This window comes from Macaca mulatta, chromosome 11 (assembly GCF_049350105.2).
Source record: "Macaca mulatta isolate MMU2019108-1 chromosome 11, T2T-MMU8v2.0, whole genome shotgun sequence".
In the NCBI taxonomy this organism is placed as follows: Eukaryota; Metazoa; Chordata; class Mammalia; order Primates; family Cercopithecidae; genus Macaca; species Macaca mulatta.
Window position 1 is genome coordinate 130,663,654 of NC_133416.1, and position 282,745 is coordinate 130,946,398.

General features: G+C 48.6%; 7 protein-coding genes and 5 long non-coding RNA genes across 42 annotated transcripts in view; 7 read left to right on the top strand and 5 right to left on the bottom strand.

The window, feature by feature from the left end:
• Nucleotides 1-3,427: 3,427 nt before the first annotated feature.
• CDK2AP1 (cyclin dependent kinase 2 associated protein 1) lies at nucleotides 3,428-14,973 on the bottom strand. Of its 7 annotated transcripts, none has more exons than XM_015153071.3 (4): nucleotides 14,889-14,973; nucleotides 9,937-10,031; nucleotides 7,955-8,081; nucleotides 3,428-4,227 (listed from the first exon to the last, which is right to left on the bottom strand). In XM_015153071.3, the coding sequence occupies exons 2-4, from the start codon at nucleotides 10,000-10,002 to the stop codon at nucleotides 4,160-4,162; spliced, it is 261 nt and encodes an 86-aa protein (XP_015008557.1). In that variant the 5' UTR covers nucleotides 10,003-10,031; nucleotides 14,889-14,973; the 3' UTR covers nucleotides 3,428-4,159. The 7 variants fall into 7 exon arrangements, with proteins under 7 accessions (XP_015008557.1, XP_028685918.1, XP_077811855.1 ...); XM_028830085.2 differs by lacking the exon at nucleotides 14,889-14,973 and adding an exon at nucleotides 14,297-14,625; XM_077955729.1 differs by lacking the exon at nucleotides 14,889-14,973 and adding an exon at nucleotides 14,293-14,625 and having other exon boundaries at nucleotides 9,937-10,024.
• A 22,725-nt stretch (nucleotides 14,974-37,698) lies between these two features.
• SBNO1 (strawberry notch homolog 1) lies at nucleotides 37,699-116,837 on the bottom strand. Of its 7 annotated transcripts, none has more exons than XM_028830087.2 (32): nucleotides 116,319-116,837; nucleotides 99,022-99,153; nucleotides 95,821-95,919; nucleotides 93,046-93,355; nucleotides 88,349-88,449; nucleotides 82,393-82,489; nucleotides 79,747-79,907; nucleotides 76,726-76,859; nucleotides 75,288-75,378; nucleotides 73,613-73,774; nucleotides 72,778-72,913; nucleotides 72,593-72,698; nucleotides 72,312-72,465; nucleotides 70,726-70,908; nucleotides 70,075-70,172; nucleotides 68,307-68,458; nucleotides 65,902-66,099; nucleotides 65,080-65,247; nucleotides 64,813-64,988; nucleotides 64,281-64,412; nucleotides 61,603-61,738; nucleotides 59,641-59,753; nucleotides 59,467-59,538; nucleotides 57,699-57,798; nucleotides 54,341-54,415; nucleotides 53,298-53,444; nucleotides 53,079-53,173; nucleotides 52,893-52,985; nucleotides 48,263-48,400; nucleotides 46,509-46,585; nucleotides 41,355-41,548; nucleotides 37,699-39,249 (listed from the first exon to the last, which is right to left on the bottom strand). In XM_028830087.2, exons 2-32 carry the CDS (start codon nucleotides 99,151-99,153, stop codon nucleotides 39,107-39,109), a joined length of 4,173 nt encoding a protein of 1,390 aa, XP_028685920.2. In that variant the 5' UTR covers nucleotides 116,319-116,837; the 3' UTR covers nucleotides 37,699-39,106. The 7 variants fall into 7 exon arrangements, with proteins under 7 accessions (XP_028685920.2, XP_014965102.3, XP_014965100.3 ...); XM_015109616.3 differs by having other exon boundaries at nucleotides 93,046-93,358; XM_015109614.3 differs by having other exon boundaries at nucleotides 95,815-95,919.
• On the top strand, nucleotides 61,383-63,116 carry LOC144333197 (uncharacterized). Its single transcript, XR_013401662.1, has 2 exons — nucleotides 61,383-62,614; nucleotides 62,928-63,116. It is a non-coding gene; the product is annotated as an uncharacterized LOC144333197 (long non-coding RNA).
• Nucleotides 115,662-116,837, bottom strand: LOC144333181 (uncharacterized). The gene has a single exon (XM_077955714.1). It carries the CDS (start codon nucleotides 116,737-116,739, stop codon nucleotides 115,810-115,812), a length of 930 nt encoding a protein of 309 aa, XP_077811840.1. The 5' UTR covers nucleotides 116,740-116,837; the 3' UTR covers nucleotides 115,662-115,809.
• Nucleotides 116,838-136,533: 19,696 nt separating this feature from the next.
• KMT5A (lysine methyltransferase 5A) lies at nucleotides 136,534-163,401 on the top strand. Of its 8 annotated transcripts, XM_077955633.1 has the most exons (9): nucleotides 136,596-136,672; nucleotides 141,954-141,969; nucleotides 142,060-142,075; nucleotides 143,159-143,315; nucleotides 148,852-149,071; nucleotides 150,501-150,588; nucleotides 156,826-156,885; nucleotides 158,143-158,333; nucleotides 161,540-163,401. In XM_077955633.1, exons 1-9 carry the CDS (start codon nucleotides 136,663-136,665, stop codon nucleotides 161,748-161,750), a joined length of 969 nt encoding a protein of 322 aa, XP_077811759.1. In that variant the 5' UTR covers nucleotides 136,596-136,662; the 3' UTR covers nucleotides 161,751-163,401. The 8 variants fall into 8 exon arrangements, with proteins under 8 accessions (XP_028685921.1, XP_028685924.1, XP_077811759.1 ...); XM_028830088.2 differs by having other exon boundaries at nucleotides 136,534-136,672; nucleotides 141,954-142,075; XM_077955632.1 differs by lacking the exon at nucleotides 136,596-136,672 and adding an exon at nucleotides 141,387-141,707 and having other exon boundaries at nucleotides 141,958-142,075.
• LOC144333201 (uncharacterized) lies at nucleotides 151,814-155,025 on the top strand. The gene is made up of 3 exons (XR_013401666.1): nucleotides 151,814-152,111; nucleotides 152,656-154,162; nucleotides 154,579-155,025. It is a non-coding gene; the product is annotated as an uncharacterized LOC144333201 (long non-coding RNA).
• On the bottom strand, nucleotides 163,370-189,245 carry RILPL2 (Rab interacting lysosomal protein like 2). Of its 5 annotated transcripts, none has more exons than XR_013400576.1 (5): nucleotides 188,822-189,237; nucleotides 183,661-183,812; nucleotides 173,800-174,515; nucleotides 171,718-171,975; nucleotides 168,326-169,157 (listed from the first exon to the last, which is right to left on the bottom strand). XR_013400576.1 is itself a non-coding variant. In NM_001260833.1 (4 exons), the coding sequence occupies exons 1-4, from the start codon at nucleotides 189,173-189,175 to the stop codon at nucleotides 168,827-168,829; spliced, it is 651 nt and encodes a 216-aa protein (NP_001247762.1). In that variant the 5' UTR covers nucleotides 189,176-189,245; the 3' UTR covers nucleotides 168,322-168,826. The 5 variants fall into 5 exon arrangements, 2 of the variants coding, with proteins under 2 accessions (NP_001247762.1, XP_077808739.1); XR_013400577.1 differs by having other exon boundaries at nucleotides 171,718-171,982; XR_013400575.1 differs by lacking the exons at nucleotides 168,326-169,157; nucleotides 171,718-171,975 and adding an exon at nucleotides 163,370-163,667 and having other exon boundaries at nucleotides 173,839-174,515.
• Nucleotides 171,549-179,977, top strand: LOC144333195 (uncharacterized). Its single transcript, XR_013401660.1, has 3 exons — nucleotides 171,549-172,526; nucleotides 173,861-174,610; nucleotides 179,004-179,977. It is a non-coding gene; the product is annotated as an uncharacterized LOC144333195 (long non-coding RNA).
• A 22,557-nt stretch (nucleotides 189,246-211,802) lies between the features above and the next one.
• SNRNP35 (small nuclear ribonucleoprotein U11/U12 subunit 35) lies at nucleotides 211,803-220,403 on the top strand. 2 transcript variants are annotated; one of them, XM_077955724.1, is made up of 3 exons: nucleotides 211,803-211,854; nucleotides 217,095-217,138; nucleotides 219,552-220,403. In XM_077955724.1, the coding sequence occupies exon 3, from the start codon at nucleotides 219,555-219,557 to the stop codon at nucleotides 220,293-220,295; it is 741 nt and encodes a 246-aa protein (XP_077811850.1). In that variant the 5' UTR covers nucleotides 211,803-211,854; nucleotides 217,095-217,138; nucleotides 219,552-219,554; the 3' UTR covers nucleotides 220,296-220,403. The 2 variants fall into 2 exon arrangements, with proteins under 2 accessions (XP_077811850.1, XP_014965110.2); XM_015109624.3 differs by lacking the exon at nucleotides 217,095-217,138.
• Nucleotides 220,404-226,658: 6,255 nt separating this feature from the next.
• On the top strand, nucleotides 226,659-230,225 carry LOC144333183 (uncharacterized). Its single transcript, XR_013401647.1, has 2 exons — nucleotides 226,659-228,981; nucleotides 229,949-230,225. It is a non-coding gene; the product is annotated as an uncharacterized LOC144333183 (long non-coding RNA).
• Nucleotides 227,228-282,745, bottom strand: part of RILPL1 (Rab interacting lysosomal protein like 1) — a 58,249-nt gene continuing 2,731 nt past the window's right edge. The window contains exons 2-9 of one of the 7 annotated variants that reach the window (XM_077955644.1): nucleotides 276,114-276,264; nucleotides 257,055-257,173; nucleotides 256,181-256,402; nucleotides 242,042-242,214; nucleotides 240,608-240,700; nucleotides 231,416-231,503; nucleotides 231,118-231,141; nucleotides 227,228-228,097 (exon numbers count right to left, since the gene is read on the bottom strand). In XM_077955644.1, the coding sequence (XP_077811770.1) occupies nucleotides 231,139-231,141; nucleotides 231,416-231,503; nucleotides 240,608-240,700; nucleotides 242,042-242,214; nucleotides 256,181-256,402; nucleotides 257,055-257,173; nucleotides 276,114-276,264 (849 nt within the window). In that variant the 3' untranslated portion in view covers nucleotides 227,228-228,097; nucleotides 231,118-231,138. Of the gene's footprint in view, nucleotides 228,098-231,117; nucleotides 231,142-231,415; nucleotides 231,504-240,607; nucleotides 240,701-242,041; nucleotides 242,236-256,180; nucleotides 256,403-257,054; nucleotides 257,654-259,138; nucleotides 259,420-276,113; nucleotides 276,265-282,745 lie in introns of those variants that run through there. The other 6 variants (XM_015109620.3, XM_015109622.3, XM_077955642.1 and 3 more) reach the window with 6 other exon arrangements.
• Nucleotides 253,547-260,512, top strand: LOC144333191 (uncharacterized). Its single transcript, XR_013401656.1, has 2 exons — nucleotides 253,547-255,007; nucleotides 260,339-260,512. It is a non-coding gene; the product is annotated as an uncharacterized LOC144333191 (long non-coding RNA).

The window sequence follows — 282,745 nt, forward strand, 5'->3', positions numbered from 1 at the left end:
GTCAGGAGTTCGAGACCAGCCTGACCAACATGGTGAAACCCTGTCTCTACTAAAAATACAAAAATTAGCCAGGCATGGTGGCACGTGCCTGTAATCCCAGCTACTCGGGAGGCTGAGGCAGGAGAATTGCTTGAATCCAGGAGGCGGAGGTTGCAGTGAGCTGAGATTGCGCCACTGCACTCCAGCGTGAGTGACAGAGCAAGATTCTTGTCTCAAAAAAAAAAAAAGAAAACAAGATGGTTGGAAGAGTTAAAGGCTCCGTTCCTTGTCCATGTGCTCCATTAGCTTCTAGGCTGCATGATGCCCAGTTGTGCCTCTGATGTAGAAATACATTCCCTGCGTGTTCATTTGCAAGATTTGTAAAGGTGAGGTTCCAGAATCTGATTGCTTATAAATTTACATTACTCAAGCTGGATTTGACCTTAGAGTTTTGTTGGTTTTGTTTTTTTTAAAGCCATGCTTAATAACTTGGCTTGTTAGAACTCTTCTGGAGTCCACCTAGAAAACAAATAGGGAAAAATACTGGGAGGTGAGAAGGCCATTGTGAGATTGCCAGTTGCAGGGCCTGCTTCAGTTCTGCAGTCTGTCCAGCAGCCTAGGCCGCATGTCCAGTGCATACATTCAAGCACACCTTTCACTTTGAGGCTGCCAATGAAGGCTCTTCTCACCTCAGTGACTGCTTTGGACGCTTACACATTCAATGCAGGGCTCATTTCACACCTCCTGTTGCGAGTGTACAAGACCCTTCCCCAGCCCAAACTGCCTTTAGAAAATAAAGTCTCTAGAATGACACCTAAGAAATCAGTAATAGTAGGAAGGGAAATTTGGAGCTGGAGATGAGGGACAGTGTTTCCCATTTGTCTCCTCTCTCATACCTTTGCAACTTTCTGCCACATGCAGGAAGGGGACACAGCACCCATTTCCCTAGAGCCTGTTCCTGCCGGCCTTCTGCCTTGTCACAGCTGAGAATTTGCCTGATGCCTGCATCAAAGACAAGTCTCATTTGTCTTTGTCTACTGCTCAGCAAAGCAAATTCTCATTACAGGCATTTAGGGCCTAAGATACAGAGTAAGAATTAAAATCCCTTTGAGAGGCATTGTCAGAGACCACCAGGTGGATTCTCAACACATCCAGTGTGGCCCATTTTTTCCCTGGCACCAAAGCAGATGATTCTTCCAGTGAGCACCTTATGAAGTAGCTTGAATTTAGGGGCCGCACTTTATGAAAAAGATTCCTCTAGCACCCAGCAAAAGCTCACAGGATAAGCACCTATGAACTGAGAATGGCCTAACCATGGGGCAATAGGCCAACTCAATAAATTGCTCCTGGCTGGGCAGGGTGGCTCATGCCTATAATCCCAGCACTTTGGGAGGCCAAGGCGGGTGGGTCACCTGAGGTCAGGAGTTCGAGACCAGACTGACCAACATGGTAAGATCCCCTCTCTACTAAAAATACAAAAATTAAGGCCGGGCGCGGTGGCTCAAGCCTGTAATCCCAGCACTTTGGGAGGCCGAGACGGGCGGATCACGAGGTCAGGAGATCGAGACCATCCTGGCTAACACAATGAAACCCCGTCTCTACTAAAAATACAAAAAAATTAGCCGGGCGAGGTGGCGGGCGCCTGTAGTCCCAGCTACTCGGGAGGCTGAGGCAGGAGAATGGCGTAAACCCGGGAGGCGGAGCTTGCAGTGAGCTGAGATAGCGCCACTGCACTCCAGCCTGGGCGACAGAGCGAGACTCCCTCTCAAAAAAAAAAAAAATTAGCTGGGAGTGGTGGCATGCTCCTGTAATCCCAGCTACTCCAGAGGCTAAGCTGGGAGAATCGCTTGAACCTGGGAGGCAGAGAGTGCAGTGAACCAACATCAAGCCACTGCACTCTAGCGTAGGCAACAGAGGGAGACTCCATCTAAAAAAAATAATAATTTTTAAGAAAAAACTGCTTCTGGTATTTTTTTTTCCTAGCATACACTTACATTTGCTGCTGCATTTAAAATATACCGATAATGCAACTTCACTTTATCCCTACCTCCGACTTAGCAAACACATTCTTTCCCTAGCCAACTGTGCTAATGATGTCATCACCAAAATGTTTCCAGGTCAGGTGGGAAAATATACTTTGAACAGGTATCTCCTACCTCTTGTAAAAAGTAAAGTAGAGGTTCCTCTCCAAAGACTTTCCTCCCCATTTAATTTGGAATAAATAGTAACTTCTCTTAGAAGCAAAATTTATTCAAAGACCTATGCTAACATTCTTAATTATCTGCTAGCCGTGGTAAACAAATCAATGTACTTTATGTTCTTAGCTCCCACAGTGTAGCCTAAATATTTGCCTGGCATGCTTATACTGGTCCAAGCAAGCATTAGGTCATAGCCTGTTCCTCTTCCTTATTTAAAAGTGTTTTTACCTTTCTCACCATTCCACAAGTTACTTCCTCCTTCCTTTGTTCTCCTCTGCCTTTGCCTCTTTTAAAAAGTTCTAAGTTGCTAGCCAATGAGGACAAATAGAGAATGTGAGGTCCCGTTCCAGCCAGTGGAAACCAGACACAGCCGTAGGGTGGACGCCTCAGGTTATAAATGACCCGGTCTCTTTGTTCGGTGTACTCTCATGGCAAAACTGGCGAGCGTACCCTTTCAGCAAGAAGTAAAACTGGCCTTGCTAAGTAAATGAATGTTCAAGTGCTATTTCTTTAGGGCACCGGGGAACAAGTATTTCAAACACTTTCATGAGAGATTATTTAAAACAGCACTTCTTTAGATGAGGCATGGTGGTTCACACCTATAATCCCAGTACTTTGAGAGGCTAAGGTGGAAGGATCACTTGAGCCCAGGATCCAACCTAGGCAACATAGTGAGACCTCATGTCTACAAAAAAAAATTTTTTTTTTCCCCACACACCCACTCATTCAATACAAAAAGTATTTTAAAAATTATTCAGGCGTAGTGGCACACACCTGTAGTTCCAGCCACTAGGGAGGCTGAAGTGGGAGGATTGCTTGAAGGCGGTTGAGGCTGTGATGAGCCAAGATTACATTACTGCACTCCAGCCTGGGTGGCAAAACAAGACCCTGTCTCAAAAAAATAAAACCACGTAAGAATTCAAGGAACCCGGCCGGGCGCGGTGGCTCAAGCCCGTAATCCTAGCACTTTGGGAGGCCAAGACAGGCGGATCACGAGGTCAGGAGATTGAGACCATCCTGGCTAACCTGGTGAAACCCCGTCTCTATTAAAAAATACAAAAAACTAGCCGGGCGAGGTGGCGGGCGCCTGTAGTCCCAGCTACTCGGGAGACTGAGGCAGCAGAATGGCGTAAACCCGGGAGGCGGAGCTTGCAGTGAGCTGAGATCCGGCCACTGCACTCTAGCCTGGGTGACAGTGAGACTCCGTCTCAAAAAAAAAAGAATTCAAGGAACCCACATTTTAATACAAATTGTTAATGAAAATAAGCTTTATTACATCAAGTAATAAATACATACAAAGATGCCAACAGTTTTAGTCATTTTCTTCCAGATGTTTTTATCAACTTACAATAAACGCGGAACTGAGATCTACTTACAGTCTTAGTATGAAAATGTTCGGGGGTCCTTGTTAGGTTTGGTGGGTTGCTCTTTCTTCTGTATTTATAACTTGTGCATTTTTAAAAATTGACTTTGAAGCACTAATAGTCATGCAAACGCTTAAGCAAAAAAGAAGTTACATTAAGCAGAACCTACACTGTATGGCAAATGGGAGCCAGCTACTAAGTAAAGGGTGCTGTCAATATGCATTAAAAACAAAATCCCTAGAGCGGTGTTAGCTTATGAAAAGGAACAAAGAACACCGTGGGTAACAAATGCATTCAAAAGAGAAGATTAAAGGGAGACAATGGTGTCTTGGAGGCAAACTACAGTTTGCTGTAAGATAACTTTACGTGCATCTTTTAAATCAATGCTAAAAAAACAAAAAAACCTGGGCAGTTCCTAACTACTTAAAATGCAAATCCTAATTAACAGCAAAATCTTTTCTCAATCTTTGAGACTGTAGGTTCAGAGCCAAGTGAACCATGGGAGGAAAAAACAAACTGTAACCATTTTGAAAACAAGGGTTTCATCTGAACAGGGGAGATGAACTGTAACTTCTCATCTTGTAAAAAGATGGAAATCCTTCAAAACCAACAAGGCAGCTAGGATCTGGCATTCCGTTCAGTTTCTGCTAAGCACTCCCGAACCAGTCCTCTAGCGTGAATGATGCCTGAAAGAGAGGCAGAGACCTGAGATCAGCCGGTGCACAGGACCAGCCAGTAGAGCCCATTCTGGAACAGGAAGAGGATCTATCCTTCCACAGCCTGTCCACAAAAAACTCAGACAGAAAGGGAACTGGGGGAACCTATATCCAAGCAACCCTGAAGGATGCTAACAATCCCATCCCCCTAAAGCCCTTCCCTCCTCACCACAACTCTTCATGTCTCTCTAAACATTTTTTCCTGCATTCAAGGTGGCACCAGCAAGCTGTCCTTCTATGACACTGTTGAATAAAAGACGTATCTCCACCCAAATTCTTTTGCTTGACCCACTGTTGAGATTTTTCTCTGGCTTCTTCAGTCTGAATTCTAGAAAGGGCTTGACCAGCGTAAGTAAGCAAGAGAATGGCTCCAGCTACACACATGAGGGCGCAGAGGACTGACTGCTGCCCATGCAGGACCCTGGGTCCACGGGGACATCCCCACAAGACTCTGCAGCTACCTTCTGCCCAATGAATCTTCCCCAATCTTTTGTCTCTATGGTTTGGTGGTTACCTTTTTTTCTTTCTGCCTCTACTGAACTTCATAAAATATGATCTTTTAATAGACACTGAGGATTCTGTTCCTTCTAATCCATGACTCCCAGAGGCCACTGGGAATGACATCCCACATCATCGCCCCACAAATCTTAGAATCTAACTCAGAGCCTTGGAGAATATTTTGTGTGAGGACCAGACAGCAAATATTTTGGGCTTTGCAGGCTACACAGTGTCACAACTACTACACTCAAATGTTTTTTGAGACAGCATCTTGCTGTCACCCAGGATGGAGTGCAGTGGCCACAATCACAGTTCACTGCAGCCTCAACCTCCCAGGATCAGATCACCTGATCACCTCCCACCTCAGCCTCTGGAGAAGCTGGGACTATAGGCACACACCACCATGCCTGGCTGTTTTATTATTATTTGTAGAGTCTCACTATGTTGTTCAGGCTGAACTCGAGCTCCTGGCTTCAGCCTCCCAAACTGCTGGATTACAGGCGTGCACCACCACACCTAGCCCCACAAACCTTTATTTATGAACACTTAAGTCTGAATTTCACATAACTTTCACACGTCCCAAAATCATTGTTTTTTTCAACTATTAAGAACGATGCCGGGCCGGGCGCGGTGGCTCAAGCCTGTAATCCCAGCACTTTGGGAGGCCGAGACGGGCGGATCACGAGGTCGGGATATCGAGACCATCCTGGCTAACACGGTGAAACCCCGTCTCTACTAAAAAAATATAAAAAACTAGCCGGGCGACGTGGCGGGCGCCTGTAGTCCCAGCTACTCGGGAGGCTGAGGCAGGAGAATGGCGTAAACCCGGGAGGTGGAGCTTGCAGTGAGCTGAGATCCGGCCACTGCACTCTAGCCTGGGCAGCAGAGTGAGACTCCGTCTCAAAAAAAAAAAAAAAAAAAAAAAAAAAAAAGAACGATGCCTGTCACGGTGGCTCACACCTGTAATCCCAGCACTTTCAGAGGCAAGGGCGGTTGGCCACTTGAGGTCAGGAGTTTGAGACCAGCCTGGCCAACATGGTAAAACCCCATCTCTACTAAAAATACAAAAATTAGCTGGGCGTGGTGGTGAGCACCTATAATCCCAGCTACTCAGGAGGCTGAGGCAGGAGAATTGCTTGAACCCAGGAGGCAGGGGTTGCAGTGAGCCGAGATCGCACGACTGCATTCCAGCCTGGGTGACAGAGCAAGACTCCGTCTCAAAAAAAAAAAAAAGAAAAACACACTATTCTTGGCTCTTGGCTCGTGGGCTGCAGTTGCCAACCAACCTACAACGCTCCTATGCTCCTAACTCCCTGACCCCTCTATGACATGTTTTCACCCTGCTGTGACATGAGCTTGGTCAGCTTGGGCTTGGCTGTTGGCCAAGGGGAGGCACTGGGTCTTCCTTGTTACTGCAAGACTGGCAGCTAGTACGCATTTGCTGACTTGAAGCAGTGCCTTTTATGGGCAACTGCAAATCACCTGTTGGACTTTGGGACCCAGCATCTTCCCAGGAATTTCCATTCGGGTAACCAGCACCCCTGCTACCAGAGAGCGGCCCTGGGACCACCCAACACTCTGGGCGAGACCAGGGTTGGGTTCTGCATCCCTTCCCCAGGCCCTCTTCAATCACATCCTCTAACCCTGCTGGTCCCAACCTAGCTTTGAGATCCGTCAACCTCTTCACAAAGGCTGCATGAACTCCAGAGCAACCCCGCTCCTGGCAGCAGCCTGTCCTCAACTGGCCCTCGTGTCACTGGGGTCATGACTTCAACTACAGCCCCCATATTTCCTACAGATTTACAACCAAAGAATGTTCCTCTCCCAGGCCAGGCATGGTGGCTCACGCCTGTAATTCCAGCACTTTGGGAGGCCGAGGTGGATAGATCATAAGGTCAAGAAATTGAGACCATCCTGGCCAACCAACATGGTAAAACCTGGTCTCTACTAAAAATACAAAAACTAGCTGGGCATAGTGGCGCACGTCTGTACTCCCAGCTACTTGGGAGGCTGAGGCGGGAGAATCGCTTGAACCCGGGAGGCGGAGGCTGCAGTGAGCCGAGATTGCGCCACTGCACTCCAGCCTGGGTGACACAGCAAGACTCCATCTCAAAAAAAAAAAAAATGTTCCCCTCCCAGGTCGCTTCTCCAGCCTTTTTAAGAACCCCAAGTCCCGGGCCAGGCACAGTGGCTCACGCCTGTAATGCCAGCACTTTGAGTGGCCAAGGCAGGCAGATCACCTGAGGTTGGGAGTGCAAGACCAGCCAGACAACATGGAGAAACCCCATCTCTACTGAAAATACAAAAAATTAGCTGGGCCTGGTGGCACATGCCTGTAATCCCAGCTACTTAGTAGGCTGAGGCAAGAGAATCGCTTGAACCCGGGTGGAGGTTGCGGTGAGCCAAGATTGCACCATTGCATTGCAGCCTGGGCAACAAGAGTAAAACTCCGTCTCCCAAAAAAAAAAAAAAAAAGCACCAGTCTCCCCTCATCTTGAATGAGTTCATGGGCTATGGCTCCGCTGCACTATCGCCTTCTAAAATAGAAATCCTGCTCTCCCTCCATTCCCTTTTTATTTCAGGAGATAGCAATCTATTTAACCTCCTTTCAAAATCAGCCGGGCAGTCACACCTTAACATGAGTTCCCTTGTGCTCTGTCATCTCCTGCCTGCCCTCCTTCTCCAGTCATTAAAGAACAAAGTGCTCTCAGCCTCCCGCCCCAGACCCACACACTTCCTTGGGTCTCGCTCCAAAGAGGTGACAGCAGAGGGCAGTGCAGACACCAAAGAACCCTGAGCCTGGCTTCCCTAGGACCAGTGTCGGCCAACAGAAGCAGACCAGGCAGGAGGCAGGAGGGAGAGTGGTGGCGGCCAGGGCGGGGGGGGGGGGGTGGGGGGTGGTTTGAACACACCCTTGAAAGCCAGCAGACCCCCTGGCAGCACACAGGGTAAGAAGAGCTCCCTGGCTGGGCTGCCCTTCCCGGAAGACCCCTCTGAAGGCATCCGGCCCCCTAGGCCCCTCGCCACCAGACCCACCGCCTGCCTGAGGCCTCCATAGCAGACAGCAACTCTGTGACAAGACAGGAGCTCCGATGAAGGAGCCCCATCCCCAGCCCACCCTCCCATGTTTTCCCCAAAAGTCTTTCCAGAGTTAAAGGCCTAGCCTGTGGTCACGGCAGGGCAGCGGGGCCGGGCTCACCGCGCTTCAGTCTCTCCATGGCACTCTTGCTCCCCGCGTACGTGGGTCTGATCTCCTTCCCCAGCTCTTCAATGATGGCCAGCAGCTCCGCGTATTTGCTTTGGGGCACTTGGCTGTTCCCAGTTCCCTAGAATCAGAAAGAAATTGGTTCAGCAAAATTAGCTGGGCATGTTGGTGGGCACCTGTAGTCCCAGTTACTCAGGAGGCTGAGGCAGGAGAACTGCTTGGACCGGACCCATGAGGCAGAGGTTGTAGTGAGCCAAGATCGCTCCACTGCACTCCAGCCTGGGCGACAGAGCAAGACTCCATCTCAACATCTCAAAAAAAAAAAAAAAAGGGGTTCAGCAGCCTGACCCCAAGGCCACAGGCAGGTGGGTGGAGAGGCCCCTGGGCCGGTCAGAGGAGGGAACGCAGTCCAGCCTTAGACTCCTGGGGTAGCCACCTCAGCTGGGCCAAGGCACGTCCCATTCTAGGGGACAACTACAGGTTAGGGGGATGGTCCTCACCCTTCTATCCTCACACACTCAGGAAGACCACCCAGTCGCCTCCAGGAAGCAAGTGTATCATCTCCAATGAACAAAACAGGGGAACCAGCTCATCTTGGCACAAAAGAGTCCAAACAGCATTTCCCAGGATGCAGATGAGTAGGAGGGCACATCGCAGGTGCCGAGCCTCCAAGCCAGTGGGGAGACAGAGGCCGCACCTGGGCCACCAGGACCACAGCCATCGGCCATGGCCCCGCCAGAGCCTGGAATGCATTCCCTTCTCTCATCCTCCCACCCACAGGGCCCACCCCCCAGAAACCCTTTCCTCCCACCACCACTGGGAGCCCCACAGCAAGCACCCGGATCAGCGAGGCTGGGCTCCCGGCAAGCCCGCAAGCCCAGACCACCTCCCCTTGGCTGCCTCCTCCCAGAGCTGCACCAGCTCCCTGGGCAAGGTCCTCGCCTCCTCCCTCCTCCACCGCCGCCTCTGTCCCCTGGCCTTGCGCTCTGTCCTCCTGTCCTCATCTTGGTCCAGCTGCTCTGCCTCCCCACGGCACTGCCTCCAGGCCTCACGGGCCTCCTGCCTGTCTCGGCGCCGCCGTCGCATGGCCAGAATGTGGCACTGCCACTCCCGGCTGCGCCTCTGCCTGGCCTCCCGCAGCCACCGCTTCTTCAGCTGGTCCCGCTCACGGGCCCGCACCTGCTTCTCCTTCTGGGGCAGGACGGCTTGGCGGGGCATGGCTGGGGAGCCGCCCACTCGGCAAGGAACAGGCTCCGTGGCGACCTCAGAACACTGGCACTGGGGCCCAGCCAGGGAGAGCATCTTCCCGCTGGGACCTTCGACAGGGCAGCTCATCCCTTGGAGATGTGGGGTGCAGCTGACATGGTGGCTACCCCATTCCTGCTGTTCCCCAGCCTGGGCTGGGGGTACTAGGATCACCCTTGGGCTGATGAGGAGCCCAGGTCTTGGGCAGTTACCAAGTGGGGGTCACAGTCTGGAAAGTGGTGGAACCAGGCAGCGGCCTCGCCTGGGCCACACTCTCAAACACTGGCCCTCAACAAGAGGCACCTTGGCTCTCGAGACAAGGCCACCTCCTCTCTGCTGGGCCCACGCCCGTGGAGAGCAAGTGGGAACCGGCCGTTTTCTGTCCCAGCTTGGAGAGCCAGGGTCAAGGCCAGGCCTCACTTGCCCAGGAAAGAGAAGTGAGGAGACCCACCAGAGGAGCGCGTGGGGTGGGGGCCGCAGCGCAGCTCGGGCTGCTGCCCCTTCCTGGTGCTCTCCTGTCCGCTCCACCTCACACGTCCCTGCGAAACACAGTCCCCAGTGCCCTCCATTCTGATGTGTTCTGAGCCGGAGCCCAGTCAGGGCCTTGGGCTGAGAAAGCTCTGTCCCATACTTTCTGCTCCTTCGTCTCTTCCACCAGCTTCTCTCCTCTGATGGTGGGGAGCATGTCTCCCCCCAGCCCTCCCACCATGCCATCACCCCCATTGCCATACCTGGGTGTAGCCTAGGGATGGTGGCCCGTAGTCACTGAGCAGCTGGCGGTACTGTGAAGACGCCATGCTGGTGGAAGGAGAGTGGACACTCCCAGCTGTGGGGTGGGGAGAGAGAGGCCAGGAGTCAGCTCAGCCAGTTGTACCAAGGCAAGGACTCCAGGTCCTGCAATGGCCCTTGCCCAGGACCCACACCACCAACTGTAGCAGGATAGAGAACCCTGCTCTCCACCTCTAGTCTGACCAGTGTAGAAGACGGATAATGAAATGTAGCTACAAGGCACTCGGCCATCCCCAGCTCTGTAGCAGCTGCTGGTCCTCACAGAGCTCCGTCCTGTCCAACCAGAACCTTCCAAGCAGCAGGGCTGCTCCCAAAGATAAAATTACTGCCACTCCTGGCCTCATCCCTGCCCATCCCCTCTCCCTGTGTCCTGGCCCCAGAGGATGAAAACCTAGAGGCCACATCATACCACAAGAGCCCACTGCCATGGAGGCTGGTCCAAACCAGCGGAGCTTCCAAGCCTTTTTGTCCTATGCACCGAAATCTCTGCTGTGCTCAATGACGGGGAAGATGGGAAGGCCTTAGAGTATTTGAGACCCAACCCTGGCTGGAGACAGGCATGCTGGACATCAAATTAGGAATCTAGAGAACACCACGGCCTCTGTGTGCCCCAGATAAAGCCCCTCAACCTCTCTGTGCCTGTCTCCCCCTCCCCAAAGGGGGACCAGACTCTTGGCAGTCTATGTCCCAACGGCTCTGCATTCCAAGAGAGGAGGGTTGAGGCCCCACATATGGGATGCAACATTGGGGCCTGTCCAGGGCTGCAGTCAGTGACCAAGCAGGGCCCAGCCCAGAACGCAGCCTCCTGGATCTGGGAGGGGAGTCTGAGGCTGGGAGCACGCGGCCCCGCAATGGCGTCCCAGTGGCCATTAGCGGGTAAAGGATATCCTGCAGAATGACAAACAGCGGTAACCATGGAGAATTTACCTAGTCCTCCTCGGCAGCTGCCCGCCTGCCGCCCCCAGAGCCACACGGTCTCTCTCTCACACACACAGCGGGCGCTGCAGACTTGGCCTCGGGGATGGACAGCTGGTGCCAGGCTGGCCAAACCCACCAGCTGCTCACTTGGTGTGGGTGAGGGGAGGGGCAGAGGAGGAAGGAAGTTCAGGGCCTCAGGCTGGGGGAGCCGGGAGGAGCCCTGGAGAACCCTGGCTCCAGGCCCCTCTATTTAGAGACATGGACCTGAGGGAGTTGCCCCAGGGCACACAGCATAGCACCTGCCCCTCCATGCAGGGAGCCAGCTACCTCAGCACCTGCCCCTCTGTCCAGGAGCATCCGGGAGCGGGGACAGTCCCGAGTTGTCTCCCTGAGTCTCAGGCCAGCCCTGGATGCCACCACTGCAGCCCAGGGTTATGCTCCAGCTTGGGCTGGACCTGGAAACGTGGACTTGGATCCTGAACTGGGCAAAGCACCATGCCACTCCGAGCCTCAGTTTCCATGCCTCCCACATGGGGATGACGAGACACGTGTGCTACAGGGATGGGCGGCTTGGGATGGGGAAGCACTACGCCCGCGATATCCGGCACGTCCACGGCCACTGCAGGAATTGGGCAGGGCGATGTCCCCCAGCGCCCCCTCACCACATCAGCCAAACCCCAGTTTCCTGAGCTTCTGATGTGGCAGCAAGCGTGGCATGGGGAACACAGGCTCTGCTGGCAGAGACCTGGGTTTCGATCCTGGTAGCTACACCTCTCTGGCCTCGAGGGCCAGTCTCTGGGAGGGACCATAGAGCACAGCACCCTGGGTGTTTGCAAGATCCCAGCAGCCTGGCAGGAGGGGCGCTAGCCACTTCCCACGCACCCTCGAATCAACTCGGTGTGCCCCCGTCCTCTTCCCCAACTGCTTTGCCCACTGCTCCTCACCTCTCCTTTTCTGTCCTCCCCACTGGACTTGGCGCCAGCCCCAGCTGTGCCACTCCTGGCTGTGTGACCTCAGACAGGCCCCCCGCCCTCCAGTCCTCAGTTTCTCCATTTGTTAGAGGCAGTGCTTCCCAAGAGAAGGTCTACAGGCTCCAGACCCTACTATTTGATGATACTGGGGTTAGGTTTTGCGGGGCTGAGAGGAAGGAGGAATGAGAAATTGTCCCATTTTGGCTGGGGGGACAAGGAGCAATAGCTCGGTGACTCCAATGCTCTGTCCAGGCCAGTCCCTTGTTCAGGGTTGAGTGGGGGGTGTCTAGTCCTGGAGAGAGATGGCGGAAATGCCCCGAGTTCCACTCATGGTCACTCCTTCCTGCAGACACAGGGACCGGGACACAGGGACCACGTCAGCGCAGGCCGTCTCGGCGCATCTCAGACAATGAGCGCAGTGTGCAGGAGCGAGGGGTTGGCAGAGGCCAGGAAGCTCCTGGGGCCAGGCGCGGCTCCCCGCCCCCACGCCAGACAAAGAGCGCCGGGGCCTGGGGAGCTGGCGGCCTTCCCGCCACTTGGGGCGCCTGGGGGGCTCTGGGGCGGGGGAGGCGGGGGCTTTGTCTAACTCCGCCACTGCCACCACCGGCCAGGCCGCGGCTTGGCAACCCGTGAGCAGGAGGCAGGGCTGCAGGGCGTGAGGGATGATGACAAGGAAGCCGGAGGAGCAGCGGCAGCAGCGGAGAGTCCATCTTGGATGCAAATGGCAGGAGGGGAGCTGGGGTTCTGCAAAAGGGTCCATGGGGGAGAGGGAGGGGCACCAAAAAGCCCAGATCTGGGGATCTCGGCACTCCTGAAATTCTCCACAGAAGAAAGAGAAGAAAAGCTGAATACAGGTGCAGCCAGCTCAGAACAGGACTTCAGGGGTCCCCGTGAGTGCCGCTATCCCTGTGACCCCAAACCCTGAAGGTCCCAGTTTAAGGCCCCGGCCCCAATGACACCAGGTCAAGCCTGAGCTGTCAGCCTTGCCCAGGCTGGCAACACCAGCCCCTGCCCTCCCCACAGGCCAGAGGAAGAACGCTGCTGGCAGTCCTACCTGGCAACAAAGCCCGTCTTTGTAAGGTCTGCGGACCCCAGAGGAGGTGAGAATGTTTGAGAAGAAAACAGTGGCTGTTTGCTCTTTGGGACTCCGAGCCCACAAGTGAGCAATTCAACTCTCCCTCAGCACCCTGACGATTAACCCTTTCCTGCCCCTACACCTCAGTGTCCAAGGTTTTTTTAAATATCGTTTTTATGGGTCCTACTTCGGATGTGGGAGGTTTATGAAGTCAACGTTTGCAAACAAGGCCCAAAACTCGAGCAGGAGAGCCAGCGTGGCACCGGTGACCAACGGGGCCACTCCTTTCCCTCCGAGTCCTTACCCCCCACGCCCCGCAACACAACCGCCTTTTGGGAAGTCTGTTTCCGACCAAGTGTCAGAGAAGAGGGGCCCCAGTGAGGTCACAAAGCCCGGCACCTACCAATCCCTCAATGTTGCGCCCACTCCCCATGGCTCCCTCGGTCCCCTGGGCTCAGCCCGAAGCTGCCTGACAACTTCTGGAGGAGTTTCCTGGGAGCGCCCGGCTGCCGCCGCAGCCCCAGGAAGGTCGAGGGGAGCCCCTCCCGGCTTCTGCATCGAGGGCCTTCCCGGATCAGCCCTGGGGGCTCCCAGATGGGGCGTCCGCGTGACCCCCTGCCCCCACGCCCGCGCGCGGGCCCTAGCAGCCCCAGGACTGCGCCAACTTCGTTCACTCCGCGCACACCTTACGGGGATCCCCGCGTGACCGCATGGGGCAGTCCCTGCTCCCACGCGCCCGGCCGAGGCCCCCCGGCCTCCGAGTCCGCTGCCCACCGGCGACCCCATCCCGGTCCCAGTCCCGGCGGCCCCGCGACCTCAGGGCCCGCGGCAGCCCCGCAGCCCTCCGCCCGCGCCGGCCCGCGCGGGGCCTGGCCCTGCCCGCAGCGTCTCCCGCCCGGGCCGCTCCACGACCCCGCTCCCCAGGGCGGCGGGGCCCCGCGCCCCGCTCCCGGCGCGGCCCGGGCCGCTCCCGACTCCCGCCGGCAGGGGCCCTCGCCGAGCCGCCCAGAAGCGGGAGGAAAAAGGAGACGAGAACAAGCCTCCCCCGCCCTCGCCCTCGCCCGCCGCGCTCCCTGCGATCCGCAGCCGCCGGCGCGGGGGTCACCCCAGGCCGCCCGCCCCGCACCCCCAGCCAAGGCCCTCGGCGTGCGGGGCGCACCAGCGAACTTTGGCGGCGCGGGCTCGGAAATCATGGCGGCGGCAGCGCTGCCCCGGGCCGGGACCCTGAGCCCCCCGCCCCCGGCCTCCGCTGGCGCCCACGGCATCCCCCGGCCGGGGCTGGGCGCGCGGACCCCCAACTTGGCGGCGCTCGGGGCGCGTCGCACGCGGCTCACTCACCGGCGTTGAGGGCGGCGGCGGGCATGTGCGCGGCCAAGTTCGGTTTGTAAGACATCCCCCCGGGCGGCGGGCGCGCCGGGCGCGGCGGGGCCAGGCCGCGAGGGCGGCGGCGGCGGCGGCGAGGACGGGCGGCAGCGTGGCAGCCCCGCGCCCGTCCGAGCGCCCGCCGAGCGCCCGCGCACTTTTTGTTGTCGGCGGCTCGGGCCGCGCCGGCAAATATGGCCGTCCGCGCCCTGCCGCCGCCGCAGTCTCACCCAGGCCCCGGGCGCGGCGCAGGGGCGGCCGCAAACTTTCCGCGGAGCCGGCGGGGCGGCCGGGGCCGGGAGGGGGCGGCCCGGCGTCAGGGGGCGGCTCCGCCTGCGGCCGCGCCCCGCGCCTCCGGGTGCGCTCGGCGCCCGCAACTTGCCAAAGTTTGGGGGGCTGGGGTCCCGGCGGCGCTTGAGGCCCGCGCGCGTCCGGGCGGCCGCCCCGCGCCGGGCGCTCCAGGGGTGCACTGGGGGCCGCCCCCGCGGCAGCTGCAGGAGGCCAGGGCGGCCGGGATCCGAGGAGCACTTTCTTCCCCTTGACGGTGGGGGCAGGGATGGAAAATTACCTGGAGAAAATGGTGGCGAGTGGTGTATTTAAGCACGTAGATCATTCCAGACGCCCGGGTCTGGCCAAGCCCCAGGATTCGAATAACTGATGCTTGACATTGATTTCAAATAAATTTCATGTCCATGTCTTTATGAAGTGGTTTTTAACCCTTTGGGGATCCAAGACTCCTGTGAGACTGACAAAAGCTAGAGGCCTTCTCCACCACTCATCCCCCTTCCCGGAAAACTCACCCCTGAATCGCACAATTTCGTGCGTAGACTCACTCCAGTATTTAAGGGAAGCACCTACTATGCGCCACTCACTGTTCCAAGCGCTGAGGATACAAGAACTGAACTTGGCAAAGTTTCTACCCCCTGGAGTTTACGGGGCAATTTAAATCTTCCTTCGACCCCACCCCCAGCCCATCTTCGGATCTGATTGAAATGTAATCATCGAGTGTATTTTGGATTTGGATTAGATGAATAACCTAAAGGTTGTGGGTTTGTTCTCTTTTTTTCTTTTTCTATTTTTTTTTTTTTAAATTTTGGAGTTCTGCCGAAGTAGTAAAGCTCGTTAAAATACATAAGATGCCCACCCTTTTCTGTTGTTTTTAATCGCCATGGTTTGCAGATTTAATTAGACACAGCCGTGCAAGCATCATCTCCAGATCTGGTAACAAAAGCACCCACCTAGGGATGCCCACCCAGGCCTGCCTTCTTTAGGACCAAAGGTGCAGGCGACGACACCCCCTCCCCAGCTTAACCCCCACCCTTGAGATCAGCTGTAGACCAGCACTAGCGAAGGATGCTCAGTGAAACCTTATTCCATGAATAAATTAATGCCACCCATGTGGCTGGTCCCAGGCGCCTAGTCCTCTAGAGCAGCACTGTCCAATGGAAATAGCATGCCAGCCACATAAGTAATTTTCAATTTTTCAGTAGTCACATTTGAGAAAGTAAAAAAACACCGGTGAAATTGATTTTAACATGTTTTATTTAACAATAGCTCCAGAACAGCGTGATTTCACTATATAATGAATTAAAGGGAATTATTAATAAGACACTTTACATTCTCTTATACTAAGTCTTCGCAATCCAGTGTGTGTTTTATACTTACAGCACATTTTAATTCAGAGTAGCGACGTTTCAGCGCTCAGTAGCCACCACAGCTAGGGGTCACCATATTGAACAGTGCAGGGCTGCAGCTACTAGCAGAGGGCTCCTGAGGCGTACACACCGGGTACTGACTCTGACTCCCCCACCCACTGACTGTTTGACTAGGCCTCCATTTCCTCGGGGCAAGAATCCAGATCTCACTGGCAGGCCCAGTCCCTTCTGTGAGTACTCTGAACCAATCTATTTCCACATTGTCTCCCTCTGTCACCCAGGCTGGAGTGCAGTGGCTTGATCACAGCTTACTGTAGCTTCGAACTATTGGGCTCAAGTGATCCTCCTGTCTCCACCTCTCCCTCAAAGCACTGAGATTACAGGTGTCAGCCAATAGTGTTGTGTTTTTTCCATTGTCCCCACTCCTGACTCTAAGTCCATGACATCATTTAAAAACTGTTGGCTAGGGCCGGGCGCGGTGGCTCACGCCTGTAATCCCAGCACTTTGGGAGGCCGAGGCGGGCGGATCACAAGGTCAGGAGATCGAGACCACGGTGAAACCCCGTCTCTACTAAAAATACAAAAAATTAGCCGGGCGCGGTTGTGGGCGCCTGTAGTCCCAGCTACTCGGGAGGCTGAGGCAGGAGAATGGCGTGAACCCGGGAGGCGGAGCTTGCAGTGAGCCGAGATCGCGCCACTGCACTCCAGCCTGGGCGACAGAGCGAGACTCCGTCTCAAAAGAAAAGAAAAAAACAAAAAACAAAAAAAAAAAACTGTTGGCTGAGCGAGGTGGCTCACGCCTGTAATCCCAGCACTTTGAGAGGCTGAGGCGGGTGGATCATGAGGTCAGGAGATCAAGACCATCCTGGCTAACATGATGAAACTCCATCTCTACTAAAAATACAAAAAAACTAGCCGGGCGTGGTGGCAGGTGCCTGTAGTCCCAGCTACTCGGGAGGCTGAGGCAGGAGAAGGGAGTGAACCCGGGAGGCGGAGCTTGCAGTGAGCCCAGATCGCACCACTGCACTCCAGTCTGGGTGAGAGAGCGAGATTCCGTCTCAAAAATATAAAAATAATAAAAATAGAAAAAATTAGCCGGGCGTGGTGGTGGGCACCTGTAATCCCAGCTACTTGGAAGGTTGAGACAAGAGAATCGCTTGGACCCGGGGTTGAGGAGGTTGCAGTGAGCTGAGATCCTGCCACTTGCACTCCAGCCTGGGTGACAGAGCAAGATTCTGCCTCCGGAAAAAAAAAAAAAAAAAAAAAGTTTCAGCTCACTCCTGTAATTCCAGCACTTTGGGAGACCAAGGCAGGCGGATCAACTGAGGTCAGGAGATTGAGACTAGCCAGGCCAACATGGTGAAACCCCATCTTAACTAAAAATACAAAAATTAGGTGGGTGTGGTGGCGCGTGACTTAGTCCCAGCTATTCAAGAGACTGAGGTAGAATTGCTTGAACCCAGGAGGTGGAGGTTGCAGTGAGCCGAGATCGAGCCACTGCACTCAAACCTGGGTGACAGGGCGAGACTCCATCTCAAAGAAAAAAAAAATGTTTCAGCTGGGCACGATGGCTCACTTCTGTAATCCCAGTACTACAGAAGGTCAAGGCAGGCAGATCAGTTGAGCCCAGGGGTTCAAGACCAGCATGGGCAACATAGAAAGCACCCATCTCTACTAAAAATACAAAAATTAGCTAGGGCATAGTGACATGCACCCATGGTCCCAGCTACTCTGGAGGCTGAGGTGCTGCGGTGGGAGGATCACTGGAGCCCAGAAAGCGGAGGTTTCACTGACCTGTAATGGCACCACTGCTCCAGCCTGGGCGATAGAACAAAACTGTGTCTCAAAAAAAAAAAAAAAAAAAAAAAAAAAAACGAAAGAAAAGAAAAACATGTTTCCATTTTTTTTTTTTTGAGACGGAGTCTCGCTCTGACGCCCAGGCTGGAGTGCAGTGGCCGGATCTCAGCTCACTGCAAGCTCCGCCTCCCGGGTTTACGCCATTCTCCTGCCTCAGCCTCCCAGTCCCAGGCGCCCGCCTCTTCGCCCGGCTAGTTTTTTGTATTTTTTTTTTTTTTTTTTTTTTTTTTGAGACGGAGTCTCGCTCTGCCGCCCGGGCTGGAGTGCAGTGGCCGGATCTCAGCTCACTGCAAGCTCCGCCTCCCGGGTTCCCGCCATTCTCCTGCCTCAGCCTCCCGAGTAGCTGGGACTACAGGCGCCGCCACCTCGCCCGGCTAGTTTTTTGTATTTTTAGTAGAGACGGGGTTTCACCGTGTTAGCCAGGATGGTCTCGATCTCCTGACCTCGTGATCCGCCCGTCTCGGCCTCCCAAAGTGCTGGGATTACAGGCTTGAGCCACCGCGCCCGGCCGGCGTTTTTTGTATTTTTTAGTAGAGAGAGGGTTTCACCGTGTTAGCCAGGATGGTCTCCATCTCCTGACCTCGTGATCCGCCCGTCTCGGCCTCCCAAAGTGCTGGGATTACAGGCTTGAGCCACCGCGCCCGGCCACATGTTTCCATTTTTTATTCTAATTGAGATATTATTCACTTAGCATAAAATTCACCCTTTAAAAGTATACAACTTAGAGGCCAGGTGCCGTGGCTCACGCCTGTAATCCCAGCACTTTGGGAGACAGAGGTGGTCGGATCATGAGGTCAGGAGATCGAGACCATCCTGGCTAACACGATGAAACCCCATCTCTACTAAAAATACAAAAAAGTTAGCCGGGCGTGGTGGCAGGTGCCTGTAGTCCCAGCTACTCAGGAGGCTGAGGCAGGAGAATCACTTGAACCGGGGAGGCGGAGCTTGCAGTGAGCTGAGATCCGGCCACTGCACTCCAGCCTGGGTGACAGAGCGAGACTCCGTCTCAAAAAATATATATCTATATACAACTCGGCCAGACATGGTGGCTCACACCTGTAATCCCAACACTTCGGGAGGCCGAGGTGGGCGGATCACAAGGTCAGGAGATCAAGACCATCCTGACCAACATGGTGAAACCCCGGCTCTACTAAAATACCAAAAAAAAAAAAAAAAAAAAAAAAAAGCCAGGCGTGATGGTGCACGCCTGTAATCCCAGCACTTCGTGAGGCTGAGGTGGGCAGATCTCTTGAGCCCAGGAGTCTGGGACCAGCCTAGGAAACATAACAAGACCACATCTCTACTAAACATTAGCCAAAAGTGGAGGCTAACCTGTAGTCCCAGCTACTGAGGTAGGAGGATCACCTAACTTTGGGGAGGTCGAGGCTGCAGTGAGCCAAGATCAGGACACTGCACTCCAGCCTGGGTGACAGTGAGACTCTGTCCCCTAATCCCCTGAAAAAGTATGTAATTCAGTGATTTTTAGCGTATTCACAGAGTTGTGCAACTCTAATGCACTAACTCTATAACTTTTTTTTTTTTTTTTGAGACGGAGTCTTGCTCTGCTGCCCAGGCTGGAGTGCAGGGGTGCCATCTCGGCTCACTGCAAGCTCTGCCTCCCGGGTTCATGCCATTCTCCCACCTCAGCCTCCTCCCGCCCGCCACCACACTCAGCTAATTTTTTTGTTTTTGTATTTTTTGTGGAGACGGGATTTCACCATGTTAGCCAGGATGGTCTTGATCTCCTGACCTCGTGATCCGCTCGCCTCGGCCTCCCAAAGTGCTGGGATTACAGGCGTGAGCCACCACAAACGGCCATTATTTCTTATTCAAATTAATACCCAGCAGGGTGCATTGGCTCACACACGTAATCCCAGCACTTTGGGGGGCCAAGGCAGAACATTATCATCACCCTGTTTTATTTTATTTTTTTATTTTTATTTTTATTTTTTTGAGATGGAGTCTTGCTCTTGTTGCCCAGACTGAAGTGCAATGGCACAATCCTGGCTCACTGCAACCTCCACCTCCCAGGTTCAAGCGATTCTCCTGCCTCAGCCTCTCCAGTAGCTGGGATTACAAGCACCCACTACCATGCCTGGCTAATTTTGGTATTTTGGGTAGAGATGGGGTTTCACCATGTTAGCCAGGCTGGTCTCGAACTGCTGACCTCAGGTGATCCGCCCGCCTTGGCCTCCCACCATGCTGGGATTACAGGTGTGAGCCACCACTCCCAGCCCACTCATTTGATATTTATTTATTTATTTAAAAACAAAGTCTCGATCTGTCACCCAGGCTGGAGTGCAGTGGCAGGATCTCAGCTCACTGCAGGCTCCACTTCCCGGGTTCACGCCATTCTCCTGCCTCAACCTCCTGAGGTTGCAGTGAGCCAAGATCGTGCCACTGCACTCCAGCCTGGGTGATGGAGCAAGACCCCGTCTCAAAAAAAATAAATTAATTAAATAAAATAAAAAGAAACTTCATACCCAGTAGTAGTCACTTCTCATTCCTCATTCTCTCCAGCTTTAGGCAATGACTAATTTACTTGGATTTCCTATTCAGGACATTTCATGTAAATAGCATGGTACGTTATATGGCCTTTTGTGTCTGGCTTCTTCCACTTGCCATACACAGTGTTTCAGGGTTCATCCATGTTGTAGTAGGTAGCATTCCAGCATTTCCTTCCTCTTCAGGGCTGAATATTCCATGATATGAACAAATGCATGACTCTAGAATTTTTTTTTTTTTTTTGTAGGAACAGGGGCTCCTTCCGTTGCCCAGGCTGGTCTTGAACTCTTTTTTTTGAGACAAACTCTCATTCTGTCGCCCAGGCTGGAGTGCAGTGGTACAATCTCGGCTTACAGCAACCCCCACCTCCAGGTTCAAGTGATTCTCTTGCTTCAGCGTCCCGAGTAGCTGGGATTACAGGCATGCGCCACCACACCTGGCTAATTTTTGTATTTTTAGTAGAGATGGGGTTTCACCATGTTGGCTAGGCTGGTCTCGAACTCCTGACCTCAGGTGATCCCCCACCTCAGGCTCCCAAAGTGCTGTGATTACAAGCCACCCACCCAGCCTCACCCATTTTATTTGAAGAGTTTTATATAGTTTTTGTTCTTTTATTTTGAGACAGAGTCTTGCTCTGTTGCCCAGGCTGGAGTGCAGTGGTGCAATCTCAGCTCACTGCAACCTCCGCCTCCAGGGTTCAAGCCATTCTCCTGCCTCAGCCTCCTGAGTAGCTGGGACTACAGGCGCCCGCCACCACACTCGGTGAATTTTTTGAATTTTTAGTAGAGACGGGGTTTCACCGTGTTAGCCAGGATGGTCTCAATCACCTGACCTTGTGATCCGCCCACCTTAGCCTCCCAAAGTGCTGTATTACAGACGTGTGCCACCATGCCCAGCCTAGTTTTTTTTTTTTTGAGAGATTTTCACTCTTGTTGACTAGGCTGCAGTGCAATGGCACAGTCTCAGCTCACCGCAACCTCTGCCTCCCAGATTCATTCAAGCGATTCTCCTGCCTCAGCTTCCCTAGTAACTGGGATTACAGGCATACACAACCATGCCCGGCTAATTTTGTATTTTTAGTAAAGACAGGGTTTCTCTATGTTGGTCAGGCTGGTCTTGAACTCCCGACCTCAGGTTATCCACCCGCCCTGGCCTCCCAAAGTGCTGGGATTACAGGCATAAGCCACCGTGCTTGGCCCCTAGTTTTGTTTTGTTTTCTTTTTTTTTTTTTTTTGAGACAGAGTCTCACTCTATCGCCCAGGCTGGAGTGCAGTGGCGTGATCTTGGCTCACTGCAAGCTCCGCCTTCTGGGTTCACGCCATTCTCCTGCCTCAGCCTCCCAAGTAGCTAGGACTACAGGCGTCCGCCACCACACCTGGCCAATTTTTTTTTTTTTTTTTTTTTTTTTTGAGACGGAGTCTCGCTGTGTCGCCCAGGCTGGAGTGCAGTGGCCGGATCTCAGCTCACTGCAAGCTCTGCCTCCCGGGTTTTTACGCCATTCTCCTGCCTCAGCCTCCCGAGTAGCCGGGACTACAGGCGCCCGCCACCTCGCCCGGCTAGTTTTTCTTTTGTATTTTTTAGTAGAGACGGGGTTTCACCGTGTTAGCCAGGATGGTCTCGAACTCCTGACCTCATGATCCGCCCGTCTCGGCCTCCCAAAGTGCTGGGATTACAGGCTTGAGCCACCGCGCCCGGCCCTTGTATTTTTTTTAGTAGAGATGGGGTTTCACCATGTTGGCCAGGATGGTCTCCATCTCTTGACCTTGTGATCCACCTGACTGGCCTCCCAAAGTGCTGGGATTACAAGCGTGAGCCAACACGCCCAGCCTCTAGTTTTGTTGTTTTGTTTTTGTTTTTGTTTTTTTTTGAGATGGAGTCTCGCTTTGTGGCCCAGGCTGGAGTGCAGTGGCCGGATCTCAGCTCACTGCAAGCTCCGCCTCCTGGGTTTATGCCATTCTCCTGCCTCAGCCTCCCGAGTAGCTGGGACTACAGGCGCCCGCCACCTCGCCCAGCTAGTTTTTTGTATTTTTTAGTAGAGACGGGGTTTCACCATGTTAGCCAGGATGCTCTCGATCTCCTGACCTCGTGATCCGCCTGTCTCGGCCTCCCAAAGTGCTAGGATTACAGGCTTGAGCCACCGCGCCCGGCCTAGTTTTGTTTTGTTTTTTTTTTTTTTTTTTGAGACGGAGTCTCGCTCTGTCACCCAGGCTGGAGTGCAGTGGCCGGATCTCAGCTCACTGCAAGTTCCGCCTCCCGGGTTCACGCCATTCTCCTGCCTCAGCCTCCCGAGTAGCTGGGACTACAGGCGCCTGCCACCTCGCCCGGCTAAGTTTTTGTATTTTTAGTAGAGACGGGGTTTCACTGTGTTAGCCAGGATGGTCTCGATCTCCTGACCTCGTGATCCGCCCGTCTCGGCCTCCCAAAGTGCTGGGATTACAGGCTTGAGCCACCGCGCCCGGCCGGCCTAGTTTTGTTTTTAAGACAGTCTTGCCCTGTTGCCCAGGCTGGAGCGCAATGGCATGATCTTGGCTCACTACAGCCTCTGCCTTCTGGGTTCAAGCGATTCTCCCACCTCAGCTTCCCAAGTAGCTGCGATTACAGGCACTGCAATTGTGCCTGGCTAATTTTTGTATTTTTGTAGAGATGGGGTTTCACCATGTTGGCCAGGCTGGTCTTGAATGCCTGACCTCGGGTGATTGGCCTGCCTCAGCCTCCCAAAGCATTTTTAGTTATTTTTTGTATATGGTGTGAGATGGATGCAAATTCATTCTTTACATGTGGATATCAGCACATCTTTTTTTTTTTTTTTTTTTTTGAGATGGAGTCTCACTCTGTCGCCCAGGCTGCAGTGCAGTGGCGCGATCTCGGCTCACTGCAACCTCTGCCTCCTGGGTTCAAGCAATTCTTTGCCTCAGCCTCGGCCTCTCAAGCAGCTGGGATTACATGGTGCCTGCCACCATGCCCGGCCAATTTTTTGTATTTTTTTTAGTAGAGACGGGGTTTCACCATCTTGGCCAGGCTAGTCTTGAATTTCTCTCAGCAATTTTGTTGAAAAAACTATTCCTTTCCTTCACAGAATTGTCTTGATACCCTTGTTGGAAATCAATTGATGATGAGTGTGAAGGTTTATTTCCAGCCTCTCGATTATATCCCACTGTTCAACTTGTTTATCCCTATTCTAGTACCACACTGCCTTGATTTCTGTAGTTTTATAGTAAGTTTTGAAATCGGGAAGTATGACTCTCCCAACTTTGTTCTTCTTTTTCAAGACTGCTTTTGGCTATTTTGGGTTACTTGCATTTATTTCCGTTTGAGTTTTAGGATCAGCTTGTCCCTTCCTGGGGGAAAAAAAAAAAACACACACACACACACACACACACAATTGGAATTTTGATGAGCTTGTATTAAATCTGTGTATCTATTCGGGAGTATTGCTATTTTAATTGCAATATTGTCTTCCAATCCATGAACACAGGATCTCCTTCTTTTTTTTTTTTTTTTTTTTTTTTTGAAACGGAGTCTCGCTGTGTCTCCCAGGCTGGAGTGCAGTGGCGTGATCTCGGCTCACTGCAAGCTCCGCCTCCCGGGTTCACGCCATTCTCCTGCCTCAGCCTCCCAAGTAGCTGAGACTACAGGCGCCCGCCACCACGCCCGGCTAGTTTTTTGTATTTTTAGTAGAGACGGGGTTTCACCATGTTAGCCAGGATAGTCTCGATCTCCTGACCTCGTGATCCACCCGCCTCGGCCTCCCAAAGTGCTGGGATTACAGGCTTGAGCCACCGCGCCCGGCCCACAGGATCTCCTTCTATATTTTAGGTCTTATTTAATTTTTTTAACGTCAACAATGTTCTATAGTTTTCAATGTAATGTCTTTATTTTTATTTATTTTTTGAGACAGAGTCTTGCTCTGTCGCTAGGCTGGAGAGCAGTGGTGCGATCTCAGCTCACTGGAACCTCTGCCTCCTGGGTTCAAGTGATTCTCCTGCCTCAGCCTCCCGAGTAGCTGGGACTACAGGCACGCGCCACCACACTCAGATAATTTTTGTATTTTTAGTAGAGACAGGATTTCTCCATGTTGGTCAGGCTGGTCTTGAACTCCTGACCTCAAGTGATCCGCCCACCTCAGCTTCCCAAAGTGCTGGAATTGCTGGCGTGAGCCACCACGCCTGCCTTTTTGTATTTTTAGTGGAGGTGAAATTTCACCATGTTGCCCAGACTGGTCTTGAACCTCTGGGCTCAAGCAATCCTTCGGCGTCTGCCTCCCAAAGTGCTGGGATAACAGACGTGAGCCATTGTGACTTGCCTAGAATGGTTCTTTACTGGTTCAATGGATATTTCACAGAGTGGCTTTCCAGGGAGCAAGCAGGTAAATGCAGAGAGGAGGGGAAGCCCAGGGAATGAGTGTAGCATGAGGAACATCAGGAGACACAAACTTTAGCTTCAGATCTGCCATAAAACCTTCTCTAGGCCTTAAAGAACTTGCTTGACATTCCTAGGCCTTAGTTTCATCTGTAAGATCAGGGAGGTTTGATAGGATGGATCACTAAGGATTCTCTCAACACTTCACATAGTAAGAAGACAGGTAACACGTGCACCATTTTCTCTAACACAAAACACCAGCACTTGGCCAGGCACAGTGGCTCATGCCTGTAATCTCAGCACTTTGGGAGGCCAAGGCACGCAAATCACTTGAGGTCAGGAGTTTGAGACCAGCCTGAGCAACATAGCAAAACCCCGTCTCTACCAAAAATACAAAAATTAGCCGAGTGTGGTGGCGCGTGCCTGTGATCATAGCTACTTGAGAGTGAGGCAGGAGGATCGCTTGAACCCGGGAGGTAGAGGTTGCAGTGAGCCAAGGTCACGCCACTGCACTCCAGCCTGTGCAACACATGAGACCCCATGTCAACCAACCAACCAACTAGCCTAGAAAAGAGGTTTTTATTTTTATTATTTATTTTTTTGAGATGGAGTCTTGGCTTTGTCACCCAGGCTGGAGTGCAATGGTGCGATCTCAGCTCACTGCAACCTCTGCCTCCCGGGTTCAAGTAATTCTCCTGCTTCAGCCTCCTGAGTAGCTGGGATTAAAGGCGCCCACCACACCTGGCTTTTTTTTTTTTTTTTTTTTTTTTTTTTGTAGTTTTAGTAGAGACGGGGTTTCACCATGTTGGCCAGCTGGTCTCAAACTCCTGACCTCAAGTGATCTGCCTGCCTCGGCCTCCCAAAGTGCTGGGGTTACAGCTGTGAGCTATTGTGCCAGGTCAACCTTTATTTTTTAAAAAATATCTTCCCCCCCCAGTATTGTAAGATTTAGGTATAGCCTACGGCACCTAGTATCACGAGGTGGTCTGCCATCCAAGTACTAAAGAAGCCTCACCTTGCTTAGTTTCCAAGATCAGCTGAGACCAAGGACGTTCAGGGAAATATGGCCATAGAGAAAGCCTTTATTCTGGAACTGATTCCAACACTGAAAAACTTCCTGAAGCAATCCGCTCCATTGAGAACTGTGCCTACCCCAGGTGGTGAGAATGGTGACCCACAGGAGGGAATATTAGAGCTCCTATTTATGTGGGATATACAGCGTACATATCAGGACAGCAGCCACTATAGCTTACAAGTAAATTAATAAGCAATACTAGAGGTGGAGGTATGCACTGGAAACTTTTTTTCCAGTGTCCTTCACTCTGTCACCCAGGCTGGAGTACAGTGGCACTATCTCGGCTCACTGCAGCCCCAGCCTCCCAGGCTCAAGAAATCCTCCCACCCCAGCCTCCCAGGTAGCTGGGGCTACAGGCGTGCACCACCACGCCCAACTAATTTTTGCATTTTTTGTAGAGATGGGGTCTTGCCATGTTGCCTAGGCTGGTCTTGAACTCCTGGGCTTGAGATCTTCCCAGCTCAGCCTCCCAAAGTGCTGAGATTATAGGTGTGAGCCACTGTGCCTGGCCTAGAAATCTTTTTAATCTGGAGTATGTGACCAAAAAGGCTTGAAGACCACTGATGTAAGAAACTAGTCATGTAGGTGGCCAGACCCCTCATTTGACAACCTAACAAACAGGTGGGTGAAGCGTCACGACTAAGACGTCGCGGTTGCTGATTCCAGCGTGGTCTGTGCATTCGGGACATACAACCATTCCTTCTATCAATCTGGGCTATGACCAGGGGTCTACTCCCAAATTTACTTATTATTTTTTGACTTCCCGAGCTCCCAAGATCCTCCCACCTCAGCCTCCCGAGCAGCTGGGACCACAGGTGTAAGCCACCATGCCCAGTTAATTTTTATTTTTTGTAGAGATGGGGGGGGTCTTCCTATGTTGCCCAGGCTGATCTCGAACTCCTGGTCTCAAGCAATTCACCCACCTTGCCCTCCCACAGCGCTGGGATAACAGGCAGGAGCCAGCACTTCCGGCCCTAATTTTCAGTTTTGTTTCTGCCATTTATTGTTTTTTTGTTTGTTTGTTTTGAGATGGAGTCTTGCTCTGTCGCCCAGGCTGGAGTACAGTGGCACGATTTCGGCTCACTGCCATCTCCACCTATCAGGTTCAACTGATTCTCCTGTTTCAGCCTCCCAAGTAGCTGGGATTACGGGCGCATGCCGCCACGCCCAGTCAATTTTTTGTATTTTAGTAGAGACAGGGTTTCACCGTGTTGCCCAGGATGGTATCGAACTCCTGAGCTCAGGCAATCCACCCGCCTTGCCCTCCCAAAATGCTAGGATTACAGGCGTGAGCCACCGTGCCCAGCCCGTTATTCTTGTTTTTAGACCAGGAGCTGACAAGCCTTTTACATAAAGGGTTGGATAGCAAATATTAATACTTCAGGCTTTGTAGGCCATATAGGCTCTGTAACTATGCAACGGTGCTGTTGCAGCTCTAACGCTGCCAGAGACAATACAGAAGAGAATGGGCATGGCTGTGTTCCAATAAAACTTTATTTATGGACACTGAAATTTGAATTTCACATATTTCTCACGTTAGAAAATAATTCTTTTTATTTTTTCCAACCATTTAAAAATGTTCTCAAAACCATTCTCAGCTTACAAGGCCAATGAAAAACAGGTGGCAGGCTGGACTTGACCCACGGACCGACCATAGTTGGCCAGTTCCTGTTTTAGTCCACACAAGTTTCTTTTTTTTTTTTTTTTTTTTGAGATGGAGTTTCGCTCTTATTGCCAGGCTGGAGTGCAATGGTGCGATCTCAGCTCACCACAACCTCTGCCTCCCAGGCTCAAGTGATTCTCCTGCCTCAGCCTCCCGTGTAGCTGGGATTACAGGCATGTGTGCCACAATGCCCAGCTAATTTTGTATTTTTAGTAGAGACAGTTTTCTCCATGTTGGTCAGGCTGGTCTCAAACTCCCGACCTCAGGTGATCCACCCGCCTTGGCCTCCCAAAGTGCTGGGATTACAGGCGTGAGCCACCACACCAGGCTTTGTTTTTTGAGCTGGAGTTTTGCTCTTGGTGCCCAGGCTGAAAATGGCACTATCTTCCCTCATCGCAACTCCACCTCCTGGGTTCAAGTGATTCTTCTGCCTCAGCCTCCCAAGTAGCTGGAATTTACAGGCGCCCACCACCACACCCGACTAATTTTTGTATTTTTAGTAGAGACAGAGTTTCACCATGTTGGCCAGGCTGGTCCCAAACTCCTGACCTCACACGAGGCCCGCCTCGGTCTCCCAGTGTTGGGATTACAGGCGTGAGCCACTGTGCCTGTCCACAAATTTGTTTCTTAAGTCTATTTCCCCATAGGCAGGGGGAAAAAAAAATGGGACATTTGAGGACATAATAAACCTATCTTCATATCAGTACCTCCAAATAAGACACACACAGAAAGTACAAACTGTGGGAACAGAAAGCTAAACAGAAATCTGGCATCAGTGCAGAAATTGAGAGCTTTGCATAATTTACCTGTATCCAGGAGTAGAGGTGGAAGAGACTGTGGGGCCTCCTGTTCCTGCCACCAGTAGGTATCTTCACAAAACATGACTTACAGGTTCATGCTGTTGAATTACCTACAATTAATATGGTTTGGGCGGGGCGCACTGGCTCACGCCTATAATCCCAGCACTTTGGGAAGCTGAGGTGGGCGGATCACGACATCAGGAGTTCGAGACCAACCTGGCCAAGATGGTGAAATCCTGTCTTTACTAAAAATAGAGTGAGACTGTCTCAAAAAAAAAAAAAAAAAAAAGTAACATGAAGTATTTAACAGGCATCTAGCCCATCTTACCTTTGCATGACACTGTGATTTTTTTTTTTTTTTGAGATGGAGTCTTGCTTTGTCACCCAGGCTGGAGTGCAGTGGCGTGTTCTCAGCTCACTGCAACCTCTGCCTCCCGGGTTCAATCAATTCTCCTGCCTCAGCCTCCTGAGTACCCAGGATTATAGGTGCCTGCCACCACGCTCAGCTAATTTTTTGTATTTTTAGTAGAGATGGGGTTTTGCCATGTTGGGCAGGCTGGTCTTGAACGCCTGACCTCAGGTGATCCACCCGCTTCGACCTCCCGAAGTGCTGGGATTACAGGCATGAGCCACCTTGCCCCGCCATCATCATCTTTTAATTAGGAAATATCACTGTGGCTGGGCACGGTGGCTCACACCTGTAATCCCAGCACTTTGGGAGGTTGAGGTGGGAGGATTGTGAGGTCAGGAGTTCAAGACCAGCCTGGCCAACGTGGAGAAACCCTGTCTCTACTAAAAATACAAAAATTAGCCAGGCGTGGTGGCAGGCACCTGTAATCCCAGGTACTCGGGAGGCTGAGGCAGGAGAATCGCTTGAACCTGGGAGGCAGAGGTTGCAGTGAGCTGAGATGGCGCCACCGCACTCCAGCCTGGGTGACAAGAGCGAAACTCCGTCTCAAAAAAAAAAAAAAAAAGATGATTCGGACCCAATAGTGTCCCTTGCCCCTCTCAACCCAGTAAGGCACTTACCACCCAGAGTGGGCAGCTTTAGAGGACAGAGCCAACTTACTGAGAATTGGACTCTAAAAATAAACATTCTGCACATTTCTTTTAGCCTCTTCTCTCTCATAAAGGCCTCCACAGATGGCTTCTTTACATCATGCTCTCAAATGACTAGCTGATAAATATTCATACTTATGGAAATTGTATTGTACATACTCCAAACCCCCAGCCAGTTAACATTTGTATTTTCTGTATCTTGGGGGTGGTGCCCTTTGTTCGTAAGACTTGTTCTATGTAAAAAGCACACATGCACATGTACACACACACAACCAGCTTTCTCCTCTATGACTGATTTGCCTAGAGCAGTGATTTTCAACCAGGATTGATTTTGCCCCCCAGGGGACATTTGCCAGTCTGGAGAGATTTTGGCTTGTTACAAATGTGGGGATGTGTGCTCCTGGCATCTGCGGCTGGAGGCCAGGGATGCTGCTCAACATCCAGCAGTGCCCAGGATCCCTCCACTGCAAAGAATGACTTGGCTCAAATGTCAACGGGGCCAGGCCAACCCAAGATGAAGCAAAAACGAGACTGGGGGAGAACAAAACCCTGAGGGAAGGAAGGTCAAAGCAGCCTGGAATTTTAACAGAAAAACACAAGGGGGCTGGCGGAGGCATGATCCAAAGTTCGCTTTCATCTTTTACCCTCTAAGACAGGGTCTTACTCTGTCACCCAGGCTGGAGTGCAGTGGTGCAATCATGGCTCACCGTAGCCTCCACCTCCCCGACTCAGGCAATCCTGCCCCTCAGCTTCCCAAGTAGCTGGGACTACAGGCACATGGCACCATGCCCAGGTGATTTTTTATTATTTTTTTGTAGAAGCAGGGTTTCGCCGTGTTGGCCAGGCTGGTCTCAAACTCCTGGCCTCAAGTGATCCACCCACCTTGGCCTCCCAAAGTGCTGGGATTACAGGCATGAGCCACCACAAGCGGCCATTATTTCTTATTCAAATTAATACCCAGCAGGGTGCATTGGCTCACACATGTAATCCCAGCACTTTGGGAGGCCAAGGCAGGTGGATCACTTGAGGCCAACAGTTCAACATCAGCTTGGCCAACATGGCGAAACCCCACCTCCACTAAAAATACAAATATTAGCTGGGCATGGTGGCGGGCGCCTGTAATCCCAGATACTTGAGAGGCTGAGGCAGGAGAATCCCTTGAACTTAGGAGACAGAGGTTGCAGTGAGCCGAGATCACACCACAGCACTCCAGCCTGGGCAACAGAGTGAGACTCTTGTCTCAAAAACAAAAACAAAAAACAGCCAAGCGCGATGGCTCACACCTGTAATCCCAGCACTTTGGGAGGCCGAGGCAGGTGGATCACCTGAGGTCAGGAGTTTGAGACCAGCCTGGCCAACATGGTGAATGAATCCCCACCTCTACTAAAAATACAAAAATTAGCCAGGCATGGTGGCACGTGCCTATAATCCCAGCTACTCAGGAGGCTGAGGCAGAGAATCACTTGAAATCTCTCAAAACAAAACACAAACAAAAACAATAAAAACCCCTCCCCTCAAAACAAATTCAATACCCAATTTTTTTTTTTTTTTTTTTGAGACGGAGTCTCGCTCTGTCGCCCAGGCTGGAGTGCAGTGGCCGGATCTCAGCTCACTGCAAGCTCCGCCTCCCAGGTTCACGCCATTCTCCTGCCTCAGCCTCCCGAGTAGCTGGGACTACAGGCGCCCGTCACCTCGCCCAGCTAGTTTTTTGTATTTTTTAGTAGAGATGGGGTTTCACCGGTTTAGCCAGGATGGTCTCGATCTCCTGACCTTGTGATCCACCCGTCTCGGCCTCCCAAAGTGCTGGGATTACAGGCTTGAGCCACCGCGCCCGGCCTTTTTTTTTTTTTTTTGAGATGGAGTTCTGCTATCGTTGCCCAGGCTGGAATGCAATGGCGCAATCTCGGCTCACTGCCACCTCTGCCTCCCAGGTTCAAGTTTCTCCTGCCTCAGCCTCCCAAGTAGCTGGGATTACAGGCGTCTGCCACCTCGCCAGCTAACTTTCAGAAGAGACAAGGCTTCACCACATTGGCCAGGCTGGTCTCGAACTCCTGACCTCAGGTGATCCGCCCGCCTCGGCCTCCCAAAGTGCTGGGATTACAGGTGTGAGTCACTGTGCCTGGCCATAACCAATTTATTAAGGTTATACATTTAAAAGCCTGTTTCAGTTTTCAAACTCAAAAATACTGAGTCAAATTTTAGTTAAAACACTCCCTCCTTTTGCCTTGTTCCTCAAGTAATGCTCAATTATCTCATATATTCGGGAGGTTAAATCCCCCCTAACCATTAATGCTATTTACAAATTTGATTGAATACCCTTATGCATTTCAAGCTAAAAATTGAATATCCTTCTCCCAAGTATTTCAAACATCACAGAAAAACTCCCAGACAAGCCATGCACTAAACGCTGCTCAAGATTCCCACTGGCATCCCAGCCCTTTCTCCCTCCCACCACCTTCCGCAGCAGTCCGAGACAGCAGCCCACTCCGAGACAGCAGCCCACTCCGGGCCCACACACTGCACCTGGGCTGGGCACCGCCCCACCCTGGTTGGCTCCCTGACTCAGTGCCTGTGCCATCTGCAAAGGCACGGTGACAGCACTTACACTTTTTAAAAGACACTATGAAGATGTTCATGAGATCTGTGAAGACAGCGCCCAAAGGAAGCACAACCAGTGACTTGTATTTAATTTATTGAGAATCTTACAAAAACAAAAAACAAAACAAAAACCACAACAACAAAAGAAACTAAATACAGAATTTGTTATGCTTCACGGTTGATCGTTTTTACTTGCAAGAGTAAACCTTGCTAAAATGCAGCCAGTACATTTTTATTGCATGAGACAAATTTCTCAGTTACATATCAAAAGTGGTCAGAATAATCAATGCCGGACACTTCGTACTGCGCTCCCACGAAAGGCTGGATGCAGCAACGCAGTATCGTCAGAACAGGGCGTACCCTTCACACACTGATGGACACGCTACAACAGGAGCGATAACAAAAGGGAGATTTAAAAGAGAACGAAATGAAAACAAACCAAGAGCTGACATCCGCCTTTGTTTCAAGTTGTCTTTGGATTCCATCAGACGTCTCCAGATGCACCATGTCAGATTAGTAAAGGAGAATGATCTACGCCTACATAGAAAAGTATCCTTTGCTCAGAGGAGGTAGAACCTGGCAAAAGTTTTATTGCAGAGATACAGTGTACCTCTTCCCACCTCTCATGGATGATGGAAGATACAAGTGGTTATTGAAAACTCCTATCAGTAGTTTGCAAATTCAGTATAAACCATGAACAGGATATTTTTCTGATAGCGGTGAGACTGCAATGTGCTACGTAGAAAAAAAGCTCTCTCTGCCCCATAAAGTGGGAGTCAGAAAGAGGCTCAAGCTTCTTTATCCTCTTCAGTGCCATAAATACTGTCAGAGCAAAAAGGTCTTCAGTGTCTGCTGGCCAGAAACATCTGCCCAGGCACAAATGGGCCGCAAGGGCAGGGTACTGGTTAGGGGCCCACAGTGGAAAAGCCAGGCAGGTTCTCACCAGGGGCCTGTAGAGTGGCCTTCACTCTGGAGGATGCCTGAATTACAAGTACCAAAAAGAACCTGCTTTTTTGGGCTTCTTTTCCTAGCTTAGCCTTGCACTAAAGGGCAGTCTTGCTGGACTGCACCCTGCCATGTTGCTGCAGCGCAGATGGCCGCACTGCCAACCACAGCACGGCTTCTCCATGGGCTCCAGAGGGAGACTGAGCAAGGAGGGTCTGAGTGGTGGATGCACACTGGAGGCAATCTGTGACAGGCCCCAATTCACGACAAATTTAGTTCCCAAGACTGATCCAAATATGGAATGCTTTTACATTTTCACCAAGTCTACCAAGTTGAATAGTAATGAATGAAACTTGTACATGAATGAAAGGCCCCAAAGACGCTCACGGCAATCCTTCCTGAAAGCTATAAAGGAACATGCTCTTACAGGTGCAAAATTGTGAACAAATACCCAATGTCTGCCTCCCGGGTGCCAAACACCACCATTTTCATGAGTCATCCGGGTCTTCCCAACTCCAATTATTAAAAACATCTCGATCCAGCTCTGCTTCTAGGCTTATGGCTGATGCAGTCAAGATCCACTCGCCGATACAAGGGTGGAGAGCACAGCCGCTCCGGGGATCCCAGGGGCCAGCGCTGCAGTGGGCACCTGCCTCTCACCCTCCAGCAGAGTCAGCCTAGGAGGCTCCACAGCAGTTGCTTGGCTCTCTTTTGGAGGACAATTGTTCCTTAATGCACACTTTTTTTTTTTTGAGACAGAGTCTAGCTCTGTTGCCCAGGCTAGAGTGCAGTGATGCCATCTCAGCTCACTGCAAACTCCGCCTCCCGGGTTCACGCCTTTCTCCTGCCTCAGCCTCCCGAGTAGCTGGGACTACAGGCGCCCGCCACTACGCCTGGCTAATTTTTTTTTTTGTATTTTTAGTAGAGACAGGGTTTCACCATGTTAGCCAGGATAGTCTCGATCTCCTGACCTCGTGCTTCGCCCTCGTCGGCCTCCCAAAGTGCTGGGATTACAGGCGTGAGCCACCGCGCCCCGCCGATGTACATTCTCTAAAGTCACCTGTCAATAACACCCTAGGTCTGCCTCCTGCCTGCTATAAATATCCTCAACAGGTTATAAACAGCAGCAGGCTACCTGTGTTCATTGCAAGTATCACTCATTATTCGTAGGCTAAAAGTATAGGCCCAACTTCTTTTTTTTTTTTTTTTTTTTTTTTTTTGAGACGGAGTCTAGCTCTGTTGCCCAGGCTGGAGTGCAGTGGCTGGATCTCAGCTCACTGCAAGCCCCGCCTCCCGGGTTCACGCCATTCTCCTGCCTCAGCCTCCCGAGTAGCTGGGAGTACAGGCGCCTGCCACCTCGCCCGGCTGATTTTTTTTGTATTTTAGTAGAGACGGGGTTTCACCGTGTTAGCCAGGATGGTCTCGATCTCCTGAACTCGTGATCCGCCCGTCTCGGCCTCCCAAAGTGCTGGGATTACAGGCTTGAGCCACCGCGCCCGGCCAGGCCCAACTTCTTAAATAAACATAGGGAATTTGCTGCAGCAGCAGGCCAGAAACCACTGTTTCAAATCTGCAAGATTTTCCTATCAGGTGGGAAGCCAGAGATAAGAAATATGTTAAGGCCTGAAAAACTGCAAAAGTAGGAGCAAGTCACGTTTGCTGATCTAAGAGCTAAGTTTGATCCCAAATGCACTGAAGAAGTTAGAGGAGCTTTAAAGAAGTCTCAGGAAGCATTTTTTACAATGTGAAAACATCAGGTCACTACAGCTTCCAAAGAACAACATAAAGGAGCACGAGCAGCCACACAATGTCAGCGTCAGAAAAGGCGCTCAAGTGCATCCCCCCAGTACAATGCATTGCACACAATAAAAATGCAAAACACAATAAGACACAGTAAAAAACAGTAACACAAAACAGCAATTCTACAGCAAAGATGCAAAACTGAATTCTAAAATACAGGAACAAATACTTTTCTAAATGAAAAGTTTTCCATACTTTTCTAAATGAAAAACAAAAAACAAAAAAAGTCGTAAGATGCCCCATATGGGAAAGTCAAGAAAAGAATAAATAGAGCTGAAGGGAAGAGGGAAAAGGGAGAAACAGGTGGGCGGAGTCCCAATTTACAAGAATTATTTACATTCAGAATCCAGAAGAACTCGACATTTCTATATATATACATTTATGTACATATATATAAATACAGCATAAAATTAGAGGGTGGGTTTTGGATTTTATCTCAAGTACTCAGAAAAAAAATGCTAGCGAGCTTGAGTTGCAGGTATTTAGGTGTGTTTCTGTCACTTAAAAGACACTGCATTTGTATCAGACAACTGGCATCCAATGAGACTTTTTTTTTTTGCAGTTTTTGCTCTCAGCTGTAGCTGACATGAAACGCTCGTTGTGTTTCTGCAGCAAAGTGGGCCAAGCGCAGTGCGCACAGGTGTGGTGTCAGCCAGGGAGACCGGAGCCACAAAGAAGGGCAGTCAGTAAATGTCCATCTCCACGGTGTCTGCCTTCGCCACTGGGAAGCCTGAACTAACCGAACATTCGTTAATAGGATCCCAGCCTAACAGCAACGCTTATGTAGCACCATTCTCAGAAACTACCAAGTATCACACAGGGACATGTGTATGGGGACCTTCCTCTTGACTGCTTGTCAAGAAAAGGATCCAGAAGGAACTTACACCCCTACTTTCATGAAGTGAGATGCAACAATCATTTCCAATCTATTGTTTTTTTCTCTCATGCTAAAATGAAAGTGGAGGGGAGAGGGAAGAAGGCTCCCATTCTACAACTGTAAATGCTGTCCTGGTACCCTTCCTTCTCTTGCCGGCTAACAATTGTTCTAACAGCATCCCATGGAGGCCAGCAAATGAATGCCGCAGGGGCTACAGCCAGAAAACTGTGCCTGTAAAATATCATATTCCTCTGGAGCTTGGTAATACAGAACTTTTACCTCTACAGATGAAGCAAACTAAAATATTGTTGTAACTCAAAAAGGCTTCTGAAGTGCTGAGTTAGAATAAATATATATAGATACATACACACACTACTACATTGCTTTGAATGCAGGTTCTTACTAATTTATATACACATGTAGAGAAGATACTGAAGTGTCTAACTGCAATTTAGCAGCAGAAAAAGAAAACTGCTTAACATATCTGCTTCTTAATCAAGTCATGTTTAAAGAAATGCATTAATACATCTATGAATTTGTATCATTGATAGTGTATCTGGATAATCCCAGTAACTACAGATAGAGACCTTGTGGTATGGAGGTTGCTAAATTAGGGGAACATTAATTCCCCCAGAGATAACATCTGAGCTGCTTTAGACTCTGAAAGTGGTTTTCAGTACAACCGACACTGTAAACTCTGAAAACCCGAACGTGATTTCCAATCAAACCTTTGTGCTCAGAGCCATATTGCTAAAAAGAAGAAAAAGGCATTGCAGAGGCAAAGAGGACAGGGGTTAAACAAGGCCTCTGAAGTCAGGTGTGACACTGAGATCCTGCAATGAATGGACCTATTTTACAGAAGTTAGTGGCTAATTTTTTGTATTTATTGATAGAGATGGAGTTTCGCGATGTTGGCCAGGCTGGTCTCGAACTCCTAGCCTCGAGTGATCTGCCAGTCTCGGCCTCCCCAAGTGCTGGGATTACAGGCATGAGCCACCGCGCCCAGCCAAGAGTTGGGTTTTAACAGAAGAGGACCTCGAATGCCGAAGTTTCACAGGGCAGCCAAACCGAACTTGCTGACTTTTGTAAGACCACAGTGTAAAGGTCGGATATCCACCTGAAGAAGGAGTGGGTGCAACTCTCTGGGTGCTGCACACACCATGACCAGCCTGGGCATGCATCGCCCCAGCTCCCATCCATTCAATACTGGTTGCCTTTTTGAGGTCCGTTTTGAGAGGGCTTTCAGAGGCCTTTTAAATGAAAAAAACAACAACAAAAAAGCTGTTCTACAAAGAACCTAATATACATACACTCCTATGTATCAAGATGGCTAGTTCAGAGCAAACATTACATCATGGGACATGGGGGTTGTCAATTAGCTGCATGCTAAGAATCCTCATATGCTGCTTTGAAAATGCCATAAAAAACAAAGATGCCCTCACACACAGAAAGAGGAGCTGGGTCAACAGCCTATGAGAGAAGATCCTTCCCAACTCTGCCATTCTGTCTCACTGGAGGGTTTGTAATGCTTCCCTTCCTCAGGTCCAGCGACTGTACCTCTGCTGGAGTGGGCGACACTTCCATTGCTGATGGAAGCTGACTACTGCTTTAAAAACACACACATGAGCTGAGAAGTTCTGCTGAAGGTGGGGACAGTGCTGCTCTTGGCTGCCAGCCGGGTCTAGTGGCCCTAACAAGGAAAACTGGCTGATATAAAATGGATCACTGCCTGAGATATATGAACTGGACTGAGGATAGAAGTTGCATCCACTGGGCAAAATGTGCCAAAGAACAGAAAGTACTTTCAATTTATTCTTTTAGGCACCAAGAATAAATAAATCCTAAGAAAACTTACGGTAAGCTTGACATAACCAAACTCAGGCTAAAGGAGACACAAGAGGATGAACACCCTAAGCTTTCAGCCAGGTTTGTCAGTTTTAACACACATCTCACCCAATTCTGCAAGAAGTTTAAAAACACAGCAAACAATTCAACTTAAAAAACACTCAGAAGTAGTATCATTACACCCCTTCCCTCAACGCCATCTCAAATTTTAGGGATAAGTTTTAAGCCAAACTATAAGGCTACCTGGAATGCTGAGGCAACACACAAGTTCTGCTGAGTCCCCGTCACAGACTACTTCTGAAGGTCACCAGTGAGGGCCTAAACAAGAGTCCACTTCTTGTTAGTATAATAACTTTTTATTTGACATCTACAAGATTTTGGCATCTTGCAGCTTTTTACCAGGTTTATACAATCTCGATTTTTCAATAGTGCAACCTGTGTAAGCAAAAAAAAAAAAAAAAAGAAAAGAAAAAAAAGAAAAAAGAAAAAAGAAAAAAAAAGAAAAAGAAAGAAAAAGAAAGAAAGAAAAGGAAATAAAAAGACCAACTGTCCCCTCACTTGTTCTTATAAACATCTATTATAGGTGAAACAAAACTTACCCATATTATATAGATAAGTGTCTATTCACATTTGTACATTACCATTTTTAACAGCTTGAGATAAACTCTACAATGTCTTACAACACATTAAACAATATTCAAGTTACTGAGTAACAACAATAACAGTAACAAAAAAACATACAGCAGAAGCCTCAAGTGTTTCCTCATTGTCTACAACTCAAGTATGGTTTCCTTTTTATGAGTGAAAAAGCAAATTAAGATAACAAAGTAAAAAACGATTGTTTGCAAGATGAAAGCCAATTTGTACTTCTTTCTAAAACTACCTTTAAGTTGAAAATGTAAATTTAAGAGGCTTACAGCCATTTCTGCAGCACACATTAGGAATACTATTAATACATTAAAATTAACTTTTAAGAGTTTTATCACAGAAAAATGTATGTACTCATTACCTTGACCAGAAACCTAGGGCAGGGAGAAGGGGCAGGAGGGGTCTGCAGGATTTGAAGCAATACCCAGGTATAAACACTATAAAAATGCAATAACCAATGCTGTACATCTAACAAATGTTTCTCTCTGTTACTCGACTTCTGTGTTAATCTTGTTTACGCATGCTTTCAAAGACATGCACTGTCAGAACAAAAATTAGAAAATAACCTGAATGCATGATATGCAACCTTTCATTTCATGCTTTAATAAACCTATTAAGCTGGAAAAAGAAACCAATATATATTTTCTATATTTATAGACTCAAAACACATGCATCCGGGGATACCTCCCACAGCAATGGCATGGATGTACTGCGTTAACCCTGAGCACTGTATAAACATAAAGTAAAGCCAGTTTGGGAAGTTCCAAGCATTTTAAACCAACTGTGGTCTGTAGCCTTTAACACACTCACAAACAGACTGACACACACGCACGCACACATCCCGCTCTGCTCACCCAAAGTAAAAGCAGATGGGAAGTACCAGGGGAGAAGCAAAAGGAAAGACATATGTACCACCATCAGCACTGCTGATTTTCAGTTTTGCTATCTATTCCAGGTTTGTCCTTACTTCCAAAAAAACTAACTAGAGAGAGCACAACTGAAAAAAATATATAATTCTTTGGAAACTGTCCCTGATTTTTATGCAAATGATATGCTTCAACAGCATTTCAGATCCATCCATGTTGAAACCTGTCTGTTCTTTATGCGTTGCTCAAGTTGGTGATGCTCTGAGGGTGATGCTGTTGCCATAGCTGTTTCTGTTGGACCGCAAGCTGTTGAGACTGGTCTGAAGTTGATAGGAGATTTACAAGAGGAGACACACAATTTGCCGGAATGATCAAACCTGTAATTTGTAACAAGAATTTATAAAGTTGTGTCCAGAAGAAACCACGCTGTATAGCTTCACAGCAGATTCCAAATGAGGCATAATATTAAGCGTAATGAACAAGAAGTTCACACAAAAATTAAACGACTACCTAATAAATGAAATGACCATTGAGATGTAGTCTGATTCTTCAACCGCATTTCCCACAAATACCCAAGCATATGCATGTGTTTAGTGTAATGCCATCTTGTTGGAGGAATAGAAGGTCAAGAATATCTATTATTCTCAGGAGGCTGAGGCAGGAGAATGGCGTGAACCCGGGAGGTTGCAGTGAGCCGAGATCGTGCCACTGCACTCCGGCCTGGGCAACACAGCGAGACTCCGTCTCAAAAAAAAAAAAAAAAAAAAAAAAAAAACCCCACAAAATCTACAAAATCTATTATTCTCTTTTTAATAGGAGGTCAAGAATATCTATTATTCTATGTATTATCTTTTTAAGCTCCACAAACATGCAAATGTCACTTCTGTCATGTACTAATGCACCAAAAAGACTACAGAAAAAAAGCTGCAAATTCAAATGCTAACTGAAATAGGTAAACTTTGAAGAGTAGATACTAGCAAACTGGAAAGGATACTCTCTGGGTGCTGGTTAAGGGAACTTAAAAGTCCTGCATGTGGGATTGAAGGCTCAATGTTCCCGATAAATTGCATGCATATATATGTATTTTTGAGACAGTCTCGCTCTGTCTCCAGGCTGGAGTGCAGTGGCACAATCTTGGCTCATTGCAACCTCCACCTCCCCAATCAAGTGATTCTCCTGCCTCAGTCTCCCAAGTAGCTGGGACTACAGGTGCGTGCCACCATGCCTGGCTAATTTTTGTATTTTTAGTAGAGACAAGGTTTCAACATGTTGGCCAGGATGGTCTTGATCTCTTTGACTTCGTGATCCACCTGCCTCGGCCTCCTGAAGTGCTGGGATTATAGGCATAAACCACCATGCCCAGCCCTAATTTTTTTTTTTAATAGAGACAAGGTCTCACTGTGTTGCCTAGGCTGGTCTCAAATTCCTGGGCTAAAGCAATCCTCCTGCTTCAGGCTCCCAAAGTGCTGGGATTACAAGTGTGAACCACCATGTCCAGCTGATGGGCTGCTTTTGGAACTGGAAATCTAGACTTTTAAATCAAACCTCTTTTTTAAATGTTGGCAATTAATTCAAATGAGGCCAGGCGCAGTGGCTCGCGCCTATAATCCCAGCACTTTGGGAAGCCAAGGTGGGCGGATCACTTGAGGTCAGGAGTTCGAGACTAGCTTGGCCAACATGGTGAAAAACCACCTCTACTAAAAAATACAAAAATTAGCCGGGTGTGGTGGTGCATGCCTATAATCCCAGCTACTCAGGAGGTGGAGGATACGGTGAGCCAGGAGCACGCCACTGCACTCCAGCCTGGGCAACACAGTAAGACTCAGTCTCAAAAAAAAAAAAAATTAAAAAAATAAAAATTAATTCAAATGAAAACCTACAAAAATCCCAAAACACTCAAGTGTCCAAAAAAAAAAAAAAAAAAAAAATCCATGGACTGATTTTGGCCCATGAACTGCCGATATGCAACTCGTGGTAGAAGAAGGCTGCTGTAAGTGAAACCAAGATAAGCAAACAGAGTTCAATTGCTGGCCTGCTTCCTGGATACCTGTAGTTGAGCACACAGTGGGAACAGCTGGCCTAGTCTGCCCTTGCTCCCTGCAGGACACCAAGCCATCCTCTGTGCACAGTGGCTTTTGAGTTCCAGAGTCTTAAGCTAGCTCAATGGAGAACTCCTGGGCAAGAGACTGAACTGTCTTCACACCAGGGAGCCTGCACAGCCACCAAGAGTAGAGAAGGAGAGCAGGAGCGGCTGAGAGCAGCATCAAAGAGATGACCATATCATAACTTTAACCAGAACCAACAATGTCTGTTTGAAGGCTTAACTTCTGTTCGACCTTGTAAGAAATATAAAACGGGTCCCATACCCACTACTGGAGGAGATGTTAAATGCGTGTAGAACAGAGCTAAGATATTAGCAATGAGAAAAAAGTCAGATCTGATTTTTTCCTGCAACTCAAACCAAAACAAAAATTAGACTCACCTACAATCCGTTGCCCATCTTCCGTTCTTAGCCGCACAATCTGCATCTTCACGTTTGTGCCACTGACAGATGCTAGAACACCCTCAACTTTTGTCCAGACACTCAGCACTGAACCACATAATACATAGTATGTACGGCAACGAAGACCTATTTCACAAACTAACCCCAAGCTTGCTTTTTTGCAATTGCCGCGCCTAAGAAAAGTGGGAAAGAAATACACATATGTGAGTGTCTATATATGCACACAGACACACGTTTCTGAAAGGTTTACAAGGTCAACTCAAATTTCTTTTCTTTTTGTTTTTTTGAGACGGAGTTTCACTCTTGTTGCCCACACTGGAGTGCAGTGGCACGATCTTGGCTCATTGCAACCTCCGCCTCCCAGGTTCAAGTGATTCTCCTGCCTCAGCCTCCCAAGTAGTTGGGAATTTCTTTTTTTCTTGTATTTTTAGTAGAGACGGGGTTTTGCCATGTTGGGCCGGCTGGTCTCAAACTCCTGACCTCTGGTGATCCGCCCTTGGCTTCCCAAAGGGTTGGGATTAGAGGCGTGAGCCACCGCTCCTGGCCGCAAGTTTCAAATAAACAACGTTTTAGCAGTATTTGCCTTTACTATTTCTTAGATTATAATTCTGTTGGCCTACTGGGTTATCATTTCCAATTTAAGGTATCAGTGCTGATTTTTTTGTTTGTTTGTTTTGAGGTGGAGTTTCACTCTGTCGCCCAGGCTGGAGTGCAGTGGCCGGATCTCAGCTCACTGCAAGCTCCGCCTCCCGGGTTTACGCCATTCTCCTGCCTCAGCCTCCCAAGTAGCTGGGACTACAGGCGCCCGCCACCTCGCCTGGCTAGTTTTTTGTATTTTTTTAGTAGAGACGGGGTTTCACCAGGTTAGCCAGGATGGTCTCGATCTCCTGACCTCGTGATCCACCTGTCTCGGCCTCCCAAAGTGCTGGGATTACAGGCTTGAGCCACTGCGCCCAGCCTCAGGGCTGTTTTTTAAAACCACAATTTTTTCAGGGGCCTGCCTCCCCATAAAAAGGGTTGAATTTATTGTGTTTGCTATCTGTTGAAGCATTTTAGTTATTTTAACATCCATTATTTTACTGTAGTATTGCTAGTTTATAAAATGATCTTGCTAGCCTAGCCGGGCATGATGGCTCATGCCTGTAGTCACAGCTCTTTGGGAGGCTGAGGGGGGAGTATTGTTTGACTTCAGGGGTTTGAGACCAGCCTGTGCAACATGGCCAGGCTCTATCTCTACAAAAAGTTTAACATAATTAGGCATGGTGGCTCATGCCTGTAACCCCAGCACTTTGGGAAGTTGAGGCCTGCAGATAGCTTGAGGCCAGGAGTTTGAGACCAGCCTGGCCAACATGGAGAAACCACATTTCTACTGAAAATACAAAAACTAGCCAGGTGTGGGCTGGGCACTGTGGCTCATGCCTATAATCCCAGCACTTTGGGAGGACAAGGTGGGCGGATCACGAGGTCAGGAGATCAAAACCATCCTGGCTAACATGGTGAAACCTGGTCTCTACTAAGAATATCAAAACATTAGCCAGGCTTGGTGGCAGGCACCTGTAGTCCCAGCTACTCGGGAGGCTGAGGCAGGAGAATGGCGTAAACCCGGGAGGCGGAGCTTGCAGTGAGCTGAGATAGTGCCACTGCTCTCCATGCTGGGCAACAGAGGAGACTCTGTCTCAACAACAACAACAAAAAAAACAACAAAAAAAAGCCGGGTGTGGTGGCACATGCCTGTAATCCCAGCTACTCAGGTGGTGGAGGCACGAGAATCGCTTGAACCTGGGAGGTGGAGGTTGCAGTGAGCCAAGATGGTGCCATTGCACTCAAGCCCTCTGTTTAAAAAAGAAAAAAAGATCCTGAGACATCCTGCCATGAAAAAACAAGCAACACCTGTGAAAATAAAAGAAGGACCGGGGGGAAAGATCCTGCCAGTTATTTCTATATTATGAAACTATTGATACACTGGTTCTAAATCACATTAGTGGGAAGGACTCAGCAATCTAGAGGGGGGACGGAAAGGGGTGGGAGGGGAGGGAGAGGCTACATGTAAGTTTAAGAAGAAATGAGAAAAAGGGAGAAATACCACCGATGTTTTTATTTTATTTTTTTATTTTTTTTTTTTTTTGAGACGGAGTCTCGCTCTGTCGCCCAGGCTGGGGTGCAGTGGCCGGATCTCAGCTCACTGCAAGCTCCGCCTCCCGGGTTCACGCCATTCTCCTGCCTCAGCCTCCCGAGTAGCTGGGACTACAGGCGCCCGCCACCTCGCCCGGCTAGTTTTTTGTATTTTTTAGTAGAGACGGGGTTTCACGGTGTTAGCCAGGATGGTCTCGATCTCCTGACCTCGTGATCCGCCCGTCTCGGCCTCCCAAAGTGCTGGGATTACAGGCGTGAGCCACCGCGCCCGGCCCCACCGATGTTTTATAGTTAAAATTATTTTCAGAATTCATCAATAAAGATGTCCTTCTGGTTAGTACTAATTCAAGATGAATCTAATACACACAGTGTTAAACGTACATGTATAGGACACTTTTCTTACTGTAACTCAAAGCAAATGTTTGTTGTTTTTTAAGTTAATTTTTTTGTAGAGATGGAGTCTCGCTGTGTTGAGGAAGTTGGTCTCAAACTCCTGGCCTCAAGCAATCCTCTCATCGTGATCTCCCAAAGTGCTAGGAGCCACTGCACTGTCCCCAGAGGAAATGTTTTAGAAAATGTTAGGGGCAGGCGCAGTGGCTTATGCCTGTAATGCCAGCACTTTGGGAGGCCGTGGTGGGCAGATCACAAAGTCAGGAGTTCGAGACCAGCTTGGCCAACATGGTGAAATGAAACCCTGTCTCTACTAAAAATACAAAAATTAGTTGGGCATGGTGGCGGGCGCCTGTAGTCCCAGCTACTCAGGAGGCTGAGGCAGGAGAACTGCTTGAACCTGGGAGGCAGAGATTGCAGTGAGCCAAGATCGTGCCACTGCACTCCAGCCTGGGAGACAGAGCAAGGACCCCACCTCCAAAAAAAAAAAAAAAAAAAGTTTGTAGGTTAATTTTTAAAACTTTTTTTTTATTTTGAGATCGAGTCTCGCTGTCACCCAGGCAGGGGTGCAGTGCCACGATCTCAGTTCACCGCAACTTCTGCCTCCCAGGATCAAGCAATTCTCGTGCCTCAGCCTCCCAAGCAGCTGGGATTACAGGCGTCTGCCACCATGCCCTGCTAATTTTTGTATTTTTAGTAGATACGTGGTTTCACCATGTTGGCCGGGCTGGTCTTAAACTCCTGGCCTCATGTGATCCATCTTGACCTCTCCAGGTGCCAGGACTACCGGCAAGCCAATGGCACCTAGCTGGCCTACCTTTTAAAACATTTTATCTTACAGACTTTTCCTAATTTTCAGTGGCACTAATTTACTCTCATAATGAAAACCAAAAGCACTACTCACATCAAAGCCAACTTATGCACCTACAGAAGGAGCCCAAACCATCAAAAAAACAAACAAAAAAACCCCTCAAGCTAAAATTCATTTACACTTTATATTCCTTTTCATGAAGTGGGTCAGATACCGCAAGAGCATTAACTACTTAATGAGGGAGAAAACTATGATTTGCAGATATGAGAGTATACGAGGTCACAAAGTGAACACTGCAAGCTAAGGGGTGAGGGGGCACAGCAAGAAGCACTCCAAGACTCAACAACAAAAGTTTGCGTGTGCTGTGCTGTTAACTTTGGGCATCTCCCTGGTTTCTTAGACATTCCCTAGATCTGGGACACCAGTAAAGCTTTTTTAAAAAAGAAAGGAAGAAAGAAAAGAGCCCAGCTACTCAGGAGGCCGAGATGGGAGGGGTTTGAGGCTGCAGTGAGTTATGACTGGCTGCACTGTTCTCCAGCCTAGGTGATATAATGAGACTGTCCTTTGAAATAACCAACCAAACAAAAAAAAAACACGGAGAGTGACAGAAGGAGGGCGAAAAAGTGTTTTTTTTTTTTTTGAGACAGAGTTTTGCTCTTGTTGCCCAGGCTATAGTACAATGGCGCGATCTCAGTTCACTGCAACCCCCGCCTCCCGGGTTCAAGCGATTCTCCTGCCTCGGCCTCCTGAGTAGCTGGGATTACAGGCATGTGCCACCACAGCCGGCTAATTTTGTATTTTTTTTTTTTTTAAGTAGAGATGGGGTTTCTCCATGTTGGTCAGGCTGGTCCCGAACACCCAACCTTAGGTGGTCCGCCCGCCTCAACCTCCCAAAATGCTGGGATTTTTTTTTTTTTTTTTTTTTTTTTTTTTTTTTTTTGAGACGGAGTCTCGCTCTGTCGCCCAGGCTGGAGTGTAGTGGGGCGATCTCGGCTCACTGCAAGCTCCGCCTCCCGGGTTCACGCCATTCTCCTGCCTCAGCCTCCCGAGTAGCTGGGACTACAGGCGCCCACAACCGCGCCCGGCTAGTTTTTTGTATTTTTAGTAGAGACGGGGTTTCACCGTGGTCTCGATCTCCTGACCTTGTGATCCGCCCGCCTCGGCCTCCCAAAGTGCTGGGATTACAGGCGTGAGCCACCGCGCCCGGCCTTTTTTTTTTTTTTTTAAATGGAGTCTCGCTCTGTCACCCAGGCTAGAGGCAATAGCGCAATTTTGACTCACAGCAACTTCCACCTTCTGGGTTCAAGCAATTCTCCTGCCTCAGCCTCCCAAGTAGCTTGGATTACAGGCGCCCGCCACCACACTGGCTAATTGTTTTGTATTTTTAGTAAAGATGGGGTTTCACCATGTTGGCCAGGATGGTCTTGAACTCCTGACCTCAGGTGATCCGCCCACCTCAGCCTCCCAAAGTGCTGGGATTACAGGCGTGAGCCACCGCGCCCGGCCATGAAAAAGCAAGTTCTAACATGAAGGATGACTGTTAAAGTCACGCTGCCAGAGAGCAGTTTGGCTGGAAATCAGAAAGCATCAGTGAAGAGTAAGGAGGTACATAAACTAAACAGTTTCATAAACAGTACACAATCTACAACCATCCAGTAAATATCCCTGATGGAACACACCACGCCTGACAATACTTAATCTGTTAGTTAATTCATGAGGACATACTGGTAAAGAGTGAAGGTGTATTTAAATCTCAATTAAAATTTGGAAAACATGGTAGGAAACATGAAAATACTAACCAATAAGCATGAGTACAAGTATCTGCAGATGAATTATACTGATCTAACCAGTGCATCAGGGCATCATCTGAGACGACCTGTAAAAACGAGAAAAATTTCACTGAAAACAGTATTGCTTTAAATAAACTGGTTACCTAGTCTCGTCTATAATTCTAAGAGGCAACCAATTTAAAATAATCTCTACACAAAAAGCCTTACCGTTGCCATTAACTGAATCTGAATGCCATTTCAAAAGTTCCGTCATGCTGGTTCCTCTTATACAATACATTTTTCAAATAACTACTTAACTTTGTTTTCAAATCAGAATGGCTACAAATAATAATATAAGGTAATATTAAAATAAAACCTAATAGTAAATGTTAGGAAAAATGGTCGCTTACTGTTTTCTATAAATCATTGCAAAATATAAACATAGAGGCATCCTCACAATAAAACTAAGAAGTAGTGAGAAGGCCTTTAAACATTCTAACTTTTGTGATTAGCACGGGAAGCTTCCTTTACTGAAGAGGTAAGCTATTTCAAATAATCATTTTAGGCTGGGCACGGTGGTTCATGCCTATAATCCCAGCACTCTGGGAGACCAAGGCGGGTGATCACTTAAGGCCAGGAGTTCAAGACCAGACTGGCTAACATGGCGAAACTCCGTCTCTACTAAACATACAGAAAAAAAAATTAGCCAGGTGTGTAGCACATGCCTGTAATCCCAGCTACTTGGGAAGCTGAGGCACAAGAATCACTTGAACCCGTGAGGCGAAGGTTACAGTGAGCCAAGATTGCGCTACTACACTCCAGCCTGGGCAACAGAAGGAGGCACCCTAGAAGTTTCTTAAGGCTGCTAACATTAAGACTGTGATATCAGCATTACAAAAGTTGACATTTTTCTTAAACCAGGCTGGGTGCGGTGGCTGACACCTGTTAATTCTAGAACTTTGGGGGGCAGAGGTGAAAGAATTGCTTGAGCCCATGAGACCAGACCAGTCCAGCCTTTGCAACATAGTGAGACCTCATTTAAAAAAAAAAAAAAAAAAGAGGAAAATATAATTTCATACCTAGAAAAACTATCTTAAACAATTTCAATATATTATAAAATAAGTTTGTTTTTGTTTTTTTTTTTTTTTGAGACGGAGTCTTGCTCTGTCACCCTGGCTGGAGTGCAGTGGAACAATCTCGGCTTACTATGGCCTCCATGTCCCAGGTTTAAGCGATTCTCCTGCCTCAGCCTCCTGAGTAGCTGGGACTACAGGCGTGCGCCACCACACCTCATTATCTTTTGTATCTTTAGTAGAGACGAGGTTTTACCATGTTGGACAGGCTGGTCTTGAAATCCTGACCTCCGGTGATCCAACTGCCTCGGCCTCCCAAAGTGCTAGGATCACAGGCATGAGCCACCGTGCCCAGCCAAAATAAGTATTCTTTTTTTTTTTTGAGATGAAGTTTCACTCTTGTTGCTCAGGCTGGAGTGCAATGGCTCCACCTTGGCTCACTGCAACCTCCGCCTCCTGGGTTCAAGCGATTCTCCTACTTCGGCCTCCCGAGTAGCTGCGATTACAGGTATGCATCACCATCCCGGGCTAATATGTTGCATTTTCAGTAGAGACGGAGTTTCTCCATGTTGGTCAGGCTGGTCTCAAACTCCCAACCTTAGATGATCTGCCCGCCTCGGCCTCCCAAGTGCTGGGATTACAGGTGTGAGCCACTACGCCTGGCCCAAAATAAGTGTTCTTATATAATATAAAGTACAAATGAGAAAATACCTTCTTATATTTCTTTTTTAGATCAGCATAAATTTCTAATTTGAGCTGTTTCCCAGTATTTGGTCGATAAACTAAGAAAAGTTTCTTTTTAGGATTCACTTCTTTAACTAAGATGGCAGTTTTCTTGTTGTTCCTTATCTGTTTAAAGAAAATGACAAAATATAAAGATTTTACAACACATACTTTAAGACATGTTTTTGTATCATCACGTCAGCATATATAATCACTTGAGACTGTAACACTAAGTAAGTACATAGATAGGTAACTTCAAAAAACACCAAAATTGCTTGTTTAAAAGACTAACACGGCCACACCCAAAGGGCAGTTATTGGACCTTAATTCCGGCTAAAACAAAAGTTAAAGACCAAAGTTATCTTCAGAAAACTATGTGGAATTAGCTTTAATGCACAAATGTCCAATACAGATCATTTTGCTTCTTTTATTTCCTGTACCTGGAATCCCAGTCAAGTAGCCTCAGAGAGATAAGAAAAACCAAGTGTAATAAAATGTTAACAGTAGAATCCAGGTAGTAGGCATTAGGGGTCTTCAGAGAAAGTTCTTTTAGCTCTGCTGTATGTTTTTAAACATCTCTCAGTAAAATGGAAAAATAAATATTACTGTCCTTTCAGGTTAACAATAGAATTCAAGCCTCTCCAAGCTAAGGCCTTGGATAGCCCCAGTGCTCTGCACTTGTCTCTCTGCCAGTACTGCCTTTCCTGATGTCACAGGGTTTTGAAGGGCAAAGTGAGAGATCACCTGATAAAGTGTTCTGTAAACAGCAAAGCTATGGCAGCAGAAAGCAAAAATGTTGAACAAATTGTCCACATATATGGAGGTAAAAATGGAAGAAAGGGAAGCATTAGAGAAATGTTGGAATCCAGGTATGTATTTTTAACTTTTTTTTTTTTTTTTTTTTTGAGACAGAGCCTCGCTCTGTCACCAGTCTAGAGTATAGTGGCAGGATCTTGGCTCACTGCAAGCTCCGCCTCCCGGGTTCAAGGCGATTCTCCTGCCTCAGCCTCCCAAGTAGCTGGGACTACAGGTACCCGCCACCATGCCCAGCTAATTTTGTATTTTCAGTAGAGACAGGGTTTTTCCATGTTGGCCAGGCTGGTCTCGAACTCCCGACCTCAGGTGATCTGCCCGCCTCGGTCTCCCAAAGTGTTAGGATTATAGGCATGAGCCACCATGCTTGGCCTACTTTTAACTTTTTAAAGTTGGATTTATGAGAGAAACTTTAAGAGGAAGGAGTTACTCTTAAAACTCCATTTAACTCAAGGAAAAACTGGAAAATTCATTTCTTCCATAATGAAGACTGAACAGCTTCTAAACAATCATTTCTGGAGCAACACGGAAGGAAAAAGAAAAGTTACAAAGTAAAACCATTTTCCCAGCCCTCTAACACAATGAATCATTGTTTGTGGGGCTATTAACTTTTTATATTAATTCTTATAATAAAAAACATAATCTTTTACTTTCTTCTTCATGAATATTAAAGACCCTTGGTCTCTTACTTTTTCCAACGAATTGAAACATTGTTTATACAATTACTGTAAAGTCATAAAACAATGGTTAAGGTGAAGATTATATTTACAATTATATCAGCTGACAGGAAACATCCAAACCTATACTTACAGGATAGTGTTTAGACACTTAAGAATGGGCTCTGTCTTGACAGTGTCAGGTTAATTATACATCATCACAGAACAGTGGAAAGCGATTCTGACACTGACTTCCTAATGGCAGCACAGGTTACACACACTGAAAACTATGGTGGCCTAATGCAGTGAAGGTTCAAAGGCAAACAAAGACCAGGAATGAGGTCTCTAGGGCCACCACTCCTCATGCCCAGCCACCTGTTGCCACGCAGAGAATGAAGGACCAGTATTACCACATCCTTCAACCTAAGGGAAGCTGGGGATCATGACTTTCATCACAATCTACCAACAGCGATATTCTGGCAATAATTTCAAATTAAAACTAATAACCAAGAGCCAGGTGCAGTGGTGCATGCCTGTAATCCCAGCCATTCAGGTGGTCAAGGTGAGAGGATGGATCAAGCCCAGGAGGAGTTCGAGACTGTCCTGAAAACAATAACCAACACCCTATGTGGACCAATCAAAATGGCACCTATGGGGGAAAGCCAAGTAAAATACGTGAATTCTACCAATGTCAACATCTTGGTTGTGATATCACAATACAGTTTTGAAAAATATTACCACTGGGGAACTGGTAGAAGTATGCAAGATGTTTATCTGTATCGTTTCTTATAATGACATGCAAATCAACCTACAGTTCAATCAGTATTTCAAAAACCCCAAAACCACCAAGGCACAGTAGCTGACAACTGTAATCCAGCACTTTGGGAGGCCGAGGTGGGAGCATCATTTAAGCCTATGAGTTTGAGACCAGCCTGGACAACACAGTGAGATATCAACTGCATTAAAAAAAACAAACAAACAAAAAAAAAAAAAACAAAACTAGCCAAGTGTGGTGGAGTGTACCTGTGGTCCCAGCTACTCAGGAAGATGAAGTGAGAGGACTGTCTGAGCCCAGGAGGTTGAAGCTGCAGTGAGCCGTGATCACGCACGCCACTGCATATCAGCCTGGGTGACAGTGGGAGGAGATCCCATTACAAAAAACAAAACCAAACCAGAAAACCCCAACTCAACTAGGAGCCAGATCCTTTGAGAGCTTTTCTCTAGATCAAGGATCAACAGCTTAGGCCTGTGGAATAAATCTAGCCTGGCGCTTCTAAACTGAAGTAAGTTTAAGAAGGAATGAAGGGGCCTGGTGCGGTGGCTCACGCCTGTAATCCCAGCACTTTGGGAGGTGGAGGCGGGGGGATCATGAGGTCAGGAGATCAAGGCCATCCTGGCTAACACAGTGAAACCTCGTCTCCACTAAAACTAAAAAACTTAGCTGGGCGTGGTGGCACACGCCTGTAGTCTCAGCTACTCAGGAGGCTGTAGCAGAAGAATCGCTTGAACTTGGGAGGCGGAGGTTGCGGTGAGCCAAGATCGCGCCACTGCACTCCAGCCTGGGTGACAGACTGAAACTCTGTCTCAAAAAACAAAAACAAAACAACCCCAAATATCTTAGAGAACTGGTGAAATAAAAACTATGTTGTCTAAAGTAAGTCAGTATGAAACTCAAGACACTGCTAAGTATCTATACATATATGTATAGTTATGTGTGCACACACACACCCCTTAGTTCTGTCCACAGAGACAAATCATAACTGAAATAATGCAGCTGTTTTACTAACTGAAAAATGAGTCTTCAAGATATAAAGCATTATTAAGACTAAAGCAAGTCTCTGTCTTATGAAAAATGCTTAATTTAAGAAAATGTTGGGCCGGGCGCGGTGGCTCAAGCCTGTAATCCCAGCACTTTGGGAGGCCGAGACGGGTGGATCACGAGGTCAGGAGATCGAGACCATCCTGGCTAACACGGTGAAACCCCGTCTCTCTAAAAATACAAAAAAAAAAAAACTAGCCGGGCGAGGTGGCGGGTGCCTGTAGTCCCAGCTACTCGGGAGGCTGAGCCAGGAGAATGGCGTGAACACGGGAGGCGGAGCTTGCAGTGAGCTAAGATCCGGCCACTGCACTCCAGCCTGGGCGACAGAGCGAGACTCCGTCTCAAAAAAAAAAAAAAGAAAATGTTGGCCGGGTGCGGTGGCTCACGCCTGTAATCCCAGCACTTTGGGAGGCTGAGGTGGGCAAATCACGAGGTAAGGAGATTGAGACCATCTTGCCTAAGATGATGAAACCTCATCTCTACTAAAAATGTAAAAAATAATTAGCCGGGTGTGGTGGTGGGCGCCTACAGTCCCAGCTACTTGGGAGGCTGAGGCAGGAGAATGGCGTGAACCCGGGAGGCGGAGCTTGCAGTGAGCTGAGATTGCGCCACTGGACTCCAGCCTGGGCGACAGAGCAGGACTCCGTCTTTTAAAAAAATAAAAATAAAAAAAATAAAAACAATACTAAAGAAAATGTTAACAATTCAGCCAGGCGTGGTGGCTCACACCCATAATTCCAGCACTTTGGGAGGCCAAGGCAGGCAGATCATCTGAGGCAGGAGATCGAGACCAGCCCAGCCAACATGGCGAAACTTCGCCTCTACTAAAAATACAAAAATTAGGAAGGGTGATGTGGCTCACACCTGTAATCCCAGCACTTTGGAAGGCTGAGGCAGGCAGATCACCTGAGGTCGGGAGTTCAAGATCAGCCTGATCAACATGAAGAAACCCTGTCTCTACTAAAAATACAAAATCAGCCAGGCCTAGTGGCACATGCCTCTAATTTCAGCTACTCGGGAGGCAGAGGATGCAGTGAGCCAAGATCGCACCATTGCACTCCAGCCTGGGCAACAAAGAGCGAAACTCTGTCTCAAAATAAAAAGAAAAAAAGAAAATATAAAATTCTAAACTCGCATCTAATAACATCCTTTAAAATGCATTAAGTAAAAACGTAATACAAATGGACAAACCCACAATTACAACGATAAATTACCAAAACAGAGAAAGCTAAACACAACTGGGAAACAGGTACAAAGTGAAGAGACAATTACAATATTGGCCATTAAAAAGTATTATATATCTGAATAGCATTTAAAGGAAAAGTCGTACTTGCAATGACAAGTAAAAGCCATCGTCTGGTCCTGTCAGCTCAGCCCAAATCTTGGTAGCTTCCTCCCATGACATTCCCCTCTCTACACTAATCTGTAAGAGAAACAACAAAATTTAAACTCATTTCTGTAAATGCATCTCATGGGAAGACGATAATTCCACATGCACAACATTTTCTAAACTTACTGTGTATAATTCTACGTGGCCAGAGGTTGAATACCCTGGAGTCAGAAACTTTTTAACATCACTCTTCCTCACCTTTTCATCTCCAGAACCAAGATCTTGAACAACAGAAAGAAACATATAAATGTAAAAAGAACATTTTTATCAGGTACACACATTTAAAGAATTTCTCCACTCCACATTTTCCCTGGGGGCGTTGGGAAGGATATTTTCCCTACTTACCTAAGATTCCCATATCGTATCTTCCATTTTTTTTGGCATTTTGAACAACTGCAGTAAGTGTGTCCGCAAAATACTGAAATAATGCGTTCTGCTGATGTACCTCCATGCCTAAAATTCTATTTAAGAATTTCCCTATGTTGTTATAATCTGTAAAGACAAAAGATGAATGTTTTCATGCATTCAAATAATTAAAAATTTTTTATTCATCTAGGCTTAGTTCGAGTCCCACTTTCTCTTCTAAAAGTCTTCCTTCTTAACTCTTACACTGTCCTCACAAGGCTGTAATCTGCCCATTTCTCTCTCTAGGAATTAGCACCACTGCAGGATATGCTCAAAAGAGGTTTGTCAAACTGAATTTTTGCATCTTCAGTCTCACTTATGGAAAGCATAAACACAATTCAGTACATAAGAAAGCTCTCCAACACTGAATTCTCAACTGTAGCGGCACAATTAGAATGTCTGGGAGCTTTGGGAAACTACAAATGTCTAGGCTCCACCCCTGACTTCAGTAATTTTTTGTTTTGTTTTGTTTTTTGAGACGGAGTCTTGCTCTGCTGTTGCCCAGGCTGGAGTGCAGTGGTGCAATCTTGGCTCACTGCAACCTCCCCATCCCAGATTCAAGTTGTCCTGCCTCAGCCTCCCGAGTAGCTGGGATTACAGATGTCTGCCACCACGCCTGTCTAATTTTTGTATTTTTAGTAGAGATGGGTTTCCACCATCTTAGCCAGGATAGTCTTGGACTCCTGACCTTGTGATCTGCCTGCCTTGGCCTCCCAAAGTAATGGTATTACAGGCATGAGCCATCATGCCCAAACAATTTTTTTTTTTAGACGGAGTCTCGCTCTACTGTTGCCCAGGCTGTACTGCAGTGGTGCAATCTTGGCTCACTGCAACCTCTACCTCGCGGGTTCAAGCCCCACAGCAGCCAAAACCACCCAGAATGTTTTCAGAACATGAAGCTTCCCCTTTGGCTCAAAAGCATACGTCATAATGGACTTTAATACTATAGCAACAGTTATGTGCTACACAGTTAATAGTAGTACCTTTATCGAGAGTAAGAATTCCCGAGCGATCTTCTACATTTATCAGACCAACTCCTATCAGTCCTTGTCGAACATCTGTAAGAACAGGATCAACTCTGACTCATAAATTACAAGGGATGTCTACAATGTACCACTAAGTGAGAAAAGGATGTTGCAAGTAACATCATGCCATTAAAAAAAAAAACCTTGATATTTATATAAACATGGAGAAAATGTGGAGAGAACTGCCCCTGTTCACACTGTCATCTGTGACCTAAGAAGGTGAGAATGGAAGGAGGGTTAAGGGGACCACATTAACTCTCTTCATTATACATGTTAAGATTCTTTTCTTTTTTTTTGAGTCTCACTCTGTCACGCAGGCTGGAGCGCAGGATGCGATCTCAGCTCACTGCAACCTCTGCCTCACGGGTTCAAGCAATTCTCCTGCCTCAGCCTCCCGAGTAGCTGCGACTACAGGCTAATTTTTGTATTTTTAGTAGAGACAGGGTTTCGCCATGCTGGCCAGGCTGGTCTCAAACTCCTAACCTGGAGATCCACCCAGCTCAGCCTCCCAAAGTGCTGAGATTACAGGTGTGAGCCACTGTACCAGGCTGCAACATTATTGTCATTACTTATAATAAACAAGTTATCTATCTATCTATCTATCCATCTATCTATATATTTTTTGAGACAGGGTCTGACTATGTCGCCCAGGCTGGAGTGCAATGGCATCATCTTGGCTTACTGCAACCTCTGCCTCCCAGGCTCAAGGGATCCTCTCACCTCAGCTTCCTGAGGAGCTGGGACTACAGGCGTGCACCACTGTGCCCGGCTAATTTTTTTGTAATTTTTTTAGAGAAGGGGTTTCTCCATGTTGTCCAGGCTTGTCTTGATCTCCTGAGCTTAAATGATCCACCTGCCTTGGCCTCCCAAAGTGCTGAGATTACAGGTGTGAGCCACTGCGCCTAGCCATAACCCATAATTTTAAGAAGTTAGAAATAAATCGGCCGGGCGCGGTGGCTCCAGCCTGTAATCCCAGCACTTTGGGAGGCCGAGATGGGTGGATCACGAGGTCAGGAGATCGAGACCATCCTGGCTAACACGGTGAAACCCCGTCTCTATTAAGAAATACAAAAAAACTAGCCGGGCGAGGTGGCGGGCGCCTGTAGTCCCAGCTACTCGGGAGGCTGAGGCAGGAGAATGGCGTGAACCCGGGAGACGGAGCTTGCAGTGAGCTGAGATCCGGCCACTGCACTCCAGCCTGGGCGACAGAGCGAGACTCCGTCTCAAAAAAAAAAAAAAAAAAAGAAATAAATCAAGGAGTCTTTTTTTTTTTTCTCCCTGAGACAGGGTCTCTGTCACCCAGGCTGGAATGCAGTGGTGCCATCACAGTTCACTACAGCCTCCACCTCCTAGGCTCAAGCAATCCTCACACTTCAGCCTCCCAAAGTGCTGGGATTACAGGCATGAATCACCGCCCCCAGCCCAGGGAGTTGTTTCTGACACTGCTGATGTCAAAAGGAGTGAAGGTATAGGGTTAAGACTTAACTGCTTTTGTGGAAAGCCGAGAGTACTGATGAACACCCCTAACTGGTATGCCAATATGAACTGTTAACAACACATATCAGTATGTGTTAATATACCAAAAGGACTTTCTAGTGAAAAATGCTAACTCCATCTGAGTGCGTTGGCTCACGTCTATAATCCCAGCACTGTGAGAGGCTGAGGTGGGAGGATCACATGAGGCCAGGATTTCAAGACCAACCTGGTCAACATGGTGAAACCCCATCTCTATTGAAAATAGAAAAATTAGCCAGGTATAGTGGCGGGCACCTGTAATCCCAGCTACTCGGGAGGTCCAGGCAGGAGAATCCTTTGAACCTGATGGCGGAGGTTGTATGAGCCAAGATCATGCCATTGCACTCCAGCCCAGGTGACAGTGCGAGACCTTGTCTCAAAAAAAGAAGAAAAAAAAAAAGACATTTCCAAATACACGAACGAAAAAAGGCTATGCCACATGTATCCATCACCCAGTTTAAACAACTGTGAATTCATGGCCAATTTTGTTTCATTCAAACCTCCCACCCCTACCAATCAATCCTCAAAGATTACTTACCTAGGTACTTTTTCAACTTTAAATTGAATTTTAAAAGTTATTTGGGGCTGGGCACGGTGGCTCAAGCCTGTAATCCCAGCACTTTGGGAGGCTGAGGCGGACAGATCACGAGGTCAGGAGATCAAGACCATCCTGGCCAACATAGTGCAACCCTGTCTCTACTAAAAATACAAAAATTAGCTGGGCATGGTGGCTTGTGCCTGTAATCTTAGCTACCCGGGAGGTTGAGGCAGGAGAATGGCTTGAACCAGGGAGTTGGAGGTTGCAGTGAGCCGAGATCACACCACTGCACTCCAGCCAGGCGACAGAGCGAGACTCGGTCTTTTTTTTTTTTTTTTTTTTTTTGAGACGGAGTCTCGCTATGTCGCCCAGGGTGGAGTGCAGTGGCCGGATCTCAGCTCACTGCAAGCTCCGCCTCCCGGGTTTTTTTTTTTTTTTTTGAGACGGAGTCTCGCTCTGTCGCCCAGGCTGGAGTGCAGTGGCCGGATCTCAGCTCACTGCAAGCTCCGCCTCCCGGGTTCGGGCCATTCTCCTGTCTCAGCCTCCTGAGTAGCTGGGACTACAGGCGCCCGCCACCTCGCCCGGCTAGTTTTTTGTATTTTTTTAGTAGAGACGGGGTTTCACCGTGTTAGCCAGGATGGTCTCGATCTCCTGACCTAGTGATCCGCCCGTCTCGGCCTCCCAAAGTGCTGGGATTACAGGCTTGAGCCACCGCGCCCGGCCCGCCTCCCGGGTTTTTACGCCATTCTCCTGCCTCAGCCTCCCGAGTAGCCGGGACTACAGGCGCCCACCACCTCGCCCGGCTAGTTTTTTGTATTTTTTAGTAGAGACGGGGTTTCACCGTGTTAGCCAGGATGGTCTCGAACTCCTGACCTCGTGATCCGCCCGTCTCGGCCTCCCAAAGTGCTGGGATTACAGGCTTGAGCCACCGCGCCCGGCCGAGATTCGGTCTTAAAAAAAAAAAAAAGGCTATTTGGCAAAGTGATTTTACTTAATGTACTAAAACGACTTTCCTCTTTTAAATCTATTATTAGACAAACATGCTTTCACTGTATCAACAGTAAGAGCACCTTCATTTGAATAAAATTTGCTTTAATAAATCTGTTTAATACAAGATACTTACATGTCCTAGTAACCATTAATTTCAAAGTTTTATACAATTTATATCCAAAGAAAAAAACTAATATAACAGCAAATGTTACAACAGGTTTGAGTACATCTTTGTCAATAATCATTGTCGTTATGAATATTTTTAAAACTTACCTTTAAAAAATTCTCCAGGATAGTCTGGAGGTGGTGATACCATAGGAGAATCCAAGTTTACAATGGATTTCATGACAATTTCTAAAGCATTTCTTCCATACTGCAAAAAAAATCAAAACCTTTAACCACTTTCAGCATTTGGATACTCTTCAATCACATTACCACCTAAATACTATAAAAACTATTGGCTGGGCACGGTGGCTCATGCCTGTAATCCCAGCACTTTGGGAGGTTGAGGCGGGTGGATCCCCTGAGGTTGGGAGTTCAAGATCAACCTGACTAACATGGTGAAACTCCATCTCTACTACAAAAAATTAGCTGGGTGTGGTGGCAGACACCTGTAATCCCAGCTACTCGGAAGGCTGAGGCAGGAGAATCGCTTGAACCTGGGAGGTGGAGGCTGTAGTGAGCCAAGACGGCGTCATTGTGCTCCAGCCTGCGCGACAAGAGCAAAAAACTCTCTCTCAACAAAACCCCCAAAAAACCACAAACTATTATTGTACCAAAGATTCAAAAAAGCAATTCTCAATTATCTTTATACTTATTTATTTTTTCTTCTTTTGGAGACAAGAGTTTTGCTCATCACCCAGGCTGGAGTGTAATGTCACGATCTCCACTCACTGCAACCTCTGCCTCCCGGGTTCAAGCGGTTCTCTGCCTCAGCCTCCCAAGAAGCTGGGACTACAGGTGCCCGTGGCCACCATGCCCAATTTTTTTTTTCCTTTGACACGGAGTCTTGCTCTGTCGACAGGCTAGAGTGCAGTGGTATAAACTCGGCTCACTGCAACCTCTGTATCCCAGGTTGAAGTGATTTTCCTGCCTCAGCCTCCTGAGTAGCTAGGACTACAGGCTTGAGTCACCACGCCCAGCTAATTTTTCTATTTTTAGTAGAGACAGGGTTTCACCATGTTGGCCAGGATGGTCTCGATCTCTTGACCTCGTGATCCGCCCACCTTGGTCTCCCAAAGTGCTGAGATTACAGGCGTGAGCCACTGTGCCCAGCCACACCCAACTAATTTTTATATAATTTTTTGAGACACAGTTTTGCCCTACTGCCCAGGCTGGAGTGCAGTGGCATGATCTTGGCTCACTGCAACCTCTGCCTCCTAAGTAGCTGGGACTGCAGGTGAGTGCCACCACGCCCAGCTAATTTGCTGTATTTTTAACAGAGATAGGGTTTCACTGTGTTGGTCAGGCTGGTCTCGAACTCCTGACCCTCAGGTGATCCACCTGCCTTGGCCTCCCAAAGTGGTCGGATTACAGGTGTGAGCAACCGATTCCGGCCTAATTTTTGTATTTTTTTTTGTATTTTATTTTTTTAGTACAGATGTGGTTGCACCATATTGGCCAGGCTGGTCTCGAACGCCTGACCTCAGGTAATCCACCCACCTGGGCCTCCCAAAGCGCTGGGATTACAGGCATGAGCCATTGCGCCTGGCCTTTATATATATTTTATACTGCCTAATTCATGTCTCTACACATAGCAAACGTGAGAAAAATTAACTTCCTTTACTTCTGAGAACTCAGTTAATTCATTCTCATTTGTTCTTGTTTTCCAAAAGGAATAAAGACAACCACATTGCTGTACTGATACTTAACATGTGATCTAACTTACATGTGAAATTCTGTCTTACAGGAAGTCATGATTTTAAAGCAAATGCATATGAGAGGCAGTTTTGTTTTAGACAGTAACTACCTTTCTTTCACGTTCCCTACAGCTACCATACACTATCACAAGTTTTCAGAGATACTGAAAGTTGAAATGTACCTTATTATCAAAGTTGAACCTGCTCAGATCCCTAGATTCTGTTGCTCTTCTATCGCCATGTGTAAGTGCCCCCTATTAAAACAAAAATTTCAGTCAAGGCACAGGTAACCTTTTACCAGAAAACAGGTACAACAGATCATCTTTTACACACAGCCACACAACTCCAAAACTCACCAAACTCTCAAGTCTTTTAGCAACAATAGATGCAAATCTTTGTTCTCCTGCCAGTTCAGAAATCAGAAAGACATATTCAGGAGCAGTCACTTGGTTTGATCTATGAGTTCGTCCTGCAACGAAATTTTTTTTTAAAGATCATTGATTTTGTTCGCTGAATAGAATATTCTGAGATGTATTCCTAGCATTTAATACTAAACTGGTATTGGGAAACCACTAAACAAGAAAAATTACAGATAATGTTAAATTACCAAAACACACATAAAACTGCTTAATGATAGAAGTATTAGCATTGCTATCCCAATTTTGCTTAACCACATGTTACTGATACACAGTTACTCTGGATTTTCCCACAACTGTTTTTCAAATCATTGGTCACAAGAACATGAAGATGGAGGGAGGAGCTGTGTGCCTTTGGTGAAGCTACTGAGGTTGGAAAAGCATATGGAAGTAGCAGCTTCTGATATGGACCTAATACATCCTTAAATTTTATAAGGACACTCCTTGAGGAGCCCTGTTCTTGGAACCCCACAAATTCCCACCATATATATATTTTTTACAACTTGTAAACAGGCAAAAAATGAATTCATAATGCATCATATACTATAAGGTACATATAACACTCCTTAAATGCAAGATCTGAGATTTCGAGTTATAAGATATAAGACATTGGCCGGGCACGGTGGCTCAAGCCTGTAATCCCAGCACTTTGGGAGGCGGAGGTGAGCAGATCACAAGGTCAGGAGATCGAGACCATCCTGGCCAGCACGGTGAAACCCTCTCTCTACTAAAAAATACAAACAATTAGCTGGGCGTGGTGGTGGGTGCCTGTATTCCCAGCTACTCAGGAGGCTGAGGCAGGAGAATGGCGTGAACCCAGGAGGCGGAGCTTGCAGTGAGCCGAGATTGCGCCACTGCACTCCAGCCTAGGCGACAAAGCGAGACTCCATCTCAAAAAAAAAAAGACATTAAACAGGATTTGTTGTTGTTGTTGTTAGAGTTTCGCTCTTGTTGCTGAGGCTGGAGTGCAATGGCTCGATCTCAGCTCACTGCGACCTCTGCCTCCTGGGTTCAAGCGATTCTCCTCCCTCAGCCTCCCGAGTAGCTGGGGTTACAGGCATAAGCCACCACACCTGGCTAATTTTGTATTTTTAGTAGAGACAGGATTTCTCCATGTTGGTCACGCTGGTCGCGAACTCCTGACCTCAGGTAATCCGCCCACCTCAGCCTGCCAAAGTGCTGGGATTACAGGCATGAGTCACTGCGCCCAGCCTGTTTTTGTTTTTTGAGACAAAGTCACACTTTGTCACTCAGGCTGGAGTGCAGCGGTGAAATCATATCTCACCGCAACCTTGAACTCAAGAAATCCTCCCACCTCAGCCTCCTGAGTAGCTGGGACTACAGGAACATGCCACCACATCCAGCCAATTTTTCTTCTCTTTTCTTTTTTTTTTTTTTGAGATGCAATCTCCCTATGTTGCCCAGGCTGGAGTGCAATGGCGTGATCTCAGCTCACCGCAGCCTGCGCCTCCCAGGTTCAAGCGATTCTCTGCCTCAGCCTTCTGAGTAGCTGGGAGTACAGGTGCGTGCCAACACACCCAGTTAATTTTTGTGTTTGTAATTTTAGTAGAGGCTCGGTTTCATCATGTTGACCAGGCTGGTCTCAAACTATTACCTCAAGTGATGCACTCACTTTGGCCTCCTAAAGTGCTGGGGTTACAGGCACAAGTCACTGCTCTCAGCTGTTTTTCTTTTCTTTTGGTAGAGACAGGGTCTCACTATGTTGCCCAGGTTGGTCTCAAACTCCTGGACTCAAGTTATCCTCCCACCGTGGCCTCCCAAAATATTGGGATTACAGGCATTAGCCACTGTGCCTGGCCTAAACCTAGGTTTTGATATGCACAAATTTACCCAATGATTCCTAGCTGGATAATTAAGTGAAATCCAGTTGTAGGAACTTACCGAATTGTTGAATTGCTCTATCAGCGCTCCAGGGTAATTCTAAAGTCATATGAACTCTTCGTCTTTGATTTTTAGCTCTCCTATCTGCTTGTAATGAAATACCTGAGCTGGCAGCTTCTGAGATGATAGCAATATTCTGCGTCAAATATAAGAAAAATAAAGTCACCTTTGCGTAAGAACAAGCAGGCCAGTGCCTTAAATGAAGTCCTTCAGCAGACTGCTTACATTCTCCTTCTTTCTCAACAATAAGACTCCCAATTTTATTTCCCAGTCTCCCTTACAGCTAAGTGTGAACATTCTCCAGTCAGCAAGGTGTAGGTAAAATGTATGATGCACAGGAAATGTCCTTAAAAGCAGGCGACATGCCCTTCTCATCCCCTTGTCTCCTCTCTTTTAGGTAAAATGTAGAGGTAGTGACAGAGTCTGAAGCAGGTATCTTGGAATACAAAGGTAACTTGGAAATGGAGGCCCACGTAATTTAATGAACAACACGGAAGGTGCCTGGGCTTCAAGGGGGCATACAAGCCCTGCTCCACCTACCCAAATGTGTCCATGAGAGAAATAATCTTCTCTCTTATTGAAACCAATACTTAACAGACTTTGTATTTTCTGTTATTTAGCAACCAAAACTAATTCCAACTAATGTAATTCCTAATGCATAAGGGTGTAGATTAATGAAGCAATTACATAAAATAACTAATACCTGTACCCACAATCTTGAAAATATGTATCATTAGCTTTTTGTATATATGTATTTTTTGAGACAGGGTCTCACTCTGTCACACAAGCTGGAGTGCAGTGGTGCAATCATAGCTCTCTACAGTTTTCACCTCTCAAGCTCAAGCGATCCTTTCACCTCAGCCTCCCAGTAGCTGGGACTGTGGGCATGTACCACCATGTGACTATTTTCCCTGTACGGGGGGAGCAGGGGTCCCACTATGTTGCCCAGGCTGGTCTCAAACTCTTGTAATCCTACCACTTTTGAGAGGTTGAAGTGAATGGATCGTTTGAGGTCAGGAGTTCAAGACCAGCCTGGCCAACATGGCAAAACCCTGTCTCTATTAAATACACAAAAATTAGCCAGGTGTGGTGGTGTGTGCCTGTATTCCCAGCTACTTAGGAGGCTGCGGCAGAGAACTGCTTGAACCCGGGAGGCGGAGGTGGCAATGAGCCGAGATTGCACCACTGCATTCCAGCCTGGGGGACAAAGTGATGGTCCTTCTCAAACAAACAAAAAGTCTACAGAAAGAGTCTCTGGGTCAGCACAGTAGCTCACGCCTATAATCTCGGCATTTTGGGAGGCAGAGGTGGGCACATCACTTGAGGTCAGGAGTTCAAGAGAAGCCTTGTCAATATGGTGAAACCTGTCTGTCAAAAAATACAAAAATTAGCCAGGCGTGGAGGCGCGTGCCTATAGTCCCAGCTACTCGGGAGGCTGAGGCACGAGAATCACTTTGACCCAGTTGAGATCACGCCACTGCACTGCACTCTAGCTTGGGCAACAGAGTGAGACTCTGTCTCAAAAAAAAAAAAAAAAAAAGAGTCTCTGGAGGCACCCAAAATCTCTACAATGGTTGGATATGAGAATGTAATCTATAAGCCATTTACAGTAAATCATCTTAATATAAAATGATACAGCAATAAAATACACAGTGAAACCAAAGTTACTAGTAATATGGACACACATAAATATTTTAGACTCAAAATCAGAATGACACTACAATGACATTAGATGTCACAACACCAAGACGAACTAAGAGAACTTTTTTTTTTTTTTTTTGAGACAGTTGCCCAGGTTGGAGTGCAATGGTGCAGTCTTGGCTCACTGCAACCTCCGCTTCCCAGGTTCAAGCTATTCTGCTGCCTCAGCCTCCTGAGTAGCTGGGACTACGGGCACCTGCCACCATGCCCGACCAATTTTTGTATTTTTAGTAGAGGTGGGGTTTCACCATGTTTGCCAGGCTGGACTTGAACTCCTGACCTCATGATCCGCTCGTCTTGGCCTCCCAAAGTGCTGGGATTACAGGCATAAGCCACCATGCCCGGCGTGAACGAAGTGTTTTACATCATGATTAAATATTTCAAAAGCCTCCAAAGCACTCAAGAGCCATATCTAATTCTATGCATTATACACAATATTTATTACATTCAATGATAAAATAATAAAAACATGTAAAATATTCAGTGAGTAAGGGAAATTACTAAAAAACTATGCGTAATAGCTCTGTTGCCCAGGCTGGAGTGTAATGGTGCGATCTCGGCTCACCGCAACCTGCGCCACCAAGGGTTAAGCTATCCTCCCACCTCTGCCTTCTGAGCAGCTGGGACTACAGGCATGCACTACCACACCCAGCTCATTTTTTGTATTTTCAGTAGAGACAGGGTTTCACCATGCTACCCAGACTGGTCTCAAACTCCAGAGCTCAAATGATCTACCCGCCCTGGCCTCCCAAAATGCTGGGATTACAGGCCTGAGCCACTGCACCTGGCCAATATTTATTATATTTAATGACAAAATAATAAAAACACATATTCAGTATGTACAATTACTAAAAAATACAGAATGACAATACTCAATGGACATAACTTATATTAAAAGGAAAAAAACTCTTCTGAAGCTTAATCTAAATATACGGGAATTGTTCTTTTCACTGAGAAGCATCCTAGGTAAAACATACCTTATCTCCATCCATAAATCGTTGTTTTTCTGTGATGTTTAGTATTTCCACAGGCACATCAAGTTCAGATCTTGACTCATAAGATATGCTTCCATCATCGTTGCTCACAACCCGTCCCTTGCGGCCGGTCATCTGAGAAGCCAAACAATGTCATTACAATGAAGGTATCTGACTGCGATGGATGGACTCAGTGCCTCTCTCCTTAAAGACACTTGGGAGATAAGAGCACGGGCTGTGCTGCACCAGGCACTGAAGGATACAGAACACTGTAACATAGTCCCTGGAAAAAGCTTGACACATGGCCACGATCACAAAAGATGCGTGACAAGTGCAGTAACTAGGACCAGTGGCTTGGGACAGACACTCAGATACTGGAGGCAGCAGTTCATTGGGTGCAGGATGGCAACAAAAGTAGAACAAGAATTCTATGATCTAAGAAATTTAGATTATTATGTGATAATACTATCAATGCAACTCATTTTACAGGGGTTCAAATGGCAAAAATGTCACCAAGAGATACAGGCCTATTTACCTCAGCAACGTTCTCAGGGCCACCAAGTTCATCGATAAGTTCATCCAGGGTATTAGGGGGGAGGTCTTCAGCTAATTTTTCTAACTTATCAAGCAGGTCTTTCTTCATCTGCTGAGCCCTTTCCACAGCATCCTGACTTGTTATAAGGCTATTGTTACTGTTGGTGGTACTGTTAGCTAGGTAAAGAACATTTGTTAAAACTTAGTACAAAGTTTAAATATTTTTGTTTAAAAGAGTATTTCAAAAAGGAAGTTTCTATATGGATACCTGGTGTACTGTTAGGAGCAGGTGAGATAACTGGTGTAGATGAAAAACTAGGTCGTTTTGATCCAAGACCTGATGCTAATAAGGCACTTTGAATAGAATCTGGATCTATACTTTTCTTCTTTTTTTTCTCTTTGTTTTTCTTGTGGTCTTTTCTGATTAACCAGGGATCTGAGTGTTAAGGAAAGATATATGTCAAATCACTTGTTAAAACAAGTACAGAATCTTCAAAGGAAACAGCCTTTGAAATTTTTTCTTTTTTGAGACAGAGTTTCACTCTTGTTGCCCAGGCTGGAGTGCAATAGCGCAATCTCGGCTCACTGCAACCTCCACATCCCAGGTTCAAGTGATTATCCTGCCTCAGCCTCCGAGTAGCTGGGATTACAGGCATGTGCCACCACACCCGGCTAATTTTGTATTTTTAGTAGAGACAGGGTTTCTCCATGTTGGTTAGGCTGGTCTCGAACTCCCAGCCTCAGGTGATCCGCCCACCTCAGCCTTCCAAATTGCTGGCATTACAGGCATGATGAAATTTTTTATAGTGTTAACTGATAATTGATCACTACCTACATTAGTCATCCATACACCATAGGGTACAAATCCACGTTTTCAAGTTAAAAATAACTGCACAAAATTGAGGTTATCTTATCACATATATGAGGCTGAAACCTCCAGAAGGTAGATAAGCCTGGAGCTCTCCACCAAGCAAAGATTAGAATCTGTGTGATCATTTGTACTGTATAGAAGAAAAGGTTTCATATCCCATTTTCAAATACACTGAAATATTAATTATGCCTTAGTGCATATTTAATATACTGAACTTACCATTTTCATCATCCTCACTAGACTCATCTCTAAATGGGTTGAAATCGTCATCATCTCCAGAACTCATGTTTTTAGAGCTCTCATAGTCACTTTCTTCATTATCAGAGGCATCAGATTCACTTCCACTGTCATCAGAACTGCTACCAGTAAGGCCACCTACTTTTCGTGCTTTTTTGGCTTCTCGAGTTATTTCTTCACCTACCCCCAGTCACAAACAAGAGGGTCAGCCCAAATTCAATGTTTCTTAAGATCCAGTACATCATATTTAGTTCACGAATTAATTCAAATGAAAAGTGCAGAGGAAAAGTATTTATGTAAGTCAAAGAACAAACAGAATTCACAAGTCAGTGCAACCTTTTGGACTCCCATAAAAAATAAGGTTATAAACATTTATTCTGAAGAAGAGACTGGATACAGAAGTACTAAGTCAAGACTGCCTTCAAGTGTACCAGTTTCAAAACAAATTCAGGACAACAGAGTAAAAGCAGAAACTCTGGCATAGTCACAATTTGTGTATCGGATTTGAGAAGAGGCCTAATAATTATAGGTTTATAGACACAGAATACTTAGAAAATCAACAGAAAATCAATTTATAAAACTTTTTTATTTTTGGAGATAGGGCCTCACTCTGTTGCCCAGCCTGGAGTGCAGTGTCACAATCATAGCTCACTGCAGCCTCAACTTCCCTGGCTCATGTGATCCTCCCACCTCAGCCTCTCAAATACCCGGGACTACAGGCACATGCCACCATGACCAGATATTTTTTTTCCCAGTGTCTCACTCTGTCTCCCAGGCTAAAGTGCAGTGGCATAATCTTGGCTCACTGCAACCTCCACCTGCCGAGTTCAAGTGATTCTAATATCTCAGCCTCCCGTGTAGCTGGGATTATGAAGCACCCTGCCACCAGGCCCGGCTAAGTTTTGTATTTTAAGTAGTGATGGGGTTTCGCCATATTGGCCAGGCTGGCCTTGAACTCCTGACCTCAGGTGAGCCACCTGCCTCAACCTCCCAAAGAGCTGGAATTACAGGCGTGAGCCACCATGCCCAGCAAGAAGTCAACTTCTAAAATCCAAACAGGGCTAGGTGGGATGGCTCACACCTGTAATCCCAGCACTTTGGGAGGCCCAGGCAGGCACACTGCTTAAGCTCAGTAGTTCAAGACCAGCCTGGCTAACATGGGGAAACCCCGTCTCTACTAAAAATACAAAAATTAGCAGGGCACGGTGGTGCATCCCTGTAATCCCAGCTCCTTGAACCCAGGAGGCAGAGTTGCAGTGAGCCAAGATGGTGCCACTGCACTCCAGCTCAGGTGACGGGGACCCTGTCACCAAAAAAAAAAAAAAAAAGGGCTCTTTTAAAGAAGACTACTGAAACACCCAGCTCTCTATATATTAAAAAACAGGTTTCACAATATACAAAGACACAGGTTTTAGTTCCCATGCATCATTAACTATCTCTGTCAACCTAGGAAAACTCTTTAACCTTTAAATCTTTCTGTGCTTTAGTGACCTCTATCTATAAAACTGGAAAAATAAGATCTAATTTCATATGGACCTCTGCCAGGTTATATGGTAGAATGTATATAGCCAAGTGCTTAACACACAGCCAACCACCAGTGAATTGCTCAATTCCTAATTTAAAACGGGGATAACTTGTGCATTCAAAATTGTACAAGTTGGCCGGGCGCGGTGGCTCAAGCCTGTAATCCCAGCACTTTGGGAGGCCGAGACGGGTGGATCACGAGGTCAGGAGATCGAAACCATCCTGGCTAACACGGTGAAACCCCGTCTCTATTAAGAAATACAAAAAACTAGCCGGGCGAGGTGGCGGGCGCCTGTAGTCCCAGCTACTCGGGAGGCTGAGGCCGGAGAATGGCGTGAACCCGGGAGGCGGAGCTTGCAGTGAGCTGAGATCCGGCCACTGCACTCCAGCCTGGGCGACAGAGCGAGACTCTGTCTCAAAAAAAAAAAAAAAATTGTACAAGTGACAGTGAAAATTTGGAATCATTTGTGAATTCATGGAAGGCAGTTCATTCCCAAAATATAGCCACTTTCAAATGCTTATGTTTGTGGTATTTTCGACATCAACTATTCTTTTCTTTTTTTTTTTTTTTTTTTTTTTGAGACGGAGTCTTGCTCTGTCACCCAGGCTGGAGTGCAGTGGCGCAATCTCGGTTCACTGCAAACTCTGCCTCCCAGGTTCACGCCATTCTCCTGCCTCAGCCTCCCAAGTAGCTGGGACTACAGGCGCCCACCATGACGCCCGGCTAATTTTTTGTATTTTTAGTAGAGACGGGGTTTCACCGTGTTAGCCAGAATGGTCTCAATCTCCTGACCTTGTGATCTGCCCGCCTCAGCCTCCCAAAGTGCTGGGATTACCTATTTTTCCTTTTTTAAAGTACTCACCTTTCCGCTTCTTTATTTTATTTTCTTTACAAGGACTATCTCTTGGTGAACTGTTGTTACTTGGAGCTGTCAAATCGATTCCTAGCAAACTATAAAGTTTTTTCCTGTCTGGAGCAGGAAAATGTTTTTCAATGAGTGACTGCAACACACCTCTGTAGAAGAAAAACAGCAACAATTACTGCTTCAGTTGACAAAGTAATTATATGTAAAGTCTTATTAAATATATTGAAATATACCTTGCTCAGTTTTACAAAATATTGATAAACAAGCTCAAATAAATTTTAATTTTCTAGCCCAAGGCTGTCCAACTAAATAAGAACGCAAACCAAACCACATACACAATTATTACATTTTCTGATCGCTTACATTAAAAAAGTAAAAATAAATAAAACTGGTGGAACTAACTTTAATAATACATGTTATTTAACTCAATGTACCATGTCAACACATATATTTTACATTATTTTTTCTTAAGGAGTCTTTGAAACCTGGTTCAGTACACACATACAAAAACATCTCAATATGGACCGGTCATTTCAACCGCTCAATAGCCACATGTGATGAGAGGCTGCCGTTCCGGACACGATAGTTCTAGGTAATCATGTACAGAAAAATATAGATTAGCAGGCATATGTCTTGCTTTTTTTTTTTTTTTTTTGAGACAGCGTCTTTGTCACCCCCGGCTGTAGTGCAATGGTCCAATCTCGGCTTACTGAAACCTCCACATCCTGGGTTCAAGCAATTCTCCTGCCTCAGCCTCTCAGGTGCCCGCCACCATGCCTGGCTAATTTCTGTATTTTTAGTAGGACGGGGTTTCACCGTATTGGCCAAGCTGGTCTCAAACTCCTGACGTCTGGTGATTCACCCGACTCAGCCTCCCAAAGTACTTGGATTACAGGGGATGAGCCTCATGTATTGCTTATAAAAGGAGCATCTGAATGCATCCCGAGGCACAAAATAATAGAGCAGGAAGTTTATTTTGCTCAATTTACTACCAGAGTTTGAATCTGGAGGTTAGGCAAACTAAAAACAATGCCTAAAACATTTTAAAATCTATTTCTGAAGATCTCATGCTTATTTTCAACTTTATAGTAGACTTTCTTTTTTTTTTTATTTTTGAGACAGGGTCTCACTCTGCTGCCCAGAGTGGAGTGGAGTGGTGCTCACTGCAACCTCCACCTCCCAGGTTCAAGGGATTCTCCTGTCTCAGCCTCCCAGGTAGGTGGGACTACAGGGCATGTGCCACCATGCCCAGCTAATTTTTGTACTTTTACTAGAGATGGGGTTTCATCATTTTGGCCAGGCTGGTCTCGAACTACCAACCTTAAATGATGCACCCACCTCGGCCTCCTAAAGTGCTGAGCTTACAGGTGTGAGGCACCACGCTCAGTCAACTTATAAAGTAGACTTCGTTACATGAGGACGAACTACAGTTACTGTTCCTGTAGATAATGGTAATTTCAAATACAGAACACTAAAACTGAAACTAAACCAAGCTGTCACAGATTTCCAAGATGTACAAGACAGACAAAACCAAGCCCTTCTGTTAGTTCACATACTCTATGTAATATTGGCAAAACGCTTAACATTTTAGGATTATAAGATTTCTGGTATTGTTTTCCAACAGATACACCGTCACAGAAAAGCAAAAAACTCAGATCAAGAAAACTCAAAGATGATGCAGGTGAATCAAAAGTTTTGTCTCCAGGCAATGCCCACATTGGAACTAATCTAAGTAAGAACTCAAAAAGAAAAACAAAAACATTACTTGGCAGTTGAAACAAAATCATTCAATTCTCCCCCGCCCTCTTCCAAAGCTTCTAATGTTCTAGCTTCTCCTGTAGACTGTAGACCAATTACAACACACTGGAGAAAAAAGAAAACATGTTAATTACAAATAATGTTTGTGGTTTCTTACCAAGACATATTTTAAATATTTAGCTAAACAAAGATTTCAAACAAGAATGTCCCCATTATTATAAAACACACATTTGTTTTACTTATTTCTTCTATATATTTGAGACAGGTTATATGTCAAAAATTGAGGCAGGAGACAGGATTACAGACAGTAGTAAGCAAGAGTGAAGCACCTGCCCTTGTAGAGTTTATAGTATCTTATCCTTTAAGTAGATAAACATTCACCAAAAAGAAAAAACCTTAATGCAATACACATCCATATGCTACCAGTGCTACCAGCTATGGATGACCAATAATAGTGATGTTTACTTTGTTATACTTTTCTGAACTCTCTAAATTCTCTAAACAGGCATTGCTTTTATAATTTTAGGAAATGTGTTTTTTAAAAGTTCGACTATCCTTTAGGAAAACCCGATTTTACAAGCAGAAAACCTCAGCACCCACAAAGACTAAACAACATAACCCAAAACCAATAAATCTCTTACTGTGTTCTTCTACTTACTTTTCCATTCTTGATTTCCTCTCGAGCTAGCTGCACAACCCTTTTAACTTTGGATGCTATGCATAAGTATTTGAAGAACCTCTGGTGAGCAGACCAGAACTGACCCCACATGGACTTCTTCATTCGTTGCTCGGCATCAATCAGATCTGCAGCTTGCTGAAACCGCTCTCTGGCGATGACCCACTGAAGATATACAATCAACATTTTAGACACTTCATCTTTGAGTCTAGTTATTTAAAAATACCAATTGAATCAAAATAATGTTAAGTGCAAGACCATTTAATATTAATTTAATAAATCATCTTTAGTAACTTGGGAATCTATTTCTCAGGATACTCACACAGTTGTCTCAAGTTTCTTATTACCTAATGCAGTTATTTTACAAAATAATGTGATTTTAAGAACTACGCGGCCGGGCGTGGTGGCTCACGCCTGTAATCCCAGCACTTTGGGAGGCCGAGGTGGGCGGATCACAAGGTCAGGAGATCGAGACCATGGTGAAACCCCGTCTCTACTAAAAATAGAAAAAATTAGCCGGGCGCAGGGGCGGGCGCCTGTAGTCCCAGCTACTCGGGAGGCTGAGGCAGGAGAATGGCGTGAACCCGGGAGGCGGAGCTTGCAGTGAGCCGAGATTGCGCCACTGCACTCCAGCCTAGGCGACAGAGCGAGACTCCGTCTCAAAAAAAAAAAAAAAAAAAAAAAAAAAAAGAACTACGCAACTGAAATAAATGGCTCTAACTTATGAATTACCTTAACAAAATGAAAACATGGAAAATCTGAAATATAAGAACATTGGTTAGACCAGGCGCAGTGGCTGAGGCCTGTAATCCCAGCACTTTGGGAGGCTAAGGCAGGTGAATCACTTGAGCCCAGATCCGGCTGGGCAACACTGTAAAACCTCATCTCTGCCAAAAAATACAAAAATTAGCCAGGCACGGTGGCACGTGCCTGCAGTCCCTGCTACTCAGGAGGCAGTGTTGGGAGGACTCCTTGAACCTGGTTGGTAGAGGTTGCAGTAAGCCAAGATCACACCACTGTACTCCAGTCTGGGTGACAGAGTAAGACCCTGCCTCAAAAACAAAAAACAAAAAACAAAAAACAAAAAACCACATTGGTTAAACAGCCTATCATCTGGTAACTCATCTGGTTTGTTTTGTTTTGTTTTTGTTTTTGTTTTGCGATGGAGTCTCCCTCTGTTACCCAAGCTGGAGTGCAGTGGCACAATCTTGGTTCACTGCAACCTCCGCCTCCTGGGTTCAAGCAATTCTCCTGCCTCAGCCTCCCCAAGTAGTTGGCACTACAGGCGCGTGCCACCATGCCTGGCTATATTTTTTTCCGTACTTTTAGTAGAGATGAGGTTTCAACATGTAGGCCAGGCTGGTCTCGAACTCTTGACCTCAGGTGATCCGCTCGCCTCAGCCTCCCAAGTGCTGGGATTACAGGCATGAGCCACAGCGCCTGGCTTCATCTGTTGTTTTATAGCAGAAATACATTCCCACGGGCAGGAGGCATCACAATCACCAAAACTAACAGAAACATTATCAGATACATTAAATAAACACTAGGAAAGAAGAAAAATTCCTCACCAGCTTGACGGCTTTGTTATACATTTTAACATAGCTCTGAGAAAGAAGAACTTCCTCAATTTTGAAGGTCACTCCAGTAAAGCTCAGCTGTCGAGCAATGTACATTCCTCTAAGCTTCATATCCATAGCAACTATTTCCATGGCACCAACTCCTCTGAATAAAATTAAAACATACAGTAACTACCAATAAAGTAGAATTTTAACATACAGAGAACGGGCTTTAGGAATAACACATTTCTTAGATTGCTACTGAAAACAGTATATACCGTAAACTGCATTACCTCCGTTCTACTGCTTGAATAAAATCACTGAATTCTCTAAATGGAGTACCCTCACCCCATATGCCAAGACGGTTCATATAGGCCATGTTGCGTGGTTCAGAAGCACCTGAAAATCCCACAAATGAAATATATTATAGTTGAAACAATAACCTACAATATATATTTTTAAATAAATAACTACTCACCAGTTGCACTAGCATAAACAACTCTGGCTTTTGGCAATTTGTTCTGAAGCTCTAAAACTGCTAAGCCTGTCTTGGTTGGCTTTGAAGAACCAACAGGACATAAGTTTTTGGCTTTATGACACTCATCAAACACTATCTAAATGGAATGAATTAAGGAATGTACCACGTCAGTATTAAGTATCTCCAGTCTTTCAAGAAGAGTTAACTTTTATTTCCCTGAGGCCTTCTGATTGTCTACTTTATGACTACAAATACACAGGAAGTCCTATGGGCCTTTCCCCAGTTACATCCTCCTCCCTCTCTAGCCTCAAAGACATTCACTGAATTTGGAATTTATCTAAACCAGCAATTTGCTTCTAAATTAAAACAGAGAAAAGAACCCACTGCAGCAAGAAGTTGTTATTTGGTAACTTATATCAGCAGAAGCATGATTGGTAACCAACTTAATCAGCATTTCAAAAAGTGACGTTCCTCATGCAGGACAGTTAAAAGACATACTGTGAACAAGTTTGGGACCACTAAGTTCTAACAGTTTTCTTTCTCTGAATCTTCTCGGGTATTCTGCTATGTAAATATGCAATGTTAATCCTCAAAAGTGGAATACAATATTCAGTATTCCTCATATCTATTAACATTTTTCCAAACCAGGAGGTTAGTTTCCTATCTGACAGGTAAAAAACCGAATCAACTTTCCAATCCCTTTGTACTCTAGGTAATCATTGAAGTTTACACTCCAGCAGTTCGTTTAATCTCAAGATTCCTGTTTCCCAAAAGTCTACCCTTTTACAATTTTGTTATCATTAAAAAATAGAAAAATATTTGCCATAAAGGATACCACTCCATCGAAGTCATCACCACACCAATGCAGAAGTTGTTTTAACCTAGTTTTGTACTTGCCGCCAGACTGGCTTTCACCAATAAGTGAAGAGTAAGTAGCAAAAATAACACCCTTTTTCACACTCCCATTATGTTTGGAAGAAATTTTTCCATATTTAAACTAAAAAAGAAAAGAAAATAATTTAGTTAATTAGCATACCTTTCTCTCTGAAACACTTATCCCAACTAAACATTCACAAGCTGGAACTCTTGTTAGGCCCATGACAGGATTCAGAAAACACAAAAGTACAAGGAGACACAAATTTCTTTGTATAGATGTATGTAACACAAACACACAACTTTATAGTACAAAAATCCAGTTTTTGGTAGGGCACAGTGGCTCACGCCTGTAATCCCAACACTTTGGGAGGTCAAGGTGGGTGGATCGCTTGAGCTCAGGAGTTCAAGAACAGCCTGGCGAATATAGTGAAACCCCATCTCTGCAAAAAATACAAAAATTAGCCAGGCATCATGGCGCATGTCTGTAGTCCCAGCTACGCCAGAGGCTGAGGTGGGAGAATTGCTTGAGCCTGGGAGACAGAGGTTGCAGTGAGCCGAGATTGCGCCACTGCACTTCAGTCTGGGAGACAGAGCTGAGATCTTTAAAAAAAAAAAAAAATCCAGTTTTCAAAGTCTTAAAAACTTTATTACCACGAAAAAACATTAAAAACCAGACAAACTCCCCTATAAGAAAAAAAAAGTCACAACTTACATTTATTGTGCACTTACTATATGCAAAACACCGTGATTAATTTCTCATACATAAGAATTATGAGTAGTTGTTAATGCGCCCTTCTAATACTACTCTGAAATAAAAAAAAAAAATTCTAGATGCCAGTTACATCCTTTTAGTTCTGAACTATACACAGTCATTCAAGACACAGTATTTTACAGCCACAAATCCACCCAGTAAAAACCCACCCTAACAAGCCAGTTTAGGGCAACACTGAATTCAACTTAGGACTCGCATGGGAAGTAGAGGTGCAGTTACTTATTTTCAAAGGGCTACTAGGGAGGCCCTTCCAGGAACCCTATAAGTCTATTTTAACCTTATAACACCAACAATTGGTGCATGCAGAGTAAGTCAATAAAGATTTGCTAACTGAACCTTAACATTCCAAAACACACTGGTACATGTTGTCTTTCACCTTACAGAACTGTTTTCACATGAGCAGAGGTATGGGTAACTCAAGTCCATTAGCTGTAAAAATACTGAAACCGGTCTGCCCAAGCCATAACTATCTACATCACATAGGATTTGGAGACCTATAGTGCAAGGTATCCCAACTGTCTACACTGCACCCTTATGACATATAAACTATAGAAGACAGACACAAGTAACACTGAACACTGAGAGAATCGACTGGTGTGCACTGTACACTTAGAGCACATCTCAATGTGGACTGGTCATTTACACTGCTCAATAGCCACATGTGATGAGTGGCTACTGCGTCAGTGTTTAGCACACAGGAATCCACAAACCAACAATAGTGGCTAGCACTCACTATGCTTTTTGTGGAGTAACATCAAAGTTTTCCAAAAAGTTTCCCCTTATATAGATAGCTATTATTATTCTCATCTCACAGATGAGTCAATATTTATTGAATGACCAACTGAATAAAAAGATTTCATACCTTATTTAATGAATGAACCAAAATGTTTTTTGCTCCAATATCCCTTAAATCTCTTTCAGCATCATACTTTAAGTCATTTGAAACACTAAACCTGCCAAAATATTAAAAAGCACAAATTAAATACAAATTATACCATTCTAGAATTCAGAAATTAATAAAGCCAGGTCGTGACACTTCAAAAAAAAAAAAAAAAAAGAAAAATACACTCACTCATTGAAACCAATCCCACTGAGTGCAGTGGCTCACAACCATAATCCCAGCACTTTGGGAGCCTGAGGCAGGAGGACTGCCTGAGCCCAGGAGTTCAAGACCAGCCTGGGCAACACAACAAGAGCCCATATCTACAAAAAATTAGCCAAGCATGGTAGTGTACGCCTGTAGTCCCAGCTACTCAGGAGGCTGAGGCAGGAGAATTGCTTGAGCTCCAGTGGTAGAGGCTGCAGTGAGCCAGGAATGTGCCACAGCACTCCACTCTGGGTGACAAAGACTCTGTCTTGACGGGAAGGGGGAACCCATACCCACATGCTAAAGTAATTATTCACTAACAAAAGCTTCCACAGCCAGTTTTGTTTTTTGTTGTTTTTTTTTTTTTTTGAGGCGGAGTCTCGCTCTGTCGCCCAGGCTGGAGTGCAGTGGCACGATCTCGGCTCACTGCAAGCTCCGCCTCCCGGGTTCCCGCCATTCTCCTGCCTCAGCCTCCCGAGTAGCTGGGACTACAGGCGCCGCCACCACGCCCGGCTAATTTTTTTGTATCTTTAGTGGAGACGGGGTTTCATTGTGTTAGCCAGGATGGTCTTGATCTCCTGACCTCGTGATCCGCCCGTCTCGGCCTCCCAAAGTGCTGGGATTACAGGCTTGAGCCACCGCGCCCGGCCTTTTTTTTTTTTTTTTTTGAGACGGAGTCTCGCTCTGTCGCCCAGGCTGGAGTGCAGTGGCGCGATCTCGGCTCACTGCAAGCTCCGCCTCCCGGGTTCACGCCATTCTCCTGCCTCAGCCTCCCGAGTAGCTGGGACTACAGGCGCCCACAACCGCGCCCGGCTAATTTTTTGTATTTTTAGTAGAGACGGGGTTTCACCGTGGTCTCGATCTCCTGACCTTGTGATCCGCCCGCCTCGGCCTCCCAAAGTGCTGGGATTACAGGCGTGAGCCACCGCGCCCGGCCTTCTTTTTTCTTTTTGAGATGGTGTCTCACTGTCACCCAGGCTGGAGTGCAGTGGCGAGATCTTGGCTCACTGCAAACTCTGCCTCCCGGATTCACGCCATTCTCCTGCCTCAGCCTCCTGAGGAGCTGGGACTACAGGCACCAACCACGACGCTTGGCTAATTTTTTGTATTTTTAGTAGAGATGGAGTTGCATCGTTGTTAGCCAGGATGGTCTCCATCTCCTGACCTTGTGATCGGCCACGCCCAGCCCAGAGGTAAGTTTTTAAACACTTACCACAATGCTCGTTTTCTACTCAACAAATAATTTTCATAGATGATTCCTGCTATCGTCCTTCCTTTTCCTACACCAGCACCATCACCTATTAAGAAGCCAGCACGATCTCCATTAGGTAGGAAAGTTTCATGTTGCTGAAAAACAAAAAGCTGGTAATTAATATAATCCTTCAGATATTTTGGTGATCAATCTTTCATACACTGTTTTTAGGAATAGAAGTATATTGATGTTATCTGTTTTTTGTTTCGTATATATATTTTGTGACTTTGTTTTTACATAAATTTCATACAGTTTTGGATTTTTTTTTTTTTTTTGAGATGGAGTCGTGCTCTGTCGCCCAGGCTGGAGTGCAGTGGTGCAATCTCGGCTCACTGCAAGCTCCGCCTCCCGGGTTCACGCCATTCTCCTGCCTCAGCCGCCTGAGTAGCTGGGGCTACACGCACCCGCCACCACGCCCAGCTAATTTTTTGTATTTTTAGTAGAGACGGGGTTTCACCACGTTAGCTAGGATGGTCTCGATCTCCTGACCTCGTGATCCGCCCGCCTCAGCCTCCCAAAGTGCTGGGATTACAGGCGTGAGCCACCACGCCCGGCCAAATTTCAAAGTTTTGGCTTTTTTTTTTTTTTTTTTGAGATGAAGTCTCGCTATGTCACCAGGCTGAAGTGCAATGGCATAATCTTGGCTCACTGCAACCTCCGACTCCCTACTGAAGCTATTTTGCTGCCTCAGCCTCCCGAGTATCTGGGATGACAGGCAGGCGCCACCACGTCCAGTTAATTTTTTGTATCTTTAGTAGATGGGTTTCACTGTGTTGACCAGGATGGTCTCGATTTCCTGACCTCATGATGCGCACGCCTCGGCCTCCCAAAGTGCTGGGATTACAAGCGTGAGCCACCACGCTCAGCTTAATGTGGATACTTTCTACATATTTACTGTATATTATTTCCTGCTACTCTCCCATGCATCAGGTAATTAAAGTTAACCAACTGGTGAGCCCGCCTACTCCCCTCATCAACACTTGCAGAATCAAATAGAAAGTTTTTTTTTTGGAGGCAGAGTTTCGCTCTTGTTGCCCAGGCTGGAGTGCAATGGCACAATTTCGGCTCACCGCAACCTCCGCCTCCTGAGTTCAAGCGATTCTCCTGCCTCAGCCTCCCAAGTAGCTGGGATTACAGGTGTGTGCCACCACGCATGGCTAGTTTTGTATTTTAAGTAGAGACGGGGTTTCACCATGTTGGCCAGGCTGTTCTCAAACTCCTGACCCACCCGCCTCAGCCTTCCAAAGTGCAGGGATTATAGGCGTGAGCCACCACACCCGGCCAGTGGTTTGTTTGTTTGTTTTTGAGACAGTCTCAGCTCACTGCAACCTCCACATCCTGGATTTAAGCGACTCTCCTTAGGTTCGCGAGTAGCTGGGATTACAGGTGTGCACCACCATGCCTGGCTAATTTTTGTATTTTTGGTAGAGACAGGGTTTCACCACGCTGGCCAGGCTGGTCTCAAACTCCTGACCTCAGGATGACCCAACTGACTCGGCCTCCCAAACTGCTGGGACTGGGCCGGGCGTGGTGGCTCACGCCTGTAATCCCAGCACTTTGGGAGGCTGAGGTGGGTGGATCATGAGGTCAGGAAATCGAGACCATCCTGGCTAACATGGTGAAACCCCATCTCCACTAAAAGTAGAAAAAATTAGCCAGGTGTGCGAGGCGGAGGCTTCAGTGAGCCTAGATTGCACCACTGCACTCCAGCCTGGGTGACACAGCGAGACTCCGTCTCAAAAAAAAAAAAAAAAAAAAAAAAAAATGCTGGGATTACAGGCGTGAGCCACCACGCCCAGCCAAATTAAAAGTTTTGTATCACACAAAATATGGAGGATAAATGGCTATTTTGGTCATTACTTATTTTACAGATATGGAATATGACTGAAATCACTTCAAGACAACTGTTTAACTCTACCTCACATCATTTTAAAAGCCCACACAACACCCCACAGTCCAATAATATCACAGTTTATGCAATCACCCCCCAACAATGTGGATGCTCAAATCTTTTCCAGCTGGGGGGACCAAAGGTACAACAAATATCATTCTGCATATGTTCTTATCTACAGTTCTAGGGAACACACTCCTAGGAATGGGTATATATACACATACACACATATACATATATGTAATTTATTTATTTTTTTTTTGAGACAGGGTCTTGTTCCCATCACCCAGGCTAGAGTGACAAGATCACAGCTTATTGCAGCCTTGACTTCCCTGGCTGAGGTGATTCCCCTACCTCAGCCTCCCGAGAAACTGGGACTATAGGCGCATGCCACTACACTCAGCTAATTTTTTGTATTTTTAGTAGACATGATGTTTCACCATGTTACCCAGACTGGTCCTGAACTCCTGGGCTCAAGCACCCAGCTCAGCCTCCCAAAGTGCTGGGATTGCAGAAATGAGGCACTGCGCCTGGTCGATATACTTTCTTTTTTTTTTTTTTGAGACAGAGTCTCGCTCTGTTGCCTAGGCTGGAGTGCTATGGCGCCATCTCAGCTCACTGCAAGCTCCGCCTCCAAGGTTCAAGCCATTCTCCTGCCTCAGCCTCCCGAGTAGCTGGGACTACAGGTGCCCGCCACCACGTCCTGCTAATTTTTTTGTATTTTTAGTAGAGACGGGGTTTCACTGTGTTAGCCAGGACGGTCTCGTCTCCTGACCTCGTGATCCGCCTGCCTCGGCCTCACAAAGTGCTGGGATTACAGGCGTAAGCCACCGTGCCCGGCCCATATTTTTAATTTTAATAGATACTCTCAGTAAATTCCAAGAAAGTTATAACATTTGCCATTTCCACTGGAAATGCACTACCTGTATCTCTTCTACACTTCTAAATTTAATTTTCCAACACACTAAACTTTCATAAAAATCACATTTACAGGGTTTTCATACAAGGAAAAGTTACCTTTAGATTGAAACAACTATGTTATATGGAATAGGATAAAATTATTGTATTAATTATGAAATATTACTGCTTACCTGGGCTGCATATGTAATTGCCTCAAGCTGCAATGCTGATAACCAGCCATTATCAATGGTTTCCTCAGAAATGGATGTTTTGTACCAAACATCAGGAGGAGTAACACTGGATAAAGAGCTAGTTTCCACTACAGCATCCGGATGACGCAAGCCAATTTTTACTAAACAAAAATGTAAAAACAAAATATTTTAATTATTCTAAGTAATAACATTTCTAGTTTCATTATAAGATATTTTATTGTTTTTCTTATGACAAAGAAAATAAAAAGTATTCACTCTGGGCTTCTATAAAAAGTCACTGACGATAAAGTAGTATCTATATTTGACTAAAATAATTTATCAACTACATATGGTTAAAATAGAGATTTGGGCCAGGTGGGTGGCTCACGCGTGTAATCCTAGCACTTTAGGAGGCCGAGGGATCACTTGAGGTCAGGCGTTCAAGACCAGCCTGGCCAACATAGCAAAACCCTGTCTCTACTAAAAATATAAAAATTAGCTGGGCATGTTGGCACACGCCTGTAATTCCAGCTACTCAGGAGGCTGAGGAACGAGAATTGCTTGAACCCAGGAGACGGAGGTTGCAATGAGCCAAGACTGCGCCATTGCACTCCAGCCTGAGTGGAGTGAGCCTCTGTCTCAAAAAATAAATAAATAAACTTAAATAATAAATAAAATAAAATAGAGATTTGCTGATTAAAAAAGATCTAAAAAAACACCAACTTGGTTCATACCAGCAGGCTCTCTAGTAGTAACAGAACATAATGCCAGATTAAGGAGTTCTGTTACTTCAGTCCCTCACTCAGTAAAAGTTTGCAATATAATTATACTTTGAGGCTAGGCACGAAGGCTCATGCTTATAATCTCAGCACTTTGGGAGGCCAAAGCAGGAGTATCATTTGAGGCCAAGAGTTTAAGACCAGCCTCCCCAACATAGTGAGACCTTCATCTCTACAATTAAAATCCAAAAATTAGCTGGGCATGGTGGTGGGACTTGTGGTCTGAGCTACTCAGGAGGCTGAGGCGGGAAGATTGCTTGAGCCTTGAAGGCTGAGGCTGCAGTGAGCTAAGATTGCGCCACTGCCTGGCTGGGTGTGGTGGCTCACGTCTGTAATCCCAGCACTTTGGGAAGCCAAGGTGGGTGGATCTCCTGAGGTCAGGCATTCGAGACCAGCCTGGCCAACACGGTGAAACCCCATCTCTACTAAAAATACAAAAATCAGCCAGGTATGGTGGTGCATGCCTGTAATCCTAGCTACTCAGGAGACTGAGGAAAGAGAATTGCTTGAATCCAGGAGGGATCCTAGGAGGCAGAGGTTGCAGTGAGGCAAGAGCATGCCACTGCACTCCAGACTGAGTAAAAAGCCAGACCCCACCTTAAAAACAATAATATATTTTACTTTGAAACGTATTTGAAAGACAAACTTGGCTATAAAATTAAACCACCAAGTCCCCAAAATGTACAACATGAATACATTAAAATAATGATCAGGGAACTTTTTCTGTAAAGGGTCTGAGAATGATTTTGCCATTTTAGGCCATCCTGTCTCTTGTACAACTACTTAACATTGCTGTTGTAGTGCCAACGCAGCCATAGATAATATGTAAACCAATAATCATGCCTGTTACGATAAAACTTTATTTACTATAAAAGAGGGATTGGTCCAGATTGAGTTTGCTGCCCTCTGGCTTAAAGGGCCATAAACTCTTTCAATCCTTTTGCAAAATGATTATTGGAATAAAAAGAAGTTCAGATAGGACCCCTAAAATTCATTATAGGTGACCAGAAAAGGATGGAATCTTGGATTCTATGAGTAGTTCATAAAAAGAGAATTGTAGATCAATTCAAATGGTATTATTAGTGGCTTTTTATAGAAACCAAGACTACACGAAAGACAAATTCTAGACACAGATTTGTTTCCTATAATGAAAAAGTGAAAATTTTATGCAAATACTAAAAACCTAATTTTCAACTTAATATAGTGGCTGCTAAAAAAAAAAGAATCATGGTTATACAAAAGGGAGAAACAAAGTTAATTAAAAACTATGGAATTCAAATAGCACAATTATTTTTATAATTTCAATGTTTTAACAATTTTAGACAAGTTGTATTAAATATGTATCTTAGCTTTATATATCTTTACAATTACCTTTGATTTTTATAATCACTACTCCTACGAACAAAATTAACTTAAATTAAAATCCAAGCTTCTTTAGTTTTGGTTTTAAGACTCTGACCTAAAAAGATTCTAAATTTATATGGAAAAAAACAAAACAGGCCGGGCGCAGTGGCTCACGCCTGTAATCCCAGCACTTTGGGAGGCCGAGGCGGGCGGATCACAAGGTCAGGAGATCGAGACCACGGTGAAACCCCGTCTCTACTAAAAATACAAAAAATTAGCTGGGCGCGGTGGCAGGCGCCTGTAGTCCCAGATGCTCAGGAGGCTGAAGCAGGAGAATGGCGTAAACCCAGGAGGCGGAGCTTGCAGTGAGCCGAGATCGCGCCACTGCACTCCAGCCTGGGCGACAGAGCGAGACTCCGTCTCAAAAAAAAAAAAAAAAAAAAAAAACCAAACACAACAAAAAGCAGCAAAGAAACCACAGCAAAACTTTGACATAAGTAACTGACAAATCCCGAAGACATACATTTTATTGGCATGTATTCTGCATATGTTTCTGCATGACCCATTTCTTCTTCGTCTTCTTCCTCTGGTTCATCATCTTCTTTTACAACAGGAACCTTCTGTAACACAGAAAGAGTACAATCAATCAAATCCAGGGACCAGATGCCCAGCCAACACATAGAAAAACTCTCTTGTAGGAACACCTACGATTTTCCATCATGGAAACATGACCCGCCACCTTAATACTCCCTAAAATCTGGGCCACACTTTGTGGCTTTCCTGCTTCTCCAATAATAAGCACAGACAACGAGGACCTACTCTATCTCTTATCCACAAATGGGTCACCACAAGACTCCATGTCCTTCTGGCCACCATCATGTCAAGCTGCTTTCCCCTTCAATTCTGCCTACCATCCCTCCTTGATGCCCAGAACTCTCTCTGCACTCAGACTTCACCTTCAGTCTAGTTCCAGGAGAAAGAGCAAGTAGTGTGCCTGGCTCTTCCTAGTGCAGAACTGGAGTGAACCCTAGCAAAGGTGGATGGGCTCCAAAGGACCCTGCATCACCACAAGCAGGACCTCTCAGTCTCACATCTCACCTTCTTCTCAGTTCACTTCTATTTGTCTGCTTTCTCGCATATCCTAAAACCAAAACCCCAGAAGACTGGAGTTTATTTTAAAGGCTCTTATGAAGAACAGAAAAATTTACTTCAGACTTCTGTGTCGCCACAGGTGCAATCATGATCATATATAAGATGGCCATATAATTTATTCTCCAAACCCTGGCACATTTGAGTTGGGGAGCTACTGAGGATTACACTGAGAAAACAGAAGGAAACCCAGACTGTCCTCGGCAAACCAAGTGAATGGTCACCACTGTTATGCTTCCCGATTCTTCCTCTACAGGATCATAAAGGAATAAAGGAAGATCCGGAACAAGCCACTTTTCATTACCAGTACAATCCTTAGGCAATTGTTTATCAGCATGCACTTGTCCAGGGAAGAATATAAAGAAACTGTTGGGGCCGGGCGCAGTGGCTCAAGCCTGTAATCCCAGCACTTTGGGAGGCCGAGACGGGCGGATCACGAGGTCAGGAGATCGAGACCATCCTGGCTAACACGGTGAAACCCCGTCTCTATTAAGAAATACAAAAAACTAGCCGGGCGAGGTGGCAGGCGCCTGTAGTCCCAGCTACTCAGGAGGCTGAGGCCGGAGAATGGCGTAAACCCGGGAGGCGGAGCTTGCAGTGAGCTGAGATCCGGCCACTGCACTCCAGCCTGGGTGACAGAGCGAGACTCCGTCTCAAAAAAAAAAAAAAAAAGAAACTGTTGGGAAACTCAGTATGCCAAGGGAAGAGGAGAACAAAAACCTACAGGTTAAGACAAATTAAGGCAAGATCAAGACAGCATTAAAAGTTAAGGACAGGCTCTTTTTTCATTTACCTCAGAATCTAGAGCAGAATATGGTTGCAAATAGATAATAAATGTCAAATGGAAAAGAGGTGAGACATAACCATCCAATCAACATTAACCTATGGAGTCTTTAGATAAAATCTAAGAACTTGGAATGTTCTCAGAAATTATGCTAAAATAAAACTCAATTTCAGAAATTTGAGGCAAAATAGGACTGGCCAAAGGAATAGATTTGAATCCCAATTCTGCTGTTATAACTGTGTAGTCTGTTTTTAATTTAGGCAAATTACCCAAATTCTGGGTCCTCTCCACCCCAACCATCTAACCCTGTCCTCGCTTATAAAATAGAAATGTATTCTATGCTAAGATAAACGGCCTCCTTTCTCCCTCCATCCTTTATTCTTCTACCTAGAGTTTTTTAAAATCATCATAAAATTGATGATAACTGAATAACTGAAGGATAAGTTGGTAATACTGAAGGACCACTATATCCAGGGAACAAACAAACACCTTGAAGCCAGGTGCATGTGAGATGGCAACTGACATCAAATTCAGGTCAAACAGATAACTCAGATGAGGGAGACCATGGTACCTGGGAAATCTTTGCCCGGGCATGGTGGCTCACGCCTGTAATCCCAGCACTTGGGCGGCAGAGGCAGGCGGATCACCTGAGGTCAGGAGTTCAAGACCAGCCTGGCCAACATGGCAAAACCCCATCTCTACTAAAACATAAGGGCCAGGTGGTGCCTCACGCCTGAAATCTCAGCACTTTAGGAGGCCGAGGCGAGTGAATCACAAGGTCAGGAATTTAAGACCAGCCTGGCCAACATGGTGAAACCCTGTCTCTACTAAAAAATCCAAAAAAAAAAAAAAATTAGCAGGGCGTAGTGGCAGGCGCCTGTAATCCCAGCTACTTGGGAGGCTGAGGCAGAGAACCGCTTGAACCCGGCAAGCGGAGGATGCAGCGAGCCAGGACTGCACCAATGCACTCCAGCCTGTGTGATAAGAGTGAGACTCCATCTAAAAATAAATACATAAATAAAATAAAAAATACAAAAATTATCTGGGTATGGCAGGGAGGAAGTAGGGGGGCTGCCTGTAATCCCAGCTGCTCAGGAGGCTGAGGCAGGACAATCACTTGAACCTGGGAGGCAGAGGTTGCAGTGAGCTGAGATCGTGCCACTGCCCTCCAGCCTGGGTGACACAGCAAGACACCATCTTAAAACACACACACGGCCGGGCGCGGTGGCTCAAGCCTGTAATCCCAGCACTTTGGGAGGCCGAGACGGGCGGATCACGAGGTCAGGAGATCGAGACTATCCTGGCTAACACGGTGAAACCCCGTCTCTACTAAAAAATACAGAAAACTAGCCGGGCGCGGTGGCGGGCGCCTGTAGTCCCAACTACTCGGGAGGCTGAGGCAGGAGAATGGCGTGAACCCGGGAGGCGGAGCTTGCAGTCAGCTGAGATCTGGCCACTGCACTCCAGCCTGGGCGGCAGAGCGAGACTCCGTCTCAAAAAACACACACACACACACACACACACACACACACACACAAACACACGCATATTTGTCGACTAGTTTGGTTCATGGGCTATCAGTCTGCAGTCTCTCTGAGATGTTACTTAACTGCTAGGCCAATAAAAAACTTATAGCATATAATGGACTGAAATGGAAATGGTGAGAACCACATAAAACATTTCTTGAAGAAATATGCATTCTTAGTTTCCAAAAATCACCTTCCAAGTGCTGTTGGTAGACAATCACTAAGTAAACTGGGTACTGCCAGTGGCACTATTGTTCTCCTGGTCCCCATTCAAAACCTCAGCTACAGTGTGCTGTATTGTCTACAATTCCATATTCCAGAACCAAGTTCCAAAATTATTTTGGTATCGTTATTGTACAGTCATCTCTTTTTTCCCTTTCCCCTCTCCCTTTTCCAATCCCCTCTGCGAGGTCTCTAGTACACCCCTTTTTACTTCCCCTTTACGTTAACCAACTTTCCAACATATCTCTTTTGCCTTCTCCTACTCATCCCGAATCTGTCTTCCCTATCCCCTTACTGAGTCTGCACCCCAACTTCTCTCAAACCACTAACATCTCTACGGCTCAGTGGTGCTAGACTAAGTCCAAAGTCCTTCAAACTCAATTCAGCACAGGGCTCCTTGGCCTCCCAGCACTTTGAGAGGCTGAGATGGAGGGACCACTTGAGGTCAGGCATTCGAGACCAGTCTGGCTAATGTGGTAAAACCCTGTCTCTACTAAAAATACAAAAATTAGCCAGGCCTGGTGGCGGGCACCTGTAATCCCAGCTACTCAGGAGGCTGAGGCAGAAGAATCGCTTGAATCTGGGAGGCGGAGGTTGCAGTGAGCCAAGATCACACCACTACACTCCAGCCTGGGCAACAGAGCAAGACTCTATCTCAAAACAAATCAAAACAAACAACAACAACAACAACAACAACCACCCTCAATTCAGGACCCTCCATGGAGCCCAGACCGACTTTTCCCATTTCTTTCTACAAGCTAAGCTTCCTGGCTTATTTTCACCAAAGCACATGGTCACTACCTCCTCTGTGCCTATTAATCCTTTAGCTCCCTTCCTAAAATTCCACCTCAAAGACTCGTCATACTCAAAACCCAAGTTCCATTACTCCTCCATAAAGTCCACCAAGCCACTAGAGTTCATGAAGGTCACCTGTTCCTCCAAATTCTTAACCTTTATTGTGAGTACACTGTATCTTTTGATGTACTTTTCATTATTACTACTTAATCCAGATGGTTGTCAAATTTTGTTTATTTATTTATTTATTTATTTTTATTTTATTTTTTTTTTTTTTGAGACGGAGTCTCGCTGTGTCTCCCAGGCTGGAGTGCAGTGGCGTGATCTCGGCTCACTGCAAGCTCCGCCTCCCGGGTTCACGCCATTCTCCCGCCTCAGCCTCCCAAGTAGCTGAGACTACAGGCGCCCGCCACCATGCCCGGCTAGTTTTTTGTATTTTTAGTAGAGACGGGGTTTTACCATGTTAGCCAGGATAGTCTCAATCTCCTGACCTCGTGATCCACCCGCCTCGGCCTCCCAAAGTGCTGGGATTACAGGCTTGAGCCACCGCGCCCAGCCCAAATTTTGTTTATTGAAAGTAGAATCATGTAATAAATATACTTCGTGTAGAAACCTACTACATATTAACAATGTTATACATGGAGAATTTATTACATAAATGTATGGAATCAACTGAGCCAAAGCATACAGCGTTTTCTTTTTTTTTTTGAGACGGAGTCTTGCTCCGTCGCTCGGGCTGGAGTGCAGTGGCTCGGTCTTGGCTCACTGCATGCTCTGCCTTCCAGGTTCACGCCATTCTCCTGCTTCAGCCTCCCGAGTAGCTGGGACTACAGGCACCCGCCACCACGCCTGGCTAATTTTTTTTGTATTTTTTTAGTAGAGATGGGGTTTCACCATGTTAGCCAGGATGGTCTTGATCTCGTGACCTCATGATGCGCCTGCCTCGGCCTCCCAAAGTGCTGGGATTACAGGCGTGAGCCACCGTGCCCAGCCGAGCATTTTCAAAATGTTAAGAATTATAGACCGGACGTGGTGGCTCAAGCCTGTAGTCCCAGCACTTTCGGAGGCCGTGACAGGCAGATCATGAAGTCTGGAGATCGAGACCATCCTGGCTAACACGGTGAAACCCCGTCTCTACTAAAAAATACAAAAAAATAGCCGGGCGAGGTGGCGGGCGCCTGTAGTCCCAGCTACTCGGGAGGCTGAGGCAGGAGAATGGCGTAAACCCGGAAGGCGGAGCTTGCAATGAGCTGAGATCCGGCCACTGCACTCCAACCTGGGCAACAGAGCCAGACTCCGTCTCATAAAAAAAAAAAAAAAAATTATAACCAGGTCAAGTGCAGTGGCTCACGCCTGTAATCTCAGCACTTTCGGAGGCTGAGGTGGGCGGATAACCTGAGGTCAGGAGTTCGAGACCACCTGGCCAACATAGTGAGACCCCATTTCTACCAAAAACACAAAAATTAGCCAGGCGTGGTGGCACATGCCTGTAATCCCAGCTACTCGAAAGGCTGAGGTGGGAGAATCGCTTGAACCTGGGAGGCGGAGGTTGCAGTGAGCCAAGACAGCACCACTGCACTCCAGCCTGTGCGATAAGAATGAGATTCTGTCTCAAAAAAAAAAGAATTACAGATACCACATCATTATATGATCTGTCAGTGCATTATGAGCTATCTATTCAAGTTCGATCCTAAAATGAACAGTTATCAATTACTTTTGGTTAACCCCACATTGTCTTTTTGTCTGCTCAGATGAGATTTTTAACAATAAGATATCAGTACTGTGTGTCAGTGCCACACTCCATCAAATCTGCAAGTTTTAACCACCCTGGTTAGTATCTATATTATTCCAGCAAGGTTTAAGTGCAGCCATTAGTTTCCACGCCTGTATAGCTTCTCCCCAACCCAAAAACAGCTTTCTGAGGGTTGTTCCATATAGAACACTTTTAGTTGAGTACACTCTCATACTACACAAAAATAAAGACACAGGTATTTGAAACTCACCATGGTTGGGGAAAAACTCCTCATTTTCACGTCGTTTATCCACATTCTAGCTCCTTCTTTATTAGAAGATTCTTTCTTTACTGTACCATTGCTTACATCAGCTAAGGAGGAAAAAGTCAATTTACATTTAGAAGAAAATTCTGAACTTATTTTCCCATTATTTAAAAATCCAGAAGTTTAAGGCCGGTGCAGCGGCTCACGCCTGTAATCCCAGCACTTTGGGACACTGAGGCGGGTGGATAACAAGGTCAAGAGTTCAAGACCAGCCTGGCGAAAATAGTGAAACCCACTCTCTACTAAAAATACAGAAACAAGCTGGGCGTGGTGGCGGGCGCCTGTAGTCCCAGCTACTCAGGAGGCTGAGGCAGGAGAATGGCGTGAACCCGGGAGGCAGAGCTTGCAGTGAGCTGAGACAGCGCCACTGGACTCTAGCCTGGGCGACAGAGCGAGACTCCATCTCAAAAAAAAAAAAAAAAAAGGGGGGCTAGGAGAAGTGGCTCACGCCTGTAATCCCAGCACTTTGGGAGGCCGAGGTGGTGGATCACCTGAGGTTGGGAGTTCAAGACCAGCCTGACCAACATGGAGAAACCCCGTCTCTACTAAAAATACAAAATTAGCCAGGCATGGTGGCGCATGCTCATAATCCCAGCTACTCGGGAGGCTGAGGCACAGAACTGCTTGAACTCGGGAGGCGGAGGCTGCAGTGAGCAGGAGATTGCGCCACTGTACTCCAGTCTGGGCAACAAGAGCAAAACTCTGTCTCAAAAAATTAATGAACAAATAAATATTAAAAAATCAAAATACAAAAAAAAATTAGCCGGGCGTGGTGGCAGGCGCCTGTAGTCCCAGCTACTCGGGAGGCTGAGGCAGGAGAATGGCGTGAAACTATGAGGCAGGGCCTGCACTGAGCCGAGATCACGCCACAGCACTCCAGCCTGGATGACAGAGCAAGACTCCATCTCAAAAAAAGAAAGAAAAGAAAACCAAAGAAACCCAAAACCTGGGATTATCACCCAAAAGGAATCAATTTCATGTGATCTGGTGGTTCTTGCTAATTTTCAAGGCAAAATAATTATTTCTAGAAGAAAAATCAATTTTGGAACTCCTTACTTCCTCCTGCTCCCAGAGTAAAGATCTAAACAATGAACTTTCTTCTTCTATATCACTGGTTTTCAAACTCTTTTAAATATAGCAATAAAATCTCAAAATCCACTTATCAATCATCAGAGCTGCTTGACTGAATAGGGGTGGGGATATCCAGTCCAGAACCCCTGGAACCACCCTTAAGCCTCCAAGGATCCCTGAAGTCCTCACAGTACCGGGAATTCTTGAGATAGAGGTGTGGAAATCACTGCCTTTAGGGAAGAGAGTGCTAACACCAGGAGGGCTGATCAGCATTTCATCTATTCTAGCAAAAGATGAAGAGTATTTGGGAGGACTATCACTTGGACTCTAAAACGAGTACAACTAATTCAAGTATTCACGGGACAGGTGCGGTGGCTCATGCCTGTAATCCCAGAACTTTGGGAGGCCAAGGTGGGCTGATCACTTGAGGTCAGGAGTTCAAGACCAACATGGCCAACGTGGTGAAACCCCATCTCTACTAAAAATAGCCAGGCTTGGTGGCTCATGCCTGTAATCCCAGCTATTCGCGAGGCTGAAGCAGGAGAATCACTTTAACTCAAGAGGCAGAGGTTGGCCGGGCGCGGTGGCTCAAGCCTGTAATCCCAGCACTTTGGGAGGCCGAGACGGGTGGATCACGAGGTCAGCAGATCGAGACCATCCTGGCTAACCCGGTGAAACCCCGTCTCTACTAAAAAATACAAAAAAAACTAGCCGGGCGAGGTGGCGGGCGCCTGTAGTCCCAGCTACTCGGGAGGCTGAGGCAGGAGAATGGCGTAAACCCGGGAGGCGGAGCTTGCAGTGAACTGAGATCCGGCCACTGCACTCCAGCCTGGGCGACATAGCGAGACTCCGTCTCAAAAAAAAAAAAAAAAAAAAAAAAAAAAAAGAGGCAGAGGTTACAGTGAGCCGATCATGTCATTGCACTCCAGCCTGGGCGATGGAATGAGACTCCGTCTCACAAAAAAAAATAAAAATAAAAATAAAGTATTAACAAAACAAGGAGACTAGAACAGAGATGATATTTGGGGGCATGATTTGTTTATTATAATTGTGAAAGGGCCAGTGATCAGCTCCTAGTTTAAAGACCAGAGAAAGTGACAGGTTAGAAATCCAAAGGGGTGGCCGGGCGCGGTGGCTCAAGCCTGTAATCCCGGCACTTTGGGAGGCCGAGACGGGCGGATCACGAGGTCAGGAGATCAAGACCATCCTGGCTAACACCGTGAAACCCCGTCTCTACTAAAAATACAAAAAACTAGCCGGGCGAGGTGGCGGGCGCCTGTAGTCCCAGCTACTCCGGAGGCTGAGGCAGGAGAATGGCGTAAACCCGGGAGGCGGAGCTTGCAGTGAGCTGAGATCCGGCCACTGCACTCCAGCCCGGGCTACAGAGCAAGACTCCGTCTCAAAAAAAAAAAAAAAAAAAAAAAAGAAATCCAAAGGGGTAATAACCACCCAGAAAAGAGGTAGAACATGCAACACCCTTGCTTTCTGCAGTTCCATATTTTCAATGTTTTTCCCCTTCAGTAAAAAGAGGACCACCTCCTACAACAAAAAACTTTATCTTCAGCATTCACTTACCATCTTTTTTTTTTTTTTTTTTTTGAGACAGAGTCTTGCTCTGTTGCCCAGGCGGGAGTACAGTGGCGCCATCTCAGCTCACTGCAACCTCTGCCTCCTGGGTTCAAGCAATTCCCTGCCTCAGCCTCCCAAGTAGCTGAGATTACAGACGCCTGTCACCATGCCCAGCTAATTTTTGTATTTTTAATAGAGACGGGGTTTCACCATCTTGGCCAGGCTAGTCTTGAACCCCTGACCTCATGATCCACCCACCTCGGGCTCCAAACATGATGGGATTACAGGCATGAGCCACTGTGCCCAGCCCATCTTTGTTTCTTAGTCCTGATCTAGCTTGACAGTTTCTCAGGCTTCCATACAAGGACAGTCTTGCTGTGCAGCCTTATAAATGCCTGCATTTGTCTTTTAAAAATCACTACCTTAAATATGGGAGAATTTACTGTACTAGGTATCTTGTTCAGCCAGCTCCAAATCCATCCTGTTTTCTGTTTTGGTCTCTAAATTCTTCCCTCACAATAGCATACATCCACTCCTTTAAGTTATTACGATGGCATATGCTGATGTGAGGAAGCCACTCATACAAGAAGCAGGCTTCCTCATTAAATCCAAAGACCCTAACGAGAAGCATCTTCCTCCAACTGTCGACCATCCCCAAATCCCTTGCAAGTGATTCCAGAAGCTGCCCTGCACCTCAGCCAGGTCAAGGTCACAGCACTGCACTCCACAGCAGAAAATGGAATCAGCCCTAAGACAGCTAAAATGATTTCCCAACTTGCATCTCACTGCCAGGTTGCAGTCAGTTCAGGACAATGACCTTGAAAGGAAAACCAAAAAACAAAAACCAAAAAACAAAAAACTACAACCACAAGGACACAATGGTATGGACCCAAACATAAAAACCAGATGATCTGAAAAAAATTTTTATTACATCTGTCACTTAAGACAAAGTTCTACATCTTCCTATCAACACTTATCACCCATTCTTTTTTTTTTTTTTGAGACGGAGTCTCGCTATGTCGCCCAGGCTGGAGTGCAGTGGCCGGATCTCAGTTCACTGCAAGCTCCGTCTCCCGGGTTTACACCATTCTCCTGCCTCAGCCTCCCGAGTAGCTAGGACTACAGGCACCCGCCACCTCGCCCGGCTAGTTTTTTGTAGTTTTAGTAGAGATGGGGTTTCACTGTGTTCGCCAGGATGGTCTCAATCTCCTGACCTCGTGATCCACCCATCTCAGCCTCCCAAAGTGCTGGGATCACCCATTCTTTTAGAATGCTCTTAGCCCTCTATTTCAGAAAAACACAAGCAGGCCGGGCGTGGTAGCTCACGCTTGTAATCCCAACACCACTTTGGGAGGCTAAGGTGGGCAGACTGCCTGAGCTCAGGAGTTTGAGACCAACCTGGCCAACACAGTGAAACCCCGTCTCCAGCAAAAATACAAAAATTAGCTGGGCGTGGTGGCATGCTCCTGTAATCCCAGCTACTCGGGAGGCGGAGGCAGGAGAATGGCCTGAACCCATGAGATGGAGGTTGCAGTGAGCGGAGACTGCACCACTGCACTCCAGTCTGAGTGACAGACTGAAAGTCCACCTCAAAAAAAGAAAAAAGAAATGTAGAATTGTGGGCTCTACTGAGAATCAGATTCTGCTTTCAAACAAGATCCACAGATGAGTCATAGGTAAATAAAGTGTATGATGCACTGATTTGTAAAGGATTAAGAAAGATGTTAACTGACTACCTATAATATATAAAATTGGTAAGATTTCATGTTGCTAATGTAGCTACCTGATAATCCCAGAAATTTCATTTCAAAGCTAAACATTCTACCCAAGACATCTAAACTTTAGCTTCCCTTGAATTGTGTTAAAGACTGTAAGTATGCAAAACAATGCAGATAAACACCCTTTAATGCCCAGTTCTTTAAAAACTCAAGCAAATGGTTTAACAAACACGCTGACATAGCTTACCAAAGGGAGAAAGTTGATACTATTGAAAACGGACTTACTAGCTGCTGTTGCTACTGGCTGAGCAATATTAGCAGGCGGCTTTAGTTTCATGAGTTCATTAAGACTATTATTTTTCAGTAGATCCTTCAGCTGAACTTGGTCTTTTGAAGGTGCACAAGTCATGGCATTTCGTACTGTTGGTGCTGAGACTGACGGGCGTGTGCTTGCAGTAGTCTGGATAAACTTAGTTAAAGTGATGGTTTGCCTGTTGGTTGTTACAGGTGGTGTTTTAGTCATTACAATGGTAGATCCCAAGGGTGGAAGATGATTTATTTGATTCAGCACAAATGTTGTAGTAGATGGAGGCTGCTGCTAGACAGAAAACGAAAAATAATACACCACTGAAAAATGCTTTATTCTCTAATGAAGCTTATATCCATAAACCTGAAAGAACAACTAAAAATCTAAAATGTACTTTTATCATTGCTTCTTTCTTTGAAACATAGTCTCATTCTGTCACCCAGGCTGAAGTGTGATCATAGCTCACTGCAGCCTTGCCCAAGCAGGTTCAAGTGATTCTTGCACCTCAACCTCTCATGTAGCTGGGACTACAGGTGCAAGCCACCATGCGTGGCAAATTTTTTTTAGAGGTAAGAGTCTCACTATGTTGCTCAGGTTGGTCTCAAACTCCTGGGCTCAAGCCATTATCCTACCTCAACCTCCTAAAGTGCTGGGATTACAGGCGTGAGCCACTGTGCCCAGTCTTGCCTAAATATTGGTACTTCATTTCTGATTTGATTAGCTACAAATTACCAAGTTAAAATGCACAACTTTGATGAAAAGAAGATATAGTAGTAATATAACCCTTTCTAAAACTGTCAGGGATGGCAAGCATAAAATAGAACTATCCCACACAAACTGAAAATAATACAACTAAGCCAGGCACAGTGGTGTGCACCTGCATTTCCAGCTCCTTGGGAGGGTGACACAGGAGGCTCACTTGATTTTAAGATCAGCCTTGGCAAAATAGCAAGACGCCCTCCCACCCCAACCTCCCCAAAAGACTAGTAACAAAGTTTCCAATGCCTTGATTGATGACATTTTCACCTTTTTCCTCCTCAACACTACTTGCTATTTCTCCATGACTCCTTTAATAATGAGTCTTTAATAAAGAGTCTACTATTTACAATTTTGTTTTCAGTATTTTGACTTGTCATCAACGAACATGCTATATATCTTCACATACAAATCTGTTTTTAAAAATATCTTGGCCGGGCGCGGTGGCTCAAGCCTGTAATCCCAGCACTTTGGGAGGCCGAGATGGGCGAATCACGAGGTGGGGAGATCGAGACCATCCTGGCTAACACGGTGAAACGCCGTCTCTACTGAAAAAAAAAAAAACAAAAAACTAGTCGGGCGAGGTGGCGGGCGCCTGTAGTCCCAGCTACTCGGGAGGCTGAGGCAGGAGACTGGCATAAACCCGGGAGGCGGAGCTTACAGTGAGGTGAGATCCAGCCACTGCACTCCAGCCTGGGCGACAGAGCAAGACTCCGTCTCAAAAAAAAAAAAAAAAAATCTTTGTGGGGCTGGGAGCGGTGGCTCACACCTGTAATCCCAGCACTTTGGAACACTGAGGCGGGCACATTACCTGAGGTCTGGAGTTCAAGACCAGCCTGGCCAACATGGTAAAACCCTGTCTCTATTAAAGATACAAAAATTAGCCACGGCATGGTGGTGGGCACTTACAGTCCCAGTGACTCAGGAAGCTGAAGCAGAAGAATTTGCTTGAACCCGGGAGGCAGAGGTTGCAGTGAGCCGAGATGGCGCTACTGCACTCCAGCCTGGGCAACAAAGCGAGACTCCATCTCAAAAAAAAAAAAAAAAAAAAAAAAAATTGAAACAAGAATGAAAGAAATGTGTCACAAAATAGGAGGTAAGGGTAGGATATTGGGAAAGTGGCAAAAAGTAGAACGAGAGAGAGAAAACTATTTCACACTAAAAGGTTATTTTTTTTATTAATTATGCTTTTTTTTTTTTTTTTTTTTTTTTTGAGACAGTCTCGCTCTGTCGTCCAGCCTGGAGTGCAGTGGCTCCATTTCAGCTCACTGTAAGTTCCGCCTCCCAGGTTCACACCATTCTCCTGCCTCAGCCTCCCGAGTAGCTGGGACTATAGGCGCCCGCCACCACGCCCAGCTAATTTTTTGTATTTTTAGTAGAGACGGGGTTTCACCATGTTAGCCAGGATGGTCTCCATCTCCTGACCTTGTGATCCACCCGCCCCAGCCTCCAAAAGTGTTGGGATTACAGGCGTGAGCCACTGCACCCAACCTCTTTTTTTTATTTTTTGCTATGAAGTCTTGCTCTGTCACCCAGGCTAGAGTGCAGTGGTTTGGTCTCGGCTCACTGCAACCTCCACTTCCTGGGTTCATGAGATTCTCCTGCCTCAGCCTCCCAAGTAGCTATGACTATAGGTGTGCACCACCACACCCAGCTAATTTTTGTATTTTTAGTAGAGATAGAGATGGGGTTTCACCATGTTGGCCAGGCTGGTCTTGAACTCCTGACCTCAAGTGATCCATCCACCTTGGCCTCCCAAAGTGCCAGGATTATAGGTATGAACCACCATGCGCAGCCCGTTTCTTCTTTTATAGAGATGGGGTCTTGCCATTTTGCTCAAGCTGGTCTTGAATTCTTTGGCTCAAGCAATCCTCCTACCTCAGCCTCTCAAAGTGCTGAGATTACAGGTGCGAACCACCACACCTGGCCATGTTTTCTCACTACAGTTCTAAACTATTTTAGAAGTAAGGACAAATCTAAATAATTCTTACCCTCACATTTAATAGTGCTGGAGTAGGTACAGTCTCTGGTTCTTGTTTAACAGGAACTGCTGCTTCGGTCTCCAAACCTAGTTCTAATGCACTAAGTGGCACTGACTGGAGAGAAAACAACATCAGACAAAACATAAAGGACAGCAGTAAATTCTGTTTCAAGGACAAGATTTGCATTTATTAAAAAATATCAAGCTTAACATTCAAACGGAGGTGAAATCACTAACAGCAGATACAATGTAACAATCTCTGCAAGCACAAGATCTCCACAAAACTATACTAACAATCCCGTTTTAAAAACATTTTTGTGGCCGGGCGCGGTGGCTCAAGCCTGTAATCCCAGCACTTTGGGCGGCCGAGACGGGCAGATCACGAGGTCAGGAGATCAAGACCATCCTGGCTAACACGGTGAAACCCCATCTCTACTAAAAAAAAATACAGGCCGGGTGCGGTGGCTCAAGCCTGTAATCCCAGCACTTTGGGAGGCCGAGACGGGTAGATCACGAGGTCAGGAGATCGAGACCATCCTGGCTAACACAGTGAAACCCCGTCTCTACTAAAAATACAAAAAACTAGCCGGGCGAGGTGGCGGGCGCCTGTAGTCCCAGCTACTTGGGAGGCTGAGGCAGGAGAATGGCGTGAACCCGGGAGGCGGAGCTTGCAGTGAGCCGAGATCCGGCCACTGCACTCCAGCCTGGGCGACACAGTGAGACTCCGTCTCAAAAAAAAAAAACAAAACAAAACAAAATACAAAAAACTAGCTGGGCGTGGTGGTGGGCACCTGTAGTACCAGCTACTCGGGAGGCTGAGCCGGGAGAATGGCGTAAACCCGGGAGGCGGAGCTTGCAGTGAGCCGAGATCGCACCAGCACTCCAGCCTGGGCGACAGAGCGAGACTCCGTCTCAAAAAAAAAAAAAAAAAAAAACATTTTTGTAGGCTGGGTGTGGTGGCTCATGCCTGTAATCCCAGCACTTTGGGAAGCTGAGGCAAGCGGATCATGAGGTCAGGAGTTTGAGACCAGCCTGGCCAACACAGAGAAACCCCATTTCTACTAAAATACAAAAATCAGCTGGGCTTGGCCGGGCATGGTGGCTCACGCCTGTAATCCCAGCACTTTGGGAGGCCAAGGCAGGTAGATCACAAGGTCAGGAGATCGAGACCATCCTGGCTGACACAGTGAAATCCCGTATCTACTAAAAATACAAAAAATCAGCCAAGTGTAGTGGTGGGCACCTGTAGTCCCAGCTACTCAGGAGGCTGAGGCAGGAGAATGGCATGAACCTGGGAGGCAGAGCTTGCAGTGAGTGGAGATCGCGCCACTGCATTCCGGCCTAGGCAACAGAGGGAGACTCAATTTCAAAAAATAAATATATAAATAAAACAAAAACATAAAAACATTAGCCAGGCGTGGCGGCAGGCGCCTGTAATCCCAGCTACTCGGGAAGCTGAGGCAGGAGAATTGCTTGAATCTGAGAGTTGGAGGTTGCAGTAAGCCAAGATCGTGCCACTGCACTCCAGTCTGGGTGACAGAGTGAGACTCTGTCTCAAAAACAACAAAAAAAAATTTTTTAGTCTTTTTTTTTTTTTTAAGGTTAGTCAGGTGGGAGTAGAGGAGAAACAAAGAAATCTGTAATTGGCTGTGATCAATTAGCTATAAACAACACTGCACTCGGACCAGTCTATTTTTTTATTTTTCAGAAACAAGGTCTTGCTCTGTCACCCAGGCTAAAGTACAGTGGCACGATAACAACTCACAATAGCCTCAAACTCCTGAGCTCAAGTGATCCTCCCACCTCAGCCTCCTGGGTAGCTGGGACATCAAGCACACACACCTACGGCCAGCTAATTTTATTTAACTTTTTTTTTTTTTTTGAGATGGAGTCTGGCTCTGTCGCCCAGGCTGGAGTGCAGTGGCGCGATCTCAGCTCACTGCAAGCTCCACCTCCTGGGTTTACGCCATTCTCCTGCCTCAGCCTCCCGAGTAGCTGGGACTACAGGCGCCCGCCACCTCGCCCGGCTAGTTTTTTGTATTTTTTAGTAGAGACAGAGTTTCACCGTGTTAGCCAGGATGGTCTCGATCTTCTGACCTCGTGATCCGCCCGTCTCGGCCTCCCAAAGTGCTGGGATTCAGGCTTGAGCCACCGCGCCCGGCCTTATTTAACTTTTTATAGAGACAAGGTCTCGCTACGTTGCCCAGGCTGGTCTCAAACTCCTGGGCTCAAGCAATCCTTCAGTCTCAGCCTCCCTAAGTGCTGGGATTACTGGCATGAGACACCGTGCCCTGCCAGAATCTTACATTTTTGCTTTCAGAGAATGTATATGGTGAAGTCACAGAAGAATATCCCTAAATAATTAAACTACTATTAAGGAAATTAAAGATACTCCCACAAGAACACTAAACATCTCTTACACTGTCTGTACATTTATAATAATATCAAAGCAGAAAATAGTGTTATTTTTTGCCTCATAAATCAAAGTGAATACTCAACATAAAAATAACATTCAGCCGGGCACAGTGGCTCACACCTGTAATCCCAGCACTTTGGGAGGCTGAGGCAGGCGGATCACAAGGTCAGGAGTTCGAGACCAGCCTGAACAACATGGTGAAACCCCATCTCTACTGAAAATACAAAAATTAGCCAGGTGTGGTGGCCCACGCCTGTAATCCCAACTACTCAGGAGGCTGAGGCAAGAGAATTTTGAACCCAGGAGGCAGAGGTTGCAGTGAGCCGAGATGGCGCCACTGCACTCCAGCCAGGGCAACAGAGCAAGACTCTGTCTCAAAAAAAAAAAAAAAAAAAAAAAAAATTAACACATGTATCTAAAATTAAGGCTTCACAAGTATATTTAAAATTGGGCCGAGCTTGGCTCGCACCTGTAATCCCAACACTTTGGGAGGCTGAGGTGGGCACTTGCTTGAGCTCAGGAGTTCAAGACCAGCCTGGGGCAACATGGCACATGCTGTCTCTACAAAAAAGACAAAAAATTAGCTGGGCATGGTGGCGCGTGCCTATAGACCCAGCCACTTAAGGGGCTGAGGCAGAAGGACTGCTTGAGCCTGGGAGGTTGAGACTTCAGTGAGCCATGACTATACCACTGCACTCCAGTCTGGGCCACAGAGTGAGACTATCTCAAAAAAAAAAAAAAAAAAAAAAAAGTACTGTAAGCGGAAATCACCAAGAAAGAGAGGCTTTGGAAAACTCTTACCTGCTGAACTGACGGGGTAGGCATTGGAGTTGCAAGCCCTGCATCTCCACCATCAATATCAAAGAGGTCATTTGGACTAATTCCACTCTCACTCAAAGCAGCAAGCAGTAAATCTTGCCCTGGTTCCACCATCTTTAAAATGAAATATTAAATATTAACATAAAAAACAAAAGTGACAAATATTAACTCCCCTCTAAACAATCCAACAATCTCTACTGTACCCATTCACTCAATATTAATGAAGAACCTGCCATGTGTCAGGCAAAGAGGATAAAAAGAAATAGTCTTGGATCCCAAGCTCACGCAAAAATAGAAAGGATAGAGAAGTACATAAATCATAGCACGAGTATATGTCTACAAAAGGCTACGGGAACAGAGAAGGAAATAATGAACTTTGTGGAAGCAGAGATAAAGATGACAAAGCAGCAGAGCCTCAGGGAATTATCAGGTGGACCAGGATCCTCTGGACTATGCATTCAAAACATGGAGGCATGAAAGAATTTGACATGCTTTAAAAACTATGGCTGGAGGCGGCAGGGCACATGGCTCACGCCTGTAATCCCAGCACTTCAGGAGGCTAAGGCAGGCGGATCACAAGGTCAGGAGATCGAGACCATCCTAGCTAACATGGTGAAACCCTGTCTCTACTAAAAATAGAAAAATTAGCCAGGCGTGATGGCAGGCGCCTGTAGTCCCAGGCACTCGGGAGGCTGAGGCAGGAGAATGGTGTGAACCCAGGAGGTGGAGCTTGCAGTGAGCCGAGATCGCGCCATTGCACTCCGGCCTGGGAAACAGAACCAGACTCCGTCTCAAAAAAAAAAAACAAAAACAAAAACTATGGCTGGAGGCCAGGTGCAGTAACTCACACCTGTAAACCCAGCACATTGGGAGCCCAAGCCAGGTGGATCACCTGAGTTCAGAAGTTTGAGACCAGCCTGGCCAAAATGGTGAAACCTTGCCTCTACCAAAAATACAAAAATTAGCCACACGTACTGGCGGGTGCCTGTAATCCCAGCTTCTCTGGAGGCTGAGGCAGGAAAAATCGCTTGAACCAAGAGGTGGAGGTTGCAGTGAGCCAAGATTGTGCCACTGCACTCCAGCCTGGGTGACAGAGCGAGACGGCATCTCAAAAAAAAAAAAAAGAAAGAAAGAAAAGAAAAGAGAAAACCTCTGGAGATAATTCAACATGGCTATGATATGGAAGCTCAGAACAGAAGTATGGGTCTCAGGCAGGAAATGGCAAGAGATGAAGTATCACCTACAGCTTTGTACACCACGGTGGAGAGTCCACTTGCTCCTGTGGGAAACAGGGATTACTAACAAGTTTTCTGATTGAAGACTACTTGACACAGTAGATTTGTGACTTAGAAAGATTACTCATCTGGGCACTGTGGCTCAAGTCTGTAATCCCAGCACCAAAGTGGAGGTGCAGGAGGTTAGCTTGAGGCCAGGAGTTCAAGACCTGCCTGGAGACCCCATATCTACACAAAATTTTTTTTAATTAGCCAAGTGTGGTGGTGCAGGCCTGTAGTCCCAGCCACTTGGAAGGAACCTGAGCCCAGGAGTTGGAGACTGCAGGGAGCTGTAATGGCACCACTGCACTCCAGCCTGGGCTACAGAGTAAGACCCCCCCACCCAACTCAGTAAAGAAAGAAAAAAAGAGAAAAATTTGTCAACAGCAATGTGGAAACAAACTAAGAGGGGGCAGAACAAGACCCGGAGTAGAAAGACATCTTGGGAAACTGCCACAGCTGACCATGAGAGAGATGTATTATAACTGTATGGGGCAAAGAGAAGGGGAAATGGAATCCAAGATACTTAGGGAGCTAAATCCATCAGATTTAGCTTAAATACTCAAAATGGAAGCGAGAATATGAAGCACGCCAGAGAAAAAGTATGAGCTGATGAATGGTTAGAGCTAAGCCAAGAGAAAAGAAAAAATAAACGTTGAGCCTGGAAGACTTGAAGGATGAATTCTATGGAGTTTGAGGGGGGCAGGGGGTTGGGGGGGACTAAAGCCAATTTAAAGTAGACAGATTTTAGTTTGGAGGTTTTTCCAACTATAATCTCAGGGGCCAAACTAAAGTCTTCTGCTGCCACGGATTTTTCCCCATTTTATAGGGGGGAAAAAGAGCTTTCTAAATTTTAACTTTTCTCATTAATTTCTCTGAAATAACCAATTTATATATACAAACATACTTATGAAGAATCTGTACTCTTCTCAGAAAACTAATTTCACGTTACATAAATATACTGATTTTCAGCTAGCCCATTTGCTCTGACTGTGATAAAATTAAATGTCAGTGTTTCGTGATGTCCTACAAAAATGGCATTAGCCAAGAGCACGATGAGCATGACTACGCAGTTTCGCTCTTGTTGCCCAAGGGGGAGTACAACCGCACGGTCTCTGCTCACTCCAACCTCTGCCTCCTGGGCTGATGCTCCTGCCTCACCCTCCCAAGTAGTGCCCACCAACACGCCTGGTTAATTTTTTTTTTTTTTTTTTTGAGACGGAGTCTCACTTTGTCGCCCAGGCTGGAGTGCAGTGGCGCCATCTCCGCTCACTGCAAGCTCCGCCTCCCGGGTTCACGCCATTCTCCTGCCTCAGCCTCCGAGTAGCTGGGACTACAGGCGCGCACCACCACGCCCGGCTAATTTTTTGTATTTTTAGTAGAGACGGGGTTTCACCGTATTAGCCAGGATGGTCTGGATCTCCTGACCTCGTGATCCGCCCACCTCGGCCTCCCAAAGTGCTGGGATTGCAGGCGTGAGCCACCACGCCCGGCAATTTTTGTTGTTTTTTTTTTTTTTGAGACGGAGTCTTGCTCTGTCGCCCAAGCTAGGGTGCAGTGGCGCGATCTCTGCTCCCTGCAAGCTCCGCCTCCTGGGTTCACACCATTCTCCTGCCTCAGCCTCCGGAGTAGCTGGGACTACAAGCGCCCGCCACCTTGCCCCGCTAGTTTTTTTTTTTTTGTATTTTTTAGTAGAGACGGGGTTTCACCGTGTTAGCCAAGACGGTCTCGATCTCCTGACCTCGTGATCCACCTGCCTCGGCCTCCCAAAGTGCTGGGATTACAGGCGTGAGCCACCGCGCCCGGCCTGTATTTTTTAGTAAAGACAGGGTTTCACGATGTTGGCCAGGCTGGTCTCAAACTCCTGACCTCAGGTGAACCACCCACCTTGGCCTCCCTAAGTGCTGGGATTACATGCCCTGAGCCACTGTGCCTGGCCTGAGCATGACTTCTAGCATGTAATAACTGTTTCAGGTGAAAGCATTTAACAAAGAAATCCTGTACTGTGTCTATGGCACCTACGTTTGTGTATCATTTAGACACATGTTCTTTTTTTTTTTTTTTTTTTTTTTTGAGACAGAGTCTCGCTCTGTCGCCCAGGCTGGAGTGCAGTGGCAGGATCTCAGCTCACTGCCAGCTCCGCCTCCCAGGTTCACGCCATTCTCCTGCCTCAGCCTCCCGAGTAGCTGGGACTACAGGCGCCCGCCACCTCGCCCGGCTAGTTTTTTTGTATTTTTTTTAGTAGAGACGGGGTTTCACCGTGTTAGCCAGGATGGTCTCCATCTCCTGACCTCGTGATCCACCCGTCTCGGCCTCCCAAAGTGCTGGGATTACAGGCTTGAGCCACCGCGCCCGGCCTAGACACATGTTCTAATGGAAACATGAGTGAGTTTAAGGTGAAAACCAGATATCCAGAATGAAACTGAGGGCAGACCACTGTGTAAAAGGGTGGGAGGAAGAACAGATACCCCAAAGGAGATTTTCTGGAGACAGAGTCTCGCTCTGTTTCCCAGGCTGGAGTGCAGCGGTGCTCACTGCAAACTCCACCTTCCAGGTCCAAGCAATTCTCCTGCCTCAGCCTCCTGAGTAACTGGACTACAGCCGCCCGCCACCACGCCCGGCTAATTTTTTATATTTTAGTAGAGATGGGGTTTCATCGTGTTGCCCAGGCTGGTCTCAAACTCCTGGGCTCAGGCAGTCCGCCCGCCTCGGCCACCAAAGTGCTAGGATAACAGGTGTGCGCCACCACGCCCAGCCTCCCAAAGGAGATTTCTCCAGAATTTTCCAGAAAAAGGAAAAGTAACCTAAGGAAGAAAACCATTTTGGGCAGGGAGTGAGGAAGGAAGGAAACAAGCCTAGCACGGTGTTAAATTCTTCATAAACATTATCATACTCAAGCCCAAAACAACCCTGAGTGAGATTGGTAATATAATTTAAGAACTGAAGGCCGGGCGCGGTGGCTCAAGCCTGTAATCCCAGCACTTTGGGAGGCCGAGGCGGGCGGATCACAAGGTCAGGAGATCGAGACCACAGTGAAACCCCGTCTCTACTAAAAATACAAAAAATTAGCTGGGCGCGGTGGCGGGCGCCTGTAGTCCTAGCTACTCAGGAGGCTGAGGCAGGAGAATGGCGTGAACCCAGGAGGCGGAGCTTGCAGTGAGCCGAGATCGCGCCACTGCACTCCAGCCTGGGCAACAGCGTGAGACTCCGTCTCAAAAAAAAAAAAAAAGAACTGAAACTGAGGATCAGAAAACTTAAATTATCTACTGAAGTTCACTCACGCAGGGAGTGGTAAAAGATGAGAAACTAGATAGATCAAACTCCCAAAGTCCATGAAGTTTTCTTTCCAATGAGTAGATGAAGCTGATGTTGGTAAACTACAATATTTCATTATTTCAGAATAAACGCCAGATTGAAATTAAAATTGGAGGGGGGATAAAGTATTAGACAGCAAGATATAAATAACATGAACTAAATGACAGAGGAAACAGGAGAAATGTCCCAATATAGATTTCAAATAAAGTTGTTTGCCTGATGACTTATGATTCAAAAAGAATTTTGACCGTACTTTTACAAATTATCCTACTGCATAATACGAACAAGTAAGTACCTAGAGCTCTAAATCAATGCTTTAACATTTTCAACATTTTCAATGCTTTAACATTTTCAATGCTTTAACATTTTCAATCATAAAATACTTCATTAAGACCAAAATACGGTCTTGGCCCACCGGCTACAGATAATCTTGACCCAGATTAATACAACTCTGGAGACTATCAAAATGTCATCTCTTTAAAATAAAAACTGGAAACAATTTATTTATATTTGAAACAGAAGTACATTGTTTTAATCCCGTGACTTCCAAAACTACAGACACAGAGCCCCTGCAGGCCACAGGATCCATCAGTCCATGAACTACACAACAAGCCCTATCTAATAATATTCAAAAGTGTAGAGATGCCATTAATCAATGAAATGCATATTCACTGCAAAGTATTAGTTCATGAGAGCTTTCTGAAATATGTTTTCTTAACAATGACCATTTAAGTACAAAAAAATTGTACTGAGAAACTTTTTGATGTTCATGTAAGAAAGATAGCAATGGTTATAAATATCAGTGACCAGCTTATAACTCACTCGTAGGAATCACAATTTGACTTAGCCATTCCAAAATGTATATGTATATATATGAAAATGTTATACACCATATAGACAATTTTTACTGGTCAATTAAAATAAACAACACTTTAAGACCCTCTAATCTGATGAATGACCTGGGAATAACAATGTCTGTAAAAGACACTGTCTTTTACAAGCTATTAATGAAAGAGATTTTAATCTTAATATACATCTTATACATAAATGGAATACTAGGGATCATTTCTCAGCCAAACAGGCACAAATTCTCTATTTGTTCTTTTTTTGCAGGGTGAAGGAGGAAAAAGGGATAGAGAGAGAACATCTATCCCATTCTCTAACTCCATTAGGCAAAAACTCTTAGTATTTAATCATATTTCCACTCTGAAACTATTACAGACTCACAGAATTTTGGTGCTCAAGCTGAGAGCCCTTAAAAACATATTAGCCGGCCGGGCGCGGTGGCTCACGCCTGTAATCCCTGCACTTTGGGAGGCCGAGGTGGGCAGATCACGAGGTCAGGAGATCGAGACCATCCTGGCTAACACGGTGAAACCCCGTCTCTACTAAAATACAAAAAATTAGCCGGGCGCGGTGGCGGGCGCCTGTAGTCCCAGCTACTCGGGAGGCTGAGGCAGGAGAATGGCGCGAACCTGGGAGGCGGAGCTTGCAGTGAGCCGAGATGGTGCCACTGCACTCCAGCCTGGGCGACAGAGTGAAGACTCCGCCTCAAAAAAAAAAAAAAAAAAAAACATATTAGCCAATCTCCTCCTCATTCTACCAATAAGACCTGTTCACAAGAGGAAAAACATTTTCACTCTGAAGCCACAAAGCACAATATAAATGTTAAATACTGTGAGGTACAAGAGAACTGTGCTAGTGTGTCTACAAAGGAGTTCACAGACCTCAGATGACATTTACCATGGAGCAGTCTAACAAACCCAAGTTACTAACCACAGAAGGTCTCTCTCTCTCAAACAATGGACCAAAAAAGAATTCAATTTTTATCATAAATACATCTGAAAGCTGGGTGTGGTGACTCACACCTATAATCTGAGCACTTTGGGAGGCTAAGGAAGGAGGATCACTTCAGTCCAGAAGTTTGAAACCAGTCTGGGCAACAAAGGGAGACCCTGTTTCTTTTTCTTTTTTTTTGAGACAGAGTCTTGCTCTGTCGCCCAGGCTGGAGTGCAGTGGCGCGATCTCAGCTCACTGCACCCTCTGTCTCCCAGGTTCAAACAATTCTCCTGCCTCACCCTCCCAAGTGGCTGGGACTACAGGCCCACACCACCACGCCCAGCTAATTTTTGTACTTCTAGTAGAGACAGGGTTTCACCATGTTGGCCAGGATGGTCTCGATCTACTGACCTCGTGATCCACCCGCCTCAGCCTCCCAAAGTGCTGGGATTACAGGCATAAGCCACCAAGCCCAGATGAGACCCTGTTTCTTAAAAATAAATAAAAAATAATAAAAATTAGAAAATGCTGGGCGCGGTGGCTCACCTGAAGTCATGAGTTTGAGACCATCCTGGCCAACGTGGTAAAACCCCGTCTCCTCTAAAAGTACAAAAAATAGCCAGGCATGGTGGTGGGCGCCTGTAATCCCAGCATTTCAGGAGGCTGAGGCAGGAGAATCGCTTGAACCCAGGAGGCGGAGGTTGCAGTGAGCCAAGATCATACCACTGCACTCCAGCCTGGGTGACAGAGCGAGACTCCGTCTCAAAAAAATAACTAAAAACAAACCTCGAAAAATTAGCTGGGCGCAGTGACATGTGGCTGTGGCCCCAGCTACTTGGAAGGCTGAGACAAGAGGATCCCTTGAGCCTAGTAGGTTGAAGCTGCAGCGAGGCATGTTCATGGCACTGCATTCCAGGCTGGGTGACAGAGTGAGACGCTGTGCCCCAAAAATGAAAAATAAACAAATGCATTTGAAAACATGACCTATTTCAAAATAGTACACCTCTGAAAACTTCTATGATAAATAAGACACAAAGCCACAGCAGTAGAGAAAAACTAAGAGCTAGTTTTGGCAGGAAGAGAATACTGAGAAACAATAGCCAACCAGAAGAATGAAAGGATACATTTCCCATTCAGAAAACCAACACAGAAAGTTACCAGGGGGACAAGGTTCCTCTTGCTCAGACCTGCAACAAATCTCTACAGCTCTGAGCAGACATGAGGGATATGTCCACAACAGCGGTAGCACACCACAGTGGCTGAGGAGATTATGGAGTTGGACAAAATACCTAGGTTCAAATACTGGCTGCACTGCCCACTAGTAGTATGATATGGTCAAGTGAGAACCTCTCTGACTCAGTTTCCTCATCTTAAAATAATACAAATAGAACTTCCTTCATAGGATTGCTGTGTCAAGTAAATGTGATAATACCAGGAGTAAGTAAATGTTAACTACTAGCTAGCTACTATCATTTTTATATATATTAGTATTTCATCCAAAAAAGATGTTTACTCCCACATCACTGATTCAGCACTTTATTCCCCAGAATACAAACTTTGTTAGCAATCCATTAAATAATTAACTTTCATACTAGTCTTTGGGTTTTTTTGTTTGTTTTTTTGAGATGGAGTCTCGTTCTATCACCCAAGCTGGAGTGCAATGGCACCATCTCGGCTCACTGCAACCTTGAATATGCCTGGCTGGGTTCAAGAGATTCTCCTGCCTCAGACTCCAGAGTAGCTGGTATTACAGGCACGTGCCACCACGCCCAGCTAATTTTTTTGTATTTTTAGTAGAGACGGGTTTTACCATGTTGGCCAGGCTGGTCTCAAACTCTTGACCTCAAGTGATCCATCCGCCTCAGCCTCCCACGGTGCTGGGATTACAAGCATGAGCCACAGTGCCCTGCCCATATTAATTATATAAAATACTAGTCCCTTTTTATCTAGAACTATTACTGCTACACATCCAACTTGACCAATCAGTTATTAAATCTAGAACTGGTGGACATTTTTAAATGTGCACAGATAGTATCACTTAGCAAATATCTTCACCTTAGCTAATAACAAAAAGGATTTTTTTCTCCTTAGAGTGCTAAGCATGTCTGATTCAAGATTCAGCTTTATCTGTTTTTATGCAGCTGTGATATGACTGACATTTAGTTTAAGAATTTTAAGGGCCAGGCGCGGTGGCTCAAGCCTGTAATCCCAGCACTCTGGGAGGCCGAGATGGGCGGATCACGAGGTCACGAGATCGAGACCATCCTGGCTAACACGGTGAAACCCCGTCTCTACTAAGAAATACAAAAACTAGCCGGGCGAGGTGGCAGCGCCTGTAGTCCCAGCTACTCGGGAGGCTGAGGCAGGAGAATGGCGTGAACCCGGGAGGCGGAGCTTGCAGTGAGCTGAGATCCGGCCACTGCACTCCAGCCTGGGCTACAGAGCGAGACTCCGTCTCAAAAATAAAAAAAAATAAAAAAATTTAAAAAAAGAATTTTAAGATAATGGGGGCGGGCACGGTGGCTCACGCCTGTAATCCCAGCACTTTGGAGGCCGAGGTGGGCAGATCACCTGAGGTCAGGAGTTCGAGACCAGCCTGACCAAATGGAGAAACCCCATCTCTACTAGAAATACAAAATTAGCCGGGTGTGGTGGCGGATGCCTGTAATAGCAGCTACTTGGGAGGCTGAGGCAGAAGAATCACTTAAACCTGGGAGGCGGAGGTTGCAGAGAGCTGAGATCGTGACACTGCACTCCAGCCTGGGCAGCAAAAGTGATACTCTGTCTCCAAATAACAAAAAAAAAAAAAGAATTTTAGGATAATGATCCAGTTAGAGATGCAGTTCATCAACATATATTAAGTGTCTACTGTGTGCAGTAGATACTTAAGATCATCAGGAGAAAGAAACAGCTGTTACCAATAAGTTAGTTTACAAGAATTTCCTTTACCTAAAAGAATGTAATCTAGGCTGGGCGCGGTGGCTCACGCCTGTAATCCCAGCACTTTGGGAGGCCGAGGCGGGCGGATCACAAGGTCAGGAGATCAAGACCACGGTGAAACCCCATCTCTACTAAAAATACAAAAAATTAGCCAGGCACGGCATCTGTAATCCCAGCTACTCAGGAGGCTGAGGCAGGAGAATGGCATGATCCTGGGAGACAGAGCTTGCAGTGAGCCGAGATCGCGCCACTGCACTCCAGCCAGGGGGGAGACTCTGTCTCAAAAAAAAAAAAAAAAGAATGTAATCTGGTCTGGGCACGGTGGTTCATGCCTGTAATTCCAGCACTTTGGGAGGCTGAGATGGGCAGATCACCTGAGGTCAGGAGTTCAAGACCTGACCAGCCTGTCAACATGGGGTGAAATCCCATCTCTACTAAAAATACAAAAAGTAGCCAGGCATAGTGGCGCACGCCTGTAATAAGAGGCTGAGGCAGGAGAATCACCAGAACCCAGGGGGCGAAGGTTGCAGTGAGCTGAGATTGCGCCACTGCACTCCAGCCCGGGCGACAGAGCGGGACTCCATCTCAAAACAACAAACAGCCAGGCATGGTGGCTCACGCCTGTAATCCTAGCACTTTGGGAGGCTGAGGCAGGCAGATCACGAGGTCAAGAGATTGAGACCATCCTGGCCAACATGATGAAACTCCATGTCTACTAAAAATACAAAAACTAGCTGGGCATGGTCGCGGGTGCCTGTAGTCCCAGCTACTCAGGAGGCTGAGGCAGGAGAATCGCCTGAACCCGGAAGGTGGAGGTTACAGTGAGCTGAGGTCGCACCACTGCACTCCAACCTGGTGAAAGAGCGAGACTCCATCTCAAAAACAAACAAACAAAAACAACAAAGAATGCAACCTGTACTTTTCAACACCTGCCCTTCACAGGACCTTGCTTGGTCAAGTACCCCACTGCAAAACCTGCAGGAAGAAGATACTTACAAAGGAATGTGCAAATTATCCACAAAGCCACAAAAGTCCCTTACAAAAGCAATACACAAATAATTGAGTTGGGGGGAATTAAACAACTTTCTTGATTATCACTAGTGAAATTCAGACGATCAATTGTCTTGATTCTCACTACAGGCTGAGTTTCCCATATCTGAAACTTGGAACCAGAAGTGACCCAGGGTTTTTTGTATTTTGGAATACCTGCACATACATAATGAGGTATCTTAGAGATGGAACCCAAGTCTAAACACAAAATACACTAATGTTTCATATACACCTGATACACTCAGATTTTGAATATTCAGATTAGGGATGCTCAACCCATGTATGGTTGGACTTTTTTCTTTTAACCCTCAAGATAACCATGAGTATCAAATGCTAACCCATTATCCCTTTGTCACAGTTAAGAAACTAAGGCTTAGAAAAATGAAATACAACAAAGTAACAACAAAGTGAGCTTGGAATAGAACTACAAATTCAGAAGGTCTGACACCACAGTCACTCCAAGATCCTGTACTCCCAACCCTGTTCCAGTACTTTTCAAACTACTGATCACAACACATTAGGTTGTCAAATCAATTTAGTGTTTTGTTTTGTTTTTTTGAGACAGAGTCTCGCTCTGTCACCCAGGCTGGAGTGCAGTAGCGAGATCTTGGCTCACTGCAAGCTCTGCTTCCCAGGTTCAAGTGAGTCTCCCGCCTTAGCCTGCTAAGTAGCCAAGACTATAGGTGCCCGCCACCATGCCCAGCTAATTTTTTTGTATTTTTAGTAGAGACAGGGTTTCACTGGGTTAGCCAGGATAGTCTCGATCTCCCGACCTCGTGATCAGCCCACCTCGGCCTCCCAAAGTGTCGGGATTACAGGCATGAGCCACTGCACCCAGTCTACTGTATCAGCATTTTAAAATATCTCAGTATAGGCTGAGTGCAGTGGCTCACTCCTGTAATCCCAGCACTTTAGGAGGCCAAGACGAGATCACTTGAAGCCAGGAGTTCGAGACCGGCCTGGCCAACACATATACTGGTTAACATATACATACACGTCTTTACTAAATACACAAAAAAATTAGCTGGGCGTGGTGGCACACCTGTAATCCCAGTTACTTGAAATGCTGAGGTGGTAGAATCACTTGAACCCAGGAGGCGGAGGTTGCGGTGAGCCAAGATTGCACTCCTGTACTCCAGACTGGGCAACAGAGCGAGACTCTGTCTCAAAAAATATATATATATATTTATATGTGTATATATATATACTAGGTCACAAATAAACCACATTTCTTACTGCGGGATGCCATAAAAATATTTAATCTATATATTGCTCTAATCTATATATTGCCTCCCAATAAATAAGTTAATTTGATATGTTTCATACCATATCTTATTTGTAAAAGAGAATTCCTGATCTTCAAGAGCCCATCCTTTCCATTTAAGGAAATTTCAGTGGAATCTCTAAGGTTGTCTTATTACTTGGTGAGTTCAAGCCACAACAAACTGGATCTGTCAATCAGCATATAAAAACAAAGATAACTGCAAAAACTTTAGGACTACATCATTTTAGACAGTTATTAATTGGTGTTTAATGCAATAGTAATTACTCTTAAAAATTATCTTTGGCCAGGCATAGTGGCTCAAGCCTGTAATCCCAGCAGTTTGGGAGGCCAAGCCAGTTGGTCACCTGAGGTCAGGAGTTCGAGACCAGCCTGGCCAACATGGTGAAACCCCGTCTCTACTGAAAATACAAAAAAAATTAGCCAGGCATAGTGGTGGGCGCCTGTTAATCCCAGCTACTTGGGAGGCTGAGGCAGGAGAATTCCTTGAACCTGGGATGCGGAGGTTGCAGGTGAGCCAAGGTTGCGCCATTGCACTCCAGCCTGGGTGACAAGAGAGAAACACCGTCTCAAAAAAAAAAAAAAAGGCAAAGCATGGGAACCTACAGAGCCTCATGGAATGTGCGGTTACTCAGTAAGTCTAGTCCTGAGTGTTCTCCATCTTCACAGGTGGTAAGTTACAAATCAAAGCTCAATTTAGATGCTAAGAAATGCCCAAACATATCTGTAGCTAAACTCTTTGAGACAAACCACTTTTTTTTTTCTTTTGAGACAGAGTCTCGCTGTGTCACCAAAGCTGGAGTGCAGTGGCCCAATCTCGGCTCACTGCAACCTCTGCCTCTCGGGTTCAAGTAATTCTTCTGCCTCAGCCTCCGGAGTAGCTGGGATTACAGGCGTGGGTCACCACACCCATCTAACTTTTTGCATTTTTAATAGACAGGGGTTGTTAGCCAGGATGGTCTGGATCTCCTGCCCTCGTGATCCACCAGTCTTAGCCCCCCAAAGTACTGGGATTACAGGCATGCACCACTGAGCTCGGTCGAGGCAAACCACTTTTTTTTTTTTTTTTTTTTTTTTTTTTTTTTTTTTTTTTGAGACGGAGTCTCACGCTGTTTCCCAGGCTGGAGTGCAGTGGCGCGATCTCGGCTCACTGCAAGCTCCGCCTCCCGGGTTCCCGCCATTCTCCTGCCTCAGCCTCCTGAGTAGCTGGGACTACAGGCGCCCGCCACCGCGCCCGGCTAATTTTTTGTATTTTTAGTAGAGACGGGGTTTCACTGTGGTCTCGATCTCCTGACCTTGTGATCCGCCCGCCTCGGCCTCCCAAAGTGCTGGGATTACAGGCTTGAGCCACCGCGCCCGGCCGAGGCAAACCACTTTTTAAAGCAAAAAATGAATCTGCACGCTGCCCCTTTTTAAATAGTACTTTCAGCAAGGCACTTAAAAATACACAGGCTGGGCACAGTGGCTCACGCCTGTAATCTCAGCACTTTGGGAGGCCAAGGTGGACAGACCACCAGATCAGATCGAGACCATCCTGGCCATCATGGTGAAGTCCCGTCCCTATTAAAAATACAAAAATTGGCCGGGCGCAGAGACTCACGCCTATAATCCCAGCACTTTGGGAGGCTGAAGCAGGCAGATCACAAGGTCAAGAGATTGAAACCATCCTGGCCAAAATGTGAAAACCTCGTCTCCACTAAAAATACAAAAATTAGGCCGGGTGTGGTGGCTCACGCCTGTAATCCCAGCACTTTGGGAGGCCAAGTCAGGTGGATCACGAGGTCAGGAGATCGAGACCATCCTGGCTAACATTGTGAAACCCTGTCTCTACTAAACATACAAAAAATTAGCCAGGCGTGGTGGCAGGCATCTGTAGTCCCAGCTACTCAGGAGGCTGAGGCGGGAGAATGGTGTGAACCCGGGAGGCGGAGCTTGCAGTGAGCTGAGATAGTGCCACTGCACTCCAGCCTGGACAACAGAGTGAGACTGTCTCAAAAAAAAAACAAAAAAAAACAAAACAAAACTTAGCCAGTGGTGGCACACACCTGTAATCCCAGCTACTTTGGGGGCTAAGGCAGGAGAAGAGCTTGAACCTGGGTGGCGGAGGTTGCAGTGAGCAGAGATCACACCACTGCACTCCAGCCTGGGCGACAGAACAAGACTCTGTCTCAAAAAAATAAAAAATAAAAAATTTTTAAGAAGGCTGGGTGTAGGCCGGGCACGGTGGCTCAAGCCTGTAATCCCAGCACTTTGGGAGGCCGAGACGGGCGGATCACGAGGTCAGGAGATCGAGACCATACTGGCTAACACGGTGAAACCCTGTCTCTACTAAAAAAATACAAAAAAAAATTAGCCGGGCGAGGTGGTGGGCGCTTGTAGTCCCAGCTACTCGGGAGGCTGAGGCAGGAGAATGGCGTGAACCTGGGAGGCGGAGGTTGCGGTGAGTCGAGATCACGCCATTGCACTCCAGTCTGGGCAACAAAAGCAAAATTCCATCTCAAAAAATACATAAATAAATAAAAATATAAAAAGTAACTCCGTCTCCAAAAAAAAAAAAAAAAAAAAGAAGAAGGCTGGGTGTGGTGGCTGGCTGAGGTGGGTGGATCACCTCAGGTCGGGAATTCAAGAACAGCTTGACCAAGGTGCAGAAACCCCGTCTCTACTAAAAATAGAAAATCAGCCAGGCATGGTGGCTCATGCCTGTAATCCCAGCTACTCAGGAGGCTGAGGCAGGAGAATCGCTTGAACCCAGGAGGCGGAGGTTGCGGTGAGTCGAGATCACGCCATTGCACTCCAGTCTGGGCAACAAAAGCAAAATTCCATCTCAAAAAATACATAAATAAACAAATAAAAATATAAAAAGTAACTGGGTGTGGTGGCATGTACCTGTAATCCCAGCTACTTGGGAGGTTGAGGCAGGAGAATCGCTTGAACTAGGGAGTGGGAGGTTGCAGGGAGCTGAGATCAACCCTGCTGCACTCCACCCTGGTGACAGAGCGAGGCAGTCCGAAAAAAAATTACAAAATTGCCTGACATAACCACATTCAATGAATGAATGAATAGTAGGCCACTTACTCAGTCTCTCCCCTTTAGCAACTAAAGTTAAGTTTTATTTAAGATTCTGAGGCCGGGTGCGGTGGCTCACACTTGTAATCCCAGCACTTTGGGAGGCCAACGCAGGTGGATCACCAGGTCAGGAGTTTGAGACCAGCCTGGCCAATATGGTGAAACCCCGTCTCTACTAAAAATACGAAAATTAGCCGGGCATGGTGGCACGCGCCTGTAGTCCCAGCTACTCGGGAGGCTGAGGCAGGAGAATCGCTTAAACCCCGGAGGTGGAGGCTGCAGTGAGCCAAGGTTGTTGACACTACACTCCAGCCTGGGCGACACAGCGAGACTCCACCTCAAAAAAAAAAAAAAGATTCTGATGGGGGGCCAAGGGCGGTGGCTCACGGCTGTAATCCCAGCACTCTGGGAGACAGAGGTGAGAGGATCACTTGAGGTCACTAGTGTGAGACCAGCCTGGCCAACAGAGTGAAACTCCTTTCTGCCAAATATATAAAAAAAATTAGCCAGGTGTGGTGGTGCATGCCTGCAATCCCAGCTACTAGGGAGACTGAGGCAGGAAAATCGCTTGAACCCAGGAGGCAGAGGTTGCGGTGAGCCGAGTTCGTACCACTGCCTTCCAGTCTGGGTAACAAAGTGAGACTCTGTCTCAAAAAAAAAAAAAGATTCTGAAGGGGCCAGGCACAATGGCTCATGACTGCAATCCCACCACTTCGGGAAGCGGAGGCCTGAGGATTGCTTGAGGCCAGTAGCTGCCTCCCAACATGGTGAGACCCCTGCCTCTCTACAAAAAAATTTTACAAATCAGCTGCTGTAGTGGTGCACATCTGTAGTCCCAGCTACTCCGGAGGCTGAAGTGGGACGATCGCTTGAGCCCAAGAGTTCAAGCTGCAGTGAGCTATGACCACGTCACTGTACTCCAGCTTGAGCAACAGAGGGGGACCCTGTCTCAAAAATTTAAAAATAACATAAATATTATAAAGCCAATTATATGGAACAAAGTTGGAATAGAATATAAAATGTAGAAGCCAGAGGAAAAAAGTAAAGTCATCTCCCATAGGAAAAATTTTGGAAACAACTTCTCTAGAAGATGAGAGAAAATGTTCCCTTTCTTGCAAAATTAATGTCCCACTCAAGTCACCAGTAGGAAATTCTGCTATTTTCTGTGCAACGATGATAGCTTTCCCCACGCTTATGAAAACCAATTCTGATTGCTAGAAAATATGGTGGAAAATAGAATCCCTCTGTACTGTCAGCTCACAGAATTGTCTGCAAGTGTTAAGTCAATTCCTGCTGGGGCACTCTGGATTTGACAGCTCTCTGTACCCTCCTGGCTGACTCTTTAGAAGCCATATTCCATGCCTAATTCTGGCTGTCTGAAATATATGAAACATTTAACTCAACATAAAATGATAATAGCCAACTTTCAAAGGTCAAAGGGGACCAGTTTATAACCTTCTCTCAACACGTGTTCAGTACAAACTTCCGGGTGCACTTACAATTGGCTGCGAAATTCAATGGATAAAAACGTTGCTTTATTTGTCTCTCATTTTCTGGCCCGTTCTTTTCCCACGTTTCTCAACCAGCGACTCCCCAAAACAAAAGCCTCCCACAGTAAACGGAGCACTCACATGAAAAAAGCTTCTCTGTGCGAGGATCAAGTTAGTGGTCCGCAAACATTAACCAAACAGAAGCACAAAGCAAGGGTGGGAAGGGGAGGAGCTAGATGCCAGGGTAAGGAAACAATCAGAAGGGTTTAGGAACATCCAAATCTCCTCAGCGGTTAAACCGAACCCAAGCCACTTCTGAGAAACCACCGGTATCCACAGCTTTGGGGAACTCTGGATACTCGTTATGCCAAACGCTCTCAAAGTAAGCAAATTCCCAACTGCCGTTCCCCTCCGTGTGTATTCTTAGAGACGGTCTGGGAGGTGAGCTCGCCCGCCGAGGCAGAACTACGCGAGTCGCCGAGAGAGGCGTGAAAGGAGCCTGCACGTGTCCACCGCGGCTTCCCTACCGCCCCAAGAGTGGGGCATGCACGAGACCGCCACTGTGGGGTTCAGATTAAGGAAGGACGACCCTGTCGCCTGCCTCCCTCCCTCGCCCAGAGCCGGGAGCAATGCTGGGGCAGGAAAGAGGACTTGGGAAGGATCTGAACCTTACTTTCCCCGCGGGTCCCGGACCCGCAGCCCCCGGGTTGTGAGGCGGAAGCCAAAGGGGCGAAGGCAGTGGAGTCAGCGTGCACGGACCCTGCCCCGCGGTCCAAGGGGGGGTGCCTCCGGCCCGGGACAGCGGGGCTCCCCGGAGCCCGAAAGCCCCATGAGCGGCGACAGCAGGGCCCTGCGCTGACGAGCGGAGGAAGCGGGTACAACGGCGCCGCCGCCGGGACCAAGCCCCGAGGGCCCCGGAGCGCGCGGCCGCGGGGGGCGGCGAGCGGCGAGGGAGGCCCCAAGCCGGGGAGAGGTGTCTGTCCCCCCAGACTGGCCCCGCACGGCCCCCCGAGGAGGGTGGGAGTGGGAGGCTGTCCGGGAGGGGGAGTGTGGAAGGAGAAAAGGGCCAAGGGAAGGACTTACTTTCCCCGCGGGACCCGGCGCCAGGACAGCTTCTCCTGGGAGGTGCGAGTTTGAAGGACCGGAGGCGACTGGAGCGGAGGCGGCGGTGGCGGCGGCAGCAGCGGCGTCCGGCTCTGCCTACCTCCCCGCCGCCATCTTGACGCCCCTCCCCCAGCCCCCCCGCCCCGCCGGGAGGGGCGGGGGAGGGGCAACGGATGAGGCGCCGCGCGCACGCAGCGCCTTCACGTGACTTCCTCCCTCCTCCCCCACCCGCTTCTCTGCGCCTCTCTCCGCCCCGCCTCCCTCCTAGGTGAAAGAAGATGATTTCCCCCCCATCTTGACCACCCCCCAGCTTTCGCCGCCAAACACGGACTCCGCCGGCTCTCCTCGGCCCGGTACCAGTTGTTGGATCCAAGAGAATTCCGGAACCCAAACGGTCCATTACCGCGGCTCTGGGGTGGGCGAGGGGTGAGGGGGGTTTCCGAGAAGGGGGAGGGGGGAAGGCGAAGGCCACCTAGGAGAGTCACATGACTACTGTTTCCGCCGGCGCTCACGGAGAGCTCGCGGTAATTCTGTTTCTCCGCCCTTTTTTCCCCGCGGCCTGTCGGGAAGAAGGTCCCCGTACCAGGGCTACCGGGAGGTCGGCCGGAGGGCTGCGCGCATGCGCCCCGCGCCTGCTTTCAAACTCAGGCTAAGAAGGGCCTGGAGCTATTTTCAGAACCTGTTAGGGTGGGCAGCTACGGCCCAGGAAGTTACCTAGCAGCGTTTCTGTCACTTGGAAAATCTCTTCGTTACCTAGTTAGTCCTAGAAACAAAATGTTTACATATTCCTTGCTTGTTAGGCTCGCTCAAAGCACTTTTTTGGCAGTGAAACCTCAAGTAACCGGGAGCCTTCGGCGTGTCCACGGCTAGAATCAGAGCCTAAGGCGTGTGAGCTCGGGCATCCCACGCCTGTCTTCTCGCTTACCCGCAAGCCCAACACACCGGGGCTCCCAGTTAATGAATACTGAAGTGTAGGGCTGTCCCCACCGCTTCTCACTTCCTTGTTTTCATCTTTTCGTTTTTATTAAGCTACCTAACGCAATAAACATATTACCTTGTTAGTAACCCTTTTGTAAAGTCATTCTGAAAGTGCTGTTTGACTCCGTTGCTTGGGTAATAAGCACGCCTGGGTGATTCTTGCCCCCTACTGGCTGCGCATCCTACAAGCCTTGTGCTGAAAGCAAACCAAGTAGCTGGAACAGTTGGAGGTTACAGTGTGAACTCTTCTAGACACAGTATTCGGGGAATGAAAGGAAAAAGTAGGCACAGAAAGAATAGGAAACTTTAGTGTTTGTACACATAAATATGTATTATATATGTATACGTTTATAAATATTTTGAAAGTGATGACTAATCGCTTTACTAATCACATTATTTCATTTAATCCTCTCACACATAGGAAAAAAACCTATAAAAGACAAAAATATTTTTTTTTTTTTTGAGACGGAGTCTCGCTCTTCGCCCAGGCTGGAGTGCAGTGGCGCGATCTCGGCTCGCTGCAAGCTCCGCCTCCTGGGTTTACGCCATTCTCCTGCCTCAGCCTCCTGAGTAGCTGGGACTACAGGCGCCCGCCACCGCGCCCGGCTAATTTTTTGTATTTTTAGTAGAGACGGGGTTTCACCGTGGTCTCGATCTCCTGACCTTGTGATCCGCCCGCCTCGGCCTCCCAAAGTGTTGGGATTACAGGCGTGAGCCACCGCGCCCGGCCAAAAGACAAAAATATTTTAGACCGGGCGCAGTGGCTCACACCTGTAATCCCAGCACTTTGGGAGGCCGAGGTGGGCGGACCACCTGAGGTCAGGAGTTCCAGACCAGCCTGGCCAACATGGTGAAACCCCATCTCTGCTAAAAATACAAAATGTAGCCGGGCGTGGTGGTGGGCACCTGTAATCCCAGCTACTCGGGAGGCTGAGGCAGGAGAATCGCTTGAACCCAGGAGGCGGAAGTTGCAGTGAGCCTAGATAGTGCCATTGCACTCCAGCCTGGGCGACAGAGCGAGAATCCGTCTAAAAAACAAACAAACAAAAAACAAATTTTAGGCACAGGCCAGGTATGGCGGCTCACGCCTCTAATCCCAACACTTTAGGAGGCTGAAACGGGGATCTCAGCCAGCCAGGAGTTTGAGACCAGACTGGGTAACAAAATACAACCTCATCTCGACAAAAAACTTATTTTATTTTTGTTTTTGTTTTGAGACAGAGTGTCGCTCTGTTGCCCAGGCTGGAGTACAGAGTGGCACGATCTCCGCTAACTGCAAGCTCTGCCTCCTGGGTTCACGCCATTCTCCTGCCTCAGCCTCCCGAGTAGCTGGGACTACAGACGCCCACCACCACGCCCGGCTAATTTTTTATATTTTTAGTTAAGACGGGGTTTCACCATGTCAGCCAGGATGGTTGCGGTCTACCTTGTGATCCGCCCGTCTTGGCCTCCCAAAGTGCTGGGATTACAGGCATGAGCCACCACGCCCAGCCTCGACAAAAAACTTTTAATTAGCCAAGTGTGATACCTAGTCCCAGCTACTCAGGAGGCTGAGGTAGGAGAATCACTTGATTGCCAAGAAGTTTGAGGCTACAGTGAGCAATAATCGTGCCACTGCACTCCAGGCTGGGTAACAAAGTGAAACTCTATTTTTTTTAATTTTTTTTTTTTTTGAGACAGAGTTTTGCTCTTGTTGCCCAAGCCGGTTTGCAATGGCATGATCTCAGCTCACTGCAACCTCCGCCTCCCAGATTCAAGCGATTCTCCTGCCTCAGCCTACCGAGTAGCTGGGATTACGAGTGCCCACCATGACGCCCGGCTAATTTTTTGTATATTTAGTAGAAGCAGGGTTTCACCACGTTAGCCAGACTGGTCTCAAACTCAGGTGATCTGCCCGCCTCAGCCTCCCAAAGTGCTGGGATTACAGGCGTGAGCCACTGCACCGGGCCTTATTTATTTATTTATTTATTTATTGATTGATTGATTGAGACGGGGTCTCACTCTATCTCACCCAGGCTGGAGTGCAATGGTGCGATCTTGGCTCACTGCAGCCTCTGCTTCCCAGGTTCAAGCAATTCTCCTGTCTCAGCCTCCCGAGTAGCTGGGACTACAGGAGTGTGCCACCACACCCAGCTAGTTTTGTATTTTTAGTAGACATGGAGTTTCACCATATTGGCCAGGCTGGTCTCAAACTCCTGACCTCAGGTGATCCACCTGCCTCAGCCTCCCAAAGTGCTGGTAGTACAGGCATGAGCCACTGTGCCTGGCAAAACTCTGGAAAAAAAAAAAAAAATTCTTAGGCTTGCAACTGACAGTGATGTTACACCACGTTCCATTGGTCAACAAGGCAGCCAAATTCGACTCGGGAAAGGCAACACAAGGGTATGACTAGTGGGAAGTGTTGTTCACTGGACGCCACCAAAGTAAATCATAAGGAATTTTGAGGGTGAGGGACTTTTGGGACATCCAAGTGGAGATACTTAGGAAGCAACTGAACTCTACCGCTTGGGGATCCAGATGGAGATTAATGTGAGATGAGATAAAACTATACTAGGAGAGGCTAGGCACGGTGGTTCACACCTGTAATCCAGGCACTTTGGGAGGCAAAGGTGCGTGGATCACCTGAGGTCAGGAGTTCAAGACCAGCCTTGCCAACATGGTGAAACCCTGTCTCTACTGAAAATACAAGAATTAGCCAGGTGTGGTGGTGGGCACCTGTAATCCCAACTACTTGGGAGGCTACGGTAGGAGAATCACTTGAACCCAGGAGGTGGAGATTGCAATGAGCTGAGATCATGCCACTGCACTCCAGCCTGGGCAACAGAGTGAGACTTTGTCTAAAAAAAAAAAAACTAGGAGGCCGGGCGCGGTGGCTCAAGCCTGTAATCCCAGCACTTTGGGAGGCCGAGACGGGCGGATCACGAGGTCAGGAGATCGAGACCATCCTGGCTAACACAGTGAAACCCCGTCTCTACTAAAAAATACAAAAAACTAGCCGGGCGAGGTGGCGGGCGCCTGTAGTCCCAGCTACTTGGGAGGCTGAGGCAGGAGAATGGCGTGAACCCGGGAGACGGAGCTTGCAGTGAGCCGAGATCCGGCCGCTGCACTCCAGCCTGGGTGACAGAGCGAGACTCCGTCTCCAGAAAAAAAAAAAAAAAAAAAACTAGGAGAGGCCGGGCGCGGTGGCTCAAGCCTGTAATCCCAGCACTTTGGGAGGCCGAGACGGGTGGATCACGAGGTCAGGAGATCGAGACCATCCTGGCTAACACGGTGAAACCCCATCTCTACTAAAAAATACAAAAAACTAGCCGGGCGAGGTGGCGGGCGCCTGTAGTCCCAGCTACTCGGGAGGCTGAGGCAGGAGAATGGCGTAAACCCGGGAGGTGGAGCTTGCAGTGAGCTGAGATCCGGCCACTGCACCCCAGCCTGGGCGACAGAGCAAGACTCCGTCTCAAAAAAAAAAAAAAACTAGGAGAGAATGCAGAGAGGAGAGCCAGAAGCAGAGCTGAGGTTCTGTGTCTAAGAAGTGAGAACCGGGCCAGGTGCAGTGGCTCATATCTGTAATCCCAGCACTTTTGGAGTCCAAGGTGGGTGGATCACAAGGTCAGGAGTTCGAGACCAGCCTGGCCAACATGGTGAAACCCTGTCTCTACTAAAAAATACAAAAAATTAGCCGGGCGTGGTGGCACGTGCCTGTAATCCCAGCTACTTGGGAGGCTGAGGCAAGAGAATCGCTTGAACACAGATGGCGGAAGTTACGGTGAGTGGAGATGGCGCCATTGCACTCCAACCTGGGCAACAGAGCAAGGCTCTGTCTCAACAACAAGAAAAAAAAAAAAGTGAGCACTAGGCCGGGTGCGGTGGCTCACGCCTGTGTCCCAGCACTTTGGGAGGCCAAGACAGGAGGATCATGAGATCAAGAGATTGAAAACATCCTGTCCTGGCCGGGCGCGGTGGCTCACGCCTGTAATCCCAGCACTTTGGGAGGCCGAGGCGGGCGGATCACAAGGTCAGGAGATCGAGACCACGGTGAAACCCCGTCTCTACTAAAAATACAAAAAATTAGCCGGGCGCGGTTGTGGGCGCCTGTAGTCCCAGCTACTCGGGAGGCTGAGGCAGGAGAATGGCGTGAACCCGGGAGGTGGAGCTTGCAGTGAGCCGAGATCACGCCACTGCACTCCAGCCCGGGCGACAGAGCGAGACTCCGTCTCAAAAAAAAAAAAAAAAAAAAAGAAAACGTCCTGTCCAACCTGGTGAAATCCCATCTTTACTAAAAATAACAAAAATCGGCTGGGTGTGGTGGCATGTGCCTGTAATCCCATCTACTCAGGAGGCTGAGGTAGGATAATCACTTCAACCCAGGAGGTGGAGATTACAGTTAGCCAAGATCACACCACTGCACTCCAGCCTGGTGACAGAGCGAGACTCCTCAAAAAAAAAAATGAGCATCCAGTGAGCCTGAGAAAGGTCAATCAGAGAGGTCAAAGCAGAATCAAGGAGAGATTATATCATGGATGCAAGGGAGTAGTCATCCCAGCAACACTTCTTCACCCCGGCAGCTGCACTTCTGTCCAATAGCATCAGCTATACCCAGTTTGCAGTTTTCTGCACACTTGCTGAACTAGCCTTATCATGCCAAATCCTCCCCTGAGACACCAGGAGCAATCACAGCCCCCATAAGGTCACTCTCTAATTCAGAGACACTAGCACCAGCAATGTCTAATGCAGCAGAGAGCACCAGTGTGTGGCTAAAGCCATCTATTGGATTATTCAAGATGGCAAACACCGTGGTAGACAGTTACTGTTTTTGACTGCCCAGAGTCTATGGTTCTTTCTTCAGAGAGCCTCATCTTAGTTTTATCTCCCTCTCTCAAAGTCCATGTGGTTTGGAGAGCGCTAACCATGTCTCATACACATCACTCCAGAATTGAGCGTGCAAGCCAGGTCTAGCTGATTAGAATACTGGATCCACAGCCAGGCCATAGTGATCGATTTAGTGCCAGGCCGGTGAGTCACAATTCTAGTACTTTGCATTGAAAATACCAGGAAAAAGATACTCACTTGCCTCTGATGTTGCTAAGACAGTGTTGGGAAGCTGGGGCAGAGGCCCTGTGGGGCAGGAGGCCATGCTGATAATGAGGTCAACCCCAAGAACAGCAGGGCAAAGACTTAGGTGGGATGGGGAGGCACTGGATTCTGATGACATCTGCTGAGTCCTGGGACCCTGTCAAACCTGAAGCGATTTCTAGCCCTGAGCTTTTTTGGTTTTTCGGTTTTCTTTTTTTCTTTTTTCTTTTTTTTTTTTTTTTTTTTTGAGATGGAGTCTTACTCCATTGCTCAGATTGAAGTGCAGTGGCATGATCTCAGCTCACTGCAACCTTTGCCTCCTGGGTTTAATCAATTCTCTGTCTCAGCCTCCCAAGTAGCTGGGACTACAGGCACCTGCCATTATGCCTGGCTAATTTTTGTGTTTTTAGTAGAGATGGGGTTTCACCTTTTTGATCAGGCTGGTCTCGAACTCCCAACCTCAGGTGATCCACCCGCCTCGGCCTCCCAAAGTGCTGGGATTACAGGTGGGAGCCACCGCGCTTGGCCCTGGTTTTCTTTTTATAGAGACAAAGTCTCACCATGTTGCCTAGGCTGGTCTCGAACTCCTGAACTCAAGTGATCCTCCCGCTTTGGCCTCCGAAAGTGCTGGGATTATGGGTAGGAACACCATGCTCAGCCTTAACTTTTTTGATATACGAGTCAATACAAAAAAAAAAAAAAAAGAAAACGAGTCAATACAGGCTGGGCTGGGCGCCGTGGCTCATGCCTGTAATCCCAGCACTTTGGGAGGCCAAGGTGGGTGGATCACCTGAGGTCGGGAATTCAAGACCAGCCTAGCCAACACGGTGAAACCCCGTCTCTACTAAAAATACAAAAAATTGGCTGGGCGCAGTGGCTCACACCTGTAATCCCAGTGCTTTGGGAGGCTGAGGTGGGTGGATCACGAGGTCAGAAGTTCAAGACTAACTTGGCCAAGATGATGAAACCTCGTCCTTACTAAAAATACAAAAATTAGCCAGGCGCGATGGCAGGCACCTGTAATCCCAGCTACCCGGGAGGCTAAGGCAGGAGAATCCCTTGAACCCGGCGGGGTAGAGGTTGCAGTGAACCTAGATTGCGCCACTGCACTCCAGCCTGGGTGACATAGTGAGACTCCATTTCAAAACAAAACAAAACAAAAAAAGCCGGGCGTGGTGGCGGGCACTTGTAATCCCAGCTACTTGGGAGGGTGAGGCAGGAGAATCACTTGAACCCAGGAGGCGGAAGCTGCTGTGAGCTGAGATTATGCCACCGCACTCCAGCCTGGGCTACAGAGGGAGACTCAGTCTCAAACAAAAAAAAAAGGAAAAAAGAAAAGAAGAAAGAGAGAGAGTCAATACAGGCCAGGCACAGTGGCTCACTCCTGTAATCCCACTACTTTGGGAGGCCAAGGCAGGTGGGTCACCTGAGGTTAGGAGTTCCAGACCAGCCTGGCCAACATGGCAAAACCCCGTTTCTACTAACAAAGCCACACAAAAAAATTAGCTGGACATGGTGGTGGCAGGCTCCTGTAATCCCAGCTACTCGGGAGGCTGAGGCAGGAGAATCACTTGAACCCTGGAGGCAGAAGTTGCAGTGAGCTGAGATCATGCCACTGCACTCCAGCCTGGGTGACAGAGTGAGACTCCATCTTAAAAAAAAAAAAAAAAAAAAAAGAGCCGGGTGTGGTGGCAGGCACCTGTAATCCCAGCTACTTGGGAGGGTGAGGCAGGAGAATCACTTGAACCCCGGAGGCGGAAGCTGCCATGAGCCAGGGTCGTGCCACTGCACTCCAGCCTGGGCTATAGAGGGAGACTTGGTCTTAAAAAAAAAAAAGAGAGAGTCAATACAGCCCAGGCACGGTGGCTCACTCCTGTAATCCCACCACTTTGGGAGGCCAAGGCAGGTGGATCACCTGGCGTTAGGAGTTCAAGACCCGCCTGGCCAACATGGCGAAACCCCGTCTCTACTAAAATCCCACACAAGGCCGGGCGCGGTGGCTCAAGCCTGTAATCCCAGCACTTTGGGAGGCCGAGACGGGCGGATCACGAGGTCAGGAGATCGAGACCATCCTGGCTGACACGGTGAAACCCCATCTCTACTAAAAAAAATACAAAAAACTAGCCGGGCGAGGTGGCGGGCGCCTGTGGTCCCAGCTACTCGGGAGGCTGAGGCAGGAGAATGGCGTGAACCCGGGAGGCGGAGCTTGCAGTGAGCTGAGATCTGGCCACTGCACTCCAGCCTGGGCTGCAGAGCGAGACTCTGTCTCAAAAAAAAAAAACCCACACAAAAAAATTAGCTGGGCATGGTGGCAGGCTCCTGTAATCCCAGCTGCTCAGGAGGCTGAGGCAGGAGAATTGCTTGAACCCGGAGGCAGAAGTTGCAGTGAGCTGAGATCGCACCACTGCACTCCAGCCTAGGTGACAGAGGAAGACTCAGTCTCAAAAAAAAACAAAAAACAAAAAACAGGCCAGGGGCTGAGTGCAGTGACTCATGCTGGTAATCCCAACACTTTGGGAGGCCAAGACAGGAGGATTCCTTGAGGCCAGGAATTTGAGACCAGCCTGGGCAACATAGTGAGACCCCATCTCTACAAAAATAAAATCAAGAAAATTGGCTGGGCATGGTGGCACACATGTATGGTCCCAGCTACTCGGGAGGCTGAGACACAGAATCCCTTGAGTCCAGGAGGTCGATGCTGCAGTGAACCATCTTTGTGCCACTGCGTGAACTCCAGCCTGGGTGACAGAGTGAAATCCTGAAATCTTGAAAAAATAATAAATAAATAATCAATACCTTCCCTTATTTTCTTGAATCAGATTTAGTTGAGTTTCCCTTGTTTACAATCCAGTACAATCCGGAACAATACAGATACTAACTGAATTACAATGCTGAAAGCTTGAATTATCAATTTAAATTAAGCTTTAAAGGTTTTTACTGGCCCCGATTATCTACCTTTTTTGAGTATGGACTGATACGAACTCAAGTTGTCCCAAGAAAGTAGGCATTCCCACTGTCTGTTGTCTGTTGCCCAGGCTGAGCTGGAGCGCAGTGGCACAATCATAGCACCTGTAGTCCCAACTACTCGACACCCTGCCTCAAAAAAAAAAAAAAAAAGGAGACCAGCCTGGCCAATATGGTGAAACCCCATCTGTACATACTAAAAATACAAATATTAGCCAGGTGTAGTGGCATGCACATGTGATCTCAGCTACTCGGGTGGCTGAGGCAAGAGTAGCTGGGATCACAAAATCGCTTGAACCTGGGAGGCGGAGGTTGCAATAGGCCGAGATCATGCCACCAGGCAACAGAGCAAGACTGTCTCAAAAAAAAAAAAAAAAACCCAAGGACGATTTTTATGTTTTTTTTTTTTTTTTTTGAGACGGAGTCTTGCTTTGTCACCCAGGCTAGAGTGCAGTGGCCGGATCTCAGCTCACTGCAAGCTCCGCCTCCCAGGTTCACGCCATTCTCCTGGCTCAGCCTCCCGCGTAGCTGGGACTACAGGCGCCCACCACCTCGCCCGGCTAGTTTTTTGTATGTTTTAGTAGAGACGGCGTTTCACCATGTTAGCCAGGATGGTCTCGATCTCCTGACCTCGTGATCCGCCCGTCTCGGCCTCCCAAAGTGCTGGGATTACAGGGATTTTTATGTTTTTATAATGGAAACATTGCTGTTAATGTTTGTAAACTTTCCCTTAAGTCACATTTAAAATATCTAAACATTTTGTTTTGTTTTTTGTGACAGGGTCTTGCTCTGTCACCCAGGCTGGAATAAGTGGTGAGATCATGGCTCACTGCAGCCTTGAACTCAGGGGCTCAAGCAATCCTTTCAACCCCAGCCTCCCGAGTAACTGGGACTACAGGCATGTGCCACCATATTGGGCTAATTTGTAAACTTGTTTTTTTTCTTTCTGAGACTGAGTCTCACTCTGTCACCCATTCTGGAGTGCAGTGGCATGATCTCAGCACACTGCAACCTCCGTCTCCTGGGCTCAAGTGATTCTCCTGCCTCAGCCTCCTGAGTATCGGATTACAGGTGCCTGCCACCATGCCTGGCTAATTTTTTTTTTTTGACGTTGTCTCACTTCGTCACCCAGGCTGGAGTGCGGTGGCGCGATCTCGGCTCACTTCAACCTCTGCCTCCCAGGTTCAGGCAATTCTCCTGCCTCAGTGTCCCAAGTAGCTGGAATTACAGGCGTGCGCAGCCACATCCGGCTAATTTTTGTATTTTTAATAGAGATGGGGTTTCACCATGTTGGCCAGTCTGGTCTCGAGCTTCTGACGTCAAGTGATCTACCCACCTCGGCCTCCCAAAACTTTGGGATTACAGGCATGAGACTGTGCCTGTTCAAATTTGTAAATTTTTTATGGAGACAAGGCCTCCCTATGTTACCCAGGCTGATCTTGAATTCCTGGCCTCAAGTGATCCTCCCACTTTAGCCTCCCAAAGCACTGGTATTACAGGTATGAACCACCACACCTGGCCTTAAAATACCTAAATTAGGCTGCGCGCTGTAGCTCACGCCTGTAATCACAGCAGTTTGGGAGGCTGAGGCCGGTGGATCACCTGAGGTCTGGAGTTCAAGACCAGCCTGACCAACGAGGAGAAACCCCGTCTCTACTAAAAATACAAAATTACCTGGGTGTGGTGGCACATGCCTGTAATCCCAGCTACTCAGGAGGCTGAGGCAGGAGAATCACTTGAACCCAGGAGGCGGAGGTTGCGGTGAGCAGAGATTGCGCCACTGCACTCCAGCCTGGGCAACAAGAACAACGCTCTGTCTCCAAAAAAAAAAAAAAAAAAAAACACCTAAATTATTTTTTTAATAACACTCTTGCTGTGGGTTGCATTATGTCCCCCACAATTTCATATGTTGAAGTCCTGCTCTAACCCCCAGTACCTCAGAATGAGACCTTATTTGGAGATGTTTTTACAGATCTAATCAAGCTAAAATGAGGTCATTGGCCTTAATCCAACATAACAGTGTCCTTGTAGAGGGAGAACACTGTGAAGATGCAGGCACAGATCTGGGTGCTACTTCTACCTTCTACAAGCCAGGGAACGTCCGATTGTCTGCTCACCACCAGAAGCTACGGGAGAGGCATGAGAGAGACCACTGCTCACAGCATTCAGGAGGAACCAACCCGCCAACACTTTGATTTCGAACTTCTGGCCCCCAGAACTGTATGACAATACATTTCTGTGGCTTAAGCCGCTTAGTTTGCAGTATTTGGTTACAGTAACCAGCAAATCATACATCTATTAAGAACATCTCCCAGAACCAAAATGATGATACTCATTCATTCCTTCAAACTCACCTATTTAAGACTAAAAAAAGAAAAAAAAGCCCACACAGGAAAAAATTAAGAAAAACCACATTCTGGGCTGGGTGCCATGGCTCATACCTGTAATCCCAGAATGCTGGGAGGTGGAGGCGGGCAGATCATTTGAGACCAGGACTTAGAGACCAGCTTGGGCAACATGGCAAGACCCTGTCTCTACAAAAACTGCAAAAAATAGCCAGGTGAGGTGGTGTACGCCTGTCACCCCAGCCACTCGGGACGCTGAGGTGGGAAGATCGCTTGAGCTTGGGAGGTTGAGGCTGCAGTGACCTGTGATGGCACCCCCGCACCACAGCCTGGGTAACATTTGAGACCCTGTCTCAAAAACAAAAAAACAAAAACAACCTGCCCTTGCTCATCAATAAATACATTTTCCGTGTGATTTTATAATAAAATGATAATTTTTATTTCATTTATTTGTGTTTATTTTGAGACAGCATCTCGCTCTGTTGCCCAGGCTAGAGTGAAGTGGCATGATCTCGGCTCACTGCAACCTCTGCCTTCTGGGTTCAAGCGATTCTCCTGTGTCAGACCCGCAAGTAGCTGGGACTACAGGTGTGCACCACCATGCTCTGCTAATTTTTGTATTTTTAGTAGAGACGGGGTTTCACCATGTTAGCCAGGCTGGTCTTAAACTCCTGACCTCAAATGATCCACCTGCCTTGGCCTCTCAAAATGGTGGGATTATAGGCGTGAGCCACCACAGACAGACATAAAATAATTTTTATTTTTAGAGACGGAGTTTTGCTCTTGTTGCCCAGACTGGAGTGCAATGATGCGATCCTGGCTCACCACAACCTCCTCTTCCCGGGTTCAAGTGATTCTCCTGCCTCAGCCTCCTGAGTAGCTGGTATTTTTAGTAGAGACAGGGTTTCCTCATGTTGGTCAGGCTGGTTTCGAACTCCTTAACTCAGGTGATCTGCCCACTTTGGCCTCCCAAAGTGCTGAGATTACAGGTGTGAGCTATGGCGCCCGGCCTGATAGTTGTTTTTTTTCTTTGTTTTATTTTGTTTGTTTGTTTGTTTTGAGATGGAATCTCCCTCTGTGCCCAGGCTGGAGTGCAGTGGCAGATCTAGGCTCACTGCAAGCTCCGCCTCCCGGGTTCACGCCATTCTCCTGCCTCAGCCTCCTGAGTAGCTGGGACTACAGGCGCCTGCCACCATGCCCAGCTAATTTTTTTTGTATTTTTTAGTAGAGACGGGGTTTCTCCATGTTGGTCAGGCTGGTCTTGAACTCCAGACCTCAGGTGATCCACCCTCCTCGGCCTCTCAAAGTGCTGGGATTACAGGCATGAGCCGCTGTGCCTGGCCCCGGCCTGATAATTGTTAAAACTGTAAGGAATTCCCAATATGTTGTACAACTAGTTTAATAATACCTTTCCTTTAAGATAAAATGTGGGGAGAAAAGTAGCTATATCCATTTGACAGAGAAGCAAAAAGCCTCATTGTGCATAAAAGTTATTTGGGGTTGAATGCAGTAGCTCACACTTGCAATTGTAGCACTTCGAGAGGCCAATGTGGGAGTCGGCTTGAATCCAAGAGTTCAAGACAAGCAACATAACATGACCCTGTCTTTTTTTTTTTTTTTTTTGAGATGGAGTCTCAAACTTTTGTCACCCAGGCTGAAGTGCAGTGGTATGATGGCAGCTCACTGGGGTTCAAGTGATCAGCCTGCCTCAGCCTCCCATGTAGCTGGTATTACAAGCGAGTGCCACCATGTCTGGCTAATTGTTTGTTTTTTTTTTTTTTGAGACGGAGTCTTCACTCTGTTGCCCGGGCTGGAGTGCAGTGGCACAATCTCAGCTCCCTGCAAGCTCCGCCTCCTGGGTTCACGCCATTCTCCTGCCTCAGCCTCCTGAGTAGCTGGGACTACAGGTGCCCACCACCACGCCTGGCTATTTTTTTTGTATTTTTTAGTAGAGACAGGGTTTCACCATGTTAGCCAGGATGGTCTCAATCTCCTGACCTCGTGATCCGCCCACCTCAGTGCTGGGATTACAGGCGTGAGCCACCATGCCCAGCCAATTTTTTTGTGTTTTTAGTACAGAAAGGGTTTCGCCATGTTTACCAGGGTGATCTTGAACTCCTGATCTGAGGTGATCTACCCGCCTCACCCTCCCAAAGTGCTGAGATTACAGATGTGAGCCACCATGCCCGGCCCTAATTTTTGTATTTTTAGTAGAGACAGGGTTTCACCATGTTGGACAGGCTAGTCTTGAACTCCTGACCTCAAGTGATCTGCCCACCTCGGCCTCCCAAAGGGCTAGGATAATAGGCGTGAGCTACCGCACCCGGCTGAGACCCTGTCTTTTGTGTCTTTTTTTTTTGAGACAGAATCTCCCTCCGTTGCCCAAGCTGGAGTACAATGGCGCGATCTTGGCTCACTGCAACCTCTGCCTCCTGGGTTCAAGTGATTCTCCTGCCTCAGCCTCCCGAGTAGTTGGGATTACGGGCCTGGCTAATTTGTCTCTACTGCTTGGCTAATTTGTGTATTTTTAGTAGAGACGGGGGTTTCACCACGTTGGCCAGGCTGGTCTCGAACTCCTGACCTCAGGTGATCTGCCCACCTCGGCCTCCCAAAGTGCTGCAATTACAGGCGTGAGGCATAGTACCTGGCATATTGTACATACATTATACATATTAATATATGTGTGTATATAGAGAAAGGAAATTTTAGGCCAGGCATGGTGGCTCGGGCCTAAAGGAGGTTGGAGAAGTGCTTGAAGCCAGTTCAAGACCAACCTTGGCAACGTAGTGAAACCTGGTCTCTATTAAGACAAAAAAAAAAGCCGGGCGCGGTGGCTCACGTCTGTAATCCCAGCACTTTGGGAGGCCGAGACGGGTGGATCACGAGGTCAGGAGATCGAGACCATCCTGGCTAACACAGTGAAACCTCATCTCTAGTAAAAACACAAAAAAATTAGCCAAGCGTAGTGGCGGGTGCCTGTAGTCCCAGTTACTCGGGAGGCTGAGGCAGGAGAATGGCATGAACCCGGGAAGCGGAGCTTGCAGTGAGCCGAGATCATGCCACTGCACTCCAGCCTGGGCAACTGAGTGAGACTCTGTCTCAAAAAAAAAAAAAAAAAAAGAGGCAGGCGCAGTTCCTGACACCTGTAATCCCAACACTTTGGGAGGCTGAGGCGGGCGGATCACGAGATCAAGAGATAGAGACCATCCTGGCCAACATGGTGAATCCTCATCTCTACTAAAAATACAAAAATTAGCTGGGCATGGTGGAGTGCAGTTATCATCTCAGCTACTCGGGAGGGTGAGGCAGGAGAATCACTTGAACCCAGGAGACGGAGGTTGCAATGTGAGCTGAGATCGTGCCATTGCCCTCCAGCCTGGTGACAGAGCGAGACTCCATCTCAAAAAAAAAAAAAAAAGGAAAAAAGAAAGATAGTTCCATATATTTATATATATTTGCACATCCTGTATCTCATATATATATATATATATATATATATATATTTTTTTTTTTTTTTGAGATGGAGTTTTGCTCTTGTTGCCCAGGCTGGAGTGCAACGGCACGATCTTACCTCACTGAAACCTCCGCCTCCCGGGTTCAAGCAATTCTCCTGCCTCAGCCTCCCGCGTAGCTGAGATTACATGCATGCGCCACCATGCCTGGCTAATTTTGTATTTTCAGTAGAGACAAGGTTTCTCCATGTTGATCAGGCTAGTCTTGAACTCCTGACCTGAGGTGATCCACCTGCCTCTGCCTCCCAAAGTGCTGGGATTATAGGCGTGAGCCACCATGCCTGGCCATATATATTTTTTGAGTCTCACTTTGTTGTTCAGGCTGGGGCGCAGTGGTGTAATCTCAGCTCGCTGCAACCTCTGCCACCCAGGTTCAAGCGATTCTCCTGCCTCAGCATCCTAAGTAGCTGGGATTACAGGTGTGCACCACTATACTCTGCTAATTTTTTTGTGTTTTTTGTAGAGACTGGGTTTCACCATGTTGGCCACGCTGGTCTCATACTCCCAACCTCAAGTCATATTCCTGCCTGGGCCTCCCAAAGTGCTGGGGTTAGAGGCATGAGCCACCATGCCCAGTGTCGATAATTATAATTTATGTACTCTTTGCAATAAATTACTATTCAGATTTACAATCTATCAATCTACCCTTTGCTTAAAACCATTTAGTGGCTTCCCATTGGACTGGAGTAAAAATCTAAGTCTTACTAGGGCCTTTCTGTAAGTTGGCATCCAGTTAGGAAAACAGAGAGAAGTTAAAATAGGAAATTCATTAAACAGGCGACAGAGGACTGAGAAGACAGAAAGGGAACACCGAGGTAATGTAAATAGCAACTAGAGGAAACAGCTACCACCTCCAAAGCTGGAGATAAAAAAAAAACCCCAAAAAAACAAGTTGGGGTTAGCAGCGCTAGCAAAATCGGAGGAAGAGCCCCAGAGAGCTCGTTCTCACCCCTCTAAGAAAGACACACATAGCCAGGCGCCATGGTTCATGCCTGTAATCCCAGCACTTTCAAAGGCCGAGGTGGGCGTATCACTTGAGGTCAGGAGTTTGAGACCAGCCTGACCAACATGCAAAACCCTGTCTCTACTAAAAATACAAAAAATTAGCTTGGTGTGGTGGTGCATGCTGGTAATTCCAGCTATGTGGGAGGCTGAGGCAGGAGAATCGTTTGAACCCAGAAGGCAGAGGCTGCAGTGAGCTGAGATTGTGCCACTGCACTCCAGCCCAGGTGACAGAGTGAGACTCTGTCTCAAAACAAACAAACAAACAAAAAATAAATAAAGATGGAAAGAAAAAAAGAAAGAGGCACGACCAGATTGGTGCTGGGCCTCCCAGAGCCCTGCCTAGTTGGGACTTAAAACTCTGAGGAGGGGTCTGCCGTTGGTGCCTCCACGGGAGCACAAGGAGACTGTTTCTGGGAGTGTGCAAATAACCTGGAGACTGAACCGAATGCTACTGCCAGATGCAGTGTTATTACTGAGGGAACATGCTAGGAGTAGCAAGCAAACAGGCAAGAATAAGTCCCCTCTCTTCCTCCTGCCTCCCAGGCTTCTTGTATCCGCTCTCATTGGAAGAATCTAACATTAACTGAGAATGGGGAATTATGGTTTGCTGCCCTGTATTACGAACAGGGTAGAAAAGTGGATATTACCCAGGCTGGTCTCAAACTCATGAGATCAAGGGATACACCTGCCATGGACTCCCAAAGTGCTGGGATTAAAGGCATGAGCCACTGGGCCTGGCCTGCCTTTTTTCCTTATAGCATTAATCACTATTTAAAATGATCTTTTGGGCTGGATGTGGTGGCTCACGCCTGTAATCCTAGCAATTTGGAAGGCCAAGGTAGGCAGATCACTTGAGGTCAGGAGTTTGAGACCAGCCTGGCCAACATGGCAAAACCCCATCTCTGCTAAAAATACAAAGATTAGCTGGGTGTGGTGGCGGGCGCCTGTAATCCCAGCTATCTGGGAGGCTAAGGCAGGAGAATCTCTTGAACCCGGGAGGCACAGGTTGTGGTAAGCCAAGATCCTGCCACTTTACTCCAGCCTGGGCGACAGAGCGAGACTCTGTCTCAAAAAATAAATAAATAGGCCGGGTGCAGTGGCTCATGCCTGTAATCCCAGCACTTTGGGAGGCCAAGGCAGACTGATCAGCTGAGGTCAGGAGTTTGAGACCAGCCTGACCAACATGGATAAACCTTGTCTCTACTAAAAATATAAAATTAGCTGGGCATCGTGGTGCACATGCCTGTAATCCTAGCTACTCCGGAGGTTGAGGCAGGAGAATCGCTTGAACCTGGGAGGTGGAGGTCGCGGTAAGCCGAGATCATACCATTGCACTCCAGCCTGGGCAACAAGAGCGAAACTCTGTCTCAATAAATAAATAAATAAATAAATAAATAAATAAAATAATCTTTTGGATGGGTGTGGTGGCTCACACCTGTAATCCCAACACTTTGGGAAGCCAAGGCAGGTAGATCATTTGAGGTCAGGAATTCAAGACCAGCCTGGCCAACGTGGTGAAACCCCTTTTCTACTAAAAATATAAAAATATGGCCGGGTGCAGTGGCTCACGCCTGTAAGCCAAGCACTTTGGGAGGCTGAGGCGGGCAGATCACTTGAGGTCAGGAGTTCAAGACTAGCCTGGGAAACATGGTGAAACCTCGTCTGTACTAAAAATACAAAAAAATAGCCGGGTGTTTTGGCACATGCCTATAATCCCAGCTACTCGGGAGGCTGAGGCAGGAGAATTGCTTGAACTTAGGAGGCAGAGGTTGCAGTGAGCCGAGATCATGCCATTGCACTCCAGCCTGGGTGACATGGGTGACAGAGCGAGACTCCGTCTCAAAACAAAAAAAAGTAGGCATGATTGGCACACTCTTGTAATCCCAACTACTTGGGAGGCAGAGGCAGGAGAATTGCTTGAGCCCAGGAGGTGGAGGTTGCAGTGAGCCGAGAATGTGCCGTGCACTCTAGCCTGGATGACAGAATGAGACTCTGTCTCAATAAATAAATAAATAAAATAAAATAAAATAATCTTTTAGGCTGGGGGTGGTGGGCTCACGCCTATAATCCTAGCACTTTGGAAGGCTGAGGCGGGCAGATCACATGATGCCAGGAGTTTGAGACTAGCCTGGCCAACATGGTGAAACACTATCTCTATTAAAAATAAAAAAATTGGGGAGGGGGAGGGATAGCATTAGGAGATATACCTAATGTAAATGAGGAGTTAATGGGTGCAGCACACCAACATGGCACATGTATACATATGTAACAAACCTGCACATTGTGCACATGTACCCTAGAACTTAAAGTAAAATAATAATAAAAAATTGAGCTGAGCGCAGTGGGTCACGCCTGTAATCCCAGCACTCTGGGAGACTGAGGCCGTCAGATCAATTGAGGTCAGGAGTTCGAATCCAGCCTGGCCAACAAAAATTAGCCAGGCATGGTGGTGGGCGCCTATAATTCCAGCTATCGGGATGCTGAGGCAGAATTGCTTGAGCCCAGGAGGTAGATGTTGTAGTGAGCCGAGATCGAACCACTGCACTCCAGCCTAGGACGACAGAGAGAGGCTTCATCTCAAGAAAAATAAAAATAAATAAATAAAATGATCTTTTTTTTTTTTTTTTTTTTTTGAGATGGAGTCTCACTCTGTTGCCCAGGCTGGAGTGCAGTGGTGCAATCTCGGCTCACTGCAAGCTCCGCGTCCCAGGTTCATGCCATTCTCCTGCCTCAGCCTCCCGAGTAGCTGGGACTACAGATGCCTGCCACCCATGCCCAGCTAATTTTTTTTTGGCATTTTTAGTAGAGATGGGGTTTCACCGTGTTAGTCAGGATGGTCTCAATCTCCTGACCTGGTGATCCGCCTGCCTCCGCCTCCACACCTCTACATATTTATGGAAGCTGTAAGGCACGTTGGAGATTACAGCACCAGCTCCTCCATTTGACAGCTAGGGAAATGGAAGTCCAGAGAGCTGAACTGATGTGCCAAGTGACACAGTGACTTTGTGACAAAAGTGTCCTTTTCTACCTTTCCCAGTGCTTTCACATATATCATTTTATTTTCCTTTCCTATTTTCCTGGTGCTTTGGCAGGGTCCTTGGGCAATGATTGGGTCTCCAAAATCTTTTCAGCTACCAAAGAGACAGAACAGATTAGTGACTTCATCCCACACCCCTGGGAGGGGCCCCAGGGAAGAGCAGTAGTAACTGGACACCTTCCCTGAGTCCAAAGCAAAGACACTCCAGGACACCTGATCCTCTGGGAACATACTGACTGAGCCCCCTCTCCCAGAGGGGAACAGCGAATACTTGCTTCCCTGGGGTTAAGGTAGCCATTTAGTGTTTGAACAGTGGAGAGACTGATCCAGGCCCTGCAATTACATTGATGGGTGACCTTGGGCAGTGCATAGGTGACCCACTTCCTCTATTGCCCCATCGGTAAAATGGGTGGGTGTGAAGCATTAGGATCTTTGCGGTCCTGGAAGGACCTCTACTGACCCAGTTACTTGGTAGGAGTTGTGCCTGTGGGTTTTGAATACTGGAATATTCAATAAACCTTTTTTTTTTTTTTTTTGAGACAGTGTTTCGCTCTTGTTGCCCAGGCTAGAGTGCAATGTTGTGATCTCGGCTCACCTCTCCGCTCACCATAACCTCTGCCTCCTGGGTTCAAGTTATTCTCTTGCCTCAGCCTCCTGAGTAGCTGGGATTACATGCATGCGCCACCACGCCAGGCTAATTTTGTATTTTTAGTAGAGACTGGGTTTCTCCATGTTGGTCAGTCTGGTCTCCAACTACGGACCTCAGGTGATCCTCCCACCTCGGCCTCCAAAAGTGCTGAGATTACAGGCGTGAACCACCTCGCCCGGCCTAAACCTTTCAAACCTGAGAATGAAAGGATCAAACTGCCAGAGGGGTCGGTGTGCTGGAGTTGCTAAACTGCTGGGAGACTCAGGCTTCCCAGCTCATTAGGAGGTATCAGGGGTCAAAGATCGGGTTCCGGTCAAGCCCGCGCAGAACCGGAAGTCCTGGATCCGGTCGGCTCTGAGCCCGGGGCTCCTGACGGGCGACTCACGCTCCAGAGGCGGAGCTTCAGCAGCGGGAGGGGGAGGAGTCTAGGGCGTCCCAATGGCAGATCGGGTGTCTTCCATCGCAGCCAATCAACGTCGGGCGACGGTCAAATTTAAACCCCCCCCCACCTCCTCCCCCGGGACCTGTCGGGAAAGCGTTTGTAGTTAGTGCGACGGCTGGACCCGCCCCGCCGCCTAAGAGGCGGGAGAAGGGCGTGGCCTCCCTCCGAGTTCGCCTATCACGACAGGCAACCTGCGGAGAGGCGGGCGGCGGCGCCAATCGGGGCGAACAGCTGGAGCCCTGCGGAGCAGTTGGCTGCAGTTGTTGCAACTTTTTTCGAAAGCTGGGTTTCCCGGGAGATCCCAGGCGGTGACAGAGTGGGGTCATGGCTAGAGGTATTTGCCCAAGTGGCCAGCGCCGGGGCGGCTGGGTCGGGGGTCGTGCTGGAGGGGTGGCCGGGGTGGCGGCAGCGTCTGCGGGGAGGCGTCCTCCTCGGGTGGTTCGGGGCGAGCTTGGGGACCCGCGTGGGGGGTGTAGGGGTGCTGCTTCGGAACCCGCCGGCCCCCCTGAGGCTCCAGATGCCCCCAGAAACCCCTCCCACTGCCGTGCTTCTGTTTCCCCTCTATGAAGTGAGCACCTGCGGGCCTGCCTCTCCAGGGCAGCAGATCCATATGTCACAGCTCTTTGGAAACTAAAGCGCAGGGCACCTCCAGGGAATAGGTGTTATTGATAGAAGTGGGGCGGGGGTGGGAGTGAGGCTTCGCCCACTTTGGGGCTCTCTCTTTTTGGGAAAGGAGGTGATCCCGAGGCGAAGGCGCAGATCGATAACCTGCATGTTGGGGTGTGCGTCAGGGTGGACACCGCGGCAGGCGCCTTTCCTCCTTCCCCACGTCCTGAGTCAGCTCTGCGCCGCCGGAGCGAGGGCCGGGCCCTGCTGGCCCACTTTGGGGTGAAACGGGTTCATGGCACCTCGCTGGCGCGGTCGTTCGCCCCGCATCTGGTCAGGACTTCGCCCCTCGGTAGATGGCTTGGGTGGGCTTGTACAGCCCTGGGAGGCGATGTCCTGCCTGAAATCCTTTGCATACTTAGTTGGCTGTCAGGCCAGTGCCTCCCAGGTATGCGGCAAAGAGCTCTCCAACCGCTTGGTCATTTCCAGCCACTGCGTCTCCTTCACGCTAAAGGGCCAAAAACTTGAGCGTGAAAGTTGAGTAGAATTAGTTTTTTAAAAAAATCAGTTGGGGTATTATATTTTTCTAAAAATTCCAAGGCATCAAGTGTTAGTAGGAATTTGCTTTAGTGCAGTATGCTCCCTATAGCAATAACAATGAATAAAATAATGATTCATTCAACAAATATATATTGGGTCCCTTTGTTTTCAGGCCCTGAAATCAGTTGCATCATTTATTCTCCCAGCATCCCTAGAGGGTCTTTTGGATTAAGACTTCCCCAGAGCCTGATGAAAAAATGAGGCATAGTAAACTTCAGGTTTTAGAGCTTCATCACCCAACTCATGGAGAAAATTAAGACTAATATTTTTCCTTAGAAAAGTGTTAAGCATCTAAAAGTATATTTAACATTATCTGACTAATTTATCTGACAAATTTTAATAAAACTATGCTTCCTGGCTTCATTTTTCTTATTACAGTACAATCATTTAACTACTTGTTTTAAAAGTAATGCATTAATGAATCTATGAAGAAAACTAACCATCTATCATTGAAATACTTAAAATATGGCTAAATAATAATTATGGCCGGGCACGGTGGCTCACACCTGTAATCCAAACACTTTGGGAGGCGGAGGCAGTCGGATCACCTGAGGTCGGGAGTTCGAGACCAGCCTGACCAACATGGAGAAACCCCGTCTCTACTAAAAATACAAAATTAGCCGGGCATGGCAGTGCATATCTGTAATCCCAGCTACTTGGGAGGCTGAGGCAGGGAGAATTGCTTGAACCGGGGAGGCAGAGCTTGCAGTGAGCCGAGATCGCGTCACTGTACTCCAGCCTGGGCAACAGAGCGAGACTCCATCTCAAAAAAACAAACAACAACAACAACAAATAATAATAATAATAATTATCACTGAGGGCCAGGTACTTTATTAACTCAATTCATCTTTACAAATTGTTATTCTCATTTTTTAGAGGAGGAAGCCTGAAGTCCAAACTTGCTGTCCAGACTCTAGCTTGGCTGGGTCTTTGCTTGTGCCACACAACCTCCCTTACTTACCCAAAGCGAAGATAATGTTTGTCAGCTCCTCCCGTGGTCAGCTTACAAATCACCTATGTAATTATTAGTTATTGATTCTCACTGTCTCACTTGACCCCAAAATTAGTTGCCTGTTTCTTAGGCTTTATTGCCCTTGCAAGCTATTAAATTGGATATTTAGATCTAGATTATTATTTTTTTTCTTGAGACAGAGGCTCACTCTATGTTGCCCAGGCTGGAGTGCAGTAGAGTGATTTCAGCTCACTGCACCCTCCCTCTCCTGTGTTCAAGTGATTCTTGTGCCTCAGCATCCCAAGTAGCTGGGATTACAGGCACCTGTCACCACACCCAGCTAATTTTTGTATTTTTAGTAGAGACGGGGTTTCGCCATGTTGGCCAGGCTGGTCTTGAATTCCCGACCTCAGGTTATACGCCAGCCTTGGCCTCCCAAAGTGCTGGGATTACAGGCATAAGCCACCATGCCTGGCCAATATTTAGATTGTAAATACCAAATCATTTATAGCACTTCAAATGAACAGTCTTTTTCTTCTAGAAAATTGGGCTTTGAACTTGCAATTCACTTTGAGAGCCCTGCTGGGCCACAAAAACAAACTGTTCAGATGCCAGGCAATGCCTCACTCATTTTGAAGTTTTATAATCATGCAAATATTTACAATTCCAATATATTAGTCTCAGGGGTCAGTCCACCTACCTTTTGCTATTTCTACTGCCATTGTTGAATGGTCTCTTAGTTGGTAGACCTCCTCATTTTGCCATCTCCAGTTCATTATCCCTTAGCACCTGGTTGGGGGGGGTCTCCAAAAATAGACTTTTTTTTTTTTTGGGAGACAGAATCTCACTCTGTCACCCAGGATAGAGTGCAGTGGCATGATCTTGGCTCACTGCAACCTCTGCCTCCCGGGTTCAAGTGATTCTCCTGCCTGAGCCTCCCAAGTAGCTGGGATTACAGGCATGCAAAACCATGCCAAGCTAATTTTTGTATTTTTAGTAGAAATGGGGTTTCGCCATGTTGGCCAGGCTGGTCTCAAACTCCCGACCTCAGGTGATTTGCCCACCTTGGCCTCCCAAAGTGCTGGGATTACAGGTGTGAGCCACCACGCCCAGCCAGTATATTTGTTATATATGTATAAACTTGCAGAGAAAGGACTGTTTTGAAACTTACATTGAATGATTTGTGTTTACATCTTCTAGGTACTGGAGCTGCAGAATTGAGAGGAATAGGTGCTAGGCTTGTAATTTGTCCCCTGCAATTGGGGGCTCAAATGCAGAGAAAGCTACGACCATGAGTGGGGTGTGGGGTGCGGCTCGGTATACTAGTATATGAAATGGACAAGATGATCTATGTGGGTGCTTCCTGCTCCAAAACCATTATTCTCATGGTAATTAAGCTGCAAAACTTCTCTGCCTTGCAGAAGTGGAAAACACTTTCAAATGGCTCAACCTGGTTATGAGAGTGTCACTTTCGAATTCTCTTTCACCCTCTGGGTAATCTTTTGGATATTCAACTGTAGTAGGCTCTGCAGAGGGCATGGGCAGAGTACCTAGCCCACTGGAGTTAGTGGTTGGGCTGGGGGACCCTGCCTTGAAGGATGCTAAAGCATGAGCTGATTTGGGAGGAATTCCAAATTGTCTGAGCAGTGACCTGTCACCACCTAATCCTACTCAGTCTTATCTGTTCTAATGGGAGGCGAGGGAGGCCAGGTGGGGGGATGGCTACAAACAGCCATTTGTATATCTGTGGATGTTGGAAGGTGCTCCGGTGGATTATGGAATTCAAGGTTCTTGGTTTTTACCCATGAGGACACTGAGGCCCAGACTGGGGAAGTGACTTGGCAATGGTCACAAAACACCTCTGGGCAGATGCAGGGAAATAAGTCCAGCCCCTGACTCCCAGGCCATGGCCCAGGCTGCAGAAGCTGGATGCCTTGAAGTGTCTTGTTTGCATCTATGACTTTGCACAAATGCAGTGAATCTGGCTATGGGCCCTCAATCCTTAATGGCCACAGCATAATGGTGCAGGGCAGTGAGCTATGCTGAAACAGCCACCAGAGTGACAGGAACCTCATCTGCCTATGGGGCATTTTCTCACGGCGGGATAGGAGAACAAGGTGACTTGTTAAACCCTTCTGTAAGACCATTTGCTCCTCCCAACCTCCATTTCCTCCTCTGTAACCAGGAAGGGTAGTGGCTGGGAGGGCAGGCCTTGGGGTCAGCTGGCCGGGGCTGGAAACCCATCTAGTTCTGAGAACTTGGCCAAGCTCCTCACTTTCTCCATCTGTTGAAATGAGATAATAATGGTGTCTACCTTTGCAGGGCTGCTGTGAGGTTTCAATGAGATAGCGGCAAAAGACTCGCCCAGGAAACCGATCATTATAACCCCTGGCTATGTCTCCCCAGGGCTTCCTACCGGTCAAGTACAGCCCTTCTGGGTTTGACACCTGGCCCCATCACTTCCTAGTTTTGTGGCCTGGGACAAACCCCAGCACTTCCCTTGAGTCACGGTGTCACCATTGTAAGCTGGGATGCCGACAGGACCTGCCCCCGTGGGCGTGCGGGGAGGATTCAATGCCTGTGAAACTCTCGGTGGGCACAGCGCCGGGCACACCCGAGGGCCTGGCCTGGCGCGTTCACCGCTGCTGATTTCGCCTGGCACAGACGGGGCTCCCAAAATATCCGCGGAGCCAGCGGAAAAAGGAGCCGGGCGGGCTGGCGGGCGGGCGGGCGGGAGCCTGGGCTGTGATGACAGTGTTTCCCACCCCTTCCTCCGCGAGTGGCTGAGGCTGCGCGCGAGGGGGCGCGCCCGAGCCGGGATTCGCCGAGCCCGCCCGCCCGCCCGCCCTCCGGAGCGGCCTGGCGGCGCCGCCCCTGCCAGCCCCCTCCCAGGGCCGGGCGCCGGACGGTGGGCGGCTGCGAGCAGGCGGGCGGGCTGCGGAGGACGCGCCGCCTGCGCCTCCTTCCCTGCGTGCCTCGCCCCGGGCCGCTCGGGGCTGCCGCGGTGCGCGGGTGCCGGGCCCTGCCTCACCGGCCATGGGGGAAGGGGGCGCCGTGGGGCGCCGCCGGCCCTTCCCCGGGGCGCCGCGGCGGCGCTGGTGGCGGCGGCAGCAGCAGCAGCAGCGGCAGCGGCAGCGGTGGTGGCCGGGCCGCGACGGCGGCGGCGAGGGCGCGGGGCGCGCCGCCATGGGCCTGGCCGGGCTGCAGGTGGGTGTGTCGGGCCCGGCCGCGCGGGGGGCGGGCGGCGCGCGGGGCCCGGCCGGGCCGGGCGGCGGGAGGGCGACGCGGGCTCCGGCCCGGCCCTCCCGGCGGCGCCGGCGGCTCACCAGCGCCGGGGCCTCGAAATATGGCTGCGGCGGGAGGCGCCGTCGCGGCGCCCGGCCCGGGCGGCCCCGCTCCCCGCCCCGCCGCGCCCTGAGCGCCCCCTCCCCCGCTTCCCCCGGGTCCCCCTCTCCAGGCAGGAAGATGTCCAAGCCCCGCGCGGTGGAGGCGGCGGCGGCGGCGGCGGCGGTGGCAGCGACGGCCCCGGGCCCGGAGATGGTGGAGCGGAGGGGCCCGGGGAGGCCCCGCACCGACGGGGTAAGCAGGCACCCTCCCCGCACCCCTGCGGCGCGCCGGCCGGGCCGGGGCCGCGAGCACATGGGCGATCCCGGGTCCCTGCCCGCGCCGCCCCGGAGCGCCCGGCCGGGCCGCTTCCTTTGCTGCCGCCTGGCTGGGAGTGGCGCCCACACGGCTCCGCCATGAGCCTGGCGGTGTTTGACCTCGGAAAAGTTTGACTGCGCCTTCATGGCGTCTCCGCAGCCCGAGAGCCTACTTCCCCGGAGGTGGCCGCCGTTCCAGGCTGTGCGCGGCCTGCCCGGGCCCCTCGGAGAGGTCACGGGTCTCGCCGCCTTGGTGTTGAATGGTCCCCGAGGCGGCCAGGGCCCCGCTTTGCTTCTGGGGACGCCCTCCTCCCTCTGCTTACTCAGAGGAGGGGCCGGCCCCACGCCCAGAGACGCCCGCAGTGACCTGAACCGCCCCACCGCCCCGTCCTCTCTCTCACGCCCAGGTGCGGCTTGCGACAGAGTGGCCGCCCTGAATGCGCTGGTTGTGGCTCCTGCTCTTCCCAGCTTCCCCCGTCACGCTGAGAGAAGTCCTTCCGTCGCAGCCCTGGGAGGCTGCGGGGCTGCAGTGATTTGAGAGGGGTCAGGCTCGGGCACGCATGGGGCTCTGGCTGTACTGACAGGCCCTCCAGCCGCCCTCAGCACCAAGTGGTTAATCAGGTTCCCCGGGGCCTGTTTCTGTGCTGAGTCCCTGCGGCTCCTGCCAGGGGAATGAACTCCTAAAGATAGCCTAGCTCTTCACATGCCCGGGTCCTTTTGACCTCCCTGTTGCGGGTAGGCTGTCTTCTTCCTATATAGACCTTGGTTGCAGCCGGCTCTCCTGCTGGCCAGCTGTCCCCTTAGCGAATTAGAGACCAGCGCGTTCAGGAAACGTTTCACTGGACCTGGGATTCTAAACCTGCCAGTGCTCTCCTGAGACAACGGGGGCTGGCATCCCCTGATAGCCCAGTTTTTGAAAAACGGTGTTGTCTGATTTTCATCTTTTGTATTCCTCCTCCTCGTGAATGCTCTAGGATCTTCTTCTTCAAGCCTCTTTCAGAATATGCTTTTGTCTTTTTAGGAGAATGTGTTTACCGGGCAGTCAAAGATCTATTCCTACATGAGCCCGAACAAATGCTCTGGAATGCGTTTCCCCCTTCAGGAAGAGAACTCAGTTACACATCACGAAGTCAAATGCCAGGGGAAACCATTAGCTGGAATCTACAGGAAACGAGAAGGTAAGCTTTTGAAATGGCCTCGTTCTGATCCCAGCTGGTCGGGTTGCGGAAGCCTCTCTCTTCTGCAAGAATGCACATATATATTTATCCAGCCGTTTCAGTCTCAGGTTTGGGAGGTTTGAGCCATGTTCTGTCTTGCTGCTAAAAGAGTGGCTTGTCCCAGGGTGTGTGCCCTGTTGGTCTGACAGGTTCTCCCTGCTTTCACAAGAGTTAGCATGTCCTTCAAGCTTGACTGTCTTGCCTAGTTGCAAAAATAACATACCTGACCCACAATTAGAGAGGCTCACAAGCGCTGAAAGTGCAGAAGTCATGAATTCAGGTTGTATAGACCAGGCGATTGCAGACCTAACTGATGTGTTCATGCAGGGAACTGACTTCCTTCCCTTTTATGAGTTAGCCTTGACCCCATTTCTTTTTCTTTTTTTGAGATGGATTTCTGCTCTTGTCCCCCAGGCTGGAGTGCAGTGGCACGATCTCAGCTCACTGCAACCTCCACCTCCTGGACTCAAGCGATTCTCCTGCCTCAGCCTCCTGAGTAGCTGGGATTACAAGCGGCCACCACCATGCCCACCTAATTTTTGTATTTTTGGTAGAGACGGGATTTCACCATGTTGGCCAGACTGGTCTTGAATTCCTGACCTCAGTTGATCCACCCGCCTTGGCCTCCCAAAATGCTGGGATTACAGGCGTGAGCCACCGCGCCTAGCTGTCTTGACCCCATTTCTAAAGTTTCTTGCCACTCAAGCGTTCCGTGTTAGTCTCTGAAGCAGTATTTTATGCAATGAGATTTGGAGTTAAAATGTTGAACAAGAAAATACAGGGTTAATGAAGACTGTCTGGCCTTGCAAAACAAACTGAAACCTCTTAGACATCTTGCTCTAATCCAAATATTCCCTTTCAAAGCTGCAGTGGGGAGTGTCAGCTTTCCCCAATTCACCATGCTCTCTTCTAATTAAAACCTGTCTGAAAGAAGCAAAGCCTCTGGCTGCCAGCAGCTGCATACAAGGAAGCCTTGTGTTCGCTAACAGAAAGTGTCATAAATGATGATTTGGCGTGACCTCTGGGGCCGGATCTGAGAACCAGGGCTGGGCAAGCCCTGAACTGGGGACAGGAGCTCACCCTGGGCTTGATTTCCCTGGTACACAGGGCAATATTGTTTTATTTGATCTTCAAATGACTTGGGTTCCAATCTTAAGTTTGCCACCCGAAAGAAGGAGGCTTAGATAGGTTGCTGCTCTCTTCTGAGCCTCCGTTCTCTCATCTGTAAATGGGGAGAGAGGAGTCTGACCTCACACAGGACTGTTTTGAAGGGTGGTTGCAGCATGGATGCCAAAGGGCTTTGTGATGGGCTCCGTGTGCCAGCTCTTCACCCCCGGACTGCCAGCTCATCCCTGGACCTGCAGCACTTAGAATTCTTGCCCATAGGATTGGGGAGAGGCACTATCTATAAATGGTACTTGCCCAGACTCTAGTCCTTTAAAATAGGGCAGTCTTGGCTGGGCGCGGTGGCTCACGCTTGTAATCCCAGCACTTTGGGAGGCCGAGGCGGGCAGATCACGAGGTCAGGAGATCGAGACCATCTTGGCTAACACGGTGAAACCCCGTCTCTACTAAAAATACAAAAAATTAGCCGGGCGTGGTGGCAGGCGCCTGTAGTCCCAGCTACTCGGGAGGCTGAGACAGGAGAATGGCGTGAACCCGGGAGGCAGAGCTTGCAGTGAGCCGAGATCGTGCCACTGCACTCCAGCCTGGGCAATGGAGCAAGACTCTGTCTCAAAAAAAAAAAAAAAAAAAAAAAATATATATATATATATATATATGGCAGTCTATACCTTGTACCAAATGGTGGCCTGGTATACAAGCTAGTGTATTTGGCTCATAGTTTTACTAAATGGCCATGATTAGAATCTTGGGTCAGAGTCTGGGCATGGTGGCTCAGGCTTGTAATTCCAGCACTTTGGTAGGCCAAGGCAGGAGGATCACTTGAGCCCAGGAGTTTGAGACCAGCCTGGGCAACATAGTGAGGCCTCGTCTCTACAAAAATGAAAATAAAAAAAATTTGCCTGGCATGGTGGCATGCATCTGTAGTCCCAGCTGCTTGGGAGGCTAAGGCACAAGAATTCCTAGAGCCCAGGAGTTTAAAGCTGCAGTGAGCTATGATCATGCCACTGCACTCCAGCCTGGGCAACAGAGAGAAACCCCATCTCTAATTTAAAAATATAAAGAATTTAGGTAAGCTGGACTCTGGAGACCCCAAGGTCCAGGCTCTTCTTGTCCATGATTCTGCTGTGATACAGACTGAGTGACATATGATGTTCACGGGCACCACACACTCCTGGGCCTGATGTCCTGGCTTTAATTCTCTCTGATTTTACCCAGGAAGGCATGTAGAGGAGGAAGAAAGATCTGGATGGTTTTTTTTTTTTTTTTTTGAGACGGAGTCTCGCTCTGTCACCCAGGCTGGAGTGCAGTGGCCGGATCTCAGCTCACTGCAAGCTCCGCCTCCCGGGTTCACGCCATTCTCCTGCCTCAGCCTCCCGAGTAGCTGGGACTACAGGCGCCTGCCACCTCGCCCGGCTAAGTTTTTGTATTTTTAGTAGAGACGGGGTTTCACTGTGTTACCCAGGATGGTCTCGATCTCCGGACCTCGTGATCCGCCCGTCTCGGCCTCCCAAAGTGCTGGGATTACAGGCTTGAGCCACCGCGCCCGGCCGATCTGGATGGTTTTAATGGGTTTTTTTGTTTGTTTGTTTGTTTGAGACAGAGTCTCGCTCTGTTGCAGTCTGGAGTGCAGTGGTGCGATCTTGGCTCACTGCAAACCTCCATGTCCCGGGTTCCAGCAATTATCCTGCCTCAGCCTCCCAAGTAGCTGAGATTACAGGCATCCGCCACCACGCTCGGCTAATTTTTTCTTTTCTTTTCTTTTTTTTTTTTTTTTGAGACGGAGTCTCGCTGTGTCTCCCAGGCTGGAGTGCAGTGGCGTGATCTCGGCTCACTGCAAGCTCCGCCTCCTGGGTTCACGCCATTCTCCCGCCTCAGCCTCCCAAGTAGCTGAGACTACAGGCGCCCGCCACCACACCCGGCTAGTTTTTTGTATTTTTAGTAGAGACGGGGTTTCACCATGTTAGCCAGGATAGTCTCGATCTCCTGACCTCGTGATCCACCCGCCTCGGCCTCCCAAAGTGCTGGGATTACAGGCTTGAGCCACCGCGCCCGGCCTTTTCTTTTTTTTTTTCTTTGTTTGAGACGGAGTCTCGCTCTGTCGCCCAGGCTGGAGTGCAGTGGCCGGATCTCAGCTCACTGCAAGCTCTGCCTCCCGGGTTCACGCCATTCTCCTGCCTCAGCCTCCCAAGTAGCTGGGACTACAGGCACCCACCGCCTCACCCGGCTAGTTTTTTGTATTTTTTAGTAGAGACAGGGTTTCACCGGGTTAGCCAGGATGGTCTTGATCTCCTGACCTCGTGATCCGCCCGTCTCGGCCTCCCAAAGTGCTGGGATTACAGGCTTGAGCCACCACGCCCGGCTCGGCTAATTTTTTCTATTTTTAGTAGAGATGGGGTTTCACCATGTCGGCCAGGCTGGTCTTGAACTCCTGACCTCAGGTGGCCTACCCATGTTGGCCTCCCAAAGTGCTGGGATTACAGGCCGGAGTCACTGCACCCGGCCTAGTGTATTTATTTATTTTTCTGTTTTGTTAATCTAGATATAGTTAATATATCATAATGTTCGTTTTAAAGCATATGAGTCAGTGGTTTTTAGTATATTCACAGAGTTGTGGAACCATTACCATGGTCTACTTCCAGAACGTTTCCATCACCCCAGAAAGGTACCCATTAGGCGTCACCTTCGATTCCCCTATCCTTCTAGTCCAAGGCAACCATTAAAGTACTTTCTGTCTCTATGGATTTGCCTGTTCTGGACATTTCATATGGATGGAATCACAAAATACGTGGCTTTTGTGTCTGGCTTCTTTCACTGAGCATCATATTTTCAAGGTCTATCCATGGTGTAATAAGTATCAGTGCTTCAATCCTTTTTTTTATTTTTGAGAAGGAGCCTCTCTCTGTCGCCCAGGCTAGAGGGTAGTGGTGTGATCTTGGCTCACTGCAACCTCCGCCTCCCAGATTCAAGTGATTCTCCTGCCTCAGCCTCCCAAGTAGCTGGGATTATAGGTGCGCACCACCACGCCTGGCTCATATTTTTATATTTTTAGTAGAGATGGGGGTCTTACCATGTTGGCCAGGCTGGTCTCGAACTCCTGACCTCCGGGGAGCCACCCTGCCCAGCCCTTCATTCCTTTTTATGGCTGGATAATATTCCTTTGTATGGATAGGCCACATTTTGTTTATTCATCTGTTGATGGACATTTGGGTTGTTTTCACTTTTTGGCTATTCCAAATAAGCTGTTATATTCCTGCATAGATTTTTTTGGGGACATATGTTTTTAATTCTCTGGAATAGATGCCTAGGAGTGAAATTGCTGGGTCATATGGTAACTCTATGTTTAACTTTTTGGGAAGATGCCAAACTGTTTCTAAAGCGGCTGCACCATTTTACATCTGTGAGCAGTGCACTATTTACTTAATTTTTTTTCTTTTTTTTTTTTTTTTTTGAGACAGACTCTCACTCTGTCGCCCAGGCTGGAGTGCAATACGCTTGGCTCACTGCAACATCCGCCTCCCAGGTTCAAGCAGTTCTCCTGCCTCAGCCTCCTGAGTAGCTGGGATTACAAGTCCCTGCCAGTATGCCTGGCTAATTTTTATATTTTTAGTGGAGATGGGGTTTTACCATGTTGGCCAGGCTGGTCTCGAACTCCCCACCTCAGGTGATCCACCCACCTTGGCCTCCCAAAGTGCTGGGATTACAGGCATGAGCCACCGTGTCGAGCCTATTTACTTAGTTTTTTAAAAGGAAAACATGTTTTAAAAATGTAAGCAGTTTTCCAACACTGGCACTCCACAAGTGTTTTAAGTGACAGATCATTGCCGTGTGTCTCCTGATACCCAGGCCAGTCTGCTGGGGCACCATGCTGAGAACTGCTGTGAACCTGGGGCTTCAACCCCACTAGAAGGGGGCCTTCTTTTTCTTTAGAGTCTGAAATGAAGGGTGCCGGGCAGCTCTTGGGGAAGTTTCTGCTTTGTCACCTTACTCCTGTCCCTTAATGCTGTCCCAGCCTTCAGGAATGGAGCTTTTGATCTGAGTCTGCAGCCTGATTCCTGAAAGTTATTGATCAAGCGCCCTTGCCAGCATGTCTGTCTCTGGTGCCTCTGCCTCACAGGCTCTCTATCTCCCACGTCAAGACACAGAAGTCTAAAACCTCCGTCCAGTGTCTTGGTCAAAAAATCGAGCTGGAGCTAGGCACTCCTCCCATCATAGCCCATAGCGGACACGGGGCTTAGCAGGCCAAGGGCACTCCTGCCTGACAAACCCAGGATCCTCTCTTCTCAAAGCCTGTCTTAGAATGCAGCTGGTGGTCTAGAAATTGAGAGACAGAGTACAGAGTAAACCCCTGTCTTTCCTCCACCTCCGCCTGCAGAGAAAAGAAATGCTGGGAATGCAGTACGGAGCGCCATGAAGTCCGAGGAACAGAAGATCAAAGACGCCAGGAGAGGTCCCCTGGCACCTTTTCCAAACCAAAAATCTGAAGCAGCAGAACCTCCAAAAACTCCACCCTCATCTTGTGATTCCACCAATGCAGCCATCACCAAGCAAGCCCTGAAAAAGCCCATCAAGGGCAAACAGGCCCCCCGAAAAAAGTAAGTGTCCCCTTCAGTCCTCTTCCTAACGTGGAGCAGTTTGGTTCCTCTGACCCCAGGGAAGCCTGCTCAGGTGCCCGTGGGGGTACAGTGGCCACCTCTCAGCCTCTCTTACGTCAAAGACTCAGATGCCCCGAGTCATCAGCAGGGATGCCACTGTTTGTCAGTTTCTGGATCTGGCATGGGTTCAGAGTTCAAGAGCCTCTCCTTCCTCCCCTCCTCACCCACCCCAGCATAAGCAGCCCTTCTTTTTTATTTTTTTTTATTTTTTTATTTTTTATTTTTTATTTTTTATTTTTTTTTGAGACGGAGTCTCGCTCTGTCGCCCGGGCTGGAGTGCAGTGGCCGGATCTCAGCTCACTGCAAGCTCCGCCTCCCGGGTTTACGCCATTCTCCTGCCTCAGCCTCCCGAATAGCTGGGACTACAGGCGCCCGCCACCTCGCCCGGCTAGTTTTTTGTATTTTTTTTAGTAGAGACGGGGTTTCACCGTGTTAGCCAGGATGGTCTCGATCTCCTGACCTCGTGATCCGCCCGCCTCGGCCTCCCAGAGTGCTGGGATTACAGGCTTGAGCCACCGCGCCCGGCCAGCCCTTCTTTTTTAAATTTATTTTTTTGTTTGTTTTTTTGGTGGTTGGTGTTTTTTTTTTGTTGTTGTTGTTGTTTTTTTTTTGAGACAGAGTCTCTGTCGCCCAGGTTGGAGTGCAGTAGTGCAATCTCGGCTCACTGCAAACTCCACCTCCTGTGTTCAAGCAATTCTCCTGCCTCAGCCTCCTGAGTAGCTGGGATTACAGGTGCGTGCCACCACGCCCTGCTTATTTTTGTATTTTTATTGGAGACGGGGTTTCACCATGTTGGTCAGGCTGGTCTCAAACTCCTGACCTCGTGATTTGCCTGCCTCAGCCTCCCAAAGTGCTGGGATTACAGGTGTGAGCCACCATACCTGACTTGTGTTTTTTGAGATGTGGTCTCATTCTATCACCTAGGCTGGAGTGCAGTAACTCACTGCAGCCTCAATCTCTTGGGACTAAGTGATCCTCCTACTTCAGCCTCCCGAGCAATTGGGACCATAGGTGTGCACCACTATGCCTGGCTAATTTCTTTCCTTTTTTCAGAGACGGGGTTTTGCTGTGTTGCCTGGGTTGGTCTCGAACTCCTGGGCTCAAGTGATCCTCCCGCCTCAGCCTCCCAGAGCATTGGGCTTACAGGCGTGAGCCACTGCGCCCAGCCAGCAGCCTGTCTTTGAAACTCCTCTGAGGCCCTCATGGGCAGGTGAACTGAGTGACCCACAGGCTCCAGTGGACAAAGGTGTTTAAGTGACATCATCTCCAAGGAGCTGTGTGCCTCCTTGGTGTGTGCCTTCTCCTAAGGAGCTGTGTGCCTCTAGGTTTTCAGTCCTGATATTTATTTTCTCCTCTTCCCCTTACCCAGAGCTCAAGGAAAAACGCAACAGAACCGCAAACTTACGGATTTCTACCCTGTCCGAAGGAGCTCCAGGAAGAGCAAAGCCGAGCTGCAGGTAGTTGCGTGCTTTAAATTCCAGTTCGTGGAGGGGCAGGGTGGCCCACTGGGCAGTGCTTGGCATGTGTGTGTGTGTGTGTGTCCTGAGCTTTGTTTTCATCAGCTTGAGGCAAGTATCTTGGCCCTCTGGACTTGGTTTTCTCCTGGATCTATCGGGGATCCTCACAAAGCTTGTCCTGCCTTTCTGATAGGGTCACTGCAGGGCTTGGTTAAGATACTTGTGTGAAGGAACCTTGTGACTTGTGGCATGTGGCAGGGAAAGCCTGGCGCAACTGTGAAGGTGGATTTTCCAGGACTTGTTGGCAGAGCCATTGGGAGCCTGGGACTGTGGGAAAGCCTGCCTGTTCTTTCAGAGGCTTTTCTTATCTGTTTGCTGGAAGTTTCCATGTTGTGGCCCAGGATGGTAAAGAGCAGTGGCTTGGAGCCACTTGCTGGTTGCGTAGCCTCGGGCCAGTCACTTACCCTGTCCATGCCTTGGCTCTCCAGTCTGTAAAATGGTACAATAACGTAGTACCTGCTAGGACTGTGGTGAGCATTCAGTAAATGTGCGGGTGCAAGAGGAACCTTCAGAACCATGCTTGACACTCAGTAAGTGCCAGCTAACTGTTACTATCGCCACCACTGCTTCCTCAGCGTTGTCACTCCTGTCTGGTCTTTCCCATGCTACTGCCATGCTAGGAGCCTGCAGACCAGTGAGCAGCACCGGCTGGCAGGCCGGCTGGCCTGTGCGGGCCTCTGCTGCCTTTTTGCAGAGGGCTGAGCTATGCAGCAGGCAGTCAATATTTGCTGCAGTGAGGTGTGGTTATTGCTTTTCTGTGAAGGAAACCCAGGGCGTGGCAGGTCCCTCTGCTCTTCCCCCTCAGGGACACCTGGGGCTGCCCCTCCGCTCTCCTTCACCCCCACAGTGACCACCAGGTTGGGAGAGGCACTCAAGATTGCATCCTACACAGAGGTGGGGACCCCGGCTTTGGCAGTTTCAGCATTTCAACCCTCATGCAGACTCCTTCAGTGTTCTTGATGTTAAGTGTTCAGATACACAGTGGTCTAGTATTCTTTCTCTTTTTCTTTTAATTGATGAAGCTTCATTAAAAAAAAAAAAAAAAAGTCAATTTTCTTCCCCACAGAGAGCAGCTTTGGTTTTATTGCCTGAAAAAGGCAATGTCTTTCAGCCGAGAATGAGCTGTTTAAAACATTTGCGGCAGTGGGAGACTGTGCTAGGTCACTTTTTTTTTTTTGAGATGGTGTTTTGCTCTTGTTGCCCAGGCTGGAGTGCAGTGGCATGATCTCGACTCACCACAAGCTCCACCTGTTGGGTTCAAGCGATTCTCCTGTCTCAGCCTCCTGAGTAGCTGGGACTACAGGTGTTTGCCGCCACACCTGGCTAATTTTGTATTTTTTTTCTTTTAGTAGAGACCGGATTTGTCCATGTTGGTCAGGCTGGTCTCGAACTCCCGACGTAGGGTGATCTGCCCACCTGAGCCTCCCAAAGTGCTGGGATCACAAACGTGAGCCACGACGCCTGTCCTGCTAAGTCTCTCTTAAAGACTGCACTGGGCCAGGCATGGTGGCTCATGCCTGTAATCCTAGCACTTTGGGAGGCCCAGGTGGGTGGATCACCTGAAGTCAGGAGTTCGAGACCAGCCTGGCCAACATGGTGAAACCCTGTCTCTACTAAAATACAAAAATTAGCCTGGCGTGATGGCGGGTGCCTGTAATCCCAGCTACTTGGGAGGCTGAGACAGGAGAATCACTTGAACCCTGAAGACGGTGGTTGCAGTGAGCCGAGATCACGCCACTGCACTCCAGCCTGGGTGGCTGAGCGAGGTTCCGTCTTTTAAAAAAAAAAAAAAAAAAGGACAACACTGCAAAGGGTGAGGTGGTGCCAGGCCACAGAATCCCAGACACCTCCCAGCCAGGGTTGGAGCTGTGGCGTTCCCACACAGAGGGCCTCTACTGAGCGCCCATCAAGGGCTGCTGTGGACTTTAGGGTGGGGGGAGCTGAGTTGGCCTTTTTAATAAGAAGCAAGAGTTTGTGCTGGGCAGAGTGAAGGCTGCAATGGGACAGGATGCAGGTCTGCTAAATCTTGCAGCAGATGAGCAGAAGGAAAGGACGCACTTGCTTCCCTAAAGCACGGTCTGCAAACACAAGAAAGCTTGCCCTGTTCCTAGACCAGGAGCCGTGCTGTGCCCCCGACTGTTTGTGTTGGCTCTGCTGAGTGCAGCCATGCAAGCTGTTGCTGGCCAGGGCAGGGAGGCCGTAGCTGGCCGGGATGACGTGGCTGGAGCTGGTTAGGGTGGAGTATTTTCTGACTGCACAGATAAAGCTCAAGAACGGGATAGCTGGGGCTCATCTGAAGGGTGGGGTCAGTCCTGACCTGACTGCCATGTTGGGCCCAGGCTGTGAGTCCAGGAGGGTGGGGCATAATAGAGCCTGTTGTTGGCCAGATGGTCTGGGGCGAAACTGCAGTTCAGAGCCTCTTGTATACTTCCACTGAGGCTGAAGACAGCAGCCAGGGCGGGCCTAGCGCCAGGGCGTGGGTCCTGGGCAACCGGGTGGGATCAGGGCTGCTGGGTTTGGACACAAGGTGGGCCTTGGAGAGATGCCCTACCTGCCGAGTGCTTCACTGCTGGGGCCCCTTGGCTGGCCAGCCTGGCTGCGGGTGGGGTGGCAGCCAGCAGCAGGGCAGGGACCATGCCTCTTGGCAGTGCCTGGGCTTCCTCATGCCCAGCTTGACCCCAGGGCCAGATGTGCAAGCAAGCAGCCTGCTGATTCCACTCGGAAAGGTCCCCTCCTTCCTTGTCACGGGTGCTCCTCACCAGCCCTAGTTCCGACCTTGTATTGCTCCCACTCCATCTGCCTCTAGGCCCATCTGTGGGCTCCTGCCAGAATTCCCTTTAGGAAGCCCAGGGCTGGTTGTTTGCAGGCCCCAAACTCCAGGCCTTTGGGAGACTCAGCCTCCCTGGCTTTGTGCTGGGGCATCTGGCCTGGTCCCAGCTTCCCTCTGCGCATCTCCTACCTGCCGTGTTCGGTCCCAGCAGAAAAACCCCCATTCCACTACTGCGGTCTTTCTCTGATCACTCCCGTTTCCATGGGCCCCGGTACTGCTCAGCCCTCGCTGCACGGTTGTAATGAATGGGTCACGCAGCAAGGCGGTGGGGTGTGTGATGGCGGTGGTGTTGCTTTGAGGGCCTGCTGTGTGCACTGTTCTAGACCAGGAGATTCCACAGTAAACTAGACCAGCCCCTGGGACTCATGGGGCTTATTTTCAAATGGGGAGTAATTAACAACAAAAAAGACACCAGCTACTTGGGAGGCTGAGGAGGGAGGATTACTTGAAAGCAGGAGTTCAGCACCAACCTGGGCAACATCGTGAGACCCCATCTTTTTTGGTTGGTTTGTTTGTTTTTGAGACAGAGTTTCACATTGTCACCTGGCCTGGAGTGCAATGGCGCGATCTCGGCTCACTGCAACCTCCACCTCCCAGGTTCAAATGATTCTCCTGCCTCAGTCTCCCAAGTACCTGGGATTACAGGCGCGCACCACCATGCCCAGCTAATTTTTTGTATTTTCAGTAGAGATGATGTTTCACTATGTTGGCCAGGCTGGTCTCAAACGCCTGACCTTGTGATCCACCCACCTCAGCCTCCCAAAGTGCTGGGATTATAGGCGTGAGCCACTGAGCCCAGCCGTGAGACCCCATCTTAAAAGATAATTAAAAAGGCCAGGCATGGGGGCTCACACCTGTAATCCCAGCGCTTTGGGAGGCTGAGGTGGGCGGATCATGAGGTCAGGAGATGGAGACCATCCTGGCTAACACGGTGAAACCCCATTTCTACTAAAAATACAAAAAATTAGCTGGGCATGGTGGTGGGCGCCTGTGGTCCCAGCTACTCGGGAGGCTGAGGCAGGAGAATGGCGTGGCCACAGGAGGAGAGCTGGGACTCCAGGCTTCCCCCACCATGCCTGGCCAATTTTTTGTATTTTTAGTAGAAACAGGGTTTCACCGTGTTAGTCAGGATGGTCTCGATCTCCTGACTTCGTGATCCGCCTGCTCGGCCTCTCAAAGTGCTGGGATTACAGAGGTGTATCTTTTTTTTTTTTTTTTAACCTTCTTGACCATTATCTTCCATATGTTTTAAGTGGAAAATTTAGTCCATTTATGTGAAAGGTTAATATTGATATGTGAGGTTTTGTTAGGTATGTTACTATTAAGTAAGTTTATGGGAAGGTTTTTTGGTTTTTGTTTGTTTCTTTCTTTTTGAGATGGAGTCTTGCTCTGTCTCCCAGGCTGGAGTGCAGTAGTGCGATCTTGGCCTACTGCAAACTCCACCTCCTGGGTTCAAACGATTCTCCTGCCTCAGCCTCCGGAGTAGCTGGGATTACAGGCACGCACCACCATGCCCAACTAATTTTTGTGTTTTTGGTAGAGACGGGGTTTCTCCACGTTGGCCAGGCTGGTCTCAAACTCCTAACCTCAAGTGATCCACCCACCTCAGCCTCCCAAAGTGCTGGGATAGCAGACGTGAGCCACCATCCTGGTCACGTTTTCTGTTTTTTTAAGACAGGGTCTCACTCTGTTGCCCAGGCTGGAGCGCAGTGGCGCAATCATGGCTCACTGCAGCCTCAGCCTCCTGGGCTCCAGCAATCCTCCTTCTTCAGCCTCTAGAGTAGCTGGGACCAAAGGTGTGTGCCTCCACACCCAGCTTATTTATTTTTTGTAGGGACAGGGTCTGGATCTGTTGCTTAGGCTGGTCTCTAACTCCTGTCCTTAAGCGATCCTTCCTCCTGGTCCTCCTGATGTGTTAGGATTATAGGAGAGAGCCATGCACCTGGCCTCATTTACATTTTAAAAGACCCCTCTGGCTGCCCTGTGGAGAACTGAGTGTTCTCTGGGGTCAGAGTGGAAGCCTGGTGACTAGCGAGGGGGCGGGGCCGTGGCTGGGCCGCAGGGCCGCAGTGGGAATGGAGATGGAGAGGAGGTGGCAGGATTTGGGACTGTCCTTGAGGTTACTCATTCACAATTGTTCCCAGCACAGACTGCAGGGCCTGGCACGTTGCAGGTGTGGACTGAGTGCCTGGAAAAGCTGCAAGCTGGTTTGGGCCTCTGTGTAGGGGGAATGGGTTGAGCTCAGCAGTTGGTGTCAGGCTCCTGACATGTGCCATCTGGTTTGGTGAAAGTCTGTGCCAGCAAGACATGCTGGTTTGGGGTGAGCCACACTGGTTTGGAGCTTCTGGTCTGTCTTCATTTGGTTCGCTTTTGCTCCATAGTATCTGTGCAATGGCAGAGCAGTAGAACCCAGGGATAGGGATGGAGGTAGGTGCAGGAGGGGTGGCCTTAGAGGAGAGGTGGATCCCGGGGTGCCCCCTTCCTGTTCTCTGTTCAGGGCTGTGTTGACCCTCGGGATTGGAGGCCCTCTTCCCATCCATGGTGGTGGCCTCCATACAGGTGAACCTCAGAGATCCTAAACATTTTGATAGCAGTACGCGCCATCAGACCAGAGGGATGTGGACCACGTGTGTCCCATCCAAAGGGCACAGCCTCTGATCTGCTGTACCCGATTTTCTTTTTTCTTTTTTTTTTTTTGAGACGGAGTCTTGCTCTGTCACCTGGCCTGGAGTGCAGTGGCACAATCTCAGCTCACTGCAACCTCTGCCTCCCAGGTTCAAGTGATTCTCTTGCCTCAGCCTCCCTAGTAACTGGGACTACAGGCTCCTGCCACCACACCTGGCTAATTTTTATATCTTTAATAGAGACAGGGTTTTACCATATTTGCCAGGCTGGTCTCGAACTCCTGACCTTACGATCCACCTGCCTTGGCCTCCCAAAGTGTTGAGATTACAGGCGTGAGCCACCACACCTGGCTCACTGTACCTGATTTTCTATGAAGTCAGAGGCCTGATTTTCAGGTGTGGGCAAGTTGGACATTTTTTAACATGCTGCATGGGCAACAGAACATATCTACAAGCCCCATTCTGTTCTTGGGTCCTTACTGTTTCCCTTCTGATCCAGTTGAACCTCGGTGACAGATCTTCCACAACAGATGGGTGATGAGAAAAGGAGGGATACTTGGGAGCTTTGCCATCAGTGGGGACCCGTCATCCCCAGTGATGCCAAATGAGGCCGACTGTGGCCCTGTGGGCATGGCCTGGGGCAGTCAGGGCTCAAGACCATGAAGCTACCCACGACGGGCCTGGGAGAGGATACTGATGCTGCTTTTCTTTCTCTCCACCCAGTCTGAAGAAAGGAAAAGAATAGATGAATTGATTGAGAGTGGGAAGGAAGAAGGGATGAAGGTAAGGGGCTGCTTGCTTGCCGCATCGTAGCTGGAGCTGGAAGAGCTCACCTTCCCTGGTCCCGTGGCTGAGAGTGGCCACCGTGTGGCTTTAACCCTCTAATGACCATGGTGACCAGGCAGACTCTCTTAGGTTGTCAAAGAGCCAAATACTAAAACTTGTTAAGGAAATGTCTTATGAAGGAAACATAAATGGACTTTGTATATAAATGTTATCCAGGGGAAACTTTTCTTAGAAATTGTGGTTAAAAAATTCAGTGACTTTTTGTACATTCACAATGCAATACAACCATCATCCCTGTCTAATTTCAGAATTTTTTCATCCTCCCAAACGGAAACCCTTACCCATTACTTAGCACTGCCCACCATCCCCGCCTGTCCCCTGCCCAGCCCCTGACAGCCACTCAGCTGCTTTCTGTCTCAGTGGAATTGATCTTCTGTATACTTCATATAAATGGGATTATACAATATGTAGCTGATGCCCAGGAAAACTTTTAAAAGGAGAAACTAATACATTTTTTAAACTCTGTTTTCCTAGATAATGAAAATGCCCAAGAAATGTGCTTTTCTCTTACTGTATTTCAAACATACTGAGTTTGGGCAAGAGGAGAACTCTCAACAGGGAGGCTCAGATGGGCCTAGACTAGGGCTCAGGGCTCAGAAAGCTTCCACTTCCACCCACCACCTAGGGGAGATTCCAGCTTAAGTCCTGGGCCCCTAAGAGCAACCCCATCCAACTCCATGTAGAATAGAGTGAGGAGACACAGGAGAGAAATTGTGGAACGAGGCAGAGACCCAGACCACTGGGCCTGCTGTTCGCCTAAGAAGGCATAGCGCACAGCCCCTAGACAGAGAAACCAAGTGTGTGGATTTGAGCTGTGTCACTGCCTAACTGTGTGGCCTCAGACACGTGGCTGTGCCTCTTTAAGCCTCAGTTTCCTCATCTACAAAATGGGGCAGTCTCCACCTAGCAGATCTCTCACAAGCTCTGATATAACTGCTTTGCAGATGAGCACCAAGGAATCACGTTTGTGGAGTGAGGGAAATGTTCGAGAGCTGGCCTGTAGTGACGGTTGCACAGGTGTATACACTTCATAAAACCCATCAACCTGTACATGTAAAGCAAGTGAATTTTATAGCATAGCTCAGTACAGCTGTTAAAGATTGGGGTAAGCCCCCAGCTCCCCGGAGACCTGCTGTGGACAGTGGCATCCATTGCTATTATGAACCAACACACACTCTTATCACTTCCTGACAGATTGACCTCATCGATGGCAAAGGCAGGGGTGTGATTGCCACCAAGCAGTTCTCCCGAGGTGACTTTGTGGTGGAATACCACGGGGACCTCATCGAGATCACCGATGCCAAGAAACGGGAGGCTCTGTACGCACAGGACCCTTCCACGGGCTGTTACATGTACTATTTTCAGTATCTGAGCAAAACCTATTGGTGAGTCCACTGTTGCTTTGAGTGGCTTTTCTATCCTCTGGGCAATGAGGAAAGGCCAAAGGGCCAGGAACTCCTGATTCTGTTTGGTGGCCAGTCTTCTGGTTTTGTTCTTGTTGACTTTTTTTTTTGAGACAGAGTCTTGCTCTGTTGCCTAGCCTGGAGTGCAGTGGTGTGATCTCAGCTCACTGCAACCTCCTCTTGGTCTCAAGGAATTCTCCTGCCTCAGCCTCTGGAGTAGCCCGGCTAATTTTTTTTTTTTTTTTGCATTTTTAGTAGAGATGGACTTTTGCCACATTGGCCAAGCTGGTCTTGAACGACCTCAGACGATCCACCTGCCTTGGTCTTCCAAAGTGCTAGGATTACAGGCGTGAACCACTGTGCCTGGCCTGTTATTGCCTTTTTTCAAAGCTGTGATGCAGCTATCCCCTGCTTCTCTCTTTTTTTTTTTTTTTTTTTTTGAGTCTCAATCTGTCGCCCAGGCTGGAGTGCAGTGGCACAATCTTGGCTCACTGCAACCTCCTCCTCCCGGGTTCAAGGGATTCTTCTGCCTCAGCCTCCCACAGAGCTGGGATTACAGGTATGTGTCACCACGCCCAGCTAGTTTTTGTATTTTTTTTAGTAGAGACGGGGTTTCATTATGTTGGCCAGGCTGGTCTGACCTCAGATGGTCCGCCCGCGTCAGCCTCCCAAAGTGCTGGCATTACAGGTGTGAGCCACTGCGCCTGGACCCTGCTTCCCTCGAGACGGAGTCTCACTCTGTCGCCCAGGCTGGAGTGCAGTGGCACAATCTTGGCTCACTGCAACCTCTGCCTCCCCAGTTCAAGTGATTCTCCTGCCTCAGCCTCTTGAGTAGCTTGGGACTACACACACATGCCACCATGCCCGGCTAACTTTTTGTATTTTTAGTAGAGATAGAGTTTCACTGTGTTAGCCAGAATAGTCTCGATCTCTCAACCTTGTGATCCACCCGCCTTAGTCTCCCAAAGTGCTGGGATCACAGGCATGAGCCACCGTGCCTGGCCCCCAGCTTCCCATTTTTAATCTTTGGAATTGGAGCTGTCCTGGATGTTATCTCATCCAACAAAGGGGAGAAGTGGACTAGTCACATGAAAACCTGTTAAGCAGCTCACCTGGCTCTCCTTCAGGGCATTTGGCCAGAGCAGCTCTGGAAATCACTAATTGCTTTTTCCTGGCTATGACCAGCGGAGTTGATTTTTTTTTTTTTTTTTTTTTTTTTGAGATGGAGTTTCACTCTTGTTATCCAGGCTGGAGTGCAGTGGCGCGATCTTCGCTCACTGCAACCTCCACTTCCCAAGTTCAAGCGATTCTCCTGCCTCAGCCTCTCGAGTAACTGGGATTACAGGCAAGCACCACCACGCCCAGCTAATTTTGTATTTTTAGCACAGACAGGATTTCACCATGCTGGCCAGGCTGGTTTCGAAATCCAGACCTCAGGTAATCCACCTGCCTCAGCCTCCCAAAGTGCTGGGATTACAGGCGCGAGCCACCACACCTGGCAGGGTTGATTTTTTTAATCCATGTATTTGTTTTGGGAAACTCTACCATTTCCTCCTGTGCCTCCATAAAGAGCCCTTTGGGTCCCACCCCATCCCCCCACCCAGGTCCTGTGCAGGCTCTCAAAAATAGCTTTGTGGGCCAGGCGTGGGTGCTCATGCCTGTAATCCCAGCCCTTTGGGTGGCTGAGGTGGATGCATCATGAGGTCAGGAGTTTGAGACCCACATGGCGAAACTCCGTCTCTACTAAAAATACAAAAAAATTAGCCTGGCGTGGTGGCGCACGCTTCTAATACCAGTGACTCAGGAGGCTGAGGCAGGAGAATTGCCTTAACCCGGGAGGCAGAGGTTGCGATGAGCTGAGATCACGCCACTGCACTCCACCTTAGGTGACAGAGCAAGACTCTGTCTCAGGAAAAAAAAAAAATAGCCTTGTGAATTGGTACAGGTGCAGTGGCTGATGCCTGTAATCCCAATACTTTTGGAGGCTGAGGCAGGAAAGATTGATAGAACCCAGGAGTTTGAGACTTGGGCAACATAGGGATATATCCTGCCTCTACAAAAATTTTAGAAATTTTTAAAAATTAGCCAGCTTTGGTGGTGAACACCTGTAGTCCTAGCAACTCAGGAGGCTGAGGTACGATGATCACTTGAGCCTAGGAGGTTGAGGTTACAATGAGCCGTGATCGCCCCACTGCACTCTAGCCTGGGTGACAGAGTGAGACTCTGTCTCAAAAAATACATTTAAAAAAAAATTCTGGCCGTGTGTGGTGCCTCACACCTGTTGTCCCACCACTTTGGGAGGCCAAGGCGGGCAGATTACCTGAGGTCAGGAGTTCAAGACCAGCCTGACCAACATGGTGAAACTGTTTCTGCTAAAAATACAAAAATTAGCTGGGCATATTGGTGTGCACCTATAGTCCTAGCTACTCGGGAGGATGAGACAGGAGAATCTCTTGACAGGAGAATCTCTTGAAGCTGGGAGGTGGAGGTTGCAGTGAGCCAAGATCATGCCACTGCACTCCAGCCTGGGCGATAGAGAGAGACTCTGTCTCAAAAAAAAAAAGAAACCTCGTCTCTACTAAAAATACAAAAATTAGCTGGGTGTGGTGGTGCGTGCCTGTAGTCCCAGCTACTTGGGAGGCTGAGGCAGGAGAAACGCTTGAACCTGGGAGGCAGAGGTTGCAGTGAGCCGAGATCACGCCACTGCCCTCCAGCCTGGGCGGCAGAGTGACGAGACTCCCTCTCAAAAAAACAGACCTGGTGGCTCATGCTTGTAATCTCAAAAACTCAGGAGGCCAAGGCCAGAGGATCACTTGAGCCCAGGAGTTGGAGACCAGCTGGGCAATGTAGGGAGACCTTGTCTCTACAAAAACAACTAAAAATTAGCCTGATGTTGTGGCATGTACCTGTGGTCAAAGATACTGGGGAGGCTGAGGTAGGAAGATGACTTGAGCCTGGGAAGTGGAGGAGGCTGCAGTGAGCCGTGATCGCGCCGCTGCTCTCCAGCCTGGGTGACACAGCGAGACCCCCTCTAAAAAGGAAAAAGAAAATAGCTTTATGAATTGAATCTTTCCAAAACACGTGGCTTTAAATCAGCATCCCGCCAGAGCTGAGCACAAGTGTGACTCTCTCCGGGTTAAAAAGCCTCCTTATCAATTTAATCCTCTCTGGCCCTCCCTCCCCTCCAGCGTGGATGCAACTAGAGAGACAAATCGCCTAGGAAGACTGATCAATCATAGCAAATGTGGGAACTGCCAAACCAAACTGCACGACATTGACGGCGTACCTCACCTCATCCTCATCGCCTCCCGAGACATTGCGGCTGGGGAGGAGCTCCTGTATGACTATGGGGACCGCAGCAAGGCTTCCATTGAAGCTCACCCGTGGCTGAAGCATTAACCGGCTGACCCCACACCCTCCCCGCCCCACCTTCCCTTCTGCAAAGGACAAAGTGCCCTCAAAGGGAATTGAATTTTTTTTTTTTACACACTTACTTAATCTTAGCGGATTACTTCAGATGTTTTTAAAAAGTATATTAAGATGCCTTTTCACTGTAGTATTTAAATATCTGTTACAGGTTTCCAAGGTGGACTTGAACAGATGGCCTTATATTACCAAAACTTTTATATTCTAGTTGTTTTTGTACTTTTTTTGCATACAAGCCGAACGTTTGTGCTTCCCGTGCATGCAGTCAAAGACTCAGCACAGGTTTTAGAGGAAAGAGTCAAACATGAACTAGGAAGCCAGGTGAGTCTCCTTTCTCCAGTGGAAGAGCCGGGACCTTCCCCCTGCACCCCTGACATCCAGGGACGGGGTGTGAGGAAGACGCTGCCTCCCAGTGGCCTGGACGGGATGTTTCCAAGCTCTTGTTCTCCTAACGCCTCGACAGGCACTCACTGAAGTGTATGAATATTTTTTAAAAAGGTTTTGCAGTAAACTAGTCTTCCCCTCTGCTTTCTCGAAAGCTTACTGAGCCCTGGGCCCCGAGCCTGGGCCGGGCATAGATTTCCTCTTCCACAAGCTGCCGCTTTTCTGGGCACCTTGAAGCATCAGGGCGCGAAATCGAACTAGATGTGGGCAGGGAGAGTGTTGCTTACCTGCCCTGCGGGGGCAGGGTCTCCTGAAACTGGGTGAATTCTTTATAGAAATGTGAACACTGAATTTATTTTAAAAAAAATAATAAAAATTAAAAAAATAAAAATTAAAAAAAAAAACCACAGAAAACAACTTACATGTATATAGGTCTTGAAGTGAGTGAAGTGGCTGCTTTTTTTTTTCTTTTTCTTTTGCTTTTTTTTGCTTTTTGTAGGAGATTGAGAATGGTACTCTAATCAAAAATAAAGTTTTGTAGTGGGACCAGAAATTACTTACCTAACATCCACCCCCATTTCCCCTCATCCTGCTGGGGTTGAAGGTTCCAGACCTGCTGTCGAGGCCTTGTGTTTGTCAGACACCCGGCATCCTCCTGCAAGGACGCAACTGTGAGCTGAGGTGTGAGCCTAGGAGCCCAGGACCCCGACCCCAGCCACTGCTGCCAGCCTCAGAAAGGCACCCAGGTGTGCAGGGGAGCATGCAGGGCCCGGCGGCCCCCAGGAATCACAGATAGGGCTAAGGTTTTCACCTTAACTGTGAAGGCAGGAGGAGTAGGTGGCTGCCTCCTCCCGTCCTTCACAGAACTGATTCTCACTCTCTGTCCCTTCAGTCCAGGGGGCCAGGGCTCAGGAGCCATGACCTGGTGTCTCCTGCCCACCTTGGTCCCAGGTAAATGTGAATGGAGACAGGGATGAGAGCCCGTCCTAGTCTTTGATTCCCCCCAACCCCACCTCGGGCCTCACGACGGTGCTACCTAAGAAAGTCTTCCCTCCCATCCCCGCCAGCCTGGTCAGTGGTCAGCAAATTGGAAGAGGATCCGACAGGAGTGTAAATGTGAGACACAATGTCGATTATACCTATTTGTGGTTTAGCTTTGTATTTAAACAAGGAAATAAACTTGAAAATTATTTGTCATCATAAAAATGAAACAAAAATTAAAATATTTATTGCCAGGCAAGGCCACCTGTGTGTCTTTCTGTTTTTACAATTTGACTGTGTCACACCAACATGAGTCTAAGCTTTGGTAAGCGTCCTCCTGGGGAACCAGAAAAGCGTACTGATGTGATTTTGAGCATGTTTTCTAGAACTCTTGAGTTCTTTGGTTTCCTCATCTGTATACTGGGGACCATAGGGTATGTGAAGATTAAAAGGTAATGCTTTTTTTTTTGGAGACAGCCTCACTCTGTTACCTAGGCTGGAGTTCAGTGGGGCAATCTCAGCTCACTGCAACCTCCTGGGTTCAAGCGATTCTCGTGCCTCGGCCACCTGAATATCTGGGATTACAGGCATGCGCCACCACACCCAGCCTTTTCTCTTTTTTTGAGATGGAATTTCACTGTCGCCCAGGCTGGAATGCAGTGGCACGATCTGGGCTCACTGCAACCTTCACCTCCCAGGTTCAAGTGATTCTGCCTCAGCCTCCCAAGTAGCTGGGATTATAGGTGCCTGCCACCATACCCAGCTAATTTTTTTGTATTTTTAGTAGAGATGGTCTTTCACCATGTTGACCAGGCTGGTTTCGAACTTCTGACCTCAAGTGATCTGCCCGCCTTGGCCTCCCAAACTGCTAGGATTACAGGCGTGAGCCACTGTACCCGGCCACAGTAGAGTCGGTTTCACCATGTTGGCCAGGCTGGTCTCAAACTCCTGACCTTAAGTGATCCACCTGCCTTGGCCTCCCAAAATGCTGGGATTACAGGCATGAACAACTACGCCCAGCTTAAAAGTTAATGCATTTTGAGCCTTAGAACAGTGCCTGGCACATAGTAAGCATCATAAATTTTAGCTGATGTAATTGTCATTGTGACTTATAATTTACTAGACTTGATGATTCTCAGGACGCTCTGAATCATCACTGCACCTGTCTTGTGTTAGAAGTCCCTATTACCAGCCCAGATCCCTGTCCCCTCCATGCTTGGGCACTGGTGGCAGATTGGAACGGTGAGTAGAGCCCTTGGTTTAGATACAAGAGATACAGTTCCAGCATCAGTTTTAAGTGTTTGTCAGCTGTGTGACATTGGTCAAGTCAGTTCCCCTCTCTGAAACTTGTCTGTCAAATAGGGATAATCTCTGCCCACTTGACTTGCCTTCTCCCCCAAAGATTCAGGCATCAGTATTATAGCCTCACCTTGGAGGGGGCATGTGGCCGCTGGAACAGAACGTCCGCTTCCAATCCACTGCTGTGTAACTCGGGCAGGTACGTAGTCTCCTTGTGCATCAGTTTCCCTCCCTGTAACATGGAGATGGTAATAATACTTGTATGGGGCCAGGCGCGGTGGCTCATGCCTGTAATCCCAGGACTTTGGGAGGCTGAGGTGGGCGGATCATGAGGTCAGGAGATCGAGACCATCCTGGCTAACACAGTGAAACCCCATCTCTACTAAAAATACAAAAAAAAAAAATTAGCCAGGCGTAGTGGCGGGTGCCTGTAGTCCCAGCTACTCGGGAGGCTGAGGCAGGAGAATGGCATGAACCGAGGAGGTGGAGCTTGAAGTGAGCCAAGATTGCGCCACTGCACTCCAGCCTGGGTGACAGAGCGAGACTGCATCTCAATAAATAAATAAATAAATACTATTAATAATACTTGTACGGGGTGATTGTGAGGATTTAATGAGTTAATACAAAAAAGCACTTGGAACAGTGCCTTGCACATAGACAATCTTCAGTAATCAGTATTAGCTATTATTAGAATTAAAAATTTGGCTAGCTTCTATTCAGTGTTTACAAGTGCTCAGGACTAATAGCTAATAAGTGCCTCCAAGTTCTGATATGTAGTTGCTATATTTATTTGTTCATTTTATTTTTTGTAGAGATAGGGTCTCATTATGTTGCCCAAGCTAGTCTCAAACTCCTGGCCTCAAGTGATTCTCACGTCTCACCTTCCCACAGGGCTGTGATTACAGGCATGTGTGAGCCCCTGTGCCTGACCTATTTGTTCTTTTTTTTCTTTTTTTTGTTTGAGATGGAGTCTTGGTCTGTCTGTTGCCCAGGCTGGAGTGCAGAGGCACAATCTCAGCTCACTGAAACCTCCACCTCCCGGGTTCAAGCAATTCTCCTGCCTCAGCCTCCTGAGTAGCTAGGATTACAGGTGTGCACCACCACACTCAGCTAATTTTTGTACTTTTAGTAGTGATGAGGTTTCACCATGTTGGCCAGCCTGGTCTCCTGACCTCGTGATCTGCCCACCTCCCAAAGTGCTAGGATTACAGATGTGAGCCACTGCGCCCGGTCTTACTTGTTCATTGTAATAGATGACTGCTGGCAGGGCACAGTGGCTCACGCCTGTAATCCCACCACTTTGGGAGGGCGAGGCAGGCGGATCATGAGGTCAGGAGCTGATACCGTGCCACTGCACTCCAGCCTGGGCGACAGAGCGAGACTCCGTCTCAAATAAGTAAATAAAATAAAAGATGATTGCTACAGCAACTACTTCCTGTGCTTTCTGAGGCTTGGCTTGAAAATCTACTTCTTTTTTTTTTTTTTTTTTTTTGAGATGGAGTCTCACTCTGTTGCCCAGGCTGGAGTGCAGTGGTGTGATCTCAGTTCACTGCAACCTCTGCCGTCCAGGTTCAAGCAATTCTCCTGCCTTAGCCTCCCGAATAGCTAATTTTTGTATTTTTAGTAGAGACGGGGTTTCACCATCTTGGCCAGGCTGGTCTTGAATTCCTGACCTTGTGATCCACCCACCTCAGCCTCCCAAAGTGCTAGGATTACACGCGTGAGCCACTGCACCCAGCGAAAACCTACTTCTAAGCCTGTTCCTCCCCAGGCTAGGTTTGTAGTTGGAATCCTGCAGTGTGAGAACCGCCAGAGCTCAACTGACGTCACAACTCTGTTATCTGTGGTCAAGCTAGGCCCGTCTCTGGGAGAATCACCCTCCAGGACTTATTTTCCAGAATGCCCACCTGCCAGCATCAGATTTTACCAAGAGTTGCACTCCAAGCATTTCTCACCATAACTTTTTTTAGTCTCCTGGGGTACCAGAGTCACCCGTGCCATCTTAACCTAGCATTTCTTTCGGAGTGGGTTCTCCCACCCTATCTATCCCCACAGGGAGGCAGGGGAGCATTTATATATTTGGAGACAGGGTCTCTCACTCTGTCACCCAGGCTGGAGTGCAGTGGTGTGATCATAACTCACTGCAGCCTTAAACTCCCGGGCTCAATTCATCTTCCCGCCTCAGCCTCCCCAGTACCTGGGACTACAGGTGCTCACCACCATGCCTGGCTAATTTTTTATTTTTTTGTAAAGACAGGGTGTTACTATGTTGCCCAGGCTGGTCTCGAACTCCTGGGCTCAAGCAATTCTCTCACCTTGGCCTCCCAAAGTGCTGGAATAACAGGCTTGAACCACTATCCCTGGCCAGGGTTGCAGTGTTACACGGGGTTCTGGGGATCAGGAGCCCTGATCTAACGATACTGTCGAAACAGTGTTCTGGACTAGACTCTTAAACACTGCCAACTCTTCCTGGAAGGCAGAGTGCTTGAAGCCTGGGTGTGGACTTTGTATCTGGGCTGAAGTCCCGCTTCTACCACTTTCTAGCTGAGGACCTTGGACAAGTCTTTTCACCCATTATGCCTTAACCCCCTTGGGAGGACCCCAAGGACAATAGTGATCCCCATCCCACAAAGGTATGTGAGACAGCATCAGAAAGGTATTTAGAATGATGCAGCAAGGTATACAGTAAATTATTAATATTAAATTATTAATATTAAGACTTGCCAGTGACTCTGGACCCATAGAGCTTGGCAGCTCCCAGCCCGGGCCTTGGAAACAGGCCTGCATTTGCCTCCTGTGCAAGCTGCTTCCTAGCTCAACAGCCAGAGTTTGTTTCTAAACCTATAAACTGGCCGGACGTAGTGGCTCACGCCTGTAATCCCAGCATTTTGGGAGGCCGAGGTGGGCAGATCATGAGGTCAGGAGTTCGAGACCAGACTGATCAATATGGTGAAACCCCGTCTCTACTAAAAATACAAAAATCAACCCAGTGTGGTGGCACATGCCTGTAGTCCCAGCTAGTTGGGAGGCTGAGGCAGGAGAATCGCTTGAATCTGGGAGGCAGAGGTTGAAGTGAACCCAGATGGTGCCACTGCACTCCAGCCTGGGCGATAGAGCAAGACTCTGTCCCCCGCCTCAAAAAAAAAGCCAGGAACGGTGGCTCAAGCCTGTAATCCCAGCACTTTGGGAGGCCGAGGTGGGCGGATCACGAGGTCAGGAGATCGAGACCATCCTGGCTAACATGGTGAAACCCCGTCTCTACTAAAAAATACAAAAAATTAGCCGGGTGTGGTGGCAGGAGCCTGTAGTCCCAGCTATTTGGGAGGCTGAGGCAGGAGAATGGCGTGAACCCGGGAGGTGGAGCTTGCAGTGAGCTGAGATCACGCCACTGCACTCCAGCTTGGGCAACAGAGAGAGACTCCATCTCAAAAAAAAAAAAAAAAAATTTATAAACTGGTGCACCAGTACCGGTTCCCATCTACCCAGGTTATAAGGAACGAACGAGATAAGCCACAGAGCAGGTGAAACACACTGAGTAAGCCACTGTTATTTACTAAGAGGACAGGCTCACGGAATGGGTGCGGTAGCCTCATTAATTCCTTTGCAAAGTGCAGACACCCACTCTCTGTTTCATTGATTCCTAAATGCATTTTGTTCACATCTTAACACCTCTGAAATCACGATGAGTCCTAAAATCAATAGCTTCTTAACATTTTAGTTTGCAGCAATCTTTCCCTTCATAGCGACACCAAATAATGGTTTATTGCTTAGATTCAATGAATGCAATTGATTCATTATACAATGAAATGTATATATGTGACATATACACATATACACCACCATGTATACCATCATAACTAAGAGACCACTCTGGATAAGCTATAGAAAGTATAAAAGTCATTTTACTTTAATACAAAATCACATAAAGAAAGGCATGTTGGCTAAATCAAATATTCACTAAATATCAGTGAAGTCACCACTGGAATATCCATAGCACATTTTCCTGCTTTCTTTTCTCCTTTCTGCTAAACATTGAAGGCCAGGGTCATCCCTGGGAGCAGATGAATAGGACATGCATCTGCACGCAGGAGGCCCTGGGGGTTGACGTAGGAGCAGGAAGTGGGCCCCAACCCCCACACATCCCTTCTGTTTTTCTTGATTTCTGCTTCACTGGCCCAGGCCAAATCTTCAAAGGTGTCTAGTTCCGCAGTCAGGGAGAAAGTGATGCCAAGAGAACCTTGTCTCCTCCCTCCTCAGTCTGCTTTGAAGGGGAAATGAATACGCAGGCCCAGTGTGTCTGTGTGGCACAGAGAGGTGGCTTTGCCAGGCATCTTGGAAGGTTGTCATCCAGAATCAGAGCCATAGCCTTAGTTGTGGCCTTAGATCTAGGTCTGTTTCCCCGATCGAAAAAAGAACCTGGTGTGGAGAGAGAGGGGTCAGGGCGAGCAGAAGGTACAAAGCAAGGGGTGCAGAACCCCCTGTAAAGTTTCTAAGTAGCTCTTGCAACTGTTGACTCAAAAATATGTCTAGGCCAGGCGTTGTGGCTCACGCCTGTAATCCTATCACTCTGGGAGCCTGAGGCAAGAGATGAGGATCACTTGATCCCAGGAGTCTGAGACATGCCTGGGCAGCATAGTGAGACCCCCATCTCTAAAAAAAAAAAAATAACTAGCCGGGCACAGTGGCGCACACCTGTAATCCCAGCTACTCAGGAGGCTGAGGCAGGAGAACCGCATGAACCCGGGAGGCAGAGGTTGCAGTGAGCCGAGATTGCGCCACAGCACTCCAGCCTGGGCAACACAGCAAGACCCTATCTCAAAAAAAAAAAAAAAAAAAAAAAAAAACCGGGTGCGGTGGCTCACATCTATAATCCCAGCACTTTGGGAGGCGGGTAGATCACAAGGTCAGGAGATCGAGACCATCCTGGCTCACACGGTGAAACCCCGTCTCTACTAAAAATACAAAAAATTAGCCGGGCGTGGTGGTGGGCACCTGTAGTTCCAGCTGCCTCAGGAGGCTGAGGCGGGAGAATGGCGTGAACCCGGGAGGCGGAGCTTGCAGTGAGCCGAGATCGCGCCACTGCACTCCAGCCTGGGCGACAGAGTGAGACTCTGTCTCAAAAAAACAAAACAAAACAAAAAAACCACTCATTCATTCATTCATTCACTCATTCATTCTAGTAGCTCATTAAGTTTATCTGAACCTGAAAGGGTGGCCTCACGTTCATTGGCCGCTAGCCACATGTCCTCAGGCTAGCTCATGCACGGAACACACACTTCACTTTTGCCCTATCAGGCTCAAACTCCACTTAGGTGTCCTAAGCTCCCGTAGAAGGACGCTGAAAGAAACCAGCAGTTTATGCCTTCTGGAAGCCTGATTTGCAACGAGATAGCCAATGAACGTCCTAAATGAATACCTTCAGGTCTGACACCTGGGTGGAGGTGCTCTTTCATGATCTTACCTCAGAAGACCCTTCCTTGTGGAAGAAACACTTCCACTAAGCTGGGTGCAGTGACTTATGCCCATAATCCTAGCGCTTTGGGAGGCTGAGGCAGGCGGATCGCTTGAGCTCAGGAGTTCCAGACCAGCCTGAGAAACATGGAGAAACCCCATCTTTACCAAAAATACAAAAATTAGCTGGGCGTGGTGGTGAACACCTGTGGTCCCAGCTACTCGGGAAGCTGAGGTGGGAGGATCACTTGAACCTGGGAGGCGGAGGTTGCAGTGAGCTGAGATCGAGCCACCACACTCCAGCCTGGGTGACAGAGTGAGACCCCATCTCAAAAAAAAAAAAAAAAAAAGAAAGAAAAGAGAAACACCCACCTTGGCCTTGCTTTGACCCTGTCTCCCAACCCTTCTCCACAAGGCAATCAGAGTGAGCTTTTTATATGTAAATACTGTCATGTTACTCTCCAGCTTAAAACCATCCAATGTCTCTTCCCAATGCACCTAGAATAAAACCCACAGTCAGCACCAGAATCCAGGTGGCCCTGGGTGACCCAGCCCCTCCCACCTCTCCAATCTTGCCTTCATTCTCTTCCCTGTTCCAGTCACCATGGTCTTCTGTTCTGAAAACTTTTTTTTTTTTTTTTTTTTTTTTTTTTGAGACGGAGTCTGGCTCTGTTGCCCAGGCTGGAGTGCAGTGGCCGGATCTCAGCTCACTGCAAGCCCCGCCTCCCGGGTTCACGCCATTCTCCTGCCTCAGCCTCCCGAGTAGCTGGGAGTACAGGCGCCCGCCACCTCGCCCGGCTAATTTTTTTTGTATTTTAGTAGAGACGGGGTTTCACCGTGTTAGCCAGGATGGTCTCGATCTCCTGAACTCGTGATTCGCCCGTCTCGGCCTCCCAAAGTGCTGGGATTACAGGCTTGAGCCACCGCGCCCGGCCTTTTTTTTTTTTTTTTAAGACAGAGTTTCACTCTGGTTGCCCAGGCTCAAGTGTAATGGCAAGATCTCGGCCCACCGCAACCTCCGCCTACCGGGGTTCAAGCAATTCTCCTGCCTCAGCCTCCTGAGGAGCTGGGATTACAGACGCCCGCCACCACGCCTGGTTAATTTTGTATTTTTATTTGAGACGGGGTTTCTCCATGTTGGCCAGGCTGGTCTCGAACTCCTGACCTCAGGTGATCCACCCACCTTGGCCTCCCAAAGTGCTGGAATTACTTGATTTCTGAGAATCTGAATTTTACACAGGCACCTCACTCTTGGTATAAGAGGCAGCATCTGAAGAACTATGGGATCAACCCCGGTGCACAGACATGAGGGAAGTATTCAGAGGAAAGTGCATAGCATGTTCCAATGCTGGGACATGGGCTCATTCAAGAGGAGTGGTCCCAAGTGGGACAGGGAGAGGTCCTCGGGCATTCCCCACAGCCAGGCTGAAACTGCCTGTTGCTCCTGTTCTATTCTGGTTAGCAAGACGACATTGACTCCCCTTTTTCTTTTCTTTTTTTTTTTTGAAATGGAGTCTTGCTCTATCACCCAGGCTGGAGTGCGGGGGTGAGATCTCAACTCACTGCAACCTCCTCCTCCCAGGTTCAAGTGATTATTCTACTTCAGCCTTCTGAGTAGCTGGAATTACTACAGAGGCCACCACCACACCTGGCTAATTTTGTATTTTTATTTATTTATTTTTATCTATTTATTTATTTTTTTGAGACAGAGTCTCGCTCTGTTGCCCAGGCTGGAGTGCAGTGGTGCAATCTCGGCCCACTGCAACCTCTGCCTCCCAGGTTCAAGCGATTCTCCTGCCTCAGCCTACCAAGTAACTGGGACTACAGGCATGTGCCACCACACCCAGCTAATTTTTGTATTTTTAGTAGAGATGGGGTTTCACCATGTTGGCCAGGATGGTCTCGATCTCTTGACCTGGTGATCCACCTGCCTTGGCCTCCCAAAGTGTTGGGATTACAGGTGTAAGCCACCGTGCCCAGCCTATTTTTATTTTTTTGAGAGTCTTGTTTTGTTGCCTAGGCTGGAGTGCAGTGGTGCAATCTCAGTTCAATTGCAACCTCTGCCTCCTGGGCTGAGGCGATTCTCCCGCCTCAGCCTCCCGAGTAGCTGGGATTACAGGCATCTGCCACCAGGCCTGGCTAATTTTTGCATTTTTAGTAGAGACAGGGCTTCACCATGTTGGCCAGGCTGGTCTCGAACTCCTGACCTCAGGGGATCCTCCCACCTCAGCCTCCCGAAGTGCTAGGTTTACAGGCGTGAGCCACCGCGCCCGGCCGAGTTTGACTCTTGATTCCATTTCCCGGGCATCACTGTGTGCAGCAGGAAACATTCTGGAAAGGGGTTTTTCCTGCTGAAGATTCCATGTAGCCCAAGGTTAAGGGCGAATGAACTTAGGAGGTAAATAGATGCGGCTTCAGGTCTGAGTTTCACCACCACCAACCCGCTGTGTAACCTTTGCAAGTCACTGATCTTCTCTCTCAGTTTGCCCATCTGTAAAACGGACCTCCTGAGTAGATGTTTACTCAGCTCAGTGTCTGGCACATAGAAATGCTCACTAAGTGGGAGCTATGGTGAATCTTTTTTTTTTTTTTTTTTTTGAGACAGGGTCTCACTGTCGCTCAGACTGGAGTGCAGTGGCACCATCTTGGCTCACCTCAACCTCCCCCTCCCAAGCTCAAGTGATTCTCCTGCTTCAGCCTCCTGAGTAGCTGGGATTACAGGTGCATGCCACTACCACCCAGCTAATTTTTGTATTTTTTAGTAGTGTCAGGGTTTCACCATGGTGGCCAGGCTGGTCTCGAACTCCTGACCTTAAATGATCCAGCCATCTCGGCCTTCTGAAGTGGTGGGATTACAGGTGTAAGCCACTGCACCTGGCTTAGCTATGGTGAATCTTAAGGTATAGGGAATTATCTTTTCCTTTCCCCAGTCCTGCTTTATCTCCTCAAACCAACAGCCTCTGAGTAATATTGGGAAGAAAACTGCTATTTCCTTGCCGCCCATACCGAGCTCACATGAACCACTGCCCCCAGAGGAAGAACCATGACTTTGCTCTCCGGAAGCTACATGCCTGCCTGCCTCTTCCTTTGGTTCTTTCCGGAGCTGCTGCTGCTGCTGCTGCTGGGCCAGAGGTGTTCTCCCCTGTGCTCCTGCCCTTTGCCCTCTGCCCCCTGCTCCCTCCCAAGATCCTCAAGGTCCTGTCCCTGAGAAAGAAGGCCTGGGTTATTCCTTTTTTTTTTTCAAGTCTCACTCTGTCCCCCAGGCTGGAGTGCAATGGCACGATCTTGGCTCACTGCAACCTTCACAATAATCACCTCGTTATTATCATTTTTGTTTTCTTTCTTTCTTTTCTTTCTTTTCTTTCTTTTCTCTCTCTTCTCTTTCTCTCTTTCTCTTTCTCTCTTTCTCTCTCTCCTTCCTTCCTTCCTTTTTTTCTTTTTTTTTTTTTTTTTTTTGAGATAGAGTCACGCTCTGCTACCCAGGCTGGAGTGCAGTGATGTGATAATAGTGATAATACCTTACTGTAGCCTTGAACTCCTGGGCTTAAGTAATCCTCCAGTCTCATCCTCCTGAGTAGCTGGGACCACAGGAGCAGGACACCACACCCAGCTAACTTCACTTGATCTCAGCCAAAAGACTGACAAATGATACCAGCTAATTTAAAATAAATAAATAAATAAATAAATAAATAAATAAATAAATAAATTTGGCCAGGCTCAGTGGCTCATGCCTGTAATACCAGCACTTTGGGAGGCTGAAGCAGGTTGGTCACGAGGAGTTCGAGACCAGCCAGACTAACATGGTGAAACCCCATCTCTACTAAAAATACAAAAATTAGCCAGGCATAGTGGTGCATGCCTGTAATCCCAGCTACTCAGTAGGCTGAGGCAGGAGAATTGCTTGAACCCGGGAGATGGAGGTTGCAGTGAGCTGAGATTGTGCCACTGCACTCCAGCCTAGGCGACAGGACGAGACTCCGTCTCAAAAAAAAAAAAAAAATTCTTTTTGGTTGACAACAAAACTCACTTTGTTGTCCAGGCTAGTCTCAAACTCCTGGCTTCAAGTGATCCTCTTGCCTCAGCCTCCTGTAATCTCTGTTGAGATTACAGGTGTGAGCCATGCACCCAGCCTGGTCAAACATCACAGGGAGGCAGTAGCGTGTAGAAGCCAGATTTCCTTGGGTTCCTGACTTCACTATTTACCATCTGTGCGACCTTGGGCAAATTACCTTACCTCTCAGTAGCTATTTCTCCATCTGTAAAATAGTATCTACCTTGTAGGGTCACTGTGATGATTCGATGAATATATGCCAAGTGCCTAGGCTACTGCCTGGCAGATATCATTATAATACACTGGCACTGAGTTTTCCCATGAGCTGCAGCACCACAACCGGGCGAGTGGAGGCAGCTCCCCACCTGCCCTGGGCAGCTGGCCAGCCTCTTCTTGCCCCCAACTACTTCCTTGAGTTATTATTCAGCAGGACCGGGGGGCAGCAAGGTGACACTTACAGCTTTTTTATGATTGTCTTCTCCTCCTTGTTCCTGCCAGCATTGTTGGCCCTAGTAACCACAGCATCTTTTTCTCTTCTTCCTCCTGGGCCTTCTCTTGGTGGAATCAGGCCACTGGGAAATGGGGCAAAAAAATAAATGGATTATTTTATTACAGACCTTTTTTTTTTTGAGTTGGAGTCTTGCTCTGTTGCACAGGCTGGAGGGCAGTGGCACCATCTCAGCTCACTGCAACCTCCGCCTCCCGGGTTCAAGCAATTCTTCTGCTTCAGCCTCCTGAGTAGCTAGGACTACAGGGGCCCACCACCATGCCTGGCTAATTTTTGTATTTTTAGTAGAGATGGGCTTCACCATGTTGCCCAGGCTGGTCTCAAACTCTTGACCTCAAGTGATCCATCTGTCTCAACCTCCCAAAGTGCTGGGATTACAGGCATGAACCACTGAGCCTGGCTTTTATTACAGACCTCTTATCTGTGCAGCTCTGAAAATAAAGGGTCTTAATGATGATGATGATAGTAATATTATGGTTGAAAGAACTAGAGTCAGAGAAATTCTGTTTAAAATTAGAATCTTTCCTCTACCTTTCCAATGTGATGCCTCTTATTTCTTTCTCTTACCTAATTGCATTGGCTACTGCTGCAAGCTTCTCGGTTTTCTAGGAACATGATTGTGTATAAATTCTCTAACTTAAGCCTTGGTTTCCTAATCTATAAAATGAGTCTAATAATAGTACCTACCTCAAAGGATTGAGAGATTATGTAAGATAATACATAGTGATTAACATTCAACAAATATTTATTAAGCTACCTACTGTGGTTAATACATATTTTGTCTCTGAACTATTTTGTCTCTAAATAAAATAGACAAAATATCTTCTCTCAAGTAATCTATATTCCAGTGGGAGAAGGAAACAGTCAATAAAGAAACAAGTAAAATAAAAGTACAAATTGTAAGTCAGATGGTGATAAGAGTTAGATTTTTTTTTTTTTTGAGACAGAGTTTCACTCTTGTTGCCCAGGCTGGAGTGCAGTGGCGTGATCTCGACTCACCATAACCTCCTCCTCCTGGATTCAAATGATTGTCCTGCCTCAGCCTCCCAAGTAGCTGGGATTACAGGTGTGCACCACCATGCCCGGCTAATTTTTTTTTTTTTTTTTTTTTTTTTGAGACGGAGTCTCGCTCTGTCACCCAGGCTGGAGTGCAGTGGCCGTATCTCAGCTCACTGCAAGCTCCGCCTCCCGGGTTTACGCCATTCTCCTGCCTCAGCCTCCCGAGTAGCTGGGACTACAGGCGCCCGCCACCTCGCCCGGCTAGTTTTTTGTATTTTTTAGTAGAGACGGGGTTTCACCGGGTTAGCCAGGATGGTCTCGATCTCCTGACCTCGTGATCCGCCCGTCTCGGCCTCCCAAAGTGCTGGGATTACAGGCTTGAGCCACCGCGCCCGGCCTAATTTTTTATTTTTAGTAGAGATGGGGTTTCTTCATGTTGGTCAGGCTGGTCTCAAACTCCCAACCTCAGGTGATCCACCCACCTTGGCCTCCCAAAATGCTGGGATTACAGGCGTGAGCCACCGTGCCTGGCAAGAGCTAGATTTATACTGATTGATACTGCAGTCAGGGAATATTGAGATCTGGCCTGAGGAGGGCCAGAGTATTTCCCTGGACTTGATGTACAGAATTTAGAAGAAGGACGTTTTCTCTTACTCCACTGGGACTGCCAGAAGTCTGTTTCCTAAGATTCAGAGGAGGCTTGTCTGTAATGCAAAATAATGAGGCCACGAGCAAAGAAAGGCAAAGAGGAGAGAAAGAGGCACCAAGTCCCTGATTCCAACCATTGCAATGTTTCTTTTTTTTTTTCTTTTCTTTTCTTGTTTTTTTGAGATGGAGTCTTGCTCCATCACCCATGCTGGAGTGCAGTGGCACAATCTTGGCTCACTGCAACCTCTGCCTCCCAGGCTCAAACGATTCTCGTGCCTCAGCTTCCTGAGCAGCTGAGATTACAGGCATATGCCACCATGTCTGGCTAATTTTTATATTTTTAGTAGAGACGGGGTTTCACCATGTTGGTCGGGCTGGTGTCGAACTCCTCACCTCAAGCGATCTGCTCGACTCAGCCTCCTGAAGTGCTGGGATTCAGGCATGAGGCACTGTGCCCGGCCTTCCTTTTTTTTTTCTTTCTTTTTTTTTTTTTGAGATAAGAGTCTCTCTGTAACTCAGGCTATAGTGCAGTGGCATGATCACAGCCCACTGTAACCTTGAATTCCTGGGTTCCGGTAATCCTCCCACCTCAGTCTCCCAAGCAGCCAGTATCACAGTCATGCGCCACCATGCCCAGCTAATTTTTTAATTTTTTGTAGAGACGGAGACTCGCTGTGTTGCCTAAGCTGGTCTTGAACTTTTGGCTTCAGCCTCCTGAGTAGCTAGGACTACAGGCGCCCACCACGCCTGGCTAATTTTTGTATTTTTAGTAGAGATGGGCTTCACCATGTTGCCCAGGCTGGTCTCAAACTCTTGACCTCAAGTGATCCATCTGTCTCAGCCTCCCAAAGTGCTGGAATTACAGGCATGAGCCAGTCACTGCACCCAACTCCTTCCCAATTATGTTACCAAAAAATTTCCTTTTGTGTTTAAGCTAGTTTAAATTGGACTTCTGTCACTTGCAACCATAAGAAGCCTGACCAAAATGAAACATTTCAATTATGGCACAGTACAACTCGTCACATCCACTTAGGCGTTTGGTTGCAGTGCCCACTGGTAAATTTATCCCCATGGTGTTGTCCCCTTGCTGTGGACCGAATTGTGTATTTTTATTTTTTTATTTAATTTTTAAATTTTCATTTATTTATTTATTTGAGACGGAGTCTTGCTCTGTTGCCCAGGCTGGAGTGCAGTGGCGCAATCTCTGCTCACTGCAAGCTCCGCCTCCCGGGTTCATGCCATTCTCCTGCCTCAGCCTCCCGAGTAGCTGGGACTACAGTCATCTGCCACCATGCCCAGCTAATTTTTTGTATTTTTAGTAGAGACAGGGTTTGACCAGGCTGGTCTTGAACTCCTGACCTCGAGTGATCTGCCCGCCTGGGCCTCCCAAAGTGCTGGGATTACAGGTGTGAGCCATCGTGCCTGGCTGAATTGTGTGTCTTTAATAAAAATTCCTGGCGGGGCTCAGTGGCTCACTGTGTATTTCGTGGCAACTTGAGCTGACAAAGATACCTCTTTCAGCGTGAGAGTGAAAGGGCAGGATTCATACTTTGCCCTCCTTCTTCATAAAAGAGTTTTGCAAAGAGTAGGCTCTTATGATTTACTTTTTTTTTTTTTTTTGAGACGGAGTCTCGTGCTGTCACCCAGGCTGGAGTGCAGTGGCCGGATCTCAGCTCACTGCAAGCTCCGCCTCCCAGGTTCACGCCATTCTCCTGCCTCAGCCTCCCGAGTAGCTGGGACCACAGGCGCCCGCCACCTCGCCTGGCTAGTTTTTTGTATTTTTTAGTAGAGACGGGGTTTCACCGTGTTAACCAGGATGGTCTCGATCTCCCGACCTCGTGATCCGCCCGTCTCGGCCTCCCAAAGTGCTGGGATTACAGGCTTGAGCCACCGCGCCCGGCTACTTTTTTTTTTTGAGATGGCATCTTGCTCTGTCATCCAGGCTGGAGTGCAGTGGTGCGATATTAGCTCACTGCAACCTCCACCTCCCTGGTTCAAGCAATTTCCCTGCCTCAGCCTCCTGAGTAGCTGGGATTACAGGTACACACCACCATGCCTGGCTAATTTTTTTGTATATTTAGTAGAGACGAGGTTTCACCATGTTGACCAGACAGGTCTTGAACTCCTGACCTCAGGCAATCTGCCTGCCTTGGCCTCCCAAAGTGCTGGGATTACAGGTATGAGCCACTGCGCCCACTCATTACTTAATATCAATAATTTTAAAGAAATTTTTTGAGACAGGGTCTTGATCCATCACCCAGGCTCATCTTAAACTCCTGGGCTCAAGTGTTCCTCCTGCCTCAGACTCCCAAAGTGTTGGGATTACAGGCATGAGCCACCGCACCCGGCCTAAATTTTTGTAATTATAAAATATTATATTATTTCTATTCTAATTTTATTTTATTTTTGAGACAGAGTCTCACTCTACCGCCCAAGCTGGAGTGCAGTGGCAAAATCTCTGCTCACTACAACCCCCACCGCCTGGGTTCAAGTGATTCTTGTGCCTCAGCCTTTTGAGTAGCTGGGGTTACAGGTGTGCGCCACCACACCCAGCTAATTTTTGTATTTTTAGTATTGACAGAGTTTTGCCATGTTGGCCAGGCTGGTGTTGACTGAACTCCTGACCTCAAGTGATCCACCCTCTTTGGCCTCCCAAAGTGTTGGGATTACAAGTGTGAGCTGCCCGCCCAGCTGATATTTTATTATAGATACTTATTATAATAGTGGTTTAACAAGAAGCATCATCTAAAATTTCCATTTTTCCATGATCTATTATTACATAAATTAAACTTGGTGACTAAAAACAACCGTAACATAATCTCCAATGATGACCCTTTCTTATAATTGGCTTTTTTTTTTTTTTTTTTAGATCAGGTCTTACTGTGTTTCCCAGGCTGGAGTGCAGCTGCTATTCACAGGCACTGAAGCCTCAAATTCCTGGTCTCATGGGATTCTCCTGCCTCAGCCTCCCAAGTAGCTGAGACTATAGGCACTGAGACTATAGGTGCACACTGCTGTGCCTGGCTTCTTATGGTTGGCTCTGTGGTCCTCCTGCTAGCCTGAGCTTCTCACTTGGCTGTGTTCAGTGGGGCATCGGCAGAGGGCTGTGCACAGCTGGAGCTGTCAGCAGGTGCGCCCTGGTTCTCCTTCACATGACCTCTCCATGGGACTCCACCTTGAGCTTCCTCACAGAATGGTGGTCTCAAGGCAGCATTCTAAGAGCACAGAAACAGAAGCAAGGCCTCTTACCACCTTAACCCCAGAAGCGTCACTTCCACTTCTCGCAGTCAAAGCAAGTCACAGAGCCAGCCTACATGCAAAGAGAGGGAACACAGAATCCACCTCTTGATGAAAGGAGTGGCAAAGTCTCACTGCAAAAGGGCAAAAGGTACGCAAGGTGGGAAATACTGCTGTGGCTCTCTTTGGAAGCAACTTACCATATTTCCCTGGAATTACAATTTTTTTTTTTTTTTTTTGAGACGGAGTCTCGCTCCGTCGCCCAGGCTGGAGTGCAGTGGCGCAATCTCGGCTCACTGCAAGCTCCGCCTCCCGGGTTCATGCCATTCTCCTGCCTCAGCCTCCCGAGTAGCTGGGACTACAGGCGCCCGCCCCTGCGCCCGGCCAATTTTTTCTATTTTTAGTAGAGACGGGGTTTCACCATGGTCTCGATCTCCTGACCTTGTGATCCGCCCACCTCGGCCTCCCAAAGTGCTGGGATTACAGGCGTGAGCCACCACGCCCGGCCTTTTTTTTTTTTTTGAGATAGAGTCTCGCTCTGTCGCCCAGGCTGGAGTGCAGTGACACATCTTGGCTCAACGCAACCTATGCCTCCTGGGTACAAGCAGTTCTCCTGCCTCAGCCTCCCGAACAGCTGGGACTACAGGCGTGCGCCACCACGCCTGGCTAATAATTTTTGTATTTTTAATAGAGACGGAGTTTCACCATGTTGCCCAGGCTGATTACGAACTCCTGACCTCAGGCAATCTGCCCACCTCGGCCTCCCAAAGTGCTGGGATTACAGGTGTGAGCCACCTTGCCCAGCTGTAATCACAATTTATTACCAGTATATTATCTGTAGGAGTTTGTACCTTCGAATGGATGCAGTTGCCATGAGAACATCTCAGTTGGCATGCTGGCTTCCCTAGAATATCTAACACTGAGACAAAGCCGAATCCTGCCTCTCTTGGCCTGTGCCAGATGGAAAGCGTACGTCTCTTGTTCTCTGAGAATTCAAAACTAGAAAGTGTGTGGTTTTGCCCACTAACAAGCTGCTCATGACACCAGCAGCTTGGCAGTTTCTCTTTTTAACTACCTGTGCCTGAACTACTTATTAAATGAGACAAAGATCTTTCCATGAACACAGTTCCAGCCTTAGCAAAAGAGAGACAATAAATGTGGCTTCTAACAATGCTTCTGCTGTATCTCTGCTCTCTTAAAGATGCTACATTTAAGGAATGTAAAGAATCGTATCACTTGGGCTTTGTTTCATTTTTGATCAGGGTACGTCCTTAATTCCAAGCTGTCATGATCTAAATGCGGCGTGCTAATTAAAAGCACAGGCTCTGATGTCACACTGTCTGAGGTCACATCACCGCTGCTGCCACCACCGTTTAAGCAGGTGCCCACCTCTCTGGTCCTCAGCTCACCATAGTGATAACATCACCTCTACTCACAGTCTTGCTGTGAGAACTAATTGAAATGATGTTTGGGATACATTTAGCAGAGTGCCTGGCACATGGTGAGCATCAATAAATACTAGCTAACGTGACATTTGTATTTCTCTGGCTTTTCCTTCCTCTACCTATAAGAAAACATGCTTTGTTTAACTCGGTGTTTCTCAGGATTATTTGACTATAGAGCCCCCTTTTCAAAAAATACCTATGTAAAGGAAAACATTTTGGGAAATAACACAAATGGAAACAGCTACGAGTCCCAATGTGATTATGGCAACAGCTTTTTTACAGCCTCTCTTGCTTGTCCTACAATCTATTCTGTATGTGGTACCACTGCAGTCTTTTTTAACTTTCCTTATTATTGTTTTTGTAATTTCTCTTTAGAGACAGGGTCTTGCTATGTTGCCCAGGCTGGCCTCGAACCCCTGGGCTCAAGTGATCCTCCCGCTTCAGGCTCCCTAAGTGCTGGGATGTAACACTGCACCAGGCTTTTTTGGTTTTGTTTTTGTTTCATTTTGTTTTTGAGACAGAGTTTTTGCTCTTTCACCCAGGCTGCAGTGCAGTGGCACAATCTCAGCTCACTGCAACCTCCACCTTCTGGTTTCAAGTGATTCTCCTGCCTCAGCTTCCCGAGTAGCTGGGATTACAGGTACCTGCCACCATGCCTGGCTAAGTTTTGTATTTTTTAGTAGAGACGGGGTTTCACCATGTTGGCCAGGCTGGTCTCGAACTCCTGACCTTGTGATCTGCCTGCCTCAGCCACCCAAAGTGCTGGGATTACAAGGGTGAGCCACCGCGCCCAACTGTTTTTTTGCTTTTTTTTTTTTTGAGACAGAGTCTCGCTCTGTCACCTAGGTTGGAGTGCAGAGGCACAATCTTGGCTCATTACAACTTCTGCCTCCCAGGTTCCAGTGATTCTCCTGCCTCAGCCTACCGAGCAGCTGGGACTACAGGCATGTGCCACCATGCCCAGCTGATTTTTATATTTTTAATGGAGACTGGCCTCTTGTCATTCTCTTGATCAAAACTTTCTAATGGCGAGGTGCGGTGGTTCACACCTGTAATCCCAGCACTTTGGGGAGGCTGAGGCAGGTGGATCACTTGAGCCCAAGAGTTTGACACTAGCCTGGGCAACATGGTGAGACCCTGTCTCTACAAAAAATACAAAAATTAGCTGGGCATGGTGGCATGTACCTGTGGTCCCAACTACTTGGGTGGCTGAGGTGGGAGGATCACCTGAGTTTGGGGAGGTCAAGGCTACGGTGAGCCGTGATCATGTCACTGTGCTACTGTGCTCCACCCTCAGTGACAGAGTGAGACTCTGTCTCAAAACAAACAAACACTTTCCAGTGGCCAGGTGCAGTGGATCACACCTGAAATCCTGTCACTTTGGGAGGCCACGGTGGGAGGATCACTTAAGCTCAAGAGATCGAGACCAGCCTGAGCAACATAGCAAGACCTCGTCTCTGAAAAAAAAATGTTAATTAGCTGGGCATTGTGGCACATGCCTGTGTTCCCAGCTACTCGGGATGCCAAGGTGAGAGGATTGGTTGAACCCAGCAGGTCGAGGTTGCAGTGAGCTGTTACTGCACCCCTGCATTCCAGCCTGGGCAATAGAGCAAGATTCTGTCTCAACAAAACAAAACAAACCAAAACCTTCCAATGACTTCTCATTACACTCACAATAAAGTGAAAGCTCGGCCAGGCGGGATGGCTCATGCCTGTAATCCCAGCACTTTGGGAGACTGAGACAGGTGAATCACTTGAGGCCAGGAGTTCAAAACCAGTCTGGCCAACATGGTGAAACCCCATCTCTACTAAAAATACAAAAAATTAGCCGTGCGTGGTGGTGGGCATCTGTAGTCTCAGCTACTCCGGAGGCTGAGGCAGGAGAATCGCTTGAACCCCGGAGACGGAGGTTGCAGTGAGCTGAGATTGCACCACTGCACTCCAGCCTGGGCGACAGAGCAAGACTCTGTCTCAAAAAAAAAAAAAACCATAATAATAATAAGAAAATAAATTAATAAAGTGAAAGCTCCTTCCTGCAGCCAACAGGAAGACTAGGCAGAAACTAGGCATACACTCCTAGTTTCTTTCCAACCATCTTCCCCCTGGCTTTCCTGGTTTTGCCTTCTTAGGCCCGTTTAAATTAGCCAAGCTGGTTCCCACCGCAGGGTCTTTGCACTTCCCGCTCCATTTTTGTGCCATCAAATATTTACAGGGCTGCCTCCTTTTCATCTTTGCCAAGAGAGGTCTGTCCTGACCACCCCTCTAAGACAGGCCCTGCCCCTCCCACGTCACTGCTGGCCACATCGTCTTGTGTCTCCTTCAGAGTACCTGCCACCATCCCCACGTGTTTATTTTGGGTTTCCTTGTTGATTGCTTGGCTCTGGCACTGGACTAGCAAGGATTTCCACTCTCTTCGTTTTGTTCACTGCGGTGCCCCTGGGCCTGGCACAGTGTCTGACACATATTAGATCTTCAATGAATTGGTTGAATGAACATATTACAACAAATACGGGCTGGGCACGGTGGCTCTCCTCCTGTAATCCCAGCACTTTGGGAGGCCGAGGCGGCCAGATCATGAGGTCAGGAAATTGAGACCATGGTGAAACCCCGTCTCTACTAAAAATACAAAAAATTAGCCGGGTATGGTGGCGGGCACCTGTAGTCTAGCTACTCGGGAGGCTGAGGCAGGAGGATCACTTGAACCCGGGAGGCAGAAGTTGCAGTGAGCCGAGATCGCACCACTGCACCCCAGCCTGGGCGACAGAGTGAGACTCCATCTCAAAAAAACACAAAAAACAAAACCCAAAAAACAAATATGTAACCTAGCAAGGAATTCTGGGCCAGGTCTGGGTGCAGGACCCTCCAGGCAGTACAGCCCACCTCTTGTAGCACTGCAGCTCTTCCTGCACCACCAGGAGCTGCGACTTGAGTTTGTTGCGTTCCTGCAGCACGTCCCTTAGCTCCTGCAGAGTGAAGCGGGGTCGGTTGGGATCTGTCAAGTCAACCACCATTTTGTTTGGGCTCAGGGTCACCTGGAAGAAAAGATGCAACCTTTGCAAGCAACTCTATATAATTAAATTATTATTATTATTTTATATATATATATGTTTTAGATGGAGTCTCTGTTGCCCAGGCTGGAGTGCAATGGCATAATCTTGGCTCCCTGCAACTTCTGCCTCCCAGGTTCAAGCGATTCTCCTGCCTGAGTCGTTGGGATTATAGGTGCCCGCTATCATGCCTGGCTAATTTTTGTATTTTTATTAGAGACAGGGTTTTGCCTTGTTGGCGAGGTTGGTTTCAAACTCCTGACCTCAGGTGATTCGCCCACCTCGGCCTCCCAAAGTGCTGGGATTACAGGCGTGAGCCACCGTGCCTGCAGCATGGCCATTCTTTTAAAAATTAAAAATAGAATTACGATTTGATCCAGCAATTCCAATTCTGTGTATGTTTCCGGAGCACTGAAGGCAGGGCCTGAAGAGATATTTGCACACCCATGTTCATAGCAGCACTATTTATTTATTTATTTATTTTTTGAGACGGAGTCTTGCTCTGTCACTCAGGCTGGAGTGCAGTGGCATGATCTTGTCTCACTGCAACCTCCGCCTCCTGGGTTCAAACGATTCTCCTGCCTCAGTCTCCTGAGTAGCTGGGATTACAAGTGTGTGCCACCATGCCTGGCTAATTTTGTATTTTTAGTAGAGATGGGGTTTCACCATGTTGTCCAGGCTGGTCTCAAACTCCTGGCTTCATGTGATCCGCCCGCCTTGGCCTCTCACCACAGCAGCACTATTTACAGCAGCCAAGGGGTAGTAGTAGCAACCCAAGTGTCCATCAACAAATGAATAGATAAACAAGTGTCCATCAACAAATGAATAAACAAAGTATGGTATATGCCTCCAACAGAGTATTATTCGGCCTTCAAAGGCAAGGAAATTCTGACATGTGCCACAACATGAATCAATCTTGAGGACATTATGCTGAGTGAAATAAGCCAGGCACTTAAGACAAGTACATGATTTCACTGATATGAACAACCTACAACAGGTAGATTCAGAGGGACAGAAAGTAGAAAAGTAGTTACTGGGGGCTGGGGGAGGGGAAGGAGAAGTTGTTACTTAACACGTTAGAGTTTCACTTTTGCAAACTGAAGAGAGTTCTGGAGACGGATGGTGGTGATGGCTGCACAACAGTGTGAATGGACTTCATGCAGCTGAACTGTACACTTAAAAATAGTTAAGATGGGCCGGGCGCAGTGGCTCACATCTGTGTAATCCCAGCACTTTGGGAGGCCGAGGCGGGCGGATCACAAGGTCAGGAGATCGAGACCATCCTGGCTAACACGGTGAAACCCTGTCTCTACTAAAAAAATACAAAAAAGTTAGCTGGGCGTGGTGGCGAGCACCTGTAGTCCCAGCTACTCAGGAGGCTGAGGCAGGAGAATGGTGTGAACCTGGGAGGCAGAGCTTGTAGTGAGCTGAGATCGCACCACCGCACTCCAGCCTGGGCAACACAGCAAAACTCCATCTCCAAAAAAAAAAAAAGTTAAGATGGTAAATTTTATGTTACTTGTATTTACTACAATTTATTTTATTTTATTTTTTTCTTTTGAGACAGTCTTGCTCTGTTGCCCAGGTTGGAGTGCAGTGGCATGATCTCAGCTCACTGCAACCTCTGTCTCCCAGATTTAAGCAATTCTTCTGCCTCAGCCTCCCTAGTAGCTGGGATTACAGATGCCTGCCACTACGCCCAGCAAATTTTTTGTATTTTTAGTAGAAATGGGATTTCACCATGTTGGCCAGGTTGGTCTTGAACTCTGACCTCAGGTGACCTATGCCCACTTCGGCCTCCCAAAGTGCTGGGATTACAGGCATGAGCCACCGCACCCAGCTTTACTACAATTTAAAAAACCAAAAAGAGGTCAGGAATAGTGGCCCACTCCTGTAATCCCAGAACTTTGGGAGGCTAGGGTGGGTGGATCGTTTGAGCCCAGGAGTTTGAGACCAGCCTGGACAACATGGGAAAACCTCATCTCTAGAAAAAATACAAAAATTAGGTGGCCATAGTGGCGTACGCTTATGGTCTCAGCTACTAGGGAGGCTGAGGTGGGAGACCTGAGCCCAGGGAGGCTGAAGCTGCAGTGAGCAGTGTTCAAACCACTGCATGCCAGCCTGGGTGACAAAGTGAGACCCTGTCTCAAAACATACAAAGGAAAAAACAAGGCATATTTTTGTGCACTATCTAGTGGCACTAAACATTCATTTTCTTGATTCACGCATTTTTCCCTACCCCAGTTCTTAAGGCTGCAGTTTGGGAAGAAAATATGCCATCTCATCTGCCGCCTGATGAAACTTGTCCACTTTGCCCCATATGGGAAAGTACCCAGCCCCTGTGCACACCACACTATTCTTAGCTCATAATGAGACTTCCTCCATATTCTTGTGCCCGGAGATGGAGGCAAAAATAACACAGAATGTGGCTGAGCAATCCTGTGCAAGTCACTCAACTTTCCTTGACTCTCAAAAGCCAGGCTACAAGTCATCACACTTAACCATGTCACTTGACAGATACTAAAGTAGAATATTATCTAGAAATACAATTGTCACCATCACTTAGGAATAGGTGAAATAAACTACCGGGGTCAGAGAAGGTATGAGGCAAATAATAATAATTAATAATAAGAAGAAAAAAAAGTTACCAGGGAAGCTACTGGGAAACTTCACACTTCCCTGTGAATTTCAGTGACTCGTTCCTGTTCTTTCCAGGCTTACTTCTTGGTTTGTATACTTTTTTTTTTTTTTTAAGACAAAATCGTCTTGCTCTGTTGCCAGGCTGGAATGCAGTGGCATGATCTCAGCTCAATGCAACCTCCCCCTCCCAGGTTCAAGCAATTCTCTTGCCTCAGCCTCCCGAGTAGCTGGGAATATGGGCGCGTGCCACCATGCCCAGCTAATTTTTGTATTTTTAGTAGACGCGGAGTATGTTGGCCAGGATGGTCTCGATCTCTTGACCTCCTGATCTGCCTGCCTCGGCCTCCCAAAGTGATGGGATTACAGGCGTGAGCCATCGCGCCCAGCCTTGGTTTGTATACTTGGTTTTTGTTTGTTTGTTTGTTTGTTTGTTTTTGAGACAGTCTTGCTCTGTCGCCCTGGATGGAGTCCAGTGGCACGATCTCGGCTCACTGCAACCTCCACCTCCTGGGTTCAAGTGATTCTCGTGCCTCAGCCTCTGAGCAGCTGGGATTACAGGCGTGCGCCACCAGGTCCAGCTAATTTTGTATTTTTAGTAGAGGCAGGGTTTCACCATGTTGCTCAGGCTGGTCCCGAACTCCTGGCCTCAAGTGATCTGCCTGCCTCGGCCCCCCAAAGTGCTGGGATTACAGGTGTGAGCCACTGCGCCTGGCCCGGTTTGTATACTTGTGTCCTGGTTCTAGGACTGTGTGTCTGGCCTCTCCCACTAGATGTGAGCTTCTTGAGGGCAGGCACCTTGTCTACTTTATCTCCATAGCCCCAGAGCCTAGCATCAGTCACTGCAGTCACTCATCAAATGTTAGTACAACAAGTAAGGCCAAATGTCTGCATTTTAGGATGGAGTATTTAGGACTAGCATCTCTGAATGAAGATCCTGGCTTCACCTCTTACTTGCCGTTAAGTCCTCAGGCAAATTACTTAATTGTTCTGTGCCTCATTTTTGTAAAACAGTAATAGTGTGAGGATTAAAAAAGACATCGTCCACTTACAGCAGCTTTTTTTTTTTTTTTTTTAACTGTGGCTGGAGACCTGCTAGTAGGTCATAACATGAATGAGTTTCGACAAGAATTTTAAAAACCTAGGCCGGGTACGGTGGCTCACGCCTGTAATCCCAGCACTTTGGAAGGCTGAGGTGGGTGGGTCACTTGAGGCCAGGAGTTTGAGGTCAGCCTGGCCAAAATGGCGAAACCCCATCTCTACTAAAAAAGAAAAGAAAAAAAAAATTAGCCAGGCATGGTGGCAAGCGCCTGTAATCCCAGCTGCTCAGGAGGCTGAGGCAGGAGAATCGCTTGAACCCAGGAGGTGGAGGTTGCAGTGAGTCGAGGTCACGTGACTGCACTACTACACCTGGGCAACAGAGCAAGACTCTGACTCGAAAAAAAAAAAAATCTACAGTAGTTTCTCTTTTGTGCCTGGCTTCTTTCTCTCAATGTAACATCTGTGAGATTCATTCACACTGCTATGTGTATCAGCACCCTGTTCTTTTTCTGTTGCACAGTATTCCATATATCACAATTTCAAAACTGAAACTGGGTTGCATTTAGATTGTTTCCAGTTCAGCAGTTGAGACTAAAGCTGCTCGGAATCTTCTTGTCTATGTCTTTTTGTGGTCATATGCACTAATTTCTCTTTAGGTAAAATGTGTTTCTTGCCCAAGTGTGGTGGCTCACATCCACAATCCCAGCACTTTGGGAGGCCAAGGCGGGAGGATTCCCTGAGCTCAGGAGTTTGAGACCAGCCTGGGTAACGGTGAGACCCCCATCTCTACAAAACATCAAAACAGTTAGCTAGGCATGGTGGCACATGCCTGTACTCCCAGCTACTCGCAAGGCTGAGGCAGGAGAATTGCTTGAGCCTAGGAGGCCAAGGCTATAAGTGAGCCATGTTTGCACCACTGTACTCTAGCCTGGGCAATAGAGCAAGACCCTGTGTCAAAAAAAAAAAAATTGTGTTTGTTGCTCTAGGTCAAAGGTTCTCAAACTGGACCCGGGGCCACCAGCATCAGCATTAACTGGGAACTCGTTAGAAATACAGATTCTGGCCCCGCAGGGTGGCTCCCACCTGTAAACCCAGTACTCTAGGAGGCTGAGGCTGGAGGATCACTTGAAGCCAGGAGTTTGAGACCAGCCTGGGCAACACAGCGAGATCCCATCTCTTTAAAAAAAAAAAGGAAAAGAAAAGAAAGGAAAGGCAAAGAAAAGAAAAAAGAAAAGAAAAGAAAAGAAAAGAGAAGGTGTCTTCCTGCTAGTAGGCGCCCTCCTACGCCCCGCAGGCGCTCTGGGCCCAACACTCACCTCCCCGCTGGTCGGAGGGTCCTGTCTCCGCAGCCCCTCCACCTCCTTCCTGAGGTTGTCCCTCTCCATCTTCAGCTCCTCCAGCGCCAGGCTGCCCTCATTCACCAGCGCCTCCAGCATCTCCAGGACGCGGACGACTTTGAACTGCAGCTGCGTCACCCGGGGGTCGCTGCCCAGGGCCATAAGTTCGCGGCCCAACAGGTAGGAGATGTCATACACGTCCTCGGTGGTCAGCTGGAAGGGGCTCTTGCCCAGCGCCCCTTCGGGCCCAGCCTCGTCCCTCTCCTCGTCCTCAGTCTCGTCCCTCTCATCGTCCTCTTCCTCTTCCTCTTCTCGCACAGGGGGCTCCTCCATGGCCACCCAGACCCCCGCCGACCCCGGAGCTGCTCTCTTGGAGTCTCCCAAAGGTTGAACTTCCTCCCGGCACCCAAAACTTTCCGCTGGGCAGAGTCCCTACCTGCCCAATCAGCGCGGCCCGGGGGTGGGCCCGGGGGGGGCGGGGGGGAAGGGGAAAAAGGGGCCGCGCACGCGACTCTAGGGCCGCCCCTGGCGCACCGTCCCTGCTGCAGGCCGCGCGGGCGAGTGCGCTCCAGGTTGTGGTTTGGGGCGCGAAGGGACAACAGAAAAGGAGGGCGTCCGAGAAGAGGAAAGTTCAGGGGTGAGGGCAATCCCCCCAGCCTGGGAACAGTTGCAGCCCGGGGGAGGAGCCGCCCTGAGCCCCGCCCCTGGCGACCGCTGCCGGGAGGCGCGTTCCCGTGGAGACCGAGTTTCCACCGCGCAATCGAGAGCAGAGCAAAAAGAAAGCAACTTTTTCCTTTCTACTCTCGTGCTTTCCAGCCGTAGAATTTGCATCGTACGTGATGGAAGATTCGGGTCTCTCTTTGAGGGAGTTTTCTGGAACCTGCGGCCAAACAGAAAGCAGCTGTTGTGGGCAGCGCGACAGAGTCCCCAAGGCTTGAGGATCTGGAAAACTCCCAGCAAATTATCATTAGGGCCTGGGGCATCTGACTTCTGTGACTCTCAATAAAATGGGGAATTCCTACCCTGCTCACTTCGCTGGGTCCTCGGCTCCTCCACGTAACCGGCGCTGCCACCTTGGCAAGTTACTTAACGTCTCCAAGCCTCAGTCTCCTCTTCTGTAAAATGGGGACAATAGCGGGACCCAGGTGGCAGGGTTGCTGCGAGGAACATGAACTTATGAGATAATGTGTGTGACACCTCACACACTTAGGAAGCACTTTACAGATGTGATTGTGATCCTTCATTCTTTCTTCCACAGAGCTGGGGAGGAATTGCTGGTGTTGGAGACACCTTGCTACTTGGGTGAGAGAAGCAGGCGTAATTAACAAGAGAGAAACCCCTGTCTGAAAATCACAAAGCATTTGACACATATGCAGAATCCATATTACTGAGAATATTAGCAGTGTGGCTTAGAAACTTGAGTTATTTGCTGTGGCTCATGCCTTAATCTCTACACTTTAGGAGGCTGAGGCAGGAGGATTGCTTGAGCCCAGGAATTCGAGACTAGCCTGGGCATCATAGTGAGACCCTATCTCTACAAAAAGTAAACAAAATTAGGTGGACACGGTGGTTCATGCCTGTAGTGGCAGGTACTCGGGAGGCTGAGGTGGGAGGATCGCTTGAGCCCAGGATGTTGAGGCTCCAGCGAGCCAAGATCGCACCACAGAGTGGTGCCTGTGACGGAGTAAGACCATGGTGACAGAGTGAGACCATGTTTCAAAACAAAAGCACAACAAATCTCAAGTTATTTTAGGTTCCATTGGAGGTTTGTGATAGTCTCAGGCAGAAAGCTCAGCAACAGGGCTTATCTTTCCTAGGAATGTATTGGCAGCTTTCCTTGTGATGGGTGTGTCCATTTTCTCCACACTGAGGTACTAGAATCTCAATGGAGAATGTACACGGATTAAACCAACCAACTAAAGCAAAGCAAATTAACAAAACATACTATTTTCAGAGGGCCGTTTTTATTTTCCTTATTTATTTATTTTTAGTTTTATTTATTTATTTTTTTTGAGACGGAGTCTTGCTCTGTTGCCCAGGCTGGAGTGCAGTGGCACAATCTCGGCTCACTGCAACCTCCACCTCCCAGGTTCAAGCAATTCTCCTACCTCAGCCTCCCGAGTAGCTGGGACTACTGCGCCAGTTATAGTCCCAGCACATGCCACCACGCCTGGCTAATTTTTTGTATTTTAGTAGAGATGGGGTTTCACCGTGTTGCCCAGGCTGGTTGTGAACTCTTGAGCTCAGGCAATCCTCCCACCTGGGTCTCCCAAAGTGCTGGGATTACAGGTGTGCGCCACCATGCATGGCTAATTTTTTGTATTTTTAGTAGAGATGGAATTTTATCATGTTGCCCAGGCTGATCTTGAACTCCTGACCTCAGGGTGATCCACCAGCCTCGGCCTCCCAAAGTGCTGGGATTACAGGCATGAGCCACCGTGCTTGGCCTTTCTTCTTCTTCTTCTTCTTTTTTTTTTTTTGAGACAGAGTTTCGCTCTTGTAGCCCAGGCTGGAGTGCAGTGGCACGATCTTGGCTCATTGCAACCTCTGCCTCCTGGATTCAAGCAATTCTCCTGCCTCAGCCTTGCAAGTAGCTGGGATTACAGGCATGAGCCACCACACCCAACTAAGTTTTGTATTTTTAGTAGAGACAGGGTTTCACCATGTTGGCCAGGCTGGTCTTGAACTCCTGACCTCAGGTGATCTGCCCGCCTCACCCTCCCAAAGTGCTGGGATTACAGGTGTGAGCCACCGTGCCCAGCCTATTTTTTCGTAAGAGATGAGGACTTGCTCTGTCACCCCAGCTGGAGTGCAGTGGCATGATCACAGTTCACTGCAGCCTCAAACTCCTGGGCTTAGGTGATCCTCCCACCTCAGCCTCCCGAGTAGCTGGGACTACAGGTGCTTGCCACCATACCTGGCTAATTTTTTTTTTTTTTTTTTTTTTTTTTTTTTAAGAGACAAGGCCTCGTTCTGTTGCCCTGGCTGGTCTCAAAATCCTGGCCTCAAGCAATCCTCCCACTTTGGCCTCCCAAAGTGCTAGGATTACAGGAATGAGCCACTGTGCCCCACCACCAATATTGTAATAATCAAAACAAAGCTCCTGGACAAGGGCCTAGAAGCCCACAAATCACAGAGTGACAACATCCAGTGGTTAAATACTGAGATGAAACATTAGGCCTGCCATACGTAAGAGAGGGTATGTCGGCCGGGCGCGGTGGCTCACGCCTGTAATCCCAGCACTTTGGGAGGCCGAGGCGGGCGGATCACAAGGTCAGGAGATCGAGACCATGGTGAAACCCCGTCTCTACTAAAAATAGAAAAAAAATTAGCCGGGCGCAGTGGCCCTGTAGTCCCAGCTACTCGGGAGGCTGAGGCAGGAGAATGGCGTGAACCCGGGAGGCGGAGCTTGCAGTGAGCCGAGATTGCGCCACTGCACTCCAGCCTGGGCGACAGAGCAAGACTCCGTCTCAAAAAAAAAAAAAAAAAAAGAGAGGGTATGTCCATCCAATAGAATAGTATTCAACCATAACAAAGAATGGAAAATAAAATAGAGAGCTGATAAATAAATGCTTGCATATATTGGCAGATGATTTTCAATAAGGGAGCTAAGATCATTCAATGGGGCAAGGACAGTCTTTTCAACCAATGTAGTTCACTATACACAAAAAATTAACTCAGAGTGCATCTAAAGGGCCATCACAGTGGCCAGGAGTTGGAGACCAGTCTGGGCAACACAGTGAGAACTCTCTCTACAAAAAATAAAAAAGGAGCCAGGTGCTGTGGCTCACACCTGTAATCCCAACACTTTGGGAGATGTAAGTGGGCAGATCACTTGAGGTCAGGAGTTCGAGACCAGCCTGGCCAACATGGTGACGGAGAATGGAGAGTTGTTGTTTAATGGGAGTAGAGTTTCAGTTTTGCAAGATCAGAAAGTTCTGGAGATTGGTTGCATGTGAGCCACTGTGCCCGGCCAAGAGATGTTAATTTTGAGCGGCCTGGTGGCTCATGCCTGTAATCCCACAGCACTTTGGGAGGATTATTTGAGGCCAGGAGTTCCAGACCAGCCTAGTCAACAAAATGAGATCCCATCTCTACCAAAAAAAAAAAAAATTAGCTGGGTGTGATAGTGCATACTTGTGGTCCCAGCTACTTGGGAAGCTGGGGTGGGAGAATCACTTGAGACCCAGTTCTAGGCTGCAGTGAGCCGTGATCATGCCACTGCACTCTAGCCTGAGCAACACAGCAAGACTCAGTCTCAAGAAAAAAAAATTTAAATAAATAAATAAATAAGTAAGTAAAATAAAGCTGGGTGTAGTGGCTAATACCTGTAATCCCAGCACTTTGGGAGGCTGAGGTGGGTGGATTGCTTGAGGCCAGGAGTTTGAGACCAGCCTGGCCAACATGGTGAAATTCTGTCTTTATCAAAAATACAAAAATTAGCAGGGCTTGTGCTAAGCACCTATAATCCCAGTTACTTGGGAAGTTGAGGTGCAAGAATCACTTGAACCTGGAAGGGGAGGTTGCAGTGAGCCGAGATCATGCCACTGCACTCTAGCCTGGCTGACAGAGCAAGACTCAGTCTCGGAAAAAAAAAAAAAAAGAACCGTAAAATAAAGACGTATGAATTTGATTAAACAGTTTATCTTCAATAATCTAGACATGAGTCCACAGATGGCTTCTATGGTTTCATAGCTGTCTCTCACAGCTTTGGTGGGTTTGTTTTCTGACTTTCAGTCATGTGCTTCTAAACTCAACATGAAACTCCCTCATCCCAGCTGGGCTTCTCACTGCCCTAACTTTTCAGACAAATCAAAGACCCAACCAGTGCTACAGTCTGCATTGGTAAGCCCGCTCGAGGAACTCGGCGTATTCGCCCAGGATTTAGTCCACGAACACTCAAGCAATTTGCAATCCAAAGAAGATCTGAAATATGAGACTTCCAAGGCATCATATGCTCGCCCGTTTATGATAAAGGAGGTTTCAGAGGATACAGATGAAAGTGAGGAATGCGGGGAGGGGGCAGAGCTCCCACACCCTCCCCCGGGCACCGCCCTCCAGGAACCTCCATGTGTTCAGCTGTACGGAAGCTCAAAAAATGTACTATATCTTACTCTTGGTGGAGGTCACATGAGTACACACGAAGGTAAAAAGTTGAGGTTGGGCAGGGTGGCTTACGCCTGTTATCCCAGCATTTTGGGAAGTTGAGGTGGGAGGATCGTTTCAACCCAGGAGTTCAAGACCAGCTTGGGCAACATAGTGAGATCTTGTCTGTATAAATAATTAAACAATTAGGCAAGCGTGGTGGTGTGCACCGGTGGTTCCATCCATTTGGGAGGCCAAGGTGGGAGAATTCCTTGAGCCTGGGAGGCCGAGGGTGCAGTAAGCCGTGATGAAACCACCGCACTCCAACCTGGGTGACAGAGCGAGACTATCTCTAAACAAATAGTCGGGCACGGTGGCTCATGCCTGTAATCGCAGCACTTTGGGAGGCCAGGCTGGGCAGATCACGAGGTCAGGAGTTTGAGACCAGCTGGGCCAACATGGTGAAACTCCGTCTCTACTAAAGACACAAAAAAATAGCTGGGGTGGTGGTGCGTGCTTATAATCCCAGCTACTCTGGAGGTTGGGCCAGGAGAATCGTTTGAACTTGGGAGGCAGAGGTTACAGTGAGCTGAGGTCGCACCATTGCACTCCAGCCTAGGCGACAGGGCTAGACTCCGTCTCAAAAAAAAAAAAGTTTCCTTTAACTTTCACTGCTCCTACTCTTCACTGCTGGAATTGTCCACGTCAAAAGTTCCTTCTGGGCCCAGTGAGGTGGCTCATGCCTGTAATCCCAGCATTTTGGGAGGCTGAGGCAGGCGGATCACGAACTCAGGAGTTTGAGACCAGCCTGACCAACATGGTGAAGCCCTCATCTCTACTAAAAATACAAAAATTAGCAGGGCATGGTGGCATGCGCCTATAATCCCAGGTACTCAGGAGGCTGAGGCAGGAGAATCACTTGAACCTGGGAGGTGGAGGTTGTAGTGAGCCGATATCGCGCCGTTGCACTCCAGCCTGGGTGACAGAGCGGGACTCTGTCTTAAAAAAAAAAAGTTCCTTCTGGGCCAGGCAAAGTAGCTCCTGTCTGTAATCCCAGTGCTGCAGGAAGCCAAGGCAGGAGGATCACTTGAGTACAGGAGTTCGAGACCAGCTTAGGCAACATGGGGAAACCCCATCTCTACAAAACAAAACAAAACAAAACAAAACCACGAAAATTAGCCAGGCGTGGTGACACATACCTGTAGTCCTGGCTACTTGGGAGTCTGAAGCCAGAGGATCTCTTGAGACAAGGAGGTCGAGTCTGCAGTGAGCCTTGACTGCACCACTGCACTCCAGCCTGGGCAACAGATTAAGACTGTCACAAAACAAAACAAAACAAAACAAAACAAACAAAAAACAAAGAATCTGTTTATTCATTAATGATTATTGTATTGAGCGTCTACTATGTTCAAAGGCTGAAATGTCCTATAAGGCTGTAGAGTTAAGCAGTCTTTGCTTTGAACCTCCTAATTGCTACATACTTGCTGATTCACAAACTCAACCGAATTTCCTAATCTCTCCAAACCCAGTTTCCTCACTGTACACTGGGAAAAATAAAAATATCTGTTTCGCAAGACTGATGTAAGGATTGTATAATACAATGCATAAAAGTGTGTAGGATACTATAAGCATCAATGGATGTTGGCTACTATTACAAAGTGTTAAGAAACCTAACTCTTAGATCCCTCATAGAATTGGACAATCTGTTGATAGGTAATGATGGCCCTTCTCTCTCCACTGGGAAATTATGAAAACAATTACAAGTTATAGCGGAGGTTCTTTTCTTATTTCCCCCAGAGACAGGATCTTGCTCGGTCACTCTGGTTGGAGCGCAGTGACATGAACATAGCTCACTGCAGCCTTGAGCTCCAGGGTTCAAGAGCTCTCCTGCCTCAGACTGCCGAGGAGCTAGGACTACGAGTGCCTGTCACCACGCCTGGCTAATTTTTCAAAAATTTTTTGTAAGCCGGGCACCGTGGCTCACGCCTCTAATCCCAGCACTTTGGGAGGCCGAGGCGGGTGGATCACCTGAGGTCGGGAGTTCGAAACCAGCCTGGTCAACATGGTGAAATCCTGTCTCTACTAAAAATACAGAATCAGCTGGGTGTGGTGGTGCATGCCTGTATTCCCAGCTACTCGGGAGGCTGAGGCGGGAGAATCATTTGAACCTGGGAGGCAGAGGTTGCAGTGAGCCAAGATCATGCCATTGCACTCCATCCTGGGCAATAAGAGCCTTTGAAACTCCATCTAAAAAAAAAAAAAAATTTTTTTTGTAGAGGCAACATCTCCCTATGTTGCCCGGGCTGGTCTCCCACTCCTGGCCCCAAGCAATCCTCCTGCCTCAGCCTCCCAATGTGCTAGGGTTACAGATGTGAGCCGCTGTGTCTGGCCGATAGCAGAAGTTTTAAAGTGTGGTCCCAGGGTCAGCCCCATGAGCATCACTTGGAAACTTTTTAGAAATGCGAATTCTCGACCCACTGATTCAGAAACATTGAGGGAGGGCTCCAGCATCTGTGTTTTAAAGCCCCGTAGGTGATTCTAGTGCATGCTCAAGTGTGAAAACCAGTGAGTGATAGCAGAGTGTTCAGGAGGCTGACTTTGGCTGGGTACAATGGCTCATGCCTGTAATCCAAGCACTTTGGGAGACCGAGGCAGGCAGATCGCCTGAGCATAGTAGTTCGAGACCAGCCTTGGCAACATGGCAAAAAACCGTCTCTACAAAAAATACAAAAAACTAGCCAGGCATAGTGGTATGTGGCTGTGGTCCCAGCTACTCGGGAGGCTGAGGTGGGAGGATCACTTGGATCACTGGAGCCCAGGAAGTCAAGGCTTCAGTGAGCCAAGATCGAGCCACTGCACTCCAGCCTGGGTGACAGAGCGAGACCCTGTCTCAAATGGTTTTTTTTATTATTATTTTTAAATGTTTTAAATTATACTTTAAGTTCTAGGGTACATGTGCACAATGTGCAGGTTTGTTACATATGTATACATGTGCCATGTTGGTGTGCTGCACCCATTAACTCGTCATTTACATTAGTTATATCTCCTAATGCTATCCATTCCCCCTCCCCGCACCCCACAACAGGCCCCGGTGTGTGATGTTCCCCACCCTGTGTCCAAGTGTTCTCATTGTTCAATTCCCACCTATGAGTGAGAGCATGCGGTGTTTGGTTTTCTGTTCTTGCGATAGTTTGCTGACAATGATGGTTTCCAGCTGCATCCATGTCCCTACAAAGAACACGAACTCATCCTTTTTTATGGCTGCCTAGTATTCCATGGTGTATATGTGCCACATTTTCTTAATCCAGTCTGTCACTGATGGACATTGGGTTGATTCCAAGTCTTTGCTATTGTGAATAGTGCCTCAATAAACATACGTGTGCATGTCTTTATAGCAGCATGATTTATAATCCTTTGGATATATACCCAGTAATGGGATGACTGGGTCAAATGATATTTCTAGTTCTCGGTCCTTGAGGAGTCGCTACACTGTTTTCCACAATGGTTGAACTGGTTTGTAGTCCCAGCAACAGTGTAAAAGTGTTCCTGTTTCTCCACATCCTCTCCAGCACCTGTTGTTTCTAGGCGATACCATTCAGGACGTAGGCATGGGCAAGGACTTCATGTCTAAAACACCAAAAGCAATGACAACACAAGCCAAAATCCCTGTCTCAAATTTTAGAAACAGAAAGAAAAGAGTCTGGCTTCTAGAGCTAGAGCACAAATCTTCACTCTCCTTCTTGTAAGCAAATTAATCCCCTGCTCCCGAGCTCAAGTCTCCCAACTATAAAATTGGGATAAGAATAGAACGTACTTCTTCGTGGGTTTTTTTTTTTTTTTTTTTTTGAGACAGGGTTTCCCTCTGTCACCCTGGCTGGAGTGCAGTGGCACAATCTCGGCTCACTGCAACCTCCACCTCCCAAATTCAAGTGATTCTCCTGCCTCAGCCTCCTGAGTAGCTGGGATTACAGGTGCATGCCACCACGCCCAGCAAATTTTGGTATTTTTAGTTGAGACGAGGGTTTCACAGTGTTGGCCAGGCTGGTCTCGAACTCCTGACTTCAGGAGATTCGCTTGCCTCGGCCTCTCAAAGTGCTGTGATTACAGGCATGGGCCACTGCCCCCGGTAAGCATTTAGAACAGTGTCTGGGCCAGGTGCAGGTGCAGTGACTCACATCTTATAATCCCAGAACTTTCAGAGGCCAAGGCAGGAGGACTGCTTGAACCCAGGAGTTCAAGACCAGCCTGGGCAACATAGTGAGTCCCTGTTTGTATTTTAATAAATATATATTTTTTTATATATATAAAAAAAGAAGGGGCCGGGCGTTGTGGCTCACATCTGTAATCCCAGCACTTTGGGAGGCTGAGGCAGATGGATCACTTGAGGTCAAAAGTTCCAGACCAGCCTGGTCAACATGGCAAAACCCTATCTCTATTAAAAATACAAAAATTTGGCCGGGTGCGGTGGCTCACGTCCATAATCCCAGTATTTTGGGAGGTTAAGGTGGGCAGATCACAAGGCCAGGAGATCAAGACCATCTTGGCTAACACGGTGAACCCTGTTTCTACTAAAAATACAAAAAATTAGCTGGTCATGGTGGCAGGCGCCTGAAGTCCCAGCTACTCAGGAGGCTGAGGCAGGAGAATCGCTTGAACTCGGGAGGTGGAGGTTGCAGTGAGCCGAGATCGCACCACTGCACTCCAGCCTGGCAACAACAGCAAAACTCTGTCTCAAAAAAAAAAAAAAAGAAAAAGAAAAGAAAAGACTTACTCTGCTTGGTGTACCAAACACAACCACCAGCTATTTGCCATTGGAAACGTCCTATTTGTGGACATTCGCCCCGAAAACATTTACTGTTCCATTTGTATTGCATGACCCACCATCTGCTTTTTTTTTTTTTTTTCCATTTTACTTTTTCCTTTGTTTAACCAAAAATACAGCATGACCTTCTGTCATGTTGCCTTTTTAGTCCCTCTTTAGTTTTCCGCTCAAAGGTGGGGCAGGGCAGGGACGAGGGGAGTTCCATCGCATACTGCGGCATACCTGTCTTAAATCTCAGGGGAAGCCGGGCACGGTGGGTCAAGCCTGTAATCTTAGCACTTTGGGAGGCCGAGACGGGCGGATCACGAGGTCAGGAGATCAAGACCATCCTGGCTAACACGGTGAAACCCCGTCTCTACTAAAAAATACAAAAAACTAGCCGGGCGAGGTGGCGGGCGCCTGTAGTCCCAGCTACTCGGAGGCTGAGGCAGGAGAATGGCGTGAACCCGGGAGGCGGAGCTTGCAGTGAGCCGAGATCGCGCCACTGCACTCCAGCCTGGGTGACAGAGCGAGACTCCGTCTCAAAAAAAAAAAAAAAAAAAAAAAAAAAAAAAAAAAATCTCAGGGGAAGAGTGTTCTGGAAATTCTTTTTAAAACTTTGTATAATGATGTATCATTTGGAATTTTTAAAAAGCTTTATTTTGGCAATAGATGTAGTTTGCAATAATAATAGCTAACATTTATTGACAACGTACTATGTGCCAGACACTGTCCTTTCTTTATTTTTTATTTTTATTTATTTATTTTTTGAGATGGAGTCTTGCTGTGTCGCCCAGGCTGGAGTGCAATGGCACGATTGCTGCTCACTCCAACTTCAGCCTGCCAGGTTCAAGCGATTCTCCTGCCTCAGCCTCCTGAGTAGGTGGGATTATAGGCATGCGTCACCAAGCCTGGCTAATTTTGTACTTTTAGTAGAGATGGGGTTTCTCCATGTTGATCAGGCTGGTCTCAAACTCCCGACCTCAGGTGATCTGCCCGCCTCGGCCTCCCAAAGTGCTGGGATTACAGGTGTGAGCCACCGCGCCCGGCACCAAGCAGAATCAGTCTTAAAGTCTTTTGCATATAGTGGTGCCATTTATTTATTTCCCAAGTGGTACACTCAGGATGGCTTCCTTCCTGTTCGTTCTGTTATTTTCAGGTCTTGTTATTCTTTTTTTTTTTTTTTTTTTTTTTTTTTTTGAGACGGAGTCTTGCTCAGTCACCCAGGCTGGAGTGCGGTGGCGCGATCTCGGCTCACTGCAAGCTCCGCCTCCCGGGTTCTCGCCATTCTCCTGCCTCAGCCTCCCGAGTAGCTGGGACTACAGGCGCCCGCCACTACGTCCCGCTAGTTTTTTGTATTTTTAGTAGAGACGGGGTTTCACCGTGTTAGACAGGATGGTCTCGATCTCCCGACCTCGTGATCCGCCCGTCTCGGCCTCCCAAAGTGCTGGGATTACAGGCTTGAGCCACCGCGCCCGGCCCAGGTCTTGTTATTCTTAAATCATACGTGGAAACAACAAGGATTTTGGAGATTTCCCAGCCTAGTTTAAATGCCTGGGATGCTCAGTCAATGATTTTATCTGGAGCAGTTTAGGGGAAGGAATCTAGCTGCAGGAAGGGTGGTGCCCAGGGCACTGTTTTGAGTCTGTGTTTGCATAAGGCAACAGTAAAAAAAAAACGTGTGATTTGTTTATTCAGCGTGGTGGGTGGGAGGGCATTATAACTGAAGTTCTCCACCCTCCCCTCCAAGTCAGCCCTTGCTGCACCACTGGAATGCAACAACCGCCTCCTTACAGAGCTGTTAAGGGAATGAAATGAGCTTGGCCCAGGGCCAGCCAGTGAACACTAAATGTTCCTTTGAGATTCTGTTAGTGTGAAACTTCTGTAGAAAGATCTGCCTTCCCTAGTGCCCTCCAGATCTCCTGCTTGGTTTGTAAAATGTTTTATAATAAATGTTTAGCTATATAGAGTTAGCAGTCCTGGAGATGCACCTATCTGATTGCCTTTCAAGAGACTAACAGGGGCCGGGCGCGGTGGCTCACGCCTGGAATCCCAGCACTTTGGGAGGCCAAGGCAGGAGGATCGCTTGAGCCCAGGAGTTCAAGATCAGCCCAGGAGTTCAAGACCAGCCTGGCCAACATGGTGAAACCTTGTCTCTACTAAAGACATGAAAAATTAGCCAGGTGTGGTCGCACACGCCTGTAATCCCAGCTACCTGGGAGGCTGAGGCAGGAGAATCACTTGAACCCAGGAGGTGGAGGTTGCAGTAAGCCGAGATCGAGCCATTGTACTTCAGCCAGGGTGACAGAGCAACACTCCGTCTCAAAAAAAAAAAAAAAAAAAAAAAAAAAAAAATACCACCTCACATCCCTTAGGGTAGCTATTACTATTTTTTTTGAGACAGAGTTTTGCTGTTATCGCCCAGGTTGGAGTGCAGTGGCATGATCTCGGCTCACCGAAACCTCTGCCTCCTGGATTCAAGCAGTTTTCCTGCTTCAGTCTCCCGAGTAGCTGGGATTACAGGCACACACCACCACGCCCGGCTAATTTTTGTATTTTCAGTAGAGACAGGGTTATTCCATGTTAGTCAAGCTGGTCTCGAACTCCTGACCTCAAATGATCCACCCACCTCGGCCTCCCAAAGTGTTGAGATTACAGGCGTGAGCCACTGCGTCTGGCCTAGGATGCCTATTATTTAAAGAAAGAAAGAAAGAAAAAAAAAAAAGCTTTGGTGAGGATGTGGAGAAATGAACTGCTGGAGTGCTGCTGGTGGGAATGTAAAATGGTGAAGCTGCTATGAAAAACACTATGGAGGGTCCTCAAATAATTAAAAGTAGCCAGGCGTGGTTGGAGACTGAGGCAGGAGAATTGCTTGAACCCAGCAGGCAGAGGTTGCAGTGAGCTGAGATGGCAACACTGCACTCCAGCCTAGATGACAGAGCAAGACTCCATCTCTAAATAAACAAACAAATAAATAAATAAATGTAGAATTCTATGTGATCCAGAAATTCCCCTTCTGGGTGTGTACCCAGAAGAATTGAAAACAGGATCTTAAAGAGATATTTGGGCACTCAGGTTCATAACAGCGCTACTCACAATAGCCAAGAGGTGGAAGTAACCCAAGTATTTATCAGTGGATCAATGGAGAATGTGGTCTGTCTATACAGTGGATATGATTCAGCTTAAAAAGGAAGGAAATGGCCGGGCGCGGTGGCTCAAGCCTGTAATCCCAGCACTTTGGGAGGCCGAGACGGGCGGATCACGAGGTCAGGAGATCGAGACCATCCTGGCGAACACGGTGAAACCCCGTCTCTACTAAAAAAATACAAAAAACTAGCCGGGCGAGGTGGCGGGCGCCTGTAGTCCCAGCTACACGGGAGGCTGAGGCAGGAGAATGGCGGGAACCCGGGAGGCGGAGCTTGCAGTGAGCTGAGATCCGGCCACTGCGCTCCAGCCCTGGCGACAGAGCGAGACTCCGTCTCAAAAAAAAAAAAAAAAAAAAAAAAGGAAGGAAATGCTGACACACACTACAACATAGACAAACCTTGAAGACGTTACTCTGAGTGAAAGAAGCCAGTCACAAAAAGACAAATACTACGTGATTCTGTGTACAGGAAGTCATACGCATATAGGAAGTCATATGTGGAATCATGTCGTATATGAGACATAGAGACAGAAGGTAGACTGTTGGGTGCCGGGGCTAGGGTGGGGGAAAAGGGAGGTGTTTAACGGGGAGAGAGTTTCAGCTTTGCAAGATGAAAGAGTTCTGGAGATGGGTTGCACAATAATGTAAATATACTTAACACTACTGAACTGTACACTTAGAAATGATTAAGATTATACATTTTATGTTATGTGTTTTTCTTACCATAGTTAAAAAAAATATGGCTGGGCGTGGTAGCTCACGCCTGTAATCCCAGCACTTTGGTAGGCCAAGGCAGGAGGATTACCTGAGGTCAGGAGTTCGAGACCAGCCTGGGAAACATGGCAAAACCCCTCTCTACTAAAAATACAAAAGAATTGGCCAGGCGCAGTGGCTCAAGCCTGTAATCCCAGCACTTTGGGAGGCCGAGACGGGCGGATCACGAGGTCAGGAGATCGAGACCATCCTGGCTAACAGGGTGAAACCCCGTCTCTACTAAAAAATACAAAAAGCTAGCCGGGCGAGGTGGCGGGTGCCTGTAGTCTCAGCTACTCGGGAGGCTGAGGCAGGAGAATGGCGTGAACCCGGGAGGCGGAGCTTGCAGTGAGCTGAGATCCCGCCACTGCACTCTAGCCTGGGTGACAGTGCGAGACTCCATCTCAAAAAAAAAAAAAAAAAAAAAAGAATTAGCCAGGCATGGTGGCGGACACCTGTAGTCCCAGCTACTCGGGAGGATGAAGCAGGAGAATCACTTGAACCTGGGAGGCAGAGAATGCAGTAAGCTGAGATTGCGCCACGGCACTCCAGCCTGGGTGACAGAACGAGACTCCAAATAGAAAAATAAAACAAAATAAAAATAAATAAATACATAAATATTTTTAAAAAATATTTAGAAAGAGCTTGCGAGTGAGTGCAAGGAGTACAGTTGCCTCCTCCAGCTGCAGCACCTTCCATCCTGCTGGGAACACCATTTTCACAGGCAGCCCTCTGTCCATGACTAAGCCCAGCAGGGATGCCAGGACCGGGCCATTTCTGCCCAACAAGGGACAACTCTATCGGCGATCTTTAACTTGGAGTAACCCCTTGGGTTAGTCAAGCCTGTGCTGTAGTCTGAGGCCCTTGTTTCCTGACTGATTTCTCCCGTTTCTATTCTCAGATGTCAGATGGCATCAGAGTCCAGGGCTTTCCCTGCCCAACCCTGCTTCACCACTCTTTGTGAGTCACAGGTCATTAGCCTCCACTAACCCTAGCCCTATGTAGCCCTGACCCTTGCATTACTAACTGGGCCTGACTCTCTGCTTACTGGAGGACCCAACTAACACAAGAGACAAATTGGGGTCTATGCCTCACACCTGTAATCACAGCACTTTAGGAGGCCTAAAGGAGGCGGGAGGATCACTTGAGTCCAGGGGTTTGAGTCTAGCCTGGGCAATATAGTGAGACACTGTGTCTACAAAAAATGCAAATATTAGTCACATGAGGTGGCAGGTGCCTACCGTCCCAGCTGCTGGAGAGGCTGAAGTGGGAGGGTCACTTGAGCCTAGGAGGTTGAGGCTATAGTGAGCCATGATTATACCACTGCATTCCAGCTTGGGCTACAGAGGGGAGACTCGGTTTCAAGAGAAAAAAAAAAAGAAGAAAGAAAAGAAGAAAAAACATGAATACATGCTTATTGTAAAAAGTGTGAAATGGCCGGGCGCGGTGGCTCAAGCCTGTAATCCCAGCACTTTGGGAGGCTGAGATGGGCGGATCACGAGGTCAGGAGATCGAGACCATCCTGGCGAACACGGTGAAACCCCATCTCTACTAAAAAATACAGAAACCTAGCCGGGCGCAGTGGCGGGCGCCTGTAGTCCCAGGTACTCGGGAAGGCTGAGGCAGGAGAATGGCGTAAACCCGGGAGGCGGAGCTTGCAGTGAGCTGAGATCCGGCCACTGCACTCCAGCCTGGGCGACAAGAGCGAGACTCCGTCTCAAAAAAAAAAAAAAAAAAAAAAAAAAGTGTGAAATGTTACTAAGTAGTATAATTAGAAGTGAGAGTAAGGAAGGAGACCTCTACTACTGTTGCCCTCCTCTCCCCACCTTGCCTAGTTCACAAGACAGGAGCAAAGAGAGAAAGAAACAAAAGTAAGATAAATAGCCAGACAACCTTGGCACCACCACCTGGCCCTAGGAGTTAAAAAAAAAGTAATAATAATAACATCAACCCCTGACCTAAACTACTTGTGTTACCTGTAAATTCCAGACACTGTATGAAAAAAAGCATTGTAAAACTTTTTGTTCTGTTAGCTGATGCATGTAGGCCCAGTCACATTTCCCACGCTTGCTCGATTTATGACGACCCTTTCACGTGGACCCCTTAAAATTGTAAGACTTTAAAAAGGCCGAGGATTTCTTTGTCGGGGAGCTTGGTGCTTAAGACGCGAGTCTGCCGACGCTCCTGGCCGAATAAAAAACCTCTTCCTTCTTTAATCTGGTGTCTGAGGAGTTTTGTCTGCGGCTCTTCCTGCTGCAAGAGGTCTTCCTCCACAATGTCACCATGATCCCCAAGCAACTACTGTTAACAGTTTGATGTAACCTTCTAGACCTATTACAGTAGCCACCAGCATGTCACTGCCAAGCACTTGAAATGTAGTGAGTCCTAATTGAGATGAGCTGTAAGTATAAAAATACATCTTGAATTTCATCTGGGTGTGGTGGCTCATGCCTTCAATCCGAGCATTTTGGAGGCCGAGGCGGGTGGATCATAAGGTCAGGAGTTCGAGACCAGCCTGGCCAAGATGGTGAAACTCCGTCTCTACTGAAAATACAAAAATTAGCCAGGCATGGTGGCGGGCACCTGTAATCCCAGCTACTCAGGAGGCTGAGGCAGGGGAATTGCTTGAACCCGGAGGCAGAGGTTGCAGTGAGCTGAGATCGTGCCACTACACTCTAGCCTGAGTGACAGAATAAGACTTCGTCTCAAAAAAAAAAAAAACAAACAAACTTGACTTTCGTCTGGGTGTGGTGGCTCATGCTTGTAATCCCAGCACTTTGGGAAGCCAAGGTGGGCAGATTACCTGTGGTCAGGAGTTCAAGACCAGCCCGGCCAACATGGCAAAATCCTGTCTCTACTAAAAATACAAAAATTAGCCAGGTGCGCCTGTAATCCCAGCTAGTTGGGAGGCTGAGACAGGAGAATCGCTTGAACCCTGGAGGCGGAGGTTGTAGTGAGCTGAGATTGCGCCACTGCACTCTAGCCTGGATGACAGAATGACACTCTGTCTCAAAAACAAAAAAAAGAAAAGAAAAAAAATCCTTGCATTTCTTTTTTGTTGTTGTTTTGAGACACCAAGGCTGGGGTGTAGTGATACAATCTCAGCTCACTATAATCTCGACCTCCCGGGCTCAAGTAATTCTCTTGCGTCACTCTCCCGAGTAGCTGGAACTACTGACACGTGGCACCACGCCTGGATTTTATATATATGTGTGTGTATATATATATATGTGTGTATATATATATATATATATATTTTTTTTTTTTTTTTGAGATGGAGTCTCACTCTGTTGCCCAGGCTGGAGTGCAGTAGCATGATCTCGGCTCACTGCAAGCTCCGTCTCCTGGGTTCACGTCATTCTCCTGCCTCATAGTGAGATGAGATGCAATCTCTACAAAACATAGTGAGATGCAATCTCTACAAAAATGACAAATATTAGGCCGGGCGCGGTGGCTCACGCCTGTAATCCCAGCACTTTGGGAGGCCGAGGCAGGCGGATCACGAGGTCAGGAGATCAAGACAATCTGGCTAACATGGTGAAACCCCGTCTCTACTAAAAATGCGAAAAATTAGCTGGGCGTGGTGGCGGGCGTCTGTAGTCCCAGCTACTCGGGAGGCTGAGGCAGGAGAATGGCGTGAACCCGGGAGGCAGAGCTTGTAGTGAGCCCAGATTGCGCCACTGCACTCCAGCCTGGGCGACAGAAGGAGACTCCTTCTGTTGTCAAAAAAAAAAAATATTAGCTAGGTATGGTGGCACATGCCTATAGTTGAGTTAGAGGTCACAGTGAGCTAAGATCTGGCCACTATGCTGCTGTACTCCAGCTTGGGTGACTGAGCAAGACCGTGTCTCAAAAAAAAAAAGGGGCTTATGCCTGTAATCCAGCACTTTGGGAACCTAGGTAGGACAATGGCTTGAGCTCAGGAGTTGGAGGACCAGCTGGGAAACATAGTGAGACCTTCCCTCTACTAAAAAAAATTAATTGGGTGTGGTGGCATGAGCCTATAGTCCCAGCTACTTGCGAGACTGAGGCAAGAGGGTCACTTGAGTCTGGGAGGTTGAGGCTGCAGTGAGCCATGATTGTGCCACTGAACCCCAGCCTGGATAACAGATAAAGAGCTCGTCTCAAAAAAAAAGGATAACTGGGCACGGTGGCTCATGCCTGTAATACCAGCACTTTGGGAGGCTGAGGTGGGTGGATCACCTGAGGTCAGGAGTTTGAGACCAGTCTGGCCAACATGGTGAAACCCAGTCTTTGCTAAAAATACAAAAATTAGCTGAGTGTGAGAGGCTGAGGCAGGAGAATTGCTTGAACATGGGAGGCAGAGGTTGTAGTGAGCCAAGATCGTGTCACTGTACTCTAGCCTGGGTGAGAGAGTGAGACTGTCTCCAAAATATATATATAGTAGCCACTAGCCACATGAGGCTATTAAGTGCTGGAAATGAGGCTGGTACAACTGAGAAACTAAGCTTGTATTTATTTATTTAAAACTTTAAGGTTTTTGTAGACACGGGATCTTGCTAAGTTTCCCAGGCTGGTCTCGAATGCCTGCACTCAAGTGATCCTCCTGCTTTGGCGTGAGCCACCGTGCCTGGTCTAATTTTTTTTTTTTTTTTTTTTTGTAGAAATGAGTTCTTACTATGTTGCCTAGGCATGCTCTACTTTCTGGGGAGCGGAGTTATCTCCATAAGTTATTTGCAATTCTGCGTGGGAGATTTGCCTCTTCTCCTCACTTTATTTATTCAATCACTTATTTATATCAGTAGGGACTGGTGGACGTTTATTTATTTATTTAGAGACAGAGTTTCGCACTTGTTACCCAGGCTGGAGTGCAATGGCGTGATCTTAGCTCACTGCAACCTCCGCCTTCCGGGTTCAAGTGATTCTCCTGCCTCAGCCTCCCGAGTAGCTGGGATTACAGGCGCCCTCCACCATGCCCGGCTAATTTTTTGTATTTTTAGTAGAGACGGGGTTTCATCATGTTGGCCAGGCTGGTCTCGAACTCCTGACCTCACGTGATCCACACGCCTTGGCTTCCCAAAGTGCAGGGATTACAGGTGTGAGCCACTGTGCCTGGTCTGATATTTATTTTATTATTATTATTTTTTGAGACAGAGTCTCACTCTGTTGCCCAGGCTGGAGTGCAGTGATGCAATCTCTGCTCACTGCTACCTCTGCCTCCCAGGTTCAAGCGATTCTCCTGCCTCAGCCTTGTGAGTAGCTGGGATTACAGGTGTGAGCTACCATGATTGGACGAATTTTTTATTTTTTATTTTTTATTTTTTTGAGACAGGGTCTCACTCCAGCTGGAGTGCAATGGCACTCTCTTTGCTCACTGCAGCCTCAAGCTCCTGGGCTCAAGCGATCCTCCCACCTTAGCCTCCTGAGATGCTGGGAGTACAGGCGTGCACCAACAGGCCTGGCTAATTTTGTACTTTTTGTAGAGACGGGGTTTCACCATGTTGCCCAGGCTGGTCTTGAACTCCTGAGCTCCAGTGATCCACCCGCCTCAGCCTCCCGAAGTGCTGGGATTATAGGCATGAGCCACTGCACCTGGCCTTCTTGTGTATTTTTTATCCCAGTTCTACAGTCAGCTATTTCTCCAAGGAGCACTGGTTACTTTCATTGGAGAATGATACCAGAAACCGAGATCTTGGAGCTAGGTTGTGCTCATTGCTACCAGGGTACACAGACATTTTAATGTGTATGTAACATGAAATTTACCTTTTTGACTTCATTTTCATTTATTTATTTATTTTTTGAGACGGAGTTTGCTCTGTCGCCCAGGCTGGAGTGCAGTGGCGCGATGTTGGCTCACTGCAACGCCTCCTGGGTTCAAGTGATTCTCCTGCCTCAGCCTCCTGAGTAGCTGGGATTACAGGCACGTGCTACCACACCTGGCTAATTTTTGTATTTTTAGTAGAGACGGGGTTTCACCAAGTTGGTGAGGCTAGTCTTGAACTCCTGACTTCGTGATCCAACCACCTCGGCCTCCTAAAGTGCTGGGATTACAGGCTTGGACCACCATACCCAGCCTTTTTTTTTTTTTTTTTTTTTTTTTTTTTTTTCCAATACCGGGTCTCCCTCTGTCGGGCTGGAGTAAAGTGGTATGCTCTTAGCTCATTGCAGCCTTGAACTCCCGGGCTCAAGTGATCCACCCACCTGAGCCTCCCAGAGTGTTAGGATTACAGGCATGAGCCATGGCACTTGGCTTCGTTTTCACTTTTTTTTTTTTTTTGAGTCATAGTCTCACTCTGTTGCCCAGGCTGGAGTGCAGTGGCCTGATCTTGGCTGACTGCAACCTCTGCCTCCCAGGTTCAAGGGATTCTTGTGCCTCAGCCTCCCGATTAGCTAGGATTAAGGGTGTGCACCACAACCCCTGGCTAATTTTTGTATTTTTAGTAGAGATGGGGCTTCACCATGTTGGCATGGCTGGTCTTGAACTCCTGGCCTCAGACAATCTGCCTTCCTTGGCCTCCCAAAGTGCTGAGATTATGGGTGTAAGACACTGCGCCTGGTACTTTTTTTTTTTTTTTTTTTTTTGAGATAGGTTTTTGCTGTGTTGCCTAGGCTGGAGTGCAGTGACACAATCTTGGCTCACTGAAACCTCTGACTCCCAGGTTCAAGCTATTCTCCTGCCTCAGCCTCCCAAGTAGCTGGGACTACAGGCGCCTGCCACCACACGCAGCTAATTTTTGTAGTTTTAGTAGAGATGGGGTTTCACTATGTTGGCCAGGCTGGTCTTGATCTCCTGACCTCGTGATCCTCCCAACTTGGTCTCCCAATTATAGGCCTTAGCCACCTCGCCCGGCCGGTTTGTTTTAACTATTAAATAACATTAAGTAGATTCACATTATTGTGAAACCATCTGTACTATCTATTTCCAGAACTTCTTGTTCATCTCAAATTGAACCTCTGTATCTGTTAAACAATAACTCACCATTCTCCTAACACCCACAGCAGCCCCTGATAACCACTATTGTACTTTCCAACCATGAATTTGACTACCCTAGGTCCCTCATATAAATGGAACCATATGGTATTTGTCCTTATGCTTCTTTCACTTAGCATGGTTCATCCATGAACTAGGTTCATCCATGATGTTGTAGCAATTAGAATTTCATTCCTTTTTTTTTTTTTTTTTTGAGACGGAGTCTCGCTCTGCCGCCCAGGCTGGAGTGCAGTGGACGGATCTCAGCTCACTGCAAGCTCCGCCTCCCGGGTTCACGCCATTCTCCTGCCTCAGCCTCCGCAGTAGCTGGGACTACAGGCGCCCGCCACCGCGCCCGGCTAGTTTTTTGTATTTTTTAGTAGAGACGGGGTTTCACCGTGTTAGTCAGGATGGTCTCGATCTCCTGACCTCGTGATCCGCCCATGTCGGCCTCCCAAAGTGCTGGGATTACAGGCTTGAGCCACCGCGCCCGGCCAAGAATTTCATTCCTTTTTAAGGAGAAATAGTATTCCATTGCATGTACTGTACATACAACTCGTGTGTGCGTGTGTGTGTGTTTAAAAACATAGGGGTCGGCAGGGCATGGTGGCTCACGCCGGTAATCCCAGCACTTTGGGAGGCCGAGGCAGGTGGATCACCTGAGGTTGGGAGTTCAAGACCAGCCTGACCAACATGGAGAAACCCCGTCTCTACTAAAAATACAAAATTAGCCGGGCGTGGTGGCGCATGCGTGTCATCCCAGCAACTCGTGAGGCTGAGTCAGGAGAATCGCTTGAACTTGGGAGGTGGAGGTTGCAGTCAGCCAAGATTGCACCATTGCACTCCAGTCTGGGCAACAAGAGTGAAACTAAAACAAAACAAAACAAAACACAAACCAAAAAAAAAAAAAAAAAAAAAACACACAAACAAACAAACATAGGGGTCTTGCTCTGCTGCCCAGGCTGACAGGCTGAACTTGAACTCCTGGCCTCAAGCCTCATGGCTCAGCCTCCTTAGTAGCTGAAACTGCAGATGGCCTCCCGACAATGGCTAGCATACATTTTCAAACATGAAATTTTAAACTATAGATGTTGCTTTTTTTTTTTTTTTTTGAGATGGAGTCTCGCTCTGCCACCCAGGCTGCAGTGCAGTGGCATGATGTGGGCTCACTGCAAGCTCCGCCTCCCGGATTCACGCCATTCTCCTGCCTCAGCCGCCCAAGTAACTGGGACTACAGGCGCCGGCCACCACGCCGGGGTTTCACCGTTTTAGCCAGGATGGTCTCGGTCTCCTGACCTCATGATCCGCCCGACTTGGCCTCCCAAAGTGCTGGAATTATAGGCGTGAGCCACCGCGCCTGGCCTTTTTTTGTTTTTTTGAGACGGAGTCTCACTCAGTCGCCCAGGCTGGAGTGCAGTGGCCGGATCTCAGCTCACTGCAAGCTCCGCCTCCCGGGTTTACACCATTCTCCTGCCTCAGCCTCCCGAGTAGCTGGGACTACAGGCGCCCGCCACATCGCCCGGCTCGTTTTTTGTATTTTTTAGTAGAGACGGGGTTTCACTGTGTTAGCCAGGATGGTCTCGATCTCCTGACCTCGTGATCCGCCCGTCTCGGCCTCCCAAAGTGCTGAGATTACAGGCTTGAGCCACGGCGCCCGGCCTTTTTTTTTTTTTTTTAAGAAATTGGGGCCGGGCGCGATGGCTCACACCTGTAATTCCAGCACTTTGGGAGGCTGAGGCAGGCGGATCACTTGAGGTCAGGAGTTCGAGACCAGTTTGGCCAACATGGCGAAACCCCGTCTCTACTAAAAATACAAAAAATAGCCGGGCGTGGTGGCGGGCGCCTGTAATCCCAGCTACTCGGGAGGCTGAGGCGGGAAAATCGCTTGAACCCGGGAGGCGGAAGTTGCAGGGAGTCTAGTTCGCACCACTGCACTCTAGCCTGGGCGACAGAGGGAGTCTCCGTCTCAAGAAAAAATAATAAATAAAAATAAATAAATAATAAAGTAAAATGTCCCAGGTAACTGCATATTCGATAGTCTTTCTTTCAACTTAGTTGTTGAATTAGCAATTTTTCTCTTAAAAATTTTTTTTAAAAAATAAAGCTTATTGTCTTTGGAGATAACACCCTCGACGCACGTGAATAAAACTTTAAAGGTAAAACAAACAGGAAACGGGCGTTGGCGGCGAATCTGCTGCTACCAATGTAAAGGTCGGGCCGAGGCCGGCGCGGGGAATCTGCAGTCACCTGCAGCCACTCGTCTGTCTCCGCAGGAAGGGAGCCCGAGCTTTGCTGAGGTGAGTGGAAGCGGCTAGGAGGGAGCGGGCCCCAAGCTGGAGAGAAGGAAGAGAGAGTGCAGCCCAGACGCTGTGCTCGCGCTTGTGTGGGGCGCCATGTTGGAACCTGGCAAAGGGGACGACATTCTGGGTTGCGTTGCGGGGAGTGGGCACGAGAGCTGGGTCGGAAGGATGGCCCCTTACGCCCTGCGACCCCCACAGAAGGAGAGGGGCGGGGGAGCGGCCTCAGGGCCGGCGGCCAAGCTGGAGGCTGCATGGGAAGGATAGGCTTCTCCACAGAAACACGTGTTTGCCTCCGAGGCCCACTGCGCATGTCCTGGAGGGCTCTGTGGGTCCCGCCTTCAGTTTTGCTTTCCACAGGACAGGAGGGGCAAAGTTTTTTTGAGACAGTCGTGCTCTGCCGCCCAGGCTGGAGTGCAGTGCCGCTATCTGTGCTCACTGCAACCTCCGCTTCCTGGGTTCAAGCGATTCCACTGCCTCAGCCTTCCGAGTAGCTGGGACTACAGGCGTGCACCACCACGCCCGGCTAATTTTTTGTATTTTAGTGGAGACGGGGTTTTACCACGTTGGGCAGGATGGTCTCGATCTCCTGACCTCGTGATCCGCCCGCCTCGGCCTCCCTAAGTGCTGGGATTATAGGCGTGAACCACTGCACCTGGCCAGGAGGGACAGGGTCTTACCCCGAAGACCCAGGAAGAGGCTTAATTTGTTTTTTGTTTTTCCCCAGAGACAGGGAGTCGTCCAGGCTGGAGCGTGGTGGCGCGATCTTGGCTCACTGCAGCGTCAACATCTCGGGTCAAGCGGTCCTCCCGCCTCAGCCTCCCAAGTATCTGGGACCACAGGCGCGACCCCACGCCCGGAGAATTGATTGATTGATTGACTGATTGAAACGGAGTCTCACTTTGTTGCCCAGACTGGTCTCGAATTTCTGGGCTCAAGCGATCCTCCAGCCTCGGCCTCTCAAAGTGCTGGTATTACAGGCGTGAGCCACCGCGTGCCTGGCCAAAATTTTTCTAAATTTGTATAATAATTTATAATTGTAAAGCATTTTTGTGGACACCATATGACCTAATCTTCACAAAAACCTAGTGAAATGACATTTAGCTACATTTCACAATAAGAAACCTGAAGCTTAAAATTTACTGACCTCAAATGATCCACCTGCCTCAGCCTTCCAAAGTGCTGGGATTACAGGCATGAGCCACCGCGCCTGGCCCCCACCATTCATTTCTGATCTCCTCCCGTGTATGAATAAAATGAGAGAATGAGGCCGGGCTTGGTGCTTCACACCTGTAATCCCAGCACTTTGGGAGGCTGAGGCAGGCTGGTCATCTGAGGTCAGGAGTTTGAGATCAGCGTGGCCAACATGGTGAAATCCTATCTCTACTAAAAATACAAAAATTAGCTGGGCGTGGTGGCGGGCACCTGTAATGCCAGCTACTGGGAAGGCTGAGGCAGGAGAATCACTTGAACCCAGGAGGCAGAAGTTGCAGTGAGCCGAGATTGGCCATTGCACTCCAGCCTGGGTGACAGAGCGAGACTTTGTCTCTAAATAAATAAATAAATAAAGTAAAAAAGAGAATGTAAAAATCGAAAGAGACTGTTGTAGGAAATCTCAACCTAATGCTGCCCGGGAGGAAGTGCACCTAGAAAGATTAATGAGAAACAGTGAAACCAGCTATTAATATCTATAGAAGCATGCAGATGAGAGAGAGAACAAAATCCATGCTTATCCCTTTGTAATTCTCTTCCATTTTAATTTGAAGAAGTCTTAAAGCTTTGAATAGGAGCTTTGTGTACAGTAATATCAGTTTTATTTGGTAGATCTTTGTGACTCCTGACTTCAAATGATCCGCCCATCTTGGCCTCCCAAAGTGCTAGGATTACTGGCATGAGCCACCACACCAGGCCCCTTGTGACTTTTTTTTTTTTTTGAGACGGAGTCTGGCTCTGTCACCCAGGCTGGAGTGCAGTGGTCGGATCTCGGCTCACTGCAAACTCCGCCTCCCGGGTTTATGCCATTCTCCTGCCTCAGCCTCCCGAGTAGCTGGGACTACAGGCAACCGCCACCACGCCTGGCTAGTTTTTTTGTATTTTTAGTAGAGACGGGGTTTCACCGTGTTTGCCAGGATGGTCTGGATCTCCTGACCTGGTGATTCACCCGCCTCGGCCTCCCAAAGTGCTGGGATTACAGGCGTGAGCCACCGCGCCCGGCCCCCTTGTGACTTTTTAAGGTTGAATGGGGAGGGGTTCTTTTCCTTCAGGAGAGGAGGGGTGGGTCTCAGCCTCAGACACCCAGAATACTGGTTTGTGTGTTTTCTTTTTCCCATCTTTATCTCCAAAACCTTATATTTTATGAAAAGCATCAGAGGAAATTGATTAAGAGCTTTAGCTCTGGAGTCCACACTGCCCATGGTTCTAACTCCTCCACTGGGCTACTTCTTAGCTTTAGGATTTCGGGCAAAGGCTGCCTTTTTGTGTCTGACCTTTCACATCTGAAAAGGCAATAATAATATAGTACCTAAGTCCTGGTATTGTTGAGAAGTGAGAGGAGGTAAGAGGTTAGTACAGGCTGGGTTCGGCGGCTCACACCTGTAATCCCAGCACTTTGGGAGGCTGAGGCAGGAGGATAGCTTGAGCCCAGGAGTTCAAGACCAGCTTATGCAATATAGTGAGACCCCATCTCTTAAAAAAAAAAAAAAAGTTAGCTGGGTATGGTGGCGCATAGTGAGTAATTCCAGGTACTCACGAGGCTGGGGTGGGAAGATTGCTTGAGCTCAGGAGGTTGAGGCTGCAGTGAGCCATGACTGTGCCACTGTACTCCAGTTTGGGCAACAGCAAGACCCTGTCTCAAAAAAAAATTCAAGCGATTCTCCTGCCTCAGCCTCCCGAGTAGCTGGGATTACAGGCATGCACCACCACGCCTGGCTAATTTTGTATTTTTAGTAGAGACGGGGTTACTCCATATTGGTCAGGCGGGTCTCGAACTCCCGACCTCGGACAGTCTGACCACCTCTGCTTCCCAAAGTGCTGGGATTACAGGTGTGAGCTGCTGCACCCGGCCTTTTTTGTTTTGTTTTTTAAATAGAGACAGGGTCTCACCATGTTTCCCCTGTTGCCCAGGTTAGTCTTGAACTCCTGGGCTCAAGGGATCCTCCTGTTTTGGCCTCCCAAAGTGATGGGATTACAGGCATGAGCCACCACGCCCAGCCTCTTCTTTTTTTCACATGGAGAAATTCCAGCCATGAGAGAAGACACAAATTGAGTTAGAGCCAGAGCCGAGACCAGGACTGAAATTGTCTCCCTCTCATCCTGTGCTCCTTCTGTCACTCCATCTGTTTTTCATTCTTTTACTGACAGCAGAGAGGCAGCCTCTGCACAGTTGCTTCTTGATGATGACAGACATATTGCCCTCCTTTTACCATGTGGTGGTAAACAGTGTCATGTCCTGCTTCTCATTTCTCAACGATCAGGTTTGCCTGATTTGGACTGAAAAAAGTTCTTTTTTTTTTTTTTTTTTTTTTGAGACGGAGTATTGCTGTGTTGCCCAGGCTGGAGTGTAGTGGCATAATCTCAGCTTGCTGCAACCTCTGACTCCCGGTTTCAGGTGATTCTCCTGCCTCAGCCTCCCAAGTAGCTGGGATTACAGGCACCCGCCACCACACCCAGCTAATTTTTGTAGTTTTAGTAGAGATGGGGTTTTGCTATGTTGCCGAGGCTGGTCTTGAGCTCCTGACCTCGTGATCCCGCCCGCCTTGGCCTCCCAAGGTGCTGGGATTATAGGCAAGAGCCACCGCGCTGGGTCAGTTCTATGAATTTTTTTTTTTTTGAGACGGAGTCTCGCGCTGTCACCCAGGCTGGAGTGCAGTGGCCGGATCTCAGCTCACTGCAAGCTCCGCCTCCCGGGTTCCCGCCATTCTCCTGCCTCCGCCTCCCGAGTAGCTGGGACTACAGGTGTCCGCCACCTCGGCCGGCTAGTTTTTTGTATTTTTTAGTAGAGACGGGGTTTCACCGTGTTAACCAGGATGATCTCGATCTCCTGACCTCGTGATCCGCCTGTCTCGGCCTCCCAAAGTGCTGGGATTACAGGCTTGAGCCACCGCGCCCGGCCTTTTTTTTTTTTTTAGAGAGAGTCTTGCTTTGTTGCCAGGCTGGAGCGCGGTGGCGCCATCCCTGTTCACCACAACCTCCGTCTCCTGGGTTCAAGCAATCCTCATGCCTCAGCCTCCAGAGTAGCTGGGATAACAGGTGCATGCCACTACCGCCCGGCTAATTTTTGTATTTTTTGTAGAGATAGGGTTTCACCATGTTGACCAGGCTGGTCTCGAACTCCTGATGTCTGGTGATCCACCCACCTTGGCCTCCCAAAGTGCTGGGATTACAGGCGTGAGCCACCGCGCTGGGCCAGTTCTATGATTTTTTATTGGAGTTGGTTCAGTTCCCCAGCATTTATCAGAAAGCATCCTAGGATCTGGAGCCACCAGCCTGAAGAGTGTTTACAGTGTGTTGGGCAAAGCATGATCAGGACTTTAAAAGGTTCAGTGAGCTGTGGGAGAGACACAATTGCTTCATGATGGAGGGAGCTGAAGCTGGACTTGACAGGCCCAGGAGAATTCCTGCAAGTGCGTATGGGGGAGATAGGCAGGGAGAGGATATTCCCAGGAGAGGAAATCATCCTGAGATGTTTGCACTAACGGTTTAGGCCAAAAAAAAAGAAAAAATGTACTGGGAAGGTCATGGGGCTGGGGAATTAGGGCACATTCAAGGAAGGAGGAGCAAGCCTGGGTAGTTTACAAACAGGCTTTGTTCCTGTTGAAGGGATCAGGAAAAAAGTAGAATACGTTTTATGATGGGACATGGTGAGAGGCTAAGTGAGGGTCAGAGATCTTTTTTTTTGTTTCTTCTGAGACGGGAGTCTCACTCTGTTGCCCAGGCTGGAGTGCAGTGGCATGATCTCGGCTCACTGCAACCTTCGCCTCCTGGGTTCAAGTGATTCTCCTACCTCAGCCTCTCAAGTAGCTGGGACTACAGGTGTGCACCACCATGCCAGCTAATTTTTTGTATTTTTAGTAGATAGGGGTTTCACCATGTTGGCCAGGCTAGTCTTGAACTCCTGACCTCAAGTGATCCTCCCATCTTGGCCTCCTAAAGTGCTGGGATTACAGGCGTGAGCCACCCTGCCTAGTCTAGGTTCAGAGGTCTTGAGTGCAGTGCTATTGATTTTGGATTTTATTCTGTAGGTGTTTGGCTTTTTTACTGAGGAAAAAAACCTCACAGTGCACCTGTAAGTAATCACTCCCCTATATAACCCATCAACTGAGGAAGAAATAAAGCAGAAAGATCCTTGAGGAAAATTTGAGTAAGAGGAAAAATGTTATAGATATTTTAATAAATATTACAGAAAAATGCTGTTAGGGATGAGAACTACTGCACATATTTCACAGAAACCTGGTTTTTTGTTTTTGGTTTTTTTTGAGACAGGGTCTCACTCTGTTACCCACACTGGAGTACAGTGGCATGATCAAGGCTCACTGACGCCTCAAGTTCCAAGGCTCAAGCCATCCTCCTGTCTCAGCCCCACTAGTAGCTGGGACTACAGGCGTGCATCACCATGCCTGGCTGATATTTTTGAATTTTAGTAGAGATGAGGTCTTGATATGTTGCCCAGTCTGGTGTCCAACTCCTGAGCTCAAGTGATCCTCCCACCTTGGCCTCCTAAAGTATTGGGATTACAGTTGCGAGCCACTGCGCCAGGCCAAGTTTTTTTTTTTTTCCTTTCTTCTTCTTCTTTTTTTTTTTTTTGAGACAGACTCTCACTCTGTCGTCCAGTCTCAAGTGCGATTATGTGACCTTGGCTCACTGCAACCTCCACCTCCTGGGTTTACGCCATTCTCCTGCCTCAACCTCCTAAGTAGCTGGGACTGCAGGCGCATGTCACCGTGCCTGGCTAATTTTTGTATTTTTAGTAGAGACAGGGTTTCACCATGTTGTCCAGACTGGTCTCAAACTCCTTGACCAGAATGGTCTCAAACTCCTGACCTCGTGATCTGCCCTCCTTGGCCTCCCAAATTGCTGGGATTACAGGTGTGAGCTACTGTGCCCGCCATTTTTTTTTCTCTTCTTTTTTTTTTTTTTTTTTGAGACGGAGTCTCGCTCTGTTGCCCAGGCTGGAGTGCAGTGGCGCGATCTCAGCTCACTGCAAGCTCTGCCTCCCGGGTTTACGCCATTCTCCTGCCTCAGCCTCCTGAGTAGCTGGGACTACAGGCGCCCGCCACCTCGCACGGCTAGTTTTTTTGTATTTTTTAGTAGAGACGGGGTTTCACCGTGTTAGCTAGGATGGTCTCGATCTTCTGACCTCGTGATCCGCCCGTCTCGGCCTCCCAAAGTGCTGGGATTACAGGCTTGAGCCACCGCGCCCGGCCTATTTTTATTTTTTGAGATGGAATTTTGCTCTTGTTGCCCAGGCTGGAGTGCAATGGTGCAATCTTGGCTCACCACAACCTCCACCAACCCGGTTCAAGCAATTCTTTTGCCTCAGCCTCCCGAGTAGCTGGGATTACAGGCGCCTGCAACCATGCCCAGCTAATTTTGTAGTTTTAGTTGAGATGGGGTTTCTCCATGTTGGTCAGGCTGGTCTTGAACTCCTGACCTCAGGTGATCCACCCGCCTCAGCCTCCCCAAGTGCTGGGATTATAGGCCTGAGCCACTGTGCCCGGCCAGCCAAGGTTTTTAAGTAACATATTTCAGCATTGGCTCTACAGCTTTGCAGGTTGGTCACATAAGCATTAGCTGGGTCTGAAATGTTAGTAAGCATTTTATTATTCCAGCAAAGATTCACATGAATTAATTATGTATCAGAAGGCATGACAACTGCAGTGCGCTTCCTGGGCAAAAAATTACCATTGCAGTAAATTCTCATGCTCCCAGGCGAAACGGATTATCAGCCAGGGAGCTGAGAAGAAATCCTGTGTTCCTTTTGAACCAAGTAACTCGCTGCTGGTCACTGTAGCCTTAGTTTTGTTGTCTGTTTACTGCAAAATGGTGCATCCAAATCCCCATTTTCTCTTGTAGTTTTTAAAAGGTCTGTATCTTTTAATGATGCGTAGTAAAAAATTTCCACATGAATGATGCGATATCTAGAATTTGTTTCAGAATTATCTGGGGGCAGCTTATTCTGGCCACATGCATGGTGGTTCTAGTTGAGCCAGCTGAGTTTGTGGAGGGTTATTATATGATTCTCTATGTTGGCATTTGTTTGAAATTCTTGGTAGTAGAGTTTTTAAAATGCCATTTTCCACCAGCAGTTCCTGGGCTAGTTTTCCTATGATCATTTTTAAGGTTCTGAAAGGGAAGTCTGGTTTTGATCCACGCGGCCACATTGTAATGTATTCATAGTTGGTAAGTGCCCTCCCGTGGCTGAGCCAGATGATGCATATGTGGATGAAACCCAAGCACGCCTCCCTCTGCTTCCCAAGAGGGCATTTGCAGGAGTGGGTAAGGGCTTCTCTGGAGCACAACTGCCTGGCTTTGATGCTGTCTCCCCCACTTACTAGCGGGGAGGACTTAGCCTCTGTGGGTGTTCCCTTCCTTTCCTGTCTTCAAGAAGGGTTGAATGATAGTATCCATTTCATGGGGTTGTAAGGGTTGAATGAGTGGCTTGGAGTAGATGCTCCATCCATGCTTGCTCTTATTCTTAGAACATGAATGATTGGATGCCCATCGCCAAGGAGTATGATCCACTCAAAGCGGGCAGCATCGATGGCACTGATGAAGACCCACATGACCGCGCGGTCTGGAGGGCAATGCTGGCACGATATGTCCCCAACAAAGGTGTCATAGGAGATCCCCTCCTCACCCTGTTTGTGGCCAGACTAAACTTGCAGACCAAGGAGGACAAATTAAAGGAAGTCTTTTCCCGCTATGGTGACATCCGGCGGCTTCGGCTGGTCAGGGACTTGGTCACAGGCTTTTCAAAGGGCTACGCCTTCATCGAATACAAGGAGGAGCGTGCTGTGATCAAAGCTTACCGAGATGCCGATGGCCTGGTTATTGACCAGCATGAGATATTTGTGGACTACGAGCTGGAAAGGACTCTCAAAGGGTGGATCCCTCGGCGACTTGGAGGCGGTCTGGGGGGAAAAAAGGAGTCTGGACAACTGAGATTTGGGGGACGGGACCGGCCTTTTCGAAAACCTATTAACTTGCCAGTTGTTAAAAACGACCTCTATAGAGAGGCAAAACGGGAAAGGCGGGAGCGATCTCGATCCCGAGAAAGACACTGGGACTCAAGGACAAGGGATCGAGACCATGACAGGGGCCGGGAGAAGAGATGGCAAGAAAGAGAGCCCACAAGGTTGTGGCCCGACAATGACTGGGAGAGAGAGAGGGACTTCAGAGATGACAGGGTCAAAGGGAGGGAGAAGAAGGAAAGAGGCAAGTAGAGGCCCAACAGCAGACCCCAAAGTGAAGATACACTGGAAATGAGTGGAGGGGGATTGTCTTTCAATGCAGCTCGAGTCTAATGGTTGAATAAAACTTCTTGATGATCATGGGGTTTGGAATAGTTTTCTTTCCAGTCTGGAACTTTGGTTCAAGCTGATATGAATTTGTCATCTTCCTCACATAGTTCTAAGGACATGTTATTTAATAGGATCAAGAAGCAATTTTGTCGTTACTGGCATCTGTACAATTTCTTTTCTTTTTTTTTCTTTTTTTTTTTTTGAGACGGAGTCTCGCTCTGTCCCCCAGGTTGGAGTGCAGTGGGGTGATCTCGGCTCACTCCAAGCTCCGCCTCCCGGGTTCATGCCATTCTCCTGCCTCAGCCTCCTGAGTAGCTGGGACTACAGGCGCCCGCCACCGCACCCGGCTAATTTTTTGTATTTTTAGTAGAGACGGGGTTTCATTGTGGTCTCGATCTCCTGACCTTGTGATCCGCCCGCCTCGGCCTCCCAAAGTGCTGGGATTACAGGCGTGAGCCACCGCGCCCAGCCTTCTTTTTTTTTTCTTTTCTTTTTTTTTTTTGAGACAGAGTCGCACTCTGTTGCCAGAGCTGGAGTGCAGTGGCGTGATCTTGGCTCACTGCAACCTCCACTTCCTGGGTTCAAGTGATCCTCCTGCCTCAGCCTCCCCAGTAGTTGGGATTACAGGCATGTGCTGCCATGCCCGGCTGATTTTTGTATTTTTAGTAGAGACAGGGTTTCACCATGTTGGTCAGGCTGATCTCCAACTCTTTTTTTTTTTTTTTTTGAGACAGTTTCACTCTAGTTCCCCAGGCTGGAGTGCAATGGCGTGATCTTGGCTCACTGCAACTTCTGCCTCCCAGTTCAAGTGATTCTTCTGCCTCAGCCTCCCAAGTAGCTGGGATTACAGGCGCATGCCACCATGCCTAGCTAATTTTTGTATTTTTAGTAGAGATGACGTTTCACCATGTTAGTCAGACTGTTCTCGAACTCCTGACCTCAGGTGATCCACCTGCTTCGGCCTCCCAAAGTGCTGGGATTACAGGTGTGAGCCACCGCGCCTGGCCTGGTCTCCAACTCTTGACCTCAAATGATCTACCTGCCTCAGCCTCTCAAAGTGCTAGGACTACAGGCATAAGCCACTGCACCCGGCCAGAAGGGCATTTGTAAGGCGCTAGTATTCACATTTAATTTGGCAGTAGAGAATTTGATTTTCTCCCATCTATTTGAAATGATCATCTTGAGTACGTGGCAAAAAGAGGTTATGACGTAATCACACTCCTCTGAGACTCCTGAGAGGAGGAACACTAAACTGGTCAGAATAAATTGGATCCTTTTTATCTTTATATCCATAGCCCAAGGGTTTGCTGAATTGAAATAAAAATGGGATAGAAAAGTGAATCCAAGGAGAATGTCCAGAGCCCTAATACCAGAAGGCAGTCTGCACAGCCAGGTCAGTATTCTTGAACAAATGTACCTCCACTCTCACTTAAAATGCCGACTGCCTTTCTTCTTTTTCTGGCTGACATTTAAAATTAAAAACCAAAGTTGCTGGGCTGTGATCTGTGGCAGCCTTCCAGCCCTTGGAAAAGATAAAGTTCGACAGAAGTGGTGGTGAAATGAAAATGAAGAATAAGGAGTGGTCGGGATCAATGAAAGAATTACAACCAGTTCTGATGGATTGATTTTTCCTTTCTCTCTTGATTATGTAGTCTCTGGTATGCTTGAGAGCTGCATCTGCTGACCTTAACTTCTGAGGACTTTGAGCAAGTACCATACTGTTCAGATGATTTTCAAAAAAGTAACATTTAGCATTTTGATACATGGCTGTCTTTGAAAGTTCATATTGTGAAAATTCAAGATATTTAATGCAAAATAAATGATTTAGTACCATTGCTAGGTCTTCGCATAGGAGTATGAATCTCTCATGATATTACGCAGGAACTGGACCAACCTGCTGTGGCTTAAAATTGTTGTCAGCTGTTAGAACACTTTTAGAAAAATAGGCCCTTCGTGAATTTCCGGTACAGACTTTTATTATTTCCCAAGTCTCAGAAAACAACCTTGCAGGAAACCTTTCTGATTTCACTCACATTTCATTTACAAAGTGTTCCCTTATTATGGCCCCAGAAGTGTGTTGTGGACGAGGGTTGGTAGGTTGTCTAGAAAGTAAGACTGCCTGCATCAGGGAACCCTTGTGAGATACTATCAGGACAAAAAGCAAAGCCAGTTGCAGTGTTTGTGTAGTTGTCAACTCTGAGCATCAGAACAGGGAGAGATTGAAAACATGCACACTCGGCTGGGCATGATGGCTCACAGCTGTAATCCCAGCACTTTGGGAGGCTGAGGCAGGTGGATCACCTGAGGCCAGGAGTTAGAGACCATCCTGGCCAACATGGTAAAATCCCATCTACTAAAAATACAAAACTTAGCCGGGTGTGGTGGCGGGAGCCTGTAATCCCAGCTACTCAGGAGGCTGAGGCGGGAGAATGGCTTGAACCCGGGAGGCGGAGGTTGCAGTGAGCCAAGGCCATGCCACTGCACTCCAGCCTGGTGACAGAGCAAAACTCTGTCTCAAAAAAAAAAAGAAAAAAACAAAACATGCACACTCAGGCTGGGCGTGATGGCTCATGGCTGTAATCCCAGCACTTTGGGAGGCCATGGCAGGTGTATCGCTTGGAGCTCAGCACTTCAAGACCAGTCTGGGCAATGTAGTGAAAACCTGTCTTTATGAAAAACAAAAATTGGGCCGGGTGCGGTGGCTCAAGCCTGTAATCCCAGCACTTTGGGAGGCCGAGACGGGTGGATCATGAGGTCAGGAGATCGAGACCATCCTGGCTAACACGGTGAAACCCCGTCTCTACTAAAAAATAGAAAAAACTAGCCGGGTGAGGTGGCGGGCGCCTGTAGTCCCAGCTACTTGGGAGGCTGAGGCAGGAGAATGGCGTGAACCCAGGAGGCGGAGCTTGCAGTGAGCTGAGATCCAGCCACTGCACTCCAGCCTGGGCCACTGAGGGAGACTCCGTCTCAAAAAAAAAAAAAAAAAAAAAAAAGAAAGAAAAAAAATTGGCCGGGCGCGGTGGCTCAAGCCTGTAATCCCAGCACTTTGGGAGGCCGAGACGGGCAGATCACGAGGTCAGGAGATCGAGACCATCCTGGCTAACACGGTGAAACCCCGTCTCTACTAAAAATACAAAAAACTAGCCAGGCGAGGTGGTAGGTGCCTGTAGTCCCAGCTACTCGGGAGGCTGACACAGGAGAATGGCATAAACCCGGGAGGCGGAGCTTGCAGTGAGCTGAGATCCGGCCACTGCACTCCAGCCTGGGCAACAGAGCCAGACTCCATCTCAAAAAAAAAAAAAAAAAAAAAAAGAAAAACAAAAATTAGCCGGGTGTTGGTGGTGCGTGCCCATAGTCCCACCTACTCAGGAGGCTGAGGCTGGAGAATTGCTTGAGCCCAGGAAGTGGAGGTTGCAGTGAGCTGAGATTGTGCCACTGCACTCCAACCCGGGTGACAGAGTGAGACCCTGTCTCAAAACAAAAAACATGCACACTCAGACTCCAACACTGTACATTTGGGCTTAGTGTTCTATGGGCTGTGGTGACTTTGAAAGAAAAACAATGGTACAGCTTCCATGGTAGGGGCTTTGGCAGTCTCCATGAACATGACAGAAGCAAGTACTCTTTGACCTAGCAATTCTGCTTCTAGTTTATTCTGTAGACCTTTGTGTGTGTGACAGTGTGCGACACTTTTTGAGAGTAAAGATTGGAAGGAAGCTACCTGTCCATCAGTGGGGCCTAGATAAACATTAATAAATATCACCTCCATATGGTAGACCAGGGCATTGCAGGATGTTCATTAGCACCTTCCTTGGTGTTCACCCACAGATGACAGTATCCTCTCCCCCTCCAGTTGTGACAACCAAAAATGTCTCCAGACTGCCAAATGTCCCCTGGGGGGCTCAGTCATCCGTGGTTGAGTGCCACTGTCTTTATTTTTTTTTTGAGATGGAGTCTCGCTCTGTCGCCCAGGCTGGAGTGCAGTGGCGCAATCTCGGCTCACTGCAAGCTCCGCCTCCCGGGTTCAAGCAATTCTGCCTCAGCCTCCCGAGTAGCTGGGACTACAGGTGCCCGCTACCTCGCCTGGCTAATTTTTTTGTGTGTATGTGTGTAATTTTGGTAGAGACGGGGTTTCACTGTGTTAGCCAGGATGGTCTCGATCTCCTGACCTTGTGATCCGCCAGCCTCAGCCTCCCAAAGTGCTGGGATTACAGGCGTGAGCCACCGCGCCTGGCCTTTTTTTTTTTTTTTTTTTTTTTGTGAGATGAAGTCTCACTCTGTTGCCCAGGCTGGAGTGCAATGGCGCGATCTCAGCTCACTGCAACCTCCACCTCCTGGGTTCAAGCGATTCTCCTGCCTCAGCTTCCTGAGTAGCTGGGACAACAGGCACATGCCCCCATGCCCAGCTAATTTTTGTATTTTTAGTAGAGATGGGATTTCTCTATGTTGGCCAGGCTGGTCTCAAACTCCTGACCTCATGATCCACCCGCCTCAGCCTCCCAAAGTGCTAGGATTATAGTATGAACCACCACTCCTGGCCATGAGAGCCACTGTCTTATGTACTTATATGGAGTTATTGCTAGAAATTTTTTCTTTTTTGAGGCAGGGTCTCACTCTGTCTCCCAGGCTGGAGTGCAGTGGTGTCATTACAGCTCACTGCAGCCTTGAACTCCTGGGCTGAAGGGATCCTCCTGTCTTAGCCTCCCAAGTAGCTGAGATCACAGGTGTGTACCACCACACCCACCTATTTTTTTAATTAATGTTTTGTAGAGATGGGTTATTGCTATGTCACCTAGGTTAGTCTTAAACTCCTGGGCTCAATTGATCCTCCCTACTTGACCTCCCAAAATGCGGGGATTATAGGTGTGACCCACTCACCTGGCCCTCTCTAGGATATTTCAAGTGGAAAAAAGAAAAGCACAGAACAGCATGTATATATTATGCTACCATTTAAATAAAAAGAAGGTCCAGGTATGGTGGCTCATGTCTGTGGTCCCATCTACTCGGGAGGCTGAGGCAGGAGGATTGCTTGAGGCCAGGAGTTTGGGACCAGCCTTGGTGACATAATAAGACCCTGTCCCTTAAGAGAAAAGGAAAGAAGGTATACACACATATACATATATATGTGCTTTTTGTTCTTATTTTTTACATAATTGCATGTATAAACTTTCTGATGGATTGATTTTTCCTTTGTCTCGATTATCTAACCTCTGATTTGCTCAAGAGCTGGATCTGCTGACTTACCAAAAAAGTGACATTTGGCTGGGCGCGGTGGCTCACACCTGAATTCCCAGCACTTTGGGAGTCTGGGGTGTGAGGATCACTTGAGCCCAGGAGTTTGAGACCAGCTTGGGCAACAAAGTTAAGACTTTGTCTCTAAAAAAATAATTAGCTGGGCATGGTGGTGCACATCAGTAGTACCAGCTACTTGGGAGGCTGAGGTGGGAGGATTGCTTAGCTGCAATGAGCTATGATAGCGCCACTGTACTCCAGCCTGGGTGATAGAGCAAGACCCTGTGTCCAAAAAAAAAGGGCCAGCCACAGTGGCTCACACCTGTAATCCCAGCACTTCGAGAGGCCAAGGCAGGTGGATCACTTGAGGTCAGGAGTTTGAGACCGCGAGACCAGCCTAGCCAACATGGTGAAACCCCGTCTCTACTAAAAATAGAAAAATTAGTCAGGTATGGTGGCACACACATGTAGTCCCAGCTACTTGGGAGGCTGAGGCATGAGAATTGCTTGAACTCAAGAGGCGCAGATTGCAGCGAGCGGAGATGGTGCCACTGTACTCTGTCTTGGGTGACAGAGCAAGACTCTATATCAAAAAAAAAAAAAAAAAAAAAGGGGGACATTTAGTGTTTAGGAAAGATAACCAAGAAACTGGCAATTTTGGTTACCTGTGGAAAGGCAACAAAGGTGGCCAGGGGTGGGAGAGGAATTTATCAGTATACCTACTTCTATATTCTTTGAGAATAAATTCTAATAATTCTAATGGGCACTCAGATTTGAAAACTACTGCTCTAACGCAGCAATAATTACCCTGTCTGATCTGTTTTTTTGTTTTTTTCAGCAATCTGGAAGCAGAGTCCATTCTAGATTCTGCAGATTCACCTGATGGTTTCTTTTTTTTTTTTTTTAGATGAAGTCTCGCTGTCGCCCAGGCTGGAGTGCAATGGCACGATCTAAGCTCACTGCAACCTCTGACTCCTAGGTTCAAGGGATTCTCCTGTCTCAGCCTCCTGAGTAAGCTGGGATTATAGGCGTGCGCCACCACACCTGGCTAAGTTTTATGTATTTTTGTAGAGATGGGGTTTCACCATGTTGGCCAGGCTGGTCTTGAACTCCAGACCTCAAGTGACCCACCCACCTTGGCCTCCCAAAGTGTTGGGATTACAGGCGTGAGCCACTGTGCCCGGCCTCACTGATGGTTTCTTAGCAAACTTCAGTAGAATATTTAGAATGTGGCCCTGATCAACTTGAGTGCTGGTAGGAGATGCTACCTCGCTCAATCTATGAGCACCCAGCCCTGTGCCCTGGATGCTTGGCAGGTGGAGAGAAAGACAGTGTTATGTGGGCAAGCCTCCAACTCACCAGTTGCAGCAGAGCATCTGGCTCTCCGTCTGCTGCTGTAGCCCTGTGAGTCAGTCAGACGTGTGGTCCCCAAGTCAGCTTCCCACCTAGCACCCTTGTTCTGCTACAGCTCCCCCACCTGCCCTCCTGCATTGCCTAGGATCCCACGCTCCACTTTCAATCTGCTCTGGGACGTTTGTCTTCTTTGCAGGGGACTAAGTATATGACTTAATGAATCCTAAAAGGAAAAAAAAGATGTCAGGAAAAAAAAGGCACACAAGAAATGTTGCAACATCTCATCCTTAGCAACTTTGTTTGGTTAGTACTGCATAACTCACAGCAGATTCCAAGGCACCTGCCTTGAACATTGCTACATGCTCTAGGCATTATCAGGAATGCAGCCAGGGCGCCTGCAAAGTTGTCTCCAGTTTCTGCGTAGGAGGACCATCATCCATATTGTCTGTGGCTTTGTGTCTGAGTTGGGCGACTGAGCCTGTGACTTCAGACCCCTTGTCTGCCTGATGGATACATTCTGTTTAAGACGTTGCCATCACAATTTCATGAATGTAACTAATGAAGATCTAGCCCTTCCATGCCTCCTGCTGAACTATGTCACCTGTGATAATAACACCTCTACACATAGCATTTTATACAAAGCAAGTCAAACAGCAGTGATAGTGGCAAGTGATGTATTTGGCTTAAAGAAGCTTGTGTTACTGAAATTAACGCAGAAGTCTGGCCTCTGTCTGTGGGATTATTAAATATATATCCTATGGAATCAGAGTCATCTATTAGAAACAGTGATAGCCCTGGGTATAAATAAACATTTCTTTAGAGTTTGGCGTCAGTTTTTCAATGTCCATCCTCAAATCAGACAGTCTGTTTGAGGGGTCAGTTTTCCGGGTGCATCTGCACCGAGAGGCTTGAGGCAGCAGCGACCCTGGGCTGCAGTTCGGTTGCAGGCGCTGGTGGCGGGCAGTCCAGGTTGGAGGGTGGAGATGGGCCAAGGTCACAGGTGCTGCAGGGCTTCCTGTCCTTGCTCTGTGTAACCGTCATCACGGTGGGTGTTTGCCCACTGTCCAAAGGACTCCTGGATGTGCACGTTTCTCTGCATGTTGGCCAGGCGCTTCTTATCTCGGGAGAAGAAGCTAAACCTTTGGAAGGGAAAGCAAACACAGAAATGAGAACTGACCCTTTGCTGTGCACGTCACAGTTTTTGCAGTGCCGGAGACAAACAGCAGCAAACTCAGAAGAGAGCAAATCAATTCAAGGTGTGAAAGACACAGTCGGGGGTGCAGGTCAAAGTTATTCTAAGAAAGCAGCGGGGTATTCTGCGTGTCATTTGGACACGGTACCTTGGAGGTCACGCGGTATGGTCAAGGCATGCATGTTGATGTGATGTGTGAGGTGTCTTCCACCTTAGCCGCTACAGAGGATTTATCCCGTTACCAGTGGAAATCAAAAGCTACTGAAACAAATCATGGGTTTCTTTAATTACCGTAATGACGCAGAGAAAAGAAAACTTGAAAGCCATGTGGAATATAAGATGATTCTGTTGTAAACAGATGAGTATTTCTTTTTTTTTTTTTTGAGACGGAGTCTGGCTCTGTCACCCAGGCTGGAGTGCAGTGGCGCGATCTCGGCTCACTGCAAGCTCCGCCTCCTGGGTTTACGCCATTCTCCTGCCTCAGCCTCCCGAGTAGCTGGGACTACAGGCGCCCGCCACCTCGCCCGGCTAGTTTTTTTGTATTTTTTAGTAGAGACGGGGTTTCACCGTGTTAGCCAGGATGGTCTCGATCTCCTGACCTCGTGATCCGCCCAACTCGGCCTCCCAAAGTGCTCGGATTACAGGCTTGAGCCACCGCGCCCGGCCACAGATGAGTATTTCTAATTTAAATAGTTCTGTATTTGTTTAATGTCAGGAAACTGTGGCCCAGATTTCATGGACATTACCGCTCAGGATGAGGCTAAAGGAGGTATTTAAGAAAAATGAGACAATAAAAAATATATTATGGGCTGGGCGCAGTGGCTCACGCCTGTAATCCCAGCACTTTGGGAGGTTGAGGCAGGCAGATCACTTGAGGTCAGGAGTTCGAGACCAGCCTGGCCAACATGGTAAAACCCTGTCTCTACTAAAAATACAAAAATTATTCAGGCGTGGTGGCTCATGCCTGTAATTCTAGCTACCTGGGAGGCTGAGGCAGGAGAATCACTTGAATCTGGGAGGCGGAGGTTCCAGTGAGATAAGATCACGCCACTGCACTCCAGCCTGGGCAACAGAACGAGACTCTGTCTAAAAAAAAAAAAAAATATATATATATATGTGTGTGTGTGTGTGTGTATATATATATGTAAAACATGGTATGCATGGTTCTCTGATACAAAATTTGGGAAACATCAATTTGCACTTTCAAAAATGGATTTAATGGTAAAAGCCTTTAGACTGTATCACTGTAACCAGCTACAGAGCCACAGTGAGTCTGGCCTCAGACTTTAACTGAGGTAGACCAATAGGTCTTTTTAAAAGAGCTGTGACTGTTGCATTTTGATCAGAGAGAGCCATCAGGAACTTTCAGATGCCTGAAAGATAAAGGCAGAAGTCACAAGCACACTTGAGTTTGTTACTGTAGAAAAAATAAAGAAAGAAAAACAAAAGACAAAAAAGTCACAAGCAAAAACCTTGCAAGGTAGTCCATTTATTTTATTTTATTTTTTTTGAGATGGGGTTTCGCTCTCTTTGCCCAGGCTGGAGTGCAATGGTGCGATCTCGGCTCACTGCCACCTCCGCCTCCCCGGTTCAAGCGATTCTCCTGCCTCAGCATCCTGAGTAGCTGGGATTACAAGCACCCGCCACCACACCTGGCTAAGTTTTTATATTTTTAGTAGAGATGGGGTTTCGCCATGCTGGCCAGGGTCGTCTCAAACTCCTGACCTCAGGTGATCCACCTGCCTCGGCCTCCCAAAGTGCTGGGATTACAGGCGTGAGCCACTGTGCGTGGCCAAAGTAGTCCATTTAAAACAAGGTCTGGTTTGAGGTCATGTAAACGAACTAGGACCCTGGTCAGTGAACCTGAAATTGGCCTACCTTGAGGAATTCCCAAAATCTCTTCCTAAAACTGTCCTTTGTACTACCAGGCTCTACTAAGATTCCTTCTGTTGTCACCAAGTTCTACTCTTTTTTTTTTTTTTTTGAGATAGAGTCTCGCTTTGTCGTCCAGGCTGCGGTGCAGTGGCTTGATCTCAGTTCACTGTAACCATTGCCTCCCGAGTTCAAGCGATTCTCCTGCCACAGCCTCCCAAGCAGCTGGGATTACAGATGCACACCACCGCCCCAGCTAATTTTTTTGTATTTTTAGTAGAGATGAGTTTCACCATGTTGGTCAGGCTGGTGTCAAACTCTGACCTCAAATGATCCACCTGCCTCGGCCTCCCAAACTGCTCTGATTACAGGCATGAGCTGTTGAGCCCGGCCGTCACCAACGCCTGGGATTACAGGCGTTTGCCACTATGTGAATGATGGCTCTGAACTTGGTAAGAGATAATAGCTATGTTATGTTTCCTGGGAGGCAAGAATAGGAACAAAGCCACTGTGAAATCAAAGCTTCGGATAAACTATTTTTGATTCCCTCTGTTTGCTGGTTGCTAATGTTGCAGCCTGTAGAGTTTAGTTTTAATCACATCTGGGTGAAAATGATTTCACTCTTCTGTGGTTACTGGATCCTACAATCACTTTCTACCAGAAATAAACAGATCTTTCATTGCAAAGCTACGGCAAGCCAAGTGTATCTGATGAAACTCTCCCTAGCAACTAAGATGCCTTTTCTCTATGACAGGTGAGTGTGCTGGTGAATGAAGGCACGATTCTCACACCGGGTTATTTGTGAGCTCTTTCCATAGGGTCATCCAGGCAATTAGCTGGCCAAAAATACAGCAGCAACACATCACGATTATGCTTCACCTCTCCCTGACTCAGGTAAGCAGGAAGGCCACTTAGCACTTCCGACAGACAGAATCAAAACACTGGTCCCCTCCTCTGCATTTCTTTTTAAAACAAGATCAAATGGCTGACTTCAAGATGGCTTGGAAAACAAAGCAGTTTAGAAAGCTACAGGGTGAACATCAAAAACACAGGGTTAGTGTCACTCGGGGACCGCAGTGGGCGTTGATTACTGACCCGTCACTTAAAGGACCTTCTTTACTGGATCATGGGCAAGGTGGTTTTAGAACAGAAACAGAAGAGACAAAAAGAATTATCGGTGACAGAGCCGAGAATTCTGAGGCTTCGCTCGAGTAGACCGAGCACAGCCATGGCACAGCTGAAATCACACTCAACATCCACTTCAAATGGGGCACACAGGTGGTGGCCATGCAGCTTAAGTGGCCAGGGGAGACAGGTCAGCCCCAGCAGTAGCCGAAGCAGACATTCCAAGGGCATAGCTCAAACAAAACCCAAACACACACACAGTGCCTACAAGGGAAACAAGTCGTCGGACAGGCTGCAGTGTGGGGTCATCTATTATCAGTCCAGCTGCTACCATGGGCATTATGGCTGTAAAGATCCTGGTTAGAGAAGTACAGATAGACACAGAGAAGATAAAAATAGGGGAGGCATGAAAAAGAAACACTCCACAGACACCAGTGGAAGGGTTTGGTTAGGGTCTAAGATACGGGTTGAATTGTGTCCCCTGTCTCTAAATTCACTTAAATTTTCTTTCTTTTTTTTTTTTTTTTTTATGAGATGGAATCTCACTGCCTCATCCAGGCTGGAGTGTGGTGGCGCAATCTCAGCTCACTGCAACCTCCTCCTCCCGGGTTCAAGCGATTCTCCTGCCTTAGCCTCCCAAGTGGCTGGGATTACAGGCGTTTGCCACCAGGCCCAGCTAATTTTTGTATTTTTAGTAGAGACAGGGTGTTACCATGTTGGCCAGGCTGGTCTTGAACTCCTGACCTCAGGTGATCTGCCTGTCTCAGCCTCCCAAAGTCTGGGATTACAGGTGTGAGCCATCGTACCTGGCTATTTCTAAAAAAAATTTTTTCAAGGCTGGGCGTGGTGGCTCACGCCTGTAATCCCAGCACTTTGGGAGGCTGAGGGGGGTGGATCACCTGAGGTTGGGAGTGCAAGACCAACCAGATCAACATGGAGAAACCCCGTCTCTACTAAAAATACAAAATTAGCCGGGTATGGTGGCACACGCCTGTAATCCCTGCTACTCAGGAGGCTGAGGCAGAAGAACTGCTTGAACCTGGGAGGTGGAAGTTGTGGTGAGCTGAGATCACACCATTGCACTCCAGCCTGGGCAACAAGAGCAAAACTCCATCTAAAAAAAAAAAAAAAAAAAAAAGAAATAGAGCCCTTACAAATATAACTAGTTAAGATGAGGTTATCCTGGAGTAGGGTGGGTTCTAATCCAATATGACTGGTATTCTTATAAAAGGGGGACATCTGGACAGAGATAGCACGTGAGGAAGGTGGAAGTGGATATTGAGGTGAGGCTTCTGCAGGCCGAGGACCGCCAATGACGGCCAGCAGCCACCAGAAATGGAGAGAGGTGTGGGGCAGATTCTCCCTTACAGTCCGCAGAAGGAGCTAGCCCTGCTGACGCCTTCATCATGGCCTTCTGGCCTCCGGAAGTGGGAGGCAATACCTGACTGTCGTTGAGCCCCCGAGTCTGCAGTACTTTGTTACAGCAGCTCTAGAAACTGATGCAGTATATGACAGCCAGCAAGGGACGACAGAGTGGCTCCCCAGGGCTAAAATGCAGGACTGTGTGTGGGGAACGAAGAAGGCAAAACACGCTTTGGGAGGTGGTGGTGATGCCCTGGCAAGGGGGCCTTTCAGTGTCCTCCTGAACTGCGACGAGCTGCAGGCACCATGACCCTAAGTGCCAGGCGAGAACCAGGAGAGACCGTGAGGCAGAGAGGGGCCAGGCAGGACAAGGCTCAGGCAGAGCCTGCAGAATCATCAGATATTCTGGTCCAAGCCCACAGTAAATAAATGCTCATCTGTTCCTCAGCTGGGCAGAGGAAATGAAGACGAAACTCCAACCATGCCACTAAAGCTTGTTTTGAAAAGCTATACTTTTTTTTTTTTTTTAGACGGAGTCTCGCTCTGTCGCCCAGGCTGGAGTGCAGTGGCCGGATCTCAGCTCACTGCAAGCTCCGCCCCCCGGGTTCACGCCATTCTCCTGCCTCAGCCTCCCGAGTAGCTGGGACTACAGGCGCCCGCCACCTCGCCCGGCTAGTTTTTTGTATTTTTAGTAGAGACGGGGTTTCACCGTGTTAGCCAGGATGGTCTCGATCTCCTGACCTCGTGATCCGCCCGACTCGGCCTCCCAAAGTGCTGGGATTACAGGCTTGAGCCACCGCGCCCGGCCGAAAAGCTATACTTTTTAAAAAAAAGTTGGTTGGGGCCGGGCACGGTGGCTCAAGCCTGTAATCCCAGCACTTTGGGAGGCCGAGACGGGCGGATCACGAGGTCAGGAGATCGAGACCATCCTGGCTAACACGGTGAAACCCCGTCTCTACTAAAAAATACAAAAAAACCAGCCGGGCGAGGTGGCGGGCGCCTGTAGTCCCAGCTACTCGGGAGGCTGAGGCAGGAGAATGGTATGAACCCGGGAGGCGGAGCTTGCAGTGAGCCGAGATCATGCCACAGCACTCCAGCCTGGGCGACGAAGCGAGACTCCATCTCAAAAAAAAAAAAAAAAAAGGTTGGTTGGATAAAGATAAAATAATTATCTCAAATGAGGTTTGGAGATGCTCTAGGTGTTTGGATCACCTTTGATGTGCTTCACAGGGTAGCTGGGAATTGGTGTCTTTTCTTTTCTTTCTTTCTTTTTTTTTTTTTTGAGACAGAGTCTCGCTTTGTCACCCAGGCTGGAGTGCAGTGGCACAATCTCTGCTCACTGCAACCTCCACCTCCTGGGTTCAAGTGATTCTCCTGCCTCAGCCTCCCGAGTGGCTGGGACTACAGGCATGTGCCACCCTGCTGGGCTAATTTTTGTATTTTTAGTAGAGACGGGGTTTCCCCCTGTTGGCCAGGCTGGTCTTGAACTCCTGGCATCAAGTCATCCACCCGCCTTGGCCTCCCAAAGCGCTGGGGTGAGCCACCGCGCCTGGCCAGGAGTTGGTGTCTTTGCAGAACCTCCTGGATGGTTTCTCAGGATGACATGGAGAAGATGAGATGCCTTCTGCTAAGTGAATGGGCCCCAGAGGCCAGGCTACTGGGCACAGTTAGCTTTCCAGGGGCTCCAAACCACACCATTTTGTAACCACCTTTGCCACGACACCCAAAGAGGGTGCCCACAAAGATACAGTCATTGTGTGGGAAGTGGCCTCAAATACGGGGGACATTTTGCCTTGACAGATGTTTACCACCAGGAATGATGGACTTCGTTTAGGGCCCTGTCAGGGGGTGACCGATGCTTGGGGGCCTGGGACACCTGGAGTGTTCGGACGGAGTTACTCCATCTGTGTGTCTTTTATTTTTTATTTTTTATTTTAGAGACAGGTCTCGCTTTGTTGCTCAGCTGGAGTGCAGTGGCGCAATCTGGGCTCACTGCAGCCTCGACCTCCTGGGCTCAAGTGATCTTCCTGCTTCAGCTTCCTTAGTAGCTGGGACTACAAGTGTGTGTCACTGCACCCAGCCAATTAAAAATTTTTTTTTGTAGAGATAGGGTCTTGCTATGTTGCCCAGGCTCATCTCAAACTCCTGGCCTCAAGCGATCCCCCCACCTCGGCCTCCCAAAGTGTTGGGATTACAGGCATGAGCCACCACGCCCAGCCCTGTCTGTGTCTTGCTGGACTCACTGAGTGGGCAGCCCCTTCCCTTACTATTCCAGGGGCTGCCCTGCAGAAGCCACCTCCTCTAGAGGTACAGCAATTTCCATAAAAAGATTGACTTGTTTTGGCCCGAAGTTTGTCTTGAATACCCTGTAGCTGGTTTTAACTCCCCACTCCCCGCCAAATATTTTTGGAAGACTCAAACCAAATGAAGTTCTACCAGTGGCATTTCAGGCAGTGTAATGGGCGGCTGTGAAGAAGCTATTCCTGGGCTGGAGCGAGGGGGGTGGTGGGTGGGAGGACAGGGATAGAATGCACTGTCATTGCTACCCTTGGACACCTGGGTGGCCACCCACTCCAAAGCCAACCTTTCCGGTCCTCGAGGCCAGTTCTCATCCCTTGCTTCTCCGGCCCCCTCTACCCCCACCTGTCGTCTTATCTCCCAATCAGCCCCTGGCCCCTGCCCTGCAAAAGGCAGCTGTGTGTGCGTCGATGGGACCATGACTGAGAGACAGGGACCACACAAAGGGGGGCACTGGTGCCTGGTGTTCACTGGGGACGAGGCTGAAGTCACTCCAGCACTCCCTCGTGACCTTCCTGGGCAGTGCCAGCCTGGCCTCTCTGGCCAGCAGCTGCTCAATCACAAACTATTCTTAGAACATCTTCGGGGCACACTGTTTTGACTGGCAGCAGGAGTTTCTGGTTCCCTTGTCCGGTTCAGTCTAGAAATGTGAAGTCTGACGCCTGTGACTCATGGTGCACTGTGCAGACAAGGGGCCACCACCAGGGACTCGGGGAGGAGAGCGGGAAAACGGTGGGGGGTGGTGTGGGAGCAGAAAAGGCATGAGTTCAAATCTGAAGACAGCCTTCCCAACAGTTTGATCTAAATGAGGTCAGTGGGCTTCTCTGGGCCTCAGTTCCCTCATCTGAGAAATAGGGGTAATTATCTCAGCTCTGGGTCCCCAACAGGATGGAAGATACCTTAGTTCAAGTGCTGTAAGCTGCCGAGGCCCCTGAACCCTCCTTGGCTGCTATGAATTGCTGCAGGAGGAGGGGTGGGATAAGTAAGTTACCAGTGTGGAGCAGAGCTGAAGAGCCGCCCTGAGCGACCGCGTGGCTCATACTCCCTGGAGGAAGGGCAGAAGAGACCCGGCAGACCAGGTGGGTGCAGGAGGAATGAAGGATGGGAGGATGCTCAGAACCGCCTGGGAAACTGTCATTCCCCGCCCCAGCCCAGGGAAGATCTGTCCCTGCCCAGGCTCCTCCCAGCCTCTGGGCTCACAGGCCACACTGGTATAGCTTCCAGCCAGCAGTAGAGGTGGACAAAGGCGACCAGTGTCCGGCCTGCACTGGTCAAAAGCCCTTTGTGCCAGATTGCTCTCCCAGTTATCCCCCAGCAAGTGGGGCTGCCACGGGACTGGTCACCCGCACCCTGTGGCTGGGAGGTTCTGGTCTCATTCTCTTGTCTTTCTCTCGGGCTCCCTGATTCCAGCTGCTGTCCATGCCAGGCTCAGAGCCCCACATTTTCCTGAGCAACCAGAAGCCAACCTAAGTGGGGAAGAGTTCTGAAAACAGGGCCCCAGGGTCCTTTCTGGAACAATCTGGAAAAGAAGGACAGACACCACAGCCTATTCAGTTGTGGGCAGAAGAACTAGTGGAAAGATTCGCTGGCTAATTCTGATGACTTTCCTCTGGATTTCACCCAATACAAAATTTGCAAAGCCAATTGAATTGTCTGTTTAGAGAAAGAGGCCCAGAGTAGAAAATTACAGTTAGAAAAACTCGGCTCTGGAAGGAATTTTTAGAATTACATCTGACCGTGGGTGCTGGAGGCTCTGAATCCTGCACATTGGAAGTGAAAGTGAAGGTGCTAGAAAGGCTGAGTCTTTTTTTTTTTTTGAGATGGGGGTCTCGCTCTGTTGTCCAGGCTCGAATGCAGTGGTGTGATCTCGGCTCACTGCAACCTCCTCCTCTGGAGTTCAAGCAATTTTCCTGCCTCAGTCTCCTGAGTAGCTGGGATTACAGGCACCCGCCACCACACCTGGCTAATTTTTTTGTACTTTTAGTAGAGATGGGGGTTTCACCATGTTGGCCACACTGGTCTCAAACTCCTGACCTTGTGATCCACCTGCCTCAGCCTCCCACAGTGCTGGGATTACAGGTGTGAGCCACCAGGCCTGACCTGAAAGGCTAATTCTTAACGACCTGGGAACAAATGGCTGAACGATGCAGAACAGAAGCCTCTTGGTCTCCCCCTCCCTCAGCCCATGCAGAGACTATCTGGGCTTATGAAGCTTCTTGCAGTTTCTCCAGGCCTGAAACTCAAAGTTGTAGCTATCAAAGCCTACAAGATAGAGTCTGCTCTTTCTCACATAGGAGTGGGGCTGGCGAGTGAGTCAGAGTTTAAGCAAAGCCAGTCCCATTTCCTAACAAGCACTAGATGAGAAACTTCCTGGCACTAAGTACTGCACAGAATCAAGACTGAAGGGGCTTCCTCCTCCCAAGGTGAGGCTACCTCCGCCCAAGGAGTGTCTATCTAGCACTCTGATCTTACCTGGGGACCTGTCCCTTCCCCTACTTTCAGGCCACATGAACTGGATGGAGGAAAAGTGCTCTGAGCCTCAGGGGTGAGGAGTCACAGACCTGGACAATCAACGTGCTGTCCTGTGATTGGGTTAGGGACAGTCATGTGACCCAGCTGGAGCCAATGGGACTCATTTCTGTGACCGATGGAACTCTTGGAAACAGAGAATCTGCACTGGAGTTTCAGACGGAAGAAAATGAAACCTGGCTGGGCATGGTGGCTCGTTCCTGTAATCCCAGCACTCAGGGAGGCCGAGGCGGGTGGATCACCTGAGGTCAGGAGTTCGAGAGACCAGCCTGGCCAACATGCAGAAACCCCGTCTCTACTAAAATTACAAAAATTAGCCGGACGTAGAGGGAGATGCCTGTAGTCCCAGCTACTTGGGAGGCTGAGGCAGAAGAGAACTGCTTGAACCCGGGAGGCAGAGGCTGCAGTGAGCTGAGATTGTGCCACTGCACTCTAGCCTCAGCAATGGAGTGAGACTCCGTCTCAAAAAAAAGAGAAAAAAAAATTGAAACTTGAGCCAAGGGCTGCCATGCTGCCATCCTCAGGCTGGAAAGGACACCCAAGAATGGTGCCCACAGAGGAAAACCAAGTCAGGGGTAGAGGAAACAAGGCCTGGATCCAGCTGAGCCCCACGCTGTGGCAAGTTGGAACTTTTAGTTCCTTAGTCAATTTTTTTTTTTTTCTTTTTTCTTTTGAGACAGAGTTTCACTCTTGTTGCCCAAGCTGGAGTGCAGTGGCACGATCTTGGCTCACCGCAACCTCCATCTCCCAGGTTCAAGTGATTCTCCTGCCTCAGCCTCCCAAGTAGCTGGGATTACAGGCGCATGCCACCATGCCTGGGTAATTTTTGTATTTTTAGTGGAGATGGGGTTTCTCCATATTGGTCAGGCTGGTCTCGAACTCCCGACCTCAGTTGATCCACTCGCCTCAGCCTCCCAAATTGCTGGGATTACAGGCGTGAGCCACCGAGCCTGGCCCCCAATTTGTTTTGTTTTCTGTTTTTGAGACGGAGTCTCGCTCTGTCGCTCAGGCTGGAGTGCAATGGCACAATCTCAGCTCACTGCAACCTCCGCCTCCCGGGTTCAAGCAATTTTCCTGCCTCAGCCTCCTGAGTAGCTGGGACTACAGGCGTGCGACCACCATGCCCAACCACGCCCAGCTAATTTTTGTAGTTTTAGTAGAAATGGGGTTTCACCATGTTGGTCAGGTTGGTCTTGAACTCCTGACTTCGTGATCCACTTACCTAGGCCTCCCAAAGTGCTGGGATTACAGGCGTGAGCCACCGCGCCTGGCCTCCAAATTCGTTTTCTTAGGTTACTTTGAGTTGAGTTTCAATTGCAAATGGAAGGTTACTACTGAATCCATGAGCTAAATGGTGTTGGGATCTAGAGGAAGCTTTTCTGGCGCCATGCTTCTTCCCTAGGAAATGTTTATCTCTAACCAGAACTGCGGCCACACTCCCTCCCCAACGCATCAGGGACCTGGGGCCAAACCCCTAAGCAGCCTGAATGAAGCTGGAAGGGAGTCATGCACCAGCCTGTACTCTCTAGGAATATCGGGCCAATTTAAAATTTTTTTGTAGAGACAGGGTCTCACTATGTGGCCCAGGTTGGTCTCAAACTCCTGGCCTCAAGTGATCCTCCTGCTTTGGCCTCTCAGAGTGCTGGGATTACAGATGTGAGCTGCCATGCCCAAGGGCAAGGCATCATTTTCTTTCTTTCTTTTTTATCACTCTCTCTTTTCTTATCCTTTTTTTTTTTTTTGTGACTCTGTCACCCTAGTTGGAGTGTAGTAGTACAATCTTGGCTCACTGAAGCCTCGACCTCCTGGGATCAAGCAATCCTCCCACTTCAGTCTCCTGAGTAGCTGCGACCACAAGTGCATGCCACCATACCCAGCTAATTTTTGTACTTCTTGTAGAGAGGTAGTTTCACTGTGTTGCCCAGGTTGGTCTTGAACTCCTGAACTCAAGTGATCCTCCCACCTCTGCCTCCCAAAGTGCTGAGATTACAGGTGTGAGCCACTGCACCCAGCCCCAAGGGCACCAATTTCTGAGAGGAGAGGGCCCAGCAGTGACAAACCTGCACGGTTCTGCATTGTCAACTCACAGGGCAAGAACTAACCAAAAATTTCCAAACATAACTGGATTTGGGGCATATGGGTAACACTCCGCTGCCTCTCCCTACACAATCCATCTGGCTTTCCAACCCACACGCCCTGTTTTCACAAAGTTTCTTCTGGGTTTTGGAGGAAAGAACTGAAGCCTCTTCTGTACTAAGCCTTGGATAGAAGAACTGGAAGGCAGGCCCAGAGCCTGGAAGACCCTCTCAGGGGAGAGAAGGCAGCTCCAACACCGCGGGCACAAGGCTGTCTTGCAAAGAGCTCACAGCGTGGGCCCTGGAGCCAGGCTACCTGGGTTTGAGCCCTGGCTCTGCCTCTTCTTAGCTGAATGACCCTAGGCCGGCGCCTCCATTTCCTTAACTATAAAATGGGAATGATGATGGCCACAACAGCATGCTGAGGGCTCAGGGAGATACTCTGTGGGAACAGGACCCAGCGCGTGTTAGCTTCTTAGTGGATACTGTCTAACGAGACCAGAGGTGTTAACCCTGTATCTGAAGAGCTTTGGGGGTCCATGAACCTCCTGAAATTGACACAAATTTTACAGATTTCTCTGGGGGAAATTTCAGGAGGTTTTATCAGAACCTCAAAGGAATCAGTTGATGCCAAGAACCACTGAAGTAGCTTAAAGTCTAGTTGAGGGCAGGGACGAGGTCACTCTCTTTTGGGGGGTTCTCCTGAAGGCCTGATTCTGCATGCATTATGCAGTAACCCATGCTTATTGGACAGAGGGCTACATAGATGAGTCATCAGAGAACTGCACAGACTGGGTGGACCCAGGGCCACTCGACATCTCAAGAGCTGAGGCCTCAAGCTTAAGATGCACAAACCACCCTCTACCTCCCTACCCTTATTTCCTGTCCTCAAAGGCCCAGAGATGCACCCCACCCCCCGAAACACACTCAAGCAAGCTCCTGAGTATCAGCCACTGGCCCAAGCCTCTCTCCTCTCACCTCCCGCCCTCCCCAAACCTCTCTGCCCAGAGACCCCCAGGAGGAACTCAGCATTCGGGAAGGGAGATGAACTCAAAGTCGGAGGCCAGGCCAGACGTCTCAGCAGGATGTGGTTAGTGACAAGCCTGGCCCTGGGAGCAGGTGCCAAGGAGGAAAAGTCAAAGGACACGTGAACCGCCAGGTCAGCCGAGCGCAGAAGCCAGCAGCGCATCACTTACAGTCGCTTGATGCCCGACTCCGGCTGGGGGGACGTCCTCGGGTGGGCGATGGGTGGGGGTTGGGGTATTCGATTTTCCTCTTCCATTTCTTCACTGGAAGGAGATGAGAGGCATGAGATAAAAGAGTCAAAAGTTCCTTGAGAACTGGAACATTCCAAAAGAGAACTGTCTGATGGTCTGAGAGGGTGCACGTTTTTTAGGGGACCTGCATCTGTATTTCCAGTTTATTCTGAAGAGTCCAGCCAAATAGAACCACTCCCCGTTTCCTGTCTTTACACAGGCTTCCCTGTCTCTACACTTCTGTGGTTTCTTCTACCCAGAATATACCCGTCACCCCTCAACATCTCCCGTATCTAAATACTACCCTATCCCTCCAGGAAGGCCCAGTTCAAATGCTGCCTCCTCCAGGAGGCCTTCCGATTTCCACCCCATCTACAAACCAGATCTCTCCCACTCTCCCATCTTTTTTTTTTTTGAGACAGGGTCTCATTCTGTTGCCCAGGCTGGAGTGCAGTGGTACAAACATAGCTCACTGCAGCTTTGACCCTGGACTGAAATGATCCTCCTGCTTCAGCCTCCCAAGTGGCTGGGACTACAGGGTGAGCCACCACACCTGGCTAATTTTTCAAAATTTTTGCGTACAGATGGGGGTCCCACTATGTTGCCCAGGCTGGTTTTGAGCTCCTGGGTTCAAGTGATCCATCCACCTGCCTCGGCCTTGCAAAGTGCTGGGATGACAGGCGTGAGCCACCACGCCCAGCCTCTCCCATCTTTGAACATCCAGTGTACAGTCAGTAAACCTTTCAGTAAAAATGTGTGGTATTATATTCCTTATGCATCTCTGATCTTCCCCACTGGAGCAGGGACCACCTCTGGTGCATGGGTCCTTCCTTCCAGCTTTCTATTCAACAGATATTTGTTGTGCACCTACTATGTGCCAAGCTCCATTCTAAGTACTGGGAACTTAGCCATGGACAAGATAAGTAAGACTTCTGGTCTCATGTTGCTTGTGGTCTCATGTGGAAACCAACAATAAAGCAAGCATGAGAGTGAACAGGATAATGTAGGAGGTGAAAAGGGTCACAAAGACAGTCACACCGGGGCCAGGTTTCATTCATTCATTCATGTAAAAAAGAGATGAGGTCTCGCTTTGTTGCCCAGGCTCGTCTCGAATACCTGGGCTCGAGCAATCTTTCTGCCTCGGCCTCCCAAAATACTGGAATTAAAGGTGTGAGCCCCGGTGCCTGGCCTGGGCCCAAGAGTTTCAGAAAGGGGTCGTGAGCTTGTATGTAAGTTCTTTAGGCCAGAGAGGGCACCCAAAAAAGACACTGATGAAATGCTTATCTTCCAGGGGGTAAGAAGGTAACTGTACAGAAACTCCGGCTAACCTCAGTCAGGAGCCAGCTTGGGCCATCCAGCCCCAGGGACACTTGCCTCTTGTAGTAAGCCAGCTCCTCCTGCAGCAAGAACAGCTTGGACTTGAGCTCGTTCCTCTCGTGCAGCACATCCCGCAGCTCCTGCAGGGTGAACCGGGGGCGGTTGGGGTCCTTGAGCTCCAGAGCCACCTTCTCTGCGTCGGAGATGCTCTCCTCTCCAACCGGCTCTGTCTGGAGGAGGCAGAGATGCTGCTAATGAATTCTTGGCAGCCACTGCCGACACCCACTCTCTATCCTGAAGGAGCCCGAATTCTCCCCCTCCCCGGGCGCCAGCAGCCTGCGGAGGGCGCTATTTTCAGCACTCGCGGGCGGCCCCTGCTCACGTTCTGTACAGTTTCCCTCTGGAGGCGGAAACCAGCGGCCACCTGTTCATTGTTCGCCTTCCCAATAGCCGAACCCACGGACCCCGCACCTCCCCACTTGACTTGGGGTTTCATTACAAACATGACAAGGCATCCAGGGAGGAGCTGTCACACCTCCCCTGCCCCCACCCTCGTACATCTGCTGCTTCCCCTTCCAGGCCTCCTTTCATTTCCTTACTAAGACCATTGCTAATTTGGCCAGAGTGGCTGGAATCTCAGCCCACATACAATTCTCCATTCCTTTTTCATTTGACAGTAAGTCATATCCAGTTTCCCTGTTGTTACGGGCCTTCTGGTTAAGTCCTTTCCTCCCCAGTGGCTTTGGGTATCTGGAGTTCAGTGGAAGCCCGACGGGGGTGCACACTCGGCCATTTCTCTGTGACGCGGGTGACAGGCGGATCCCAGCATCATGCCAAGTCACCTGCCCCAGGTCACACCCACACCCACCCTCTCACCACCTTGCACAGCAAGGGAGCCTTTTTAAAAAAATGTGGGCCGGGCGCAGTGGCTCAAGCCTGTAATCCCAGCACTTTGGGAGGCCGAGACGGGCGGATCACAAGGTCAGGAGATCGAGACCATCCTGGCGAACACGGTGAAACCCCATCTCTACTAAAAAAATACAAAAAAAAAAAAACTAGCCGGGCGCGGTGGTGGGCGCCTGTAGTCCCAACTACTCGGGAGGCTGAGGCAGGAGAATGGCGTGAACCCGGGAGGCGGAGCTTGCAGTGAGCTGAGATCCGGCCACTGCACTCCAGCCTGGGCGGCAGAGCGAGACTCCGCCTCAAAAAAAAAAAAAAAAAAATGTGGTAAAATATACATAATCTACAATTTACCATTTGAACCTTTTAAAGTGAACAATTTGGAGGTGGCATTTAGTATACTCACATGTCACATGACCACCACCTCTGTCCAGTTCTAGGACATTTTCTTCACACCAAAAGGAAAACCAGTACTTATTATTATTTTATTTTATTTTTTTCTGAAATAGAGTTTCACTCTGTCACCCAGGCTGGAGTGCAGTGGCATGATCTCAGCTCACTGCAACCTCCACCTCTTGGGTTCAAGCGATTCTTGTGCCTCAGCCTCCCAAGTAGCTGGGATTACAGGTGTGCACGCCACACCGGGCAAATTTTTTTTTTTGAGGTGGAATCTCACTCTGTCACCCAGGCTGGAGTGCAGAGGCACGATCTCAGCTCGGCAAACTCCACCTCCCGGGTTCAAGCCATCCTCCTACCTCAGCCTCCCGAGTAGCTGGGTTTACAGGCGCCTGCCATTATGCCTGGCTAATTTTTGTATTTTTAGTAGAGACAGGGTTTCACCATGTTAGCCAGACTAGTCTTGAACTCCTGACCTTGTGATCCGCCCGCCTTGGCCTCCCAAAGTGCTGGGGTTACAGGCGTGAGCCGCCGCGCCCGGCTGAAAGCCTGTACTTATGAAGCAGTCACTCTCTACGCCCCTATCCTGAGCCCCTGGCAGATGCCAGTGTGCTTTCTATGGACTGCCTACCGTGGACACTTCCCAGAAACAGAATCATACACTAAGTGGCCTTTTGTGCCTGGTTCCTTTCACTTAGCGTGGTGTTTCCAAGGTTCATTCATGTTGCAGCACACACCAGCACTTCACTCTTTTTTTTTTTTTCTGTGAGATGGCATCTCACTCTGTCACCCAGGCTGGAGTGCAATGGCACGATCTCAGCTCACTCCAACCTGTGCCTCCCGGGTTCAAGCGATTCTTCCGCCTCAGCCTCCTGAGTAGCTGGGATTACAAGCACCTGCCACCACGCCTGGGCAAATTTTTGTATTTTTGTAGAGACAGGGTTTCACCATGTTGGTCAGGCTAGTCTTGAACTCCCAACCTCAGGGGATCCACCCGCCTCAGCCTCCCAAAGTGCTGGGATTACAGGGGTGAGCCACCGCGCTGGCTCACTTCACGCCTTTTTTTTTTTTTTTGAGACGGAGTCTCGCTCTGTTCCACAGGCTGGATGGAGTGCAGTGGCCGGATCTCAGCTCACTGCAAGATCCGCCTCCCAGGTTCACGCCATTCTCCTGCCTCAGCCTCCCGAGTAGCTGGGACTACAGGCACCTGCCACCACGCCCAGCTAATTTTTTGTATTTTTAGTAGAGACGGGGTTTCACCGTGTTAGCCAGGATGGTCTCAATCTCCTGACCTCATGATTCGCCCTCCTCGGCCTCCCAAAGTCTGGGATTACAGGCGTGAGCCACCGCGCCCGGCTCACTTCACTCCTTTTGATGGCTGAACCACATTCCACTGTACAGACGTGCCAGTGTGTTTATCCGTTCTGCAGCTGATGGACATCTGGGCGGTTTCCACTCTTTGGCTAATGTGAAGAGCAATGCTCAGAACTGTATCAGTGTGGACACCTCTTTTGAGTTCTTCTGGGTGTTTACCTGGGAGTGGGACTGCTGGGTCATAGGCTAAGTCTGTGTGTAACTGGCTGAGGAACTGTCAACCGTTTCCCACAGCAGCTGCTCTATTTTACAGCAATGCACAAGGGTTCCAATTTCTCTACCTTCTTGCCAACAGTTATTTTCCCTTTTTTTTTTTTTAATCACAAGGAAGCTTTTGCAAGTCAGCCAGTCAATCTACAGGTGGCCCACACTTTCAAGGTAATGGAGCGTCCCCAACACTCCTGAGCCACCAATGTCCCGTGACCAACCAGGAGTGGACAGAGGTCAGGACAGCAGTGAAAAAGCTCCAGAACGGGGAAAGGGAGAGGGAAATAGACGTCCCTCCCCACCTCAAGAAAAACTCCACAGGCCTGGCACCACGGCTCACACTTGTTAATTCTAGCACTTTGGGAGGCTGAGGCAGGAGGATCACTAGAGCCCAGGAGTTTCAGACCAGCCTGGGCAACATAGCAAGACCTCATGTCTACAAAAAAGAAAAGAAAGAAAATTAGCTGGGCATGGTGGCTTGCCCCTGTAGTCCCAGTTACATAGGAGGCTGAGGCATGAGGATCGCCTGAGCCCAGGAAGTGGAGGCTGCAGTGAGCCGAGATTGTGCCACTGCACTTAAGGCAGTGTCTCCAACGAAGTGAGACCCTGTCTCAAAACAAAACAAAACAAAACAACAAAAAAAAAACCCATAGCAGCACAGGGAGAAGGGGACTAACTCCAGCCTGGATGTGCCCTGGACAGGAGGCTGAGGGATTCCAGAAGGCAGAGCCGAGAAGCTTCACACCCTGGGGGAGGCTGGAACCGGCTGTTCTGGGAAAGGACGCGTGAAAGGAGACACCACCCACTGCTGGGGCACTTCAGGTGACAGCAGAGCCACGCAGCAGGCCCAGGTTGGGGCAGCAGGCTGACGCTGCCCAGCCTTGGGGTCGGAGTCAGCACGGGGCAGCAGAAGAGGGGCCTCCACGCAGCGGGAAGCTGAAATCTGGCCCACGCCGCCGTCGCAAGCTGTGGGCAGCTGAGGGGCCTCTTCCCACCCAAGAATAAGGGGAGGAAATGTTGGAGGATTTAATTTCCAAAGAAAGTATTCTAGGCGTCTGCTGATACCACAATTTAGGCGGGCTGTGTCCTCAGAGGACATCTTCAACGTCCGATCTCCTCTGCAGCGCCTCCAGGGATGCTCTGGAACCACCCGGCAGCCATACACTCCATGTCTCCACCCAAGACCACATAGAGCAGGCGACGGATACGCGGCCGGCATTCAACCGCACCAGTTCTCCTCTTTCCCTGGCCCAGCTTCACCAAGGAGCAACCCTGGACATCTAGTTAGCCAACACTTACTGAGCGCTAACTTTGTGCCTTGCCAGCCACAAAGCTCAGCCCTGGGAACAGAGTCAGACAGATGGGGCTGAACTGAAGAAACACATAAATAGAAACTTATGGCCAGGTGCGGTGGCTCAACACCTGCAATCCCAGTACTTTGGGAGGCTGAGGCGGGCGGATCACCTGAAGTCAGGAGTTCGAGACCAGCCTGGACAACATGGTGAAACACTGTCCCAACTGAAAATACAAAAATTAGCTGGGCAGCCGGGCGCGGTGACTCATGCCTGTAATCTCAGCACTTTGGGAGGCCGAGGCAGGCAGATCACGAGGTCAGGAGTTCAAGACCAGCCTGGCCAATATGGTGAAACCCCATCTTTACTAAATAAATACAAAAATTAGCCGGGCGTGGTGGTGCAAGCCTGTAGTCCCAGCTACTCTGGAGGTTGAGGCAGGAGAATCACTTGAACCTGGGAGGCTGAAGTTGCAGTGAGCCAAGATCGCGCCACTGCACTCCAGCGTTGGCGACAGAGTGAGACTTTGTCTCAAAAAAAAAAAAAAAAAAAAGAGCCAGGTGTGCTAGTGGGCATCTGTAATGCCAGCTACTTGGGAAGCTGAGGCAGCAGAATCGCTTGAACCCAGGAGGTGGAGGTTGCAGTGAGCCAAGGTCATGCCATTGCACTCCAGCCTGGGCGACAAGAGCAAAACTGTCTCAAGAAAAAAAAAAGAAGAAAGAAAGAAAGAAACAAACTTACAAAGTGGCCTAATAAAAGAGGTACACCACCAGGCGTGGTGGCTCACGCCTGTAATCCCAGCACTTTGGGAAGCTGAGGTGGGTGAATCACAAAGTCAGGAGATCGAGACCAGTCTGCCCAACATGATGAAACCCCGTTTCTACTAAAAAATACAAAAATTAGTCAGGCGTGGTGGCGGGCACCTGTAATCCTAGCTACTCGGGAGGCTGAGTCAGGAGAATTGCTTGAACCCAGGAGACGGAGGTTGCAGTGAGCTGACATGGTGCCATTGCACTCCAGCCTGGGCGACAGAGTTAGACTCTGTCTCAAAAAAAAAGAAAAAAGAAAAAAAAGAAAAAAAAAAAAGGTGCACAGACACCAAATCTAACTGGAGAGGATCAGGGAAGATGTTAATCAGATGTGGTCTCTATGCATGGAGTCTTGAAGAATGTGTAGGAGTTCACCAGGAACTCTAGGCATTAGTGGTATAGACCAGAGGTTGCAAACTAAGTCCTTAGAACATCCCAGTGCTGCTGGCCCACATTTTGTTTGGCCCTCAGAGTGTTCTAAAACTCTGTTGAATTAGCTGCCAACTCTTTCAGATCAGATTTCATCTTGAAGTTTGTGTTTTGGGCTTCCTGTGGAAAGTGCACTGGAAGATCGGGCCCCACTGGCAACGGCCAGGCTGTTTCTGAGCAGCAGCTGCTCCCTTTTCCATCCCCTTTCTCCTTCTCCTGCCTGGACCCCACAGGCAGCAGTGGCCCCCGCTGTGGACCTGAACCCTAAGTTTCCTCCAGCCCCTTCCTCCCTAGACAGCTTGGATCCTGCCTTTCATAGCAGGCCAGGGCCTTGCCTCTCCTGTGTCTCTGGGAGGGACCATCTGACAGCCGTCCCCACACCCTGGGGAAAGAGCAAAGCCCTTCAAGGGAACTCCCAAACCCTCACCTCTCGAGAGGCCTCTGGGCAAAGCCACCCGCCCCTCTGTCTGGGCTTTCATCTCCCCATCTAGCCCTTGATAGCCCAGAAATATTTCCAAGGGCCCTTCCCACCCAGGTACCCGGGGATTTCTGTGAACACACACTTTCAAAGCCACTGGAATTTCCTGCTCACTCCTATTAGGTTTTCCTTAGAAAACCTACTAGGGCTTCCTTAGAACCTGAGTTCTTTTTTTCTGGAGAAGGGACAGTTCATTTCTGGGGAGGAATGGCCTGATTCTTTTAGAGTTTGGGGAAATCCCAGCAAGGTATGCAAAATCCTTGCTCTCTTTTTTCTTATTTATTTTATTTTTATTTCATTAGAGATGGGGTCTCACTTTGTTGCCCAGGCTGGTTTCGGACTCCTGGGCTCAACCAATCCTCCTGGCTCAGCCTCCTGAAGTGCTGGGATTATAGGCTGCAGTGAGCCATTGTGTCTGGCCCCAAAGTCCTGACTCTGTTTTTTTGTTTTTTGGTTTTTTTTGAGATGGAGTTTCGCTCGTTGTCCAGGCTGGAGTGCAGTGGCGCGATCTCAGCTCACCGCAACCTCTGCCTCCCAGTTCAAGCGATTCTCCTGCCTCAGTCTCCCAAGTAGCTGGGATGACAGGCATGCGCCACCATGCCTGGCTAATTTTGTATTTTTAGTAGAGACGGGGTTTCGCCATGTTGGCCAGGCTGGTCTCAAACTCCTGACCTCAGGTGATCCGCCCGCTTCGGTCTCCCAAAGTGCTGGGATTACAGGCATGAGCCACCGTGCCCGGCCTGACTTCTAATACTATCACCTGAAAGCGCAGGCAGAAGGACAGCCCTGGGCTCCAGCTTCTCCAGAGGCCACCAGGCAGTGACCGCAGTGCCGCGGGCAGCCCAGGACTATCCGGTTCAGACCGAGAGAGACCAAGGAGGCTCTTTCCAAGATGGCAATCGAGCCCCATCGGCCCTGGTCCTCCTAGGCTTACTCCATGAGGGACCGGGAGTCGGCTCGAGTTAGCTGAGATAAGCCGGGGCCTGTTCTGTGGGGTGTCTGCTGATCCCTGGAGGCACTTTGGGCACACCTTCAGGGAGATACCCTGAGGCCTCAGCTGCTTCCCAGGAAGGCCCAAGAGACCAATTAACAAGTCACAGGACTGCCCAGAGGCCTTAGGGAGGCAGCATCCTGGGCTAGGGCCTCCATCCCGAGGCCTTGGGAATGCTCCTCGCTGCCTGCGTGCCTCAAAGCACCCTGCCCTCCCACGGCAGCCCCTTCACGGTACTTCTGAGCAGCCCCTGGCCCAGCCCCTGGCCCAGCAATGGGGAACGACTGTGCTCTGGTCACACTTGGCACCTCCAGGCCTAGCATAAATTCAATACATAAATTCTGCCTGCCTTTCAGCCAGCATACGCCTGTCTGCTTTCCCAATGCAGGCAGCCCGCACTTTACAAAACAAACACAAAACCTGTTACGAAATCAAAACATGTGGCCAGGCACGGTGGCTCACGCCTGTAATCCCAGCACATTGAGAAGCTGAAGTGGGCGGATCATTAGAGGTCAGGAGTTCGAGACCAGCCCAGGCAACATGGTAAAACCCTGTATCTACTAAAAATACACAAAAATGAGCTGGGTGTGGTGGCGCACACCTGTAATCCCAGCTACTCGGGAGGCTGAGGCACAAGAATTGCTTGAACCTAGGAGGCAGAGGTTGCGGTGAGCCGAGATCACGCCATTGCACTCCAGCCTGGGTGATGGAGTGAGACCCTGTCTCAAAAAAGAAAAAAAAAAAGAAAAAAATTGATGGCTGGGCGCAGTGGCTCATGCCTATAGTCCCAATACTTTGGCAGGCCGAGGCAGGCAGATCATTTGGGGTCAGCAGTTCAAGAGCAGCCTGGGCAACATGGGGGAAACCCTGTGTCTATTAAAAATACAAAACTTAGCCTGTCATGGTGGTGGGCGCCTATAGTACCAGCTATTCGGGAGGCTGAGGAAGGAGAATGGCTTGAACCCGGGAGGTGGAGGCTGCAGTGAGCCGAGATTGTGCCACTGTACTCCAGCCTGGGTGATAGAGTGAGCCCCTGTCACCAAAAAAAAAAAAAATATATATATATATATATAGTCTGTGAAAGGCAGGAAACCTTGAGTTGAGATATGAGGACCTCGATTAATGAGAAAACATGCTAAGTGAAAGAAGCCAGGCAGGACCACATGTTGTAGGATCCCACTGATGCCATGTCCTGAACAGGTGAATACACAGAGGGAAACAGCCTGATGGTGGCCAGGGGCTGGGGGAGGGGAGGAGGCCGCTACCGCAGGAGCAGGGGTTTCTGATGGGGGTGAAGGGAATGTTCTAGACAGTGGTGATGAGCACACAAGAGCTAAAGTGCGTGGCATATGAATTACATCTCAATAAGGAAGTTATAAAAATAGAAAGAGCCTTGTCTCCTGGTGATCACACGGCAATGACAGTGCCACAGCTCAGAAAGAATTGCGTGGCAATGATGAGAGAGATTCCTTTCTAGCTCTGCAACCCTCTATAGCTCTCACGTCCTCCATATCCTGCCCTGGGACAAACCCCGACCCCAGCCACGTGCTGCACGTTCTCCAGCCTGGCTCACTGTTCCCCCTGCCCGGAATGGCCTGTCCACAGTCCACCCTGGGACACGCTACCCAGCCACAGGATCCCGCCTGATGCCTTCGAGATCTGTCCTGACCTGGCCTCTTTTTTTTTTTTTTTTTTGAGATGAAGTCTTTCTCTGTCGTCCAGGCTGAAGTGCAGTGGCTTGATCTTGGCTCAATGCAACCTCCACCTCCCGGGTTCAAGCGATTCTCCTGCCTCTGCCTCCCCGAGTAGCTGGGATTACAGGCACCCACCACCATGCCCGGATTTTTTTGTATATTTAGTAGAGACAGGGGTTTCATCATGTTGCTCAGGCTGGTCTTGAACTCCTGACCTCAGGTGATCCAACTGCCTCGGCCTTCCCAAGTGCTGGGATTACAGGTGTGAGCCACTGCGCCCAGCCCTGTCTCTGCCTCTTGACTTCGCCAAGCCCTCCTCTGATCTTATAGTCCTCTCTCCCAGCTGCGCGAAACAGCGAACCTATGAGTCAAGCTCATTCCCCTCCTTTGTCAGATGGTGAAACTGACCACCAAAGAGATGGACAGGCCCAGGTCACATAGCAGCAAGTGGTGAAGCCACTCACTGCAACCTGTAGCCTCCTGTGTGACTGACAAGCATCCTGAACTCACACAGCTGCAAGGGATGGATGTGAACCCAGCAAAGCTGCCCCGAGCCTGCGAAAGCGCACTGCAAAGCAGCCCTGTGGGTTCACATTACCGCAGCCTGATTTTACTCCCTCATTTCTCCCCTGCCCCGTTGGCTGCCAGACAGGGAAGCTGAAACTGACAGGCAGTCAGGCCAAGGTGTGAAACGTCCCTTGTTGCTAAAGAGTCCTGGAACAGGGCTGGGAGTCCTGATGTTCTTGAGACCTGGGTTTGGCCCAGGGCCTGCCTGGCCAGGAGACTGGCCTGAGCTCTTGTGGGGCCTGAAGGTTGGAAGGGGCACACTAGGAGCAGGGGGCAGGGCAGAGGTGGTGACCGCCCCACGCTGGGCCTGGAGGTTATGTCTTTGGCACCAGCCTCCTTCCTACTGCCACAGATTGAGTTCAGCCCTCACCTTCTCACCTGGGTTACTGCAAAGGGCTCCTGACAACCATCCACAAGCTCCTTCCCTGTCCTCCAGTGTAACAGCTGAGTGTGTCGCCAGCCTGCTGAACCCCTGCGAAGGACCCGCACCCCCGCTGCTCAGAGCTCTGTGTGGTCCCTGGGTGCTGACTCCCCAGCACTGCAGACCACAGCTGTTGTCTCTGCCTGGCCTTTATCCTTCCCTCAGGTCTTTGCGCTAAGTCACCGCCGTTTTCTTCTGGAGAAAGACTTCCCTCCCACATTTAGTCCATGTGGCTTGGGTCGCAGCCATGTGACTCAGGAATAAACATGCATATTCTAGGTCTCTGGCTACAACAGTTGCTTCAGTGATGGGCCAATGAGGATTCCCTGAGGCTTTTGCTGGGACTCCAGGGCAAGAGGCCATTTCTTTTGACTGGGGTTGCTATGCTGGTCAAATACTAGTGGCGACTGTAAGGCAAAGAGCCTGGCTGAGAATGACAACAGCACAGAGGAAAGCAGGGCCTGAGAAGGTCAGAGCCACATTCCCAAGAGCAGCTCGTGAGCACCTGGAGCCAGCCATACCTGAAGGCACCTCTAACTCAGAGCTTTTAGTTACGCGGTCAATAAATTCCTTTTTTCCCTCTTAAACCTTTTCTTTAAAAAAAAAAAATGGAGTCTCACTCTGTTGCCCAGGCTGGAGTGCAGTGGGGCTATCTCAGCTCACTGCAAACTCCGCCTCCTGGGTTCACGCCATTCTCCTGCCTCAGCCTACCGAGAAGCTGGGACTACAGGTGCCCGCCACCACGCCCGGATAATTTTTTTGCATTTTTAGTAGAGACAGGGTTTCGCCATGTTAGCCAGGATGGTCTCGATCTCCTGACCTCGTGATCCGCCTGCCTCCCAAAGTGCTGGGATTACAGGTGTGAGCCACTGCACCTGGCCCCATTTTTTTTTTTTTTTTTTTGAGACAGAGTCTCGCTCTCTTTCCCAGGCTGGAGAGCAGTGGCACAATCTCAGCTCACAGCAACCTCCACCTCCCGAGTTCAAGCGATCCTCCTGCCTCAGCCCCCCACAGTAGCTGGGATTACAGGCACGCACCACCATGCCCAGCTAACTTTTGTATTTTTAGTAGAGACGGGGTTTTGCCATGTTGGCCAGGCTGGTCTTGAACTCTTGACCTCAGGTTATCCACCTGCCTTGGCCTCCCAAAGTGCTGGGATTACAGGCGTGAGCCACCACACCCAGCCTTTTTTTTTTTTTTGAGACAGAATCTCGCTCTGTCGCCCAGGCTGGAGTGCAGTGGCGCGATCTCAGCTAACAGCAACGTCTGCCTCCTGGGTTCAAGCAATTCTTCTGCCTCAGCCTCCCGAGTAGCTGGGACTACAGGTGCGCGCCACCACGCCTGGCTAATTTTTTGTATTTTAGTAGAGATGGGGTTTTGGCATGTTAGCCAGGCTTGTCTTGAACTCCTGAGCTCAGGAAATCTGCCTGCCTTGGCCTCCCAACTCTTAAAACCATTTTAACTTAGGCTTATGTCATTTTTAGACAAAAGCAGCCCTTAACCGCTCCTTTTTTATTTTTATTTTTTTGAGACAGAGTCTCACCCGTCGCCCAGGCTGGAGTGCAGTGGCTTGATCTCAGCTCACCACAACCTCCACATCCCGGGTTCAAGCAATTCTCTTGTCCCAGCTCCCCAAAGTAGTTGGGACTACAGACACGCACCACCACACCCGGCTAATTTTTGTATTTTTAGTAGAGATGGGGTTTCACCACGTTGGCCAGGCTGGTCTCGAACTCCAGGGCTCAAGTGATCCACCCACCTCAGCCTCTCAAAGTGCTGGGATTACAGGTGTGAGCCATCATGCCTGGCAACTACTCCCTTTTAAGACTTCTCTCCCTGACCTTCCTCATGTATATCCCAGATGCCTGTCCTGTTCTACAGCAAACCTGGCAGGATACGTAATGACTGTACTGGGACTTGAACCCACCTGACTGTGAGCTTGTCTGTCCTACCTCCCCTACCTATAACTCAGGTTACTAGTGCAGGGTCTGCAAACTTTCTTTTTTTTTCTTTTTTCTTTTTTTTTTTTTTTTTGAGATGGAGTTTTGCTCTGTCGCCCAGGCTGGAGTGCTGTGGCGTGATCTCGGCTCACTGCAAGCTCCGCCTCCCGGGTTCACGCCATTCTCCTGCCTCAGTCTCCCGAGTAGCTGGGACTACAGGCGCCCGCCACCACGCCCGGCTAAGTTTTTTGTATTTTTTAGTACAGACGGGGTTTCACTGTGTTAGTCAGGATGGTCTCTATCACCTGACCTCATGATTCGCCTGCCTCAGCCTCCCAAAGTGCTGGGATTACAGGCGTGAGCCACCGTGCCCGGCCTATGTCTGCAAACTTTCAACAGCTCATAAATATCTTCTGGGAGAAACCACAAGCCTCAGTGTGTCCCTAAAGTTCACTCTACTTTTGTGAAACAGCATCTCCATTTTCCACATTTCTACCTGTCAAAGTCTTAGCATTGTTAACACTGACGCCCAGCTTCAGGAACAGCTCTTCCCTGAAACCCCGCCTCCCCACCTCTGCTACGATGAAGGATCTCACCCTCTGTGTTCCTGGCACAGTCTGGGGGCACATTTAAGGATCAGACACCCCTAGTGCCCACCTCGCAGCCCTGGGCCTACCTGGATGTTAGCTGTGGCTGTGATGGACAGCTCTGGCCACGCGGACAGTAACGTGCAGTGTTGTGCAACCATCACCAATCTCTAATTCCAGATCATTTCCATCACCTCCAAAGGGAACCCCATGCCCATCAGTGTCGCTCCCCATTCCTCCCTCCCCCAGCCCCATTCGGATACCCATCTACTTTCTGGCTCTATGGATTTGCCTGTTCTGGGACATTTCATGCAAATTGAGTAGCACACTCGCCTTTTGGGCCTGGTTTCTTTCACTCCGCATGATGTTTTCATGGCTCATCCACACTACCGCGTGGCCCGGGCTGCATTCCTCCTTAGGGCTGAATCGTATCCCCCCGTATGGACAGACTGTTCACCCATTCATCCGCTGATGGACGTGTGGGTTTTTTCCACCTTTTGGCGACTGTGAATAGTGCTGCTACAGGGTCTTACTGTGTTGCCCAGGCTGGAGTGCAGTGGCTCAATCATGGCTCACTGCAGCCTCCAACTCCTGGGATCAAGTGATCCTCCTGCCTCATCTTCCCAAGTAACTGGAACTACAGGTGCCACCACACTTAAGTTTTTCTTTTTTTTGAGATGGAGTCTGACTCACTCTGTTGCCCAGGCTGGAGTGCAGTGGCGCAATCTCAGCTCACTGCAACCTCCGCCTCCCAGGTTCAAGGGATTCTCCTGTCTCAGCCTCCCAGGTAGCTGGGATTACAGATGCCCACCACCATACCCAGCTAATTTTTGTATTTTTAGTAGATATGGGGTTTCACCACGTTGGCCACGCTGGTCTCAAACTCCTGACCTCAAGTGATCTGCCTGTCTTGGCCTCCCAAAGTGCTGGGATTACAGGTGTAAGCCACCACACCCGGCCCAAGTTTTTTTTTGTTTTGTTTTGTTTTTGTTTTTGTTTTTTTTTGAGACAGAGTTTTGCTCTGTCACCCAGGCTGGAGTGCAGTGGCGCGATCTCGGCTCACTGCAACCTCTGCCTCCCAGATTCAAGCAATTCTCCCGCCTCAGCCTCCCGAGTAGCTGGGACTACAGGCATGGGCCACCACGCCTGGCTAATTTTTTTGTATTTTTAGTAGAGATGGGGTTTCACCATATTGGCCAGGCTGGTCTCGAACTGCTGACCTTTGTGATCTACCCACCTCGACCTCCCAAAGTGCTGGAATTACAGGCATGAGCCACCGTGTCCAGCCAAGTTTTTAATTTTTAAAGAATTTTTTGTAGAGATGGGGTCTCACTATGTTGCCCAGGCCGGTCTTCAGCTCCTGGCCTCAAGTGATATTCTTGATCCCTTTGCCTCAGCCGCTCAAAGGGCTGGGATTACAAGTGCAGGCGACTGCACCTGGCCTTCATGTAAAAGTTTGAACACCTGTTCTAAATTCTTTTGGATATGTGCCTAGGAGTGGAATTGCTGGGTCATATGGTACTGTGTGGTACTGACTAAGGTCTGGACTAACTAATGTCTGCCTCCCACACTAAACTGTAAGCTCCATGTGGACAGGGATCATGTCTGTATTTTGCTCGCTATTTTATCCTCTGGGCAGGCTACATGGTCAATAATCATTGGTATGAATAAATAAATAAATGGCAGGTGCCTAATAACCACCACTGAGGTGGGAGAATGCAGAGTCTGGGGTTCCAGCCCCTCAGCTGTGTGTCTTCAGGCCAGTAGCTTGACTCTCTGAGCCTCTTGTTTTCTCTCTCTCTTTCTCTCTTTTTTCTTTTTTTGAGACAGGTCTGGCTCTTTTACCCAGGCTGGAGTGCAGTGGTGCAATCATGGCTCACTGCAGCCTTGAACTCCTGCCTAAGCCTCTCAGGCAGCTGGTACTACAGGTGTGCACCACCACGCATGGGCTAATTTAAAAAAAATGTTTGTAGAGAACTGGGGTCTTCCTATGTTGCCCAGGCTGGCCATTTTCTTAAGTATAAAGGGGAAAACAAGGCAACCCTGCCTGCCTTGAGCCAACCCCCAGACTTACCCTCCACTACCACCTCTGCACCCAGCTTCCTGCTCACCTCAGGCTCCTCCTCCCCATTCTGGCTGTGCTCCCCCTGCAGCCTCTCTCGCAACTTCCCCAGCTCTGCTCGCAGACTGCCCATCTCTTGCTCCTTGGTCTGCAGGTCTGCCTCCAGCTCCACCTTCTGTTCGATCAGGGCTTTCCCCTGGGCCTCCACCACCGTGACCCGGTGCCGAAGGTCATGGTTGATCTTCATCAGCCGTGTCTGCTGCTGCTGTAACTGTACAAAAAGGGAGACCATTGTGCAGGGCTGCTACCTGCAGTAGCTCAGGTTGTGCACTGCACAATGGCAAACCATCCTTAGGTGTGCCATTTATATTGCAGACATCTTTCTTTGAAAGTTGTTCATATTCTTATAACTGATGATGCTAGAGATGGGCAATTTGTGTATTTACTATGACAATTTTATGGCAAATGGAAGCGTGTCTTGCTAGAATTAATACATTACGAACATTTCCCAACAGATGGAAGTAACATGACTTCAGAAAGGGGCATTTTTCTCTGATTTACACAGAAACACTGTATGGGTTCCTGGAGCATGCTGGACCCTGCTAAGTCTGCTCCCAGAGAGGCATGAAGTTGGGGGGCTGGAGGAGGCCTTGGGGTCACAGCTAAGGCTGCCAAGGCCTCGGGACCTTCCCAGGAGGCAGGAGGAGCCTGCTCACTGGGCAGTGCCACGTTCCCTCCTGCTCTGCCAGTGAAGTCTTGCTGTTTCCAGGCTGGGCCCGCCAAGCCATGAGCAGGATCCACACCCCACGGAGCCCTAAGAATGATAGCAAGGGAGAGAAGGGACCTGCTGAGTGGAGGGTCTGGTCTCTGGCTGGCACCTACTGGCTGGGAGGGTGGACACAGGTCAGGGGTATGTCACTCACAGCCTCGACGTCCTCATTTTTCAGGCCCAGCTCCCTGTCCTTGGCACGGATCTCATCGCGTTGTTTGTCTACCACCTCCTTCAGCTTCTTCATCACCTGCCGCTCCCGCTCTGACATGCCTGGGTGGGCAAATGAGACTGGCAGGTGAGCCCACCTTACTCCTCTGTGGAAATCATCCACCGCTTCTGCTGAGGATGAAACTGAGATCTCAGTGGGCCCCAGCCTCATCCCCAGCCTCATCCTCTACGCCCTCCACTCACTCCCTTCACCCTCCCCGGTGCCTGCTTGATATTCCTTGATTCCCCCTGAGCTCACTCCCACCTTGAAGCCTCTTCCTTACCCATTAGTCCCTTCCTTCTCACCTCCCCATGGCTGGTGCACCTCATTTTTCAGGCCTCAGCCCAAACGTCACCTCTTCACAGAGGCCTCCCTTTCTCTGACCACCCAGTGACAGCCTCCACCTCCCACCCACCCGATACGTGCATTTCCCTGCATGCCTGACCCACCATGTATTACCTTTATGGCACTTTTTTACAATTCCTATGTGTGTCTTACATTCTTTTTTTTTTTTGATTTGGACTCTCACTTCGTTGCCCAGGCTGCAGCGTAGTGGTGCAGTCTTGGCCTTCTGCAACCTCTGCCTCCTAGGCTCAAGTGATCTTCCCACCTCAGCTTCCCAAGTAGCTTGAGGCAACAGAAATGTGCTATCGCGCCTGGCTAATTTTTGTGTTTTTAGTAGAGATGGGGTTTCACTATGTTGACCAGGCTAGTCTCAAACTCCTGACCTCAAGTGATCTACCCACCTCGGCCTCCCAAAGCGCTGGGATTACAGGGGTGAGCCACCGCGCCCGGCCTCTTACATGCTTTTATCTGACGAAAGATGACACAGCACAGTGATTCACAGGGTAAGCTCCAGCTCAGACACTGGCTCTCCTATTTATCAGCGGTTTGGTTTGGAGCTAGTGTCTTGTGCCTCAGTTTCCACCTCTATAAAGTAGTGATAACAGTCCCCACAACTCTGTTGTGAGGATTGATTATGTCAACCTAAATAATAAACAGAGAAAGTTCTCGAAAATAAGAGATGGGCCGGGCACCATGGCTCACGCCTGTAATCCCAGCACTTTGGGAGGCTGAGGCGGGAGGATCACCTGAGGTCAGGAGCTTGAGACCAGCCTGGCTGACAAGGTGAAACCCGGTCTCTACTAAAAATACAAAACAAATTAGCCGGGTGTGGTGGTGCACGCCTGTAATCCCAGCTACTCGGGAGGCTGAGGCAGGAAAATTGCTTGAACCTGGGAGATGGAGGCTGCAGCGAGCCGAGATCGTGCCATTGGACTCCAGCCTGGGTGACAAGAGCAAGACTCTGTCTCAAAAATAAAAAGTAAATAAAATTTAAAAATAAAATAAAATAAAAGATGGCCATACGTGTTGGCTCACGCCTGTAATCCCAGTGCTTTGGGAGGCTGAGGCAGGAGGATCACTGAGGCCAGGAGGATCACTGAGGCCAGGAGTCTGAGAGCAGCTTGGGCAACATAATGAGACCCTGTTTCTATAAAAAGATTTTTTTTTTTTTTAACTAGCCAAGCATAGTGGTGTCCACTTGTAGTCTCAGCTACTTAGGAGGCTGATGAGGATCACTTGAACCCAGGAGTTTGAGGATGCAGTGGGCTCTGACTGCACCACTGTACTCCAGGCCTGGGTGACAGAACAAGACCCTGTCTCAAAAACAAAACAAAACAAAACAAAAAAAACCAACCCAGAAAACAAAATAAAAACTGTAATCCCAGCACTTTGGGTGGCCCAGGCAGGCAGATCACCTAGGTCGGGAGTTCTAGACCAGCCTGACCAACATGGAGAAACCCCGTCCTTACTAAAACTACAAAATTAGCCAGGCGTGGTGGCACATGCCTGTAATCCCAGCTACTCGGGAGGCTGAGGCAGGAGAATAGCTTGAACCCGGGAGGTGGAGGTTGCAGTGAGCCGAGATCGCACCAGTGCACTCCAGCCTGGGCAACAAGAGTGAAACTCCATCTCAAACAAAAAAAAAAAAAGGAAAAGCTATTTATTTGGGAGTAGAGTGTTGCAATGGGAATCCGCCTGCCATAGTAAACTATGTGTATTCAGGGAGGTAAAGGAAGACAAAGATTTTTAAAGGAAAAAATAAGGAGGGTTATATAATTGTTTAAAGTATTAATAATTATCCTTGGCTATAAAGATAGATCAATAACAAGGGTGACTGTAGTCTGAGGCTGGACCGGCTACTGCCAGGCAGACGTCCTGGCACAAGTCTTTTTGTGTAAGGTTACAAAGGCCTTTGTGCAAAGCTGTCGTTTTTCCACAGTCTTTTTTGTTATCGGGCATGCAAGCGTGAAAACCCTCTCTTCATGGCCTTCCCGGGTTCCATTTTCAGGGTTTTGGGTAACACTGGTGACCCCATTTTGATTCAGACAACTTTCACAGTTAATACACACAGAGCCCTGAAGATGGTGTCCGGCACACTGCAGGCGGGCGAGGTCCACCCTCATCCCTACCCCCAACTAGACTGTCAGCCACAGGAGGGCAAGGCCCTGTCTGCCCTAGTCACTGTTACATTCCCTGGGCCCCACATGGTGCCTAGCACACCGCAGGTGCCTATTAAGTTATTGTTGAATTAATGACCTGTGAGGATGGGTGCTGTGTCAGTTTCCTGCACCTGCTGTAACAAATGACCAATAATTTTGGTATCTCAACACATCAGAAATTTATTTTCTCATAGCTCTAGAAGCCAGAAGGTCCAAATGAGCCTGAAATCAAGGTGTTACCAGGGCCATGCTTCCTCTGGAGCCTCTAAGGGAGATTTCTTTTTTTCCTTTTTGAGACAGAGTCTTGCTGTGTCACCCAGGCTGGAGTGCAGTGGCGTGATCTTGGCTCACTGCAGCCTCTGCCTCTTGGGTTCCAGTGATTCTCCTGCCTCAGCCTCACAAGTAGCTGGGATTATAGGCATGTGCCATCATGACTGGCTAATTTTTTCTTTTCTTTTTTTTTGAGACGGAGTCTCACTCTGTGGCCTAGGCTGGAGTGCAGTGGCATGATCTTGACTCACTGCAAGCTCTGCCTCCCAGGTTCACGCCATTCTTCTGCCTCAGCCTCCTGAGTAGCTGGGACTACAGGCGCCTGCTACCACACCTGGCTAATTTTTTGTATTTTCAGTAGAGACAGAGTTTCACCATGTTAGCTAGGATGATCTCAATCTCCTGACCTCGTGATCCGCCTGCCTTAGCCTCCCAAAGTGCTGGGGTTTACAGGCGTGAGTCACTGACTGTGCCCAGCCGTTTTTTTTTTTTTTTTTTTTTTGAGATAGAGTCTCACTCTGTAGCCCAGACTGGAGTGCAGTGGCGTGATCTCAGTTCACTGCAACCTCTGTCTCCAGGGTTCAAGTGATTCTCCTGCCTCAGCCTCCCAAGTATCTGGGATTACAGGCACCCGCCACAACCCAGCTACTTTTTTTGTATTTTTAGAAGAGACAGGGTTTCCCATGTTGGCCAGGCTGGTCTCGAACTCCTGACCTCAAGCGATCCACCCGCCTCAGCCTCCCAAAGCGATGGGATTATAGGCATGAGCCACTGTGCCCGGCCCAGGGAGATTTCGTTCCTTCCCTCTTCCAGCTTCTGGTGGCCACCAGCACTCCTTGGCTTGTGGTGGCATCACTCCAGTCTCTGCCTCTGTGGTCCCGTGGCCTTCTCCTCTTCTGTCAGTGCCAAATCTCTCCCTGCCTCCATCTTACAAGGACACCTGTGATTACATTCAGGGCTCATCCAAAGTAAGCCAAGATAACATCCCCATCTCAAGATCTGGAATGAAATAACACACCTGCAAGACATTACCATATCAGGTGACATCCACAGGTTCTAGGAACTAGGACCTGATATTGTGGGGCCATTATTCAGCCTTCCATAGGTGCTGGCACTGCCAGTGCACCCCTTCTCCCTGAAGCCTGGACTGGCCTGCAATGGCCAGGCTCAGTCCCAGGTGAACGAGGGGGAAACGTCCCTCCATAGCCCCCGGGACTCAGGATATGCAGCCAGATCTGATCCCATGAGGAGAAAACACAGAGGTGACCCCTCAGCTATTGCCTTGGCCTGACTGTCCCCCCAGGCTGCTCCACTGCATCAGAGTCCTTGCCGCAGACCTCCTGTCTCTTGCCTGGTGGTCACCACCATGAACAAGCATCCCTGGTGTGTTTCCAGAACAGCGGGTGACGCTGCCAGGGCCGCAAACCCACGTAAGGCCTGGGTCGTGAGCTTGAAGAGCTTAGGATTTTATATGATCGTCCTGGAGGCATCGGCCTGTCTCATTTGTCTCTGTATTCCAGGGCCCCACACATGGCAGACGCCTGAGGCTGGCCAATGAACGAGGACTGGTTCTTCTTCCGTGCTCCCAAAGTGCAATGTACTCCTGACAAGCCCAGGAAGGATAAACTGATTTACACCCTGGACCCTATTTCGTTCTCATTCCCAACCACTGGAAATGGGTCTTATTATCATTAATGTTGTCTCTAACATCAGTCCCATTTTACATATATGAAAAACTGAAGCCCAGAGATATTTTTTTTTTCTCAAAGTCTTACAGCCAAGAACTCAAGCCCAGGTTTTCTGACTCCAGATCCCACATCTTCTCCGTGATACTAGGCTGCCTTGCCACCAGGGCACGAGACGCAGAAGGCTCCCTTAAGGTCACCAGAATGTGTCACTATGGGGCAGACTCTGATCTCCACTTTCTCCCAGACAGAGCCACCTTCTGGGGGTGCCCTCACATATTTTTGCATACGTGCACACATGTGTACCCTCACAAGAATATTCACCCATCAAGTTTTTTGTTGTATTTTTTTTTTTTTTGAGACGGAGTCTCGCTCTGTCGCCCAGGCTGGAGTGCAGTGGCATGATCTCAGCTCACTGCAACCTCTACCTCCTCGGTTCAAGCAATTCTCCTGCCTCAGCCTCCCAAGTAGCTGGGACTACAGGCATACGCCACCATGCCTGGCAATTTTTGTATTTTTAGTACAAAAATTATTTGGGCGTGGTGGCGCACACCTGTAATCCTAGCTATCTGGGAGGCTGAGGCATGAGAATTGCCTCAGCCTGGGAGATGGAGGTTGCAGTGAGCCAAGATCTCACCACTGCACTCTAGCCTGAGCAACAGAGCAAGACTCTGTCTCAAAAAATAAAATAAAATAGTACAGCTGCTGTGGAAGACAGTGTTAAGGTTAAACACAGAGTTACCATTTAACTCAGCAATTCTAATCTAGGTAGAGACCCCAAAGAACTGAAATCACATGTCCACATAAACACCTGTACACAAACATTCATCACAGCCTAATTCATAATAGCCAAAATGGGAAACAAGCCAAATGTCCCTCAACAGATGAATATGAATCAACAAAAAGGGATACATCTTTTTTTTTTTTTTTTTCCCCTCTTGAGACAGAGTCTCACTCTGTGCCCCAGGCTGGAGTGCAGTGGCGTGATCTTGACTCACTGCAACCTCTACCTCCTGGGTTCAAGCGATTCTCTTGCCTCAGCCTCTTGAGTGCTGGGATTACAGGTGTGCGCCACCAGACCCGATTAGTTTTTGTGTTTTTGGTAGAGATGGGGTTTCACCATGTTGGCCAGGCTAGTCTCGAACACCTCACCTCAAGTGATCTGCCCACCTTGGCCTCCCAAAGTGCTGGGATTACAAGCATGAGCCACCGCGCCCGGCCATGATGCATTTTTTTTTTTTTTTTTTGAGACGGAGTCTCGTTCAGTCGCCCAGGCTGGAGTGCAGTGGCGTGATCTCGGCTCACTGCAAGCTCTTCCTCCTGGGTTCATGACATTCTCCTGCCTCAGCCTCCTGAGTAGCTGGGACTACAGGTGCCCACCACCACGCCCGGCTAATTTTTTGTATTTTTAGTAGAGATGGGGTTTCACCATGTTAGCCAGGATGGTCTCGATCTCCTGACCTCGTGATCCGCCCACCTCGGCCTCCCAAAGTGCTGTGATTACAGGCATGAGCCACCACGCCCCATGATACATTTTTACAACGGAATATCATTTAGCCATAAAAAGGAACGAAGCACTAATTCATGCTACAACATGAATAAAGCTTGAAAACATGATGCTGAGTGAAAGAAGCCAGGCACAAAGTTGTACGACTCCAGCTACTTGGAAGGCTGAGGTAGAAGGATCACCTGAGCTGGGGGGTTCGAGGCTGCAGGGAGCTATGATTGTGCCACTGCTCTTCAGCCTGGGTGACAGAGTGGGACCCTATGTCAAAAAAACAAAAACGAAAACAAAAAACCCACTGAGTTGTCCACATTTAAAAGGGTGAATCTTATGATTTCTCAAATTCCAAAAAGCATACACTGTATGATTCCATGTATATGAAGTTCAGAACAAGGCTGAATTAATCTCTGGAGACAAAGGTCAGAGTCAGGGTGACCTTGTGAAGTTTTGTCTGGAAAGGGACGAGAAGGTGCATTCTGGGGTGTTGAACTATTCTCTATCCTGATCTGAACATACATGCAAAAATCCATAGAGCCGTACACTTAAAATGTGTTCACTTCACTCTACGTTATACCTCAATTTAAAATGTTAAGGCAGGGCACAGTCGCTCATGCCTGTAATCCCAGCACTTTGGGAGGACAAGGTGGGAGAATCGCTTGAGCCCAGGAGTTAGAGGCTGCAGTGAGCTATGATCGCATCATTGCACTCTACCTGGGTGACAAACTGAGACCTCATCTCAAAAAAAAAAAAAAAAACAATAGCCAAAGCTGCATGCGGTGACTCACACCTGTAATCCCAGCACTTTGGGAAGTGAAGGAGGGCGGATCACTTGAGGTCAGGAGTTGGAGACCATCCTGGCCAACATGGTGAAACCTCATCTCTACTAATAATATAAAAATGAGCTGGAAATTGCTTGAACCCGGGAGGCAGAGGTTGCAGTGAGCCGAGATCACACCACTGCACTCCAGCCTGGGCAAGAGAGTGAGACTTCGAGACTCTGAGACTCGTCTCAAAACAACAAATAAACAAAAAAACAATAGCCAAGAGGTGGAAGCAAGCTAAATGTCCATCAACGGATGAATGGAATAAAGAAAATGTGGTCTGTCCATACAATGGAATGTTACTCAGCCTTAAAAAAGGAAGGAAATCGGTTGGGCACAGTGGCTCATGCCTATAATCCCTGTACTTTGGGAGGCCGAGGCGGGTGGATCACCTGAAGTCTGGAGTTTGAGACCAGCCTGACCAACATGGAGAAACCCTATCTCTACTAAAATACAAAATTAGCCAGGCGTGGTGGCGTAGCTACTTGGGAGGCTGAGGCTGGAGAATCGCTTGAACCTGAAAGGTGGAGGCTGCAGTGAGCTGAGATCGCGCCATTACACTCCAGCCCGGGCAACAAGAGCAAAACTCCATATAAAAAAAAAAAAAAAAAAAAAGAAGGAAATCCTGTCACATGCTGCCACATGGATGAACTCTGAAGACCTTAGGCTCAGTGAAAAGGCCAGGCACAAGGGACAAACGCCGTATGATTCCACTTACAGGAGGAGCTCCCTAGAGAAGTCAAACCCACAGACACGGACGTGGAGCTTTCGTCGGCAAGATGAAAGCGGCCCAGCGCTCTGCTCTCCACCCTCGTGCACACAGTAAACACCGCTGCCCTGTGCACTTACACAGGCTGCAGAGAGGCAATTCTGTGATGTGCTTTCCACCAGAATGTTTAAAAGGAAAAGATAAGAAACACTAGCTGGCCAAGGGCCCTTCTGGTACAATTCCTCTCCGCCTGATGGGGGGAGATGAGGACCGCCGGTCCCTGGAGCCAAGGCCTGGCAGGCGTGGGGCAGGGGCTCCCGATGAGGAAGATGGGGGAAGACAGAGGAAGCCCCCCGGACCCCTAGGGAGCCCAGCAGCAGGGCCGGGTGTCAGGAGGTGGCCGCGGGAGTTTCTCTGTGTCCACTTTCTCTAAGTGCAGAGCCGGCGACCAAGCCGGGCCCCCCACTTGCAGTTGTGAAGTGGGCCCTCTCCCCGTCAGTCCTGCTCTCCTGCCTCCAGCCATGGGTCCTGTGAGGGATCCCCGGGCCACCTGGGGGGCCCACCTGTGCCCTCTCTTCTCTCTATGCCCCAGGGCCACTGCTGCAGAGCACTGCTAGGTTGAGCTGGTGGGACCCAGGGACACGGCTAACGCTTCCCAGAAAGGCGACCCTTGGGCACGTGGGGTGTGTGTGAGGTGCGTGTGTGTTATATGTGTGTGTGTGGGGGTGTGTGTGAGGTCTGTGTGTGTGGTATATGTGTGTGATGTGTGTGTGGTGTGAGTGTGAGGTCTGTGTGTGGTGTGTGAGGTCTGTGTGTGTGAATGTGGGGTCTGTGTGTGTGTGGTATCTGTGTGTGATGTGTGTGTGGTGTGTGTGTGAGGTCTGTGTGTGTGAATGTGGGGTCTGTGTGTGTGTGGTATCTGTGTGTGATGTGTGTGTAGTGTGAGTGTGAGGTCTGTGTGTGTGTGTGTGGTGCGTGAGGTCTGTGTCTGTGTGTGGTGTATGTAAGGTTTGTGTGTATGTGGTGTGTGAGGTCTGTGTGTGTGGTATATGTGAGGTCTGCGTGTGTGGTGTGTGCAATGTGAGTGTGTATGTCTGTGTGGTGGTGTCTGTGTGTGGTGTGTGAGGTCTGTGTGTGTGTGGTGTGTGTGAGGTCTGTGTGTGTGTGGTATGTGCAGTGTGAATATATGTGTGGTGACGTCTGTGTGCGTGTGGTGTGTGAGGTCTGTGTGTATCTGGTATGTGCAGTGTGAGTGTGTATGTCTGTGTCGTGGCATCTGTGTGGTGTGTGAGGTCTGTGTGTGTGGTGTGTGTGGGTGGGTGTGGGTGTATATGCGTGTCTGTGTGGCGTATGTATGTGACATGTGTGTTTGGGGGTTGAGTTCCCACGTAGACAGAAGTCAGTGCCAAAGCCACAACCCCTCACCCCCCGCCTGCTGTTTGAATACTTGTCCCGACATGCCGTGTGCTGGGGCGCCAGGACCTACTCATTGACTCCTTGCTGGGGCTGCCTTGGCTCTCCAGAGAAAGAGGTGGGCAGGAGAGGAGCATGCAGAGAGAGGGGCGGCTGGGTCCATGTGGAAGCCCAGCAGCCTCATCACCTTCCTGGGCGGCGCCGTAGGAGCTGTGAGACCCAGGCAGGAGGCTGGCGCCTGACTCCGATCCCGGCTTCGCCTGTTAGTTGCTTTCCCCTCAGGCCTCGGTGCTCTCTTGAGAGGCCTGTGCATGGTTCTCCCATGTGAAGTGCTCACAACAGAGGGGCCCAGGGCCAGAGTGTCTAAGTGTCTCTTAAGTGTCGGCTGTCATTTTATCCTGCTCGCCGCTAAGAGAAAGTACAAGAGTGCTTTGGAAAACTAAAAGAAGGCCAAGTATTCTTTTTTTTTTTTTTTTTGAGACAGAGTCTCGCTCTGTCGCCCAGGCTGGAGTGCAGTGGCCGGATCTCAGCTCACTGCAAGCTCCGCCTCCCGGGTTCCCGCCATTCTCCTGCCTCAGCCTCCCGAGTAGCTGGGACTACAGGCGCCCGCCACCTCGCCCGGCTAGTTTTTCGTATTTTTAGTAGAGACGGGGTTTCACCGTGTTAGCCAGGATGGTCTCGATCTCCTGACCTCGTGATCCGCCCGTCTCGGCCTCCCAAAGTGCTGGGATTACAGGCTTGAGCCACCACGCCCGGCCAAGGCCAAGTATTCTTAACAGACACTGTTAAAAGCTGAAAGGGTTGTGAGCCGTCACAGACACCCAGCGATTCAGGATCTGGGAACCTAGATTTTAAGAGACACCTGGGCACGGGGACCATGGAGAAGCTCGCTCGTGGCCGGCCACGGCAGCCACGTGTGGCAGTGAGCTAACGTCCACCTGCAAGGCACTGTCCAGGCAGTGGGACACCATGAAACACGACGTGTGATTGAAAACACTGAGATGGACAGTTAAGTGACAAAGTTCACAGCAGCACTATTTGCAACAGATGAAAGATGGAAGCCACCCAAATGTCCCCCCACTGAGAATGGATAAACACAATGTGCTCAGTCCACACAGCGGAGGACGATTCAGCCACAACGAGGAAAGCAGCTCTGACACGCCACAGCACGGCAGCACAGATGAACCTCGAAAATGACGTGGGGTCTAAGACCAGACCCCAAGGTTGCATACGGTGTGATTCCATCGACAGGAAACGTCCAGAACTGGCAAATCCACAGAGGCAGAAAGCAGATTAGAGGTTACCAGCGGCTCTACCTGCAGGGAGGGAGGGCAGAGACAAGAGGCTGGGGAGACACCTGACAGGTGCAGGGTCACCTTAGGAAGGTGGTGGAAATGTTTTGGAACAAAACAGGTGATGGTTGTACAGCACTATGATAATTTAAAAACAAATTTTTTTTTTTTTTTTTTTTTTTTGAGACGGAGTCTCGCTCTGTCGCCCAGGCTGGAGTGCAGTGGCCGGATCTCAGCTCACTGCAAGCTCCGCCTCCCGGGTTCACGCCATTCTCCTGCCTCAGCCTCCCGAGTAGCTGGGACTACAGGCGCCCGCCACCTCGCCCGGCTAGTTTTTGTATTTTTAGTAGAGACGGGGTTTCACTGTGTTAGCCAGGATGGTCTCGATCTCCTGACCTCGTGATCCGCCCGTCTCGGCCTCCCAAAGTGCTGGGATTACAGGCTTGAGCCACCGCGCCCGGTCCTTTTTTTTTTTTTTGAGAAATAGTCTCACTCTGTCACCCAGGCTGGAGTACAGTGGCGCAATCTCAGCTCACTGCAACCTCTGCCTCCTGGGTTCAAGCCATTCTCCTGCCTCAGCCTCCTGAGTAGCTGGGATCACAGGCATGTGCCACCACGCCTGGCTAATTTTTGTATTTTTAGTAGAGACGGGGTTTCACCATGTTGGCCAGGCTGGTCTCCAACTCCTGACCTCAAGTGATTCACCCGCCTCAGATTCCCAAACTGCTGGCATTACAGGTGTTAGCCACCGCCCCCAGCCCATTGTGAGTAAATTAAATGATATACTACATGCCACTGAATTAAATGATATACTACATGCTACTGAATTGTGTGCACTTTAAAATTGTTAATTGTATATTACATGAATTCACCCCAATTAAAAAAATAGACAACCCAAACAATAAATACATAAATACTTTTTTTTAAGAGACAGGGTGTTGCTCTGTTGCCCAGGCTGGAGTGCAGTGGTGTAATCGAGGCTCACTGCAGCCTTGACCTCCTGGGCTCAAGAGATTCTCCCACCTTAGCCTCCTGAGTAGCTGGGACTACAGGTGTGCACCACCATGCCTGGCTAATTTAAAAATTTTTTTGTAGAGACAGGGTCTCACTATGTTGCCCAGACTGGTCTCAAATTCCTGGTCTCAAGCAATCCTCCTGCTTCAGACTCCCAAAGTGTTTAATTTCATAAATTAAAATACATAATTTTAATTAAAATACATTATTATTAAAATACACAATTTTAATTTATAAAAAAGGACAAGTAACAATTCATAGCACAATCTCTTTTATTTTGAAAACAAAATAAACAGAGAATTTGTGTGTAGATGGATAGAAAGGGAAGGTTTTCCTTCCGGCAGTGCAGTGGGGATGAAGCAAAGGGGAGTGTCACGTCTTGTGCATAGTTTTATTTGACTCTTACACAATAAGAGTAATATATATACTACTTTTTTTTTTTTGTTTTTTTGTTTGTTTGTTTGTTTTTGAGACAGAGTCTTACTCTGTCGCCAGGCTGGAGTACAGTAGTGCGATCTCGGCTCACTAAAACCTCTGCCTCCCGGGTTCAAGAGATTCTCCTGCCTCAGTCTCCCGAGTAGCTGGGATTACAGGTGCATGCCACTACGCCCAGCTAATTTTTTTGTATTTTTAGTAGAGACGGGGTTTCACCAGGTTGGCCAGGATGGTCTCGATCTCTTCACCTCGTGATCCGCCTGCCTCGGCCTCCCAAAGTATTGGGATCACAGGTGTGAGCCACCGATCCAAACACCAGGCTGGGCATGGTGGCTCACGCCTATAATCCCAGCACTTTGGGAGGGTGAGGCGGGCGGATCACCTGAGGTCGGGAGTTCGAGACCAGCCTGATCAACATGGAGAAACCCTGTCTCTACTAAAAATACAAAATTACCCGCGCGCAGTGGCACAGGCTGTAATCCCAGCGACCCAGAACCTCAGGATGCGGTCTTATTTGAAAACAGGGTATGTGCAGATGTAATTAGTTAAGATGAAGTCATGGTGGATGAGGGGTAGCCCCTAAATCAATGCCTGGTGTCCTTATAAGACAAAGCAGGTTGGGCACCATGCCTCATGCCTGTAATCTCAGCACTTTGGGAGACCGAGGCAGGCAGATCGCTTGAGCCCGGGAGCTCGAGACAAGACTGGGCAACATGGTGAAACCCTGTCTCTACAAAAAGTATAAAAATTAGCTGGGCATGGTAGCACATGCCTGTAGTCCCAGCTACTTGGGAGGCTGAGGCAGGAGGATTACCTGAGCAGGAGATGAAGGAGGCAGAGGTTGCAGTGAGCTGAGATCGTACCACTGCACTCCAGCCTGCGGGAAAAAACCCCATTAAACAACAAAAGATAAAGGAGAGGGAGATGAGACACATAGACACGGAGGAGAACGTTTGGCTGCAGAGGCAGAGACTGGGATGGTGTAGCCACAGGTGAGGATGCCGGCAGCCCCCAGAGGCAAGGAAGGACTCCTGCTGAGAGGCGCTGGAGGGAGTATGGCCTTGCTGACACGCGACTATGAATCTCTGGACTCCAGAACTATGAGAATAAACTGTTTTCGGCCATCCAGTTTGTGGTCATTTATTATGACAGCCCCAAGAAGCCAATATGGCAAATATATGGAGAAAGGCCCAGACAGAGGGCACAGCAATTTTGGTTTTTTGTTTTTTTTTTTTTTTTTGAGAGAGTCTCGCTGTGTTGTCCAGGCTGGAGGGCAGTGGTGGCAATCTCAGCTCACTGCAACCTCCGCCTTCCGGGTTCAAGCAGTTCTCATGCCTCAGCCTCCCGAGTAGCTGGGATTACAGGTGCACGCCACCACACCTGGCTACCTTTTGTATTTTTTGTAGAGATGGAGCTTCGCCACATTGCCCAGGCTGGTCTCAAACTCCTGGCCCCCAGTGATCCACCGGCCTCAGCCTCCCAAAGTGCTGGGATGACAGGCATGAGCCACCATGCTTCTGACAGCACAGTTGAGCCCCATGTGTCCAATTCGGCAGCCACCCAGCAGCCACTGAGCACTTGAAATGGGGCCCATCCAAATGGACATATGCTGCAAGCATAAAATACACATTGCCATTGTCAGCTGATGGATAAACAAACGTAGGGCCTGCACACAATGGAATGTACTCAGTCTTAGAATGGAAGGAGATTCCGACATGGGCTACAACATGGATAAACCTCGAAAACATTCTTAGGTGAAATAAGCCAGACACAAAAGGAAAAATATGATATGACTCCACTTATAGGAGACGCCTAGAGTAGTTACATCCATAGAGACAGTAAGTAGAATGGTGGGTGCCAGGGGCGAGTGGGAAATTAGTATTTAATGGGACAGTGTTTCAGTTTTGTGAGATGACAAGAGTTCTGGAGATGGATGGTGGTGGTGGCTGTACAACACTGTGAATGTACTTAATGCTCCTGAACTGTACACTTAAAAATGACTAAGACAGGGCCGGGTGTGGTGGCTCACGCCTGTAATCCCAGCACTTTGGGACTCCAAGGCAGGAGGACTGCTTGACGTCAGGAGTTTCAGCCAAGCCTGGGCAACACAGTGAGACCCCCATCTCTACCGAAAAAATTAAAAAATTAGCCAGGCGTGGTGGTGCACACCTGTCATCCCAGTTACTTAGAAGACTGAGGTAGGAGACTCTTTTGAGCCCAGGAGGTTGAGACTATGGTGAACTATAATTGCGCCACTGCACTCCAGGCTTGAAGACAGTGCCTCGTCTCAAAAAAAAAAAAAAAAAAAAAGGGAAAGCAGGGGTTAAGATGGTAAATTTTATGTAAAATGTACGTTACGTATTTTTCACAATAGAATATGAATATATACACATATACACACATACATACGTATGTATGTATCCTACCAGATTTCAAAGACTTAATATGAAAAAAATGCAAAATATCTCATTGATAATCTCAATGATAATTTTTATATTGATTACATGTTACAAGGAAACTTACTGCTTTGGATCTATTGGGTTCAATAAAATATATTATAGAAATTACTTTCATCTGGCCAGGCACCATGGCCCACGCCTATAATCCAGCACTCTGGGAGGCCAAGGCAGGCGGATCATGAGGTCACCATCCTGGCTAGCACGGTGAAACCCCGTCTCTACTAAAAATACATAAATTAGCTGAGCATGGTGGCACGTGCCTGTGGTCCAGGCTACTCAGGGAGGCTGAGGAAAGAGAATCACTTGAACCCGGGAGGCGGAGGTTGCAGTGAGCCGAGATCGCCCCACTACACTCTAGCCTGGGTGACAGAGCGAGACTTCATCTCAAAAAAAAAAAAAAGAAAAAAGAAAAATTACTTCATCTGTTTCTTTTTTTTGTTTTTTGAGACAGAGTTTCGCTCTTGTCACCCAAGCTGGAGTGCAGTGGCACGATCTCGGCTCACTGCAACCTCTGCCTCCCAGGTTCAAGCAATTCTCCTTGCCTCAGCCTCCCAAGTAGCTGGGATTACAGGCACCAGCCAACATGCCTGGCTAATTTTTTTTTTTTTTTTTTAAGTAGAGACGTGGTTTCACTATGTTGGCCAGGCTAGTCTCGAACTCCTGACCTAGTGATTCACCCGCCTCGGCCTCCCAAAGTGCTGGGATTACAGGAATGAGCCACTGTGCCTGGCCTCTTCTTACTTTTTCGAATGTGCCAAGTAGAAGAATGACAATGACTTCTCTTTTACTGAACAGTGTTGTTCTGCAGTGCCCTTCAGAAAATGACAACGTGGTCAGTTTTCCTCTTCCCCTGGTGACTAAGCTGTTCCTTTAGAGCCCAAAGATTTTTTTTCCAGACCCATGAGCAAATCTTCACAACCCATCCCCTGGCACGATGGCTTGCATACCTGTCATTCATTTCTGCATGTGCTAACAAGTTTCTGTGTGCTGCCCTCCAGCTGACAAGCTGGATTTCCACAAACAGCTGGGAGTGAAGTGCTTTTTAATCTGGAGACTTCCGGGGGTAGAGGAGCCTGCCAGGTGCCTCTGAGCACAATGCCCCAGTTGAACTGCTGGGAAGGCCACACTCTTCCGTGCAGAGCTGGCTCCTCTCAGCACTCCCTCACCCCCGACACAGGAACCCGGAGACTGCACCCCCAAGTCCTCAGTCTACCCCTGCCTCTGCCCGGCACATTCTCGGCCCTCACTTCCCGGCCTCCACCTTCTTCCAAGGACCTTGTTTGTCCCAGGTCTGTTCTCCTAGCAGGTGGAAGACATGCTTTATCCGTGCTGTGTTCCCATGGTTTCCCATGCAAAATAAAAATAACCACGAAAGGCACGCCTGGCATCTGCCCGGTCTTTCCACTCATGCGGGAGGGCTGCTGCCATGTGCCTCCTGAGCTAACCCTTTGGGAGCTAACCCTTTGGGAGCCGGACCCACGCTAGATGCCATTTAAGTGTGTCTCACATCGCTCACATGTGGGCTGATTCATGACAAGCCCAGCAGGGATCTGGAAGGCTGTGGAAGAAAAGCAAAGCTTCCCAGGTGGAGGGTGCTGCGAGCGTGTGTGCACTGATGCACAGGGAAGCGGCTCAGAGCCCTCAGGTCCAGGCCCTGTGGGTCCCTGAGGCCTCTGGGCGCCCTGCAGAAGTGTCAGAAGTTTAACATAGTTTCCCTATGGCCCAGCAATTCCACTCCTAGGTATATACCTCAAAGAACTGAAAACAGAGGTCCACACAAAAACTTGAGCGCAATGTTCACAGCAGCACAATTCACAACAGCCAAAAGGTGGTGACGTCTCACAGGTCCATCCACAGATGAATGGGCAAATGACATGCGGTATGGCCATAGAACGGAATATAATTCAGACATGAAAAGGAAGGGCCAGGCACAGTGGCTCACGCCTGTAATCCCAGCACTTTGGGAGGCCAAGGTGGTCAGATCACCTGAGGTCAGAAATTCAAGGCCAGCATGGCCAATATGGTGAAATCCTGTCTCTATTAAAAATACAAATATTAGATGGACGTGCTGGTGCACACCTGTAGTCCCAGCTACTCAGGAGGCTGAGGCAGGAGGATCACTTGAACCTGGGAGATGGAGGTTGCAGTGAGCCAAGATTGCACTACTGCACTCCAGCCTGGGCGACGGAGTGAGACTCCATCTCAAAAACAAAAACAAAAACAAAAACAAAAACAAAAAAGTCCTCCTTCTTGGGCTAAAGGAAATCGGGATAGGGTGTCCGGGATCCTCCAGGCCCAGGCTTACTTTGCTGCTAGAAAACTTTCTAATGTGCAAGTCACTGCAGCAGGGAGCCCCCAGCCCCAGCATGTGCCTCCCTGCCCTGCCTCCAACCTGGCAAAGTCCAGAACAGGCACAGAGCGGGCACTCCATCCGAGATAAGGGAGACAAAGGAATGCATGGCAGGCCTCTGTCTGGAATCGTAAGCTCTTGGGCAATGGAACGCCACGGCGGACCAATCCATGGCGGGCGTGATTTCAGTCTCCCCCGCAGCCTTAACCACAGGGTCTCCAGCAGCCCTGGGTCAAAGGGTCCTAGAGAGACATAAGTCTTCCTTCAGGGAGCTGATTTCAGCTGATCTGGGTTCCACTTCTGACTCTGCTAACTTGCTATGTGACCTTGAACAAATCACTCTCCCTCTCTCAGTCTAAACTTTTCTCATCTGTTCAATCAGTAGGTTGGACTGGATAATGATAACCTGTAGTAATAATGGCTAATACTCGCTGAGTGTTTTCTGTGTACCAGGTAAGATTCTAACGGGTCTATACAGATTCACTGATTTTACCCTCATGACAAGCTTCTGAGGGAGGTATGGTCATTTCTCCCATTTTTACATGGGGGGCAACTTAGGCACATGAAGGTCATGTGACTTGATCAAAGTCACATAGCAGGGAGGTTTCAGGGTCAGGACTCAAACCTGGGCTGCCTGGCTCCAGAGACAGTGCTTAGAATCATGAGAACTTTTGTTTTCATTGTTACTAATCACATCTCAACAAAGGAAATCCAAGGAAAAGAGAATCCAGACCGGAATCAAACTTTTCATTTTTCCTTGGTTCCCATAGTCCTTTTCAGTGCCATGTATATTTTTATATATAAATTTATACATACACACACACACACACACACTTTTTTTTTTTTTTTGAGACAGAGTCTTGCTCTGTTGCCCAGGCTGGAGTGCAGTGGTGCAATCTCAGCTCACTGCAACCTCCACCTCCCGGGTTCAAGCGAAATCTCCTGCCTCAGCATCCCGAGTAGCTGGGATTATAGGCGCACGCCACCACGCCTGGCTAATTTTTGTATTTTTAGTAGAGATGGGGTTTCATCACGTTGACCAGGCCTCAAACTCCTGACCTCAAATGATCCACCTGCCTCCGCCTCCCAAAGTGCTGGGATTACAGGCGTGAGCCACCGCGCCTGGCCTTCAGTGCCATACTTGATTCTGCAGAGTGGTCACCACACATTCTGAAGTTGGGCACCCACCCAAGGTCCGTCCTCATCCCATCAAACATGAGGAGGAGGCTCATGTGGGGAGCCATGGAGTTTCTCAGAAGTGATGACTCTGATATTCCTTGGGGTGAGCTGCAGGAGGCACCTCTGCTTTAGTGGGCAGGAAGCTGCAGGGCTGAGCAGAGCAGGTACTGCCCACAGCCCCGCCTGGCCCGAATCTTATGGCCCGTCTGTCCTTTTCCCAGCACCAGAAGAGGCCCTGTATGAAGGTTCTAGACAAGTGCTTATTGGATGAGTGACAGTTCGGGGGATCCAGCGCCATTCAGGTCTGGGATGCCATCCCGGGCTGCTCACTGGTAAGTGTGTGTCTGTGATAAGAGCCTCTAATCTCCTCCCAGCACACTTAGAATAAAATCCAAACTTTAGCCTCTAAGGAGCTATATGATCTGATCCCTGTGACCTCATCTCCAACCTCCCGAGGCCTCAATCATCTTCTGATACCCTAGCCTTCTTTTTTTCATCTTACTGTCGCTCAGGCTGGAGTGCAGTGGTATAATCTCAGCTCACTGCGGCCTCAACCTCCTGGGCTCAAGTGATCTTCCCGTTTCAGCCTTCAAGTAGCTCAGACTACAAGTGTGCACCACTGCACCTGGCTAATTTTTAAAAAAAATTTTTAGTAGAGATGGAGTCTATGTTGCCCAGGCTGGTCTCGAACTCCTGGCCCCAAATGATCTTCCTGCTTCAGCCTCCCAAAGTGCTGGGATCACAGGTGTGAGCCACCACGCCTGGCCTACACTAGCCTTCTTGGTTTCCCTCAAATGCTCATGTCCCAGGGCCTTTGCACGACTGCCCCTGCAACCCCGACCCAACACACGCAGATATTTGTGTGGTTCACTCTGTTACTTCATGAGGGTTCAAATGGGACCTCCTCGGAGGCCTTCCCTGACGGCTGTATCCAAAGATTTCTCTACCAAATCACTCTATCACATGCCCCGCTGCAGCTCTCCCAGAGCACGGCCGCCCCCCGGACCTATGGCATCTGTGTGTTTACATGTAAAGCCCCTTTCTCCTCAGTACAGCACACAAGCTTCCCAAGGGCAGGGTCGCTGTCACGTTTCACACGCATCCCAGGGCCAAGAGAGGAGCCTGACAAACAGAGGGGAACCTGTGACAGTTTGCTGAAAGGACCTCTGTGTTACCATCTGTAGACTGAGGCTACAGTATGTCTCTCTGGAAGGGTTATGGTGTGAATCAACATGACACAGAAGGCAAAGGGCTTTGGAATCAGCCAGCACCGCACCAACATCCAGGGGCGGTGGCGACCATCGCTGATGTGGGCGATGAGAAAAGGAACGGCCGGCCCCCTTGCATTGGCGCCGGCCTCCGCTTACCTTCATGCTTCTGGAACTCCTCCTCTGAGAAGCTGACATCCTTGTGGGAGAGGTTGGTCATGAGCTGCTTGTTCTCCTCCTGCAGCTGGGCGATCTGGGAGAGGAGGTCCTGCGCCTCCCCTCGCCACACATCCTCCACCAGCTCCAGCTCCTGCCATGGCGAGGGGACAGTGTGGGTCACTGCCCGCCCAGGGCGGCGGCCCCACCCACCCCAACCCTCAGGGGCAGCTAGGGTTGCTGGGACTTCAGAAGTGGGCATCAGGCAGCTGGGCCAGCAAGGCCACCACGAGCCCCATATAGCACCTTTGCAAGAAACAGAAGGCACCCTTCTTTGGGGCAGATGCCTATGTTTATGCTGTTAGGACCAGGCCCAGTGAGAACTGCCCCAAGGATAACCACAAAGCTGGTGCCGCATCTTGGAGCTCTCTTCAGAGCAGACAGAGCGGCCCCAGGAGACGGGGGTTCTAACATTCCCAACCTCTGGGGGGCACACCCCCGGTCTCTGGACAGTTGGGACAAATCTCTCTCCAAGACAGCCAGAGGCCTTGAGAATCCTGGGGATGCCGAGGCAGGCAGGGGCCCCGGCCCCAGCGTTCTTTAGGTGTCTGATCCAGGTGTCTCTCCATGGGGTCTTTAACCACTGACGTGACCACCCTGAGCCTCAGTTTCCCTCAGTGGGGGAACCAGAACAAAGGCTCACAAAGTGAATGTGAGGATAAATAAAATCGGTCTATTAAAGTTATTTTGTGGGTGGCTGTAGTCAAAGAAATAGCCAATAACAAGTGCTGACAAGTACAGGAAGAAACTGGAACCCTCCTACACTGCTGGTGGGAATGGAAAACGGTGTGGACATTTTGGAAAACACTCTGGCAGTTTTGCAAAATATTAACACAGAGTTACCGTAGGACCCAGAGATTCCAGTCCTTGGATCAGCTCAAGAGGTATGAACACAATGTCCACATGAAAACGTATGCACGTGAATGTTCCTCACAGCATTACTGCTAGTAGCCAAAAGGCAGAAACCCCAGTGTCCATCAACTGATGAATGGGTAAATAAACGTGGCACATCCAAACAATGGAACATTATTCGGCCATGAAAAGGAATGAAAGTCTGACATACGCTGCAACATAGGTGGACCCTGAAAACACTATGGAAAGAAGCCAGACACAAAAGGTCACATGTTATATGATCAGTTTTAGAAAATGTCTAATATCGGCAAATCCATAGACATAGGAAGCAGACTGGAGGTTGTCTAGAGCCAGAGTGCTAGAGGGGAGACGAGGAATGACTGTGAATGGGATGGATTTTCTTTTGGGGGGTGATGAAAATGTTCTAAAATTGATAGTGGCCGGGCGCGGTGGCTCACACCTGGAACCCCAGCACTTTGGGAGGCCAAGACAGGTGGATCACTTGAGGTCAGGAGTCCAGGACCAGCCTGGCCAACATGGCAAAACCCCGTCTCTACTAAAAATACAAATATTAGCTGGGCGTGGTGGTAGACACCTGTAATCCCAGCTACTCTGAGCCAGGAGAACTGCTTGAACCTGGGAGGCAGAGGCTGCAGTAAGCTGAGATAAAGCCACTGCACTCCAGCCTAGGGCACACAGTGAGACTCCATGTCAAAAAATAAAATATAAATAAAATAATAAAATAAAAAATAAAATAAAATAGTGGTTCAAGACATGGATACTGGAGCCTGCTGACCCAAGTTTGAATCCTGTTTCTGCTGCTTACTAGCTGACCTTGGCTAGTTATTCAACCTTCTGGTGCCCCAGAAATAGGGAAACTAGTGTAGTATCTGCCGGGGAGGGTGGGTGTGAGGATTAAATGGTTACTATAAGTAAAGTGCCTGGAACATGCCTGGCACCCAGAAAGCACTAACAATGTGTATGCTGATCTCTGTCCCATCCCTACAATCCATCACAAGTGGCCAGGTGGCCGGATGCTAGGCATGGACTCTGTCCATCTTCTAAATAAGTTCTCAGAACCACCTCCTTTGTCACAAGCCTGCTGCACTGGGGAAGAGAGGAGTAAGAGCCTAGTATTTGCACAGAGGGCACAAGGTCACCAGGGGAGGTGAAGGGCAGGGCCGGGGTGGAAGTGGTGGTGAAGGGATGGAGAGGGCATGTTGACCTCCCACAAGCAGGTGTGGCCTGGAAGCAGAAAGAGGCTCATCCAGCTCTGTTCCTCTCTGTTCCCAACTGGCACAGGCCAGGCTCACACAGGGCTCAGAGAATATTAGTCAAGTGTAACTGGCTGGGGCAGGCTGAATAACGGCTCTAAAGTCATCCAAGTCCTAATCCCTGAGAATATGTTAATTTATGTGGCAAAAGGGACTGTGCAGAGCTGATTAAGTTAAGGATCTCAGACATGGCACGGTGGCTCATACCTATAATCCCTGTAATTTAGGAGGCTGAGGTGGGAGCACTGATTTAGGCAAGGGTTTGAGAACAGCCTGGACAACATGGCAAAGCCCCGTCTCTACAAAAAATACAAAAATTAGCTGGGCATGGTAGTGCACGCCTGTAGTACCAGCTACTTGGGAGGCTGAGGTGGAAGGATCACTTGAGCCCAGGAGGTTGAGGCTGCCGTGAGCTGTGACTGTACCACAGCACTCCAGCCTGGGCGACACAGCAAGATCCCACCTTTTTTTTTTTTTAGAAAAGGCTCTCGAGGCTGGGCATGATGGCTCATGCCTATAATCCCAGCAATTTGGGAGGCCAAGGCAGGAAGATCACTTGAGGTCAGGAGTTCGAGACCAGCCTGGCCAACACGGCGAAACTCCATCCACTAAAAATACAAAAATTAGCTGGGCGTGGTGGCATGCGCCTGAAATTCCAGCTACTCAGGAGGCTGAAGCATGAGAATCACTTGAACCTGGGAGGTGGAGGTTGCAGTAAGCCAAGATTGTGCCACTGCACTCCAGCCTGGGCGACAGAGTGAAACTGTGTCTCACAAAAAAAAAAAAAAAAAAAAAAAAAAAAAGGCTCGTGAGATGGGGAGATGATTCTGGATTATCTGGCTGGATTATCTGGTGGTCTGGTGGGCCGATGTCATGTCAGGGTCTTCATAAGAGGAGGGCAGGTCAGCATTAGAGAAATATGAGGGAGATGGGAAGAAGCTACACTGCTGGCTTTGAAGATAGAGGAAGGGGCCACAAGCCAGGGAATGCAGAGTCCATTAGTTAGGGAAGGCAAAGAAACGGATCCTCCTTCACAGCCCCACAAAGGAGTGGAGCCTTCCCAACACCTTGATTTGAATTCAGTGAGAGCCATTTCTGACTTCTGACGTCCAGAAATTTTTCAGTATTATTCATATTGCTATTACCCATATGCCTCCATAATACTGTATGACATTGTATCCATAATATTGAATTATCCAGTTCAATGAGACAGTACGTTTCTGGCCAGGCGTGGTGGGTCACGCCTGTAATCCTAGTACTTTGGGAGGCTGAGGCAGGAGAATCACTTGAGCCTAGGAATCTGCGGCCAGCCGGGGCAACATGGCAAGACCCCATCTCTGCTGAAAATTAAAAAAATTAGCTGGGTGTGGTGGCACACACCTGCAGTACAGCTACTTGGGAAGCTGAGGCGGGAGGATCACTTGAGCCCATGGGGCTGAGGCTGCAGTGAGCCATGGTCACGGCACGGCACTCCACCCTGGGCAAGAGAGTGAGATGCTATCTCAGAAAAAAAAAAAAAAAAAAAAAAAAGATAACACATTTCTGCTGTTTTGAGCCACTAAGTTTGTGTTCATTTGTTATAGCAGCCACAGGGGATGAACACAGACTTTAACCCTCAGTTCTCTTTTTTGCTTCTCTCAACGAACTGAAGTTGATGCTGGGGTTGCTGATTCTTGCCTCTGAGGTGACCACTCAGAATCTCAAGCTGCCTCCATACCAGCTCAGTGTCTCTCCCGAGAAGTCAGCCCTGATCAGTTATCTCCTTCACGTTCCTCCCTCAGCACCAAGTCCTCAAATTCCTCATCCAAGCCTACGAGCCCCAGCACCTTCCTGATTCATCTCCCAGTTCTCTTCCTTACTTGCTCTGCTCCAGCCACACTGACTCTGTGTTCCTTGAACACACTAAGTGCATTCCTACCTCAGGACCTTTGCACTTCTCACGTCTTCTGCCTAGAATGCCTCTCCCCCAGATCAAAATGTGGCTGGATCCTATCCTTCATTCAGATCTCAGCTCAGATGTCACCTCCTCAGGGAAGCCTTCCTGACTACCCCATCTGTTAGACTACCACCCTAGTGAGTCTCTTTCATGTCTCCCAGTTTTATTTTCTTTATGGCACTTATCACAGGCTGATTTTTTTTCCGAGACAAAGTCTCGCTCTGTTGCTCAGGCTAGAGTGCAGTAACATGATCGCGGCTCAATGCAACCTTCACCTCCCAGGTTCAAGCGATTCTCCTGCCTCAGCCTCCTTAGTAGCTGGGATTACAGGCACACACCACCATACCCAGCTAACTTTTGTATTTTTAGTAGAGATGAGGTTTCGCCATATTGGCCAGGATGGTCTCAAACTCCCGACCTCAAGTGATCCAGCTGCCTTGGCCTCCCAAAGTGCTGGAATTACAGGTGTGAACCACCGCGCCCAGCCTGAATTTTTTTTTTTGTTTTTTTTAATCTATCTTGGCTAGGCACAGTGGCTCACACCCGTAGTCCCAGCACTTTGGGAGAACAAGACAGGACGACTGCTTGAGCCCAAGAGTTCAAGACTAGCCTGGGCAACATAGTGAGACCTTGTCTCTAAAGGATAAAAAAAATTATAGTGTGCCTGTAGTCTTAGCTGCTCAGGAGGCTGAGGCAGGAGGATCACTTGAACCCAGGTGTTCAAGGCTGCAGTGAGCCATGATGCCATCATTGCTCTCTAGCCTGGATGACAGAGTAAGTCCCTGACTCAAAAAAAAAAAGGGGAAAAAAATCTCTGTCTCCCCCTCATGCTATGGCTGTTGAGCATTTGACATGTGGCTGGTCTGAGTGGAAATGTGCAGCAGGGGTTAAAGATACGCCAGATTTCAAAGATGTAGTAGGAAAAAAAGAGTGCAGAATATCAAATGATAAGTTTTTATATTGATTATATGTTGAAACGAAAATATTTTGGATAGGCCGGGCGCGGTGGCTCACGCCTGTAATCCCAGCACTTTGGGAGGCTGAGACGGGCAGATCACGAGGTCAGGAGATCGAGACCATCCTGGCTAACACGGTGAAACCCCGTCTCTACTAAAAAATACAAAAAACTAGCCGGGCGAGGTGGCGGGCGCCTGTAGTCCCAGCTACTCGGGAGGCTGAGGCAGGAGAATGGCGTGAACCCGGGAGGCGGAGCTTGCAGTGAGCCGAGATTGCGCCACTGCACTCCAGCCTGGGTGACAGAGCCAGACTCCGTCTCAAAAAAAAAAAAAAAAAAAAAAGGAAATATTTTGGATATACTGGGTCCCATAAGACATATTAAGATTAACCTCACTGGTTTGTTATTTTGTTGTTTTTAAGACAGAGTCTCACTCTGTCACCCAGGCTGGAGTGCAGTGGTGCGATCTCGGCTCACTGCAATCTCTGCCTACTGGGTTCAAGCGATTCTCCTGCCTCAGCCTCCTGAATAGCTGGGATTACAGGCACCCACCATCATGCCCGGCTAATTTTTGTATTTTTAGTAGAAATGGGGTTTCGCCATGTTGGCCAAGCTGGTCTTGAATTCCTGACCTCAAGTGATCCACCCGCCTTGGCCTCCCAAAGTGCTGGGATTACAGGTGTGAGCCACCGCGCCCAGCCAACCTCACTGTTTTTTTATTAACATGGCAAAGCTGCATAATATTTCTTTTTTTTTTTTTTTGAGACGGAGTCTCGCTCTGTCGCCCAGGCTGGAGTGCAGTGGCCGGATCTCAGCTCACTGCAAGCTCCGCCTCCCGGGTTCACGCCATTCTCCTGCCTCAGCCTGCCGAGTAGCTGGGACTACAGGCGCCCGCCAACTCGCCCGGCTAAGTTTTTGTATTTTTTAGTAGAGACGGGGTTTCACTGGGTTAGCCAGGATGGTCTCGATCTCCTGACCTCGTGATCCGCCCGTCTCGGCCTCCCAAAGTGCTGGGATTACAGGCTTGAGCTACCGCGCCCGGCCGTGCAAAGCTGCATAATATTTCTATAGTATAGCACTGCACTAAAAAGTCAGGCTCATCAGGGCCAAGGCCTCATCTGTCATGGTCATTACTGTCTCTCCAGTGTCCAGAACAACATCTGGCACACAGTAGGTTCTCAGTAAATATATTTGCTGAATGGGTGAATGAATAGCACAGTCTGGTATGTTACATGCAAATGTATCAGCCCAGCCATTGCTTTCTAGAATTTATTTGTGTTTTCCCTTTCTTCCCCGTGACCCGCCTGCTGCCTGACATGAGAATTTGCTTTTCTCTGCAGAGCCATGGCACCGAGACGGGCACTGTGTTCACTATGGCCTGTCAACAGGTTTGCAGACTGAGTGATGAGACAGAACATGACCCAACTGTGGCCTGCATCTGAGTGATGAGTGGAAGTGAGTGAGTGGGTCTACTGGGAGGAGGAGTGGGGGGAAGAAAGTGTATGTGCTTTACTGGAGCCATAATTGCTGAAAGAGAGAGCGGAAAGGAAGAGGGGGG

Bases quoted from the DNA above. Each gene is read 5' to 3' on its own strand.
- KMT5A (XM_028830090.2), top strand. From the start codon at position 141,533: ATGGGGGAAGGGGGCGCCGTGGGGCGCCGCCGGCCCTTCCCCGGGGCG. The intron at 143,316-148,851 runs GTAAGCTTTTGA...CTCCGCCTGCAG, and splicing joins AATCTACAGGAAACGAGAAG to AGAAAAGAAATGCTGGGAAT. The intron at 156,886-158,142 runs GTAAGGGGCTGC...ACTTCCTGACAG, and splicing joins GGAAGGAAGAAGGGATGAAG to ATTGACCTCATCGATGGCAA.
- CDK2AP1 (XM_001100820.4), bottom strand. From the start codon at position 11,965: ATGGAGAAACTGAGGACTGGAGGGCGGGGGGCCTGTCTGAGGTCACAC. The intron at 10,032-11,856 runs GTGAGGAGCAGT...CCCACCCCACAG, and splicing joins GGGAGGACAGAAAAGGAGAG to CTGGGAGTGTCCACTCTCCT. The intron at 8,082-9,936 runs GTATGGCAATGG...TTCTGATTCTAG, and splicing joins CATCCCTAGGCTACACCCAG to GGAACTGGGAACAGCCAAGT.
- SNRNP35 (XM_077955724.1), top strand. From the start codon at position 219,555: ATGAATGATTGGATGCCCATCGCCAAGGAGTATGATCCACTCAAAGCG.
- LOC144333181 (XM_077955714.1), bottom strand. From the start codon at position 116,739: ATGGACCGTTTGGGTTCCGGAATTCTCTTGGATCCAACAACTGGTACC.
- RILPL2 (NM_001260833.1), bottom strand. From the start codon at position 189,175: ATGGAGGAGCCCCCTGTGCGAGAAGAGGAAGAGGAAGAGGACGATGAG. The intron at 183,813-188,821 runs GTGAGTGTTGGG...CTTTTCTTCCAG, and splicing joins ACCCTCCGACCAGCGGGGAG to GTGACCCTGAGCCCAAACAA. The intron at 168,858-174,401 runs GTAAGTGTCACC...TCTCCACACCAG, and splicing joins AAGACAATCATAAAAAAGCT to GTTCTTTTTTCGATCGGGGA.
- SBNO1 (XM_015109613.3), bottom strand. From the start codon at position 99,153: ATGGTGGAACCAGGGCAAGATTTACTGCTTGCTGCTTTGAGTGAGAGT. The intron at 73,775-75,287 runs GTATGAAATCTT...TTTCTTTTTTAG, and splicing joins TGGTTCATTCATTAAATAAG to TTTAAATATGGAAAAATTTC. The intron at 59,754-61,602 runs GTAAGTTCCTAC...ATTTCGTTGCAG, and splicing joins TAGAGCAATTCAACAATTCG to GACGAACTCATAGATCAAAC.